The sequence below is a fragment of the Ictidomys tridecemlineatus genome, chromosome 11 (assembly GCF_052094955.1).
Source record: "Ictidomys tridecemlineatus isolate mIctTri1 chromosome 11, mIctTri1.hap1, whole genome shotgun sequence".
Classification (NCBI taxonomy): domain Eukaryota; kingdom Metazoa; phylum Chordata; class Mammalia; order Rodentia; family Sciuridae; genus Ictidomys; species Ictidomys tridecemlineatus.
In genome coordinates, this window is record NC_135487.1 from 26,426,941 (window position 1) to 26,660,301 (window position 233,361).

Genomic DNA, 233,361 nt, shown 5'->3' on the forward strand with positions numbered 1-233,361 from the left:
ACCAACTGTGTGACCTTGGGTAAGTTATCCAACCACTCTGGGAACTCACTTTTTAACATCTGTAAAATGGTAATTGTAACAGCACCTACCTGAAGGGCTGTCGTGAAAACTAAGTAGCATATTATACCAGCCCCCGCTTATCTGAGGGGGGGATATGTTCCAAGACCCCTGGAGGATGCCTGAAATCATGAATAGTACTGAACCCTGTGGTCACTATGGTTTTTCCTATATGCACTGTAGCCTGACCACACAGTACCAGAGTCAATCTGTCCTTCCATGTTTTATGTCCTGGTGCCTCCTCTGCATTATTATATCTCCATTATTAAATAAAAATAAGAATTTATTTTGTGTGGGGGGCGGGGGGGTGTGGAACTGGGGACCGAACCCAGGGGTGCTCTACCACTGATACACCTCAGCCCTTTTTATTTTATTGCAAGACAAGGTCTCGCTCAGTTGTCATTGCACTTTTAATCCTCCTGCCTTGGCCTCCCAACTTACTGGGGATGACAGACATGCACCACCACACCTCACAAGGATTTCTTCCTTGTGTTTGCTGTTCTGTTTGATTATTGTATTATAATTATACATAATAGTGAGATTCGTTATGTAAAATAAGGATTTCTTTGTTTATTGTATTTATTTATTTACTTACTTTAACTAAGGATTTCTCGAACACAAGTACTCTAATACCACAACAACAGAGACAGCTACTCCGTGACTGAGAGTGGGTAGTGTATACCATGTGGATACGCTGGACAAAGGGCTGACACGTGTCCCAGGCAGGATGGAGCGGGACAGAGAGATTTCATCATGCTACTCGGAACAGCACACGATCTAAAACTTACGCACTGCTTGTTTCTGGAATTTTCCTTTTAATATTTTCAGATTGTAGTTGACCTCTGGTCACTAGAACTATGGATAGTGAAATCACAGACCAGGGGGAGGGAGCCGTATAGGTAAATCGATTGCTATGGTAAGCACTTGTGTGGTAGCATTCTCTAACACCTCAAAAGGCGCCTCCCATTGTGTAGACATAATTAATATTGATTACTGAGTGGATGACACATGTACAGCCTTATCACTAAGAGATGGATACGTGGTAAGCATTCAATAAATCTTAGCTATTATTGTCTTCATCACCGTGATCATTGTTATTAATGACAGGGCGAACCTCTCCCTCTCTCCGTTTCCTTGTTGAGATGAGGAGTTGGGGCCCAGCATGGCTTGCCTCGAAAGCCCCTTGTCCCCGGGGCAGTCAGACCCACGCCATGCTTGGCTTCGGCATGTCCCTGACACACAGCCCCGTGGAGCAGCAGTCCTGCCCAGCAGCTGGCTCCGGAGGTGTTTAATAAACGCATGTGCCTCCTGCAGACACCTGCCCCTCGGCCTGTGAAAGCCCAGAATCAAATCTGCTTCTGATGTGTTGGGGCCTCCCAGGAGCGGGCTCTGCGATGGAGAGGCTGAGCCATCTGCTGCCAGCCTGGGGCTGTTGGGAGGGAATCGGAGCCAGCTAGGAGCGGGGAAACAGGGTGTGAAAGGGCTTTGTGCTCCTGCCAGGCCAAAGGCTTCGGCCTCTCCAGCAGGGCAGGGGTGGGAGTGCAGCGCCAGACTCTGGCTGTCCACCACCATCCCGGCAGGCTGAGCACCACACTGGAACGGCCCGCTGCCATGGATGGAGGCCTCCAGAGAGGCAGGCCCAGGCGGGAAGGAGCAGGCCTTGGCCAGAACCGGGTAAGAGAACAGGAATGTTCTCGATGGGGAGGCAGCCAGAGAGAGGGGTCTTAGTCTCCTCTGACCAAAAAGAACAAATCAGCTCCAAGCAGACAAAGTCAAGGTTAGCTCTTCAGATGCTCTAAAACTGAAGAGTTTGGTACGGCCCCCCACCCCACCCCCACCCCTGCCATGTCAAAATAACATTTAATTTTTTGAAGTGACACCAAAGTCAACAGGACCAACGAAGGCAAGTAGGCATACTGGCTGGTGCAGACCCTGGAACTAGGCTGCCTGGACGTGAATCCTGACTTCCAGCCCATCCCATGAACTCTGTGAAGTGCAGGTGATGACATCAGAAGGAGGACTATCTCCAGGAACACCTCTGTCTCCGTCTGTGTCTGTGGGAACTACTCTCCGCTCCCCCAGGCGGTGGTGAGGACGAAGGGGATGATACAGATTAAGTGTTCAGGACAAAACTCTCCTCACACTGGAAGCCCATCAGGTGCCATTATTATGATGCTTTGGGAAATTAAAAGGGCTGCTTTCTAGGTTTTTAGATTATGAGATTCAAGGTCATCTAGGGTAACTGCTTTGCCCTTTCTGGTGCCCTAAGCCTGAGCTCAGGTTTGCCCATGAAGTAGCCCCCCACACCAGGAGCCGGGGGGGGGGGGGGGGACTGAGGTCATCTGCCTGGACCACACCTGCCCACGATGACCCTCTGAAGCCAGCACCTGGGACCAGCAGGAGCCGTGAGTAGGAAGGGATGGCCAAGGAGCGGGAACAGCCCCAGGTCAGTGACTTGTCACTAAGAAGAAACAGAGAGACAAGAGCCACCCTCTTCCTAGCTGGGCTTCTAGGTCATCGAGTCCCACAGAGGGGATCCAGTGGGGTTCAGGGTGATCTGTTTGACAGAACAAAACAGAGGAGCAGCAAGGAGGGGAAAGGATTTAGGGGACCCACATGTGCAGAGTCTCAAGTCCCTCCCTGCTGGGAGGGGGGGGAAGCTCTGCACCAGACACCAACTGAAGAAGCTGTGTGCTGAGGCCCAGGGGCCCTGTGCTCTGCCTTCCACCTGGGTCCCCTTCGGAGCAGCAGATGCAACCCAGGGCTCTTAGCTCTGTCTTCAAGCGCAGGCAACATCAGAGTTTCATCATCATTCTTGCACTGGCACAGTAATTAAGCACTCGGGAAAGGAGGAACACCTCCAAAAAGCCACCAGGTCGCCTGCCCTGCCGCCTGTCTCTGGGAACTGCTCTCTGCCGCCTGCAGCAGGGCTGTAGCTGGAGACTCAGGCAGCCTCGTGAGTTTCCTCCACCTCCACAGGCCCAAGCCACAGGTGTGGGAGGGGCGCCTCGCCCTCCAGGGCCACAATCATCCATCCTCCAGACACTTGGAACCCTCGGAGGTGTTCAGCTCCCCCTGAGACGCTGGGTGTTGTTCCCCAAAACCCCCAGGGCTGAAGCTGAGTTCTCTGTCACGGGCCCAGGGGAGCAAAGGACGCGGATGTAAAGGCAGGCAGCCAGGAAGGGGCAGAGAGCGACACTGGTGGACTCCTAGCTGCCCACTCAGGTCCTTTCCTGAGGACCCACTCGTCGAGCACACGGCATCCTTAGGGTCAAGTTCCCCCTGTGACCAGCAACGTAGGGTGTCTGTTCCTTCCACAGAGACGTTAACCAGTATGTTTCCATTATTGTGAAATTCCATCTTAACTTTCCAACAACGTGTGCGCCCCAGACAAAATATGAGGAGGGGGTGGGGCACACGTCCTCGGCGATCCCAGGGCACCCTCTGCCCCCAGCGCCAGAGCTCTCCTTAACATTACACCCACAGGAAGTCTGGTAGCCAGAAGCAATTAAAAAGGTATTCTGACCCTTCCCAGGCTCTCAGAGCACTCTGCAGGGGATCCCGCGTCTGGGCCTCCCGCCCCGCCCCTGCCCCACCGCCCCGCCCCTGCCCCACCGCCCCGCCCCTGCCCCACCGCCCCGCCCCTGCCCCACCGCCCCGCCCCTGCCCCACCGCCCCGCCCCTGCCCCACCGCCCCGCCCCTGCCCCACCGCCCCGCCCCTGCCCCACCGCCCCGCCCCTGCCCCACCGCCCCGCCCCTGCCCCACCGCCCCGCCCCTGCCCCACCGCCCCGCCCCTGCCCCACCGCCCCGCCCCTGCCCCTCCGCCCCGCCCCTGCCCCTCCGCCCCGCCCCTGCCCCTCCGCCCCGCCCCTGCCCCTCCGCCCCGCCCCTGCCCCTCCGCCCCGCCCCTGCCCCTCCGCCCCGCCCCTGCCCCTCCGCCCCGCCCCTGCCCCTCCGCCCCGCCCCTGCCCCTCCGCCCCGCCCCTGCCCCTCCGCCCCGCCCCTGCCCCTCCGCCCCGCCCCTGCCCCTCCGCCCCGCCCCTGCCCCTCCTGCCCCCTTCCCTCTCCTCTTCCACAAGTGTTTGGAGCATTGGCCCTTTTATTTTCTCCTTTCTCCTGAACCAAAAGAGAGCCCTGAAAGGGAGGTGGCTGGACCCTCCACTCCTGCCCCCCCCCCAACGCCTCCAGTCCTGTCTCTGCCCAGAGGGCTCCTTAGAGGGCAGAGAACTGGGAAGCAAGGACAAAGAGAAGTCTCCCTGTCGGGTGGGTGGGAGAGGGCTGGCCCACACCCACCATCGCTGCCCAGCCCCTCCGACTGCTCAGGAGTCAGGCTCCAGTGCCCCAGGGGCAGATAACGAAGGTTTGCCTTCCCCTCTCCTTGGGGAAGAGCCCCCAGCTCCCCTTCACCCACATCCCCAAGAATCCCAACCTCCAGGGACCCAGGGGCCCCACCCACGCGGCCACTCCCTCAGGTCCTTCTCTGCAGCCACTCTTGCCACCTTCCTGGGCCACAGTCTCCCCCTGGATCCTTCCTGCTGGTGCCATCCAACCCCAGGCCCGTGCCTGCCATCTGCACCCGTGTGCACACGGCACACACCCCACAGGCAGGTGCGTGCCACCATCACTCTGGAGACTGACCTTCCTCCTACCAGGTGCTTCACTTTCACTCTCCTGTCTGTGGCTCCCACTGCCTAGTGGACCCTGTGTCCCCTCCATCCAAGGCCCTGCGCAGCTTGACCCCTTCCCCCAGCCCAGCCTCCCCAACTCAAGTCCTTCAGGCCAACTCAGCTCACGGTTGCCATTGTGAAGCTTCGCCTGGCTGGCTCCCGCCTGCCCCTGTGCAGGGACCTGCAGGCTCCCTTCTCGGGCACAGATGTGACCCAGACACTTCCCTTATTCCATGGCACATGCCTCTATCTATAAAATCTCCAGGGCAAACACTTGTCCTTCCAGACTTAAAAAGCCACCAAAAGCCGAGTGTAGGAATGTACGCCTATAATCCCAGCGACTCAGGAGTCTGAGGTAGGAGGATCTCAAGTTCAAGGTCAGCCTGGGCATCTTAGTGAGACTGTATCTTAACATGTTTTCAAAAAACGTTAAAGGGCCGGGATGCAGCTTAGTGGTAGAATGCTTGCCTAGCATGTACGAGGCCCTGGGTTCAATCCCCAGTACCCCCACCCAAACCACAGAACAGTAAGTTTAATTCAACTTTTGTAAAAACAAGCAAGCAAAAGAACAAACACAACATACGTATGCACCTATGTGTATAACTGAATTGATGGGTATGCACATGCGTGTTCGCGCATATGCTCACACAGAACACTTCACAAGGACACAGTCAGACTTCTGACTGTGAATACAGAGCTGGGGATAGAGAAAACTTTCGGTTTTGACTTATTTCTTCAGGGTCTGAATTCATTAGTGCAAGCACATACCACGTCTCTAATTTTTCCCTTTTGAAAGAAAGAAAGCAAGAGCACTTCAGAGGACAGAAGACTCTGGTTCCAGGCCCCTGCTGCTACCAACTCAGTGACCTTAGCCAGGTTCCTTCCCCTCTCCTGGCTTCAGTTCCCCCTTCCACGTAAGCAGGGGGTCACCCTAGACGGAGCTTCTCCAGGGCTGCAGGCCACTGTGTGGAGGGAGAGGACTCTGGCGGGCTGCAGGCCACTGTGTGGAGGGAGAGGACTCTGGCCGCAGCTCTTTGTCCCCGCGTCACCCTTTTCCCTCTTTTATCCATTTTGCATATTAAATTTCCAGTTTTTCAGCGAGGCGCTTGAAAGCCACCACAGTAAGTCACAAGGAGCTCCAGGTGGGTCTTGGAAGGGAACAGGTCAGATCTATAGAAGAGAAGGCAGCTGTGCACAGCTTGGGGGCTGGAAAATGGTGGAGAGCTGAGGGAACAGCCTGCCATTCGTTCCCCAGAGCCCAACAAAGGTAACCACGCGGCTCCGCGCTGCCCCTCCTGAGTATCTACCCAAAAGAATGGAACAGAGCGACGCAGACAGACGCGCATGTACACAAACAGCATCACTGTTCTTGACAGTCGGAGGGCAGAAACACCCCAAACGCCTGTTGATGCACAAATGGATAACAAATAAAATCCACAGGAAGGAATAGCATTCAGCCCTAATGACTGACCCAGGCTGCCGCCCGGGTGAACCTTGAACACCTGCGGAGTGAAAGGAGCCAGAAACAGAAGGTCACATGTTGTAAAATTCTATTTACATGAAATTTCCAAAGCAGGCAAATCCATAGAGACAGAATGTACCCCGGAGGTGGCCAGAGGCTGGGAGGAGAGGAAAATGGGAGGACTGCCCACTGGGAGGGGCTTTCTCTGGAGGTGACAGAAATGTTTGAAAGTAATAGAGGTGGACGTTGAAGAGCACTGTGAATGTACTAACCGTCACTGACCTCATCACCATCAGACAGACAGTTCCACCTCAATTGACCTTGAAAAGGAAGGTGATTGGGTGGTGATGGGGGTCTGGTGGGAGGGGGATGGGCAGCAGAAGTGGAGAGACAGCTGGACCTTTTACCCCCCTGTTGTAGGGACAGACGAGGCAAGGCACGGAAGATAGCAGGAAACAGTTTTATTTGGCTGCAGCCAGGTTCAGAGGGCACAGCTTTTGCTGTAATCAATCAATCCCCTGAACCCCAAGTTCAGGGAGTTTCAGAGTTTTGTTTTGTTTTGAATTTTTTAATATTTATTTTTTAGTTTTCGGCGGACACAACACCTTTGTTTGTATGTGGTGCTGAGGATTGAACTCGGGCCCCACGCATGCCAGGCGAGCGCGCTACCCCTTGAGCCACACCCCCAGCCCCAAGTTTCAGAGTTTTATACCCAGCATGAAAGGGGAGGGGCTCAGAAGTTCACATAAAAGCAACTTTTTCTTCCACTGTTCTGGGCAAGTTAACACTTCAAGGACAACACCTGAGAAGGGGAGAGCTTCTTCTCCCCTTTCTTTCCTCCCCCTGCCAGCTGTTACCATGGAGCCCAGTTGGTATCTTCTCTTATTTTAAAAATGTAGACATCTCTATGAAGCCCAGCTCAAGGCCAGAAACCTTGTTTGCACATTTCTACAAACTACTATACTGGATGTTTGTGAAAAACTAGTAAGGGGGTGTCCAGCACCTGGACTGCTGGTATCTTCTCGGCCAGTGGCCAAGTAAAACAGGGCAACACGAAAATAGGATGTTAATCTACATTGAACTCTTTTGTAGACTCTTTTGCTGACAGTCCTAAAATCAGCCAGGGTGAAGATTTCTGGAGAAGCCCAGTTAAGAGAAAGGGGGTGCCACTTCATACACACTCAGCACTGCCCCCAACACATACACGTATACACATGCACACACACCACACACACCACACACACACACACACACACACCACCCTCTGTCCCTACCAAGATCTAGGAATGAACCGGGAACTGAGATCCAGCCGAGGCTCCTAGGCTCTGCTGACCAAGCACATGCCTGTCCTGGTGGGGGTCTGCAGTGCTCTGGACAGCAGGTCTTTCTCTTATTTCCCCAACGCCATCATGAGCCATGGAGGCCCCAGCCCAGGCCAAGGCCAGGACACAGGGAAATGTCCCCATGTGTCATCACCTGAGGCACAAAGACACAAAAACCACGCACTCCCAGGTCAGCCTTGGCCTCCTGAGCTTGCCTGGGAGCTCACTATCTGGACACCCAGTCTGTCCGACCAGAGATCCCTGTCCAGTGACACCCCCAGGGCACCGCTGAGCTGTCCTAACCCACAAAATTCACAAACAAGAGCCATCACCACAAGGGGAAGAGGGTCTCCAGAAACCCAGGCCTCCCCAGTGACAGTCAACGCACCTCGTCCTGACTGCCCAGCATGGGACTGCCTCGCTTCTAGGCCGGGGCCCCTTGAGGGCAGGAGCTGTGTCTTGTTCACCTCCCAGTCCCCAGTGCCACCAGGAGTCCAACTCAGCACATGTTAATGTGGCTAAAAATTTCAGGCCCTGAAGTCAACCTGCTGGGTTCAAGTACACTGTAACACTTTCCCTGTGTGACCCTGGGGTAGTAACTTTACCTCTATGAGCCTGTTTTCTCACCTGTAAAACACAAAGTTGGACACAGTGTACACACCTGTAATTCTTAGCAACTTGGGAGGCCTGAGGCAGGAGGATCCCAAGTTGAAGGTCAGCCTCAGCAATTTAGTGAGACCCTGTCTCAAAAAATAAAAAGGGCTAGAGAGATAGTCAGCGTAGAGCACCTCTGGGTTCAATTCCCAGTACCTCCCCCCGAAAAAAAAAACAACCCACAGTTAATAATAGTACCCATCTTTTAGGGTTATTGTGAGAATTAAAAGAAATAATGTACATAAAGTGCTTCACACAGAGTGTGACCCACAGTAAGTGCTCACCATGGATTAGCTATTATTATTGCTATTATTGCTATTGCTTCAGCCCACATTGACTTCTGAACTTCTGATTTCACAAAATCAGGGGCTCTTGTATCTGAAAGAACTCAGCATCAAATACGGAAACTAAAACCCAGAGAGGTGAAGAGCCTTGACCAAGGTCACACAGCCACTAGAAGACTCCATGGAGACCAGAAAGGCAAATTCCCACAGCAGCCTTAGTTCCACAGTGATATCCTCTGAATTCTCTCTCACCTGCCCACTCATCCTGGCTGCAGATGACACACAGTTTTTGATTCACTGTTGGTGTGCAGGAGCGTGTATGTGTGTGTGTGTGTATATGTGTGTATGTGTGTGTTTGTGTGCGCGTGCATGCGATGCGCGGTATCTGTGTGGGTGGTGTGGAAGTAAGCATGAGCCTCATGCAGGGGGAGGCAAGCGGATGCCTATGGAAAGGTCACGCTGAGTGTGCAAATGTGCCTAAGATCCCGATGGTGGGATTGTGGAGGGCAGAGCTGGGTGCCTCACTTCTTGGTATCCACACGGTGCCCGGCACACCGTAGGCCTCAGTTAACAACAGTGGAGTGGAAGAGGCTGAGGCACATGTCCCTCAGGGGACCAGGGTGCACTTCTGCCTCCTTAGCAGATTCTTCCCCTGAACTCAGCCCTGGGAGGGGTGCTCCCTGGGGCCCCTCCAGCTGGGCAGCCCCTGCTTTCCCTGAATCAGGAGGCGAGTATGGAACAGCTGGCTGCAGCTCTCCCGGGGGAGGTGGGACAAGTGGGTGCCCAGGGACATACCCCCAGCCCGAGGGTGGCTCCGTAAGCGGCAGTAAAGGCAACAAAAGATGAAATACATCAGCCATTGGCAGCTGTAAAAAAGAGCAAAATCGCTCAGCAGAAAACCGTGCGCTATCCATCATCCGGCCCTTCTCCACTTGAGCTGCTGAAGCAAGAGGGTTTTTTAATGCCCTCCAACTCATTTGCATGCGCACAGCCGCTCTTTTATGGTATCAGAGGTTGCCAAGAAGATCTGAGTGGGTTTTTTAGAGACGTTGATAAACCATTTCCACCAGGGAATAAAAGTTTTTTGGGGGGTAAAGGGAAAAGAAAGTTTCCCGAAATAATGCATTCCGTCTGCAGACTGACGGGGAAGTGATTCTGCAGATGTATTGGCCCCATAAAACTGAGCGAGCAGTTTGGCCCAAACCCGCTGTGTGCTGGTGAGATGAGCAGTCCATTCATTTTGCAGCTGAGTCAAGACCTAGAACTTTGCAGAGTCACTGAAAGGGCTTCTGAGGTAGTTCTTCAGCTTGGACGTGACCAGAGCTCAGGATTCCTGAATGCTTACACCTTGTCAAGGTCTCTGAGCCTTATAGGCACCTGCAGGAACTGCCCCTGGCTTGGAAAGCACAGCAGTAAAATGGTCCGGCAGAGAGCGACTCTTCCTCCCATCCATGGGTCCGAGAGCCTCAGCAAATAACCAGGGTGATCCCTCTCCTCTCGCAGCCCTGGACTTAGCACTTCTGCATAACTGGTTTGCAGCCAGACTCCAGCTTCACAAGCTGGGGTAAACCCCCTCTGCAGACTGGACTTGGGGTTCTGCACCAACCAAGCCAACATAGTGGTCAATGTTTCATCCACTGGAAGAGTCGGGTGATACCATCCCCTGTTCTAGACACTGAGGCTCAGAGAAGTAGCTTATCCTAGACCACGTACTGGTAAAGATAGGGGCAGGACCTGATGGAGATCTTCCGGTAATGGTCTCTCCTTCCTCTCCTCCACACCGATTAAACACATACGATATGTCAGGCAGTGACAGGTCCCTGCAATCCTGAGACCCGGGGACAGGAAGAGGGAATGATGGTCTGATGCTAACACACCTAGTCCTGCTGAGAAGAGAGAAGACATCACCAAAAGAGCATGAAGACACCCCATTCCCTCCCAAGTGAGAAGTTCTAGACCCTCTCTTAGTCTGAGCTCTGTCCTCCTCCAAGATGCCCATGCATAAAGACGTAGAAGCCAACTTCCAAATGCATCAGAAAGATTTCTCTACCCCTAAAGTAGCCACCTGTCCCTACCACTTTGTCCCTTCCATCAGTGACATCTATGGGTCAAGGCATGAGAGCAGTTAGGATTCAAGTGATATCTCATGTGAAGAAGAATTCACAAATCTCTGCTCTTCCAAAATGACTAAAGGAGGTGCTTTGGGGACAGGGTGTCTCCGATAGACAGAGAGGTAGAATGCACCTCTGCCGGGCATCTGGGTTCCTAGGGCTGGTGGGATGGGAGAGGTTGAAACAGGCTGGTGCCCACAGGCAGAGGCCTCGGCATTCTGGAAGCAGGAACAGCTAAGAGCCATGGGCGTTATTTACCCAACTCTTTGCTGATCTGCTTTATCTCATCTGATCTTCACAGGAACAGGCTAGGCTGGTCATTCCTCATCATCCCCCTTTTCATAGAGAATGAAAAAAAGACTCAGAGAGGTTAAGTGACTGACTCTAAGTCACTCTGGAAAGTCGAGGAGAGCCAGGCTTCAGCCCTATAACCCAACTCCAGGGCTGCGCTTCTGCAGCAGGTGTCCTTCCCCCACCCCACCCCACCCCCACCACCACCACCACCCCCCCCCCCGCCCTGAGCAGCAGGTGCCTGCTAGAGACCCACAGGAGCCTATCCTATGAACCCCTCCCCCAGGCATTTCCAAAATCTAACCCGTGGTCTCCTCCCATCCATGAGCTCCTGTATCCCCCACCCCCATATTCCAAGGCAGCCTGCGGCTCAGACTCCCCTCCCCGCTCTCCTCACACCTGATCACTCCCCAAGCCCCCAGGAAGCCCCTCCTCCCTGGCCTCACAGCCCAGGCCCAGGAGGGCCCCTGACTCTCATCCCCATCTCCCCCTCCTGCAGGTGCAAGGACCTTAGCTTCCCACCCAGGCCACCCCAGACCCTGGAATGGGGTTCCCCACCTCCCATCTCATGATATCTTGGGGAGGGGCCTGGGCTCTGAAACTTACCAGCCTGTCCACCTGGGCACACAGCTGTCTGGCTAAGCTTCCTCGTCTGAAACCTCCTGGGTCCACTGGAGCCAGCAACAAGGCAGAGCACGAGAAGATCATTAAAAACGGTCCCATCCAGTCTGGAGGAGGAGGGCACGACACAGGAAGAGCACCAGGGAGGGCACAGTTAGGCAATTAATAACGACAGTGCTGCTGTGGATCACCTCTGGTGTGTGGGCGTGAGACTAGGAGCTCATCCTGTCCCTTCCTCTGAACTGTCCAGGAGACACAATCATCCTGCTGCCTGGATTAGAAGTCAGAGGCGGGCAGAGGCAAAATAAGCTGCTCATGGCGAGAGCCAGGACGTCCTTGAGCTTCCCAACACCCCCTTCTTCCTAAGCTCGCAGCACCCCCACCCACGGGCTCCCCCCATGGTGTCAGCCGCGATGTCCCCACTTGCTCAGAGAGAGATCAGAAGGTGAGCTCTCTGGGACCTCCCCTTGCTCTTCTGTAAAATGGGGATAATACTAAAACCTACAACCAAGTGTCATCCTAAGGACCCAAAGTTCATATGTGACAAGCATTGGGAGCAGTGCCTAGCACAGTCAGGGCTTTATGGGTGACATTATTCTTAGTCATGTTAGTTTTAGTCATCTGCAAGGGCACCATCTTGCCATGAGCCTTGCCACCCAGGTCTCCCAAGGAGCATTTGTCCCATGCAGTTAAGAGCTGCCTGCACCCGGCTCTGTCTAAATGGAAGCCTGCAGCCCCTTCCCTGCAGCCAGCTCTTCCCCAGCTGCAACTTTCAGCAGGCCTCTCACAGGCCATTTCCCCCCTCACTGGGGGTCCCAGCCCCCTCATTGCCCCAGCCAAGGAGAGAGGAGCCAGAGGGGTCTGGGAGGGGCCCATGGAGAAGGAGAAGGGTTCCTCTACCCCTGAGGCCTGGGCAGGAGTGAAAGGTGCACTTGCAATTCATGAACAAAAGCCCTTCTGCATCCAGGAGTGCTGAGCGCTGGCAGCTGCACCACCCGCCAGCCAAGAGGCTCGTGTGGGAAACTGCCCATTCCTGGTGAATTTCAATGAGGAACCCTTTCTGCCGGGAGGAGGAAGGCCATCATTTAAAAGGCAAAGGCTGCTTTTGCTTGGCAAGAGGCAGGGATAGACCAAATGCTGTCCCGGGGCACAGGGAGACCAGGCTGGGGATCCTGACCCACCTGAGCCACCTGCAGTGTGTGTCAGCAAAGTCCCTGCTCTGTGCCTTGCCTTGGGTGGTGTGCTAGGACGCAGGGGTGTGTCCCATCAAGACACAGGCAACTACTGGACCATGTAAAAGGGTAAAAAATCTGCAGAGAGAGCCTAGGAGGGAGGGGGCTACAGGAATTCCAAAGTAAACATGAGACAGAATGTCACAAAGCAGCCTTGGAGAAGGGTTTTGAGAGAAGGCAAGAGTTCACCAGGCAGAGAAAAGGGCTGGGGGCGGGGGAGTGCTCCAGACAGAAGGGACTGCTTGGAGAGGCCGGGATTGTGTGAACGCCCAGAATGTCAGGAAAGAGCCCGTCCCCAGGTCTCATCTGAAGGTGGGACCACGGTGGCCAGAGAAACTGAAAAGAAAGTCGGGGCCAGGCTGCAAATGGCTATGTGTGCCGTGCGTTTTTAAAAAATGTGGATCTTCTCTCTTAAAGGACTGAAGGATTTCAAACATGGGCATGAGGGGATGCATGCTATGCTCCAGGAAGCATGCGCACAGAGTGCAGGGGTCGTTAAGAACCAGCTCAGGAAAGAGTTGAGAGGCAACATCTCCAGGCTGGAGGCCCCTAGGGTCTGACACAGAAGGTTAAAGTGAGGGTCAGCAAAGGACGCTAAAGACCCGGGAGCAGAGGGCTGGAAAGTTCATACAGGAGATAAAGGAGGAGACCAGGATCTCCCTCAGAGTCCAGCTTGGCTAACCACGTGGAGGTCTCTCCGAGACCCACAGAGGCCTGGGTGTAGGGCCTGACTCCCTGGACTGGCATGAGGTAGGCCGAGAACCAAAGCTCCCAGCCCTACTCCCCTGCATACAGGATGGCAAGGATATTTCATCCCACATGCCAGCTCTGATGGATTGGTGATGTCTCCCTAAATTACTATTTGAGAAGGATTATAAGACCATAGCTGGGCCCAATGGGAAAGCCAGCAGTGATTTATTAGCCACGTCGGTCATGGGTGCTGGGCTGGCTCGGGTAGTACATGTGTCTCTTACTGGCTTCCCCGTACTTCATACTCAGATTCCCCGCAGAGAATTACTGAGATGAGTCCTGAGTGTCTCTCTCAGGACAGTCAATCGAGGCAGCAGGTGCACATAGGAGATGAGCAGCTAGATTAGCAGCCATGAGGCTGGGAACTGTGTCCTTTGGCCTTCCAGCCAGTGAGCTCTAGAGGACCACTGGGCGACATCATTTAAAATATATATATATATATCGGGCTGGGGATGTGGCTCAAGCGGTAGCGCGCTCGCCTGGCATGCGTGCGGCCCGGGTTCGATCCTCAGCACCACATACCAACAAAGATGTTGTGTCCGCCGAGAACTAAAAAAAATAAATATTAAAAATTCTCTCTCTCTCTCTCTCTCCTCTCTCCTCTCTCACTCTCTCTTTAAAAATATATATATATATATATATATATATTTTTTTTTTTTTTGGTGTAGATGGACACAACACAATGCCCTTATTTTTTATGTGGTACTGAGGATCGAACCCGGGTTCCACCCGTGCTAGGCGAGCGCTCTACCGCTGAGCCACAACCCCAGCCCTGGGTGACATATTCATCTCTGAGATTGAGCGCTGGCCTTGGCACTGACCCTGACATGCTGAACGGTATCTTAAAGGCCCTTCTGGAAATCCACGGAATCCCCAAGACCCCGATGACTGCTGGAGGAAGGAGGAGCATCCGTATACCTCAGTAGCAGGTGACCTTCTGGGGACAGCATCTGGCCACTCGAAGCACAATTCACTTGGGCTTTAAAAACATCTGGGGTGCAAATGTGGGGCAATTTTTTAATATTGGAGACTTTGGGGTCATAGGGAGGCACTTTTCTTTCTCAAAGAATATTCTTAGTTTTTGTTAAGCCTCTCAAGGAGATCCATGTCCCCCCCCCAAAAAAAGGCTCCAACCACTGCTCAGGATGAAGGGAAATAATGCTATCTATGATCAAAGAAACAGGGGGCTTTGTGGGTCCAGTCAAGGTAATAAAGTCCATCTTCATTATTCTTAGGGAACAGTAATGACTGCTCACCTCTGAAGGTACTGCCCACCGGGACACATGGAAGGTAGGGAAAATGTCTTTGAACATTATGTTGGGATCTTGGAAGTTTCTAGAAACTATTAGGCCTAGGAAGTTGTATCTGATGGGTCCTGGAGGCATAGTCAGGGTTAGGAAATGTTGGTGTCATCTTATAAGGTGCTACTGGCTCGCCATGGTAATCAGAAATCCATGGAGTACACTGACCAGGTCTAGACAGCCCAGGTTTGGGGTGGTGGACGCGGGAGAGAGCAAGGTTGGGGGAAATGAGCTGGTCTCTAGCCTTGACTGGACATCTGCAGTCGGGTGGGAGGCGAGGCTCAGTGTGTGAGCTTAAAGATCAGGAGGGAGATTGCCATGGGCTAAATCTTGCTGAGGAAATCCTGCTCTGGGATGTGGGGAAATGGTGTAGGAAGAACACACCCTGAAGTCCTCCCCCTGAAACGATCCACACCTTCACCACTGCCCTAACCAGGCTTCTGAGCCCTGCCGCTGCTCCTCCCCAATTTCTGTGAGGACCAAGAGCACGGGTTGTCCAAAGTGACCCCCACCGGTGTCCCCCAAAGCTCGTGGGAAATTCGACCTTTGGAGTTGATGATGTGGAAAATGAAACCAGACCCACCCCAGAGGATCCTCTGAGCCCAGGGCCTCCAGTGCTTCCAGGGTGAGTGGTGAGAGGGAAATGCCTAGATGGGTGGGAAAGGGAGTCTGGAGGCCCCAGGATGCCAGGGTCTATGCAGATTCTTCCACACTCTGGTCCTCCCGGCCCACGTCCAACCAGGACATCGAGCACCAAAGGCCTTTCTATCCATCATCATGGGTAACAGTGATAACAACCCTTCAAACACTCGTGGACCTCTCCACCCCCTCTGGCCGTCTTGTCTGTCACCTGTGAATGTCACACCTTCTGTAAGGAAGAGTCTCCATGACCTACAGGTCAACTCAGTGCAGACACAGGCCACCATAATGTCTACCCTCGAGTCAAAGTATGCCGGAGTCTGCGAAGAGTTAAAGACAGCCTGTCCCCTTGAAAACGCCTGTGTCAACTGCCATTTTGTCCCAAGGTGGCGGAGCGAAGGAATCATCACAGTGGCAATCTTGATCTTTCCGAGCGTCCCCAGCTGCACCAAAATAAGTCCATTTCTTCTAAATTTATCGAAGTGTTGACAGACAGCAGAACACCAGGCTGTCACATAAACGGGGGCTTCGCTTCACTCTTCCCATTAAATACATTTTGAAAGGAGTGTCCGTGGTAGACATGGTGCTGGACTGGGAATGGCAAGACCAGATTCTGGTTCTTGGCTTGGTCATCTCTGGCTGTGTGGATCTAAGAGGTCACTTCACCCCCTCAGACACCTCTGAACAGGTCACCCTCTCCCACCTGCCCTTCTGCCACAGGTTGACTGGCAGCACTGCAAGATGACTGGCCCTTTTTCCTCCAGGTACTTGGAGGATGGCACCATTTGTTATAAATAAGTGAACAGGGCAGGGCGGGGCAGAGGGAGGGGCCTGAGGCCCTCTGAGAGCTCATTAGTGGGGAAGGCTCTTCTGATCTTCAGCCTGATTTACTAAAGCAAAAAAAAAGGGGGGCAGGAGGGAGGAGGCTCACTGTTTGGGGCACGAGGAGGCCAGAGGACACAGTCGTGACTGAATTGAGGGGAAGCAGCCCATCCCACCTCTGAAGCCAGGCCTCCACTTTGGTGGCCTGTTCACATTAAAACAGGGTCCCTGTCCCTACACTAAATATATGGGTACCCCAGAGAATAGCCAGATCACCCAAAAAATTGACCTTGAAGGATGTGAGCCTCTTCAGAGAATCCCCCCACCCACGCCAGCAGGTCAAAGTCAGGGGCGTTCTTCTGGGAAAGAGCATGAGAGCTGTTGGGGGGTTCTTAGGACCCAGCTAGGAAGGGTGTACCCAGTCTCTTTAGCAACCAGAGCTTCAGGGAGGAGGTTTAAATGACTTGGAATAAAAGTCTCAAATTGCAGTCTGGACCACGTGGAACACAGACCCGGGAGCTGTCCGTGGTGCTGACGGCCTTGGCCTGAGGTTAATGCCAGCTGTCAGTCCCTGACACATGCTGTCTGACCTCGGTCAAACCCAGAGCCAGATGCCTGCCCAGCTCCACCTCCTGCCTGACCATGGCTTCCTGCAGCCTGCCCCAATTCATGCCTGGCCTGGCCTGGGCTAGCTTCTCTGCCAGCCATCTGCCCAGAACCAAAGGTCATTAACCACGGTCTACGAAGCAAGATCAGTTTACCCTGCTTTTCCCAGCATGGCAGCCACTCATCTTCCAAAAGCACAGCTGGCAATACACAGTGGCGAATTAGCCTCAAGAAGGGGCACTCAGCCATGGCCAGGCACCCAGGAAGCCTGGCAGCAAGATCAAAGGAAGGAGAAACAGATCCGCCCACCCCAATCCCACCCCACCAGCAAGTCCCAGTCAACAGAAACCCATTTCCTCCCATCTGTGGCCAGACAGGAGCCCCGCCCACACGGAAACTCCCCAGCAGCCTCCCTGTAGCTCCACCCACCCCGCTGTGCCCGGCCCCACTATGTTCAGGAAAGCTCTGGACCACCAGCAATCCAGGGGCCAATTGTGAACCGTGGTCCCTTTAGGACAGAGGTGTACCTCCCCCTTTTCTCCATCCAGAAAGTGACTTTAAGCATGTCACCAAATTTCTCCAAACTCAGTTTTCCCATCAGTGCCGCCCCAGGCCACCCTGAGATAATGGACATGAAAATGCTCAGGAATCACTGACCCTGTGCACAAGGCAGATGCTATCCCAATCCTGTCCAGGACTCCGTGTCGCTCAGAGCCTTGTCAAGGGGCGTTCTAGAAGCTGCCTGGGGAAGCGAAGTACATACGAGTATCTCAAGGGCCAGTCCTCCCCTGCAGATGAGGTTATATGGCTTGGCCAATGTCACAGGGCTAAAGTGCTGTCCAGCCAGAATTTGAACCCTGTTCTGTGGGGGCTCCCAAACTGGAGCACCTTCAGCCCTGCCCTCACCAGCCTCGCTCTGGCTGAATTCCGGAAGCCCATTTCATTAGGGCCTCCCCTCATAGAGAAATAACCCCACCCTAAAGGAAGTTCTCCCTCCCGCCTGCCCTTTGGAATCAGACTTCAGGGCTAGGATGCAGCCCCTTCAATGTTCATAGCAGCACAATCCACAAGAGCTGAATCATGGAATCAACCCAGCTGCCTGTCAATAGATGAAACACACACACACACCATGGAGCTCTACTCAACCATAAAAAAGAACGAAATTAAGGCGTTTGCCAGTAAATGGATGGAAATTTTTGAGAATATCATGCTAAGTGAAATTAACCAAACTCAGAAAAAAACTCAAAGGTCCAATGTTTTCCTCATCTGCAGAAGCTAGAGTAAAATAAAGGAAAGGGGGAGGGGGAAACAGGGTAAATAAAGAACCCATCAAGGGCTGGGGCTGTGGCTCAGTGGCAGAGCACTCGCCTAGAGCGTGAGAGGACCTGGGTTCAATCCTCAGCACCCCATAAAAATAAATAGTAAGATAAAGGTCTTGTGTCCAACTACAACTGTAAACATTTTATTAAAAAAAAAGAACCAGTAAAATATAAATTAATAGAGGAGGAAAAGGAAGTCTGAGAGATCGAGGAAGGAGAGTGGGAGAGGGGACAGAGGATGGGAGGGAAAAGGAGGGACTGTGAACTGAAATTGATTTCCACGCATGTGTGAGTAGGGCGGGATGAACCCAATGACTATGTATAAACTATAAAGCTCTAATAAAAAAATGGCAAGGAAAGAAGGAGAATCCAGGGCTGGGCTTCTCTTAGGAGCTGGACTGGACCCCCAGTTTAACCAAGCTGGCTGGACCTCGGCTGCGGTTAGACACAGCCCTCCTCACCCCAGCCACAGGCTCCTCCCTAGCCCCTTCCCTACACTGAACCCAGCAGAAGCCGGAGCACAGGGGGTGGAGCATGTGCCCTTTGGGCCAAAAGCTCTCAGACGCTTGGGTGCATGAGAATTACTAGGGAAGCTCCTGCAAAGGCAGAGCTAGGCCAGCCGGGCCTCCTACAGGACCAACTGCCGACTACAGAGAGCACTTAGCACACTCAACACCAGAAAAACAAATAACCCAATCAATAAACGGGCAAATGAACTAAATAGACATTTCTCAAAAGAAGAAATTTAAATGGACAACAAATATATGAAAAAATGTTCGATATCTTCAGCAATCAGGGAAACGTAAATCAAAACTGCATTGAGATTTCATCTCCCTCCATTTAGAATGGCAGCCATTGAGAATACCACATGAGCCGGGCGGGGGGTGCCCAACTGTAGTCCCAGCAACTGGGGGGACTGAAGCAGGAGGATCATAAGTTCAAGGCCAGACTAGATGCTACCTCTCAATAAAAAATAAAAGTAGTTGGGCAGGATGGCACAGCTCAGGGGGCTGAGGTGGGGGATCACGAGTTCAAAGCCAGCCTCAGCAACAGTGAGGCGCTAAGCAACTCAGTAAGGCCCTCTCTCTAAATGAAATACAGAAAAGGGCTGGTGACGTAGCTCAAGGGTCAGGTGCCCCTGAGTTCAATCCCTGGTACCTCCCCCCAAAAAAATAAAAGATAAAAATAAGTAAAGGGATGTGGTTCAGTAGTAAAGCACCCCTGGATCCAATCCCCAGGACCAAAAAATACTAATAATGCAAAGTTGGAATAAATGCTGGAGAGGATGTGGAGGGAAAGGAACACTTTGACACTGTTGGTGGGATTGCAAATCAGCACGACCACTGTGGAACTCAGTCTGGAGGTTCCTCAAAAAACTAGGAATGGAACCACCTAGTGCCACTCCTCAATCATCACACCACAGGGACACGGGCGTACCCATGTTTTCAGCAGTGCAAGTCACAATAGCCAAGTTACAGAACCAGTCTAGTGTCCATCAACAGCCGAATGGAAAAAGAAAATGTGGCATATATACACAACAGAATTGTATTCAGCCATAAAAGAGAATGAAATTATGTCATTTGCGGGAAAGCAGATAGAACGGGAGAGCATCGGGCTGAGCAAGATGAGCCAGAATCAGAAAGCCCCAGGTCACATGTTCTCTGTCACAGGTGGAAACTGGAGAGAGAAAACATTTAAAAAGGGGACATCGGGAGAACAGAAGGAGATCAGCAGCAGAGCTGAGTAAGGGAATGGGGGGGAGAGAGGAGGGGACAGACAGGAAAGGGGCCGGGGAGTGAAACTGACCAAATTATGTCATGTGCACATGCAAATATGTCCCAGTGAATCCCACCACTGTGTGTCATCTTCATGCACCAATTAAAAAATTTTAAAGGCAAAGTCACCTTCCACAAAGATCCCGAATCCACATATCCTTCCCGAGTGGGGTGCAGAAATCTGAATATTTAAGAAGGGCCTCCCTTTGCCGTCCCCACCCCACATTATAGGGGTCATGAGATGCTCTTTCTCCTTCCCCCATTTAACAGATGGGAATATTGGGGCCTAGAGAGCAAAGGTGACTCGGCCAGGAATGGACCACTGGTTATTGGGAGAGCCAGGACCAGGGTCAGGACAGTCAAACCAGCACGATGTCCACATGGGCCAGGGGTCCAGAGAGGACGCAGAGGAAGGTGAATCTATGGAAGGCTTGGGGCCTTTGGGTCACTGAGCTATGGGGTTATGGGACCGGTCAGGAGGGAGCAGGAACCTTTCACACTGATTTATGAGGTGGCCCTCACAAAGGACCCCTGAGCTAGGATGCCATTTGTCACTTCCCCAAAGAAGCCTTGGAAATGATGACCACAGCACATGGCCCAGCCCGGGCACATGCACACCACAGAGTCTCTCCTTAACAAGTCCCAGGCCATCTGGCACAGCAGCTACGGTGTCTCCCAGGCTGGGCGTCAGGTGCAGGGGACACGACAAAGGTGACAGAACAAACAGGGTTCTTTCTGTAAACAGAGAGGTGTCTTTGCACCACACAGAATTAGAATTGGGAGAAAGTGTTAAGTGCACCCATCCCCAAATCTGGACAAGTGCAGGGTCTCCCGGGAGTTCAAGTCGTTCCACATTAAAGGACTGCAGCACTCAGGCACAGTGGCACATGCCTGCAGTTCCAGAGACTCAGGAGGCTGGGGCAGGCAGGTCACAAGTCCAAGGCCAACCTCAGCAACTCAGAGAAGCCCTGTCTCAAGATGAAAAGGGCTGGGGATGTAGCTCAATGGTAGAGCACTTGCCTAGCACATGTGAAGTTCTGGCTTCATACCCGGTACTGCAGGGGGAAAAAAAGAAGGCTAGAGCAGCGCTGTTCAGTAGAACTTTCTGTGATAATAAAAACGTCCTATATCTGCTCTGTCCAAAACTCTAGCCACTAGACCCATGTTGCTACTGAGCCATTGAAATGTGGCTGAGACTGAAGAATATTTTTTTAACTTTGGTAAATATTAAAATGATATCACAAGTGATCTATGTATAAGTACTACTCCTTATTGTCCCCATTTGTAGAATGACAAAACTGAGGCCCAGAGAAGACCATTAATTTGCCTAAGATTGCACAGCTAGTAGGTTTTGGAGCTGGGAGTTAAATCCAAGCAGTCTGGATCCAGAGTCTCTCTTGAACCCTATAGTCAGCCGCATCCCTACTGCCGTGCTCTGCTTCTCAGTACCTGAGCCACACTGCAATAAACCCACCTGCCCATGCACACAGGCAAGGTCTGAGCAAGGAGTCTGAACAGGTACCAGGCTTGGAGCAGATCCCTAGCCCCGCTCTGGAAGACCCTAAAAAAAAAAAAAAAAGAAAGGCAGTCCCCAGCGCCTTGGCCAGGCCTGGAGCTAACGGGTAAAACCCAGCAGGGGCTTTGCAGCTTTGCCTCAGTGAAAGAGGCACAGGTCCCTGTGTGACGGAGCCACCTGCCTCATGGAAAAGGTCCAGCCCCTGCCCTGAGTATGTGCCAGGCAGATGGAAGAGGCGGTGAACTGCGGGGCTCAACCTGGGGGTGTTAGGAACCATTGCCTTCCTGACCCTTGCTGTGGCCCTCAGTTTTGAGGTCCCGGGGAGCTCTAGGATGAGTCCTCCCTGGGCCTCCCCGGAGAAAACATGGCAGTTCAGAAGGTCACTCCTCTGCACCCCAGGACAGGGAGCCCCGCGACGCCAATTAGCCAAACACATTAGAACATGGCTTACGGATGGCCCCATGCTTCCCGTACCTCATTTGCATTGAGCTGTTGTTACCTTATTGATTATATTAAATTAGGAGATAGTCACACCGTCTGCAATACACCAATTATCATCATCAAACCAATTAGCACCAAATGGGGACGTGGTCCCCGCCGCCCCAGCTCCACGCTCAGCTATTTCCAACCCCGTCTGCCTGGCCTCGTGGAATAATTGTGTTTCTGATGAAATGGCAGCAATCTTCCCAAGAGCCTCCCCTCTCTCTGTGGCTCCGTGTCAGGGTACCTTGTCCCAGGAGCACAAGCAAAATGATACAACCCGTCTCTTCGGTGATGAGTCTCTACAAACAAAATACTCGCAGCCACAGAAATCCTTGATGACCAATCACGGAATCACGGGGCTTCAATCACAGCCACACACACACACACAAAGCCCCGCACACAAGCCACGTGAGCACGCCTGATCATCCACTGTCTCACAAAGTGTGCACAGAGAACACGTCCAAACCCACTCACACGTGAGCACACGTGTGCCCCACCGTGAGCTTCATGAACACACACCCGCTGCTCGCCTGCAAGCAAAGGCACTCGGCAAACTCACACCCACACACGCACGCACTGGCGTATCCTCCAGGCAACCTGCACCCAGCATTCACGTATGTTCACACACGCAAGGATCCACCCAAACACGCAAGCCACACCCGCTGAGCGGCCAGACCCAGCTCACAGGGCAGCGAGCACAGGACGCAGAGTGGGCACACACGCACCAGGACACACCTCCCAGCACACACGTGGTTTTGGAGACACTTTAGGTAGGATTCAGGGGTCTGGCAGAAAGACCCAGGATGGCTTCTTATGGCCACTTAGGCACAGGACCCTCATTCTTCGTCCACACGAGCGCACTGCCACCCCACGTCTGGCACATCTACTCCACGACATGGTCTGAAGCCGGGGCCAAGATCAACGCCAGCTCTTCTCCCTCCTGATGACCAGGGACGGGGGCGAGGGAGGGCGGAAGGGCAGGAGAGACGCAGTGAGGAGGCAGCCCTCGGAGACGAGCCCATCTCGAAGCTTCACCTGAACCCAATGTGCCCTCGGCGGGGCACTAACCCAGGCCTGTTACAGAGCTGGCCCTTCCTCCAGCATCTCCTGCCGCCTCCTGGGAGCCGATGGCGGTGCCAGGTGCTGGAGGTCCCACAGCGAGGGGAACAGGCCCTCCTCCGTCACACACAGTCTAGATGTGGGGAGAGCCCAGAGGGTGGCGGACAGCACCTGTGCCACACCAGGTCTGCAGACGCCAACGAGCAGGCAGCTCTGTCTGCCTCCTAGTTGCGCCACGGAGCTGCTGTCCTCCACTGTGACATCCTGTCACCTCAGGCCCCGAGCAAGGAGTCAGGTGACCACGGACTGAGACCTCTGAGACTGTAGCCAACTTTTCCTCCTCTAAAAAAAGAAAAAAGTTTATAAAATAAATAAATGAAGCAAAGAGGAGAGCGTGGGGTGCTGTTTCAGACAAGGGGATCCGAAAGGCTCCCCAGAGGAGGAGGGACAAGCTGCAGGGGCACCTAGGAGAGCACTCCAGGGGGGAGGGGACAGCAGGCACGGAAGTGGCATCAGCACCACCCTCTGCCGCCCGAGGAGCAAAGCATCCAGCACGGCCAGGGTGAGCCAGGAAGGCAGGCGCAGAGAGATGCTGCCTGTTGGGGTGCATTATCTCATTTAATCCCCGTAGCTCTCCTGGACAAGGACTGTTTTCACTTCCAATTTACAGACAGGAAAACCGAGGCTTGGCTAGAGACCGAGACAGCAAGGTCACACTGCCGAGAAGACCCTGAGCACAGACACGTTCAGGTCTGCCCACACCGTCACCACCTCTTCACCCAGCCTCTCCCCTGCCCCCCTGCACCCCGCTCCCCGCCAGGCTGTGCCAGGGCTGTTTACCTAAGGTCACGGTCTAGCTCACACTCACATGGCCGTCAGAGTCCCAGCTCATCTATTCACTCATTCTAGAGCTTTAGAACACACATCATCATGATGCGTGTGACTGTGGGCACTAGCGGAGCTTACAACACAAACACCATTAATAACTCCCGGCTCTTCCTGTCCCCGCTAAAGGGCCCCTTCCAAGGTCCCTCACACATACCCAGGAGCCAGGGAGGGACTCCTGTGGGGCTGGGGAACACCCCCCCTCCCCGCCCCAGGAAGCGAAGCCTCCGAGTCCTCTGCCGCCTGCCTCTGCCTGCGACAGTCCTCCCCGAGTCGACCTTGGCTCCACCATCCCAGAGCTGGCCTCCTCTGGGCCGGCTCTGCACCTGGTGCTCTTCTCAGGGACTTGCTTCTGTAGGTTGGAGGGACAGGGAAGACAGCGAAACCCGCACCACAGGGAACTGAACACTGACTGTGGATAATCCACAGCCCCGTTCCAGCCTTAGACAAGAAGGAGGGGAGCCCCGTAAACAAAAAGACAGCAGGAGCTGGGCTCTGAGGCACACACCCGCAATCCCAGGTACTCAGGAGGCTGAGGCAGGAGGACAGCAAGTTCCAGGTCAGCCTCAGAAGCTTAGGGAGACTCTGTCTCAAAATAAAATTTGGAATAGGCTGGGGATGTAGCTCAGTGGGAGAGCCTTTGTCCAGCATGCCCCGGGCCCTGGGTTCAATGCTCAGTACACGAGGGGGAAAGGGAATGTCAGAGGCTCAAAGAGGTTGTCAAGATCTCCTCTACAACCAGGGTGAAAGAACATTAATAAGAAAATATGATATGCTATAGCCCCGAGCCGTGGCACATGCCTGTGATCCCAAAGGCTGAGACAGGAGGATCATGAGTTTAAAGCCAGCCTCAGCAAAAGTGAGGTGCTAAGCAACTCAGTGAGACCCTGTCTCTAAATAAAGTACAATATAGGGCTGGGGATGTGGCTCCGTGATCAAGTGCCCCCCGAGTTCGATCCCCAGAAAATATGTGTGTGTCTAAATCTATGAAGTCATTGCTAGATGTAAACATTTTCTCATTTAATATTCACAACAAACCCATAGAGAAGAATCATTACGCACATTTTACAGATGATAAAACTCAGAGATATTCAGTCACCTGCCTGAAATCACACAGCTGAGATTTGAACCCAGGTCGATTTGAACCTTACAGCCGGTGTATCACCTGAGTTGCCCAGACCAGGGGGATAACAAGAGCAACAAAGGAGGGTCACAACATGTCCAGATGACTGTTCCTTGGCTGTCCTCCTCTCTGTTCAAGAGCAAGGGGGAGCCAGGTGCAGTGGCGCCCATCTGTAATCCCAGAGGCTCAGGAGGCTGAGACAGGAGGATGGTAAGTTCAAAGCCAGCCTCAGCAATTTAGGGAGGCTCTCAGCAACTTAGCCAGACCCTGTCTCTAAATAAAGTATTAAAAATGGCTGGGGGTGTGGCTCAGTGGTTAAGCACCTGTGGGTTCAATCCTCAACGCCCCCCCCCAAAAGAATTAGCAGCAGGAAGAGGAAGAGGAAGGGGAACTGGGAAGATAAAGCAGGGGTTTAAGAAGAGGAAGAGGAATCAAGTGGACAAAGAGGAGGCCCTGCCCATGGTCCACCAGCCCCGCCCTCACACCCGCCCCACCTCATGCCTTTGCCACTCAGATCCTTAATGGAGTGCCACTGCAGGGCGGGCATCAGACCGTCCAGCTCTCGGAGCGGGACCTGGGGCGGGCCCGGGCAATGCACCTGCGGTAGAAGCTCCTGGGGAGGCCCTGGGTCAGTCACGGGGAGCCTGGCCCCTTCCCCACACGCATGCGCTCTCGCACCACCTGGCTCTGCCTGTGGTGCCATCCCCCTCACTCCAGGTCCCACTGAACAGCAAACGCCCATCTGTCCTTCAGCCCTCAGAGTCACCTGTGTGGAGCCACCGTGACTGTCGCAGGCTGCAGGCTGCAGGAGAGGAGTGATGAACGCACTCCACACAGCCCCCTCCAGGCTGTCTGTCACCTGGGGTCCCAGCAGGTGGTGTGTGGGACGTGGCTCTCCTCCTCCTTTATTCCTATTTGTTTATCTACTAAAGCACAGGATTCACCTCACTTGGAGCGTGCTCCTGCACTCCAGGCACCTGGGCGCCTCCAGGGCAGCACAGCTGGGCGGCGCACCCCCCTGCACCAGCTGACCATCCACGGTCATCAGTCCTGCTGCATGCTCAGGACGACACAGGTGCTGGGATGGACATTCGCGGATCTTTATGTTCCACACCATGGACTCCCAGAGGAAGGGTTTGTGAATCAGACTGTTCATACTTTAAATATTAATTGGTGCTGCTGATGTCGTTCCTGACACTCTGACACTCCTCTCCCCCCCCCCACATCCGGAGCCCTTGCCTGCGTCATGCCTGGACAGGACATTACCTATGTTTGTTGGTTTGTTTTGGGGTTGCTGGGGGATTGAACTCACCGCTGAGTCACATCCTCCACCTTTTTTTGAAATTTAATTATTTATTATTTATTTGCTGGGGATTGAAACCAGGGGTGGTTTGCCCCTGAGCTAGGTCCCCAGCCCTTTTTACTTTTTAGAAACAGGGTCTCACTAAATTGCTTAGGGCCTCGCTAAGTGGCTGAGGTTGGCCTCAAACTTGGAATCCTCCTGCCTCCGAGTCACTGGGATTACTGGCACGTGCCACCGCACCTACCTTTTTTATTCTTGTCAACAGATGGATGATAGGACCTACCTAGTGGGATTGTCATGTGGTTTCAGTAAGTTTTAAATGTAAAATATCCAGCACGGAGATCCTTAATAAACTCTGGCCCTGTGTGTAACTATGACATCATCTCACTATCACCCTCTAGGGAAAGCCGGTAAGGCCTGACGTCTGGCAGGTTCCAGTGACTGTGGGTGTGCTTTAATGGACCTGGATTCCAGTCCACCCTTCCCTGACCGACCTGGTGGCTCTCAGTCAGTGACTTTACCTCTTGGAGACTCATCTGGAAAACAGATGATGAGCCCTGTGCTTTCTCCTTCGCAAGGAAATGACAGCTAAATAAATCCGTGACTTCGGAATCACCTGGAGCAACCACTGACCCGTGCTGGCATGGGGGATGGTGCTGCTGTCCCCCCTGTGACAAGTGTGATCTCTGGACAGTTGGCAAGAAACCACTTTTCAGAGGAGCAGGGACTTTCCTGTGACCTTGGTCCTCAACCCTCCAGCCAGGCTTTTGTGCCCCAAGAACCCCTGAGGACGGGATCATCTAAAGACCTGCAAAAGAATCCCATCCCCACGAATGTGCCCTAACCCAGATGCCATTGCTAGCAGCTTGAAATGCCTCCCTGAGGGGCCTCCCTGAGGGGCCTCCCTGCACCAGTCCCTGGCAGACGACTTCTAGTACGAATTACCGACACTTTCCTGAGCACATGTTCTGTGGAAGCCCGGGTGCTGATCAACCCCCAGAGGCCACCTCGCATCTCGGGCTTCCCTCCAAGCTCCAGACCCACATTCCCATCTGTCCACGAGAAACCTCACCCTCCACGTCCCACCGGCCTCTAAAGTGAACCCTGCAGCCTTCTGCACCAAGATGCCCACCCTCCTCCTGCTTCCTAACTCCAGGCCTGGCCTCCTGGTCCTCCAAGCCACGAGACCACAGGCCTCAGTTCTCACCCACAGAAGGAATTCTCCCTGGCCAGCTGCAAACCCCCGATGACACGCCTGTGAACCCAGGTGTCTTTGCCACCCTCCTATCCAGGGCCAGAAGCAGGGTGAGGCACAAGAAGCAAAGTGAAAGAGGCCCTCTCCAGCTCCTGCAAGGCTCACCTTGACCGTGAGCACCACCAGCCTCACGGCCCCTGGCCTGGCCCAGCCCTGCCCTCTAGATGAGGCCAGCCCTGCTCATCGCCTCAATGGACAGTGGGAGCAGTCGTCACCTCCCTGCCACCGAGCCTGGCATCTGCACATGACATGCCAGTCACTCCCCTGGCACCACCACTTTTCTTCTGTTTAAACTACCCTGCCGAAGCCTGCCAACTCAGGGCTAGCCCCTGACTGGACCAGAATGAGCACCTGACACAGGGGCAGCCCCTCCATAGGCTACCTGTTAGCCTATCACATAGCCTGACACAAAAAGGCTCCACAAAGACACACTAGTCTTAGCTGGGCCAATCGGGTTTCTTCTTTCAGGAATTTGAACTAGAAGGAAAATGAGAAGAATTGGCTGATGGCAAGAGAGAAAAGGCAGACACAAAGAATTGAACCTGGGTTAAGAGAAATGGTAAACGCCCTGCAGCGGCTGAGGCTCCGGTGCCCTCTTGCATCTGATCTGCCTTGGTTTCCCAGGAGCCCCTGCCCTGACAGTTTCTCTGGTTGCAAGTCCATAAAGAATGTCCCCAGCCTACCTCCAGGGCCTTGGATGAAATAGCCTGAGCAGATTTGTGTCCACATGGGAGGCTCTTTGCAGTACCGTCTGCTTAGAGTCGCGGCTGTAAGCAACAGATACAAGCTGGCATCACGGGGGCTTCTAGGACCCACACAAGGGATTTCAGGGGAGAACACTGGGACCAGAATGCAGAGGGCCACTGCAACCAGACAACCCATTCTCTTACTCTGCAGTGCCCTTGGCCACTCCTGGCTTCCCAGGGAGAGACCAGTCACTCAACGGACTACCCCGCCCTCTCCTAGCCCCAGTACTCCATTTCCAGAAAGGACACTCTGACATCTCATTTGCATTTTGGGTCAAATGTCCAGTTGACCACGAGCCAGAAGAGCCGTCCATCAGGAGAAGTGCATCCTTCTGCCTCTAAGTGATCCGTGCCCTCCACCAACCCACCTGCACCCACAGCCAGGTCACCAGAAAGGCTCTGTGACCAGAGCCAGAAAGGAGGTGTGGGCTCGCCGTTCCCGGACGTGCAGACCGTCACGCAGGCCTGGCGCTGGCTGAGGAAGGCAGGAGCCCACCATGACCCAGGGCAGGAGACAGCTGTCTGGAGAGGAGTGGAAACCCTAGCTCCCGCCAGCCAGCCCCGAGCTTGGCTGTGACACTCAGCCACCCACGAGAAAAGGGGCACCCAAGGCTTCTATGTGGTTCCAGAAAGCTAGAGGCATCTCACACCCACAAATAATAATCCTGATTTTCCATAATTATTATTTGTGTATTTTGCATAATTGTCATAATTATTATCATCAGCTCATCAGCCTCTCATCCCAGCATGCTCTCCTCCGTCCTCAGCCCTGAAGTCTGATCACATGGGCACCCTTTCCTGCCTCTGACTTCCTCCCAAGAGCCTGTCCTCAGGTCTCTGCAGGAAGTGGGATAGGATGCTCCTGAAGTTTCTCTGTTCTGTTTGTCCTTCCAGAGTATCTCTGGCCTCAGTGCCAGCTCTGTACAGGGCCTGGGCTCAGTGCTTGGACAGGAGACGCGGGAAATGCAAGGGCAGCTCACCTGCCCACTGGCTTACTCTAGGAGAAATGAGGCCTCCCCACAGCCCTCCAGCCTGTGGCGTGCAGTGTCCAGATTGCACCGGCTCAGGGGGACAGACTGGTAGCCTCTCACCCACCTCTGCAGGCAGTGACGTCTTGCTGATAGCTTGAGGTCATGGTGAGAGTATTTACGCCACAGAAATTGACAAAAGGGCTTTTGTTCTAGAGTGACAGGTGTTGATCTCGGGCCAGCCTACCCTCGAGCCCACACGAGGGGGTTTGGCTGTTGTGGTTGTTTGGTTTGCCGTACTGGGGACTGCACCCAGGGCAGCTGTACCACTAAGCGACACCCCCAGTCCTTGTTATTTTCCTCTTCTCGGGGTCTCACTAAGTTGCCCAGGTTGGCCTCAAGCTTGCCATGCTCCTGCCTCCACCTCCAGGGTCGCTGGGATTACAGGTGTGCACCCCCATGCCTGGCACGGGTGTTCTTTAAAGACTGCCAATAAAGGGTCCACAGCTCTACACTGCCCACGGGTAAGCTCCAGCTCCCAAAGGCAAGGCCTCCAAAGCCCCGTGTGCCCAGCTCCACATGGCCACTCTGGCTTCTTCCTTGACCATCTCCCCACACGGTCCTCCCAGATCCCGTGCCCCAGAGAAGTCATCTCCAGACCCCACGTTCTCTGGCTTCCCGTGTCCACAGCACACCATCTTGAAACCTTCTCCCCTGCATCCCCGAGGTCTGGGCTTAGACACCGCCTCTACCTGGGAAGCCTCACTGAGCCCAGCCCAGGCTGGACAGGCTTGCCTGACGCTCCCTGTGCCTGCTGTCCATGCATCTTCACCAAGTGTCTACAGCACCACTTACCTCCAGGCTCCAGAGGGCAGGAGTCATGTGTCATTCAGCGTCTGGCACAGGGTCTAACACTGCTGGACTGAAGAGAATAAGGCTGAATTGAATCAAATACAATGAACACTGCACCCAAGACAGACGGTAGTCAGCGCCCTCCCAGAGGCCCACATGGAGTGGTCTAGGGGGTCAAAGTAGAGCAGGAGGCTTCTGATGGACCAGTCTGCCTGAGTGTCCTGGACACATCCCCAAGGAAAAACGCCAGGCCGCATAGGAGAGCGGGTAGGACATGAGGCTCGGGCCCAGGAGCTCGCAGCCACATAGAGCCCCTGCTCAGTGCATCCTGACCAGCAGCTGCAGCGAGACCCGGGGCTCCTGTCCACTCCAGCGACGCTGCTCTTGGTAGATGAGCCCGCCTCCACCCCTGTCCACACGCACACCCCGACTTAGCCCCGAGAGTGTCTGTGGCTGATTGCCACATCCAGGAGGGAGGAGGGGGGTTCCAATGTCAGAGAGTGAGAAGGGTTCAAACGGAGGAAAAAACCTGCTCTCTCTTGCCCATCTGAATATGCAGACTGAGACGCCTGTGTGCTGCTAACATTTATTAAGAACTATCGAGAAGCCAAACAAAACCAGCAGAGCTAAATTAATAGTAACAAAATAAATCAGACAGACCCTAAGAGCTTTAACGCGCCAGAGGTACGCACACCGCGAGGCTGAGCAAGCAGGCTGCCCAAGGCAGGAGCGCCAGAGGTACTCAATGCCAGGAAGGGCAAAGGCCACTTATGGGGCTACTTAACTCCAGGATGAACGCCAGAGCCCTGCCGACGACAGAGCCAGGGACGAGCACAGATGTGGCATATGGATGGGATCCCGACGCCTCACCGACAGGGCTGCTGGCAGTAAACATATCTCCTTATGTGTTGCCAGCACTTATTATGTGCTTACTGTTTCCTGAGGACTTGGCACCCTTTAACCAAAGACATAGTGGTTAAGAGTTGGGGTTCAGGCAGCAGACCACACAAAAGACTGCACACAAGTCACTCCCTCAGTTCCCCCTCCCCAGGCCAGGTGACAATGGTGTCAGCCCCATGGGTTGTTATGGGGATAAGAGAGGCAATGTGCTCAGAGCCGTGTAGTACTCAGGAGACGGGATCTCCAAGAGCTGATGTCGCCAGGGACAGTGGCGTACACCTGTAATTCCAGCGACTCAGGAGGCTGAGGTAGGAGGATGACAAGTCTGAGGCCAGCCTCAGCAACTTAGCAAGATCCTATCTCAAAAAGGACTGGGGATTTGGCTCAGTGGTAAAGCACCCCTGGGTTTAAATACCAATACCTCCCCCCAAAAAAAGAGTTGACTATCATTATCTCATCAATCTTGTCATCAAGAGGACAATGATATTCTATCTCCATTTGACACACTGGGTACAATGACTTCCTCTCTGCCCACTTCCCTCCACACACATCCGGGTTCTCAGAATTGGCCATGCAGTGCCCAGCCCCTGGGGAGGCCTCTTCAATAAGGATCACTGTGGGACACACCCGTCTCAGTCCCCAGGACCCTTTCACCTCCCCCACTAGCACACTTGGCAAGGCCAGGGGCCACACCGGCCCTTGCAAATCCAGTCACAAGGAAGCTCAGGCCAGCTGCTTGTCCAAACAGAGGAAAAAGAAAACGTCACCATCTCCCATGGCCACCTCAGCAGCGTGAGTGGACCCAGGTAGCCTGCTCAGAGTGGACCCCCCAGAAGTGGGAGTCAGAGTCTGAGGTGCCAGACTGGCCCAGGAGCATCCCCCAGACAGCCCCAAAGGAGCCCACGAGGTGGTGGGGACATGCGCCCCCGTGACCGTGACCGGGCTGGGTGGGCAGTGTCAGCAGAGGGTGGAGGAGGGTGCTGAGGGAGGCACCATCGGTTCTGCCTGCAAAGGGAAGTGACGGCTTCCAGGGAGGGGAAGAGTGAGACGGGCCAGGCTGGGTGACAAGGGGACACCAGCTCACAGGAGCTGGAAACCAGGGAGGGGGCAGCTGGAGGCTTCCTTGCTGAGGAAGTGGAGCAGGTGGCCCTTGGCATGGAGGGCACGGGGCAGGAGGCAGACCAGGGTCAGCGGTAGAGGCCTCGTGTGCCAGGTGAAGGAACTTGGCCTTCATCCTGCAGGCAGCAGGCAGGTCATAGGGTTTTAAGGAAGGAGGGTCACCCTTTGGGTTGGGTTTTGGAGAAACACGTTGGTTACAGGGTGAAGAACAGGGGAAGAAAGGGTGGAGAAGAGAGGCAGAGAAGGCGGGTGGGAAACTACTGCCGTGGTTCAATCAGGGGCTGGAGTGGGGGGTAGGAAAGGGGTGACTCCAGGTGGCCCCCAGATGAGCCTCTCAGAGGCTACGGGGACTCCTGGGTCAGGGCAAAGCACCTGTGCAAACTGCCACCAACCGTCCCTCCTACTTAAAGGACTCATTCCTTCAAGCCCACAGATAGGACCCCACAAGGAAATATAATTGGGGCAGCAGCAGGACAGAGCCCACCTGCTCTCCACGGCAGCCTGTGGCTTGTGGGAGCCCTGGGAAGGTCTACCCAAGGCTGCAATATCTTGACTGGAGGGCTGAGACCTTGGGTCTGTCTGTCCCCAGGAACCCATTCACAGATATGCAAACACACACACACACACACACACACACACACACACACACACGGAACACCCAACTCACCCAATCATAAAAGCTGCACACTACAAATATACCACCTGACCGAGGGCTGAAGTCCATGTCCAGGGCTGGGCTGCTTGAATGAGGCACTTTCTTCCAATCCACAGAAGGACTTGCTTAGGTTAAGCGTGGCTCTGCAGAGAGAGCCAAAATTCTCAATCCAGATAAATCCTGATAGAATCCTGTCTATGAGAACAGACTTTATAGCCACATCCAATTATCTCTATCCTTAGTGAATAGCAATTCACCTCCACTTATAAATGACAGAAATATTCTGATATCAAAGTCTACTCTAAATAAATTAAAATGGGCGTCATGCTCAGAACATGCAATAAATCATGTGTTCCCTTAAGCAAATACACCGTTTTCACTAACTTACACACCTGCTAAATAAATGTTGGACAAATGCTGGAAGGATACGGACATAAACTGACATCAACTAGTTGCCCTGCCTAGGAGGTATCCCCAGCTGACCCTTCTTAGCTTGGGGCCTCCCCTGACATTTCCAAGATGGCAGGCCTGGCACCCCCCATGGGCACCCGGCACCCTCCATGGGCACCCAGTGCAGGCTGCATCCACCACGAGGACACACCAGCCAGCAAGGCCACTGCCCACCGAGAAGCCAACTGAGGAAATGGTACCTGGAGGGGCTGTGGGTTTTTCTAAGCCCACACTTGACTCTGTCCACACAGAGAGAGCTCGCCTGCGTGTGGTCTTTAGGGAGGCTTCACGGGAGCAGCATATCGATCAGGCTGGAAGGAGAGAAGAAAGAGGGGGGAAATGCCTTCAAACGGCAGAGCGTCAGCTTCCCCACTGTCTAAAAGACCCACACAGCACAGGCTGCACACGGGGCCAGCTCTGGGACAGCCACCCGCCATGGGTCATGGGGGACACACATGTACACAGAGACACACAGAGACAGCTCAGCTCTGGCCACAGTGACACTGACATGGAGCACAGAGGCCAAAGCACCCGCCCAGGGCAAGCAGAACAAGGCCCAGATGTCCCTGCACATGCCCAGAGGGATACATCTGCTTGCAGGGAGTTGCCCAGCACCCCGCACAAGAATGCGCCCACACAAACACAGGATGCAGAGATGTGTTCGTGGACCCACGCCCCACAGCCGGCTCAGAACCCCCCACCCTCCCACAGGTGGGGGCAGGCACCTCCTGGGTGTTTTGCTCACCCCACCACCTTCTCTCCCCCTCCAGATGTTCTATCTGAAGCCAAGGGACCTTGGACCCACTCCTGGCACTTTCCCTGTCAGGAAATGTAAATGACACGACCTCCCACACAGGAGGGGAAAGTGGCCCTGACATTTGTCTGTTCAGTCTCAAATCCCTGCAACCAGGTAATTCGGTGTGCATTAGAATCGCCACGGGAGATTTTTTTAATTGCTAAAGGCCGGGCTCCACCGCCCAGAGACTCGGATTCAAATTGATCTGGGCAGGGCGCAGTTTTCTAAAGCTCTCCGGGGGGTTCTAAGGCGCCCCCAGCGTTGAAAATTACTGATGTGACTATTTGGCCTCCTGAGTTCTGCAGCAATCCTTGGTCTCGGGAGGGGCTGCCCCAGTCAATCATTTTGAGGTATAAAGATGCCCTCACTCCCTGCAGTTCCTGGAGGAAGCCGGGACACCGGGGTGTAACGCGCCACCACCACAGACCCAGAGCGCAGGTGTGGAGGTGCGGCGGCCCGTGCGCGCACTGCGGCTGCCCCCTGCTGGACAGAGCCGGTCATGCCATGACCTTCCGCTCCCAACCAGCACAGCCCCATACTCTGGAGACCTTAGGAGACAGACCCCACGGCAGTCCCAGCTACTTGGAAGGCTGAGGCAGGAAGCCATCCTGGGAAACGGCGAGATGCGGTTTCAAAGAAAGAAGACTCTAAACTCTCCCCGAGGCCCCAAACCTTCAGCTCTATGCTCTCCTGCTAAGCCCAAGCCTGCTCCCTGGTCCAGACCATCTAGAAGCTCCCCAACCCCTTCCTTTCTCCGGCTCCAGGATCATCAGAGGCTTCCTCCTCTTGTTCCTAATGTCGCACACCTGCCCCTTGTATTAATTCTCTGATTATGCACCTGCCTCTCCCCACCAGCCTGAGCATTCCCCAGGGAAGGGACCAGAGTCCTGGGGTCAGTAGAGGTCTGCACAGTACATGAAGCCTGCTCAGTCCATTGGGAGAGCTCCCTGCTCTGGCCCCATCTGATGGATGGGCTGAGCCTCTCACTCAGGGGAGCAAAACCTAGGACAAGAAAGAGACTTAGAAATAGCCTCCAACATTCCCAAAGCACTTGCTAAGTGCCTGATGGACATTCTGTTCCAAGTGCTTTAGTTCTATTAACTTACTGAGCCCGTTTTGCAGATAGGAAAACTAGGGCACAACGAGTAACTCCCAAACAGCTGGTAAGTTCAGAGCTGGAGCTCAGCCCAGGGGCTGGCCCAGAGGCCACACTGTTAACCACACTTCCCTCCTAGAGAAGAGGACATGAGGAGGTCCCTGTCCACTCTGGCCCTGGCCTGCCCCCAGGGTCACCCAGAGGAGCCAGCGTCCTCCCAGGAGAGGCCAGGCACAGACTCTCCCCCCAGCCTGCAGCTCCAGAACTTCTTTCTCTTCCTTCTTAATTTTTCTGACAAGAACAGATGCCACTGCAGCTGACAGCCCGCCTGTCGGTGTGAACGGAGAGGCGGGTCCAGACCCTCGTTTGTCTGCCGAAAGAATGGAATTGGACAAGGAGGCAGCTGGGCTCCCGAGACCTGGAGGACCCAGGGCTGTCGGCAGGTGCAGGAGGGCTCCCAGGGGTGGGGAGGGAGTGCCGGGACAGGCCGGAGGTCCCGGGTGCCCACAGCTGGCTGCTCTGGACAGGCCTCCGCCCCCAGCCTTCCCTCCTTCCCTTCTCCTTCCTCCATCCAGACCTGTGAGCAGCTACCAGGCTGCTGGGAGCGCAAGGACGAAGCTCTGTCCGCCTGTCCTCACGGGGCTCCCTGCAGGGACAGGCCACCTGAGTCCATGACGAGTGGACTCTGAGACCCATCGGTCTGGGTTCCCATGAGCCTCCACCACCTAGGAGCTGTGTGATGCGCACAGCGCACTTGGCTCAGCCTCTGTAGAATGGATGCGGGTGCACCTGCTCGGGTAGGTGGGCAACATGCCCCACGCCCTTCTGCACCCAGCATCCCGGGAAAGCTGGCTCCGCACCCAGCCCCCGGAGCCTCCTGGCCTCTCATTTCCCTGACTCCTCTGTTGCTCCTCGGATACTCATGGGGCAGGGCCTCTGGTCATCCACTGCAGATACACATACCAGTCGCCATGCACACACACAACTCCCATCCCCTCTGCCCAAGCCCGCCTGGGGAGACCCCTGGGGACCCTGAGATCCTGATCTAGGAAGAGGTCAAGGTTCTGCTTGAGGTGAAACAGCTTCCTGCCCCAAACCAGGTATGTCTACCTAAACCATCGCTCAGGCCTGGGTGGTAAGTGGCACCCCTAGCTGCAGAAAGTTGCTCTGCTACTGGCTTCTATTTCTTCCTGAGAGCAGTTGCCAAGGGTCATGTTCTGCAGAGCAAAGGGACTGCTGGGGTGACCCGAGGAGATGTCCTCCCTGACTCAGCCCTATCCCAACAGCCCACAGTCCCAGGAAGCAAAGGAAAAGACCCCACATAGTGCTTCTGGCCTCAGCAGGCCCCTCAAAGATGAACTCACCTCCACGGACCCCTGTTCTGGAGCTTGACGAGTGTTGGTCTGCGTGTGTCCAGGAGGAGAGCAGTACCTGTGTGGGCTTCGTGGTGACTGTAGTTCACATGACTGTGTAGCTGTGTCCCGAAGCATCTGGAGGGATGTGTGGGTGACCCTGGACCACAGTCTGGCTGAGCACCTTGTCATGGTCAAGTTCGTCCTTGGAGCATCCCCTTTGCACAATGTGCTTCACCTGTATGGTTTCATTCATTCTCTGATTGAAAAAAAAAAAAAAAACTTCCTGACTCCAACCCTTTTCCTGAGCCCCATTCATCCCGTCTCCACAGTCACATCAAACCCAAATTCCAGAGTGTGGTCTTCAAGCCCCTCAAATCTAGCCCAAAGCAATTCCCTGGCTGTATCTCCCCTCTCCTGTTCTTTCCTTCCAGCCTCTGACTGGTACCGTTCCCTCCACTCCGATGCTCCCACCTGGCATATCCAGGAAACTCCTAGTCACCTCACAAGACCTAGCAAAGAGCTTCCTCTGAGAAGCTCCCCTGTGGCCATGCCACCTCCTCCAAGAAGCCTCCCTGACTTACCTAGAGCTGGCACCTTTGCTCTGAGCCTGCTGCCACGAGGATGGCTCCTACTCCCTCTACCACAGCTCTGCATCAAACCAGGAGCTCCCTGAGAACGAGCCAGTCTGATTCGTTGCTACATCTCCAGCCTGGCACACAGTAGGTGCTCAGAAAACACTGACTGAGTGCCTGCTGCTTGCTTGGTCAGCTAGGAGTAAGGGAAGTAGGGTGTCCCCCAGTTTCCATGCAGCTACTCCCAAGGGCAGCTCTGCCGGATCAACTGGAAGGATCAAGGTGCCTGACAAACCCAAGTGCAGCCCCGAAGGGGCTTTTCAGAAGGCCTCCCAGTGAAGGAACAGACCCTGCTGGTGGACTCCCCCTTCTCCAGACCCGAGGGCAGGGAGCCCTACAGATGCTCTGCCCCCGCCATCAGGGCCCCCTTGAAATGGTGCTGGGTGGAGGAGAAGGAGGGAAGCTGGGGAGGGCCCCCGGGGGTCTGGGCGACTCTCCCCAACCCACCCCTCCAATTTGCTCTCAATACAGAGGTCTGGAGAGCTGACATATTGCAGAATGTCAGCTCTTGTTGCTTCTGTGCTCAGAATCCTGCCATGGGGGCTGGGGGCGTAGCTCGGAGGCAAGGGGTTTGCCCAGCCTGTGTGAGGCCCTGGGCTCAATCCCCAGCACCACAAAAATAATAATAATAATAAAAATAAAAATTGGTGGCTGAGAAGGTGGGCGGCAGCACTGCAGGGACTCTTCATGGATACAGAATTTCAGTTTGACAAGATGAAAACATTTGGAGCTGGATGGTGGTGATGGTTACACAGAGCAATACGAGGGTGCTTGGTGTCGTGAATTGTGTACTTGAATAGAATAGACAGAGGTGTTTGGGGTTGACAGAGGGGAGTGAAGGGAGGAGGGGGCGTGGGGTAGGAAGGACGAATCGGGCATTATTACCTGTGTGCTACGTGACGGTCAGACCAGTGGGCTCTACATCAAGTACCACCAGAAGAATGAGAGTCATGCTCCATTTATATATGATGGGTCAACATGCATTCTACCTGCATGGACCCAAGTCAGCCCAATCATGTGTAACTAATTAGAATGAATGAAAAAATAGTGGAAATGGTAATTTTGTGTTGTATTTCACCACAATAATTTTTTTTTCATTAAAAAAAAAAAAACCCAGAAAATAAAAGTCTCTGAGTGTGACTCTGAGCCCAAGGAACATGCTTCAGGGCCTGGCACAGGGATGGGGACAGGCCATCCTCCCACCTCCACCAGGAGCCCACCAAGCCACTGTCACCAACTGGCCCTGCTCTTATAGGATCACTTCCCCGGGTTGGGGTCCAGGTTGGGCTCATATTTTTCCCAGGGCCCATTTTTAATGCCTCTTGTCCCTTCACCCACACTGGACCTGTCATACCGAAGTTCCCAAAGCAGGCGGAATTGTGCACGAGAGTCTCCAGGTGTGGCCTACCCCTGCCCCCTTAGGCCCCAGCCCCTGACCTGCCTCCGCCTGATGTTCTAATGGCCACCACCAGGGAGGTCCCGGCTTTGCAAAGCTCCACAGCCACTTGTGCAAACTGACAGGGACAGAGGATTCCCATCCAGTAGAGAAAACCACCTCAAAGACGAGGGCTTTATTGTCCCCCCGCGATATCAGCCAACTTTGTATCTCATTTAGTCTCCGAGATTCCACGGCCGCGTTTCTCACACCCTCCTGGAACCCCCTCCTCAAAGATTCCCTCACTGCACTAGTTTCTATGTGGATCGTTGCTCGTTATTGTATTGCATGAGAATTGTGTTTTCAATATTTTGAGAATTTTGAACCTAGATGTGTCCCACACGCTTGTCACCTCCGGGCACTGCTTGTCACCTGCACTGTTCCCCTGCTCATTCTCCTGGCTTTCTTCCCCTCCACCCTCTTCCACCTGCACCTCCTCCTCCTCCTCCTCCTCCCTTGTGTGTCTCTCCCTCCCTCTCCCCCTCCTCTCTCTCTCTCTCTCTCTCCACCCCCCTTGCCCTTCCTCTCATCCTTCTTCCTCATTTGCCACCTCTACACCTGCTCATGTTCCAGGGGACCCCAGGCACTACACCAGTCTCAAGGTCGCAGTTGGAGGGACATAGCCTTGGGCTCTCTGCACTTGACCCCTGCTGGCACCCAGGCAGTGAAGTCAGGTCCCTTCCACAGCAAACCCGCCTGCCACGTGGACGTTACACCTCCCATGGCATCCCAGCCCTGAGGTTTCTTCATGCAGGATTCCTCTTAGAACAACAGGCTGTCTCTGCCTTGCGGTGACAGGACCCATCCTGGTGATTTTCTTACAATAGGAGTAGGGAGATGTGATTCCAGGTCATGAGCCTGCACACCTCTAAAACAGATAAGGTTTCTAGAAGACCACTGCTCCAAACCTAGCCTCCTTGACTTAATAAAATGAAAGACCTTCTTCTCCAGCTAACCTGCTGTAATATTTTTACAACGATCATTGCTGGTTTTTTTTAACAGCTTTAAACGTTCATTCATTTGTACCTGACATCTTACTAAACTCTCATTTGCCATAATTAATTGTGTTTTTATTAATTTTATTGGATTTTCCAGTTATGATATTGAGTCTTTGGCAAATAATGATAATTTTCCCATAAATTTCATGATTATGTTTTCTCGCTTATCACAGCGACTGAAATACGTGGTCTTGGTCAGTGGTTTCATTTGTTTTTTGTGTTTCTGGGGAATTGAACCCTGGAGTGCTCTACCATTGAGCCACAGCCACAGCCATTTTTATTTTTTAGATTGAGGCAGGGGCTTGCTAAGTGGCCCAGGCTGGTCTTGAACTTGCCGTCCTCCTGCCCAGGCCTCCTGAGCTGCTGGGATGATAGGCGGGTGCCACCGCATCAGCGACATGTGTTCTTTGTTATGATTGCACGGGTCAAGCTTTTGAGCAACTTTAGAAAAAAAAAATTATTGGCAAGCAAAGAGGCTAGTGAGCGAGCAGGTAGCCAAAAGGAACCGTGTACTCGTAATGGAAGGGTGGGCTGAGGGGACGGAGCCTGGGCTGGTGGCAGGACGGCCAAAGAAGAACTTCAGGAAAAGAAATTCCAAACCAGGGATCAGCAACTAGGGCAGCAAAGTGGACGCCACTCCAGGCCCGCAGCCCAGTGGTCCCCCTGAACGGCAGGGACGGCGGGCATCAGGGTGGGCTTCTGGTACCGCGGCGATAGGGATGGGCACTTCATCCAGACCGGAACCAAACAGGCCTGGAGTCCCCACCGCATGGACCAAGGCAGCCCAGTCAGAAATGCAGCTGAGGATGGAGACAGACAGGCTTCTATCAGGAGTCACAGACTCGGGATGGATGGGGTTGCTCCTGCCTCCCGGCCTTCGGCTCCCCAGAGCTGCACACCCGGGGGGACCGGCCGAGGCTGTTGGCATGTGCACCTTCCACTCTCTTTATACCAAGTCCCCACTGATACATCGGGAAATTGACCATATTTTTAACAGATCTGATCATGCGTTGGCAATGCACTCATTTGAGAAGAGGTGTGAGGGAGAAAAGTAATTAGAACTCTCAGTTTACAAACATTGCCTCCAATGTGAATTCATGGGAGAAATTAGCAGATCTTCTAATTGTCTGCTACATCTCACACTTCATCTACCTGCTCCCTAAATATATTAATTAACATTTCTATAAACACTCTTCCGGTTCACCGTGCAACACCGCGCATCTCAGTTGGTGGGGCGGGTGGTTGTGGAAAGGCCTCATTTTCTGTGGCATGGCACAATTTGTGAGGCTCTTTCTCTTACTTTATTTCGTGTGATATTCATGTCTGGCCCTGCAGGCTCTAAACTCCAGAAAAACTATACTTGTAGTTTTTTTGTGGTTGCACTTGTAGTTTCCTTGACCCAGAGAACTGCTTCCCGATTTCTCCCTTCACTGGTGTTCCTCAGTCGTGATTGCCTTTCCCTAGCTGGGAAGCCAGATGAACTCCTATTCATACTTAAAAACCCATTCCAGCATGTCCCTTTCCCCAGGTAGGTGTGGGCATGTATTTTGGTCCTGCAGAGGGATGCTGCCCGGGCAGATGTGGCAAGACCACTCAACTGGCTGCAGCGGGGGCTCTGGTCAATTGTTTAGTGGCTTGGAACAAACTCCATCCATCAGCAAAGGAAAGACACCAGCCACTCTGCCAGAGGAGGTGGCCTGCGCCCTTTGCCCCAAGCCATAAGAACCCACTTCTAGCGTGACCCATCTTCTCTCCTTGCTAAACAGAGGGAGAAGGATCAGAGTCAATCTGGGCCTTGGGCTTTTTGCTACTGGCCCTCAGGCCAACCCAGGCTTTTGGCCTTCAAACAGGCCTCAAAGAAACTGGCAGATAAGCTCAGAAGGTCCTCCACGTGGCCTCGCAGACAGCCTCACCTGGATCTTCCTACAGGGCTCGGAGGGACCTTCCATGGGAATGGCCCAGACACAGATTTGCACCAGGAAGCCCCTTCCTTCCATGTCTCCCTCCAGGCCCCCAAGACTGGGCCTGTCACCCACTGTCAGCTCCTTGCTGGGGGTCTCCCTCCAGCCTGCAGGACCCTGGGTCTGGAGGTCCAACTGCTGACGGTGGCCACCAGCCCGAGGCCTGAAGGGGGTGGAAACCTGGCTCCCCCCCCCCATCTTATGGGGGTTCTGGTAACAGGGGGGTCTTCTCCATAGAATGGGGCCCAGGGGGCAGAGAGGGTGGGGAGAGGGCTGTCCTAGTGGGGGACAGAGAGGAAGAGTGGGGGGAGGGGAGGGGAAGGAAACAGATGGGGTGTCCTGAGCCCTTTGCCCCAAAATGGAGCCTGTCTCCCTGGGGACGGCCTGGGAGGCTGCGACCCCATGTCCCTCCTGCATTTACAGGGTGCGGTCACTCTGAGACCTGCTCCCTGTGTCCTTGGCACAGCCGTGACTTTGGAGGGGGCCTGCTGGTGTCACCACAACTGAGCCCTCAGGTTTCCCAGCTGCTCCTCCTCCAGGTCTCCTGCTCAGGGTAGGGTCCCGTCACTGTCCCTCCCCTCCAGCAGCAGCCACAGGTACGTCTTCAGCGCAGCTGGACCAAGGCCAGGCCACCACATCTGGTGGGCCCTTCCTTCCCCTCCCACCAGCCTCCAGAAACAGTCTCCTGGGACCCCACCTGCCTCTCTGGAACCTTCCATGAGTCCCCAGGGCCCCCAAGGTGAAGTCGAGGCTCCTGTCACACCCTCCCCAAGGCACTTCTGTCAAGCTCTGCCCCACCCGGGTCCACGCCTGCACACAGCTCGCTTTCTGGCCAGATGCAGCCACGTGCCCCTCGCCTCCATCCTACCCGCCTCCCTCCTGGCGCTGGGCCCTGGCAGATGCACTTAGCGGAGCTGGCCAGGGGGGACCCAGGAGCCCCTCCTCCTCGGGTCTCCTCGGGCACCTCCACCTGTTCCTCCCCAAGCACCTCCCTGCACTGGGGCCCAGGAGAGCAGGGGTGCCCCCTTGCCCGCCCAGGTGAAGCCGGTCCTTCAAGCTCAGGGACCTCGGAGCACCTGCTGCGCTCCGGGCACCGTCTGCCTGGGGCATAGCTGTCACTGAGGGGGGGTGCCCACCTGCGTGTGCCAGGGGCTCACTACCCGAGCAAGGGAGATCTGGCCTTTGCAGAGGCCACGGCTCCTTTCACAGACGCTTCTCCAGACCCCAGGGTCAGGACTCCCGGGCTCCAAGGCAGCCACCCAGCGCTCTCACCCCCAACCATCGCCCACCGTGGGAAAGGCCGGGGAAGGGGCACCGGGCACCTGGGCGGGGGGCAAGGTCAGGCCAGGGAGCTGAGGGTGGCACGTCGGCATGTGCCCGTCCAACCTGGGTGCCCCCTCGCCTGTGCCCGCGCTCCTGACACCCCGAGCTCCTGGCGTTTAATTTTGCTGAACGCCGAGGCCCGACCCCGTGTTAATTGTTTTACACGAGCCTCCTCTGCCTCCCATTAAATGAGGAAATGCCACCCATAAAATTTTAATTTTAAAAGCCGACTTGTTTGTTTTATATTGAAATTCCCCGGGCAGCTCCAGCAGGGGAACAGACACATTTTCGTTTCATTAAAGCAACTTCAGCGAGGACAAAAAAGAAGCTGAAAAATTAGATTTAAAAACAGAGAGAGAGAAGTTTAAAAAAAAAAGAGCGAGAAGCATTTAAAGAAAATGAGAGGACTTGGCCTCAGCCCCCATCTCCGGCCTCCTGAGCCCCCCCCCCCCCCGCAGAGATGCAGGGCAGGAAGTCCAGGGACACTCTGCAGGGTCCCCAGACGGACTCTCCCCCCACACTGAAAACTGGCCCCCTGCAGAGCCTGGGGGAGCGGGGCCAGGCACCCCTGTACCAGGCACACCCTCCCCCCAGGCTGCCCGCCATGGTCAAACTCGCTGCCTGGGAAGCTGGGCCACCTGGGCGGGCCTGGCTCGGCCACTTGCTGTGTCATGGGGGACAAAGTTTGCTCTTCTGTAAAAAGGGAATCATAGTCGAATTTAGTAACAGGTTTTTGAGAGGATCAAATAGGTTAATACCTTGAAAACAAAACAGAGCCTGGTACACAGTTGGTGCTTAGCAACTAGCTCTGACCCGTCCCATCCCGCAGGTTCCCAGCACATTCCTTCGGCCGCACACCTCTCCCTTCTCGTCTTGGCGACGTGTCCCTCTCCCCCTTGATTATTCAAAGTTCCTGCTAATGGGGTCCCCACACTGCAGAGGGACTGGGAGGAGAGCTGGGGCACGTCTCCGGGAGCCCATTCCCAGGCAGGATTCCTGTGGCTCAGACCAAATCCTTAGAGTTTCGTGATCATCCTTGGGAGAGAGGTGAACCCCTGGGAGTCGAAGCCCAGCTCCGACACTTAGCCGCAGTGTATTCTTGAGCAAGTTTCTTCTGGATCTCAGTGTCTCCATCAATAACAGGGGGACCATACGTCCAGCAGCCACATGCTGTCATGAAGATAGAAAAAATGAGCCCTGGGGAGCGCAGGGCACAAATACTTGCCCAGTGGTGGCCCTTGCATCAGCAGGAGCTACAGCAGCCTGAAGGGTGTCTGGAGGTCTGCAGCCGATGGGGGCAGGGCTACTGCACTTGGCCTGCTCTTAAAGGTATTCTCACCTGCCAATCAACCCCTGGACACGTTCTCCTGGTCAGACTTCCAACCCCAGCCCCAACCTGCCCCGGGCTGTGGCTGGGAAACTTCTTGCCTCGATTAGCATTATAAAGAGGCAGACAGGGTGGGGAGAGCCTGAGGGGGATGGGGGGGGCGGTAGGGATTTAGAGTCTTTCAGGTTTCCTGGCCTCCGCTGAGGGCAATTTACATAACCTGTGATCCTTAACTTCCTCCTCTCCACAGAGGGAATTAAGTAATAGCACATTTTCTTAGCAGAGGCTGCAAAGATGAACTCACAGCAAGTGACAATGGGAACGTGCTTTGTAACCTATAGTGTGCCGTGCACTGTCTGAAGAGTAGCGCCAGAGGCCAGAGGCATCGTCGTACCAGCCACCAAAGCAGAACCAGGTCCTGTTCCTGGAAGTCACCTTTGAGGGGACAGAGCTGGGGCACTGAGGGTCACCAATGGGCATGGATAGGGTGGGGGTGTCAGGGGAGGAAGCGTGTGTTCCGGCCCCCCGCACGTGGAAGTCCTCAGCCCACAGCCTGTATCCTGCAGACCCTGACCCACTGACACCCCAGCACCCGCTCGGGGCCCTGGCCCTTCTGGGAGACCTCTCCTCCAGGCAGGCCGCTGCCCTCCAGCTCCACGCTGGTGCTGCCACCACGCGCCACTCAACTATTGCAGGCAGAATTCTTTACCAGCGGTTCCCAAATTGTACACCAAGGAACCCCTAGGACTTATTGACAGATGCCAATTCAGAGAGGACCCAGTGGATGGGACTCCAGGCACAAACCCGCCTCCTGCTCTTCTTCTCGCCCTCCCTCATCCCTCCCCTCTCCCTTCCACCAGTCGCTCTATTTTATAGATTCTCTGCAAAATTTTGCTAGTACAAAAATCCTCAGTTAAAATATTTTGTTCAAAACCATGGCTCTGCTTCCCCCTCTGACTTCTTCCTGAACCTCAAGTCCTAAAGCCAGTGGGTGCCACCATGGAAATGTCTTCGTGGGGGTGGGGGGCACGGGGAATGGAAGACCAGGCAGGTGGTGTGGGAGGGTGAGGAGGGGCCCATGTAGGCAGGTGGCCTGGAGGGGCTGTCAGCATACAGTGGGGCGAAGGGCACCCACACGTGGGGCCACCTAGTGTGGGCATAAGAGTCCCGTCAGAGGGAGCAAGGAGGCCAGGTGAGGGGGTGCTGCATGGGAACCCAGGCCCAGGAGCCTCCTGCACAGTGACGAGGGTCCATCTAAAGGAGGGAGACGGCAGAGAATGAGAGGTGGCCCGTCCAGGTCACCCATGAGTCCAGCCTCAGGGCCCTGCCTCTCCTCTGCCTGCACCTTCTAAAGCCAAGCAGAGCTGACCCAAGGGAGACCCGGGCCCCTGCCCAAGTCAGTCCAAGTCCTCCAGCGTTCACTGAGCACCAGGGATGTGCAGGCGGGTGCTGCCATTGCTGGGGACACAGCCAGGATGGGGCACGGCAGGCCTCGGCCTGATGGAGGCACAGCCGGCCGCCATGATGGAAGGGAGCAAGAGGGCCCCCAGGAGCCCACGGAGGGGAGCCAGGAGCCAAGCAGAGGAGCAGGCGAGTCCCAGGCAGGGCAGCGTGGTGGCAATGGCCCCGCCTTCCTCGCCCGCAGACTCCTCCCACCCCAAAGGCCACGCCACCCAGAACCTCTCCAGAGGCCTTCCAGTGCCGGGACCCCAAGGGCTGCCCTCTAGCTACTCCCACCTGCTGACAGCCAACTCCAGGGGGACATCTCACCTCTTCTCCCACGCCCCGCTTCCCCTGGGACTCTCCAAATGGGAAGGTCCCTTTTCTGCTCGCCATTCTGAGGCCAGATGTCAGATGTTCCTCATAATTGGGAAGTTCTGCCTCGTGTTTCACTCAGAACCCTCATGCTTTCTCTTTTCCTATGAGAAAGGCCTTTCACCAATGTTGATGGAGGGAAGATGGGGTGGGGGGCAGGGTAGGGGCTGAAGCCCACTCCAGGGGTGGGGTTAGGGGCCACAGAAACCTGTCCGGGCCCAAACTCCCCACCCTCATGTTTTCCCTCCACAAAGCCCTAACCTACATCCTTTCCTTCCCCTGTCCACCAAGGCCTCCCACACCCAGGTAAGACACACACACACACACACACACACACGCACGCACGCACGCACGCACGCACGCACGCACGCACCCCGCCCTCACAGTCCCCAAGCCTACTCCCCACAGGGCCGGTTGACACAGAAATCCTGCCTAGGGCGCATTCTCGGTGGTCCGGTCCATTTGGGCCTCAAGATGGCCCAGCCCAACAAAAATAAAATACCTGCCTGGACTCCACACAAGTCAATGTTGTAAGGTGGAGGAGAGGCCAAGCTACCTTCAGCTGTTCTGCACTCTCCAGGAAACCCTCCACCACCACCCCTCCCCAGAGATGGAGGTTAGACCCCAGGAGGGACTTCCTTTTGTTCAGGGTACTCCCTGCAGTCACCAGGAGGGAGCGCCACAGGCCAGTCCTAGGACAGTTATCTGAAACGGGTCTGTCACACAGGGGACAGTGAAGGTCCCAAGGCCTAGTGAGGGTCCGAGGGGTCGTGAGGACCCCGAGTTCAGAACATCCGGAGAGCTGTTGGAGGGGCCAGGCCACCTGGTGGGAGGGGATCCACCCCGAGCAGCCGGACATGGGAAAGGGAGTGGCCAGTCCTCTGCCGAGTCATCGCCTGCGAATACTCGCGTCACCTCTGATGTCAAGGCCCCAGCGGCTTCGCTCCAGCTCCGGGCTCCAGGAAAGGGCGTCGCGGCCCGGGGTTACACAACTTCCCCGAGGTGGCGGGGTGGCGGGCGGCCAGCTGACTGGCAGGGCAGGGATTGGCCCCGGGGCGCCACGCCGCGGACCGCCAGCGCAGCTGGGAGGCTGGCCTCGGCCTTGGCCTGGCCTTTCCCCTCTCCAGGCCCCGGGAGCCCTGAGCAGCTCTGAGAGAGAGAGAGAGAGAGAGAGAGAGAGAGAGAGAGACTGACTCCTGCAACCACAAATGTTTTATAAATGAATTCAGCTCCCAAATTCCCGGAGGGGGCGGGGGACAGAGGGTGGCAGCGAGTCTTTCAGAGCGACAGGGACAGGCAGGGAGCAGGAGCCGTCCCACCTCCAGAGCTCGCACAGCGGACGCCAGGGCCTGACCAGTCCAGTCCTCCAGGGCCAGGCCAGTCCGGTCCGCCAGACGCCTTGTTGGAAGGCTCCCCGGGCCGTGTGCTCAGAGTGTTCCGAGTTTGGTCCATTATGAGACATCTCCTCTCCGCACAGGCACCTTCAAATCCAGATGCTGTCCCCGCAGAACAAAAGCCCCCTCCCAATGCTCATCGAGAAGCAGAGCCCCGTCCTTTGCAGGAATAACGTCTCTTGCTAAATGCAATCCCTCCCCGGGGCCAAGAACCCGCTGCTCTGAATTTGTTAAGAGTGGTTTAAGAACCTGTCTCCACGCCGTTTCAGATGCCAGGGCGGCCGCCACAGGTAGCATGTCGCTGGTTGGTGGATTCAACGGATGGAGCATGGCTTCACTAAGAAGAGAATGCCCGCTTTTTTTTTTTCTTCATTCGAGACGTCCATTCCCATGACACACGTTATGATGAAACAGGGATTGTCACGGAGGACTTCCTGGATGATACACTTCAGTTTTCCTGATTCGGAATAACAGCCTTTCCAGAAAGAAGGATGTATTCAACGACTGTAAAATAGTCCCAGTTTCGGTGAAGTATACTTTGGGGCTGGAGATGTAGCCGAGGCGTAGTGCGCTCACCTCACATGCATGAGGCCCTGGGTTCCATCCCCAACACTGCCATTCAGTGACCATAATGATATAAGGTAGGTCAAAATCGGGGAAATGCAGATGCCACATGGCTGACTATCATCTGTGTATAGATAGCCAACGAGCATTTTAGACCCTACAGAGGGTCTAGGACTTGTTGCTGAAAGCTGCCATTGAATTCCCCACCTCTGAGAGCAATCCTTTTCCTTTCCAGATAGTTCTGACAGCCAGAGCTGCTTCTCTGCTCCTTGTCTCCGTGAGTGACAGTGAAGCCCAGCAGTGTGCCATGTCCTCTCTTCAAGTTCAGGGTCCCCAGTTCCTCCACACAGTTCTTCCTCCTTCAAAAACTGGACTCTCTTCTCTCCCTGCCTCTTCAAACATGGGTCGCGTTCAACCAGAAGTGAACACAGTGCTCCAGGATCACCTCCCTGCACCCTGCCTGTCCGTGGATGCAGCCGGAGAGCACAGCAGGGTGGGGCAGTGACCTAGGATTAGGTTGAACATTCGTACAAAACCTTTTTCACGCAAAATCTTTACACTTGACATCGCATCCCTATTTACTGAGGGGTCAGTCTATCGGTTCATCTGGTTTGGGTGCTTTGGGGACCTTCTTTGGTCATTTAAAAACCTCTGTTCCTGCCGCCTAGTGTTGTGGCGCAGGCCTGCAACCCTGGTTACTGGGAAGGCTGAGAAAGGAAAATCCTAAGTTCAAGGCCAACACAGGCAATTTAGAGCCTGCCTCCAAATTAAAAATAGAAAGGGCTGCGGATGTAGCTCCGCGGTAGAGCACCCCTGGGTTCCCAGTGCCTGGAGAAATAAACAAACAGAAAAACAACCCCTGCTTTCAGTTTTGAGTCACATGAGAGTCAGATGATGGTGCTTTCTGTGCCTCTGCCTAGCTGTTGACAGGAAGGTCGGATGGGGACTGTGCTCTGGCCAGCCACTGTGTCTGGGACCTTGGTTTCCCTGTCTGGTAGAACAAGAGTACAGAGAGGACCTCAGTGAACACATCTCCGTATTATGTGGGGGACACTAGGCCAACGCTCTTTGCGAACATTGTGACATGTGATTTTCCACACCAGTTCTTTGAGGGAGGTATTGCTATCCTCCTCCTCATTCTCAGGTAGGAAGACAAGACCTGGCAGGATTTGAACCCCATTCTGTCTGGCACATAAAACGATGCTCTCAGTCACCCTGGCTCACTGCCCATCTTGAGAGGGCAGGACCTCAGGTGTAGCCTAGAACAGGGCCCCAGGGACCCCAGTACAGACCCTTCAAACTCCTCTCAAGCCCTCCAAGTCCCACGCACAGCCCAGAAGCAGGGGAGAGCTGAAGGCCGGGGAGGACCTTCAGAAGGGACACCAAGCCTGGCGTGCTGGCGCAGGCTCGTAATCCCAGCTATCTGGGAGGCTGAGGCAAGTTGGGTTGAGCTTCACGATGACTGAAGACAGGATGTTTGGCAGCTCCGTGAAACTGGGGCACAGCGTCACGACCTCAGGCAGGCTGTGAAGAAAGTGAGGTTCCTGCACACCTGAGCTCGTAGTCTGGGAGTCAGACCTGCCGCACCCCAGCCAGGTGCCAGATGCAGAAGACACCACCGCCGCTGTCCGTCCCTACTCCCAGGAGCCCCACGGAGCTTCCACTATTAACACAGATGCGTTTGCAGGAAGCAGGCCAAGTTCAACCTCCAAGGTCCCTTCCCAGATCCTTCAGGGCGAGTGCTGAATTTCTTATTTGTAACTTTTTGTTTGTTTTTGAGGCACTGCTGGGAATCGAACCCGGATTGTCCTGTGTGGAGGCAGGTGCTCTGCCTGAGCCACACGCCAGCCCTCTGTCTGTAACTTCTAAGTGCCCCCCTCCCGTTCACATAAGTTGCAGGCCCTACAATTCTTATCCCCCTAATGTCATCTTTCAGTGACTATCCCTTTTATCACTGAGGAGAAAAGTGGCCCAGGGACATGAAGCAAGTTACTCCAGGTGGCAGAGGGCTGGAAGGGGGCAGATTCCCGACCCTCCTCCCATGAGGCCCGAGGTTTCCCAGCACCTTCCAGGAAATTGTGTCATTTGTTGCAGCTGGAAATAGAAACTAGTGTCTGTTTCTATTTCTACATTTGAACCAATTAATAGATACTTGTTTATTAATTTTGTTAAGTGGAACAGTTCTGGAGACTCCGAGCTTGTCAAATGCAGTCTTTTTGTCACTACGTGGAACACTGCCAGTCCCTGGGGCAGTTTTGCTTTCTAAATAGTTTTAAATTCCTTTTATTATAATAAGAAATGTGTAGTCCTCTGCCCATAGCGGATTACTGATGAAAGACAAAAACTCTAAATAACATTGATGCTGAAATACAAGTTCACCAGGGAAGGGTTGTTTTTTTTTTTTAAACAAAAATATTTCTGTAAATCCCCTAACTATTCATGCTGGTACCCAATCATAATTCTCGTACATTGGCTGATAAATGCTGCTGGGAACCACGAAGCATCCATCCACCAGGATTGTTAAATGGGGCCTCTTCCTTACATCTTAGGGCAAAATGCATCCCAATGGAGCAAAACCACTGCACAGAACAACCATGAATGTGGCCAGGCCTGGTGGTGCATACCAACGGCTCCAGAGGTTGAGACAGGAGGATCGTGAGTTCAAAGCCAGCTTCAGGAACGTAGCAAAGCCCTAAGCAACTTAGCAAGACCCTGTCTCTAAATAAAATATTAAAAAGGGCTGGGGATGGGGGTGTGGCTCAGTGGCTAAGCACCCTGGGGTGCTTCCATCCCTGGTAATTCCCCCTTTTAAAAAAAAATGAATGTGTTAGAAAAGAGTGTGAAAATTTGTGTCTTAATCTTAAAATGAAAGGACTTCTTTTAAAAAAATCACAGAAAAACCCCTATTTCATAAAAGGAAAAGGATCTCTTTGTCTACATAAAACTGAACATTTTCCCAGGTTTAAAAAAGAAGAAGAAGAAAGAAATTAATATACAAAGTCAAATAACAATCAACTAGCAGGAAAAGGAAATATATGAAGAAGATCACAAAGCGCTCATTTCCCTCATCTTAAAAGAGCTCCTCCAATCAAGGAAAATGAAAGGCCAATCGTGCAACCAACAGAAAAACAGGCAAAGGATATAGAAGACTGGTCCCCAAAGCCATGGAACTTGGTCTCCAGTGTGTGAAAAGGAGCCTTCGTCCTCACCTGGAGGGGTCGTGCAAGGTGGATGCCCACCCACGAGAGGCCATTTTCTCCTACTCAATGGGCAAAGGCGGACAGGTCTGTGGCCTGCTGTTGGCTGGGCTGCACCCACACGACCTAGACTGTCTTCCTCGTTGCCTCTGGGGAGGAGATGGCACAATTTCTATGAAGAGTCATTGGGCAATATTTTCCTAAAAGTAAATCCCAGGCTGGGAATGTGGCTCAGTGAGAAAGCACTTGCCTAGGGTGGGAGGCCCCGGGTTCCATCCCCAGCACTGCAAAAAGTAGACTATGCAAGTAAAATGCTCAGGGACGGTACGTCGTGGGTTGTATTCTACCACCCACACCAACTAATTCATATATGTTGAAATCCTAACCCCCGAGCTGGGCATCGTGCACAGGGGTGCACACCTGTGATCCCAGCTATTTGGGAGGCTGAGGCAGGAGGATTGCCAGTTAGAGGCCAACCTCAGCAACTTAGTGACACCCTATCTCAAAATAAAAATAAAAAATAAAAAGCGCTGAGGCATTGCTAAGGGTAGAGCTACGTCACAGCCTTCAGAAAGAGCCAGCTCTGCCTGCCAGACACCTTTTACTTTTATTAGGTGCGAGGTATCTTGGATTTCTAGCCCCTGAGCCATAAGGAACCCATATCTGCTGCTCTAGCTACCGGTGGTAGTACTTTATCACCACAGCCTAGCAAACCAAGGCCCCTTGACTGAGCAAGAGGATACTGCTATAGCTTAGATTTGAACTGTCCCCCATGTGTTGAAGGCCTGGACTTCAGCCTGGGCCGCTATTGGGAGATGGCGGAATCTTGAGGAGGTGGGGCCTAGCAGAAGGAAGTGAGGTCACAGGGAACACCCTTGAAGGGCTAATGGGCCCTGGCCCCTTCCTCCCTCTCTCTCCTTCCTGGCTGATATGAAGTGAGAAGCTTCTTGTGCCCATCCCACCTCACCATAGGCCCAGTGACCATGGGGCCAAGCAACCATGGGCTGAAATCTCTGAAAATGGAAGTCAAAATGCATCTTTCCTCCTTATAAGTTGATTTTTCTCAGGCGTTTTGTCACAGTGAAGGAGAGCGGACCAGCACACCTACAAGGCTTAGGGGCCAGTTTCCAAGAGCTGAGTAGAAGGGGAATACGTTGCAGTTGTGTTTGTAATGGCTGAAGACCACAAGCACCCTAGACACCTGTCCATCACACACTGCCAAGATACACCGTGGCACGTTGTTACCGTAGAATGGTTTTATCAACTGACAACAGAATTGAAACAGGGTACAGATTAGAATGATCTCAAATCATTCTCAAATGAGAAAAGCACAGTGCAGATGGCTGTGGAGAAGGCCTCATTTGTAGAAAAATAAAGAGAAACAGGGCTGGGGGGCAGCTCAGAGGGAGAGAACTTGCCTAGCATGTGCGAGGCCCTGGGTTTCGTCCCCAGCACCACAAAATATAATAATAACAATAGCTGGGCTCAGGGGCACACAATAATCCCAGCGGCTTGGGAGGCTGAGGCAGGAGGATTGTGAGTTCAAAACCAGCCTCAGCAACTTAGCGAGGCGCTAAGCAACTCAGGGAGACCCTGTCTCTAAATAAAATACAAAGAAGGGCTGGGGAAGAGGCTCAGAGGTTGAGTGCCCCTGGGGTCAATCCCCAGTACCAAAAAAACAATAATAATAACAAAAATATAATAAAGATAAAGACAAAGGAAGATGGATGTGCATGTGTAAATATTTGCTCACAGATGCAAAGATTCTTCTGGGCAAGATACAGGAGAAACTGCAAACTTGGAGTGTCCTGGGGAGCCACACACAGAGGACGGGAGAGAGATCCTGTCTCGGCTGCAAACACACCTGCACCTCTGATGCCTTCCCGTTGTTCATGTGTCACCTGTTTTGCTTGTTTGTTTTTTTTAATCTTATGAAGAACATCAAGATGTTTCCACTACTTCAAAAATGGAGAGTAAAGAGGGAAAATATAGCCATTTGGGGCTTTTCATCTTTTTTTGAAAATAGCAGCTATTCGGAACAGCCACGGGTCATTTGAGGAAGTGACATCTTCTCTCTTATCTCTTCATTTAGAAACAAAAGCAGAAAATTTGTTTTTAAAAATCACCAAATCCGTCACAAAGGCGAAGCCCAAGATGCAAGCATTGTAAACCCCCACGTATTAAAAGCAAATAAATCCCATTTGTGACAATTTCACGGCACGTAAGGTTCGATCTGCAGTGATGACTCTGGTGTACCTTCAGCTCTTAGGTCAAGCCGGACCAATTATTGCTAATTCACTTGCCTATAAATCTTGCTTTTCATCATGAAACTAATTTAAATTCTATTAAACAGTAGGCTCTGCTTATTAAATAGAAAACAACCAAAAGTAGCCCTTAAAAATAATCAATCTTTCTACATGTGAACTCCCCCCCCAGCCCCATATGGGGGGCTGAATCCAGGGGTGCCCACTATATCTCCAGCCACATCCCCAGTCCCATGCATTTATTTATGTATGTTTGTGACACAGCCTCACTACATTGCCCAGCCTGGCCTGAAACCTGCGATCCTCCTGCCTCAGCCCCCTGAGGAGCTAGGATTACAGGTGTGCACCACCACGTCTGGCGACAGTAATTTTTTTTTTTTTTTTTTTGGAGGGGGTTACTCGGGGCTGAAACCCAGGGCACTTTTCCACGAAGCTACACCTCCAGCCTGTTTTTCTTGTTGTTGATTGTTTGTTTGTTGGTTGGTAAAGGTCTTGCTGAGTTGCTGGGGCTAAACTGGAACGTGTGATCTTTCAGCCTCAAACTCCCGAGTAGCAGGGATGACTGGTGGGAGCCACCATGCCCGGCTACCTGTAGACATTTTAACATAATTTCTGGAATCAGAATGATCTAAAATAAGATAAGTTTATCAATATAGTTTCTGTATCTTATACCAATAAAACGTTTTTCTTATTAAAAACTGATTTGCAAGGTCATCAACTGCTGAGAAAATTATTTGATCACCCAAACACGTTGAGAAATGTAAATTGAGGCCTGCCCTGTGGTGTGGCGCAAGCTGTAAACTGCACAACTTCAGAGGGCACCACGCAGACCCTAATCCAAATTCTGCAGGACATCACCAGAGCACCATAGGGCATCACCAGAGCACCATGAACATCAATCCTGTGGCTACTGAAAATGCTGGAGAGCCACAGATGATTGGGGTTCAAGAGAGGGCAGGTGCCATGGCTGAGGTTGTAGGGGTGTGAGGCCAGAATCTCATGCATATAGCCTCTCATCTAAGCTGGCCTCCCTTTTGGAGCCTCTAGCAACACACACATCCTAAGTTTTCTCTGAGCCTTATAACCATAAGTTTCCTAAGGTAGGGGAAGGGACTCATCTACTGCTACCCACAATCTCTCACGTCAAGTTACTGAGCAACTGAGAAGGAGGGCCAGAAAAGGGCCCCAACATGCCCCTAATCTCGACTCCTGTCCTAAGGGAGGCAGAGGCGGGTAGCAAGGGGTGGGGTGGAGGTGGCTGAACCCAAAGTGACATTCAGAACATCTGGCATCCAGGGAACACTGTCAGTGCTTTGCTGTGTGACCTTTACTAAATCTATTAGCCTCTCTGGGCTTCTGCCTCCCCATTTGGAATGAAGAGAATTACTGCCATTCTCAAAGGAAAGAGAAAGACACGGAGTGATGTTTTCACTGAGAAAGCACCGAAATTCAAACATTCCAGTTATCATTCAAAAATCAAGAATCGGTGGGCTGAGGGACAGGAAACCTTACTAAGCAGCTGTAAAAATCTTGAACCAGCCTCATGACTTCCCTGGGCCTTAGTTTTACCATGTGCCAAAGCCTGAACTACACCAGCAATCTGCTGGACTTTTCACCACTCAGTCTGTTTAATTATCTCCAAACACAGACTTCATAGTTTGTAAGGTTTTTATCTCCCAAGCTGTATTTATGTAATTACTATATACTTAATAATTACCAAGTGATTATTGTTACCATTATAAAGGATATTTTTGGTGGTGAGTGGCTATATTTATGGAGCTTACATAACCTAAAAGCCTAGCACTCGCGATAGCTTCAGGCAAAGCTTGATCCAGCAGCAGGTTACCAAGGATCTGTGCTCTGTCTGTCTCTTGGCTCCACCTCCTATGATGTGTCCAAGGTAGCTGCCAGAAATTCCTGGCACTACTTGCTTTTGTCATTTGTAATTAGTGATAAACAGTGTGCCTCCCAGTTGGCTTGAAGAAAAGACCCGGCATTGGGATTCATTAGCTCTGATTGGCCTAAATTGGGCCATGTTGTCTTTTCTGGACCAATTTCTAGAGCCTAGAGGATGAGATTTTCTGATTTGCTTAAGCCAGCTAAGCCCCACCCCTGGGACGGGGTCATTTCTGACCAGATAATAAGGCTAGGAAATTCCCAATACTGTCAGTCTCTCGCTGTGGCGTGTTCATCAGCCAGTGAGATCTCTGGTTTTTTTTTTTTCTTTGTTTGGTCCTTGGGATCAAACCCCGGGTGCTTTACCTCTGAGCTGTATCCCAGCCCTTTCTATTTCTTACTTTGAGACAAGGCCTCGCTGAGTTGCTTAGAGCCTCGCTGAGTTGCTTAGAGCCTCGCTGAGTTGCTGAGGCTCAACCTTTTGATCCTCCTGCCTCAGCCTCCCAAGTCTCTGGGATTACAGGCCTGCACCGTGGGATTTCGGACCAGCCTGTGAACTGCACATTAGTGCCCCCCAGGATCCTGTGGGGCACTTGCTGTGACCACCCTATCTGTGAGTGGCCACTCTGACCACATGGCTGACATCTGCCCAGCCAACAGCAAGCTCTTGACCCTGCGCCGAGATCCGGCCTCACAGTGGGTTCAGTCCTCCACTCCCAGGGGATCTGCAGGGTTGGCTTCCTGAAGACCCCAGGGGAGCCTGGAGTCCCCAGGCCTGTGACTGCCCTTGGTGGATACCCGGGGGACGTCCAGGGCCAGGCCAGGGGAGGGTGCGGCAGAGGAGTGTCCTGCAGCTGCTATTGCTCACTTGAATGACCCTGAGGACTTCCCGCCATCTGCCCTGGGTCCTGTCCTGGGGAGGAGAGGTCATGGAGGTGGGCCCACCCTTGGGGAGCCACTGCCCTGAGGGGCCATGGTGGGGCCTTGGAGACGCGGGTGGGGAAGCCCTGAGGCGGGCACTGCGGGCACTGCACCTCCCAGGCCCGCAGGCAGGAGTGTACGCCCAGCACCCGCAGCCCAGGGCCCAGGCCCCAGGCCCCAGGGAAGGCCAGGGGGTTCTCTGGCAGCTTTGAGTATGTCCCCAACGCTGTGTCCCCCAGTGCAGACCAGGGAGCTTCGGACCCCAAGACGGGACCTAACCCCTCTTCACATGCTCGGGCCTTTGCAGGGTCCTCTCTGGCCCTTGGGTGGGGGTGGCAGGGGACAGACACTCAACTCTTGGCCCCCTTTTAGGACCTACCTCCTCCCGGAGCTTCCACACCAGGTGGGATTCACCTGCAAAGGGGACACACCCCAAAGCCCAAGGAACAGCATCCACTCCTGGTCGGCCCCTGCTGTCCTGCCCTTCCTTCCCATCAAGCACTGTCCCCACCAGGTCCCCAGGGATGCCTGACACGGAGAGAGCCTGGCTCCCTCCTTTGTAGCTGGGCCTAAGTCACCTTGGCACGTGGCCAGGGGTCCGGCTCTCGCCGCCCTCCCTCCACCCCCACTTCTCCCCAACCATAAACCAGCTCCGGGTTAATCAGTGTCCACGGGGCTTTCCAACTGCAGCCGACGGATTCTAGGGTTGGAAAGGAGGGAGTGGGTGGCAGCCAAACTGGGGGTACGGGGAGAAGAGGGGAGGCCGGAGGCTCATCTGGACAAAAAGATCTCAAGTAGAGACTCTGGAGGTCTTCCCCCGATGGGCTCACAGTCGGTCGCAGGATGCTCACCAGCAGAACTGGACACAGACCGTGGCCCGTCACCCACACACGCCGTCTGAGAGGCCCAGGACGTTATGTGTGCACTTCCCGAATAAACTTTTGGATTTGGGGATGAACTTGAGGTTTAGAGAAAAGCTACAAAGAGAGCACAGAGAGTCCCGCGGACCCCTCACCCAGACCTGGTCCCCCCCTCCAGGGTCATCATCCTTCACCACCAGGGAACACCTGTCTCAGCACCACACCGGGAGCCGACTCCAGGGCCTCTGGGGTCTCAGCAGCCTTGGCATTTACTCCTCTGTCCCGGGCACCCGCCCAGCCTGTCTCAGAGTCCTGTGGTCGGTGACCATTGCTGGCTTCGGTGCTGTTCCCGACCTTGACGGTGTGGAGGAGTCCTGGTCGGGTCCTTCTTAGGCTGCGCTTGTTCTTATCTTTTCCTGGTGCACTATAATTGCACACGACGACGGACGGGATTCGTTGACACGGGATCCGCCAACATCACTCCCAGCTGTAGACTGTTCTTTAACTTGGATCGTCCAGTGCTTTTCTCTGACCCCACAGCGGTGAAGTTCCCCTTTGGGTCACATAACATCACAGGGGATAAAGGTGTCACGTGACGTCCACTTGACTATCGCCGGGTCACGTTCCCTGGAGGCCCTGGCTGAGGCGCGGTCCGTTAGGAGTCCACTGCAGAGTTGTGGGCTTTGGTCCTCTCCATACTCTTGTTAGGAAGGAGTCACCGAGCCCCGAGCGCACGCACTCCCACCGCGGGGGTCACACTCCCCTCCCTCAGTTAGTTATCCGTTCAGTACTTGATTCCTATTGTCTGGGTTCAGGGAGGGTCATCCTATAATCCAATATGCTCCTAGTTGTTCCCTCGCTCACTGTCCCCTGGGGGCCCTTGCAGCTCACGGTCTCCATTATTTTGCCCTCAGAGCAACTTTTCAACTCTTTTGGGCACCACAAGATGCTCCAGGCTCACCTTTCCCCTGTTCCAGGCGTAGAATCAGACATTTGTCAAAGGAAATAAATATCTCTAAGTCAAGTCCTCTAATTATCTCCTTGGTAATGCACACACTGCACCGCCTTCCAGTGCACAATCAAAAGAATGCATTTGCTCAGTTACCATTTAAAACATATGTCCTCGGTTTTTGCAGACCCGCTTTCACAAGTTTGGTTTTGGTCTTTTCCTTTTGGTATCAGGGACTGAACCCAGGGGTACTTAACCACTGAGCCACCCCCCCCCCGCCCCGCCCTATTTTGTATTTTATTTAGAGACAGGGTCTCACTGAGTTGCCTAGGGCCTGGCTTTTGTTGAGGCTGGCTTTCTTTCTTTCTTTTTTTTTAACTTATTTATTTTTTAGTTGTACTTGCACACAATACCTCTATTTATACGTGGTGCTGAGGATCGAACTCAGGGCCTCACACATGGTAGGCGAGTGCTCTACTGCTGAGCCACAACCCCAGCTCCCTGAGGCTGGCTTTCAACTCGAGATCCTCCAGTCTCAGCCTCCGGAGCCGCTGGGATCACAGGCCTGCGCCACCATGCCTGGCTCTTTTTATTTTTTGAGACAGGGTCTTACTAAGTTGCTTAGGGCCTCACCAAATCGCTGAGGCTGGCCTTGAACTTGGGATCCTCCTGCCTCCATCTCCCCAGCCACTGCTAGGATTACAGTCATTTGCCACTGCACCCAGCTCACAACAAATAGTTTTAAAATGTAGAAAGAGCCTCAAAACACAGGAGGGGCCTGAGCCCTTCCCTAGGTCCATCCGGGAGCCCTTGTTGAATTCTTCAGCCTCTCTGCTAAGTTAGGGGGGCGTTCCACAGACAGAGGCGGCCTAGCTCCTGGTGCCCTCCCCAGGCTGAGCTGCCTGAGGTCATTCCTGGGATCTTCCCAAGTCCAGCCTCACCCACAGACCCCAAGAGGTGACCAGCCGAGGAGTTCTGTAGCCTTCACCACGGCTGGCTGGGCACAGGCAGGTGGCCAGGGGACAGGCAAGCTCCAGGAAGGGACGGGCAGGCCAAGGCTCCAAGAAAGGGGTGCAAGAGGTGGGCGGGGCGCTGGTCAGCACCATTGGGTCCACAGGGCTCCTGGGGACGGGACTGAGGTCTGCAAACTCCAGCTCTCAGTGGAGCAGGGGCTCCCCAGAGCAGCCCTGGGTTCTGCAGAAGAGCTTCAGCTTCTCAGGAAGGAGCCGCCGTCAGGAGCAGGAAGAGAGCGAGACTTCAGAGGGCAGGGAGGCGTGTGACTCATGGCCCAGTCCTGCCAGCTCCCATAGCACGTGCCGGACAGCATGGGGCCTGGAGCGTGGGTGGAATCCCAGCCCGGTCCTGGCCGGAAGGAGGTCCGAGGTTGGCCACAGCCATTCAGCACGTAGGGAGGGCACAAGCAGGGTGCAGCGGGAGCCCCAGGAGGAAGCCACTCAGCATCTCCAGAGTCTCAGGAGTCCTGGCAGGACTCATGGGGGAGGTGACATCATCAGAAAGATGGATGGACTGGCCAGGCAGCCATCAGGTGAGGTGGGGAGGGCACTCCCGCTGAGAGACGAGCAGAAGCAGAGGAAAAGTGTCTTCCAGGGCTGGCACAGCGCCCACCCCACAAGCCCTCTCCAAACGTGAGGCATGATCACTGTGGCAAATTATTAGTCTCATTATTATATTAACCTGGACACATCACTTAATATTTTTCCCATCTTAAAGGCAGTTACTGCAATGAGTAAGTGCCTGCCACCTCTGAGCTCTCCTGGTGCACAAGAGGGGCGGTGACGGGGACATAGTTGCACTGTGCCCAGCTGCAGTGACTGTGTGTGTTCAACTCTGACACAGAGCTGGTTCCGTGTCCCCTTGCTCCACAGTCCTGGGGACTGGAGAGACACAGAGAGGGGGACACTTGGGGTCTTCATAGGCACAAAAACAAGTACATAATGAGGTGGGGTCAGGCAAGCCCAAGGGACAGCCTCAGACCTGACCTGCCATGCACACGCCCTCCTCCTCGTGGTCTCCGGCGGCCTCCCCATGAGCAGGAGTCCAGGGCCTTGCGCAAGGCACTTACCTTTCCTAATCCCATGAGCCATTATTTCTTCAACTCTGCAACTGGGAAGACATATGGAGAATATCAAAGGGACTCAATGTGTGTGTGTGTGTGTGGGGGGGTTTGAACCCAGGCATGTAATAGAAAAAAAAATTTTAAAACTTATATTTTGAATGGATAAATAACCAGGAGTATATTCACAAAATGGAGTACTGGTCAGTAGTAAAATAAATAAATTATAGGTAGGTAATAGACATGGATTTTAAAAAACATGCAGTGTGAAAAAGGAAGCACACGGGGCTGGGGTAGTAGCTCAGTGGGTAGAGCACTCGCCTGGTATGTGTGAGGCCCTGGGTTCGATCCTCAGCACCACATAAAAATAAGTAAATAAAATAAAGGCATCGTGTCCAACTACACATAAAAAATAAATATTAAAAAAGGAAGCACATAATTATAGAGTGATTCTATTTACATAAAGGAAAACAGAACAATATAGTATTGAAGGATTTATACAAAGGTGGTTTAAAAAAAAGCCAGAGAACGACTAGTGCCAATCCAGGAAAGTGGTTCCTCAGGATGAGTGAAGGAGATTGCCAGGGGCACCCAGAAGGCCTCAAAAGTACAGGCTGCTTGTTTGCTGGTATGTTTGTTTGTACCTGGGAGTGAACCCAGTAGCGCTTAGCCACTGAGCCACATCCCCAGCCCTTTTAAAAACTGCTCTTATTTTAATTTTGAGACAGAGTCTTGCTAAGTTGCTTCTTTGAACTTGAGATCCTCTTGCTGCAGCCTCCCAGGTGGCTGGAACGACAGGCGTGTGATGCCCAGCTTAAGTAGTGGTATTTTTAAGATAGATAATAAATGCATGGGTTTTTTTGAAGTGAATACTGTTATTCTTTAAGCTGTACCTGTACGGTTGTACATGGTGTCTTTTACAATACATATTTTTTATTATAACAAAATAGTGCCCTTACAGGACAGGTGCTTTTAAGAAGGCTGAGATGACGTAATTAAAGTACCAGCACAGAGTAAGAAGCACTTAGTTTTGAGCTCTTTGGGCATCAGTGTCCCCATCTGCAAGACAACTGGATGGCACGATGGAGACTTTGTCCTCTAGCTTATGGATTCTCTATGGCCCTCACCCCCCAGCATGCCCAGACTGAAAGTCAGCTCCCCCTACCCGGGGCCATTGGAGGCTCCTGAGATGGCACTGATGCACTGGACCAGGAGCTCCTGGTCCTGGTTCCACGTCTCTCTAGCTGGGGAGATTTAGCTTTTTTTGAATTTCCCAAAGGCAAGTGGGCACAACAATCTCTGTCTTCCTTATAAAAGCCCCTGGGTAGACACTGTAAAGTGCTGTTCACATGTGAGGAATCATGACCAACGGACCCAGGACCTATAGACATCCTCATGGAGGGGGTGGGTGCTTCCTCCAGTGGGGCCGTAGATAACAGTATCCTTCCATGAACAGATGGGGATTGGTGTCAATGTCCCTTCTTTCCCTGGGTTTTCTCCCACTCGTTGTGCATCATCCTATTTTAGAAGGTGCTTACACCAGAAAAGGTGTACCTGATCCTGGGTGTGGCGCGCCTCTGGGTAACCGCTTCAACCACGACCGATCATTGGGAGTCCTGGCTCCATCTGAGAAGTGCCTGTCTGGGTGTACCTCTCTTTAAAACTACGGTCCCACCTTTGCGTACCAGATTCATTTCGCGCGCATCCTTTTAAGTTCTTCAATTCGAACGATGAAAACTGTACCTGTTCTTGTACTGCTGGTGCGCACCTCCGTCGGCCCTTACCTGACAGGTGCGCGTACCTGGTGACCTCACGCAGAGGGGATGCAGGCGGCCGGTGCGCTCCACCCGCGGGCAGGTCACGCCGCTGCAGGGCCGGTCAGCGAGTCGGGGGCTGCGCGCGCCGACCCTGCACTGGCGGGGCGGGGCGAGGCGCAGGGGCCGGGGGCGGGGCGAGGCGCGGGGGGGGGGGGGGGGAGGCCGGGGGCGGGGCCGAGCCCAGGGCGGGGTGGGGCTGAGCCTGGGGGAGGGGCCGAGCCCGGGGGCGGGGCGGGCGCGGGGGGGCGGAGCAGGAAGGGGCGACGGCCCTGCCCGGCTTCCGCGTCACGGTTCTTAAAGCACCTGCCTCGCCCCCTGCGGTACAAAGGCGCCGGGGACTCGGCCCCATGGATCCGCCGCCGGCCGCGGCTGGGGCGCAGCGGGGTGAGGCGCGCGGCGGGGCCCGGGGAGAAGGGAGCGGGGAGGGCGCGGCGGGGTCCGGCTTCCCCGGCTCCTCTAGACCCCCTCCAACTTAGCTCAAGTTGGGGGAGCCCCGGGGAGGGTCCCGAGGTCCTGGGGCAGCGCCGCGACAGTGCGGGTCTCTACCGGGACAGCCTCCGCGTCACCGGCGCCCGGGAGCCAACCAGAGTCTCCCAGCAACTTTTTTCTCCAGTGGGTCACCCCGGAAACTTGCCCTCCCGCGGTCCGGGAGGCTGGCCCCGGCCCTGCCCCTTCTAGGCCTGGGTTCTGAGTGTGGGGCGGGCGGGCGGATGAAGGCGATGACCTCAACGGGGAAGCCCCCCACCCTGGCCCGCCAGCCCACTGGCCCCGTGGCCCCCACATCCCCGAGCGCACTTCCCGCCCAGGTTTCCGTATGAGAGCCCCGCCCCTGCCTTCTGGGCCCCCCCCCCTCCTCGTGTTAGCGTGAGGGGTTGGGCTTGGGGGTGGGATCAGACTAACTTCAAATTCTTGCGTCACCAGCTAACAGTTGGAAGACCTTGAGCAAGTTCTTAGCGCCTATGCCTCAGTTTCCCCCTTTATATAATGGGAAAGATAATCCTTAGCTGAGAGAGCTTTTGAGGGGACAACCTGAGCCGACATAGTGTCACCAGTCCAGTGTTGCCTCATCCTGTTGGGAAGGGCAGGCAGGAGAGGGGATGAGAGCAACATTCCCCATCCCTAACCCTGTGTTGTCCCATAGGAGCTGTGACAGGTGCCTTCCAGGAGTGTGAGATATGAGTGGCACCCGAGGAGAGAGGCCTGTCCAGGAAGCCAGCCCCACCATGAGTCTGTGGGGGCTTGAGGACAGCCACAGCTGTCGCGGTACCCCCCGGCCTGCCCGGGAGCCCACCCCAGAGGAGGCATCAGCTTTGGAGCTACAGATGAAAGTGGACTTCTTCCGGAAGCTGGGCTACTCATCCTCTGAGATCCACAGCGTCCTGCAGAAGCTGGGGGTCCAGGCAGACACCAACACAGTGCTGGGGGAGCTGGTGAAGCATAGCACAGCTAACGAGCATGAGCGCCAGGCCTCTCAAGACCCCGGCCCTCAGCTCCCTCTGGTGCCCCGGGGTGGAGGCACCCCCAAGGCCCCCAGCCTGGAGCCCTCACTCCCAGAGGAGGACAAGGAGGGCAGTGACCTGAGGCCAGTGGTCATCGATGGGAGCAACGTGGCCATGAGGTACGCGTCACTTCTGTGGAGATGAGTGGAGAGGTGGCTCTGTCCCTGCTGTTCTGTGGAGGAGCTTTCAGGCAGGAATTGACTTCTCTGGTGGACTGGGCTAGAGGACGGGAAAGCCCTTATGAGGGCCTGTTTCACGCCAGGAGGCTCCCTTAAGCCTTGTGACAGGTCATGCGGATGAAACTCAGGCTCAAAGCCTTGTCCAGGGTCACACTACTGGTAGCTATTGGAGCAAGGATTGGAATTCAGGTTCTGTGTCCCCAGAATTCCCTTTATGTTTGGGTCTCCTGAGGCCAGCCATGTCCATCTAAATTCCTCGCCTGTAACAGGAGGCGAGACCGGGGCGGCCGGGGATTTGCCTGTGAACGCCAGTGCTCCAGATGGGAGCGGTTACTTAGCCACTCTGGGCTTTATCTCCTGCTGCTTCAGGTGGTCATTGTGAGAGCAAAGGCATGGCACCTGGAAAGTCACAGGTGCTCAGTGAACAGGAGTTGTTGTTACTGTTCAGGGCCTGGGTCTTCTGAGGCCTTCCTGTCCCAGGCCTAGGCTCCCATGGAAGCAGGCCCAGCTACTGAGACCTTCAGGGCTGTGACCTGGAGTGACCTCAAGGCTGGCTCTGATTCTCCGTGAGGTGTGGGTGGGTGGCCTGATGCTCTGGCCTCAGGTGACCCAAGTCTCTGCTAGACTGGTCTCTGGGGCTCCCAGAGCCAAAGTCAGCACACAGCCCCCTAACTGTGGCCCCCTATGTGGGGAGGGGTGGGAGCCGGGGATGAGGCCAGGGTTGCTCCCGACCTGAGAATCTGACTTCTCCCTTGGATCTGTGGCCCCGCCTTCCCTGCTGCTTTCTCCCAGTTCCCTTGGAGGTGGCTGGTGAGTCAGGACGGGTGGATCACTCATCAGGAAAAGTTCCTGTTGGCAGGGATGCGGGGAGACCCCAGACACAGGGCGGGAGGCGGTGTGAGTGCCTTCCCCGCTTCCCTGAGGACTCTCCCAGTCAGCCTCTGCCCTCCACCTGCTCCAGCCCAGCAGGGCAGACCAGGTCAGCTGGTCCTGGCCTAGCTCAGCACAAACGCAGGGGAGCCCCTTCCCCACCATTCCCATTCCTGAACTGGGTAGGTTCTGGATGGGAGGCTGAGAAAAGGGGGCTTCCATGCCAGAGGGAGGCAGGTCACAGGAAGGTCGGGTCCCCTCATGCTGGAGCCTGAGCCAGGCTGAGGAGCTAGGATGAGCCTGTGACTCTGCCCCTGTGGGCCTCAGGCCCACAGAAGTGGCTGAGCCCTGGGGACAGCCATGTGCTATGTTTGTGTCCTGGTAAAAGGAGGAGGAGCCTGGGAGGAGGGCAGCAGTGGGGGGCACTTGGGAGCTGACCCTGGAGACCGCACCGCCTGCCTGCCTGCCTGCTGGGGGTTTCTGAGCTGGGGCTGGGGCAGGAGGGGAATTCCAGCTTCACACTTCCTGTCTCAGCTGTCGCTGGGTTCCTGCCCTGATGCCCCCTCCCCCCAGGGGCTGGCTGGCTGGCTGGCTGGCTAGCCCCCACCATATGCAAATCGTGGGGAAATTCACCTCTGTTTCCTTCTAAGGGAATTTTTCTCCTCTAATCAGACCCAGCCCAGGCAGGTCTTTTCACCTGGGGAGCCGGCCCAGCCCTGCCTCTGTCCTGGGGCAGGAACAGTGGCTGGAGGCTCCCACGTACATATCCTATCCCCGTCTCCTTGGCCAGGCTGGGGGGCCCTGACCTCCTGGGCAGTTAGGACTCAGTGAGGGTGAGGAGAGGTCTGGTCTCCTGAGCCCACCGAGCTCTCCACTGCAGGAAGAGGAGGGCTCCACCTGCTGAGAGTAGATGTCCCCACCAGGGTGTCTGGTGCCCACAGGCAGGACACCAGGTCCCAGGGCTTGAAGATGCTGGCCAGGAGGGGCACAAGCACATACCTGAGTGTGTTCATGTGTTCAGAGGGAGGCAGGTGAGCAGCACACCTGTGTGGCTGGGACAGGCAGCAGAGCCTGGGAACAACCACAGCCAGGCCTTAGGAGACCATGCAGAGGGCCCAGGGAAGGGGGCAGCACAAAGGGCATTGTGAGGACCACAGACTAGGGACCTGGCCAGCCAGGGAAGCCTCGCAGTCTCCTAACCTGTGTTCCTGCAGGAAGAGCAGGAGAGATGCCCTTCCTCCCACTCCCACCTGCTCTTCTCTTGTGGCACACTTTATGCAAACACCTTTGAAGCTTTTTTCCTCCCAAATAGACTCCAGGTCTTCTGTTAGGGACAGGAAGGCAACTCACTGGCCCCAAACTGGGTTCAATTTCCAACTCTTGGCACTAGCCAGGTGACCTTGGGTAGGTCATGGAACTTCCTTTCCTTTACTGTAGCAAGCCTTGTAGGATGAAGCTGTTCACTGGAGCTCAGAAACCCCTCCCCTGCCCCTTCCCCTCCATCAGAGTCTGTGCCTGTCCTTGAACCTGTCCAAGCATCCACAGAGTGGTTACGAGCCAAGCCGTGGCTCTGGGTCTGCATCTCTGCATTATTGTTGTGTGACCCTGGTGACTGTTACCCTCTCTGAATTACAGTTTCCTCATCTGACAAAAGGAAAGGGAATGGTCACTATGGTACTCTCCTCATGGGTTTGCACTTAGAGCAGTCGAGACCACAGCTCTCAATACATGTTAACTCTTGTTATGAGCAGGCTACTGGGGGACAGCAGATGGGGATGAGTGCTGCCTTGGGGCTGGACTTTGTCTCCCCTACAATTTGCAAGACCTTCGGCATCTGGAACCCCAGCCTCGCCCCACACCTCCCGCCTGCCTTCTCTCGGGCCTCCAACTATCACCCCAAGAAGCCACCCACAGGATGTGGTCGACCCTGGACTTGCCTCTTTTGCGTAACATTTATTCAGTTTGATTTGCCAAATATGAGAGTCTGAGTTGTCACCAAGGGGCCAGTGACAGGCAGGGCCTCTGGGGAAGAAGCCCCAGTGCCCCCTCCAGCCCTCCCAGGAAGTCCCAGGGAATCTCTGCTTTGCCGGTCTCTGGCCTCCAGCCAGTGTAAACCTGTGTCACTGACCCATCCATCTTAAGAAAGCTGCAGGCCACTGGGCCCTTTTCTCAGCTGAAGAAACCGAGCCGTTGCAGCCCAGCACCTCCAGGCTTTCTTCTGGGTCCAGATGCATTTGTATGGAACTGCCCAGGGCAGGGAGGAGGTCCCTCTCTGGGTTCTCTTTGGGAGTGGCTGAATCCCCCAGCCCTTCAGCCCCTTTCTTTTTTTTTTTTTTTTTTTTTAAAGAGAGAGTGAGAGAGAGAGGGGGACAGAGAGAGAGAATTTTAACATTTATTTATTTTTTCTTAATTCTTGGTGGACACAACATCTTTGTTGGTATGTGGTGCTGAGGATCGAACCCGGGCCGCACGCACACCAGGCGAGCGCGCTACCGCTTGAGCCACATCCCCAGCCCCCTTCAGCCCCTTTCTGACCATTTTTCTGCTGTAGGTCACACCCTCCTGGCTCTGTGAGGAGGCGTGGGGCTGGCCCTGGCGGTGCCTGGAGCTGGTGCCTTGGGAGGAAAAGCTCTGGCCTTTCACTTTCACACTGAAAGGGAACCAGCCAGCACCTCCTGCCGTCACTTCCTGTCCCTCCTGGAAGGGTGGAAGCACCAGCCCCTGCCCTGAACCCCTTGGGGTCCCTGCCCTAGGCTGTGTGCGTGGCCCAAACTTTAATCCGGAACAATCTGGTTTCTCCCTGGTTAGCCAGCTAGTTCTTCCCCCACCCCCACCTCTCGACAAGGAGCCGCAGTGGAGCAGAGAGGGAGGTGACTCAGTCTGCCAGTGCACATCTGTGTCCCGTGGTCCCAGAAGCTCTGGGTGGGGCAGGAACCAGAAATCTCCCTGCACCTTTTCCCCACCCCCAGGTGTGTTGCAAGTGCCTGACCCTCCCCTCCACGGGGAGCCAGTGCTGCCAGATTCCTGGGTGGATCCCCACTTTAGGCAGATGGAATCTTGGGGAAAGTCCCGCAGCTGGTCTGGCCATTCAGGCGTTGTGGGAACCAGCCCAGGAACAGAGGCCTTGGGCCCACAGGCAGAGGACCCGGGCTGAGCCCTGCTGCAGGGTGAGGACCAGCTAGCTGGCCCTGTGGGCTGACCTGTCCCTCCTTCCCCCCAGCCACGGGAACAAGGAGGTGTTCTCCTGCCGGGGCATCCTACTGGCTGTGACCTGGTTTCTAGAGCGGGGCCACACCGACATCACAGTGTTCGTACCGTCCTGGAGGAAGGAGCAGCCTCGGCCCGACGTGCCCATCACAGGTGTGTGGGACTCTGGAGGTGACCAATATCACTGTCCCACTGCCCTGGTTCTCCTCAAGAGGGACCCCTTGGGCAGGGCTGACAACTTCTAGACTTCGAGACCAGGGATCAGCATCTCTTTCCGGGGCTTTTGTATCCCCAAAACCCTGCTGTAAACAGTGGTCTAGATGTCACCTTGTCCAGGCCTCTGCCTTAGATACTGGGTGCCTCCCTCGTCCTTCTGGTGGCATGTCACTCATTCAGCATCCCCAGTGGCAGAGGGGCCGTGTGTCTCAGTGGTTAGGGCTGAGGGCTCTGGGCCAGGACAGCGAGGCCTGGCATTCTGACTGTCCATTTCTGGCTCTGTGACCCAGGCAAGGACCCCGAAGCCCTGCTCTAAATCTCGTTCCTCATCTGAAAAACAGGGTGGGGCAGGTTTGGTACAGAGCCTTCCTCCCACCTGCTGTGGACCTGTGAGCTAATATAGAGGTGCTCTCCTGGTGCCTGGTGAGTGTCAGCCTGTGCTAACCCCGGCCGCACGCTCTCGAGCCTCAGCCTAGATTAAAACCATTTCTTCAGGAGTCTGGAGATCCAGGGGCAGGCTGTCTGGCTGTGAGCTCCAGGAGAAGTGGCCCCTTCCAAAGGGAACTCTGGCCTTGCCAGAAACTCTGTCCCTTGTCCAGGGACAGAGCCAGGACACTTCTTCATGGACCCCTACAGGACAGGCTGGGTCGACAGCCAAAGCCAAACCCCTCTGATTGAGCAGGCCTGATGTCAAGAGCGTGAGAAGCCAAAGGGCTAGTTCTGTGCCCAGAGCCCCCCTGCAGCCTGGGCTCAGGTGTCCATAGTCTTCAGGCAGCAAACCAGCAGGGGCCTCCGCAGAACGGGTCTCCACCCTTGTGAATGTGGGTTAACAGCCCCAGAGCCTGGCCACTGGGAGGTTAGGGAGCCCTGTGGCCTGGCTCTAGGTCCTGAGTGGGCCCTGAGTTTCTCCCTGCCACCCCCAGACCAGCACATTCTGCGGGAACTGGAGAAGAAGAAGATCCTGGTGTTCACACCGTCCCGGCGCGTGGGAGGCAAGCGGGTGGTATGCTATGATGACCGCTTCATCGTGAAGCTCGCCTACGACTCGGATGGGGTTGTGGTCTCCAACGACACCTACCGGGACCTCCAGGGCGAACGGCAGGAGTGGAAGCGCTTCATCGAGGAGCGACTGCTCATGTACTCCTTTGTCAATGACAAGTATGTTCTGGGGGACCCAATGAACTTGGCTCTGGGAGGCAGCCAGGGATGCCCTCCGGAGGGTGGGGCTGGTACCAGGCTCTGCTGGGTCCTATGGCCATTGGGAGCCACCACCTGGGCTCCTGGCAGCTTTGGGAGTGAAAGGGACAGCAGATATCCAGCTAGGACTAGGTGGGATGGATGTTCTTTGATTCAGGGATGGAGAAGTAGCACTTGAGACAGGATGTGGTCAGCGTCCAGGACAGCCTGTCCAGCTGCACACTATTTCTCTTGAAAGCAGCCCGATGCTGGGATACCTGTTGTGGTTTCCTGATGACCTTGGACAGATCCTAGCCTGGGAGTTGCCCTAAAGATGCCCCTGAGCTGTGGCCCCTGGGCTGGGGGATCCCCCTTCTATTTTGGCACTGTTCTGTCCTAAAGATAGGCCCCAGTTTTATTGCTGGATTTTCAGCAAGGCTGGATGTCCTCAGCAATTGGAAGTCCCACTTTGTGTCTCCCACTCCTGAGAGTTCTTTTTGCCCTCTACAGGTTCATGCCCCCGGATGACCCCTTGGGCCGGCATGGACCCAGCCTGGACAACTTCCTGCGTAAGAAGCCACTTTCTTCTGAACACAGAAAACAACCATGCCCTTATGGTGAGACCCAGCTCTGCCCTCCCCTCACCTGTGCCCTAGGTGCCTCCTCCTGGGTGGCACCATCATGGCACCAGCCAGCCCCAAGTTTCCCTGCCACCACCACCTCCTGCCCGACTCAGCCCACCTCCCTTCCCCTCTGCAGGGAGGAAATGCACCTACGGGGTCAAGTGCCGATTCTTCCACCCTGAGCGGCCCAGCCGCCCCCAGCGCTCCGTGGCTGATGAGCTCCGTGCCAACGCCCTCCTCTCACCCCCCAGGGCCCCTGGCAAGGACAAAAGTAGCCAGCGGCCTTCCACTTCCTCTCAGTCTGGCTCTCTGCCTGCAGAGGGTGAGCAGAGCAGCCAGGAGGGAAAGAAGCTGGGGGCCCAAGCACCCTCAGGGCCCCGCCAGGAGGGGCTGACTCAGACCTTTGCCCCTGCGGGCAGGGGCTGCCTACCCAGCGGAGGCAGCGGTGGACACTTGGGGCCCACAGACTGGCTCCCGCAGACCCTGGACTCGCTCCCATACATCTCCCAGGACTGCCTGGACTCTGGCATCGGCTCCCTGGAAAGTCAGATGTCAGAACTGTGGGGGGTTCGGGCGGGAGGCCCTGGTGAGCCGGGACCCCCTCAGGGCCCCTACTCTGGCTACCGCCATTATGGGTCCGAGCTCCAGGCTGTGCCTGCCTTCCCTGCCTTTGGACGGGCCATGGGTGCCGGCCACTTCAGTGTCCCTGCTGACTACACGCCCCCACCACGCGCATTCGCGTCCCGAGAGTACTGGTCTGAGCCCTACCCGCTGCCCCCACCTACCCCAGTCCTCCAGGAGGCCCCGGTGCCAGGCCCAGGGGCTAGCGGGGGTCCCTGGGGTGGGGCGGGGGGCCTGGCCAAGGAGCGGGCCAGTGTGTACACCAAGCTGTGTGGCGTCTTCCCCCCGCACCTGGTGGAGGCCGTGATGGGGCGCTTCCCGCAGCTCCTGGACCCCCAGCAGCTGGCGGCGGAGATCCTTTCTTACAAGTCGCAGCACCTCACTGAGTGAGCCAGCCGTGTGGCCCGCAAGGGGCTCCCAAGCCAGCCCCGAGGCCGCCTGGATGCTGGGCAGAGGGAGAGTTCTAGTAGGGAAGGGACCCCCACCTAAGATCCTGTAGGATTGGCTCTGGCGCACGTGGCACCCGCAGCCTGCCCTGTGGGCCAGAGGCGATCGCCCCGTTGATGCACATTGTATCTCGTTTAAGGAGACGCTGCCGATTAGGCCGTTGGTCCGTGGCTGAGGCCCAAACCCTCTTTTCTCTCAGAGGGCGGGGAGAGAGGCCTGGGGGAACAGAGGCCTGGGCAGGGCCCCCACCTCCACCCCGTCCCTGGGTCGCCGGCGTGGCCGGCTAGTTGGGCACCGTGTGCCTGCCCTCCAACACCCCTCCCGTAAGCCAATGAAGCCTCATGCCTTGCGGGTCGTGAGGCTTCATGTCAGTAAGCAAGATGCTTCTTAAAACCCACCTCTACCCACTGTTTACCTGCCCCACCACCCCTGCCAGGGCTCCAGGGCCTCTGTCCCCACCCTGTCTTCTGCGCCCTTCCCCAAAGGTGGGGGGACATGTGTATGCTGTGTACAGTTATAAATTTGAAATATAGGTGGAATATCCTTACCTGTAAGACATCAATAAAAATCAATGTGAGCCCTTTCGGGAGGTGATCATCTTCATGGGGGGGCGGGGGGGCAAGCTGACCTGCCTCCCAAGGGAACCATGCTATGCCGTGCCCTGACCCTCCTCTGGAAGGCAGGTTTCCAAGAGTGCTGGGTCTCCTGGAGATGAGGCATCTTTCCTGTGGCCTCCGGCTGGTCCTCTGTTGGAGGTGGCTATTGACACAGGAAGGGTTTGGGACAGGATGTGGGGGTTAAGCAGAAGTGTAAGGGTTTAGAGTCCTGTGGCTGCAGCATGGGGAGGGATGGCTCTTAGGGGTGTGCTGACCAGAGCTGAGGATGGCAAAGGAGTGAGATGATGGCTTCTGGGGGCTTGGAGCAGGTGTAGAGGAGCTCCTCGGTGCTCAGTGCTGGCCCCATCTTCTAGATGTTGCCTTGCTCTAGAAATGGGGCTGCAGGGCTGGGGAGGAGTGCTGGGCAGCAGCAGCTGGAGAGACAATGCCAGGGGGTCTTCCAGGTTAGGCCTGGTCTACTCTCAAACTCAAGAACTGGCTCTGCCACTGACTCTATCATCTGGGGCAAATGATTGGCCCTCACTGGGTCTCCAGTTTCCTCATTTTCACTGGGTCTCCAGTTTCCTCATTTATGAAATGGGGATAATAATGGCACCTACCTTGGGGTTGTCGTGGGGATTACAGGAGATAACGTATGCTAGGTGTGTGACCCCAGACTTGGCACATAGCAACTGCTCTTCAAGAAGCCTCTAGAATGACCCACTGCTACGTTCGCAGAGTTTCCACCTTCATCCAGTCTTAACTTCTCATCTAACCTCAGAAAGAGACCTTTCTTTTCTTCCTCTCTCCCTTTCCCTTGCAGTTGAAAAGATGAGTGTGAATTTTTTTTTTCTTTCCCTTTTGGTACTGGGAATTGAAACCAGGAGTACTTTACCACTGAACCACATCCTCAGCCCTTTTTTTAAAATTTTTTTTTTTTTTATTTTGAGACAGTCACCCTGGGTTGCTGAAGGTCTTGCCAAGTTGCTGAGGCTAGCCTCAAACTTGTGATCCTCACACCTCAACCTTCCCAGTTGCTGGGATTATAGGCATAAGCCACTGCACCTGGCTGAATGTTAAATATTTTAAATGCAAAAGGTCATCAAATGATTCTCCAAACATACATTATCGGTCAGGTAAAATGGATAAAATGCAGTTTTAATAATTGTGTCTTGAACATCTCACCTTACTTTGTCATGAGGCTTTTATAGTATTTGCATTTTCTTTTGGAGGAACTGCTTCAGCTCAGAACAGCTGTAAAGCACGTGGGAGACAGTGCCATCGTGGCCAGCCCTGTACCTGGGGCCTCACCACCTTCTTCACCCTGGAGCAGCTCTGGAAGCCAGCGCTTCCAGACAGAAATCAAGGAGGGATTCGGCACTCAGGACTTTGGCAGGCAGTAGCTCAGTCTCCCACTGAGTGCTGTTCAAGGCACCGCTGCCTGTTCCTTCCAGATGGCTCAGGTGTTATCTACACAAGGAAATGCCCTCGCCCTATTTTTATTTTTTTCCAATCAAGAACTGTATTCTGGGGGGCAGGAGGGAGTGCTGGAAAGTGGAACTGGCCAAATCATATGGTCACACTATGTGCATACAGGAATATGCAGCACCAAATCCTATCAACACTTACAACTAATGCACCACCACCACCAACAACAACAAAAAAAACAGGTAGAAGAAAATAAAGGTGGGGCTGGGGATGTGGCTCAAGCGGTAGCGCGCTCGCCTGGCATGCGTGCGGCCCAGGTTTCGATCCTCAGCACCATACCAACAAAGATGTTGTGACCGCCGAGAACTAAAAAAAATAAATATTAAAAATTCTCTATCTTTCTCTCTCCTCTCTCACTCTCTCTTTAAAAAAAAATAAAAATAAAGGTAAAAAATAAAGGACTTTATTCCAGTTTAAAAGGCTATTCATGGGCCTGTTTGTTTGGGCAGGAAGCTAAAATACCAGACCATCTAGTTCATTATCGGCCACTTGGCAATGTTGAGTGACTTGCCCAAGGTCCCATGGAGGAGGACTGGCTGGGCCAGGGCTTGAACACTAGTCCTTGGCCCCCACACCTGAGGAAGGGCATCCTTGGCACTTGCTTGCAGCACCGTGGGCCTTGGAGGGACACAGGGTGCCCTCAGCCCCTGAGTTTGACAACATTCCCATGAGTTCTCTGGCAGCAGGTGGGATGGTCACTCTACCCACCCGCTCAGCAGCAGGTGCCACAGCCTTGTCTTGTGTATGCCACAGGGGTCACCTGGAAGAAGTAGGGCACTCTCTCACACCTGTTCCTGAACTGAACTTGTGCTCATGTGCCCTCCTGCTCTGTGGGTGTGAGGGCAACCAAGTATTCCCGGGGCAAGTGGGCAGTGTGTTAGTCCCAGCCGGCTGCAGCTAATGGCAGGAGGCTGGGTCTGGCCTTGCTGGTTCAGGTGGGCACCAAGGAGGGCTTGTGCAGCAGGCACCAGCCAGGGCCAAGCCCTCGGGATGGCTGGGTCAGTTCAGCACCACCAACGACCCATGCTAGCATCCTGCACTTTTCTGACAGGCTCAGCCCGGCTGGGCCTGCCGTCCAGTGTTTAGAGCCTCCCCTCTGGGCCTCTTCCTCAATCTGGCTTCCGGGCAGAGCTACTGAAGTTGCCAGGTCCAATGCCAAGGCTGTTTTTTTCCCATGACTTGGGTTTTAACTCCAAAATTCTCCTACTACCTCCTGCCCCACTGCCTGTTCAAGCAGCTTAGTCAGGTGGCATTCACTCACGGAGTCTCAGCCTCACCACCTATAAAAGAACACAGTGATCCTTGTCTTTTTCTAGATTTGACAATCTGATACTTCAATTCATGTAGTGGCAGCACGAAAGACCTGGGTTCGAGCACCACTCATGGACTGTTTAAGACAACTTATTTCCCTTCTTAGGGCCTCAGCTGCCTGGCCCACCCAGCTCCACGTGAGCTTCCAGGGAGAGGGTGGCAGACACAGACAGAATATGATTCCTGAGACCAAAGCTCAAGCCACGAGGCGTGGATTAGAAGGGATCAAATTCCAAGTAGCTGCCCCACTTGCTTTTTCCTCCTCTTGTTTTCCTGGTTCCACAAGCCAAGAAACTGATGGGGAAACCAGAGATATGCAAATTCCTGCATGCTGGGAAATGATCCTGGGGAGCCACAGAGGACAGCTGCCTGCCCACCTTTTCCCACCATGGGTCCCCACCCGGCCCTCAGGCTCTCATCAGCAGCAGGGGCTGACCCTGAATTTTCTTGCAAGCTCTGTCTTGCAGGAGTTACTCTGGGGCACAGACTGTGTGTAAGACAGGAAACCTCCAGCCTCCTGGGCCTCCCTCACAGCAGAGACTCATCAGCCCACAGTGAGATAAAACTTCCCTGCTCATTATGTCCCTGCCCACTCCATCCCATCACACTCCTTCAGGCTGAGGGGAAATTGGGCAGTCTCTGAAGATCAGGAGACCTAAACTAAGTGCAGGAGAGCTTTGGGCTCAAGGGTATCAGCCCTCCCAGTGCTGTTAATCCCCAAATATTGCTAGTCTCTTGCAGGGCAAGAGACAGATAGTAGCTGGAAAGGGGTCAGCACTTACCACAGATGCTATTTCATCCCACTTCCCAAGTCCTCTGCTCTCACTGCTTCCCCAAGACTCCCCCAGGCACTGAAGGGCAACCTGCCATGTCCTCTAACTGGACCCAAGGGAAGTGGTAGGCAGGCCTCTACCAGACTGCCTGAGCTGAGGAAACAGGAGTTGCAAGGGGCGGGGCCAACAGCCTGAGCCCTGACTCCCAGGTAAGGCAGTCCAGGGCCCTGCTCAGACCTCTAGCTCATTCTTTTTCCCTAGCCCATAGCAAAGTGGGTGGAGTACAAGTGGTAAATGTCTGTTCTGGGGACCTCCTAGTTCATGGGAAGGGTGTGGGAAATTTGGCTGAAAGAGACAGGAAGTAGAGCCCTGCAATTAAGGAAACCCAAGTCATCCCAGGCCACGGCATGCAAATACTTCCAGCCAGTTCCTGGAGGGGGTGGCGGCCCAGCCTGGCACCTCTGGGTGTGGCCTCTTGGAGCTCCTTTCAAGGCAGCTGCTAGTAACTTAAACTGCTCACCAATTTAAGAAATGGCAGAAGACTAGGTGGGAGGAAAGGATCAGGCACCCCACCCAACATTAAGCCAGGTCTGCTGCTGGGAGGTCAGGTCACTGGAAACCACCCAAAGGCTCCCATTCTGGCAGCGCTCCAGAGGAGGCTCACTGAAGGCATGTGGTGTCTTGCCTGCCACCTGCTGGTGCCTCCTGGCACTACTGCCTGGGGAAAACTCTGCCTACTCCCTGGGATGACCAGCACTGGCCTGGAATGATGGGCCTTGGAAACAAGAATCTAGAATATGGCAAATGACATGCTAAAGCAAAAGCAGGGAACTCCTTCTTTGTTAGCAGGATTTTTTTTTCCCTGAGACTGGAGTCTCACTGAGTTGCCCAGGTTGGCCTCAAACTTGCGAACCTCCTGCCTTAGTCTTCGGAGTCAGTGGGGTGAACCAGGCATGAACCACCTTGCCTGGTTTATGCCCGTCTCTTTTTCTTCTTCTTCTTCTTCTTCATTTCTGGGGATAGAAGACAGGGCCTAGTGTACTAGGCAAGTACTCCACCACTGAGCTACACTCCAGCCCTTTTCATGTTCATCTTGAGACAGGGTCTCACTAAGTTGCCTAGGGGCTCACTAAATTGCTGAAACTGGCTTTGAACTTGTGATCCTCCTGCCCCAGCTTCCCAAGTTACTGAGATGACAAGCATGCACCACTACTTGGCTAAAATAGGGGATTCTTAATGACTTGCAACCAGAGGTCACTGTCATACCTTCTACAGTCTAAAATTCCAGAAGGTTTTGACTGTTCCAGGTAACAAATTATAAAAAAAAAAAAATCTTAGGTTGGTGATATAGCTCAGTTGTAGAGCACTTGCCTAGCATGCATAGAGGTACATACCCCTCGACTCAGCAATACCAATGCTATGAATTTATCCCACAGGCGCTCATTTGCAAAATTACATGTGTTAAGGCTATTTACTACAGGACTGTCTGACACAGCAAAAGATGGGGAACAATATTAATGTCAGCAACAGGGCACTGGCTGTATAAATTCTGATACCCACATGCAACGGAACATTAAGGAGTCAGTAAAAATAAATAGCTGAACACTTTTTGCTAGATTGCTAAATTTAAAAAGCAAGGGTAGAAATAGTGCATATTACACTACTACTTCCTCTACCCATTTTTGTAAATAGATACATGTGTGTACACTGCTCATACATGTACCAAGTTCCTCTGAAGGAACACAAGACCCTCAGAGTTGTCTTTGGGAAGGAAACTGGTGGCTGGAGGACAGGAGGACTTGCTTTTCCACTGAATACACTTCAGGACCATTTAAATGTATGCTAGTTTCATGTTGCTATGGTTTGACTGTTGTGTTTCCCTCAAATTCTAAACCCCAAGGAGATGGTGTCGAGAAGGAGGTCTTTAGGAGGTGATCAGATCATGAATGGAAATAATGGGTTTTTTTTTTTAGAGAGAATTTTTTCATATTTATTTTTTAGTTCTCGGCTGACACAATATCTTTGTTTGTATGTGGTGCTGAAGATCGAACCTGGGCTGCACGCATGCCAGGCAAGCGTGCTACCGCTTGAGCCACATCCCCAGCCCATGGAATTAATGTTTTTATAAAAGAGCTTGTTCCCCTTCCATCATGTGAAGGGCTAAGAACCAGAAATAAGGCCTGCACCAGAGGCTGAATCTGCTGATAGCTGACCTAGATGTACTAGCTTCCAGAGCTGTGAGAAATGTTTATGATTTATAAGCCATCTTAGTTTATGCTAATTTTGTATAGCAGTCCTAACAGACTGACATACGAATTCAAATTAATTAAATATTTTAATGTCCCCCATTCTAGGATAGAGAAATAAGTTTTGGGGATACCAGTAAGTGGGTAGCAGTAGGGAGGGCTATTCTGGCCAAAGGTCAAACTTGGATCAGGTGCAGTGATACTAGTAATTCCAGTGACTCAAAAGGCTGGGGCAGCAGGATCCCAAGTTCTAGGCCAGTCTCAGCAACTTAGGAAGACCCTGTCATAAAAAATAAAAAGGGGGGCTGGGGTTGTGGCTCAGTGGTAGAGTGCTCGCCTACCATGCACAGGACACCAGGTTCGATCCTCAGCACCACATAAAGATATTGTGTCCACCTAAAACATAAGAATAAATATTTAAAAAAAAAAAAAAATAATAAAAAGGGTTTAGGATGTAGTTCAGTTGTAAAGCACCCCTGGGTTCAATCTCCAGTGCAAAAGATTTTGGAATATACACATCTATAACAGGTATGTGTTATTAAACCATGATAGATGTTTTTGTTTGTTTTGTGGTATTGGGGATTAAACCCAGGAGTTCTCTATTACTGAGCCACATTCCCAGCCCTTTTTATTTTTTGAGACATAGTCTCACTAAATTGCTGAGCTTGGCCTTGAACTTGTGATCCTCCTACCTTGGTGTCCCAAGTTGTTGGGATTATAGGCATGTACCACTGTGCCTGGCAATAACTTTCATTTTTAATAGATCAAAATGATTTGAATATCAGCAATTTCTTATGGTTCAACCTAATATTTATTTATAAATTATCTGCATGTAGTAACGAGCTAATATTTACTCATATTATACAACACATTCAAAGTGAAGAACTACATAATGCTGATCTCAAAAGTGAAGCACACATCAAAGTCCTAATCTTTCCTTCCCACACCCCCCGGCCATCCTCCATACTCTCTCCCTTGGAGACCACTACCCTGAGGATCAACACCAAATGCACACAGCCCTACCAGTAATGACAACTTTTACTCCAGAAAACTGTTTGAAATCATGAAGTTTACCACTTAGAAGATTCAGACATGATAATACTCATTTAGAGTGTCATAGAATGAAAGTTCCAATCCCTTCCCAACACCACTGTATCACCTTCCTAGGCACTGAATACACCACCCTGGAGAAGTAAAGGTGCACAAAACACAGTCCTGTACTTTCTCCTACCCAAACAGCATGGAGTCAGGACTTCAGATGTGACTTTGCTTCAGAAATCCAGAGAAGGCTGAGGGACAGAAAAGTTAGAATACAAAAACGAGGAGTGCTGTATTTCACCACATAATCATCACTGATGCAGTAACATATATTCACGAGTATCCCATGCATTCTAATCTTACACCAAAGATAGTTTAGTAATAAATAATTTTTAAGTTAATACGAGCATGACTTCTTTTTTAAAAGAGAGAGGGGCTTCACATAAAGTTGCATCCCACTTTAAAAAAAATTTTTTTGGCATAAAATCTGTGATGATTATGCAATGAAAAACGGTATTTCAAAACAATACATGTAACCACTTGCAAGCAAGTGTAGGCTATTTAACACTCATTTCAATGCTCTTATTTACTGCATGGGTCAAGATGTCAAGCTCACTCTTCACAGAATATTTAGAGTACTTACAGTACCCAGAAACCAAGGGCTCAAGTGTGGAGGCAGAAATACTGCTTCCTTCTCTTACAGAACAAAGGATCTTATAAGCAAATAGTATGAACTCATTTGTGGGGAAAATGTTTGACCCATGTCATGACTGATCAATTTCTTTCTGTGTTCCAAGGCCCCTAAGATATATGGCCTCTCCAGATCACCACAGCAGCTTTGAAGGCCTCTATCGGTTCCCACTGGCCTTGCCCATAGCCCTCCCCTAGGCCCCAAATGGCTTCCAGGCTTCTACTCTGTGGTTTACTCCTGCTCTCCATCTTCAACTTGTTCATATGATGGGTTTAAAACATTCTACGTTTAAATAGAATGAACCATTTTCCCAGTCCTCAGAGAGGCTGAGTTCACCTGAGACTCCCAGGAACTCTGTGCTGGCACTATGCTCCTAGTAGGAGACAAAAATGTTACAAGGGCCTTGAATTTTTATTCTAACGTCATATCTACTAAGAGGAGCAAAGGAAAACCTATTCCCATGTTTAAGAGAAATGTAAAGTACAGAAAGTGTACCCAGATGGCAGAAACAAACATGTACGGCCCCCTCAGTCTTCCCATTCCCACTTTAGTCCCTCTGGAATAGGAAAAAAGGGAAGGAAGGAAGGATATATTCAGGACACAGCTTCCTCAATCAGCTCTAGTTCTTTAAACCAATTTGTTCAGTAACCTATAATGTGTAGCAAAGCACTACTCAAAACCCAACTGAGGGCTGGGAGCACTTGCCTAGCACATGTAAGGCACTGAGTTCAACCCCAGCTCCACATAAAAATAAAGGGACTGTATCCTTATACAACTAAAAATATTTTTTTTAAAAACTAAGCCAGTGAGGGCAGGCCTGGGAGGAAGCATCTTCTCAGTAGTCCTCACAGAAGGTCCAGTTAAGAGGCTGCAGCAGGGCTAAAGTGGGAGAACACAGGCCACTCAGTGGATAGACTTGCTTTTTTCTTCAGTGCTAAACCTAGAGCCTTGCACATGCTACCAATGTTATCCATCCATTGACATTAATGTCTCTTCAGGTTGGCACATTCACTCACAAGCAATCTAACTAATTACCAAAGTTAAGTATTACAAGCACAATGGTGCACCCCTTGGTGCTTTTTTCTAAAATATCCCCATGTAGGGAAACTAAGTAATCTCTCAGACCAGTATCCCTGGCCAACTTACAGAAAAACTGAAAGGTCTGCTAATCAGCGGTTAAACTTTATATAGCTATAAAGCCAGTAGCCTGCCCATAATCATGATTTTTATATACACACAGGTGTAATCATATAGATACACTTTTATTTTTTATTGGTACTGGGGATTGAACCCAGGGGCACTTTAGCACTGAGCTATATCCCTAAGTCCTTTTAATTTTTTAAAAATTTGAAATAGGGTTTCTCTAAGTTGTTCAGATCCTCCCTAAATTCCTGAGGCTAGCCTTGAACTTGTGATCCTCATGCCTTAGCCTCATGAGTTACTGGGATTATAGGTGTGTATCACCATACCTGGCATAGATATCTTTTAAACAATATCTTTAGAAGGGCTGGGAGTGTAGCTCAGCAGTAAAATGTGCTTGAGGCCCTGGTTCTACCCCAAGCATTGTAAAAATAAATAAAACAAAATAAATAACATACCTTTTAAACAACAATACTACTGCATCTCTAGCAAATGCCAAACTCTGAGTGTCAGAGATATTTTAAAGTCAGCTCAGCACTTTCCTTAGAGGTAAGGAAAGTGCAGGAAATCCCACTCTTCCCTCTTGGAAAAGGAGATGAACTGACAAAGAAGGACACAGAATACTTCAAGGTTTTTGTTTTAAAGGAACAATCTAAGAAACTATTTCCTTAAAACATTGCAACATTGGAGTTCTGCTGCCAAAGACATAGCCAAAGATGTCTAAATCATCACAGAGAAAAAAAAAAAAAGTTTATTTGAGAACAAAAGTGAAAGCTTTTGCACACCTGACAAGGCAGCTTTGTTCTGAAAACAGATGCCATCCATATTCAGCTCCACTGAGATCACAATGAACATATTTCTTCTTACAAAGAGATGGGCATACATAAAGGACTATGACTAAATAGAGTCACGGAAAGGCAAGGCCCAAATCTTAGAATGATTCACAGCATAGCACTTAATCAAAGTATTCAGTTTCCTAATGCAGTGGCTCTCCACATGGCTTCTTATCAGCATCACCAGGACCCTTTGAAAAGAAATCCTAGTAAGCAGGCTGTATGGACCGTGGGGTCTCTGGGAGCAGGGCCCAGACATCAGCATTTTTAGGGTTTCTAGGTGATTACAATCTGCTGCCAAAGTAGGTGACCACTGCACTGAATCAAGCACAATCATTAGCAAGTTCCTCTGCCTACTGACCCCTGCAAGGACAATGTCCCTGAGGCAGTGTTGGCTCTGCTGATGCTACCTTTCACTCCGCTCAAGAACCTTACATTATCAGCTTCTGGTGGAATTTTGAGACTTTCCATTGCCTTGGTGATTTTTACAGCAATATTTAATCAGGTGATTACTAACAAAAAGATGAGAAAAAAGAAATTTCCAATAAGGCATGATATGAATAAATAAGTAAAAAAACAATCTCAGGTTTAAAAGTAAAGCATGAGAAGTCAAAGCCTGTGAAATTTTATTTATACAAAAGAATAAAAATATCTATTTTAAAAGAACTGATTTTAACTTGTGTTTTTCCGCTTTTCCTGTTCCTTGAACATGAAACTGCTTTCAACTCAAAGATTTAAGATAGGTAATTTTTAAATAAACACTCTTTACCTTCCTCCTGCAAGAAAACAAAGAGCCAAGTTTCCCATTTTACTATGGTAAGCCACATTATTTTCAGTTGGAATATTGGCAACTGCATGAAATAGATTACCAGATATGTTGGCAGGAAGGTATGAGCTGTACAAAGGCATTACAAAAAGTCCCCAAAGAAAATGAGATGGTAAAATAACAACAGAAAATAAAACACAACAAAGTAAGAGAATGCCAGATATTTACAGCCTACATCATTGTGACTTGTGTTCTACTTAGCATAAAAGAAAACCAGAGAATATTTCTCAACAGGGATCACGGATGTGGCTGGCAGCAGCCAGTTTGGGGAAAAATGTTCATTCTAAGAAGGGAGAAATGCACAGTTAACAACTTGCTGCGATTATAACCATGTCTTGGTCTTCCTGCAGCTCTGTTACTAAAAATGACACAAAGCAAATGATCCGATGTCTTACAGAAATGACTTGTTTGTCACAACATTTAGAACAAACTACTCAGAGTCACAGGCACTGGGTCTGGGAGAGCAGAGGTGGATGGCCACGCACTCAGGTGAGGGATGTTTATCTTTATCTGTATGAGGTCGGAGAAGGGAAGCAGAGCTCTACAGCCTGGAGGCTTCTGCACTAATGAGTCTTCTAATAGTCCTAAAGAGAAAGAAAGAAAAATCTCAACTTACTCAACAAAACACTCATTTCAATCTAGAGAAAAAAAAAAAAAAATCTCACAAACAACTGTGCTAGGGGATTGTTCTATACTCCAAGATATCTCAAATGTAATGTAGAACATTTCACAACGGAAAATGGCCTGTCTTCTGAGTCTATAAGGAAAATCAACTGAAACATCAACTCTGCTCTTGCTAGACCTAAACTCATCAGCCCTCCCCAAAAAAAGGAGTTAGTATCAACAACTTGTTATTTAATCAGAGGGAATTTTTCTTCGGTAAAAATATGTGCAACTGCTCTTTCTCCAAAATAAAGCAAATATTATCTAAAAGTTGCAGTATATACAAATGGATATCCCAGACTTTAAAATTAGAGTGTGACCCAGATTAGAGACACTCAGACTCTGAAGATGATACATTTTCCTAATCATCTACAAAATTTCCAGCCTTTCTGAAGTAGTCTGGCTGATACTTACAGCTCGTGGTTTTTTGTTTAACTTCAGATCAATTCTGTGATAGGAAAGATAAAAGATATTTGCATTTTAATTTACAGAAAAAGGGTCCAACAATTAGCTATTGCATAGGGCATAAGCTATAACAAAGGCTATTTGGTTAAGTAAAATCCACATTCTTCATTAGACTATGTCATATTTAGTTGTTTACCCAGATATTAAGCAAGTATTAAAAAATATGAGCAGATACTTTTGCCATAAGGTAAACTTGGATAATTTAAAAAGAAATATACAGCAGTTGCAAAAGTCATTTAATCTTTTAAAAATATTCCAAAGTTACATGTTAAAGAGATTGGATTAAGAAGGCATGCTCTATGTTAATATGTTAGCTTTATAACTATATCACTGAAAATTACTGAGACATGTGGTGATTAAGAATAGAAGAGAGACTAGGAGTTTGTATTTCTGGACATGAAACACAAAAGAAATTACATGAATTTCACTTTTTAAATCTTTCCAAAGCAAAATATCAAAATCTTTAACTATTAATCTCCTTATGAAGCAAAGCCAGAAAATCAATTTAAATATGAATTAAAGGTTATCTATTTAAAAAGAAATTAAAATGCATAAAAGTGAAGTTTACTTAATTTTGCTTAAGTTATTAAATAAAATGTTACCTCCATCACGTTTTTCTGTTTTTAAAAAAAACTTCCCAGCCTAACCTAATATACATACCTACAATTAAACAGATAAACTATGGGTTAGAAAGGTCTCAAAAAGGCATACTGGTGTCTACACACTAAAAAACACAGCACAAATACTAATTCAAATCAAACTTACTCAAAGTCATAATCAAACATGCCAGACGGGCTGAGGGGCAGCATTTGAAAGGAAGAAAGCAATAGAAATTAATACACTAATTGAATAAATTAGTCGATTAGCCACCCTAGCAAGATTTATAGAAACAAAACCAACTTTAAGATCTTAAGCCATAAGTTTTAAACATGAAAGCACCAAAGATTCTGTGGTCAGAAGAATCCCTTCCCTCAATGGATTCCACAGCCAAAGAATAGACTATGAAAGAAAAAGTTATATCATTAGAAAACTACAGACACCTGGAGCCTTTTTATTAGCTGCCAGATTCAGAGTTAGAACTTTCAAAATATTTGTATCATAAAATATAATTAGGGCATTAGAAGAAACAGAGAAAGAAAGGTTTAGTCACATAATGAAAGGTGCTTATAAAACTCAGCATAATAGGCTTTCGCTAAAGTAAGATGACAAAAACATTTTAAACTTTAAAAAAAGGAAAACATTTTGCAACTTGTACTCAAGTTTTATGTTCTAAATGTGTCCAGGAAGCTGGTGCTCCATTGCTACAGCATTCATCCTAGAAGTCAGGGGTTGAATGAACATGCTGTAGGGTTGAGTCTTGTTCCAGAAACTGAAGAGTAAAACACTATTCGGCCCCATAAGATGGTGATGACAATTAATTGTTTATATCAAGGTGACATTTAACACCAAAGTCTGCAGAACCCCCCCCCCCTTTTTTCAGAACCCTTTTTAAAACAAAGGAAAGTTGGCATCCATAAGCACCCCAGCCTCAAGGATCTGGAAGGGAGCAGTAGAGATGAGGCCATTCTGTGCCATCACTGCTATAACAGATGATAGTCCGGGCAGAGCCCCAAAGCAAACATCTACTTGGAGCACGACACCAGCTCCACAGCTGACTCCAGTGCCTTTCACACTGTAGAAAAGGGGCAAAACAATATGCAAAGAGCTTTCCTCCTAGACCATGTTTACAAGAGTGAAATTGGAAGTTTAACTGCCATATCCCTTATGCAATAGTTTCATTTATGACATTTGGGAAAGCATACAGTGTACAAACCAGGAATTAAAAAATATTTTACTTTCAGCCTGACTTTAATTTTGTTCATCACTAAAATAGACAATAAAAAAATAAGACAAGCCAGGTGTGGTGGCACAAGCCTGTAATCCCAGAGCCTCAGGAGCCAGAAGCAGGAGGATCATGAGTTCAAAGCCAGCCTCAGCAATTTAGCGAGGTATTAAAGCAACTCAGTGAGACCCTGTCTCTAAATAAAATACAAAACAGAGCTGGGGATGTGGCTCAGTGGTTGAGTGCTCCTGAGTTCAATCCCCAGTACCCACCGCCAAAAAAAAAGACAATTAAAAAACAGGGTGCAGCTCATTGGTACAGTATGTTGCTTAACATGTTCAATCCCTAGCACTGGAAATAAACATATAAATAAGAGTGTACTTGGTTAATCTTGGTTAAACTTGGGCTTGCTATAGTAGTAAAACTCTAACAGCTGTGAGTTATTCTTTCAATTTTTTCTTTAAAGACACTAGGACTTGGGGCTGGGGATGTGGCTCAAGCGGTAGCGCGCTCGCGCGCTCGCCTGGCATGCATGCGGCCCGGGTTCGATCCTCAGCACCACATACCAACAAAGATGTTGTGTCCGCCAACTAAAAAATAAATATTAAAAATTCTCTCTCTCTCTCCTCTCTCACTCTCTCTTAAAAAAAAGAAAAAAAGACACTAGGACTTAATTATTGTTCAGATAACATACAAATGTAAGCATTCATTTGATCATTTATGAATGTTGAAAAACTGATATATTTTCATATTCCAGAAGAGGGCAAATTCAAGTTATTTCCTTCTGCTAAAGTACCATCTTAATTCACCACTAGACAGTGCCTCGCATATAGTATACTCAAACATTTCTTAAAATAGTCTACTATCAGCACCTTGGAGGAGAAACAACTATGTACCGGGTGCTGACCTACCAATATGCCTAGAGGACCTACTCCATCTTCACCCTGATCGGTCAGCACCACTAAGCCATCCGCCAGGGGCAAGGGATTTGGGCCAGATACAATTCCTCACTAAAGATGGCAGGAACCCAAGCATCTTAACTGGCCCCTAAGATGCTACTAAGGTGTCCTGAACCTGGTTTCACAAGAAAGAAAGCAAATCAGGTCCCCACCCCCCTTCATTCAGGCAGATAAGCCCTTAAGGAGAAAGGAAAGACAGGGAAAGCAATAAAAATTAGGACCCTGCTCTCTGAACTGGAGACATCATTGATGAAAGCAATAACTAACACAAAAATCTTTACAAATGCTAGTGTTTTTCTGGGAGGAATTAGTTCCTAGGCCAGCAGAGGAAAGAATAAGCAAGAAATATAGATCCTATGGAAATTTACTAGAAAACTTCAAGAAGAAAGTTAATTAAGTTTCATGCCTGTCCAATTCCCTTTTGTCAATCTTCAGTCACTAATGGTCGGGTCATTAATGAAAATGAAGTATTACCTGAAATAAATAGCTGCCTAGAGAGTAAACTTATCAGTAATGGAAAAAGTCACAGACTTTTTTTTCAAGAATATTGTCCCTACTCTAGACTCTGAAATAGGAAAAGAATTACTTTAAAATGACACTGGACCTTAGTACTACACATACACACACACATTTAAAAAAAAAAAAAAACCCACTGGAGTAAATTAAATAAAAGCAACATAAAACACAATATTTAATTATCTTGACAATTTAAAAAATTTTTCTTTAACGGGCTAGGGGAGTGTAATAGTGCTTGCCTAGCAAGCATGAGGTCCTGTGTTTGATGCCAACAACAAAAAATAAATTAATGAATTTTTTAAGAGTATAAGCATCTGCTGTTTAGAAGCCAGCACCAATACCATCACGGTGGTCATATAATCCATAGCCCCCCAAAAAAGCAAAAGCAAATTCTGCTATTTCCTACTACAGTTTTGAGGCTGGCATGGTGACTTCTGGTTTGCAGAAAAATGTTAAGCAGCAGTCCTTTGTCATTATTTGCAGGAAATACTATTTCACCATTACCATCAACAACAAAAAACATTCTTAAGTAAATTAAAGAATCAGCTAATGCCAAAGAGGTTCAAACCAGTGAGAATAAATTCTACATATCCCCATCCATATCCATAAAGCCAACAGTTTTAATACCATGGGTACATGAAGGAATATCCTACAGGTTTCTAAAATAACACAATATCGAAGCCAATTGGAGGACAAAGAACCCCACCCAACCTTTGCATGCCCCTTTCACCTTTTCTGCATGCAGGCCTCCAAGGACAGTAGGACAAAGCCAGTCAATGCAAATCCAGTTTCCATGCCTCTCAGAAAGTATGAGGCCAGGACAAGATTCCTCACTGTAGAAACTATTTATTATCCTCTCTTAATGAAGCTGTGTAAATTCCAATTATCTGAGTTAACAGGCCCCAGCATTGTCATACAAACCCCAGAGAGAGTGAAAGCTAAAAATCCTCTCTGGAAGACACCTGACCTCTCTGTCCACTGATGTCAGGCCTAACTCATTATGTACTGCAAAAAACATGGTGGACAAATGTTCTCTAGGAAAGCATTGTCATATTTTATAGGCTTTATATTGTCTTCCAATATCTGAAGTTAGCATATTGCAGAGAAATACCAAAACAGAAAAACCATAAGCAATCAAAAAAACTTGTAATTAGAATAGAAAAAAGACGAGTCACATTGGTTCTCATAAGGCAGGAATCAGAATGAAAAGCCTCTAACTTTGCAGCTTTGCAAAACTTCCTAGTGTCATGTTTCAAACTACATACATAGATGCCCTGGAGTCCATCTTGGCAAAATTGCCCACAGCTGGCCCTGACCTTTGACCCGAATCATTCAGGGTTACTCTGATACCCACCAAGTCCTCCCTCAGAGAGAACACTAGCCCATTTCATTTGGCCCAAAGGAATTCTTGCCCATCCACAGTAGAAGGCTCTGAAACAATCCTATAGTGTTTTACTCTAGGAAAGTACACGGAAGCTCTGGGAATGGGGTCCCTGTCACTGACCTGTGCCGGTTTTTATTCTTCCGTTTTTTATGGCTGCTGTGATGACTCCCTGAGGAAGTAGAAGAAGCAGCCTTCTGAGGTTTCACTCCCTGCACAGATCCATCCAGATCCTCAGGGTCCTCCTGGCTGGGCTCATTTTCCTGATTGTGGAAGTCTGGAGAAGTATCACTTTCTGTCCCACTTCCTGGCTCCCCTGGAAGAAATAAAACACAAACCCCCCAAAACCTCAGACAACTGGTCCATTATCTGGAAAGAGTTTTTTGAGCATACATGCTAAATGACAGAGAAGATACAAAGTTACCAGAGTTCCTAAAAAACATGTAATCTGAAACAGTGTAACCAGGGGCAAGAGGTCTAAGGACAGCTGGGAGTTGGGAACATACAACCAGGATAACCTCCCCGCATAAAGTTTATTTAAACACAGAATACAATAATGGGGTTAATAATTATACAAAAAGTGTGACTGAAAATATTAGATAGGTCTCCAGGAGACAAGGGATGATCTTGACAAAATTGCCCACAGCTGGCCCTGATTCTTTACCCAAATCATACAGAAAATCTTTCTATCAAGAAAAGTTGACCCCTGCCCCGAAAAACATCAAAAAGGGAGAAGAGTCCATTCCCTAAATTACCACAAGAAGTCGTAAGTTTTTATTTATTTATTTGTTTGTTTGTTTGTTTATTTATTTATGGTGGTATTTGAGATCAAACCCAGGGCCTCCCACATGCTAGGCAAGTGCTCTAAAACTCAGCTACATTCCCAATCCAAGAATGTTTTGAAAAAGCAGTAACAGTACTCTTCACCTGACATACGAGCCCTATTTTAAAAGTTCACTTGTTATACTAATTAAACAGAACCAAGCTCAAGAACTTTTTAAGTATGCATTTAGTCTTAAGAGTATAATTAGCAAGGTGCAATGGCACATGCCTATAATCCCAGCAACTCAGGAAGCTGAGGCAAGAGGATCACAAATTTGAGGCCAGCCTCAGCAACTTAGTGGAATCCTTTCAGTCAATAAAAACAGCCTCAGCAACTTAGTGAGATCCTTTCAATAAATAAACAAACAAACAAATAAAGATGGGGGTGTAGCTCTGTGATAGAGTGCCCATGAGTTCAATCCCCAGTATGGGGAGAAGGTGATTTTAGGGCTAAGGATGTTGCTAAATGGTAGCACTCTTGCCTACTAGCACGTACAAAGCCCTGAATTCCATCCTCAGCCCAAGGAAATTTTTTAAAAATAAATTAAACATATTTTGAAAAAAAAAACCACTAGTTTCTTTCCCTTTTAATATATACTAGTTTCTCCTGAAAAAAATTTGTTCTTTCTTCCTTTTTTTTTTTTTTTTTTTTTTTAGTATCAGGGATTGAACCCAGGGCACTTAACCACTTAGCCCTATCCCCAGCCCTTTTTTATTTTTTCATATTTTATTTAGAGACAGGGTCTCTGAGTTGTTTAAGGCCTCACTAAGATGCTGAGACTGGATTTGAACTTGCAATCCTCCTACCTCACCTTCCCAAGCCACTGGGATTACCGGTGTATGCCAGCACGCCCAGAAGGAAGGTGTTTCTTTTTTCTTTTTTTTTTTTTTTTAAAGAATGGGAAATGATTTTTTTTTAATTTTTTTTTATTATTTTTTCAGTTTTAAGTGGACACAACATCTTTATTTTATTTGTATGTGGTGCTGAGGATCCCCAGCCCCAGGAAGGTGTTTCTTGAAACTTAATGGAGGGCTGGGGATGTGGCTCAAGCGGTCTGGCATGCGTGCGGCCCGGGTTCGATCCTCATACAAACAAAGATGTTGTGTGCGCCAAAAACTAAAATATAAATATTAAAAATTCTCTCTCTCTCTCTCTCTCTCCTCTCTCACTCTCTCTTAAAAAAAAAAAGAAACTTAATGGATAAGGATGGGGGAAAGATTTTCACTTTACTCAATCATCAATGAACCATAAATAATTGCATTATCTCTTGCTAAAAACTGTCAAAAGGACCAGGCACAGTGATGCATACCCTATAATTCCAACTGCTCAGGAAGCTGAGGCAGGAGGACTGCAAGTTCAAGGCCAGCCTCAGCAACTTAGCAAGACCCTATTTCAATATAAAAAAGGACTGGGGATGTAGCTCAGAGGGAGAATATTCCTAAGTTCTATCCCCAGTATCCCCCCCCTCAAAAAAAATTTTTTTTTGATTGTATGGAAAGCACACCAGAAGTAGAGGGAAAAAAATTCCCAAAATATCAGAAGAAACAGCCAGATCTCAGAAATCATGCACTATTTTGAACACATTTCATAAACGCAACAGAAGAGGGAGCTCTAAAGCTATGAAACCAGAAAAAGTATCCCACCCTTCTAAAATTCAAAACTGATTTCACACACAAAAAAATTGTTGCAAAAGGCTAGGTATGTGGCACCTGTCTGTAATTCCAACTACTCAAAACATTGAGTCAGGAAGAGCCCAAGTTTGAGGCCAGCATCACCAACTTACTGAGACCCTTGCTCAAAATTAAAAATTAAAAGGCAGGGGGGGATTGGGATGTAGTTCAGAAGTGGAAAAGACCTGGGTTCAATCCTCAGTACTGGGGAGAAAAAATTACCAAAAGAGGGCTGGAGTGGTAGCTCATTGGTAAAGCACTTGCCTATCATTTGAGGCCCTGGGTTCGAGCCCCAGCACAACATAAATACCTAAATAAGTAAATATTACCAAAAGATTCTAAAAACTTACTACTGAAGCAACAGTAATCAATAGTGTGTGATAGTAGCAGAAGCATAAACACATATATCAAGGGAACAGAATTCAGAATCCAGATATAAAACTGTACCTTTAATGTCAATTAATTTTTGAAAAGAGCAATAAGGCAAGCAATTCATTGAAAAATTTTTCAATAAACAATGCCGGACAACTAAATATTTACATGCAAAAGAATGAAGCAGGGCTGGGTACTCCGGCCCATGCCTGTAATTCTAGTAACTTGGGAGGCTAGGACTGAAGGATCACAAATTGCAAGTTCAAGGCCAGACTTAGCAACTTAATAAGGCCCTAAGCAATTTAGCAAGACCCTGTCTCAAAATAAAAAATAAAGAGAACTGGGGATATAGGTCTGTGGTGAAGTGGCCCAGGGTTCAATCCCCAGTACCAAAAAAAAAAAAAAAGAAAAGAAAAGAAAGAAAAAAAGTGAAATTTAAATTATCAAAGGAGCCTGGCACAGTGGAAAAGTTGGGCCCCCAGTTCCAGCTACTCAGAAGACTGAGGTAGGATAACTGGAGCCCACAAGTTCAAGACCAGCCTGGGCAAGGAATTAAAAAATTAAATTAAAATAACTTAGCAAAGAATTTGAATAGATATTTCTCTAAAGATATATAAATGACCAATAAGTCATTCAGAAAGATGTGTTAGGCTAATACCAACCTGTTAATGTCAGTTACCTCACAAAGTTAGGATGGAAGTAGGAGTAACTTTTTTACATGACTAAATTACTTACCACAATAAGAAGGGGTTACTTTTGTAGTTTTAAAAAAATCTAATGAGGGCTGGGGGTATAGCTCAATTGGTAGAGTGCTTGTCTAGCATGCATAAGGCCCTGTGTTCAATCCTCAGCACCACATTAAAAAAAAAAAAAAACTAATGAAATATAAAACCTGAATTTAAGGAGAAGGATGGTCAAGACAGCCCTCCTTTCCCATAGACAAAAAAAAAAAAAAAATCATTTCTGAAAACACAACTCTGTGAAAGCACTGGTTGATGAGAAGAAGGCTGACAGGGCATGAAGCCACAAAGCTTTGCATCAGAGACAGGATGGCAGAAGGGACACAGGACTAGGTAAGTAAGTGGGCTGGATACAGGAAGAGAAAAGGAATAACTGAAATATAAGAGACAGGCAAGAAAGGCAAGTTAGAGACAGCAAATTCTGTCCATGCTGCAATTGTATTAAAGACACTGACAGGAAAACCCAACTGTTTTCTCATTTGGGGCAAGCTGCTATGGCGCTACTAAGTAAATGAATGTGTCATTCACATTCTATAAGTACACTTAGGAAACAGTTTCAATCCTACCAAAGTCCTATGATGGAGAATTCACTTGTGTCCTGTCTCTGAAAAGATAACACCTGAAGCAATAACAGACACCTCAAAGGACTCATATGGACATGAAATACCACAGTAGTCAGAGAAAAGTATATTGTTCAGAAAAAGTTTCACTGAGGGACTAGAATTTAAAATGGAGTTTGAGGTTGGGGATATAGCTTAGTTGTAACTGAGGGCCTGGATAAATATTAAAAAAAAAACAAAAAAAACCACCTAGAATTTGAAAAATGAAAAGCAAAAAAAAAAAAAAAAGTACAAAAAAAGCACAAGATAAATAAAATAAAAGTATTGTGTCCACTTACAACTAAAAAATATATATATTTAAAAAAAAGAATATGCAAGGCAAAATTCTAAAAGAATGTTTATTTCATTCCTATCAAAAATCAAAGGCATTAAAAACACAAAACTCATCTCATCAGACTTGTTTCTCAGAAATTCTGAAGCACTGGAGGGATTCTACATAAAACAAAAGAAGTAAAATGGGCCTGCTGGTGCATACCTATAATTCCAGTGGCTCCGGAGGCTGAGACAGGAGGATTGCAGGTTTAAGGCCAGCCTCAGCAACTTAGTGAGGCCCTAGCAACTTAGTGAGATCCTGTCTCAAAAATAAAAAACTAAAAAAGGGCTAGAGATGTAGCTCAGTGGTAAAGCACCCCTGGTTCAATCTCTGGTACAAAAAAAGGGGGGGGGGAAGAGAAAGTAGACAATTCCTCTCATGGAATTAAAGCTTGGTTTGAATCATCTGGATCTTCCAGGGACCCTGAAGCACTAAACCTGGCTTAAAGAGGCCCAAGGACCAACCAGAAGCAAACACAAGTCTTCTCTGGAAGACAGTACCTTTCCTAGCCCTCAAATTTTTTCACTAATGTAGTCTACATTCCTGGGTCCCACTTCTGAGGAATCAACCAACTGCAGACAGAAAATATTCAGAACAGCCAGGCATGGTGGTGCACGCCTCAATTCCCGGCAGCTTGGGAGCCTGAAGCAGAAGGATCACAAGCCAGCCTCAACAATTTAGTGAAAGCCTAAGCAATTCAGTTAAGACCCTGTCTCTAAATAAAATACAAAAAAAAAAAAAAAAAAAAAGACTGGTTAAGTGGCTCAGTGGTTAAATGCCCCTGGGTTCAATCCTCAGCATGCCCTCACAAAAAGAAAATATTCAGAAAAAAACCTGCATCTGTATTAAAGACACAAGGACCTATTTTCCTTGTCATTATTCCTTAAACAATACAATACAAAAACAATTTTTTGCAGCACTTATATTGCATTAGGTATCATAAGTAATCTAGAGACAATTTAAAGTATATAAGAAACCAGGCTATATATATGATATTCCAGCTATTCAGGAGGCTAAGACAGGAGGATCACAAATTTAAGGCCAGCCTCAGCAACTAAGTAAGACCTTGTCTAAAAAATAAAAAAATTAGGGATGGGGTTGTAGTTCAGTTGGTAGAGTGCTTGGCTAGCACGTGTGAGGCACTGGATTTGAACCTCAGCACCACATACAGGTATTGTGTCCATCTATTATTTAAAAAAAAAAAAATGTTAAAAAAAAATTAAAAGGGCTGGATATAGAGCTCAGCAGTAGAATACCCCTGGGGTTCAATTCCCAGGTCTGTAAAATATAAAAACAAAAAAACAAAGTATATAAGAAAGGAACTAGATTCAATTCCCAATACCACAAAATAATAAATAAAGCATTCAGAAGGATATGTGGAAGTTATATATAAATACCCTATCATTTAAAATAAGGAACTTGAATATCCATGGATATTAGTATACTAAGTCTGTCTTGGAATGGGATTCTGACATATACCAAAAAACACAGTATTTTTAACTAAAATGAGCAGACACAAAGATTACCTAGTACACAAGGAAAGTAGACTTCACAAACAATAACCAACAGAAACAACAGATATCAGAAAGAAGGTCCTGTTTTTTTGGAGGAGTTTTGCTAAATTGCCCAGACTGGCCTCAATCTCTGAATCCTAAACCTTCCAAATGGCTAGGATTATAGGTGTATACCACTAGGCCCAGACACAAACAGATTCATAAAGACTTCAGAGATTTAAATTAAACAGAATACAAAGTGACAATGCTTAATATACTTAAAGAGGTTGTCATCCTAAATAACAAACAGAAAAAGATTCTCCAAAGATTAATAAATTTATTCAGGACAAAAAAGCCTGCAATGGGAAGATGTGTGACATGGATGTGTCATATGAGCATACTCAAAGAGATCTAGAAAGAGCTAGGAATGCAGCTCAGTGGTTATGTGCTGGCCCAGCATGCTTGAGGACATGAGTTTAATTCCTAGGACTGTCAAAATTAATTAATTAATTAGGGGCTGGGGATGTGGCTCAAGCGGTAGCGCGCTCGCCTGGCATGTGTGCGGCCCGGGTTCGATCCTCAGCACCACATACCAACAAAGATGTTGTGTCTGCCGAGAACTAAAAAATAAATATTAAAAATTCTTTCTCTCTCTCTCTCTCTCCTCTCTCACTCTCTCTTTAAAAAAAAAAAGAATGAAATATTTAAAAAAAATAATAATAATAATTAATTAATTAATTAAATTTAATGCCTAGGTTGACTGGAAAGAGGATATGGCAAGGGGGAGATTTTAAAGGCAAAATGAGGAGGGTTCTGGATCAACTATTCTTGGTTACAAGGATCAATAGCAAGGGTGGAGTCAGTCTAAGGTTAGATAGACAGTTCCTGGACAGATGTCCTTGCAGAAGTATTTTCTGTGTAAGGCTGTGGTGGCCATCCTGCAAGGTTGTGGTTCTCGAAGTCTTTTGTGATAGTTTTTGTTTTCAAACATATGTACATGAGATCTCCTTGTTCATAACCTCTTGGCTTTATTTTTCTGTTGTTGACAGGGCTTGATACAAGTGACTCCACTGTGATTCTGACAATTTTCACAGAGTAAAGACAAGTTTAAAAATAACTGTAGAAAGAGTTGGAGATATAGCTTAGTTGGTAGAATGCTTGCCTTACATGCACTGGGTTCAATCCCTAGCACCAAAAATAAAATAGCTATAGAGAAAGGTATGAAAAAGTTAAAAATTTTTTTTTAAATAAGTAGAACTTATGGAAATTAAAATTGCAAAAACAAAGGACTTAAAATCAAGGGAAGGTTTAACAACAGATCAAACAGTTAAAGGGAACTAGTGAACTGGTAGATAGGTCAGGGAAAGAAGCACTCATGAGAGAGCAGAGGCAAAAATGAAAGAAGAGATAGTAAAAAAATAATAAATAAAGGCTAAAACGAGAAGGTTTAAATACATTTAATCAGGTATCAGGAGGAAAGTAAAGAGGGCTTGGGGCAAATACAATCTCTGAAGAAGTAACAGATGAAATTTTCAAGAAATGAAAAAAAATACCAAACCACTGTTTCAAGAAGTCTAATGAAATACTATTTGGTCATTAAAAAGAATGAAATTTTGTAATTTGTGGCAACATAGATGAGCCTAGAGGATGTTATGCTAAGTGAAATAAGCCAGGCACAGAGGAAAATCAAATCAGGCATGACCTCATTCATTTGGGTATCACAAAAGTTGATCTCATAGAACTGGAAAACAGAAAGTTGGTTACCAGAATAGGGTGGGGAGCGGGGCTGAGGAGAGGCTGGACAACATGTACAAAGCTACGGAGAGTAGGAATAAGTTCTCATTTTCCTGCACTGTAGAGTAACTATGGTTCACTAATAATATTAGGTATTCATATTAATGTACTATACAATGTATTATTCAAAATAGCCAGAAAAAAAGGATTTTGATAATGCTTGAGGTAATGGATATGCTAATTACTCAAGTTTGATTGTCACCCATTGTAAACATAATGAAATATCACACATATTATGAAATGTGCCCAATAAATGTGTAATTACTATGGACCAATTAAAAAATAAAAGAAACCCATCCAGATAAATAAGAAATTTACATTTAAACACACAGTAGTTAACTGCAGAAAATCTAGATAAAAAAAAAAAAAATTTAAAAACTAGCAGTGGGAAGTGGTAATGGTGAAAATGGTGAAATAAAATGCCATAGAATAAAAATAAAGGGCCAGGAGCAGTGGCTCACACCTGTAACTACAGCTAGTTGGGAGGCTGAGGGAGGAGGATAAGAAGCTTGACATCAGCCTGGACAACTTGGAAAGACCTTCTCTCAAAAATAAAAAACATACAAAGGGCTAGGGATATTGCTCAGTTTGCACCCTTGGGTTCAATCCCCAATATGGGGATGAAGAGGGTTATGTAAAAGGGCTCTGACCATTTGAATTAATGAACTCCATTATTCATTTAATTCAGTATACCTGCCTTCCTCCAAAAGGAACTCAAGGCAGCTTACTAAGAATCATATAATGCTATCCAACAGAATAAATATTTTATAAAATAAGAATAAATGAATAAGTAAATCAATGATAAATAGAAGAGGAAAGTAAGCTGGATACAGCACTGAGATTCATTCCCAAAATGCATGTTACAAATTCCTACTTGCTTGCTTGGGCTAGGGGGTAGACCACAAATTTGGCTTTATGAATTTTAGTGACCACACAAATGGAAACAATCAAACAAGATTTAAAGGGCTGAGGATGTGGTTCACTGGCAGAGTGCTTGCCTAGCACATATCAAGCCCTGGGTTCAATCCTAGCACCACAAAAATTAAAATAAAAGAGATTTTTCAGTTAAAAAAGAAAAAACAAGTATTTAGGGAAAACTATTCCTTTTTTTTTTAGTACCAGGGATTGAACCCAGGGAATCACATCCCCAGCCCTTTTTTTATATTTTATTTAGAGACAGGATCTCGCTGAGTTGCTAAGGATGGCTTTGAATTTGCAATTCTCCTGCCTCAGCCTCCCAAGCTGTTGGGATTACAGGTGTGCACCACTGTGCCCGGCCAGGGAGAACTATTCCTACAGGAGTCAGTTTTGATAATAAACAACATCTGGAATGTCCTTGTAACAACACAATGACATTTTAAGGGACCAAAGTATATAATTTTGGAAAAAATAACTTTTTGGGAAAAAACAAAGAAAAGCAGTTATGATGCAACCCAGGCAGGTGGCTCCATCCAGAACAAAGATTTTAGGGGAATGAATGGCCTGCGTACACTTTAGAAAATCTTTCATACATAAGTTTTTGTTTCAGTCAAGTTTCTGAAAGGAGTGACTTAATTTAAGAGTCTTTTCCTGAGAAGGGCCTGGGCATAGATATCCTAAAATAAGTACAGAGCTACATACTGAATTATCACATAAGCAGGGGAAGAATTACAGGCTCCTGTGAAAACTGAGAAGTCCAACATCACTCCATCTCAACTCAGAAGAGAGGTCCAGGGCTGGGGATGTGGCTCAAGCGGTAGTGTGCTCGCCTGGCACGCGTGCAGCCCGGGTTCGATCCTCAGCACCACATACCAACAAAGATGTTGTGTCCACCGAGAACTTAAAAATAAATATTAAAAATTCTCTCTCTCCTCAAAAAAAAAAAAAAAAAAGGTCCAGCATATTCTTTAACTAGTCTTGGTACTCTACAAAGTTCCTCTACACTTGAGAGGTTGGTATTAATTAAAAAAATTAAATAATAAGACTCAGCTGAGAGTCATAGTAAAGGAAAAATCAAAAAGACTTGGTACAATTGATAAGGATGGCAGAAAGGAGTAAAAGAGTTCTGAATGAGGGAGAACAGTAGTATCATAACAAAAAAATTAGGCAGACAATAGAAGAAAACAGAACAGTTCTGTTTTAGATGAAATGTTTGAGTCCAAATGGAAATGTCTAAAGGAAAGGCAGGATTAAAGTTCAGGAAAGGTGTATGAGATAAGACAAGAGAAACTGAAATCACTGAGTAGTTATAATTCCCAAATACCAAAATTCCTTTTCCACAAAACACTGCCCCAAGGAAAACTAGAGAACTAGATCCTACAACAAGATATATCATCTGAAAGAAGTACACAGGTGCAATACAAAAAATAGGTTATATTTCAAAGTGATCCCATGCACAGAGAGGATACCCAATTCAGCTACAGAGAGCCTGATTCAGCAAGTAAAATGTACAGATCTATCTCTCATCACTAGAAATTAGAACAAAATTAGACATCTGGCTTACATACAGAAAATAGTGGAATTTTTAAATAAAATAAATGGTACATATTCCCCATTTTATATTTAAAAACATAGGTACTACTTAGAATTTATTTAAAATTATTGAGTTCTAAGATTTCATTATATGTTTGCAACTTTCCATAAAAGTTTTTTTAATTAAAAAAAAAATCCCTTGGCTGGGGTTGTGGCTCAGCAATAGAGTGCTTGCCTAGCATGTGCAAGGCCCTGGGTTCAATTCTCAGCACCACATAAAAATAAATAAGTAAAATAGAGGTATTGTGTCCAACTACAACTAAAAAATAAATATTAAAAAATATTTATAAAATAAATTTTTAAAAAATCTCTAAGAATTTAAAAGACTTATCAGGAGCAAAGACATAGCTTTGTGTCTCTGAGCAATAAAGCCAATCTTCATGTGACAGAAGAGGCAAGAAGGGTATAGTAGTTTCTTCCTCCAAAGAAAGGCATGATTAAAGATGCCCAAAAGGCTTCCCAACTTCTAGATAGAAAAGGCAGAGTATTAAGTGATGCAGATCGCAGATACACAGTTGGATACAAGTTAAATTTAGGGACTGTGGCAGCTTAAAAATAAACCGACAAGGAAAGTGAAAACATAAACTTACTCTTTTCAATGAGCTGGTCCTGAACTCCTGCCAATGCACTTACTGCCTAAAAGAAAAGCCACCAGTTACTAGAAAAGTGACCACAGACCTCAGGAGAGCATTTCCATATAGAGAGGAAGGGAAAGAGAAAACTCACCTTCCTTAACTACATACCATAGAAAACACACACCGCCCTCCAAGCCACAACCACTACCACTTACAGCTGCCGACGTAACTGAGGATTTACTGAAGAGCCGCTCAGCTTCCTTAAACTTCCGGTTTCTTCTATCATTTTTGCTATTGGAGTTTCTAAAAGCACACAAAAGAAATTCATTATAAGCATCAAATTAAGTCCATGGCTCAAGTTGGGGATGTCCAGGGCAAATATAAAAAGACTTTTTTTTTTTTTATAATCAAGTTCCTTACAGGAATGCCTCCAATCCTTCTGGATTGGCCCAAACAATTATTATGTTGAATGCCTAAGTAGATAGCAATGTTTCCCAATGTATGGCATATGCCCCACTATGGGAAGAGAGATTATTTTAGCTGCTTCACAAATATTTTCATTTTATCTATCTATCTATCTATCTATCTATCTATCTATCTATCTATCTATCTATCTTTTAAGGGGCTCAGAGGCCTAGAGCACATTTAAGGCATGTCTTGCCTATCATCAAAATATAGTGTACTAATGCCCAGCCAATATGTGGTTGGTGGGCACCAGGTGCCCGCCCAGCCCAAACCCTTCTCCCCATTTTACTTTATTAAGAATTTATTTGAGGGGTCTGGGGATGTGGCTCAAGAGGTAGCGCGCTCGCCTGGCATGCATGCAGCCCGGGTTCGATCCTCAGCACCACATACCAACAAAGATGTTGTGTACGCCGAGAAAAAAAAAAAAAAAAAAGAATTTATTTGAATGTTTATTAGTAAAAATAACTAGCACAGCCAGGCACTGTGGTACATGCCTGTAATCCCAGCAATTTGGGAGGCTGAGTCAGGAGGATTGCAAGTCTGAGACCAACCTCAGCAACTTAACAATGCCCTGTCTCAAAAAAAAAAAATTCCAAAAAAAGGGCGGGGGGGAGTGGGGTGCTGGGGATGTGGCTCAGTGGTTAAACAACCCTGGGTTCAATACCCAGCACCAAAAAAAAAAAAAAAAGGAAAGAAAGAAAAACACCTCAGCACAGACCCAGGCATGGTGGCACAAATCTGTAATCTCAGTGACTCAGGAGGCTGAGGCAGGATTGTAAATTCAAAGTCAGCCTGGGCAACTTAGTAAGACCCCGTCTCAAAACAAAAAATCAAAAGAGCTGGGGATCTAACTCAAAGGCAGAATATTCCTGGGCTCAATCACCAGTAATGCTATTAAAAAAGAAAAAGAACACAATCCAGCACACGCTAGTGATATGCAGTATCTTTGTTAAATAAACTTAATTTTCTAATTTATAAGAACAGTTTCCTTAGAGAAATGGCTAGGGCAAGAAAAGGACATGGTCAGTCTAGGACCTCTTTTGGGCCAGAAAGTACAAGTGCTCAGAGACTAACAGAGTTATGTCAAAAGGACAAAGAAACATTTCAAGAAGGCTCTACAGTTGGGACAAAGAAAACATCAAAAAGGATAACAAAGAGTATGTTTACATTATGAAAAAGCAATGAGTGGTAAGACTTGTGTACTTATTTGTATATATTTCACTAAAAATAAGCCTCTATAAAAAAGAAAAGTGACAATACTAGATTTCAACACTGATTTACTTTGGCTTTTTTTGTGGTTGTTTTGCAGTACTGGGGATGTAACCCAAGGGTGTTCTACCACTGAGCTACATTCCAGACCTTTTTATTTTTTATTTTGAGACAGGATCTCTTGAATTTGCTCAGGCTCTCAAACTTGTGATCCTCTTGCCTCAGCAAGATGTGTACCACATATGGCCAATTTGTTTCAATTTATGACTCTATTAATCAAAGAAGAGAGAGGAGAAAGAGCCGGGCCGGTGATGTATGCCTGTAATCCCAGCAGCTTGGGAGGCTGAGACAGGAGGATGGCTAATTCAAAGTTAGCCCCGGCAACCACACAGCACTAAGCACCTTAGTGAGACCCTGTCTCTAAATAAAATACAAAACAGGGCTGGAGTTGTGGCTCAGGGGTCAAGTGCCCCTGATTTCAATCCCCAGTACCAAGGGGAAAAAAAGAGAGAGAGAGAACAAAAGGAACAGAATAAAAAAAATTAAGACTTTTCTTTCAGAATACCAACAATAAATGTAAAGGAGAGCTGGGGTTGTAGCTCAGTAGAAGAGCACTTGCCTAACATGTGTGAGGCACTGGGTTCGATTCTCAGCACCATTTTAAATAAATAACATAAAGGTCCATTGACAACTAAAAAATATATTTTGAAACAAAAAATGTAAAGGAAATAATAAAATTAGAAAATCATCATTTTACAACTTCCAGTATAAAAACCAATGTTGGTAAAATCAGTAATATATAGTAAAACTACTGAATAAAAACTTGGGGGAAGCAATATATTCATAATATCTTAAAGAGTAACCTTCTAATCACCATAGGAGGTGAACTTTTACAGCAGAGATATTATATGCCCAATCTCAGCAGCACCAATAATTAGACAATCTGGCAGTATGTGCCTCCTGATAATAGACATATAACAAAAGGCACACAAATCTCACTAAGGTGCTTAGTGCTGTGTGGTTGCCGGGGCTAACTCTGAATTAGCCATCCTCCTGTCTCAGCCTCCCAAGCTGCTGGGATTACAGGCATACATCACCGGCCCGGCTCTTTCTCCTCTCTCTTTTTTTTTGTTTTTGCCAAAAATCTTTAAAGGATTGCTCATGAGGTCACAATAAGAAAAGTGTGAACTAGAACATTCTATGGGACAATGTCATGACTACCACTACAAAAAGAGTGAGAGCACCAGAAGCAGTGGTGCGCAACTATAATCCCAGCAACTTGGGAGGGGGCAAGAGGATCACAAGTTCAAGGCCAGCCTCAGCAACTTAGTAAGACCTGTCTCAAAACAAAAAATAAAAAGGCCTAGGGATGTGGCTCAGCAGTAAAGCACTGCTGAAAAAAAAAAAAAAAAAAGAGAGGGACTCCTAAATATTAAGACTACAGAGACTTAATACTGAAATACTGACTGGATGCTGGATTAAAGCAAAGCATTTTCAGGACAACTGAGGAAATCTGAAGAAAGACTATAACAGATGATACTACTAACATTACACATAATGTTAATAATACATTAGCATTGTTAATATTCTAAGTATGATCATTGTGTAGCCATACAATGGTAGAAGAAATGTTCTTGTTCTCTGGAGGTAACCGTTGACATAATTAGGTGCAAAGTCTCATGATATCTGGAATAGCATAAGGGAGAGCTTCGTGGTGATTGAATAGTTCTGTACTTTGACTATGGTTATATGAATCTACACATGTGATAATATGCCATAGAACTATATATACACATTGTACCCATGTTGATCCCTGGTTTTAATAATATACTACAGTTACATAAAATGCAACCACTGGGGAAAACTGAGTGAAGGGGTACATGAGACCTCTGTATACCATTTTTTGCAACTTCCCATGAATCTATAATTATTTCAAATAATAAAATATTATTCAAATTAAAAAAAAATCTTAAGTATATGTAGGTGTTTATATCACAGAAGAAGAGAACACATAACAGCACAAATGTGGCAACATGTTAACAATTTGTGAGTATAGGTGAAGGATAAAAAATGTTCATGTACCATATTCTATCAATTTTTCTAGGTTTGAAAATTTTCCAAAACTTTAGAAACTTTTTACAGAATATTATTAAGTAAATAGTGGTAAAATTGGCATACAGGTATGGCAGACTGAGGGTGGAAATGTGGAAAATACCAATAGAGTGCTGTTGTATAAGGTACTGGCATATGCTGTATTTCATTTAAACCTCACACAACTCTGCTGATAGGGCCAACTTCCCCATTTACAAATGTGGGCTCTGTCCAAGGTTACTCAGTGAGGTGGTGGCAGTGACAGAAGTGAGTCAGAAGCCAAGTTCAAACCCAGACCTCTTTTCATACCATCATTTTTACTATTGCCTCTCTGCAAAGTTGCTACCAAGAACACTGTCCTCCAAACAAATATTACTAGGGCACAACAGGAACATTACTGGCTTCTGACACTCACTTTTGGTTGGTCAAATACCGATCCCAGCCACGAATAATATTGCCATACATCTGAGTGTCTTCCAGGTAGCTTCCTTCAAAAGCATAGATCTGTCTCTCCAAGTTTGCCAGTGTTTCCTAGAGATGGAAAAACAAGGTCACAGAAAGTCTTTTTAATGTGTCTATTAAGGATAATATGAAATCCTGATATCAGCCTTGTAAAGACAAGCTCGCCCACAAGGACACATTTTTGTGGAGAGAGGGATGATATGGGGAATGCCAGGTAGTCCAAGCCAAAGACAGTCCAGACCTCTTGGGGATGATGAACCCTTTGGTGAACAGAATGGAATATATAGAGCCTGTCCTCAGAAAAACGCACACACAGGCAAAATTCTGCATATACTCCAAAGGGAAACCTGAGTGTCAAGAACAGGTCTGAGACAGAACGTGGGCAGTCTCCACTCCCACTCACTAAAGGTGTCGCTACCAGGAGAGCCAAGGGTGAGCAGCTTCAGCATCCACGGGCTCCCCTCTGCGCGGGCTGCAGTTGCTATGGAAACCTGGAAGGGCAGCTTCAGGTGAGATGAACCTCCCGGTTGCGCAAGCCAAAGCGCTGGGGGCAGGGGGGACCGAGCCGCAGGGTGCGTGGGACCCTGGGTGCACGTCACAATCCGAATTCCCTAGCCCGGGTCCTATCCCTTTGCCTGTCACCTTCCAGATGTTCCCAAACACATCACATCCCTGTCCATCAAAATCCCCAGCCACCGCCTCCCAGCACCGAAATGGACATGCTTTCCCCACCCTCGGCGGCCAGACCCGGCGCCGGGAGACCCTCCCACCGCCGCCTCCCTCCCACCCCGATGCCCACCGAGGCGACGCCCGCGCCCGCGGCTGCGGCCGCCCTCACGCACGGCCAGCCGGCGCCCTCACGGCAGCCCGCCCGGCCTCCGCCCCGCGCCTCCCGCTCCCCGCGGGCTCCGCAGCCCGGGCAGCAGAGCTGCCGGAGGGCCGCGCAGCGCGCTCCGGGCCCCAGCCCGCCGCGCTCGCCCTGGCGTAACCAACGGCCTGCGCGGCGGGCGGCGGCGGGCGCGGGGCCCAGGCCGGTGTCCCGGCCCCAGCCGCTCACCGCCAGCTCCTGCTTCCGCTTCACGAGCTCTGCCAGCTCCCGCCGGGTGTCCGGGATCTGCGGTGGCGCCGCCTTGTTGTGCATCGCCATGTTGGGCTGAGGCGGCGGCGGCGGCGGCGGCGCGAGGCTGGGGGCGGTCTCTGCGCGCCACCGCCGCCCGCCAGGGGGCGCCCGCCGCACTGCGCCTGCGCGCGCGGCTTCCGGCGCCGCGGGGCGCCCGCGTGCTCCTACCCCAGCTCGCCGCGTGGGACCAATGGGGCTTCTGCGGCCGGGGTCTGCGGACGCCACACCTGTACCGTGCCAAAGCCGAGAAGCTCCTTAAGCCTCCCAAGAATCCTGTGTGCCCCGCCTCGGTGAATGCCTTTCACTGTTCTCGGAATTGCCCGTCAGAACTTGGGTACCATCCTCAATCCACCCTTGATTTAGATCCATCCAAAACCGAGTCCCGTGGACTGCACCCCAGATGACCTCGCAACCCGTTCACTTTTGTCTACCCCTCATCACTTCCTTAGTTCATTCAGGCCCTCCCTATTTGGACCCCCATTTTCCAAAAGTCTCACACTTCTATCTTTGGCCTCATCCAATCCCTTATCCAGAGTGGTGCCAGGATGATCTTCCAAAAACAAATGTGATGTCCCTCCTTTGGTAAGGTTTTTAATGGCTTGCCCCTTATCTTAGAGAGACAAATGTGTATAGCAGGTAAGAGCACAAATGGGGGCCAGAACTACCTTGTTCAAGATCTTTCCTCTACATTCGTAAACTATGCCACCTTAGCAAGGACTAAACTTATCTCAACTCCCTTATTATAGAACCTACATGATACCATAAGGAATAAATCGCTTGATGTATGTAAGGGGCTTGGCAAATAAAAAGGGTCATGTATTAGTTTTTATCATTAGGTCCAATATTGTTAACGTTGGCCCCATCTAATTTCTCCAGCCCCGTTCTGAATATTTTGCAATTTTGCAACAGGACTAGGTGGGATTCTATTTTCCTCCCTTGCATGGAAGTTGTTGGGTTTCTTTAATCTTGAAGTTGGTATCTTTCATCAATCCTGGAAAATTCTGTCATTTTTCTTCAAATGCCTATTCATTTTTCTCTCCCCTGTAATTCAGACATAAGAATTTTTTTTTTTTTTAACCAACTGTCTGCATTTTCTTTTTGTCTCTCTGTTACAACAGTCTGGATAATTTGTTTTGTGTCAGTACACTACAACCTGGCATCTTGCTGGTCTCCCTTATTAATTATGTAGAGAGTGTGTGTGTGTGTTGTGTGTTCGTTCCTTGGCATTTTTTTTTTCCCTGTAGAGTCATTTCATCTGCAAATAGGAAGTTGATTTTTTTTCCCTTTTCAGTCTGAATGCTTTTTATTTTCCTTTCTGCCTTATTACGCTAAGTAGGAGGACTTTTATATGTACTAAGAGTGATAAAACTGGGCATATTTGCCTTGTTCTTTTTCAGAAAGGAAAAGCAGTCTTTCACCTTGAAGTATGTTAGCTGTTTAGAGGTTTTGTAGATGCTCTTTATCAAGGCCAGAAACTTCTTCTGTATGCCTAGAATCACCAATTACCATTGAATATTATCAAGGTTTTTTTTTCCTGAATCAGTTGGCATGATCATGTTATTTTTCTTCTGTAGCCTGTTGATACAATGAGTTACAGATTTTTCTTTGTGGGGTACTGCAGATTGGACCCATGACCTTACATATGCTAGGCAAGCCCTCTACCACTGAGCCACATCCCTAGCCCTTTTTGTGGCAGGGTCTGGTTAAGTTGCCCAGGCTGGCCTCACATTTGAGATCCTCCTGTCTCAGCCTACCAACTACCTGGCATTATGGTGGGCATGTTTTCCTGTATTTTAAGAAATGTAACTGTGAGCTGGGCATGGTGGCTCACATGTGTAATCCCAGCTGCTTGGGAGCTGAGGCAGGAGGAGTTCAAAACAGTCTCAGCAATGGACTCAGTGAGACCGTCTCTAAATAAAATACAAAATAGGGCTTGAGATATGGCTCAGTGGCTGAGTGCCCCTAAGTTCAATCCTCGGTACCCCACCCCCCCAAAAAAATAAAAATAACTGTGTCTCTAGGGAAAGAATATAGAAATAGATTAGAAAATCCATTCTTCTAGAAAGTAATTTCATTTATTTCTATCAGATATCCAAGACACTAACAATACAGAAACATAGCTTGAATATCCCTAAATTCCTGAGTTGTAAATCCTTAAGAAGATTTTATTCCTGACCTACTCTTTTTTACTCTGAAAGGTGTATGGTATTTCAGTTTTTGTTTAAAACTGAAACATTAGACTCCCCATTATATGTGGACTTTGGGTTTTGATTTCTGTCCCACTCAATGTGAAGTCTGATTTGCTAGAATCAAACATGGTTTTCCTTTAGGTCAAACGTGGTTTACATGGCTAGGGTTGGGCAGCAGTGTAGCTCAGTGGTTGAGTACTTACCTAGCATACACGAAACCCTCAATGTGATCTCCAACATTGCATCCGTACTCCATTTCTTTCTGGATTCTTGTTTATTTTCTTTTTTCTTTTTTGGTTCTGGGGATCAAACACAGGTATGCTTAACCACAAGGCACATCCCCAACCCTTAAAAAAGACAGGGCCTCAAACTTGTGATCCTCCTGCCTCAGCCTCCTGAGTTGCTGGGATTACAGACATGGGCCACTACACCTGGCTTTATCTTCACTTTCGACTGTTAACTTTGTGTTTGCTACCAGGGATCAAACCCAGGGTTTCCCACATGCTAGGTAAGCACTCTACCACTAAGCTACATCCCCAGTTTTTTTGTTTTGTGTTTTGTTTTGTTTTGGAGACAGGGTCTGGCCTCAGCCTCCTGAGTTGCTAGATTATATGCATCACCATGCCTAGTTTGACTGATAACTTTTTACTAATTTGTCTGTTCTTGGAATCATCAAGAACTTTTTCTGTTCATATTTTACCTTTAAGTTTTTGCAGGTGGGTTCATCAAAATAATGTAGTTCCATTGTGAAAAGAAACCAGAAGTCTCACTACTTCAATTCCCCTACTGAACTTCAAGTTTTCCCAAAGCCTCTTTTAGCATTTCTGGTGCCATTGCTTGGCTTGTTCTGTGTAACTCCTCATTCTTTTATTCATAAGGCTCCCTTAACCCCAGCTTTTCACTTAAACAATCCCCAATGTGTCGTCCATCTATTGATGTATATAGCTGACTCCATGGCTCTGCAAGGGCCAGCATTTCTACATCTTAATGCTAAAGGTCTAGCTACTTGGGATACTGAGATTCACTCATTTGAACCCAGCCTGGGCAACATACCAAAAGCCCATCTCAGAAAGAAAATAGTGTTTGAATAATACCAGTACTGCTTACCATTGTATGACCTTAACTTTCTATGCCTGAGTTTTCCCATTTGCAAAATGGAACAATGGTTGAAGCCTGCCTCATCTGAGTTATAAAGATGAATTAGGAGTACATATGAGAGTTAGTACATGCTTAGCTCTGTACTTATTCATAGAAAGTGTTCCTCAATCCCAGCCAGCTTTATTATTAAAGTCTCAATTGAAGCACTTCTTCCACACTCAATTACTGAAAACTTTTATGAATCAACAAGATCATTTCTTTTTTTTTTTTTTTGAATTTTTTTAATATTTATTTTTCACTTCTCGGCAGACACAACATCTTTGTTGGTATGTGGTGCTGAGGATCGAACCCGGGTCGCACGCATACCAGGCGAGCGCGCTACCGCTTGAGCCACATCCCCAGCCCTCAACAAGATCATTTCCAAGTAGCTCCAGCTGTGACTTGGTGATGTAAGTTTGGGGGTGACTTCTCTACCCCCAGAAGTCCCATCTAATCTGATTTCCTTGAGATCCCTGTGAAATGGGCAGCTTAATGAATCATCTGTCTTCTTTTTATGAAGTTCTGCAGTTGGAAACCAACAGTCCAGAGGAAAGATGACTTGAACCAGGACTGCATGATTTCTCACTATCATTATGGAACTTGAGGCAAACAATGTATAGAATCCTTTCCAAAATCCCCCATTGTGTGTTGCTCCCTAGACTGTTGAGGCTTCTTCAGTAGTCCAAAATCAGCCTGTCCTCTAAGGCATATTTCAGATTCCATCTGTTAGTTCAGCTTTGAATCACTGTGACCAAAAGACCTGACAAAAACAATTTAGAGGAAGAAAAGTTTATTTTAGTCCAGTCTATGGTCAGTTCACTCCATAGCCCTAGGCCATAGGTGAGGCAAAGCATCATGATAGAGAGGGCGTGGCAGAAGAAAGCTGATCAGTTCTTGACAGCTAGGAAGCAAAGACAACTTGCAAGCAAGGAGCCAGAGATAATATAACCCCCAAAGGCACGTACCCAGTGACCTACTTCCTCCAGCCACATCCTACTTGCCTACAGTTACCATCCATTAAAATTATTAAACCAGCCCAGTGTGGTGGCACATGCCTGTAATCCCAGCGGCTTGGGAGGCTGAGACAAGAGAATTGCCAGTTCAAAGCCAGCCTCAGCAATGGTGAGGCACTACGCAACTCAGCGAGACCCTATCTTTACATAAAATACAAAATAGGATTGGGACTGTGGCTCAGTGGTTAAGTGCCTCTGAGTTCATCCCTAGTACCAAAAATATATATTCATATATATTAATCCAGCAAATGGTTTAACCCACTGATTAGTTTTCTCCCATAATTGAATGATTTCACCTCTGAACATCCCTGCACACAAGCTTTCAGGGAATAACTCATATCCAAACCACACATCATCTCTTCTACAAGATGCAGTTCACCTTGAAATTTTTGCTCCCTATGTCTGACTCACAGTGATAAACCAACTGCTAGCACACTATGCGTCTGCTGATGGGAAATTCACTCAGTATAAACAAATTCACTTCTATTTTTTTTAATAAAAAAACCACTTTTGGGCTGGGGATGTGGCTCAAGCGGTGGCGCGCTCGCCTGGCATGTGTGTGGCCTGGGTTCGATCCTCAGCACCACATACCAACAAAGATGTTGTGTCCACCGAGAACTGAAAAATAAATATTAAAAATTCTCTCTCTCTCTCTCCTCTCTCTCACTCTATCTTTAAAAAAAAAAAACCACTTTACTTTTTTTTTACGTATTTTTTGCAGTGCTGAAGATCAAGGTATGTGCCACCACACAGAGCTGGATTAATAATTTTAATGGATGGTAACTGTAGGCAAGTAGGATGTGGCTGGAGGAAGTAGGTCACTGGATACATGCCCTTGGGGGTTATATTATTCCTGGCTCCTTGCTAGGAGTGCTAGGCAAGTGCTCTACCACTGAACTACATCCCCAGCCCTTTTAAATTTTTTAAATTAACATACTGTGGAATACCACCAAGCACAGTGGTACACACAGCAATTTAGGGAGACCCTGTCTCAAAAAAAAAAAAAAATCGACATGCCTCCATAAAATGTGCTTGTGGGGGAAGGGAAATCTCAAAAGAGTTTTTAAACAACTGTCTTTTTAAATTGTTTCCCATTTGATAAATACACTGAAGCTTTAAGATCCATAATTTTAATTTAAACCAAGTAGCCTTTTCACTTGATATAAACTCACATGACCAGAACATTATTTCTTAAATAGGCATTGCTGACATTGTGTGCCACATTTAGACTCTAATTAACAGGACATTTTGTTCCTCAGATCCACAACTCATTTTCAAAAGGAAGGATGTTAAAAAATATAACTACCTGTGCAACATATCAAAGGATACTCAACCTGAAATACATATTTAAGTTCAAAGTTCTTTAAAACTAAGCTATTGTATACTAACACACTCAAAACAATAAAAATTTTTCTTAAAAGTTTATTATCTTGGTTACTTCTGTTTCATCTTATCACCAGCACACAATAAAGTAATATAAAGTTACATCACCAATGGCACTTAATGAGCTATCCTTGGTCAATAATAGAACGAGTGAGTGGGTTAGAGTTGCTAGAAGACTGATGGGAGCTGGGCACTGTGGCACACTTCCATGAACTCAGCAATTTGAGGGCTGAGGTAGGATTAAGTTCTAGGCCAGCCTTAGCAACTTAATGAGTGAGATCCTATGGACATAGCTCAGTGGTAGAGGCCCCTGGGCTCAATCCCAGGCACTAGAGAGGAAAAGAAAATAGAGGCCCAATGGGGAAAACCTGAAGATTTTGTCTCATACCTCCGCAGAATTGTGGATGACCACAGAAGACTTGGGGGAGGGGGGACTCAGAAGCAAAGGGCTGTTTTGCATGTAGCTTTGATTTTGACAGCAATGATTCACAGAAAAGCCAGCCCCAGAGGAGAAAGAATGAAGCAGCAGCAAATAGCCACGATGAACAGGAGTTTCTAGGTTCTGGAGACAGTGTTTTTCTTTTCTTTTTCTTTAGGAATAGAGAGTGAAACTAGGGACACTTTATCTCTGAGCTATATCCCTACCCCTTTTTTGAGAGGGTCTCACTAAATTGCTTGGGGCCTTGAAAAATTGCTGAGGCTGTCCTCAAACTTGCAAACTTCTTGCCTCAGCCTCCCTAGTCACTGGTATTTTCAGGTATGAGCCACCACGTTAAGCAAGGAAGGGAAAAATACCTTAATTTAGGAAGTTATTCCTCCACTAAAGCAGAAGTTCACTATATAATTGGGACCTCTTTTTAAATAATGTAGGCAAAGCAGCCTATCACAGTGCCCACAAGGAAGGTGTTTTGAAGCCAAATTCAAGGCTACCAAGGAGCAATTTTAGCAACAAACACCAAATAAAGGGGCCCTGCAGTAAGATTATCAGATTACTACCTAATCCCAGAAAGAAAACTTATCTGGGTCAAGAGGAAAAAAATTTTTTTTAATATTTATTTTTTAGGTGTAGATGGACACAACACAATGCTTTTATTTTTATGTGGTGCTGAGGATCGAACTCAAGCCCCAAGAGAAAAATTAATCAAAACAGAATCTACTTTTAAGACATGCACATATGTATTACCTGACATACGGCACTAAGTAGCAATTGTAGGGGCCAGTGTAAAACACATGGGATGTGAAGTAGCAATTGTCATTCCCTTGGTTGCTGTAGTTTTCCTTAATTTTACCTTTCATCTAATTGGCCTTATTAAGTGGTCACTCTTCAAAGGGAATCTTTCAATTTCTTTTGAATAAACACTAGTCAGAGCTGCCCCTCCCTGCTCTAGCCAAACTTTACCCCTGAGTACACCTGCATATGTGATACCATAATGTAAAAACAGTGGAAAAGAAGAGAATCTAACTCAACAGCAGCCTAAGTTTCAACCTAGGAGAGTCAAGAGCAGCACTGAGTGAGCTGCATCTCCTTTTGCCCAGCACCCCTACCACGTGAGGACGAAATGGTAGAGATGGTGTTTCACTGTGTGAAAGGCCAATTACACCTAACCTGCCTTAAGTTCTGAATACTCTAGGATGCAAAAACCCTTCACTGCCAGTTCAGAAAAGCACCATTGCTTCAAGGTAACCAATATTCACTCACTGTAATCTGAAGACTGGATTCCAGGGCAGATGTAGGTCCTCTCTTCACTAGTTCCTGGTCTCTCAGTGGCACTCAACAAGACTACCGATTTTTATTTTAAAAACACTGGATACAAAGACTCCTTCAGCAGCAAACATACCTATATACACACAGCCCTCTATGCTAGGAAAGTATTACCCTTTGAAATGTGGCTATATTTACAAATTTTATTTTTTATCCCAAAAATACATATAAACAAAAACCTGCTCTTCAAATGCAGGGAGGCCTTTGCCTATCATGTGGTATTACATTTATATCACAAAACATTGTCTTATGAAAATTGGTACACAGCTCTTTAACACAATTTGTATATCTATATATATATATAGATATATGTATATATATGTATATACATATATACACACATACACACACAAACTATATGTAAGTAGTTAAAGACTTTTTTCCTACTTACACATAGTCCTCTGGTAGAAAATTTGGAAACTGGACAGTCCCCTTGATTTCCAGACTTGGATGGTAAATACAACCTTTGAACAATTTTTTTAAGGATGAAATGTGTAGAAACATGTAAGCTACACAATCTCCTTTAGACATATATACATGTTGTTAGAATAAGGATCCTGCCACATTAGCGACAGTGTTATTACTCAAAGGGGAAAAAAAGGGAAATAACATTTGAACAAAAAGGCAAACTTTAGAACAGACAAGATGATCAAAATTGTTATATACACGTTCTATAAAGAAATCAGGAATTTTCTCTTAAGAAACAGATCCACAATGCATTTCAGCCTCTCATGATATTAAATCAGCACCCGTTGGTAGTAGCCATGATCTTCCTGTACAGTCATGTACTTAAGCAGGTGCCACAAAGCATCTGTTTAAGTTAAACAGTCACTAATGAGGTCACATGGTAAACCCCTTCTTCTCCCACCCCCCAAAAAAGCTAAGTGCAAAATCAACTTCTATGACTCAAGAGCTCAACCAGGTCAAAGCTTTGGTGGAGGCTGTTTTGGTGACAACCAAAGCTTATTAAGATTCTGTTTAGAGGTTTGCCCCCAAACAAAAACTCCTGGTCCACAAAGCTTAACAACTAAATAAATAATAAAGTAACTATACAAAGAGAACAAGCCATGACTCCCCTTCAAATAAGGGTTAGTTTCCTAGGCAGCAGTTCTGAAAGCACCAACTAAAGCCACAACGCTTCTACTAAAACGATGTGTTGTAATCGGTGAAACTCTTCTGAAAACAAATGGCACAGAAACGTGGCTGATGTGCCACAGAAAAAAGTTCAACAAAACCTAAGTCAGTGTTCTTAACTGTAAAATAAGCTGGTCAGCAACACAGGAAAGACTTAAGGCAATAAAAGGCATTACAGAGAGCACCACCGTGCTCTTTGAGGCAATCCTAAAGTCTTCCAAGAAGAAAAAATGTCTCAATGGTTTGGTTAAGTTTGCTAGCTGTCAGACACTATTTCCTCCTCCTCCTCGTCATCCTCATCTTCCTTTCTGTCTAGTTCAGAGGTATCTGATGACTCATGGAGCAAGACATACTCTCTGCTGCTGAATCCAAATTTAAGCACATCCTTTTCTTTCAGTTCATAATATCTCTGTGGCTCAATGCGCTTGTTGTTCAAGAAGGTTCCATTGCCTGAGCCAAGGTCAATGATGTAGGGCTTCACCCTTCGGCCAATTGTGCCATCAGCACGGGTGTATTCCACAAGCCTAGCAAGAGAGAAAGGAGACAGCCTATGAGGAAAATCCTGCCTCAGATCATCTAGCCTTCTCTAGAGCTAATGATGTCAATAACCTGGCTGAAACAAGATTCAAGTTAAAACTTTAGGAAACTAAGGGGGAAAGCATTGCCTTGGATAGGGAAATTGAGAGCAGCTTAAATATACTTAGTAGAAAGGTAAGAATATACATTTGGGTTCATTCTTGGGGGGGTAGATCAAAAGTTTGAAATGCAGAATTCAAGTTGTTTGCCATGAAAAAGAAAATTTTTTTCCCTGTTGTTTCTAATCAATAAAATGTTTCTTAAACCTATATTTTGATATGTTTTAGCTTCATTCCAAATGGAGAAAACGATGGCCTTGGACTTCAAAGTCAAGGGAGCCAAACTTGAGCCAGAGTTCTATTATGGCAATTATTTATTAGGAAGTCACCTGGCTTTGCTGAGCTTTAGTTTTCTCATCTGTCAGATGGAAATATTAATACTGATCCTATCTTCCTCACAGGATTATTCTGAGAATCAAATGGTCACAGATACACTATGCAAGCTATTAAGATGCAGATTTAGGTAACATATATGCCAGGCATTTTTTGGTATATTTCCAGTTAAACCTCATAACAGCCCTGTAGGGAAGATGGAAACAGGCCCTGAGAGAAGCTTGCCCAGGGTCAAATACTTGTAACTGGCAATGACAGAATTTTAAATCTGGGTTTCTGATACCAGATCAAGCTCTTCTACACATATAAGCAATTAGTAAATGTGCATTTAGATTTACAGTACTCTTTAAAATTAACATTAGGGCTGGGGATGCAGCTCAGTGGTAGAGCACTTGCCTAGCATGCATGGGGCCCTAGGTCTATTCCCAGCATGGCAGGATGCAAGGGGGGAAAGGTATTTAATATTAGACACGAGGGGTACTAGATTCTTCTGCAAATACATGATGCAAATCTTAGTAATCCTAACTAAGGAAGCTATTTGGTTTCTGCTGGCATTTCAGGTTCTTCCTCTGAAGGCATACCTACCGATACTGAAAGACTGCATGTTGCTTTGAACACGAGGGATGATCAATTGGAATGTCTGCAATGCGGCGGTGTCGACCCAAAAGGTAGGCACTCTGTCGATGGATATACATGACTGGAAGTACCTCATCATTTTTAAAGGGGTAGAGACGCCATCGTTTTTTGGGGATACGAGCTTCTGGGGGCTCACTGTATTTAATGACTACACCCCGGAAAGTGTTGGTGTCCTCAAGAAGTGCACCAGAAAGTTCAAAGCTTGGTTTTTCTTTAGCAGGCACCTCTTTGTCTTTATTATTGCCACCAGGTCGAGGAATCACCTCCTGAGGCTCATTAGCACTGCCACTGATTTCATTCTTCTGGCGATGCTCCCGGCGCCTGGCATTATAAAACTCCCGCTCTTCCTCCTGAGCCTGCAGGCTTTGGCTGTCCCGGTCCCGTCCAGAGGCCTGCCCGCTCCCAGGCCTCTCATCAGAACTTCTCCTTTGGCGGGAATGGCCCCGGTGTCTATCTCGGTCACTGTTCCTAGCTCTCCTGTGTTCCTGTTCTGATGATTCACGATGCTGTCGATCCTCCCGTCCTCTCCGGGGATGATCTTCCCGCTCCTAAAATTCAAAAGGACTCAATAAATAAAAGGCAGTCCACAATTTATTTTTTAAAAAGCTGCATTCAAAAAGTCATTTGTCTTCTGGATTTTGGCAGTCAGTGTGGTGGTTATGTTCCCTCAACTACAACCCTAACAGCACAAATTCATGGCTACAGTCCTAAAATCAAGAGATTAATTCATATACAGAGAAGAAAAAGTAATACCCTCCCTTTCAGAATATGCTTAACTACAGGCAAACCTGCAGGGAAGCATATACAGAAAATGGAACAAAGAATTAAATAGCATATCCAAGATTCAAAAAAGAAAACACTACCTTTCTTTTCTGCCAAAAATGAAACCATAATAGTTAATTTTTCAAAAATCCTACTTCAGCAGTAATAAAAATTACTCAATATTGAAGAATAAGCTTAAGAAACATGAAAGACAAAAGAAATCTATAAAAATGTATTAAAAACCTGAAAAAAATGGATAAACATACCATAATTTCATGAAAAACAAGTGTTGAAAAACAGCCTGCCAGAAAATGTTCACCACAGGTCCCATATATTAATATACAATTAAAAATAAACAGTAAGTTCAATAGAAAAATGGGCATTAAAAAAAAGCAATTTTCAGATGAAATGTCTAATAAATTCTTGAAGAGATGTTTACCCTCACTAATAACCAAACAACAAAAGTTCTAAAAATAATATGAATTTTCTTAGTCAGCAAAATTAAAAAGCTCATTTAAAAAGATCATAAAAAGATAATAGCTAGTGACAAAAAAAGAAAATGGGATATCCTCAGTCACTGCTACTGCAAATGCAAACTGTACAGCCTACTTAAGGCAATACTTCAGTATTCAATATTGATTTCACCAACCAGTAATCCAACTCACAGGAATCTATTTTATAGAAATACCAGGCAAAAATGCACAAAGATAAATATGTAAGGATGCTTACTGCAATCTTATTTGTAGTAATAAAAACTGAAGACAATAATAAAATGGTTAAATAAATTGACTATATATTCATACAAAGGGTTACTTCAGAGTTATTAAAAAAAAGGAGATAGCTTGGGAGGTTGAAATAGAAAGATCCCAATTTCAAAGCCAGCCTCAGCAACTTAGCAAGACACATGTACAAAAAAAAAAGGAGGACTGGGGATGTGGCTCAGTGGTTAACAGCCCCTGGGTTCAATCCCCAATACCCTCCCCACCCCCAAAAGAATATACCTAAAATAAAAGAGAAGGGGATAAGTTTCACAATATATAGAAATATCTCCACTCAGCAGGTAAGATACTTAGAGGGGTATTCCCACTACAATTCAACTAAATATCAGATAAAACATTGTTAAACTCACAGAAAGCAAGGGAAAATCTTTGGGAAGGGAATCAACTAAACATAAGCTCAAAAATTAAAAAGCACTAAACACACAAAGAAACAAGCCTATGTTTATGAGGAACAACAGAAACAACTCCTATAGATTTAAATCCCCAAGGACTTCAGACATTGTACTAGTAAGATATAGAATACAAAGCATATTTATATATAAAAATGTTTGCAGTTGGGCATGGTGGCACATGCCTGTAATCCCAGAACTCAGGAGGCTGAGGCAAGAGTTTTATAAGTTTGAGACCAGCCTAAGCAACTCAGCTAGACCCTGTCTCAAAATAAAATAAAAACAGTTAGGGATGTAGCTCAGTGGTAGAGCACTTGCCTAGCATGCGTGAGGCCCTCAGTTTGGTGTTTTTTCCCCAACCTGGGAAAGAAGGAAAAAAGGGAGGTAGGGAGGAATTACAAATGATTAAAGTTAACAATTTTTAAACAGCCAGAAAGCCCTAGGTTCAATCCCAGCACAGGGATGGAGGTTGAGGAGAACCAAAAAATAACAACTATTGGTGAAAACACAGAAAGACTGGAACCCTTATGTATTACTGAGAGGAATGTAAAATGGTATAGCCAAACAAAATGGTGGTCTGCAAAAAATTTAAAAACCATTATATGATTCAGTAATTTCATTTCTGGGTATGTAGAAAAGAAATGATCTGGGCAGGGTAGTGCATGCCTGTATTCCCAGCAACTCAGGAGGCTGAGGCAGGATGATCTCAAATTCAAAGCCAGCCTCAGCAATTTAGGGAGGCCCTAAGCAACTTAACAAGAACCTGTCTTGTTAACCAAAAATAAAAAAGTGCTGAGGATATGGCTCAGTGGTTAAGTACCCCTGTGTTCAATCGCTGGTATTAAAAAAAAAAGAAAACAGGATCTCAAACAGTTATTGGTAGGCAGGCGTGGTGGGGCACGTCTGTAATCCCAGCAGCTTGAGAGGCTGAGGCAGGAGGATCATGAGTTCATAGCCAGCCTCAGCAAAAGAAAGGTGCTAAGCAACTCAGTGAGACGCCGTCTCTAAATAAAATAAAAACATGGCTAGGGATGTGGCTCAGTGGTCGAGTGCTTCTGAGTTCAAAAGGATTGAGGGTACAAAAAAAAAATGTTATTTGTACATGTGGTTCAATCCTTTTGAACTCAGCAACATAATTCACAATACCCTAAAGGTAAAAGTAACCCATACCATCCATAGATGAATGGACAAACAAAATGTGGTATATACATACAATGTAAGATTATTTAACCCTAAAAAGGAAATTCTGACACATGCTATAAGATGGATGAATCATGAGGATATTATTCTAAGTAAAATAAGCCAGACCCAGAACAACAAATAATACATCAGTCTCCTTATGAGAGTTGCCTGAAGTAGTTACATTTATAAAGACAGAAAGTAGAATGGTGGTTACCAGAGGCTGGGAAGAGAGAGGAATTATTGTTTAGTTGGTACAGAGTTTTACAAGATGAAAAAGAGTTCTAGAGAAGGATGATGCTGATGGCTACACAACAAGGGAATGTATTTAATACTAGTAATCGGATACTTTAAAAAGAGTGAATTTTATATTTTTCCCAAAATTAGAATACTTAAACTGGGCAGAATGGTACACATCTGTAATCCCAGTGGCTCAAGTGGCTGATGCAGGAGGATTGCAAATTTGAGGCCAGTGTAGGCAAATTAGCAAGACCTCTTCTCAAACCAAAATAAAACGGGGTGGGGGATGTAGCTCAGTGGTACAGCACTGCTGTGTTCAAACCCCAATAGTGAAAAATAAAACATTAGGTGGTATAATGGATTTGTGGTTATCATTATTTTTTTTTTAATCCTCATCTTTTAGGGACATGTGCTTAAAATATTTACAGATGGAATGGTACATCCAGAACTTGCTTTAAAACAACCAATCCAGGGCAAAGAAGGAAGTGGATAGGAATAGACATGGTATGCTGACTACTTATAATTATTTAAGCCAAGTGACAGATACATGAAAGGTTCATTAAATATGCTTTATTTTTTTCTCAATAAAAAGTTAAACAAAAATACCCAGATAAGGGCTGGGGATGTAACTCAGTGGCAGAGCATTTGCCTTCACATGTTCAAAATCTTGTACCTCCAAAGGAAAAAAAAAAAGGAAAAAGAAGCAAGCAGAGCTTTTAAAATCCTGAAGTGGGTAAACAAAAAGAAATTTGCCTCTAGGATGGCGATACTGTTTATAATCCCAATGACCTGGGAAGCTGAGGTGGAAGGATTACAAGTTCAAGATCAGCCTCAGCAACTAAGTAAGACTCTGACTCAAAATAATAAATATATAGGACTGTGAATACAGCTCAGTGGTAAAGCACCCAGGGTTTAATTCCCAGTACCAAAAGGAAAAAAAAAAAAATTGCTGTTTAGGTACATGGTAACCACGCTGCAAAACATCAAAGCAAAAAGACCCTTTTTGGGGGGTCAGGGAGTTTTTTGGAAGCAAAGGAATAAAAAGAAGTCTCCCTATCATCAGGGAACAAGGAGGGTAGGGAAGGCATGGCATAATCATTCTGATGTCCTGGTTTCCCCAGATGTTAAACATGTCCAGAGTCAAGAGGGACAGAACCCTGAACAATGTAAGCAAAGCTATGACCTCAGGAGAGGGTGAGGAGGAATTTCTGAGTACTGCAGCAAAAGGTCTCTCCCCACCCCAAGTCCTTCTCTCTAGCACAACAAGGGATCAAATGTACCCTGAATGCTCAGAGTAAGTTTCTCTGGATTTCCTAGCCTCTAAAAATAAGTATTCAGAGGTATACCCAAACACCGATCCCCCTCATACCTGCAATCATTATTCAAGGTGGTACCTGCCTTGAGTTCACCAGAACTAATCTTTTATGTTCTTTATCATTTAATAGATAACGATGATGATGATGATGATGTTGTTGTTGTTGTTGTAGTAGTAGTAGTACTGGGGATTGTTCCCAGGAACACTTTACCAATGAGCTGCATCCCAAGCCCTTTTTTAAATTTGAGACAGGGTCTCACTAAATTGCTTAGGCTAACCTCAAACTTGCCACCTTTCTACCTCAGCCTCCCAAGTCACTGGGATTACAGGAACACACCACAATACCCCATTATCCCTGATTTTAACAAGTATCAGTCACTAGCTGGGTGTGGTGGTGCATGCCTGTAATCCCAGTGGCTCAGGAGGCTAATGCAAGAGAATCTCAAGTTCAAAGCCAGCCTTAGCAAGGCCTAAGCAATTTAGCAAGACCTTGACTTAACAAATAAAAAGGGCTAGGATGCAGGCTAGGGTTGTAGCTCAGAGGTAGAGCGCTTGCCTTGCATGTGTGAGGCACTGGGTTGGATCCTCAGCACCACATAAAAATAAACAAAATGAGAGCATCAACCCCATCTCCTTGCATTCTTCTTCTTTTTTCTTTTTAATAATTCTTATTATACATATATACCCACCTCCTTGCATTCTATATTCCCACAAGGCTCTACACTTCCAATACTCTGTTCAAATCCCACCCTTTTTTAACTCCTGAAACCACTGCACTGCACTATGCTCCCTAGAACATAAAGCTCAGCAAAACCTACATTCTCAATGTTGTCTCTGTTCCCTTCACCTTTTGCTCAAAGAGAACCCTCCCTCAGCTCTAAGGACAGTGCTCCCCTACAGCTCTCAAATGGCAGTAGTTCCCCCCACCCAACCCCTCCTCCTTCCTACACCATCTCTGGGCCTGGATATAAGTCAGGTATCTTCCTTGCCAATGTAATACACAACCCAAACCCTCCTCTCTACCCCCAAACCCCAGTTTTTTTCTTTTGGTACTGGGGATTGAACTCAGGGACACTCAACCACCGAGCCACATCCTCAGCCCTATTTTGTATTTCATTTAGAAACAGGGTCTCACTGAGTTGCCAAGTGCCTCACCATTGCTGAGGCTGGTTTTTGAACTTGCTCCTCCTGACTCAGCCTCCGGAGCAGCTTGGATTACAGGTATGTGCTACCACGCCTGTCCCAAACCCCCAGTTCTGAATCTCACAGACGATTATCACCCACTACTCTAACCCTCTCCAGCATTAGCCTCAGTGACTTGGGTAACACATAGGCAGTGAGTTCCTCTCTTCCAAGGATGCCATTTGTCTCTCCTTCACCTCAGTCACCTATTCTCTTGTCAATAGACCTTTTTCATTTCTAGCAACTTGAACCCCACTATAATCTTAATTTCAAGGAACCTTCTTTCTGGCCACCATTATTCTTTCCAGCTCACATTTTATCCCAACTCCAATGGCTCTTATCCCAGCAAGCCAATCCTTTGATTCTATCACCTATGTACAAGTCTCCCTCCTCTAAACTCTCTTCTAGCCTACCATTAAGCTCCACAGCCAAGCAGTATGGTCACTCCCTTGCATGCACACTGAAATCTCTTGTCCCCATGCCGTTCTGTTGTACTCTCTTGGCAAAACCACAACCATCACCAATAAATAAATACGGCTAAAAATCAAATAAAATATCAAATCGAATCAAATCAAAATCACTCTGACTGATCCCAATATAAGAGTGACTTAGAGAGGCTGCCTTTGCTAAAAGCAGAGACTCTAAGGCTTGCAGATGCCCAATGTGTAACTAAAAGCAGGATAAAGCCTGGCATCTATACCTTCATTATCTGTCTCCTCTATTAATTTAAACTTTGAGTAAGTTTCTTGCTGCTTTGCACATAGGCATATGAAACATTTATGGAGTGTTCAATCCAAAACTAACAATACAAGGTTTATCATCCCTATACCTTACCTATCTTGTCCTCCTTCAAGACAGATGTAAGATCTATAGGGACAATATAGCATGCTGTTTCAGACCCCTGTAGTAGCATCTACAAGTCCTTATTCATTCCTCTACACCTTCTAAGAACAGTGGAGCCTTGCAGACACATTGTCCCATGATAAGACTGCCCCCCAACCAAGCAGGAGCAATCATATAATGGAAACCAAAATGCCCCCTTTCAGGATCACAAATCTGACAGGCAAACATACAAAGCCAGAAAATGAGGACTGCCCCATCAGGTGATAAGGACTTCTCCAGAGCCACCTCCTAGAACCAGAACAGAAAAAATGATCAACTAGACCAGAGTTAAGCAAGACTGCTTACTTATGCATACATCTTGCTCCCTGCCCCCAACTCAAGCCTCTTTTAAGGATGTTCAGCAACTACCCTATCTTTTTCTAATCCATTAATTTCCCTTAATGACTGTTTCACTCCTTCTCTCTCCTCAGTCTCCAATAACTCCTCCCCATTCCTTCCTTAGAGTCAGATCTTCCCTCATCTATCTATCCAACAGTACCTACACACATATATTCTATCTTCCCTCCCCCCATTCCTGGAACCAAAAATGAACTATCTGTGCTGTTATCTAAAACTAATTCCTATACCTGGGAGTTTGATCTCATTCTCTCCCATCAAGAATATTACTATAGGGGATGGGGTTGTAGCTCAGTGGTATATCACTTGCCTAGCACACGTAAGGCACTGAGTTCAATCCCTCAGCACCACATAAAAATAAATAAAGGTACTGTGTCCATCTACAACTAAAATTAAAAAAAAAAAAATTGGACTAGGGTTGTTGCTCAGTAGTAGGAGCACTTGCCCTGCACATGTAAGGCACTGGGTTTGATCCTCAGCACCATATAATAATAATTTTTTAAAAAAAATAAAGTTATAGCCGGGTGCAGTGGTTCACACCTGTAACCCAGTGGCTCAGGAAGCTGAGGCAGTTATTTAAAAAAAAAAAAAAAAAAAAAGACTTCCTTTTTAGCTTTTTTATGGGGTGCTGGAGATCAAATCCTGGGCTTTGTGCATGTGAGACAAGCGCTCTACCAACTGAGCTATATTCCCAGCCCCTAAGACTTCCTTTTTTAAAACAGGTGTGGTGGCATATACCTGTAATCGAAGCAACTGGGGAGTCAGAGGCAGGAAAATTACAAATTTGGGGCCAGCTTGGGCAACTCAGCAAGACTCTGCCTCAAAAATAAAATAAAAAGGACTATGAATGTAGCTCAATGGTAGAGCACTCCTGGGTTCTATCACCCTGCCACACAGACACTAAAAATAGATAATGAACTTAAATATAGAATTTTAAGAAAAAACATCTAGTTAGTGCCTGTGTTCAGGACCTGCTAAAAGAAATTGCTTAAAATTATAATTTTAATAATATTTCAAATACTCAGAGGAAATATATCCAGAAAATTAATTTTATTATTGAAAAATAATTTTATTATTATCCCACCAGCAATGCAAAAAACTTATAAAATAAAATGTGAATATTTAATCATTTATTTATTTATTTATGAGAAAATTTAAATATTTGCAGTACTTAAAAAAATTATACTTTAAAAGAGAATTGCTTTCATTTTCTCACAATTATGTAGGAAATTTGAAAAGAAAAAATCGTATTTAAGTTCTATTGTCCACAATACCTTCTGTTTAAAACTTGAATGTTATCTCCTATTCCTTATTTGATGTCCAATAAATGACACCCTTAGCCTTGATAAGCTTTGAAGATAACTCATACTTTAGGGGTGGTATTGCTGCATTTATATTAAATAGCAAATATGTCTGATGGATTTTTCAATCATCTAAGTGGTAATGTTGCTCCTAATCAAAAGCTGTCATGGATGGTCTTTCTCCATGACATCTAACTTTATGTTGCAGGCTTACATTAGACTATTTGCTTTTCAGGGCAGCTGGTTATTGGGTTGTTGCAAGTACACCAAGTACCCAGAGAATATTTATGGCCTTATATTGTAAACTCAGATTGTTGGACAACAATTCTTCTTGCATGTCATCCTTTTGTGGTAGCTTCAATTTCCCACTCCAGAAAGCACATTCTTTAAAAGTTACTTAATGAGGACCTCCTAGTGATAAACACTATCATGTGTGTTGGAAAAAGTGCCACTGTCTTAAAATGTAGCCTTCCTTGGAAGAAAATGCTGTTATTTATTACCTTTAGTTCCTTAATAATACTTAAAGCAGAAACTGTAAATTATAAGGATATGTCTATTTTACTGCTACTGTCTTTGTGGGTTGATGCGCTTATTCCTTTATGGTCAGTTTTTATTTGCTTCTCAGTTTTCAAAATCTGTTTTTCTATATGTGTGTAGTTGTATAAAAGAATCACTGTTTTTTTTTAACTTTTTTTTTTTTTTGAGAGAGAGAGAGAGAGAGAGAGAGAGAGAGAGAATTTTATTTATTTTTTAGTTTTTTTTTCCAGTGGACACAACATCTTTGTATGTGGTGCTGGGGATCAAACCCAGGCTGCAATGCCAGGCGAGCGCACTACCACTTGAGCCACGTCCCCAGCCCATTTTTATTTTTGATAAATCTGTTTCTGTCTTAAAAAAAAGAAAAAGAAAAAATATATAGTAGGAAATCTTCAGGATCTAGAGTTAGGCAAAAAATTATTTGTTATGAACTCCAAAAGCATAATCCATAAGAGAAAAAAATAAACTGTATCATAATAATTAACAAACTTTTGCTCTGGAAAAAAATTTAAAAAGCTGTTAAGAAAATGAAGACAAGCTACAGAGTGAGAGAAAATATTTATAAACCACACATCCAAAAGACTGCTATTCAGGAGACTGACTCCATGTTCAAGGGTAGCCTGGGCAACTTGCTGAGATCCTGTCTCAAAAATTCATGTAGCTCAGTGGTAGAATGCTTGCCTGGCTTGAACAAGGCCCTGGATTCAACCCCAGAACTGCCCCTAAAAAGGGGGTATGGGCAGAGAAATTGGATCACTCATACATTGCTGGTGGGAATGTAAAATGGTACAGCCACAAAATTAATATATTAAAGTTCCAAGACCACAATACTCAGATTGTAACCATTTTTTGAAGATGAGGTCTGGAAATACATGATTAAGTTAAACTGTATTTCATAATAATTAACAAACTTTATTTAACTCCATGAGTTAAATAAAACTGTGAAAGAAGTGGGTGTGGTTAAAAAGTGGGTGTGGTTATAAAATTGGATCAGGTGGGTCCCTAATCCAATATGGCTGGTGTCCTTTTTAAGGATAGACAACATGGGCTGGAGATATACCTCAGTTGGTAGAGTGCTTGCTTCACAAGCACAAGGCCCTGGGTTCAATCCCCAGCAGCAACTCACACACACAAAAAGAAAAAGAAAAAAAAAAAAAAAAAGACAACAGGTAAGTCTGTGCAGAAGAAAGGTTGTGTGAGGACACATCAAGAAGGCAGCCATTTGTAAACCAAGGAGAAAAGTCTCAGAAGAAACTAAATCTGCTGACCTTAATCTAGGACTTCTGGCTTGCAGAACAATTGAAAAAATAAATCCATTATTTAAGCCACCTAGTCTATGATATTTTTATGGCAGCCTTGGCAAATTAATAATCACTCCAGAAAAACTATTTAGCAATTCTTAAGAAATTAAAAATGCAACTACCATTCAATTCAGCAATTCATTTGTAGGCATTTAATCCAGAGAAATTAAATGTTCCCAGAAAAACCTATACACAAATGATCAGACAGCAGCTATATGTTTAACAGCCCCAAACTGAAAAGCACCTGTTTTGTTTAATAGGCAAATGGCTAAATCCATACCACTGAACACTGTTCAGCAGTAAAAAGGAATGAAGAAACTACTGATGGATGCAACAATCTGAATGAAATCCAAAGAACTCTGTTGAATGAAAAAAATCTAATCTCAAAGGTCACATACCATATGATTCTATCTATGTAACACTCTTTTTTAAAAAATATTTTTTAGTTGTAGATGGACACAATATCTATCTTTATTTTTTAATTTTTAATATTTATTTTTTAGTTTTTGGCGGACACAACATCATCTTTGTTTGTTTGTGGGCTGAGGATCAAACCCGGGCCGCACGTATGCCAGGTGAGCGCGCTACCGCTTGAGCCACATCCCCAGCCCCATATTTATTTATTTTTATGTGGTGCTGAGAATTGAACCTAGTGACTGACACACACACACCACGCACGCACGCACGCACGCACGCGGATAGCCCCAGCTCCTATGTAACACTCTTGAAATAACGAAAAGTATAGAAATGGAAAACAGATTAGCAGCCTCCAGAAGAGATTAGAAGCCTCCTGGAGTTAAATAAAGATAAAACTGTGAAAGAAATGGGTGTGGTTACAAATGGACAATATCAGGGTGATAGAAATATGCTGTATCTTGACTGTATCAACAAAATTCCAATTGTGATACTGCACTATAGCTCTGAAAGATTTTACTATTAGCAAAAACAAGGTAGAGTACACCTTTCTATTAATTGTGACAAATATAACCAACACATGTAAATGAAAATTACTCAAAACAAAAATAATTTTAAAAAACAAGCAGAAAAAAAAAAAAAAGCAAACACACCCAGCTTTTAGAAGCCCACTGCAGAACACACACATATACACTTTAGCTAGATGGCAATTGAAGTGACTCTAGATTTGGACAAATTATCAAAACACCCAATCCACTTACCTGCTTCACTTTGACTGTTGAGTGATGAGGACTTCGGCTTCTCTTATTCCGAGGAGACTTGCTTCTTCTCCCTGAAGACTTGTTTTTCTTTTTGGCTGGGGACCTTTTCGGAGCATAGTACACACAGGATTTTATCTCAATTTCCCTTCCCCCACATAAGTTAGCTTTAAATATCAGGCTTACCAACTAAACACAAACACCACATTTGTGAAGATCTCTGCTGAGCTTCAATGGAGTCAGAGGCTTCATTTTCCCAGCCCTGATATCTCCCTTGAGTTCCAGACACTCATATATAACCAACAGCCTACAGAACTTTCTCATTTGGGTAACTCTTGGTTCTCAACCCTCAAAAACCTTTCTTCTCAGAGTCTGTGTCATCTCTCTAATTGGTACCACCATCCAGAAGCTGCTCTTGGCCTCTTTGTTTTTTTTCCTCACCACCAACACCCTGCCTTCCCCAATAATCACAAGTCCTGTGCTCTGCCTCCTCCTTAACACTCTATCTCCTTCAATCACTAGACTCTAAATACATTTTTCCCCCTAGCTTCTAAGACAATGACAATTCTACTTTAAGTTCTTTGCCCATGTTGTTTCCCCTGCCAAGATTCTGGATCAATCCTATCAATCTTTTGGGGCAGGTAACTGGAAAGACACCACCTGCACTCCATTCTTGTGCAGATAGGGAGACATTCAACTCGGACGACCAGTGCTACCCGCTGGGCCGTACTGTACTAAGTGCTGGGGATACAAGAATGAAGGGGCGGGATCCTGCCCGTAATAAGCTTTAGACTCTCAACATCCAGCTACAATGCAAGTGACCGGTGCTGGAGTAAACATTCTTTAATACGGGCACCTTGGGGTCACTCCCAACGTCTCAGTATTAAGCCCAGGGTGCTGCGCTCGGCATTCGAGGCCTATTTCTGACGTTAGCTCTGCCTTCCTTTCTCCATCAGCTCGACCCAAGGTCCACTCGGGCTGCTTCCCACGTACCGGCTAACTCCTCGGGCTCGGTTTCCACGGTGGCCGGGGCGGCCGGCCTCGCCGGGCGGTGGGGACGGGCTGCCGCCGGAGAAGTCCGAACGGCGGTGGATTGGAGGCGCGGCTTCCGGGCTGAGGCGCTCCTGCTTCACCACCACCGTCGCTGCCGCCACCACGTCCCCATCCCGGTGCCTTCGCCGGCTTCCTCGCTCCCTCTCGCTCTTCACCTCCTTCATTCTGCGAGTTTGGTTGAGCGAAAGAAAAAACAGGTCCGTTAAGCTCTTCTCCCCGAAGGAAATGACGAATTTGGCCACCGAACTTCCGCTTCCGGGTACGCACTCTCCCAGAAGCCCTCGCGGCGGAGAAGCTGAGCACGTGACGATTCCTTCTTGGGCGGGAACGCAATTGGCCCATCTCGGGAGGCGGGAATTTTAAGTTTCAAAAGCAAACTTGTGACTACTTCATAGGTAGACCTTGGCGCTCCACCTCCAAGTTACACCCCCAGCCCTTTATATTTCATAACGAAAACTTAACTGTCAGCATATAATTGTTGGCACAGTTTTAAAGGCTTTTTGGCCACTGTTATTATTTCTGTTTCTACGTTTGAAATTCATTATAATCAATAAAGCTGTTTCTACTCTTGGGGGCGGGGGGAAGCAAACTAATGAGTTTTTTCACTTTCCAAGGCTTTTTGTTGCTCCGTTATTAGTAATTGTAAGTGGAGATAATCCAAATGCATGGCAATAGTGAATCATTTAGTCGATTATTGGATGGATTGTGGTTATTAGTATACTATTTGCAAACTATGGCAAATAAAAAAAATTTAATTTTGTGACAGGGGATCGAAACTAGGATCTCGCGCATACTGGGGAAGCTCTACCACTGAGCTACGCCCCTAACTCTAAAACCTGACTTTTAGACGAAAAAGCAGGATGCAAAATTGTGCTTAAACTGCGATTACTTTGGCATTTGGAAATATGAAGGAATGAAGAGATGGAAATGCAATCATATGTGGTAGCACATGGGTAAATCACTAGCATATTTTCCCTCTATTTCCTCAACTTTATGTGAAACTGTCATTTCTCCATTTATTTATTTACTTTTTTCAGTATTGGGGACTGAACTCAGGGCCTCGTGTATGCAAGGCAAACATTCTACCCCTCAGTTACACCCCCAGCACTTTTTTAAAAAAATACTTTTTAGTTGTTGTTGGACTTTTATTCTATTTATTTGTATGTGGTGCTGAGAATCTAACCCAGTGCCTCACGCATGCTAGGCAAGGGCGCTTATCACTGAGCCCAACCCCAGCCCCCTCAGCACTTTTTATTCTTTATTTTGAGACATGGTTTAAATTGCTTAGGGCCTCGCTAATTTGGTGGGGCTGGCCTCGAACGCACGGCTCCATTTAATTTTAAAAAATACTTTTTTAAACCTGGAAATAATTGATGTCTTCTTCGGAAATCGTCCCCAACCCTTTACTCAGGGGTCAAGAGATGACTCCCATTTTGCAGTAGTCAAAACTGAGGTTCAGCAAAAGTGATCCCTCCATCCCATTCAAATAGCAAAGTAGACGCAGTGTAGGAACTTGAACCTTGTTTTCCCTGCTCCGGAAAGTACAGGACGAACCAATGAACAGGAGGCTTGGGAAGCCAAGAACAGGAGGTTTGAAGCCGGCTGTTTGGAATGAAATCCGCGCGCTGATGGCCCCACCCCACTCGGAAGCCCCGCCCTGGCCAGGGGGTTTCCGTGGTTACCGTAAACAAGGCCCGGACCAGAGGGCTAGCTGCTGAGCCGCCGTCCCAGCCGCCGGCATGATTCCCCCTGCTGACTCTCTGCTCAAGTATGACACCCCGGTGTTGGTGAGCCGGAACACTGAGAAACGGAGCCCCAAAGTAAGGACGGGTTTCAGGGGATGAGGGACCTGAAAGCTTCAACGGGGAAAGACAGATCTCAGAGCCGAAGGTCGGGAACCCCAAGGGACAAGAATTGCAGAGACTGGCAGTAAAGGGAATTGGGTCAGGGAAGAGGGGTGGGAGAGCGGTGCAAGAAGCCCCGATGGGGCTGGGGATGTAGCTCAGTGGTAGAGCAATTGGCTAGCATACACTAGAGAAGGCCCAAATGTTGGGTGTGACTCTAGAGCAGAGATTTAGAATGAGACAGAAGTCACAAGGAAATGGATGAAGCTGGCTGTTGTTCATGGTAGCTGGGTTCAAGAGTAGATCAGGCAGTGATTTCCCATCACTATAGCAGTGACCGACCACTTGAGCCAGAAACATCAGTTCAGTCATTGGGCTGGGACCAGAGACTCTTCATGGCTGGCTTCAGCTCAGACATTTCTGCTGAGCAGACAGATGAGAAAAGTAGGCTGGGATGGAGAGACTGGCAGAAGACCTGGAGCAATCCAGAGGACCAGGCTGTGTGGAGCTGAATCCCTGAAATATCTCCTGTTCCTTCCTCTTAGGCTCGGCCTCTGAAAGTCAGCCCCCAGCAGCCTGGACCCTCAGGTCCAGTCCCACAGCCGCCCAAAGCCAAGCTCCCCTCAACTTCCTGTATCCCAGATCCTACAAAGCAGGCAGAAGAAATCTTGAATGCCATCCTGCCCCCAAGGTAAAAAAAAAAAAAAATGAACAATGACTGGGAGAAGGCTTTTATATCCCAGAATATTTAGAAATGCAGGGAGAGGCACTTTGCCTTAGTTCCTGGCTGGTATCTCCTTCCTGCCTCTTAGAGCTCCTAGAACTTGCACATGGCTGGACTCTGGGAGGGTGGTGGGAAACCTTAAATCTACCCTGAGTGTTCTCAGCCAGTTTGATGGCTTTAGATGCCCTCTGTATACTGATGGATCCCAAATGTGTTTTTTCGGCCCTGTCCTCTCTCTTAAATTCCAGACCATATAGTCTACTTCTTCCTCAGTGCCTTCACCAAGTTGTCCCATAGGCATCTCAAGTTCAACATGTCCAAATGAAACCACAGTTTCTTCCTCTTCCCACTGCCCCATCTCAGTCTTCTTTCTGCTAGAGACACAGGTTGCCTTTCAATGCTTTCGGTCTCTCACGCCACCTGTCTTATCCTTCAAGAAATTCTTTTGACTTCACCTTCAGTTTATCTCCCTGGGCCAACCACTTTTCACCAAGTTTTTCTGCCATCTTGTCCCTGGTCTCTGTCACCCATACTACTTGCGATGGCCTGTTTAAAAACCCTATTTCCACTCTTTGCTTCTACAGTGTTCTCCACATAAATCAGATCAGACCAAGTCTTCCACCTGTAATGACCTCCTACCTCACTCAGAGTAAAGCCTGAAGTCCTTACAGTAGCTTCAAAGATGTAGAATGGCCTGGCCCATGATATCCCCCATTTTCTCTCTTGTTCACTGCCCCAGAGGTCTCCACTTGCCTTTCTGAAGCACTTCAATCACTCTCCCACCTCAGGGCCTTAACAATTGCTGTTCTCACTTCCAAGGATACTCTTCCTTTACTATTCCCTTCATTTCTTCTATCAGAAGAAATATCATTTCTTCCAGGTGAAGCCTTCCTGTTTTTTGTTTGTTTGTTTGTTTGTTTTTTGTGTTGCTGGGGATTGAACCCAGGGCCTTGTGCATGGGAGGCAAGCACTCTACCACTGAGCTATATCTCCAGCCCCTCAACTGCTCTTATGAAATGTATTGTTCTTATGTAACATATTGACAGCAGTTTTTAAGGCTTTAATGAAAAGAGGAAACAGGCAAACAGAGATCCATCTCCTCTGAGAAGGAGCTCAATGGAGGGAAGTGATGTGTCAGCTGATCCCCTCCCACCAGCAGCACTGGAGTTCTCTCCGCCACGTCTCCTATGTGGTGATTCCAGACCCTGGTTGTTATCCACCGTGAAGTTCCCTGTGGGTAGCCCATGCAGGCACAGCCCGTCAAGATCCTCCGCAACCCCTGCACATACACTTGCCTCTTTCTGGCTTGCACAAGGTTTATGGAATCTTGTGTCTCTTACTCCTTAAGTCAGTGGAGAGTTCCACTGGGCCTTCCACACAGATCAGGCAACACAATGTAAATCATGTTAGGAGGGTAAAATCTGCAGCAGTGGTGATGATTTCATGAAGATCACCTGGGGAGTAGACGTTGCCCTGTTCCCCAGATCCTTTTCTGTGGGGCAGCAAAGCAAGTATGGTTTTGGAACCCACACCACAGGAGTGGAGTGAGGGATTCTGGTGGCTTGGTGGCAGAGTTGCCCCTCACTCCTGCTCAGGCCGAGAACACAAAGAGATCTCTCTGCTGATGTCCTGAGAACTCTCTCAAGCATGTGGATTCTGCTCAGCGTGGCTGTGTCTGTGCCGCAGGGAGTGGGTGGAGGACACGCAGCTATGGATCCAGCAGGTGTCCAGCACCCCCAGCACCAGGATGGACGTGGTGCACCTCCAGGAGCAGCTGGACCTGAAGCTGCAGCAGCGGCAAGCCAGGGAGACGGGCATCTGCCCTGTCCGCAGGGAGCTCTACTCACAGTGTTTTGGTGAGTGGGCGAGGTGGGGGTGGGTACCACACAACCCCCACCTCCTTCCTTCCCTTCAGCACAGATCTGGCTCTGAGCACCTCTGAGCTGAAGCCCATCCCATGTTGAAATCACCTCTTTCCACCCTTCTTGACCCACCCAATAACTGCCAAGTGGAACTCCTTCCCCCTCCCAACCACCTGTCCCAACAGGCCCCCACCTGCCAGTCACTGTACTCTGATGATCTGGTTTCTTCATCTCTCACACATTTGGAGTCAAATAAGAGCTTCCATTTTAAATCTTGGCCTTTTCAAAGATAGTCACAATAAGCACATTTTTTTGTTGTTGTTGTTGTTTTGTTTTGTTTTTTGTTATAATGCTGGAGGTCAAATCCAGATCCTCATGCTTGCTATGCAAGTGCTGTTCCACTGAGCTAATTATTTTTTTAAAGAGAAGAGAGAGAGAGAGAGAGAGAGAGAGAGAGAGAGAGAGAGAGAGAGAGAATTTTTTATTATTTATTTTTTAGTTTTCGGCGGACACATGTGTTTGTATGTGGTGCTGAGGACCAAACCCGGGCCGCACGCATGCCAGGCCAGCGCCCTACCGCTTGAGCCACATCTCCAGCCCTGAGCTAATTTTTTAATCAGAAAAATTAATGTTTGGTATTTATATCCATCAGCATTCAGTACTCAGTCCAGAAAAATGTTGCAAAACTAATTTGTTGTCCATCAGTAGACACAAGAGATTTAAAATCTGCCACCCTGAGGTGTCCAGTGGCTGGATTCTAATCTGCACACTGCCTCTAAACTCTTGAGCAGCTCCTCTCAGTCTTACTATGATTGTGGTTGACCCTCCAGCTTTATAAAGGAGATTTTATATGTTTATAAAGGAGATTATGTGGGCTGGGGTTGTGGCTCAGTGGCAGACCACTTGCCTAGCACATGTGAGGCACTGGGTTTGTTTCTCAGCACCACATAAAAATAAAGAGCTAAAAATAAGGGCTGGGGTTGTGGCTCAGCGGTAGAGTGTTGTCTAGCACATACAAGGCCCTGGGTTCGATCCTCAGCACCACATAAAAATAAATAAAAATAAAGGTATTATGTTCAACTACTTCTAAAAAATAAACATTAAAAATATAAAAGTTATTAAAAAAAGGTGATTATGTGTGCTCTAAGACCCTGCTGTTCTCAGCCACAGATCAGTCCAGCCAAAGGGGCTGCTTTAAAATGGCCACCATCTTCTCACCGAAAAAGTCAGATTTCTGCATTAGTTCCCAGTTTCTAGCTAAGGGGGACCCACTATCACAAACAAACCTGGGGTTCCTAGTCTCCCTGTGCTTTGGCCAACCCCTTCTTGCTGGCTGGGTGCTGTTCCTTGTGCTAAATGGAACGGGGTGGCTGCATGGCAGACTCTTGGGCCAGTGAAGGTGCCCTCCATTAGGGCCTTCCCTGAGACCTCAGCTCCAAGAGAGAACACATCCTAGGGCCCTTCCAAGAAGAAGGTGGCTTGCCATGGGCAAGGTGCATGTCCCCTTGCCCCTGCCTTTCTGATCTTGCGTATGTGCATATTGGAAGATGAGCTGATCCGGGAGGTGACCATCAACTGTGCAGAGAGGGGGCTGCTGCTACTGCGAGTCCGGGACGAGATTCGCATGACCATCGCTGCCTACCAGACCTTGTACGAGAGCAGCGTGGCGTTTGGCATGAGGAAGGCGCTGCAGGCTGAGCAGGGGAAGTCAGACATGGAGAAGAAAGTGAGTAGGGTTTACCATGCCCCCTGGCCCTCAGGCTCTTCTGTTGATACCAGGGCCACTCTGTTGTCATTGCCGCGCTGCATCCTGGCTGCTAGGGTGCCCTCCTCACATTCATGACTCTGGGCCTTGCTTGGGTGTAACAGCCAGCCACATACATAGTCTTGGCTTGCTGGTCTCCCTGATGATGCTCCGTGCCAATCACTGACCTCCCACTTGGTGGCAGTATATACCCTGGCAATGTCAGGTTGGACAGCTGTGGTGTCCCAAGTCCTCACCACCCAGGCTCTCACACCACCCATCCATGGGCAACATCCCAGGATGACTGAGTATTGTGCCCTCAGATTGCAGAACTGGAAACGGAAAAGAGAGACTTGGAGAGGCAAGTGAACGAGCAAAAGGCAAAATGCGAGGCCACTGAGAAGCGGGAGACCGAGCGGCGACAGGTGGAGGAGAAGAAGCACAATGAGGAGATTCAGTTCCTGAAGCGGACAAATCAGCAGCTGAAGGTGATGGAGGCCCAGGTCACGGTGCTCCCACAGCACTGGTCCCCAGCCTCATGGGCTGGACAGTCCCCGTGGCCTTTACGTGTTGGTCCATACACACTTCCATGGGGTAAAGGAAGCTGACATTGGGGTGGGGCAGGCCCATGACGAGGGTCCTCCATCCCTCTGGCTCTGGATGGGCTCCATTCTCAACTCTGACCCCATGACACATCAGCCTGATTCTCTAGAAGACTTTTTGCCCTGGGAAAAGTCACCTAACCCCAGAGAGGAGGATAGGGTGGAAAGTAGAGGTGCCCTCCCCTCAAAGCTGGAGTTCTCCTTCATGGGCTGACTGTCCTCCTGGCATCTACTGGGGTTCCATGTCTGGGGCAGAAGCAGAGAAGGCCAGGTTAGTGGATGCACAGAGAAGGAAAGCCCCCTGGGAGGAAGAGCCACTTCAAGTTGAGGACCTTCCCAGGCACGATGGCGCACACCTGAAATCCTCAGCCTGGGAGGCTGAGGCAGGAGGATCACAAGTTCAAAGCCAGCCTCAGCAACAGCAAGGCACTAAACAACTCAGTGAAACCCTGTCTCTAAATAAAATACAAAATAGGGCTGGGGATGTGGCTCAGGGGTCGAGTGCCCCTCAGTTCAGTCCATGGTACCAAAAAAAAAAAAAAAAAAAGCTGAGGACCTCCCCAGGCATTCGGTCTCAAGCACCCCCCTGTAGATGGTCTTCCTTACTTAGGGTCCAAGAACTGGTGACATGCTCCCATCTATATAAGGTGCTGGGAGCCATGCTGGTGGGAAAGGTTGGTCCAACAGAAGGCTAGTCACTGGCCTCTGCAACCTTATGCTCCCTGACTGAGCCAAAGATTTTCAGAGGTTTGACCCCAGACTAGCATCATCCTCATCGGGGGCAGCTTATGGAAATAAATGTTTGGGCACTCCCTGCATCTGCTGAACCAGAAAACTTCAACAAGGCCTCCTGAAGTCCTGGTGTCCGCTGAGGCCCTAGGCACTCTCTTAGATGCATAGCCTATTGACATTGAGCCACTTCTCCCACAACCCTGGCCGCCTCCTCCCTAATCGCAAGGAGAGCTTACATTCTTGAGATCAGCAGGTGTGTTGGCTCCACAAACCAAAAAGGCCAGCTATTTGTGATAAAGAAGCCTTTGTATTAACCACCATCAGAAAAGATTCTTGTAACCAAAGAGTTAAAGAAAAGCAAGAATTCTTTATTCCATTATTATTATTATTATTATTATTTTGCACCAGGGATTGAACCCAAAGGCATTTAACCACTGAGCTACATCCCTAGCCCATTTTTGTATTTTAGAGACAGGTTCTCCCTGAGTTGCCTAGGGCCTCACTAAGTTGCTGAGGCTGGCTTTGAACTCCTAATCCTCCTGCTTAGCTTCCTGAGCCACTGGGATTACAGGTGTGCACCACTGCACCCTTGGTAAAGCTGGAAAATTTCACAGCAATGTGATCACTTACCTAGCTACCCCTGAAAGCTGCTTCCCTATCTGCCATCTTCCTTTATCCGCCATATTCCTTTGTTGTAAGTCCTAGTTACACGGTTTTCCGAAGCTGAATACCTTAGCATCTTTTTAACATTCAAGAGCAACCTTGTAATCCTCAGGGTGAAGGATTCTTTAGAAGTGAGTTTCTTTTATTGGCTCAAAGCTGCACTGCAAATAAAGCAGTGTTTGCAGTCCCCAGGATAGACCTACTTAAAGATCTGTTCACATACCATGATAGTAAATTATTGTACCAGCTACCAGAGAAGCCGGGTAAATAACTCCCAAGTGTCTTAAGCTTTACCTACAAGATGGACAGCTCCCTACTCACTGGTAGCAATTTTCTCTAATTGGGTGTCAAGTTGTCTTAGTGGCTGATAATTTGCTGCTTCCCAAACCTCTGGTCCCAGCAGAGATCCCAGGATCCTAAACCAAAGAGCAGACACATTCAGGCCTGAAATCTGAGCAATGAAAAACCACTATTTCAACAACTTTTATTCAATTTCCTTTTCAATGCTTTATATTATACACTGAGCTATTACTGTATGGAAACCAGGACAGTTCTGGTTTCTCCTGGTGTAACAAGACTACGCCAAGCCAGAAACCAGCTAATCCCGAAAATATGGAGTGAGAATGAAGGGGGGAGAAAAGAACACTTGGAGTGGCAGCATTTGGATTATTCTTCCCAAAGACTTTATCACCTCTCAGCTATTTGTGTTAGGCTGCAAGCTTCAAGCATTAATGGTTTGTTTTGTTTTTCAGGCCCAACTGGAAGGCATTATTGCACCAAAGAAGTGATAATTTCCATATGGGTCTCAGCGAACACTACCACCCCATCACAAGCCCTTTGTAATAAAAAGCTAGTTTCCTGAGTGAACAAGCCATCCCCTCCCCTGACCACCACCTACACATTTGTCAGAAGTCACACTATTGCCCCAGTGTCATGGGACACCTACAGTCTGGCAACCAGGCTCCTGGTTAGGCAAGAGGGTGGCGTGACCCTGATAGTCTCGGTATGCAACTTGTGGGCCAACCAGGAGATTCGCCAACTCAAATAGTAAGACTGAGAAGGAACTGCTTTCCCATCTCATCCACCATCCATCTGTGGCCAAAGGAAGCTACTCCTGTCTCTCAAATGTCTGGTTCACAGGTTCCCTTGTATCCTAACTGGGGCTTCTCTGGCCTCGGTCATTCCATTTTCATTCCTAACCAATGCAGTTTTGGTAACTCATTTTGGAGCTTTGTTTTTCTGCTGTATGGTCTCATCCCCACCCACCACATCAACTGGATCTCTTCCTTAGTCTAAGAGTTCAGGGAACAGCGGCAGCAGCAGACCCAGGCAGCGGAGGAAGTAAATGTTTGCTGGAAAGGAATCCAAGTCCCAGTGTCCTTTGTGAGCTGTGCACACTTCAGCTCCTCCCTCCCATAGACATCGTTCACCTTATTCTGCAGAAAAATTGAACTCTAACTCCACATCCCCATAGTTACCTGTTTAAACAACTGGAGAGGTAACCGTCTCTTGTATGCAGTTTCTATTACTTTGTGTGTGTGCGTGTGTGCATGTGCATGGTACTGGGGACTGAACCTAGGGGTGCTCTACCACTGAGCTAGTCTTTTAAAATTTTGAGGCAGGGTCTCACTAAGTTGCCGAGGCTGGCTTCGAACTTGCAATCCCCCTGCTTCAGCCTCCCAAGTGGCTGGGATTACAACCATATGCCACTGTGCCCAGGGGCCATGCTAATTATTAATGACCAGAGTATGGCCGGCAGACAGCTTCTGTAGACCCAGAGGATTGAATTAGTGACACAAATCCTTAATTCTGGGCAGACCAGGACAGCAAGCCAGGTGACATCCATCATGCAGTTTAAGTTTCCCAAGTCTGGTTCCATAGGAAGGCACTACCATTTCACGGGGTTGCAATGCCACTCAGTATCCCTTGAAGTGCAAGGACAGACTGACTCCTTGGCAGAGCTCTAACATAACACCCTTCCAGATTAGGGCTTCAAGGCTCACTGGGAAAACTAGTCCCACAAGAGCTGTGTTCCTAGAGCACACCCCACCACTCTAATCTCAGGTTGCAAGCCACAGCTTTGACCCATACCCAGTGTCTTGAGGAATTATAAGTCCACTCAAGTGACCTGCCTGTGCTGCCATCTTCATGAGAAAGAACTCTATTCCCTGAGGTCTGTGGTCCCATGACTCGTGACAGCAAAGCATGCATGTCCTAAATGGGTCCACTTAATGAGGGTCAAAAGTTTCCAGAGCTTTTTTCTCATATCTTAAAGTACGGCCAGGTATACCAAACATCTCTGAAACACGCTACAGCTCTCTGAGCTTCCACACACGCTGCTGCCTGGCAGTTCAAAGGAAATTACCATTCTGCACTCTGTGCATCTCAGACCCCATTTCAGCACACAGCCAGCCAAAGGCACACTTGGAGGAACTCAGAGCTGACTCAAGTGTTTGGAGAGGTCAATGGACTTGACGATGGAACTCAGTAGGGCTGAGGGCTTTATTTTCACCGGCACCAGTAAATGGCTGCATCTGTCAAGCCTCAGAACACGTGCACTGTGTCCTTAGAAATGCCAAGTGGGCATGAAGAAAATGACTACAATTTCTAATTGTATATTTTTGTATAATATAATTTAATAAACAATTTTTTTACATGTTACTGCTTATGTCTGAATCTTTTGTGTCTGTGTTTTTGTCCCTCGGAGTCATTGGTCTTCTTTTTGTTCCTGTTCCTATTTTTCACGTTGTGTGTTTCATAGTAGCGCACACCAACTTTTCTGGATTGCTGCTGCCGTGCTGCTCGCCTTCGCTGCAAAAAAAAAAAGAAAAACCCAATCAAGCGCTGAAAGTCATAAAACAGGAGCCTGTCTCTTACCACTCCACCTCCCTTGCAACTAGTGAAACAGGGCTAAAGAGAGGTCCCCCACACAGACCTGTTGACCCCTTCCTGATTCACATTTGGTCCAGCCCCCAACCCCACCTCTGATGTCTGAATCCTTTGTGGCATTCCTGAAAATCTGTTCTCCCTGGTGGGCTTGCTCCAGCTCCACAGAGCACGGTCACAAAGCTGTTCTCATGGAGGTCAGTGATCTGCCTCCCTAGCCAGTTCTGCTCCTCAGGTCATCTCCCAGGGACCACACAAAAAACCAACTCTTCCAAAAGGTAGGTCACAAAGTGGAAGACAGTACCCAGGAACAAATTCCATGGACTTATGACATCTGTCCAGTTGGCCACCTCTTGACCCTATTTAAGTGACTTCAACCAGGTAGCTGAGGTCTGGGGTTCCTAGGATTCAGCTCTAGACCCACATTTGTTTCAGAAAGTGCATCCTGAGAACTGCACTTCTCCCTACTTTCTACACCTGGGTCTTGGGAACTAAAGCACTTACTTCCTTAGATGTAAGTGTCCTTGGAGTTTTACTTGAACGTTCTTCTTCCCTCTGAGCCTTCCGCTTCCTTCCCTTTTTAGTAGGTGCTGGATCTAAATGATACATAAAACACACATGGAAAAAAAAAAAAAGGAATTTCCTATTCAAAGTTTGCCCTTGAATTCCACGGTGGAGAGGAGGAGGAAGGTGGCCAGTGGATGGGGCAGGTGAGCACAGCATACAGTAAAGCAGGACGAGGCGGGGGGTGGGGGGGTGGGGGTGGTGCCAGGCCAGGTCAGACCCCACAGACTATAGCAGGGTTTGCTTTCGTGTCACATAAACACTCCTGATGTGGAAGCTGTCAGTCAGAAGGGGTCAAGAACAAATTCATGTAATGTCCCTGCTCCAATTTGTCTGTGGACCCACCCTTAGATTCTTAGACTAACACTGTACCCTTCTTAGAAAGATGATTCCTGAATTGCCAAGTTAATCCTGACAAAGTGAACAATGAGAAGCAGATAACCCAATTTGTATGATTAATACTATGGAGAACCAGGTCATGTATCTGTGTGGATGCCAGTAGAGGTCACCTGGAAGTTCCACTTAGGTTCCCAAAATTCTAAAGATGCAAATCACATTTAAATAATGTATCTTCACCTATATCATTTTCTTCTTTAGATGATTTTCTCTGTTCTTCAGGTTTGGCGAAAACCATTTCACTTAACCCCTTGGATATTCTGAAACAGAAAAGCAAAGTAATGAAGCGGCCTAATATTCTCTTCAGTCACCCGCAGCAGGGTGTCTTGGAGACCTGCAACAACCTCTAAAATAAACTCCACTCCTGTTTGCATGGTTAACACCAGGGGAAAAAGTTGGTGGAGTTCCTTGGGCATTTCTAAGATACTGGATAACTAATTTTCTCATGCTTCAGGGAGCTAAATGTGACAAGATTCACACGATTTCTTCTTAATCTGCAATGACCGCCACCCACACACATGTACTGCCAGGACAGGGGTGGGTAGGCTCAGTGGTAGAACATTTGCCTAGTGCACTCCAGGCCCCAAGTTCTACCCCTAGCACTAAAAACAAAAACACCCTTTCCCATACTTGTGGCAAGTTTTGGGGAAAAGAACAAATTCAATTCATTTAATGGTGAAAATATTACCTGACGGCTGAAAACTTTTTAGCTTTGGCTTTGTTTAAAAACTTCTGGTATTTTGCGATCTTCTCATCCAGGGCTTTAATGACTGCTTTGGTGTCACTTTGCCCTGGCTCTTCCAGGGACTCCTGGTAAGACTCGGCCTCATCTTCCTCCCCTGGCTGCTCCTCTTCTTCCACCTCCTCAGCAGACAAGCTCTCCAGCTCTTCTTCAATATCTGACACCTCCACAGGAACCAGGTCATCCCCACAAAACTGGGGCACTACATTGATTTTGCCAAAGTTCTGGCGAACCCGTGTGAGGATCTGTTGCATCTCTGAGCTGGCATTGCAGGAACTGTCCTCTTCTTTTTTTCCCTCAATGACGGATTCTGACCCTTTACCTACAGTTTCTGTGGTTTCCTCTTCTGGGTTGTTCTGGGTTGTTTCTGTGGTAATTTCCAAAGATGAGGGTGGTGGAAGCTATTGAGGCCAAGAAGGAGCAGAAGCCGGGAGAGAAACAGAATCAGAAAAGGAAGCAAATGCCTGAGCTCACACCTTGCTCTTGAATGAGCAGCCAACATCTTAGAACCAAGAGAAGTATGGAAAATATCTACATTTGAGTCACATCCTTCATCTATTCTAAGCCAATATATGTCAGACCCAGAAACAAAGGATCAAAGGAACTGATATGCACTTCTAAAAGATGCACCCATTTTAACAGTATTGAACCAGAGAAAACCAATCGATCATTTAGTACAGACAGGTAATGTTCCCTAGATGTTCCTGGAGAGTACTGTGATGAACATGGAGCTACTGAGATAAGCACATGCCACCATATGAAGATGAAACAAGAGCTGAACAGTGAGCAGGACCAGGAGAGGCATGTGAGGAGGACGTGTCTTAAAAGAAAGTCCAAGAATGCTGGAATAACTGGATTTTTTTTTTTTTCCACAGAACTCAAATGATTTCCCAAAGAAGAACAGGTATGTAGGGCTGAGGAAGTAGCTTGGTGGTGGAGTGTTTGCCTAGCATGCACCAAGTACTAGGCTCAATCTCTAGCTCAAAAAAAAAAGAAAAAAGAACCAGTGGCAAAGCACTAAATACATCAGGAATCTGTAAAATCCAGGAGAATTGTCCATTTTTCTAGTGAGGCAATTTTTAGCTTTCAAGTTCAAGAGGTTTCTGCCTCACCAATAGAGAAAAAGAAAGGAAAAAAATCACAGCGTAGGAGAATGTAATAGTTTTGGGGGCTGGATTAGATATGGAACCCAGGACCTTCTGCATGCTAGGCAAGTACTCTACCACTGAGCTACACCCCCAGCCCCAGCAGAATAGTTCTTAAGAATTAATTGAACTCATTACCTAAACTTAATGACTAGAAAGGAAAGAAGGACTGAGGTAAGTCCAGTGTTTCCCACAGGCTCACAAGCACACAGACTTCCAGCTGGTTTAGACCCAGCCTCCTGCCCCTCCGACTCAGCCAGCCACTTCTCTCCAGCACTCTGCGCAGGCCACGGACACCCCATCTCAGGTGCTCTGGCTGTGCTGCTCCCCTTGCCTGGAATGTTCTCCTCCCAAGACACCCGAAAGGCTCCAAACTTGAAGTTCACTGCTAGAAAGCCGCTTCTCAGAAACCCGTCCCAAGCTCCCCACTCACAGGAGAACTTTTCTGCCTGCCTTAACACCTTACCCCGGTTGAGTTTTCCTCATAGCACATGACACTTCTTGTTACATTTTTTTATGTATTTAAGGAGACAGATAACGTTTAGTTTTTGCCCCAGAGCTCCTAAAAATCTTGGCATTTCCTGAGGGCCAAGGGTTTCTTTTGCTATTCATAAGCCCCTCTCCCTCACACCTGCATTTAAGTTAATATGATGACTTATGATGGGATTCCCAGGTAGCTTCAGAATGGAGGCTGGTCTCCAGAAAGACAAAGGCATGACCTTCAGCCCCACCCCAACCTCTGGGGAAGGAGGCGGGGCTGGAGCCCAATCACCAATGGCCACTGACTTGATCAATGTGTCTGTGTAATGAAGCCTCATAACCATTCTTCCCTGATGGGGCTCAAGGGCTTCCAGGCTGACGTGCCTGTAGACCATGAAAGCACCCGGAAGCTCCCTGCTCTTCCACCCATGCTCCAGGCATCTCTTTCACTTTGCTGTCCCTTACTTACTTCTATCATCTGTAATAAATTGGTAATCATAAAGCAAGCACCTTCCTAAACTGTTTTGTTCCAGAAAATTATCAAATCTTAGATCCCCTAAATGTGCGATCAGTAGGGCCTAAGTGGGAGTTGTCTGGGAATCCCACTGGCAACTGAAGTGAGAGCAACCTTGTGGGACACAGCTCTCAACCCATGGGGTCCACACTAATTCCAAGAGTTAGTATAAGAATCCTATGAAATTGCTGGACACACAGCTGGTGTTAGAGAACTGCAGAATTGGTGTGGGGAAATGACACATATCTGGGGACACGCGTACACACACAGAGGAATATCAGGACCCTCCCACTAATCACTACAGCATCTCCAGTACCCTGAGGGCTCGGGCCACAGCAGATCCTCCACTGGTGGAGTGGAGGTGAGTGAATGTCTCAACAAATGAATGACCTAATATACAACAAAAAGGGAGAGGAGCTATTCTGCACAGAATTTGGGTGTGTGTGTAGTAGGGGAGAGAAGAAGGAAAATTCATCAACATCACTTCAGATATGTTCCAACTGGTATTATCTAGCTACAACTACAACTCTGGAAATAGTATTTTTAAAAGGAAACCAGAACTATAAGCACCCAAACAGAAGCAAAATTTGAAGTTACCACTTCAAGAGACTTGGTTGAGTTTTGAAACAGGCCCTAAAAAGAGCCTTGAACCTTGAGGCAGCTCACTGTCCCGGTAAGTCAGGGAACCAGGGAGTTTCCTGACTCAGGTCAGAGGCTCCAAATCTAAGATTTCTTTCCATAAGCATCACCTCTACATGATGAACTGTGAGCAGGACCAGGAGAGACAGGGGCACATAACACCCAGCCACATCCCCAGTTCTTTCTTTCTGTCTATCTATCTAGGTGCTGGGGATTGAACTCAGGGGCACCACTACCCCAGCTCTTTTTTGATTTTTATTTAGAAAGAGGGTCTCGCTGAATTGCTAAGACTGGCTTTGAACTTGTGATCCTTCTGCTTTAGCTTCCTGAGCTGCTGAGACTGCAGGAGTGGGCCCTCACACCTGGCTCATTCTATATTTTGAGACAGGCTCTTGCTAAATTGCATAGGACCTCACTACATTGTTGAGGCTAGCCTCCAATTCGTAATTTCTCTGCCTCAAAGCTCCCAAATTGCTAGGATTACAGGTGTGTATGATGCACTTGGCACATGGTTGGTTCTAACAAATGTTTGTTAAACAAATGAATCTTAGCAGTGCCTCTATTCCTCATACAGAAGAAAAGACAGAGGTACCAGAAGATCCCTTATATTTAATGAGCCTTCTTTCCTAAGGCCCTGTAAGCTGGTATTTAAGCTTGATCTCCTATTTTATTTCTGCTTATTAGTCTCTGACACCACTCTCAAAAAGTAATGGCGGGGAAGGGTGGGGGTGGTGGTGGCTGGGGCTGTAGCTCAATGGTAGAGCACTTGCCTAGCATATGAGGCATGGGGTTTGATCCTCAGCACCACATAAAAATGCCTAAATAAAATAAAGGTATTATGTTCATCTACAACTAAATTTTTTTTAAAAAAATAAATATAGTCACGGGCCCAGCACAGTGATACATGCCTATAATCACAGCAACTGGGAAGGCTGAAGCAGGAGGACCCCAAGTTAGAGGCCAGCTTCAGCAACTTAGTCAGACCCTGTCTCAAATAAATAAACAAACAAATAAATGTTATGGTAGTGGCACTCTGGAATGAGACACTGCAGCTGAGATAGCTACCACAAAGAAAGATGCTCTACTGAGGGAGGCAACCAGAAGTTACACCACATTGGAGTAGACAATCACGCTTTCTTTTTTTTTTTTTTTTTTAAAGAGAGAGTGAGAGAGAGTGGTGCTGAGGATCGAACCCGGGCCGCACGCATGCCAGGCGAGCGCGCTACCGCTTGAGCCACATCCCCAGCCGACAATCACGCTTTCTAAGAGTTGGGTCCACCATATTCTTACCTGGGGATCAGCTGGTGGCTCTGCATTGGGTGGCTTGACGAAGAAAGGAATCCGGCCCCTCTGCCAGTCATTGAGAACCATCTTACCCACAGTCCGCAAGTCAGGCTCTCCACCCTGAAATGTCAGGAAAGATTCCCAATTAAATTCAAAGAACAACGCCACCTCCAATTTGGGGGCACTTCAGCTGTCGCAGCTATCACTTTTTGGTAAGTTTTACACTGTTCACACAATGCACACAGAATAGTTCCACACCAAACACACACATGCCTATAGTGTATAGCAGCCCAAATTCTCTCAGACTCTGGATCACCTTTAGTAACTTCCCAGTGCGAAAAGCGAGCTTCCCAAGAAAGTCCTCAGCGTTCTCCCAGGAATCAATCTTGTATGTCTTGCTGATATATTCTGGCTTTGCCCGCTCAAGGACAGCACCAATGTGGTCTTCAGGAGTCTTAATTTTTTCAACTTGAACCTACATGTGCATAGAAATCTCTTGCTTGTAAAGAGGTAGGGAAGTTTCTGGTGTTCTTCATAACATGAAATAGTTTTCAGTATCACAGGGCCAGTGGACTTGCCAGGAGCCTCTCTCTGAGATGGCTACATATGGCTGGCAGCAGGAAGCACCACTGAAAATACCAGAGCCATGGAGCCCAGAATTTAACTTTTCTACCAGTTCACCAAAACTCTGTGGCTTCCACAAGCAGTTTGACCATGGAATGCTTCCTGCTACCCATTTGCAGAAATAGTTAACAGCCTGCCAATCCCAGAACTCGAAAAGAATGGAATTGTTTTAAGAATGGAAGGGAAGAATGTACACAGGATGCATGGTTAAGGTCAAGGGGAGCCTTCAGAATTTTTGATTGTATTCAGAAACAAGTGAGGAAATGACTGGGCTCCAAAATGACTCAACCCATAAACCCTCTAAGATGAATTATCACTGAACATAAATAGGCCCTGCTTCCCTTTGGATCCTGTGTGTAAACTACAAACTCTGTTACAGATGATACTGACCAGATATGCTCATGGTTTCACTAACTCCTCAAGCAGGCTGAAGTGGAGAGAGAGGCTGCCCTGTGCAGCATCATGTGCCTGAAGTTTGGTTGGACAGGCTGACCCGAAACTGCCTTGTGAATGGGAAGAAAGCAAAGGTTCCCAGTGTTCCTTAAGAAACTTCCCAAAAGGCAACAGAGGCTTTGGGACCAAATTACTCACAACTCCTTTCAGCACAATGTCTGTTTCCGAGTCCTCAGAGGGGTAAACCACACCTGGACAGTCAATCAGGAATATGCGCCGCATCAAGGTGATGTACTGCCAGACCTGCAGTTGAAAGCAGAGACACCCCTCAGTCAAATGCTCAGAGCTATATATACTTCACACAATCGCACGGTTGCTGCAGTAGAAGCGCAGAGTGAAGGGAGGAGTCAAAGCAAAGCAAACTGCAGGATAATCCAGTGCTTTTCTCCTGTTTGTGCCACACCCACAACACTTCCACCAAGGACCCAGGTTTCATCAGCTAAGAGTGCAAAAATTATGCAGAGACAGGATTTTCATTTAGCATCACACAGAAACACCCAGTGAACCATTCTCTGGGTTTAAAGTGGCCTGGAAGCAGAGTACTGTTTGTCTCTTTACCTCTAAACCGAACCATGCTATTCCCCAAACACTCTGTTCCCTGGCCCCCCAACTCTCGGATTCTACCAGAAGGTGGAGTTTTCTTTTTTTTGTGGTGTGTGTTACTGAGGACTGAACCCAGAGATGCTCTACTACCAAGCTACATTCCAAGCACCCCACCATTTTGTTGATGTTGTTGTTTGTATCAGGGACTGAACCCAGGGGTTCTCAACCACTGAGCCACATCCCCAGTTCTTTTATTTTTGAGACATGGTCTCCCTAAGTTGCTTAGGGCCTCATTATATAGCTGAGACTAACCACAAACGTACAATCATCCTGCCTCAGCCTCCAGAGTCGCTAAGATTAAAGGTTTGTACCACCATGCCTGGCTTTATTTTTGAGACAACTATCTTGCTAGACTGTGGAGTCTGGCCTCAAATTTGTGATCTTCCTGGCTCTGCCTCCCAAGTTGCTATGGTTATGAGTATGTGCAACCAGGCTCAGCCAGGAATTCTTAACCCCAGCAGCTTGGGAGGCTGACAGAAAAAATCACTAATTCAAAGCCAGCCTCAGTAATGGCAAGGTGCTAAGAAACTCAGTAAGACTGTGTTTCTAAATAAAATAAAAAATAGGGCTGGGGATGTGGCTCAGTGGTTGAGTACATCTGAGTTCACTCAGTACCCACCCCACCAAAAAAAAAGTAAAAGGCTGGTATGACAATTTGAAATAGGCTTAAATATAAATGGCCTTAACTAAATTACACCAAAGCTACACAGTGGCATAAGAAGTATGCTCAAGTCTTACTGAAATGGAAAGCAAAACAAACAACAACAACAACAACAAAGAACCCCTGGTACATTCAAAATTAGTATATGGAGAACTAAACTGCCAACAGTGGTTTTATCCAAGCAAAGCAGATGGGGCTGGTGGTGTGACTCAGTGGCCGCATGCTTGCCTAGCATGTGCAGGGCCCTGGGTTTGATCCCCAGAAGAAAAGAAAAAGTGAAAGGGGGAGAGACAGAAATCCCTATGTCTGAAACAATCACCCATGACAGAAATAAAATACGCGGAAGTCAAGTCCAAGTCAGACGTACCTTGGTTTCACCTGCAATGGGGGCCACGTTACAAACTTTCTTGGAGCGCAGTGTGTTTATCACAGAGCTCTTGCCAACATTTGGGTAGCCGATGAACCCCACGCTGATCTGTTTCTTATCAGTGTGCAACTGTGCAAAAAGGGAATACACACCACATCTGTTCAGTCATGAATATCCCTTAAGATAAACTGTTAATTTGCTGATCTGAAGGGTATAGCACCAACCTGTTGGTACGTGATTGGAAGCCTAGACACATACCAGCTACACAGCCTCAGTGAGCTACACACAAATATTGATTAATAAATCAGAGGCAAGTCATTTCCTCGGTATCCACATGAAATTATCCTTGAATGTTTTAAGGTTAACAATGTGTAGGGCAAGAAAAAATTCATAAAAATTGAATGGTAATTTCAAGGAATAACAAAAAGTTCTGAAATTAAATGTTGGGTACCTTTGAGAAGAGGACTAAAAGCCAAAGGCCCGGCTCTGGCAAGTGGCCAAACCCCTTTTTCCCCACCCTCACTCAGCACAAGCACATGGCTTCTCTATTCCCCAAGAAGTCCAGGTCCTCAGGAAATCCTGATTTTTGAGACCCTGCATGTCTGAAAATGTTTTATTTTCTAACCTGAAATGGATCCTTTTAAATATACCAGCTGCAAAAGGCTGTTTCCCAAGTCATACACTCAAAGCCTAAGTATCAAACAGTGAGATCTTGTTCCTATTCCCAGAGAGAGCTCACGACCCAGCAGCTGTACTAGGGATTGATACAGAGGTGTTCTATCACTGAGTTATATCCCCAGCCCTTTTTAAACTTTTTTTTTTTTTTTTTTTTTTGAGGCAGGGTCTTATTAAGTTGCTCAGTTTGGCCTTGAACTTGTGATTTTCTTGCCTGAACCTGCCAAGTTTCTGGGATCTCAGGTGTTCCCTACCACATTTAGCTGGCAGCCAGGTTTATATACCTGCCAGGGCTAGAAATTAGAAGACTGTTTTAGAGATACAACCATAAGAAAAAAAGACCTATCAAAAGTGACATCTGTTTTACAACAAAATATCTGGGTCACTATCTAATCACCCCACAATGAAATCTATCAGTCAATAAGCCACTATGCCAAAAATTTTTTTAAAAATCATTTTTTGGTGCCTTATGGGATCTTTCTATTTTATCAGGGCAATATGAATTCCAAGGCTTAGGCCATCCTCCTGCCTCGGCTCTTGAGTAGCTGGAATTAAAGGCTCATACCACCACACCAGTAAAGTATTCTGAAATATGGAGAATAACCATTTGAAACATGACTAGCAGAAAAGACAGTAAAACAAAGAAACTTGGAGCCAACAAAGTCAACGTTGGGAATAAGGAAAACTTGACAACACCATTATCATTAACATTCTCAGAGAGACAAAGAGGATATTATAGATGTAAAGTGGTGTATAAGAGGTAGGGAAAAGAGGTAAGAGCTTTCAGAAATTAAAAATTAAGAGTGATCAGAAAAAAATACATTTTGTGACAGAACAATTAGATAAACTATTCAAGAAAACTGAGCAAAATAATTAAGCACTAAAATCAAGAAAAGATATGAAAATTCAAGAATTAAGCCAAGAGGTAAAAATCAAATTCCCGAATGAGAAAAAGATGATGGATAGTGAAAAGAAAATTTCAAAGAAACAGACAATACCAGGCTGAATGTCCCATGGAATGCCTAGCTCACTCCACAATAAAAGACCCAGCTTCAGACACAATACTGTGAAATTCCAAAAGAGAAATTTTCTAAAAAGATCACAGCCACAAAGGATTAGGAGACAGAATGGCCTCTGACTTCTCAATGTCAACACAGGAAGCCAGAAGGCAATGCAGTGATGCCACAACAGTGTGACAGGAGAACAGGGACAGAATGACAGGTCTCTCAAAGTTTCCCTCTCAAGACAGGCACAATGGCCCACTCCTATAATCACAACCGTTCAGGTGGAAGCGAGAGGATCACAAGTTCAAGGGCACCCTGAGCAACTTAGCAAGACACTGTAAAAAAACAAAACAAAACAGTTCTTGTGAAGCATCCCTTCTCAGGTAACTTTTAAAAAATAAATTCTCAGGTAACTTTTAGAAAATAAAATTATAACTAATTCAAAGAATTAGTTATAATTCTTTGAAATGTTCTTTCAAGTCTAACTGTTTTAATGCTTTGTCTTTTGTCTCATTATCACAAGTAATAAATTCCTTCAGGATGGTACAGTTGCATATGCCTATAATCCTAGTGACTCGGGAGGCAGAGGCAGAAGGATCACAAGTTCAAGGCCAGCCTTAGCAAATCAGCAAGAACCTGTCTCCAAATAAAACATAAAAAATCAGGCTGGGGATGTGGCTCAGCACCTCCTAGCTTCAATCTCTAGTATCCCCCCTACCCACATCAAAAAACAAACAAACAAAAAAAACCCACCATAAAACAAAACAGGAGGAGTAAATTGAACAAGAATAAAAGTGATCCAACATAGGAAAGAGCCCTGGGAATGAAGATAGTGAAAGGAAATCCCAGGAAGACCACAGCAGGCCTAGGAATAGTCAGTTCCTGTCAACTGGAGGGAGGACCAAGGGCTGGCCACCAAGGCAGATCCTGTTACATGTGGACACATTCCCACTCTACCAGAGCATCTCTGGACTATTAGTAATAGACACAAACATAAAAAGAAGAAATTAACACCAGAGAAAAACAAAGGTTTTCATCAGAAAGGAATTCTAATCATATCAGAGTGACTCAGCTATACTAGTGTTTCACACAAACATAACAATATAAACATTGATTGAATAATGATGTGGTCCAACACTGTCCAATTCTATAGGGAAAGCAGGAGGAGGAAAGTACGTGTGGAGGGAAGGTGACTGTAAGAAATCTAATCACTACTGGAAGTATGGCTCAGTGTTATAGTCATATGCTTAGCATGCATAGGCACTGGGTTCAACCCTCAGAATGTATGTGCGCGCACGCACGCGCACACACACACACACACACACACACAAACACACACACACACACACATCTAATTCTCACTTTCCAGAGTAGGAAATTAAAAGTATCTTAAACAAGGAAGAGAATTAGGGAAGTTTAAAAGATCAAATGATAGGCATGTGTTAACAACATGAAGAAAAATACCAGAAATGATGGCCAAGAGTACTTGGAAGTGTTTCCTTCTGGGAAGAGGGAAAGGGTGGCACAGGTGACATGTGTTTTTCATTAGAAGACAGGTAGAATTAATCAAAAACACACACACAATTACAGATAAGAGCATGAAGATAAGTTTTAAGACATCTGAGAGAGTGATCTGGTCCCAGGGCATCCATGACAACTGGCATCTGAGGCTTAAATGTGGGCAGCGCCCTCTCCAGGCCAAAGGATGATACATAGGCCCCGAGGGAGGAAGAAGCAAGGTAGGCCTTGAAAACCAAAGAAAGAGAGGACAGCAACCCATCGTTTCTAAAGGGAAAGAAAAGGTACATTGGTAAATTGGAGCTTGTTTATTTATAACGTGGACACACAGAGTGCAGGGAAGACATCCACCGGACCAGAATGTGGCAGAAAGGGAATCTAGGAGTGGGGCAAAGGTGGAGTGAGAAAACACCTCAGGATTCCTCATACTTCACAGGCTCTACGCATTTTTACATCTCTAGAATACATGGAGGGAAGCGAGGCTGGCAACTTTTGATGCACAGCGGTAAGTGATCTGCACACAAACTCCCAGCTACCAAACTCCTAGAACAACAGAGCAGGTCTTCATACCTTTCCAAACTGCCGAAGAAGCTGAATGAAAGCTCCTTTGCCAAAGGGGTTGGTGAGACTTGCATGGAAGGCAAGGGTAGGATAGTCCTGAGAGAGGACAGCAACCCATCTTTTCTAAAAGGAAAGAAGAAAATACACTGGTAAATTGGAGCTTGTTTATTTATAACATGTGGAAGAATCAAAGCTTGAATTACAGTTTGAATTGTGTTTCAAATGCACTGTTGCCTAAGGGAAAATGCTAGTTATAATTCTTTGAAATGTTCTTTCAAGTCTAATTGTTTTAATGTTTTGTCTTTTGTCTCATAACCACAAAAACAATATTCCAAAAATGCCTTCATTGCTACTAAATGCAATTAATGGAACGCAATGTGGAGCAGGCTAGTAGCTATGGCAGCTGCTGCCTTCTGACAGGGCACACACTTGCCTGTCCTTGGGGGCCCTGCAGCTGTCCCATTACAGACGACAGAGAACAAAAGGAGTTGCTGCTACCCACCATTGGTGAAGCTCACTTTGGTTGTTTCAGTAAGAACACTCCAAAAACTACTAATGTGCTCAAGAGTGCAATACCTTAATGTATTAATGCCTAGAGGCCATGAAACTGATGTGTTAACAGATTACTCAGAGTGTACAAGAGCTGAGTGGCCTTGAGAGTCTTGTGTTTTATCAGTAGCTGTACTTACTGTGGCCCAGGTTGGAACAAGGTCACATTTGTTGAGCACAAAAATGAGATGTTTCCAGGGTTTTTCCTTTTTTAAGTAAGCCTCAATGTGAGGGGAACGGGTACCCATTGGATCTCTAGCATCAAGAACTTGAACAACAACATCTGATGAATCTATCACCTGTGAATTCAAGAGATAGAAATGGTTTGCTACAGTACAGAGAAAATTAAAGAGAGATGACATTTAAAAAAACTGAGGAAATAATATTTAGAGACAACCACAACTCAAGTCTGGTGAGAACAGATGCTAGCCAACCTCAATCTGACACTTGAATGTGGGCAAGTGATGAAAAAATTCAAGATTTTTCAACCTGTAACTATTTGAAACTTAACAAATTTCAAATAGGAAAGCCAACTTGGATAAGACCTATTTCATCTCATAACTACTAGAGATTATCACTTCCATAAGTTTCTAGTATTATAAGTCTCGTGTGTTTTTCTAGAAAACGAAATTATTTAATTTACCTTTATAGTCTTAGTTTCCTATTATGATGCTGTTTAATTATGAGACTATGCTTAAAGGACTTTCTTCCTAGAATATTATTACACAGACTCAAAACACAACAAGTTAGGGGCTGTGGTTGTGGCTCAGTGGTAGAGCGCTTGTCTAGCACATGTGAGGCACTGGGTTCAATCCTCAGCACCACATAAAAATAAATAAAAGGTATTGTGTTTATATACAACTAAAACAAAATAAAACCAATACCTCAACCAGTTAAAAAGCATTGTTTGGATCAGGCTTTTTGCACCAACAAGCTCGTAGGGTATTAACTCTTTCCAGATAAGAGTTCTCAGCTATAAAACAAAACAGCTGGACTAATTTAAAACTTCTCATGTGGCTCTAAGCATGTAAGATGAATCTAAATAAGAACACCATTTTGATAGTAAATCTAACTATCAACAGAAAATATATGAATGCATAAGGTAGCTTTTACTCTTATAAAAGAAATTTTTAAAATGCAATCACTTACAGGTTGGGGTTATGGCTCCACAGAAGAGTACTTCCCTGGCATGTGTGAGGCACTGGGTTCAATTCCCAGCACCACATATTGACAAATTAATAAATTAAATAAAAGGTCCATTGATAACTAAAAAAACATTATTTAAAAAAAATGTGATCACTTACAACAAAGGCAGTATGTGCCTGGCTGCAACATCCTGGTTTCTTTGGGAGGGATAGAGGACAGAATGGGTCACAGAGTCTGTACTGTGACACAGCATCCCTATATCAAAATCTGTGCTCATGAGGGCACAAATCACTCACTCATTTGTGAGAATATTAGAGTCTTACCTTGTAGAGCTCACCCCATATTCTTTTGGACTGTCCCTTTTTGTAGATCTCTTCTTGGGCTTCATTTCTAAACAAGAAAGCACTCCAAATGAGCAAAAGAAGCACTATCAAGACTAAAAGGATGTTTTAGGGAAAAGTCAACATATCAGAGAAAATGGTATCAAAACCAGTAGAGATGGACTGAAAACAATTTTACAGAGAAATGTTTTTGTTTTCTTTTTTTGCAGTACTGGGGATTGAACTGAAGGCCTTATACATGCCAAGCAAGCACTCTACCACTAAGCCACATCCCTAATCTGCAAACTAAATTTTAAAGTTTTCTGTTTGTCTGTTTGTACTGGGGATTGAACCCAGGTACACTTAACCACTAAGCCACATCTCCGGCCATTTTTATATTTTATTTAGAGACAGGGTCTTGCTAAGTTGCTGAGGCTGGCTTTGAACTCAGCCTCTCAAGCGGCTGAGATTACAGGCATGTGCCACCATGGCTGACTCCCAGATTGAATTTTAAAACTAACCATACCCAAGTGTCCATCAATAGATGAGTGGATAAACAAAAATATGATAAACACATGAATGGAATATTATCTAGCTTTAAAGGGAAAGACATTCCGGCACATGATACAACATGGATAAACCTTGAAGACATTAAGTGAAATAAGGCAGGAACAAAAGGACAAATACTGCATGATTCCACTTACAAGAGGCAGGTACGTAGGTGAGTCAAACACTTAAATGGTAGTTAACAGGGGCTTGGGCAGAAGGGAGCAGGAATTAGCACTAAAAGGACACATGGTTTCAGTGGGATGAAGTTTGGGAGGTGGGCAATGGTGATGATTGTATAATGTAAATGTACTTAATGCTGTTGAACTGCGTACTTAGGATGGTAATATATATATATATATTTTTAAATACCAAGGATTGAGCCCAGGGGCACTTTACCACTGAGCCACATCCCCAGACCTTTTATATCTTTAGACAGGGTCTCAGAGCCTTGCTAAGTTGCTGAAGCTGGCCTCAAACTTGTGATCCTTTTGTCTTAGCCCCCCAAGGTGAGTGGGATTAAAAGCAGGTGACACCATTCCTAGCTTAAAATGGTAAATTTTAGGTATATTTCACTACAATAAAAACTAACCAGCTGTAATGAGGCTCAATGTCAAAGAATCATGAAATATCCTTGGCAGGATCTGAATCACATCTATACTCCATAGATACTATGTAAAGTAAGGACATTTTTTCGATAAATGACATTTTTAAGAATCTGTTTATTTACTAGTTTCAAAAACATTTACCCAAGAAAACAAAACAAAAATAGCTTTGCCTTTCTTCATTACCATTAGTTTCTCTAACTAGAGGGAGGTTTTGAAGGGGCATTGTCCAGTGACAGCAGCGAGGTGACCTCACTGCTGTCAGCCACAAGCTTTGGACCCACTAGGGATAATGTCTGGCCTTTTGAGGCCAAGCAAAAACAGATATGTGTCACTGCACCCAGCCACCAATTTTATTTTTTAATATTGAGACAGGATATCTATCGCTAACTTGCTGAGGCTGGCTTGGTTTTGTTCTTATATTTTTGTTACCAGGGATTGAACCCAAGGGTGCTTAACCTCTGAGCCACATCCCAGCACTTTTTATTTTGAGACAGGTCTCACTGGGTTGCTTACAGCCTTGCTAAGTTGCCGAGGCTGGCTTCAAAGCTGTAATCCTCCTGCCCCAGCCTTCAGAGCTGCTAGGATTACAGGCATGCACCACCACACCCAGCAAATATATTCTCAATAACACAGGAAAACACAAATAAAAGACAAGTTAAAATAGATGTAAGGTATTATATTTGTAAATAAAAAATGAGCATAAGGAAGACCTAAAAGGATATGTATCAGTGACTGATTCTGAACCTTCTTTGGGTTATGGATCCCCTACATGAATTTGATGAGAGTTATGGACTATTCCTCTCTTCAGCTCCAAAACAAAACTAAATGAAAACAAAACAATAAAGTTCCACTACTTGGAGCTGGGGTCATGGCTCAATGGTAGAGCACTTGCCTAGCATGTGTGAAGCACTGGGTTCCATTCTCAGCACAACATATAAATAAATAAATGAATAAAATAAAGATCCATCAACTTTAAAAAAAATTCCACTATTTTATGTGGGTTCATAATTTTCTATGTTATCTTCAGAGGATCAGAGGCCACCATAAATACTCAGTGGTTAATTGTTAACAAAGTATTAACAATGCTTTTAATGAAATAATGGAATTATGAATTATTTTCTTTTTGCTTCATTTTTCAACTTAACTGTATTTTCTAATTTGTCTATGATGGGATACACTACTATTATAATGATGAAGAAAATATCATTTATTTTTATTTGGGGGAATGAAGAGATCTGTGACAATCAAGCCATCCTAAATAGTTTTCCTACTGGACTGAATTCCACCAATATTTCTGGTCTAAGGGAACAAGAGAACTCTCTATATCAACCCTTCATACAGGCAAAATAGGTAAAACATTTTGTTGCAGAGGAGAAAATTATGAGACTCATGCAAACTTTGACAGCATACCTCACACCAGTATCCTCAGTTACCAAATCACGATCCTTGCCCTTGTCATAGCTGTCAGTGGACATTTCAGCATTTTCTACGAGAGACTGCATATCGCTTGCAAATAGGTTTGGCCGCTTCCTCTGAGACTTAGGGCCAAATGTAGTTTCAAAACTTTCAGTATCAAGAATGTGCACCTTTGAGTTCTAAAGGGAAAGGAGAATTAAAGGTAAAACTAAGGAAAGCACTGAGGAAAAGCAAAAATTTAAAAACCAAACCGGTAAAGGTTTTCTGCCTTTATTTTTCCAGAGCTCAACACACATTTGAAATCTAAGGGAACATGAATTTGGTCTAGTTTCAAATCAGAAATGCTTATTTAAATAGTACAAACACTTGTTCTATTCTGAAGTTCTGTGAGCTTCTTTGGAGAAACACAAAAGTAATAAATTAAAGCAAATATGAATAGTTGTGTTTAAGATTTGCCAAAACTCTGCTTTATTTCATTTATCATAAAGTTTAGTCAAATGTAATTAAGGCTACAATGATGAAAATTAACTTATCTTTTCTTATTTTTTTTTGAGTTTTCAAATGAGTGCATAAAGTTTGCCAAATTCACAGATTTTGTCAAGGACAATCATACTCAAATTTGTGTTTTTTTTTAAACCAACTGTAAATGCCAACCTTTTCTTGGAAGTTAATTTCTTTCATGGCGAAAAGGAATCGCTTGTTTTGTAAGATGCATTTTAGTTTCAGATAACATTTTCCCTAATTTAGGTAACATTTTTATTAAACGCACATGGAAAGTCTTTAGATGAAAAACATCTAGCAAAAGTCCAAAATAATACTTTAGATGTGATAAAAGGAACTTGATACTAACTAGAACTTGATGTGCGGTAAAGGAGTTACAGGCATAGGAATTCTTGAAGCAGGATAAAAGTCAAAGATTGAGTTAGGATCTATCACGTAACAGAATGTTGAGAGCCAACAGAGAACCACCTTTAAAAAATAAAGTAAAATCACCCCCTTCCCCTTGATACAAACTCCAAACCTCAGGATGACAGAACAACTTTAATTGATCTCCCCTTCCAACCTTTAAAGATCTTTAAACTACTATCACTTGCTTGGATTCTCTAATCCACCTCTTAGTTTATTTGGTATCCTCAGGGAACATCCCCAAAACAGAAGAATCACATTTTGCACAGGAATTAGGTTCTAAAATCAAGTATGACCAAAACTATTCCTGAATATATCTTAGCTTAGAAAATACAGTGTCCATAAACCTACTACATTGTACTTATTAAAATACACATGTAAAGTAAGTTGCATCATTTTTATTGTATTGCTACAGAAATACAGTTAATTCTTTTGGGTATAGGTAAATGAACACAGGGCACTTTATTACTAGCTACATCCCAGCCCTATTTTATTCTTAATTTTCTATTTTGAGACTGTGTCTTGCTACACTGCTAAGGCTGTCTGGAAACTGTGATCCTCCTGCCTCAGCCTCCACATTAGCTGAGATTATTAGGGAGTACCACCTCACCCAGCCAGAAATACAGTAATTCTAATACATAAAAGCTGAATGTGCAAAAGTCAAAGTATATCCGATTTGACTAAAATGTGCAGAACGAGATTTCAAAGCAAACAGATATCACACTAAAATAAAATAGATAAGGGCTTTCAAGGCAAAAGCAGAAAACCTACTGATTTAAGAATTTTCCTACACCATAATCCAAGCTGAGTAGTCCAACTGCAGATCCTTCATCCGACATATCAGATATTTAAGTACTGGATTTTAGGAGCACTGAGCAACTAGAACAAGCAACAAAGCAAAAATCTGTAATAGAACCTCTCTGTTTTTTCCCATAAACAGGATTCAATAGCTGGTTAGAAGATGGCTTTAGGGAGAACAGACAAAGAGAACAAGGGAAATGAGCAACTTGCCTGTGGTTCATGAATTGTACTCATGTGTTTCCCTGAAAGAAAACAGCCATTCCACTAATAGGTGCCATTCTTTTAGTCCATCATAAAACAAAACCTAATTGACAAAACCTGAGGCAATAACCAGGCCTTGGTTTTTATTTTGTTCTGCAAGTAAACACTTTTCTTTGAACTGCTTAATCCATGTATGCATGTCAATGTTTCCTCCCCTCCTTATACTGGAACTGAAGTGTATGTACTGACTATGTTTCTGGGAATTATTATTCAATGCAAGCAAAAACATGCAAGCCAACATCAGGCGATGTCTGTGTTCCATGTGACACTCATCCCACTCTTGCCAGATTGTCCTTCCAACTCCAGCAATCAACAGCCAATCTGAATGGCACCTTTTCCCCAGGCTGAAAAGCATTTCCAGGGGCCTCACAAAAGCGGAGAAGCAAGCAACACCAAAGGCCTCCTTCCAACTCGGTCCGGTCCTAATCCTATATTTCCCCCCAGACTGATGGAATTACCGCTAAGACAAGTTTGCATACCGAAGAAAATGTTAAGGCTCACAGAGAAACCTAACAAAGGGTACATGAAGGGACAGAGTAAGGACTAGAATTCAGGTCTTGCTTGAAGACCTGTTTTGATTCACTACACTACAGCATGTTCCTCACAAAACTTGATTCATACTAAAAGATAAGAAGATAAACAGAGAAGTCTCAAAAAGTTCAAAGTTTATTAAAGCCAAAGACAAACAGGTTAGACAGGTTGCCTGCATGCAGTCTGAGAAATTCTATCACCAAAGATACCCTACATCTTACATGAGGCTGGATTCGGTCATGGAGAAGAGACATTGGTAACTTGCTTTGCTTCATGACAACTTTGTATGGATCCTTCATAACTGTATCCATTTCCTCTTGAAATTTTTGTAATGATGCTTGCTTAATCACACGTGTGTTTCCTGTTTTACAAATAAAGAATGTTGCCATTTAATAAATAACTTAGTTTTACTTCTATACCCACCTTCCCACCAATACAATGAAAGGCATGACGCTAAGTTACTCTCCAAGCACCTAGACATCCAATCCCCACAGTCACATTTTCAAACTTGAGAGAGGAGAGGAAACACCAAGAAACTGCCTTTTCTGCATTCATATACCATGAATTAATCTACTATCCAGACATACAAGGGAATTTAAGTTTTCCAAGCCTAATTTCCTGGCTGAATGAAACTGAAAAATAAACATCACCCTATGGGACTAAGATTTGAAAAATGTCCTACTTCCTTCTCATTCTGGGAAAGAAATCTGGAGCCAATCACAGTTCGTCAATTGATGTAGACCAGGAATCTTGAAGCTCAGAAACGTAATAGTTGTAGTTACAATTTTTAGGGTTACAAATATTAATCATTAAATCCACCAAAGAGAATAAAATGAAGCCCTAAAACACACCCTGGAGAACATCTTAAGAGACAGATCCTGAAGAAAGTACTCAATTAAATAGCAGCAGCATAACAAAATTCAAAATATCAAGGCACTGTTGATAGAAATGCATAAAAGACACTCCCTGTATGTTAGGCACTATTCCAAGCACTTTACATGTACTTATTAATTTAATTACCACAACAGTTTTGTGAGTTGGTACTATTTTTATTCTTTTTGTTTTTGTTTTGCAGTACTGGGGATTGAACCCAGAAGCACTTTACCACTGATGTATCTCCAGTCCCTTTTATTCTTAGTTTTGAGACAGGATCTCACTAAGTTGCCTAGGCTGTCCTCAAATTTGTGATCCTCTTACCTCAGCCTCCGGAGTTCCTGAGATTACAGGTTTATTCTCATTTTACATAAGAAATTAAATAGACTTAACAATTTTACCCAAACTCACACAAATGGCAGAAGTTGATTCCAAACTCAGGCACTCTGGATCTATAGTCCCAGTACCCATGCTAAATGCTTCTCTACAGTCTTCTTTGACATGTCTTTTTTTTTTCTTTCTTTCTTTTTTTTTTTTCAGTACTGGGATTGAACCCTAGGCCTTGCACATGCTAGGCAAACACTCTAGCACTGGGCTACATCCCTCATCCCCTTTTTGACACTTTTTTGTTTTGCACTTCTAAAGGGGTATCCCAACAAAAAGTGTAAAAGATATTCAAAAGACATTGCCATCTGCCCCCAAGCAAGGAGTTCAAACACCAGGTAAATGATGACCATCACATATCTTACCAATGGCCATGGGAAAAGCTGAAAAGTCAAAAGGAAGAAGTCTCAATAGGAGATAGTCTATTCACTCCTGGAAGCACCAACAGTGAGATCCACTCTGGGAGTTAATGGCACAAACACATCTGCAAGGCCACCTTTCAAACAGTAATCTCTCTAGGCAACCAGAAATTAAAGGGCAAGAGTTCCAAGGTCTGCGAATGCTAGTCATTAAGGATGGTTTTTATCTGCTTAAGATGGTTCACTTACAATTAAGAATGATAAGCTCTCTTCAAAAAGAGACTTAAGAAACCCACCACTTTCCCCAGTACTTCTTCTATTATGGGTACTTTTTATCCCTTCCTCCTATAACTTTTGAGTTTCACTCACCAAAAGCTCCTTTTAGACACTTAAAATGCCTTTTAGATGTTTAAACATTCTAGTCTTTCCCATACAACATTCGTTCTGTTGCACAAAATAACAAGGGACAGTACTCACCAAACCATTTAATATTTGGCTCTACTCGTGCCACTGTGCCAGAAGCTACTGTTGACTGATACTGCAGAGGCTTAATCACTTTACCACGACTGTTCCTAAATTGAGGAAATAACAGATTCTGGTTTGACGACAGAAGAAAGGCAACACAAAAGTTTGGTTTACAGAATACCCTTTCCATCAAAAGGACTTTTTTTTTCTTTTAAATGATCATGCAGTACAGATTTCAGTAAACAAAAAGTACTTCTATATTTGAAACAGATTGCCCAAAAGTCATTTAACCTCTTGCAACAGAGCACGTAATGATTTCTGCTAGATGAGTAACAATGCTATGTTTAAAAATCTGCTCACTGTTTGTTTGCTTTTTTAAAAAAAATCACATATTTGAGTTTTTTGGTAATTATTTGAAGCCTGGTTTAAATGAATTTTAAGTAGAGGATGTTTTATTCTGGAACTCAAAATTCTAAAACAAACTGCAAAGAGGTGACTAAGGCAAATTAAGTTCACTGACGTTTGTGTTTTAGACACATCTTTTAGAACAGATGAAGTATCTAATTACCAAACAAATTAAGACCAGCTAGCAAAATGCCACACTCAGCAAGTCCCTAGGGTGGAGGCTGCCTCAGCAGAACTGAGCTGGGATGAGTTTCCAAGTGCCACAATGTTGTGATCTAAAAAGTCTGGCACTGAAAAACAGTTTTTCTAGCAGTTTTCATAACTATATACTTTGATTTCTACCTGATGGATATTTAATTCTGAGATTTAACATGCCCTTTGTGGAGACCTGGGCTGTGAGGAGCAAGACACTTGTCACCTGTTGAAAGTACTATGAAACAATCACTATTTCACCATCCACTACCCATGCGTTTAGCCAAAAATGAATGACTTATGTTGACGACACTCATATAGAAGTGGTATTTGACAACATATTACTCCTGTTTGGGGAAAGTGAGGGTGGGAACACCAAAGGCTTAACAGGTCTCAGCTACAAGTCAAGGGTACAAAGGAAAGGGGAAAGGATGGCAATACCCAGTCCTCACCTGCGCTCCTTTTGTCTATACATATTCAGGCGGCGGATGGTGGCACGGTCCCTCATGTTTTGGCCTCCTGCTCCCTGTACCCGATCTAGGAAGGGCAGAAGTAAACAGTACACTATTTGATAACCAGTAAGGATGGCCACTGCTCAAATTGAACCATGTAGCTCACCCACACTGTACAAACTACACCACAAAATCTCTATTTTTTTCCATATGTTGCTCCAATAAGCTATTACTTAAAGCTACATGGTATGAAAAAATGTATCCAATCTTTGATCTTCAATAATGATTATATATGATAATAGCTAATATTTTAGCTTAATTATGACAATGAACTATCCATATTACAGTCATTATCTCACTTAATCTAAATAATATTCATATAGAGATACATTATGTCCATGCTGCCAGCTAAGAAATCAAGGCACAGACACTTTGCCCAAAATCACAAAGCTATGAAGCAGCAGAGCCAGAACCAAATCAAAATCTGTGCTCTTACACTCAAGACACCTATCTACGTCTCAGTTTAACCAATACTGGTGCCTGACACATGCAAGGCACCATGGACATACAGTTTTAAAATGGAATTGTTCTTAATGCTCCAGTTTCTTAACTTCCTAATTAAAAACTTGTCAATTTTAGTCTAATTAAAATAAGTAGGAATCCTTCCTTCTACCCCAGAGAGAAAAAGAATGTCAAATAAGCAAGGTAATACTAGCCTAGCTTCTCACCTAAGAAGCCCTTCAAGTCACCTGCTCTTGAAGTAAAAATGCAGTAAAAAATTGCCTGGCATCATAGGACTGGGGACTCTACTAAGAAGTGTGGCCACCATGACAAGCCACATCCTCTATTTTGGTTCAGTCTCTTCACCAAAAAAAATCATGACCTCTGACAGCCTTTTGGGGGCTAATATTCTCAGATTCCAGTCTACAAAAACTGGATTAATTTATCATCCATCCGGGAAAACATTCAACACATGCTGGGTGGATAAAAATTCTTAACCATTTTTAAAAACAAAGTTTGATTAACTAAATCGGAATGAAAGGGACACCCGCACCCCCACCAAGCTTATCTTGTTCACCTTGTAGGTGAAACCTTGCCAAAATTTAGACTCATATCCAAAAAACACCTGGACTGAAATGACCATACTTATCTCTCTAGGGTTTCCTAGTCATTTTTACTGGCGAGGAAGAATGCACGGGCCCTTTCTCTTTTAAATGGTCAAAGCTAAGGTGGCAGGAGAGTGTGGTCATGTGTGAAAAGCCCACCGGGTCGGCCTAGGCCACCCTCAAACTATCTTTCTCTGCATCTCAAGCTGGCGAGGCCCCAAGGCTGCCAGAGGCCCGGGCTTCGCTGTCCCCAACCCCCACCGCCTTTCAACCAGGTGTCTGCCGTTCGGCCTGCCGGGCTAGCGAGCTGTCAAACCTCCCCGGTGTCCCCAACTGAGAAACCACCTCAAACGCTGGTTGCCTTCTCCCTTCTCATCCCCCAAAGCCACTGGGCTTGAGGTCACCCCAAGCGACGCCACTCAGGTGCCCTCCTCCCCCTCCGACCTCCCCCACGTCTCCTCCAAGCTCCCCCTCCGCGAACCCCGCAGCCCGTACCCGGGTTTGTGCTGGCCTTGGAGGGGTTGATGGTGCTCCTTCCTTTGAACTTGGGTTTCACCATCTTGCCGACGGGACCGGGACGGTTCTCGCTGTCGATGAGTAAACGAGCGCGGAACTCCCCAGGCCCGCCGAGGGAACGCGCGTGAACCACGCAGGACCACGAGCGCGAGGATACGTCACTTCCGCTCGCGCCACGCTCTTCCCCGGCGCGACTTCCTGCGAACGCGCGGCGCGCGCCTTCTCACTCCCCGCCCGGGCCCGGGCCCTGGCCCCGCCCCCGCTCCAGTCTTAGGCTTCACGCTGCGTGGACCGCAGGACCACTCCTGCCCTAGCAACCGCCAAGCTGCCCCGCCATAGCAACCTCTAGTTACCCTAGGAGTAGGGCACAGAGCTCCTAGTTGGCTCCACCCCCAAATAAAGAAGGCTTTTCTCATCCAGCGGGGTGGCTTACGCCTGTAATCCACAACGACTCGGGAAGCTGAGGCAGGAGGATTGCAAGTTCAAGGCCAACCTGAGCATCTTAGCAAGACTGTCTCAAAATAATAAAGGGCTGGGGATGTAGTTCAGTGCTAGAGTATCCCCCGGTTCAATCCCCACTATCCTCCCCGCCCCTTCCCCAATAGTCTCTGCTTAAGCCAACACAACCTTAATTATCCTAGGAATGTATCCTCTAAACAAACCCTTCCAACCTGGACGACCACACAGTAGCCAAATGTCAATCAGTACTCAGAATTGTCCTGATCTTCTTCCTTAAAACTCTAGGCTGAGGGAATAGCTCTAGGAGTATGGCACAGAGACCCTGTGTTCAGTCCCAGAACTACAAAACACCTCTTATGGTCTAATGTTTTACCATCATAGGGGTTAAGGGGAGGTGGGGAGGACTGATTGATGGATTCAATCAGGGCATCCCTACAGAATTCTGTGACATGGCCCCTGCTTATTTATCTGACCTTATTTGTAGCGCCCTCTAACGTTTATGGAAGATGCTTCCTCTGCCTGGATCACTGTTTCCCTGAAACTTTTATGGAGCTGGTTCCTTCTGATCATTCAATTCTACTGTTAGGGTTGTAAGAACTAGCAAAAATAGGGGACACCATTTAAATGTGAATTTTAGATAAATAATGAATCAATTTGTTAGTGTAAATATATGCTGGTACAGCTGGGACATACTTAACACTAAGAATTTATTGTTCACCTGTAATTCAAGTAGAACTATGTGTCCTGCATTTTATCTGGCAACCCTTCCCTTTGGGAGAAGTCTTCCATCTAATGTGGGTATATCAACCACTTTCATTATTCCACAGTGATTCAGTTACATTATTCTGTTTTATTTACTTCACGATGCTTATCACTAGCTGAAATTATTTTATTTACAATATTGTTGGATGCATCCCCAAAATTACAATGTGAGCTTCTTGAGAGCAGGGAATTTGATAACTACAATATTCTAAAAAAAAGTCAAGGTCAAAGTTTCAACCAAGAAACCAACCCTCTGTTTTGGTACCCCAAGTTTCCCTCATCACTGCACCCTGGGGATTGGCCAAAGAGGACATGGTTTAATGGGAATTAGGAGGGCTTTCTGCAGCTCCCCTAATTCTACAAAAACAATTTGTTATAAAGTGAGGCATTCTGATTGAGGGGGGATGATTGAGTAGTTCTCTGAGTCTGAAAAATATCCCCAAATGTTATTTCTAGAGCAAAAGTGGTCTAAGTCCTAGATGAGAATTAGATGTAGCCTCTCTCTCTTGAACTTCACTCTTACTGCCCCAAGGGTAAGTGTCATGAGATTAAACACAACTTTTCTAGGTAGGTCCTGCCCCTGGCATGTGTCTAAGGGAACTCTGAGCTAGTTGGAGAAAACTTTACACTCAGTGAAGGTCTAAAGATGCCCCTTTCCTGCCCCAACTGTCCCACTGATTCCCAAAATGAGGGTCCAATATCCTCCTCCCAGAGAGAGGATTAGGTTAATGTGTTTCTGATGCTTCGACTTGGTGCAAACCAGAATAAACACGAATGGCAAAAATCCCATGAGCTCATGCATGCTTTGATCAGAGACATAATTTCATTATGAAATTTTGAATCGGGCTGTTGTGAAGTCTTGCCAAAGAGTTTCATTTTCCCAGATGATACGATGGGTCGTTTCTCTCCTGTTCTCATCCTCTGCTCACATTTATCATACAAACTTTCCATCTATTTTTAGAATCTGACCTATCAATCCTTTTACAACTGTGTTTGCTCATCCTGACCACCAACCTCAGTTTCACCAAAGATAATGACCTCGATGGAGGTAGGTTATGCTTCAGTGACTGGCTTGGTTTGCCTGCCCTGCTTCCTACAGTTGTAATACTTGGACAGTTTTTCACTTTTTTTTTTTTCCTGATGTCATGGCAAATGGAGGAGGCTAGACACCTCCAGGCTTGCAGTCCCTCAGCTTTAAAACAGAATAATTTAGCTACCCTGCAAAGCTTCGGGATAATTATATGACTTATGGTACAGGAAAGCCTCACAGATGTGGTATGCACCATGCAGATGGGATACTTTCTCTTTTTTTCGCCCTAGAACAAGAGGTAGTGCCTCATTCCTTGAAGTCTTGCTCCTAGTAACCGGGTCTGTGTGAATGGAAAGAGCCCAACAGAGACTGGTTGGAAATACCACCTTTCTGAAACCAGTGGACTGGGGTTTTTCATAAGAAACAGATTTTGGGGGTGGGGTGGGGGGAGTACTGGATATTGAACCTAGAGGTGCTTTACCACTGAGCTACATCCCCAGCCCTTTTTTATTTATTTTTTAATTTTAGACAGGGCCTCACTAACTTGTTAGGGCCTTGCTAAATTGCTGAGACTGGCCTCAAACTTGCCATCCTCCTGCCTCAGCCTCTCCAGTCACTGTGCTTATAGGGGCATGATGGTGCCAGGCTTGGAAGCTCAGAATCTTGACCTTGCTTCTGTCTTCATTCATCCTGTCACTGGGGGTTGCAGCAGCTCCTAACACAGGCTTTCTTGGAGTGTGATCAGAGGATCACCATCATCAAAATCACTTGGAAGAGCTGGTTAGAAATGGAGGCTCCTGGCCTTTATCCCTGAGCTTCCAAAGTCAGTCCCTCTGGGGTGTGTGGCCCAAAGAACCTACACTTTAATGATTCTTATCTTCCTTTTTACAGTGCTGAGGATCAAACCCAAGGCCTTGTACTTGCCAGGCACAGGCTCTACCACTGAGTTACATCCTTACCGCTAGTGATTCTTGTGTGCAAAGCTTTGAGATCTGGAAAGCAAAGTCTTTCCCCAAAATCACCTTGAGTCATTCAGACCAGCTGGCCAGAAGGCAGGCCTGGAAGATCTGGCTTTTCCCACCTACCTTACATCCTCTCATTCTTTCAGCAGATCCTGGGTGAAGGCTGCAACAGAGTCTAATGCTCTCTGAAAATATATGTCTTGGCTCTGCCCCAGATGTCTTGATATTTATGCCGCAGCCGGAGGGTCGTTATCCTTTGGCAACGCTCCATTGTAAGGCCATTAGCTCTTAATTAGTGCCAGCTTGTTGGTTTATGCTTCCAGTTGAGCTGCAGCAAAGGCTCCTTGGCTGGCTCCCTTTGGGTCTCTCTCCTCTGGCAAATCCATGATGCATTGATCCCTGTCTGCTGTGGCCAAGCGTTAGACATTGGAGTGGCTGACACTTAATGCCAAACAGTCCTAGTTCCCAGGCAGGAGGCTGCAGACCCTGGAAGAACAGGGAAGGACTCAGAATGTATTTACTGAGTTTTATCATTTTGTTTCATTTGAAGAAAACAAAATAAAAGAGAGAGTGTGAGAGAGAGAGAGGGTGTGAGTGTCCTTGGTAATACAACCTCAATGGTTTATCAGGAAATATTTTTAAAAATAAGGTGTGTTAATTTGGGGCTTCCCTGGCCAAAGTGCCCTCAGTTTTGAGTCTGGGTTGCCTGGGACGCTTTTGGATAAGGACGCTGCAAGCTGGCAGTCTGGCTAGCTATGAAAAGCAGCTCTGGCAAACCCTAAGAAACTTCTCTTTGTGGATGATGTATCTCTCTGGTCACCACTTATAAGTGGGAAAAGCAGTCGATATTAGTCTTGGTATTCAGTATTCATCACATTGCCGGGTAAGGAGCTCTTCAAAAAGATCCCTAGATTAAGCTTTGGAAAATAACCCGCAGCATTTTCTTCCTATGGCTGGATCCCTGTGGTCCTCAGCATATCCCGCTTAAGAAAACTCTGAGAAGCACTTTCATGAGATGCCGTTAAGGACCTCCAATTTTCAGCCTGGTTTAGAGAACTCAAGGTAGCTGGCTACGTCCTGAGAAATGGATCCAGAACGCACACTGATGGTGGGAACTTCAAGTATGATTCCAAATCGTAGATCATTGTGCCAGCTCCAGGGAGGCTGGGAGGGCCCTTATTAAATCCCCTCTCCAGAATCAGTGTGTTTCCTATTACACTTGACATCTATCTGTCCAATGATCCTTTTGATTTCCAGGACACTAGACTAAATCTTTGTGTAATTCTTTACCCCCTCATCGCCTGCTCACCTTCTCCTTTTTCCTTAGGAAAACACTTTTTAAAAATGTTAACCAGGTCCCTTGGACTGTTTCCAGAAGAATAATGTCACATCAAAGAATCTGCAAAGTCATCTCTAAAACCGGTATATCAAGGGGAGGTCTATCAATCTTGCCCCAAGGGCAGCTTCTAGCCAGCAAGATGTTGAGATGTTCCTTGACTTCCTCCATCATTCCTGTTCCACTGTCCAGTCTAATCTAGAACGAAATCTTAATTTCAAAATAGAGATTTAGGCCAAGGTGTGGAAGAAAGGTAAATACCTTCTCAAGCAGCAGAGAAAGAACTGAGCAAAACCTTATTTGTGTAATTTTTTAGAGCCCTAATTAAGATAAGTCTACCAGTTTCCCATCTTTGGCAAAAGCTTCCCTTCCAACACACCGTGCAACCCAGGAGAGAGGAGTCTTCTCATTGCTTCAAACACATATTTGAGAAACATGAGCGTTATCAGTTTTGCTTCTAGTTAGAGCTGGGTGAATCACTGAGATGCCTCTCCGATGTGCCCAGGACATGGGGCCACAGACTTCTGCTGTTCTTTCCTCCTCCCCCACATCATTAAGGCGCACACACACACACAAAGACATGAACCAAAACCAAGGAGCTTATTGGCCAACTCAGGGATAAAAAACTATAGCCCATTGGGCAAATTCCCCCAGCTGCCTGTTTGAATATGGCCCAAGAGCTAAGATTGGACTTTACATTTTTAAATGGTTAAAAAGCCAAAGTAGCGGGGCACAGTGGTGCATGCCTGTATGCCTGTAATCCCAGTGGCGCGGGAAGCTGAGACAGGAGGATCGAGAGTTCAAAGTCAGCCTCAGCAATATGGAGCTGTGTGAGACCCTGTCTCTAGATAAAATACAAAATAGGACTGGGGATGGGACTTAGTGGTCGAGTGCCCCTGAGTTCAATCCCCAGTATCGAAGCCCTTTCTAACACATGAAAGTGATATGAAATTTGACTTTCAGTGTTCAAAAATACACTTTTATTGGAACACAGCCACACTGTTGTCTATATATGGCATTTGGCTATTTTTGCACTGAGAGGAAGATGAGTTAAAGCAACAGATGACATATGACCACAAAGCCTAAAATATTTAATCCCTGGCCCTGGACAGAAACAGCCTGCCCACATCCCCCATTGCAGGGGACTAATAGTTGCATGCCCATTCTGGCATTGAATGGGCATGCAACTAACTATTAGATGACTATATAGTTACCATTGTTCTCTGAGTGAACAATTGTTTATCCCAATATAGATATTTTGGTTTTTCCACCCGGATGGGATTCAAGCAAGGGGGCCCCTGCAATCTGAATGTAGCTGATACTTTTATGGGCCAGCAGGGGGCGCTCTGCAGGGGTTTAAATTTCATGGGGAGGGTCTAGAGAGCCTGTGCCAGAGAGCAAATCTGGTCTAGGGCAGCAGAACCGATCTATTCTGTGGTCAAGCTCTGGGATTTTTTTTTTTAATCCCAAAGGAAAAGGGGCTTCAAGTAGAAACCTAAAAACCCCCTTTATCCAGAGTCTGTGAGACTGGCTTTGGTTACCTTGAGTCAAAGCATGACACAAAGCAGAAGGGAGAGACTGCTTCACCCAGGGTTCTTCAAGGGCTGGAGTGGGCAGCTTCAGAAGCATCCCGAGGCAGCCACTGTGGCAGGACACCGGGCACACACCGGCAGCCTTGGTGATGATGGTAAGGCAGTGTTAAGAGGTTTTGTGAGCAACTCATACTGGCAGGGTAGAGGGCAGAGCCTGGCAGAAACCCCTGTGGAGTCTACGGCATTATCTGTGAGCACCTGCAATCCAATCCCCGAAACCCCTCTATCTGCAAAGGAGTGCCACACTGATACCCTGGTACTGAAGTGGGAAAAGAATATGCCAGGAGTAAGTTTGGCCACTAGCTAGGCAGTGGCAGAGCCAGAATATCTGGGTTCCAATCCTAACCTCACCATTTTTTTAGCTGTGTGCCTGGGTTCACATCTTTTCTTTCAGCTCTTTGTCTCAGTTTCCTCCTCTATAAACCAGGCATGATCATGGTACCCATCTCCCAGGCCTGTATCATGGGTTAAGTAAAACACAGCAAAGAAAAGGCTTAGAAGGGCCTAAGGGCTATATAAATGTTTGCCATTATGATTATGTTCCCAACTTCATCCACAGCCTTAGGAGAGACTTGGGAAAAGGCAGGGGATGCAGTAATGAACCCCACCATCCCTGCTCTCAGGAGCTTACGTTCAGTTGGGGGATGCAGCCATAAATGTGATAAAGGCGTATAGATGTCCACAAGAAAATGCAGAGGCTGGTCCTGGTGAGGGAGGCTGCTTCACAGAGGCATAGTAATTTGCTCTGGGAGTAATTTGCTAAATATGAGCAGGAGGTCTGTGGATGGGAGTGTGAGGGAAACCTATTGTGGGGAGGGGGAGCCACCTCCAGAACAGCACCAAAAGGGGAGGTTCGTTTGTATTGGGCACCAGTGAGGAATTCAGAGCCGAAGAGTTGAGGAGGGTAGGAGAGGCAGAGGATGCTTCTGGAATGGTGGGTGGTCATAGCTAGCAGTGGCCCAATGACAGAAAGATCAAGATCAGGTCGTTTTTGACCTCATTTGTCAACAATCTTTGAGGTAGCCTCTTTTTTCTTCCCAGAAAGAAAAAGAAGTTAAGTCCCATTAATAACACAAATCCTTTTCATTTATTCAGTATCTAGCCTGTAATTGCAAAAACAGATGCCATTGGTCAACTATACGTGGACCAGGCACATTGTGACCATGAAGAACCTGCAGCTCCACATCAAAAGGAAGCAGGAACATGAAGAGGATGATGGTGGAGGGAGCCCTCAGGGCTAGCCCAAAGAGCAGGAAAGTCAGGGTCAGCCAGCTTGGGGAGGGATCTGGAAGGATCAGAGGGACAAAGCAGGTTTGAAAAAAAAAATAGGAGGAGGGCGGGAGAAGGGTGCACCATGGGAATGCAGGGAGAATGTGTTTGTAAGAAATTGAGATGCAATGTCTGTGGACGTTTTGTTGGTTTGGTGGCGGGCAAAGAATTGTAAATATGCGTGGTAGGCAAATACCTCGCACAATAAAATATCTTGCGAGAATGATGTGAGGGCATGAGAGAAATCCAGCACAGTCTATCGGCAGCAGTCCTGCCCTTGGGAGAAAGGCCAAGTGTATATTCAAGGTAGTTGTTGCCAGAGTCTCCAGGCCCCTGGGACATATCTGAGATCTGAGCCAGATGGGTTCCGTGCATCTCAACCTAGTACAGCATCTTTGTCTTCTGCTTTCCCATTCAAAGTGGGGAGGCACGGCTGTCCTCCTCCCCGCAGAGCCAGCCCTTGAGTGGCCAGGCAGGCTGGGATACCACTCTGCTGCTCAGAGAGAGGTGGGAACCACTCACTTTGGGCTCTCAGAGCCAGTGGCTCCCAAGCGCCACAGTGCATCAGGACAAGTGTCCTTGAGCAGCGTGACTCAGGCTCAGTAGGGAACCCTTAGCTATGTGTGAAGCCCTCAGAGATAAACCTAACAACAGAGATGTTCCCATTAAAACGTCGGGTTCCGCAACCCTCGTGAGCCTGCTCTTCTGTTGGCCCTGACGCTAAGTCCATCCTCTTGCAATCCTCCCGGATGAGACAGTGGTGTCCAACCACCCAAATGGCCATCCCCGTGCATCCACGAGGCTGGCAGCTGAGCCCCAGCTCGTGGATCCACTCACCCAGTCTGTCCCAGTCTCTTCCTGTCTATCTTGCTCCAGCCCCCAGTCCCTGAAAGAATGCTCCCCATGGTCCCTGGGGTCGTGACACCCTCATTGTCACCCCTTTTGCCAAGTGAGCCTTCCAGGGCTGGCCTGGGAAAGCACTTCTGTTGTTTCTCGAGCCGCCAGCTCCTTCGACAGGCTTGGATCTGGTCTGGTTGTTCCAGCATCACCTAACCCCCTGCTCTGCCCCCAGCCCCTGTTCCCCCTCCTCCTGTCCCCGTGCCCGGAGGCTGTGGCTTATTCCTTTTGGAGATGAACTCATTGTTGACTTTAACTCACTTCGATGTCTCCCAGGGAAGCATGCTGGCGGGAGGCCGGCCCCAGCTCCTTGAAGAAGACAGCCGGGCCAGGGCCAAGACGGGGCGCCAGGGGCCTTGGAACTGCCAAAATGTCTCCCATTTTTATGGACAGGCCTGGCTCCACCTGAAGACATTCCAAGTACTCAATCAGCAGCCCGTGGTACGTATTGGGTTGCAGAGGGAGCCCTCAGGAGCCAGCCCCTTCAGGAGGCAAAGCAGCCAAGGCACCGGCCTTCTGCATGGACCCAGCTGATGTTCAACAGATGGAAAAAGTGCATCCCAATGACGATAATCAATAATCAAAGGCTGGCAGCTGCCGGGAGCCAGCCTGGGGAGTCCTTGGGGGCTGGGTTCTGCCCTCCTTTGCACACCAGATTGAGTCCAGCCAGGAATCCATCTCACCCACCTCCCTGCACCAAGCCCCGGGAGAGCAAGCAGGCGAGGGAGGAACCATTTTTTACATACTTTCTCTTTCAAAATGTAGCCCTGTTTCGCAATATCCTACTTAAGTTCTGGAAGGCTCTAGGGCATAACCCAAGCCACCTTCTCCAGCCATTGGCTGGACTCCCTGATGGTGGTGGCCACCAACCTGGTAGGTTAGGGGTGCCAGAGAAAGAAGGGGTTCCGATTTACAGGTTCTCCCAGAGTCCCCCACTAGAGTCCCCCACCAGCGCCTGCATCCGAGGGTCTGTTGAGGGCAGGTCACTAACTCAGTGCCGAAGGAGCTTCAGCTGAGCCTCCGGCCGAGTCTTGTTATTTTTTTCCCCTAAGCTGTCTGTGTTGGCTTTTTTCCCTGGGAGAGCTAGCAGGAGGCCACACCGGGACAGGTGCGCCCTGCTCAGGTATGCTCGCGTCTCAGCAACCCCGGGGCGTCTGATCTTCAGGTCCTCTCTACTCCCCGACAACTGGGCTTTTGTTGTGGCTCACTTTGCCTGGCAGTAGTAACAGGGCGGCCCTCTTCCATGAATCCCTGGAGTCCCTCAAGATGGAACCTGTTCTCCTTCCTCAGCACCACGCACGAATGGGTCTACTTGTTGCCCATGTATCTCTCATAAGGACTGTATAACTGGAAGGTCAGAGGCAAAAAGCCAGCACCTGGAGCCCTGGCCCTGTGTCAGAGGCTTGTAACAAGGCCCAGAGAGGCTGACCCTTTCCCTGAATTCCCTCTCATTCCTCCTCAACCAACCCAAACAAACCAGAGGAGGAAAACAATCCCCAGTTTTAATATATATATATATATATATATATATATATATATATATATATAAAACACAACCTCATCATCCCAAATAATGAAATGGAAAACAAATCCATCCCCCAGAGACTTGGTCTAAAACATACCAGAGCTGGAACCGGGTAAGGTGGCCAGAAATGCATTAGTCTGGGCAAGTCTGTGACCCTGGAGAGGATAAAGCCAACATTTTCCAAGTAACAGTGTGGTCAGATAACCAGATACAATCATGGGCTGTTGGTGCCTAAACCTGGGAGCAGGGTCAGGCTCACCTAGATCTCAACACACAGACTCCTTCTCTCCAGCACTTGCTCATCCCCAACCAAAGCACAAAGTGTGATTTCTGGGCCGGCTCTGGTTGCTTCCAGTCCTGGGGTCTCTGCCTCAAGTGGGATGCCTCCCGGGGCTGTGGAAGGATACTCACCCCTCACCTTGAAACCCACACTCCCCTCCAGCTCCAAAGACCATAGAGTGAGACACACAAGAATAGGTCCTGGGGGGGGGCATGGTCTTGAAGGATGCGCTGGGTTCACCACTGGAAGCTCCCTGGGTACCAATAGCAAAACCCACTCTGGCTACTGCTTCTCCAGATGTGGAAGCTGAGGCGTGGAATGTGGTCAGCGGGGCTCAGGACTTCCTGGAACCACACTGTCCCTCCCTGAGCTGCCTAGAGCTTCAGGAGCAGCTTCAGGGGACGGGGGTTCAAGAAGATGATTTGAAGAAGCGGAGGCTCAGAGGATCACCAAAGGGATCAGGAGGCCCCAGCTCATTCCTGGACGTGACTAAGCTTTTGGATTCTGGTCTGGTTGTTGCTTTAAAAGAGAGCTATGGCAGCGCTCCTCACCGTTGAAGGCGTGCGTGCGTGAATTACCTGGGGGATCTGGTGGTAAGGCAGCACATTCTTTACATCTGGGTGGGGCCTGGGAGTCTACATTTTTAACAGGCTCTCAAAGGAGGCCAAGATTGCGGGTCCATGGCCGCACTTGGAGTTGCCTAAGGATCTGGCAGATTGGAACAAATCCGAACCAGAGACAGCCAAGATACACAAGGTCTGAAGATTGACACCAGCAGAAAGAGAAAGAAACAATGGTCTCCGCGGACCGCAGCCAGAGACGGCAGTGGGAGCAGAAAAAGCCACCGTGACGAAAAGAGGACCCCGAAGAGGACACAGAAACAGAGAGGGGTGACAGCAAAAAGTAGCGATGGAAGGCTGGCAAAGACAGAGCCAAGGTCAGGGGACGGGGCAAGGTGAGAGCCAGGGAGAGAGGCTGGAGCTGGCTGGGGGCAGCCTGGGCTCCAAAGCCAGACCAACCCGCAGTGAAAGGGGCCACAGGCCACAGACACTTCCTCTCCCACTGGCCCCTTCCATATCCAGTGTATTGCCACAATCTGCCAGTTTCACTCTCCAAATATCTTTCACGTAGTCATCTTCTCTCCATTTCCGCCACTACCACCCCAGACCAAGCCCCCAACCTCTCTCCCCTGGATGACAGCAGAACTCCCAGGAGGCCTCTCTCTAATCTTCTGCACTGCAGACAACATGATCTTTAAAAAATGCAAATCTGGTTATGTTGACTTACTGCTGACAATGCTTCAGCAACCTCCCTGGCTCTGAGAATAAAGGCCCAACTCCCGAGGACCTTTCTGGAATCATCATCTGGCCTCCCTTGCCCTCAGGCCTCCCAGCTATACTGGCTTTCTTTCAGTTTCTTGAAACACCAAGCTTCTTTCTGCCACAGGACATTTGCATGTGTTATATCTTTTATAGGCCAGTAACCACATGTGGCCATTGAGCACTTGAAATATGGTTAGTGTGCAACTAAAGGGCTAAATTTTTTAATACTATTTAATTTTTTTTTAAAGAGTGAGAGAGGAGAGAGAGAGAGAGAGAGAGAGAGAGAGAGAGAGAGAGAGAATTTTTTAATATTTATTTTTTAGTTCTCGGCGGATACAACATCTTTGTTGGTATGTGGTGCTGAGGATCGAACCCGGGCCGCACGCATGCCAGGCCAGCGCGCTACCGCTTGAGCCACATCCCCAGCCCCACTATTTAATTTTTAATTAATTAAACTTACATTTAAAGATATCCCATTCCAGGGACCAGAGTTGTGGCTCAGTGATAGAGCACTTGCCTCGCATGTGTGAGGTACTGGGTTTGATTCTCAGCACTGCGTATAAATAAATGAATAAAAGAAAGGTCCATCAATATCTAAAAAAAAATATTTTTTTAAAAAAATCCAAATCAGAAGATTTAAGTATTCCTAAAACAACTTGGGTATGAAAATCTTCTGTTTCAACCTTAGTTTTTATGCAGTCTGAATACAGATTAAGCATCTCTGATGAAAATTTAGCATCCAAGTCTGATGCAGTAGTCGTGCCTGTATAATCCCAGCCACTTGGGAGGCTGAGGCAGGAGGATCACAAGTTTAAAGCTAGCCTCAGTCATTTAGGGAGGCCCCCAGCAACCTAGAGACCCTGTCTCAAAATAACAAATAAAAATGGCTGGGGATGCGGCTCCGTGGTTAGGTGCCCCTGGGTTCAATCCCTGGTGTCCCTCAAAAACGAAAGAAAATTCAGCATCCAAATTAAGTTAGGCTGTAAGGGTAAAAAAATCGCACAGGATATCGATTTGGTTTTTAAAAAGTAAAAGATCTGGGGCTGGGGATGTGGCTCAAGTGGTAGCGCGCTCGCCTGGCATGCGTGCGGCCCGGGTTCGATCCTCATGCACCACATACCAACAAAGATGTTGTGTCTGCCGAGAACTAAAAAATAAAATATTAAAAATTAAAAAAAAAAAAAAGTAAAAGATCTCTCTAACGATTTTGTTGATGACATGTTTAAAAGATGGTATTTTGCATATATTGGGTTAGTTCGTAGCTATTTGGTTAGATAAGTTGTGGCTTCTAGAAATTTGTAAATTATCTACATGGCTGGCTCATGTATTGCTATGGGGCACGCCGTGTCGCTGCCGTCCCTCCACTCTTTCCCATCCTTCAGAGCTGGGCCCAAGGACTGCCTCCTCCGACCTACCTCCCTCAGAGGCTCATTTCCTGGTCTTCACGTCCACATCTCCAAGTCCAGCCAGTGTTGGCCTGCCCTTCATGCCCACCAGCCCACCATTTGCAATTAGGAATCTGCTTCTCTGCTGACGGGATGCAGGCCTGTCTCAACCAATCCTGAGGTGCAGGAGAGCTGCACTGCATCTGCCTGGCTCCCTGCTGCAAACCCTGCACCTCATCCCGAGCCCAGAGGGTGCCGCATGCCACAGGAAGTCAGTCCACCCCGTCCTTCCTTTCAACCTGACCTCTCCTCCTCCTCCTCCTTTTTTTTTTTTAAACATGATTGTGTATTTTTTTTTAAGTTGTAGATGGACATAATACCTTTATTTATTTTTTATTTGGTGCTGAGGATTGAACCCAGAGCCTCACACATGCCAGGCCAGCACTCTACCACTGAGCCCCAGCCCCAGCCCCTCTCCCTCTTTCTCGATGGCTCTAGGATTTACTGCTCCCCTTGGTTTAGTCCCCAGCCATCTCAGAGAGCCTGTGCACCCCTCTTCCCTGGGAAGGCCTCCTTAGCCCTTCAGGACACAGACTCTGCCCTCCCAGGTGGGAAGTCCTCCTTTAGAGCTGGCCTGGAGCCCTTGAACCGGGAAGTGCATGCCGATGACCTGGACCCTCCCTTCAAAGGCACACTTTGGCTCATCAGGTTTGGGATGGGATCTGAGTTCTCATTCCTAAGAAGCCACCAAGTGACTATGTCACTGCCGGTCCACGGCCCGCCCGCATTCTGAGTAAGAAGACTGTGAGAGAGCCTGTGATCACCTGCCTAGAGTCCTGGATTTCTTTTCCTGCTCTGGATCCTTTGTCACAGAGGCCATCAGGGGCCTCTGAACTTTGACCCTGACTCTTCTTGCTCCCATGTGGACCTCCCGATCCTCAAACCCCGAAGAGGAACATGGTGCCAGTGACGACTGCTGGGGGTTTTTTGTTTTGTTTTTTAATTTGAAATAAACCTTTAAGCAGTTTTCCGAGTTAGGTCAGCCCTGATAGGTATCACGGCTGCGTAACAATAAGTCTCCAACCATAAGGTCCCACGGTGGGAATGCTGAACGGGGTGGGAGGCGGCATCGCCCTGCGGCCCTCCAGCTTTGGCTCTGCCCGCCACTCCTGGCAGATGCGATCCCAGCAGCTTCTCCCGAAGGTTCCACTCTGCAAGGTTGGGGTTTGGATGCTGGGAAATGTTCTGACATGCCCACTGGGCACATCTTAAACCGAGTGTGTACCGCCAGGCCAAAGGATGAAAGCGTCTTCTGGTGGCCTCAGGGGTGTGTGTGTGTGTGTGTGTGTGTGTGTGTGTGTGTGTGTGTGTGCGTGCATGCACACGTGTGCACTGCCTCCGATGATCCAGTTCTGGAAAGCTTTCATCATGCAGAACAGCTCTGGGCCCCTCTGTGCAGGCCTGGTATCTGGATGCTGAGCCTATGTGGGCCCCACAGATGTGAATGGCCCCACTGTCCCAGGCTGCTGCTGCTGCTGCTGCTGCTGCTGCTGCTGCTGCTGCTGCTGCTGCCCCTTGCGTCTCCGAGAGCCGGAGCCCGTCTCCTTGCCCTCCTTCCTGGCCGGGTTCCTGTTGGTATTCTCTCGACGGCCCTGGCCCTGCTTCCTCCTCTTCTGCCCTGCAACAAACCCCATGGCAGGAAAAATCAACAGAGGATGTGCTCCAGAGTCAGGAGGGGAGTGACGAAAAGGCTGGGAGGGGAAGCCCAGCGACTCCTCTACCAGCTGACACTTCAGAGAACCCGCAGCATAAGGGCAGGTCCCCCACCCTCAGTACATGCTGGTGCCCTCCTCAGACCCCGGATCCCAGTGGGCCTAGCTTCTCCAGGTGTTGGGTGCAGTCTCCGCACAGGCAAGACAGTCCCCACCCCTGCCCCTCACTGGGTATGTCTGGGGCCAGGCAAGGAGCAGCAGCCACCTGATGACCACGTAGGCTACGTGACCTTGTTTGAATCACGGTGTGTCTCTGGGGCTTAGCCCTCTGACTATCTGACCCCTGAAGGCCCTTCTAACATGAACACCCAGAAGAAATGGGGAACTGCAGGAACAGTGACCACAGAAGCTCCCCGCTCCTGCCACAGCATCCTGGGGCACTGCCTTCCGCCAGGACAGGGCCCCCAGTCTGGATGGCATAGGGCCTCGAGTTGAGCATTCTCCATCTGGCCTTGCCCTGGGCACCGGCAGGACACAGAGGTGACTGACCCGGGGGAGGCAGAGGTTGCCGCTCACCCTCAGGACACGGCGTCCTCCGCACTGTGCACCTCCGGGTCTCCTTGGTGTCAGCGCAGGCGGCATGGTCCCCCCCCGGGGCATGAAGCACCCTGCGCGTCCGCTCCTCAGAGCCCTTCCGGAAACCACAGAGCTTCTTCTTTTTGGAGCAGGGCCCCCAAGGGGACCACTCGCTCATTTCACATGGTGCTGGTAGGAAGAGAGGGAAAAAGAGGAGAAGGAAATATGGGAGGCTCCTCCCCTGGACCAGAACAGGGCAACCTCATCCACCTGTCCCTGGCCTGGGCCTCAGGCCAGAGCATCTTTAGTCCAGAGGGCAGAAGGGCCTCGGGGAAGCCCCAGCAGGTGAATGTGGCGGGATAAGCTTTCTCTGCACAGCGCTCCCAGGACACATGATCCCTGGCCGGATCCCACCCTGCCATTCACTCCACCTGGGGTGCGGGAGGCTGTGAGGCGTCCTCCGCGGCTTACCAGGACTGCTGCACTCTGTAGTGCCGTTGACAGCGATGGAGCCCTCTGGACAGGCCGGATAGCAGCGGCCCTTGTGCAAGTACAAGCCCTCCTGACACCTGGTGCAGAAGTTGTGGCTGAAGCAGGCCTCGCAGTGCTCGATCTTGCATTCTGTGGACAGCACCAGAGTCGGGGTCTCTGGCCCAGCCGGGAACAGACCCTTCCCCTCATCCCAAGCTCCAAAGCCCACCCATCCACACTCACCCACATGGAGGCCAGAACCTCGGCCTACCACGGTGATCTCAGAGGAAGCTTGGGAGGGGAGCAGAAGCAGGAATGAGGGCAGATCGGGGCGGGGGGGGGGGAGAGTCTGAAGTGACCACCCTTGAGGGCTGGTTGGGACTCTCCCCTCCATCAGCCAACCCAAAGCCAAACCCAGATTCAAGCCCTGGAACCCAAGGTAAGGCCCACAAGAGCTGGTTTTAGAGAAGAAGTTGGGGGACCCTCTGTGCCTGGTGGGGATTGTGGGAGGAGTGTTTCCCAGAGGGCCCTCTACCCAGGGTGGAACTGAGGAGGGGGACGACCCCTGGAGACCGCTGTCGGGGCTCCCTCCTCCACCGCTGGGCATCCACCGTATCCCCAACCTTGTTCTCCTGCCCTGGGCAGAAGGAATCTGTTCGGAGGAGCAGGAGCCATCCCAGGGCAAATTCCTCTCCCCGTGCAAGGCCAAGTTCCAGGAACCACCTTGGTTGGACTCCTGGGTCCCTCCCTGCCACCCTCTTGCCAGCTCTCTCCTTGGTAGGGAGGACGGCTCTTCAGGGCTTGGCTGGGAACAGGCAGCCCTTTCACAATCTCTCCCCTCCCAGTCTCTGGAGCCCGAGGCCCAGGCCTCCAGTTTCCCAGGAGCCAGCCCAGCCAGGAGCCCCTCTCCCCACCCCGAGGATCAAGAGCACTGCTCCGGGGGTCCTACCTCTATCCTGCCAAGCTCCCTACTGCACCTCTGTGCCTCAGAGCCCCTGTGGCTTCATCTCAGCCTCACTCCCTCCTCTCCCTTCCCCTCCCGATGCTCTGAGGCCTGGGTTTGGTGGCCAATAAAACAGAAACCCAAATAACAATAGTAGCTACCATTATTGAGTGCTAGACCCCAAGAGCCTTACCAGAGCATCTCCCAACCCCGGGGGGGGGGGGAAGCTAGTACTCCCATTTTAAAGATGAGGGAAGCTGGGATAGGCCCAAGGTCACCCAATGCCTAAACAGCAGAGCTGAGATCAGAACCCAGTTGGCGGAGCTCAGGCCAGACATTTCCCCCTCCAAGTCTCTAAGTTATCCGCTATAAAAAGGGTACCATCCCCATGGCCCTGCTTCCCTGAAAAGGTCAAAGGATCAACTGACATGAGGTGGGAAAATGTGAAGAGATGGGAGGGACATGGCCACTGTTCACCCGGTGTGCGCACTGAGTGTCCCCAGCATGCTGCAGCTGCAGTTACAGAGAGGGAATGGAGCCCAGGCCTTGGAGCAGGGAGAGCCGTGGCTGGTATGGAAAAGCAGGGTTGGAAGACCAGAGCGAGAAGAGAGTGAAAGGGTGGGGCGGCCACACTTAGATTTCTTGGTGGCCAGTGTGGTGCCAAGGGTGGTTTTCAAGCACAAGTGGGAAGCCATAGGATGGAGGGTCTTGGAAGCGTCTTTCTGGCTGTGGTGCAGAGGGAAGGCTGGGGGGACCATACAGCCTGGAGCACAGATGATCCGGGAGTGCAGGGGTCCAGGGGAGAGACCCCGGATCAGGCAGGGAGCCAGGCGGAGAGCGTGGCGATGAGGAAGGAAGGGATGTGAGCACAGGCAGGCGCAGGATGGGGCCTGGGTCTGGACAAGGAGTGGGGAGTGCAGCTGGGATAGCTGGGGCCATGTCTGGCTGGCAGCCGGACACCTGAATCGAGACCCTCGTCTGCTCTCACCAGCGTCCCCTCCACTCCTCTCACCAACCACCGACAGCTCAAAGCACCCTTCCCTGGGCGCCCGGGGCCGGTGGCACCCCCGCTCCAGCTCCGACACTCACTGATGCACTTGTTCATCTCAGGGTTGCGGGCGTCAAAGTATCCGGGCGGGCAGGACGGCAAGCAGACGCCCACCTGGCGGATGTCGTTCCTCTCCAGCAGGATGAAGAGCTTGGGCGAGCACTTGAGGCAGCCGTTGACCTCGGAGCAGAGCTCACAGCCTTTGGCACAGGCCTGACTCCCCTCGGCGCTGACTGCAAGGACAGGGCGGGCGGGCATGAGGAGATGCTGAAGGAGAGAGCCCAAGCCTCGGCCTTCCAGACTCCCACCGGGACAGGGGGAGAGTAGACGGGGCGTCGTTCTGGAGCAGGAAGGTGCTCAGGAAGCAGCCAGGCGGGCAGCCCTCTGAGAGGCTGTTTTATGAACACCCCCAGAATCCTCTCACCAGGGAAAGAGCGTGGACGCCTGGAGTTAGGGCTCCCAGGACCCGACGTGCCCCCCGAGCTCCAGACACAAGTTCACCCCGCCAGGCTCGCTGTACCACCACCAGAGAAGCAGCTGAAGCAGCCCCCTTCCCGGAACCTGCCCTGACTCTCTCCAAAGAGGAAAAGTCCAGCCTCAAGTTCAGAAGGACAGTTTTTACTCCCCTGACTGAGTTTTAAGGACAAGACAGGTAATGGGTCAAGCTATCAGAGAAAAGGACCACCTACCTAGAGACAGAAAGACGACCAAAATAACCTATGTCTACAACAGTGGTCTCAACCAGGGACCATCTGGCTTCCCAGGGGACCGTTGGTAATGTCTACGGACATCTTTGATCCTCACACCTGCAGAGGTGGGTTGCCCTGGCATCAAGTGGATAGAGACCAGGGATGCTGCTAAGCACCCTCTAAGGCATGGTGTGGCCCTCTTCCGCAAATAATTATTATTTGAGAGGGGACACCAGGGATGGAACTCAGGGGCACTCAATCACTGAGCCACATCCCCGGCCCTATTTTGTGTTTTATTTAGAGACAGGGTCTCACTGAGTTGCTTAGCGCCTCGCTGTTGCTGAGGCTGGCTTTGAACTCGAGATCCCCCTGCCTCAGTCTCCCGAGCCTCTTGGCAGCAAATAGTTATTTGATTCAAAATGTCGGTGGTGCCGAGATTGAAAAATCCTGTCTTAGAACCATCCTGAGAGGCAGAGTGACCTCCAGGTGCAGCGCTGAGTCTCCAAGCTTTGATCTTGTTCCTTGGGCCAACCAACATTCACTAAGCCCCTTCCATGTACCACCCACAGGGTGAGCCTTGGGGACAGGGAGGCAGGTGAGCTAGGCCACTTGGCAGGGGACTTGGCCTTTCAGCGGAGCAGACACCCACAGACAGGTAAATGCTGACAGCCACAAAGCCAAGCAACAGTGGACGCAAAAAGAAAGGGGAAGGATTCACAGAGAAGTGTAGAGAGTTTTCCTTCTGGAAAATGGAGATAAGGTACTAGAAGGAGCAGGACCACAGAGGTAAAATATTACAGAGGGGAACTGCAGATAATTGGGGGTGGAAGTGAGGGGAGGAGGTAGTGAAAAATAAGATATCCTATCTACATATCACAAACTTGAACTTGATCCTGCCACGTGGCATTTTCCAAAGAGTATTCCTTGGAAGGAGATTCCCTTAAATACCAATAGGAAGACTTGGAGAAAAGGCTACTGTAACAGGTAAGACCAGGACCCCGTGGGTCAAACAAATGCAAACAGGATTTGTTACAGCGAGACTTTTTGCAAACTCTATGACACTCTGATGCAGAGCCTCTAAGAGAGGGACAGAGGAAGCTGCGTTTCCCCAACATTTTGGACACAAACCACTTATATTGAAGAGTCTTTCTTGGGACCTCTTCAGAGCTGCTTGGACAACAGGGAGCCATGGGAAAATGAATCAGGAGTGAGATCCAATTTGCATTGGACATAACAGGTCCAGTTTACATATTGTGAAGATTCAACTGGGAACCAGGGTGGAGACAGGAGACCAAAGGAATATTTGGGTGGAGCTGACTCCAGTCATCCAGATGAGAAAGTAAGAAAGCCTTAAACAAAACTGTGGGTAGTGCAGATAGAGGAGACATGCTTAGCAGAGAGGAGCGGCCAGGAGCCTGGAAAATTCTGGCCTAGGGTGCAGGTGAACTGTGGGGTCAATCACTAAAAGAGGCCCAAGGGAAGAGAATCGAGTGGAGAAGGAAGGAGAGTAGTTATAAGCCACTTAGGAGAAGTCAAGCAGCAAGAAGCTGTCGGTACACCTGATGCCGGGGCTGGAAAAATCAGAATAGAGACTGCAGGAGGGAGCTCGGCAGCATGGACCCGGGGCTCGGGCTGCAGACCCAGCTGGACCTCAGGCCAAAGTCTCTGACCATGAGCCCAGGCCAAATAGTGGATCCTGTACCTCCCTTCCCACCCCAGAGAAAGGGGGGTGAGGGTGTCCCCCCTGGGGGCTCCTGGGAGGAGTACAGGCCGCAGGGACGACTCCTGATCTCAGAACAGGAGAGCAAGTAAGACGCAGGGAGGCAGGCAGAGGGGGAGGGGAGACCACCGCAGGGTGGGTGCCGTAGTTATCTCCCATCCTCATTGTCACAGATGAGGAAAAGAAAAGGTTCAAGTTCTCCCGCCAGATTCCTCAGGCAGAATGAGTTCCAGGCAGAGGGAATCACGCATATAAAAGGCAGGTGTGGGGCAGCAGGAGGGAGCAGAGGAACTGCAAGTGTGGCTAGAGTGATCATTTTTGAAGTATGCAATTTATTTGTAGAGAGTCGATGTTATTATTGTTTGTGTGTGTGTGTGGGGGGGCACTGGGGATGGATCCCAGGGGTGCTCTACCACTGAGCTACATCCCCAGCCCTTTCTATTTTTTGAGACAGGGGCCTGTTAAGTTGCTGAAGCTGGCCTTGAACTTGGGATCCTCCTGTCTCAGCCTCCCGCGTCACTGGCACGACAGGCATGTGCCACCACATCTGGCAAGCCGATGTGACTATTTTGTGAATAAACTTAAATCATCCTTCTTTTTGGTTTAGAATTGTTTGGGATTATTTTTCTACTCTGGGCCTTTTCTTTCAGCTCTATGACAAATTTATGTCCTTGAAGATTGGAGGTACCGCTTCCCCTTCCAAGATGTTAAAACCCCCCTTACTTATTGTTTTTACTTAAATCCTTGTTGAAATGAATGTTCCCTCTGGGCTTCTGCCTAGAGAGGTTGACCACTAGTGGTCCGCCTGGCCGTCCTCTGGAGGGACCTTACCAGACTCCTTGATCCCTTCCTGCCTCCTCCATGGAGGACAGATTCTCCTCAGAGTCCCACTGCCCGCCACTCACTCGACCGGCAGCCATGCCCTGCGTGCCTTTTTCTTCAGTATTATTATTATTATTATTATTTTCTTTCAGTGCTAGGGATGGCCCTGGCTGTGGTGCGCTGGAGCGTGGCCTCCTCAGCACAGGGAAGCAGGAGACTTCAGACAGGAGGCCGAGGGGCAAAGCAGGGGCCAGAGAGGAAGGGCCTCCAGCCCGAGCTGCCCTAGAGGCCAGGAGGAATCAGCAGGGCACTGGAAGGGCGGGCTGGGGCTTCGTGTCAGAAAGACCCCTCTGCAGCGGGGAGGACGGGTTGAAGGGGGAGATGCCAGGTGAGGACTCAGGGAGAAGAGCTGGGGCCGAGCCAAGAGGGAGGAAAGGATCGAGGACCAGGGGTTGCGTGGGAAGAACAGGGACAGGGCACAGCACAGGCCAAGGTGACCTGGAGATGGGGGGCCCATGTCAGGGGACAGCTGTTGGGCCTTTGCTAAGACGGGGGCCCCAGGAAGAGGAGCAGGTTTTTTTGGGGGGTGACATGGTGAGAACTTAGGCTCTAGGTGTGGCCGCTGTGGGGCACCCAGGGGAGTGAGCCAGCTGCACACAGGGGCCTGGAAATGGAGACGCCAAGTCCTTAAGGTGAAAACAGTCACCAGAGGCATCTACAGAGCAGGAAGAGGAGCCTGACACTGAAGAGAAGGACAGAAGAAAGAAGGTCTCCCCAAGAGGCTGAGAAGGGGGCAGCGGACACTGAGAAGCATATTGCACCACGGGCCCAGGGGAAGAGCGCCCTCCATGGAAGGACGAGGCGTGGACGTGCCCAGTGCTGCTGAGACATCCCCTGGGGAATCAGCGACAGGGTGCTGGCCACGCTGGTGGGGAGCTGAGTGCCTGGCAGAGGAGTAAAAGAACGGTGAGGAGGCAGAGAGGCCGTGTGCCATCTCTTTCTAGAAGTGGCTGCGGACGAGGGGTGAGGACTGCCTTTGGTAAGAACCCCCTGGGAATGTGTGGGTGAGGAGGAGACCGGGGCTGAGCCCTGGTGACACCTGCAGTCCACAGAGAAGCAGAGGAAGAGGGGCTCCAGAAAGCTGAGAAGCAACCCTTGGAAATGCCAGAGGAGATGCAGAAGGTGAGGATAAAAACCAAGCAGAAAGTGAAACGCAGTGGCGCACACCTGAAATCCCCGAGACTGGGAGGCTGAGGTAGGAGGATTGCAAGTTTGAGGCCGGCCTCAGCAACTTAGCAAGACCATCTCAAAGTCAAAAAAATTTAAAAAGACTGGGGATGTGGCTCAGTAGTCAAGCAACCCTAGGTTCAATCCCTGGTACAAAAAAAAAAAAAAAAAAAAACAAAGTTGAAAAGGAAGAATTCTTCAGGCACAGGGCTGGAGGGAAGCCAAGGCCAGTGAGCCCTGGAGCAAACCTAGAGATGTGACCACTGGTGGCCATTGACTGGGTGATGTCAGGAAGGGCAGTTTCATGGAGGGGGCATGTCGGCCAGACCACAGTGAGCTGAGGAACGAGCAGAGGGAAGGAGGTGGGAATAAAGCAAGGAGAGGGGTGAAAATCAGAGAGCAGAGAAGGAGCCAGCGTAGGACCTGGGCTAGTGGCTCACGCTATAATCTCAGCAGCTCAGGAGGCTGAGGCAGGAGGACTGTGAGTTGAGGACCAGCCTCAGCGAGACCCTGTCTCTAAATACAATATAAAAAAGGGACTGAGGATGTGGCTCAGTGGTGAAGCACCCCAGAGTTCATCCTGGTGGTAATAATAATAATAATAATAATAAGAGAGACAACATGGAGAGAAGAAATGGGGGTGGAATGTGATTCCAAGAGTCAAAGGCAGAGTCAGTTGATGGAATGAAGACCTGAGGATACAGGAGGGTCGAGATACAGAGGTCAGGCTGGGCGCGGTGCCCCCAGCTATTTAGGAGGCTGAGGCAGGCGGATCACAGTTTGAGGCCAGCCTCAGCAACTTAGTGGGACTCTGTGTCACACTTTTAAAAAGGGCTGGGGTGTAGGGTAGTGGTGCAGTGCTTGCCTAGCATGTGTGGAGCCCTGGGTCCTCAGTACCATGGGGGGGGAGGGGACAAACAACAACAAAAAGATCAGGTGATGAGAGACTGAAGTCAAGGACAAGGGACAAAGAACTAAGGGATCCCAATTCCATGGGAGTTTGAGGCTCAGAAAGGGGAGGGGGCTCAGCGATGGGCAGGGAGGGAAAGGGATGCTTATAAGGGGAATAAGAGCCAAAAGGTGTTCTCAGCTTGACGGGCCAACGTGTGGGCAGGGAGGGGACAGAGCCAGAGAGGAGGGCTCCGTGGGTTCATCAATGAGAACAAGACTTCCAATGCAGGGTCCCGGAAGACGTGTTTGAGGGATGCCTTCAATTCCAGGGGACTCGTTCCCCAGGCACTTGCTGCAACCTGACAGGTGCCAGGACTGCTGGGGGCCGGGACGAGGTGATAAGAGAGAGGAAGACCCCCCAGGGCCTGGGAAGCAGGGCTGGCTCTGCAGGGCAGCCAGAGGTGACAGGGAGCCCTGGTGGGGGAGGCCCCTGGGCCGCACCAGAAAAAGCATGCGCCCCACGGGAGGAACAGCCTGGGCACAGGCTCAGAGGCACTGACGTCCGTGGGTGGGAAACAGGGCTTTTTACTATCGGTGAGGAAAGGGACCATGGCAGGGTCGGACTGGCCTCTGTCAACCTAGTGCAAGACACTTCCCAGTTGTTGGTTCTGAGTCCCGTCCTGTCTCAGCCTGCCCCTCCCTGAAGAATGGATTCTGTCCCCCTGTCCCTCCTCCCCCAAGGTCTTTGCTTCTTCTAACTCCCAACGGCCTCCTCCCCAGGCATCTGCTTTAGACCAGAAATCTCAGGGTGCCCCAGCCCTGCCTAAAATCCGTCGATGGTTCCTTATTACTGACAGAAAGAAGACCCAGCTCCTGGAGGGGTCTAAAACGTTATCATGAGCTTACACCCCCCCCCCAATCTCTCAATGCTTCCCTAAACAATATCTATTTCTGTTCTCTGGGCATGTCACCTTATTTCATACCTCGGTGCCTTTGCTCAAGATGGCCCTTCTGTCCGCAACACTGCCTCCTCCTGAGCCTGACAAACTCCCACAAGCCTCAGAATTAAAGTCACCTTCTCTAGGAAGTCCTCCTAGATCTCACCTCCCACAAGTTTGGTTGGAGTACTCCTGTGTTCCCACGTCCCCCGTATTTGATCACTTCCTGTTGTTCTTATCTGGTAATAAGCCTGGTTCTCCCACTAGAAAGAGCTTTGGAGGGCGCAGCCTCTTATTTTTGAACAGAGGCCCAGTCAATCAGTGAGACTCCTAAGGAGCAGGGCCCCACAGGCGGAGGGTGGGGAAGGCATAGTGTGTGCCTAGGTCTCAGAGGCAACCCCTGAAACGTGGGGAGTGGGATTGGACAGAAGTGCAGGGGTCATGGGGATGGAGAGAGCTGGCCATGACTCAGAGGAGCATTGGCCTTGGTTGTAGAGTGGACGCAGCCTTGGAAGAGGTGGACTGAGCAGGCAGGGAGCCTTCTCGGGGATGCATCTGTTCCTGGCCCCCAGGACCAGCTACTGCATGGACAACAGGCCCTGGGGATGTCCCCCTGGGAATACCGAGGTTTTTTTAATTTATCTCATGCTGAGGATTGAACCCAGGGCCTAGGCAAATGCTAAGCAAATGCTCTGCACTGAGCCACACCCAAGCCCTGGGGATTCTTTGACTAACTGTGAACTGAGCTTAGACTTTTTCTCACCTGTGCCAAGACTGCCTCATAGCTTAGCTTGTGTGCCTGCCTGTAGCCCGTCTCCAGCCTTTACCAATGCTGGCCCACGTGCCCCCAGACTAAGACCTCTCGGTGGCTCCTCCTCACCCACAGCTCAAGTCAGGGCAAGTGCAAACTCTTCCACCTGATGAGTACAAAGAGCTTCAAATCATCTGACCTCTGCCCAGGTCCACAGCATCATCTCCCTAGCTCAGCTCATCATCCACCCTCAGCTCATGTCCCTCTAGCCTAAGGGGTGCTGGGCTTCCTGCTTCACCAATGGAACACTTCTTCTCCACAGCAAAGACCCCCCAGCAGGAAAACCAGATGCGAGCCGGGAGTGGTATTGCAGACCTGCAATCCCAGTGACTCAGGAGGCTGAGGCAGGAGGATCCCGAATTCAAGGCCAGCCTGGCAACTTAGTGAGGCATTAAGAAACTTAGTGAGACCCTGTCTCAAAATAAAAGCAAAAAGGGTTGGGGATGTGGCTCCATGGTTACGTGCCCCTGGGTTTAATCCTCAGTGCCGAAAAAGAAAAAAGAAAAAAAAAAAAAAAAAAGCAGATATGAGTGCAGCTGCCCAGGTGAAACCCTGAGGGCCCCCAGAACCCCATTTTAAAATCATTTCCCTGCTACTCCCCGCTGCTCTCCCTTCTGGAACAAACGCTCTGGGCCTTCCCCGGTTCTCCTGGGGTCTCTCTGCCCTGGGGCTGCCTCCTGTCCCAGAAGTCAGGAGGCTGGATTGCTGGTCACCTCCCCGTCACCGTGAGCCCCTCAGGAGTCCTCTCTGTGATCTGGGGCCAGCTCTGCCGGTTCTCAGTGACGCTTGCTGGATGACCCCATGAATGCACAAGGAAGGGGCCCTGCGCTTGGTCAGTGTGGGAGGGGACGCGAGCTGGGGTGGCGGCAGGGCAGTGAGATGGGGCAGAAAGGTACCATCTGGGCTTCAGGGGCTCAGGGAGGAACGGGGCCAGGACTGGCCGAGGGGCCCTGAGATCAGATCGGGTGGCTCAGGAAGGGGTACTGGGTGAGAGAGATGGGAGAGAGAGAGGGCTCAGGAAGGGGACTCGGAGGGGGTGAGGGTTGGTGGCGAGGGTCCTGAGGAGCGAGGAAGAGCAGCCCTTGCCAGGGGGCTTCATAAGCCACCGCCAAAGAGAAGTTCTGGCTCAACTTCCCTGCGCCTCGGAGCAGGGGACCCTCCCTGGGGCTCCGGTCAGGCATTTCTGGGTCCAGAGATGGATTGAGATGGCCCCTAAAAGCGCCTGTGTTCCCGCAGGAATCTCCAGGTGACTGGAGGAGGTGGGCGTGGCTGGAGGAGGAGGGTCCCGGGGGCGTGGCCTGGGCGGGCGCTTCTTCCCTCCCGCCCCTTCCCCTCTCTGGGCTCCTGGCTGTCACCTGAGCCGCTCTCCTCCACCTCTACCTCCCCACAGGCCCAGAGCGCGCAGGACTCAGCCCACCATGGACTGAGCCTCCAAAACATGAGCCGAATGAAACTTTCCCTCCTCTAAGTTGTTCTTGTCCGGCATTTTGTCACAGTGACACAAAGCTGACTAGCTGGTGTAAGGCTCAGGATCAGAGCTCTACTGGGTGGCTGCGGGCAGCCTGCTGTCATGTGGTCAAGGGACATCAGACGGACCCAATGGCCCTAAGACCCATATACACACACAGCAAGCCCACTTCTGTGCTCCCCAAACCACCTGGTGCCCTTCTGTATGGTGGAGAGCAGCCCACACAGGTGCCTGGTCTCCCACCTCCCGCCACTTCCCGGAGAGCCCAGGGCAAAATGGTCCACACGTGGTTTATTTAACCACCGCTGCATCCCCGACTCTGCGCAGAGCTTGCTGTTTTACAAAGAGCTTAAAATGCATATCTAGGGCTCGGTGTAGCTACCGGTAGAGCACTTGCCTGGCATGGGATAGGCCCTGGCCCCCCTCCCCAGCAGCACTAAAACAAAAATAAAAAACAAAATAGCTGCTACCTCCCGTGAGCCTTACTATATTCCCGTAGGATTACATTTCAGCTTTACAACGGTGATCGTTAGGACCCTTAAGTGACAAGCACTGCCTCACAACGCACACCCTGTGTCTCCTCCAAGCCTCCCTTCATTCCGGACCCTCACTGCACCCCAGTCTTTCTCCACACCTCCCCCACCCTTGACTCCCACTGCCAAGGTTGTCTGTCACATCATTTGGTAACAAAAACCGGTTCACATGCTGCTGAGGTTGCCGAATGCCACTGTATCAAAAGTGGGCACATCGGAACTGCTGCAGTAGATTAGCCAAAGCAAGAGGCCCTTACTGATGCTCAGACCAGTACGGGTTTTTTTTGTTGTTGTTGTTGTTTGTTTGTTTGTTTTTGTATTTTTGGTTCAACAGACTTGAACCCAAGTCTTCTGGCCCCTGGTTTAGGTGGGTGTGTGTGGCCCTGCATGTGAACGTAAGCAGAATCGTTTGTGCATATTCCATGAGTATTGCTGGTGTCTCTCTCTCTCTCTCTCTCTCTCTCTCTCTCTCATTTCGGAAATAGAGGAGACTGATTATAAACCACTAAACCACATCTGGCCCGTGGAGTCCAAAATACTGGCCACAACAGAGGAGAGGGGAGGGAAATCAAGGCCCGCTGCTGATTGAACCTAACCGGCTCTAATTGTCTGTTAAGCCAGGGATTTTCAGCTTCACCAATTCTCTGAGCTTCCCTCCCTGGGCTGAGTCCTGGCCTCGGCCGCTCCCATCCTCCCGTCGGGACCCAACAAGACTCTACTGCCTTTCAGCCTCCCCTGGCGGGCGGCATCCATCTGAAGGAAAAAGTGAAGCAAGAGGGAGTTGGGAGAGACTTCAGGAAGACTGGGCGTGACATCTCCTCGGTGTGTGTGGAAATAGATGAGGCCTTGGGAGTCCAGAAGCCACCAGCCCACTCCCTGGCATAGGTCACTGTCACATAATGCCACTCCCATGGCATAACAGCCCCATCACAGGAGATGATAAGTGGAGGGGAGGGGTCCCACACCTTAATCTTGACCTTTACTGAGCTCTGTCACCCTGAGAAGGGTTCCCACCATGACTGTGTGGGCTCAGGCCCATCCCTTCACGTTTCTTAGCATCATACAGAGGGAGATTTGCATTTCCTTTTTAAGCTGAGAACTTTTTGTTCCAATGACATCTCTTTCTTTCTTTTTTATTTTTTATTTTTATGGTGCCGGGGCTTGAGCTCAGGGCCTTGTGCACGCAAGGCAAGCTCTCTACCAACGGAGCTAGGTCCCCAGCCCCGCAGTGACATCTGACATGGAGGCTCCCCATGAGAGCAGGGGCAGTGGAGCTGTCCCCGTGCCAGGCTGCCAGGGCAGCGCCCGGCCTGCTGGCCTCCCGTCTCCCCCACAGCTCCCAGTCCCACTGGGCCTGCTTTAAAAGCCACAGGACGGCAGGGTCTTTCGACCTTCTCTCCTGCCCTGTTCGTGGGGCGGGGGAAGCCCTCTGTGGCCCACTACCCAGAGGTGCAGAGTCCCCCAGGGACCACGCCTCAGCCATGACAGAAAGCGAGGAGCTCCCGCCTGGGATCCGGTGAGGGGAGAACCCAGCATGCTGCCCGCCACCCGCGTCTCCATGGACACCACAGAGCTGGTGTCATGTCAGAGGGCTAATTCACCAACGGATCCTCACAAGAGATTAATCCAGAAAGCAGCGTCTACACCGGGGAACACAGTCAGCGAGGGGGCGGGAAGGAGCAGGTGATCTCCACAAACCCACCCAGCAACTGCGAGGCCACGGACCTGGAACCGACCCAGGGGAGAGCTGAAGGGTCACCACTACTCAAGACCCCGGGACCCCCCTCCCACCGCCAAGGCTAGGGGAGGCCCGGCCCCAGGCCCAGCCCCCTGCCCGGTACTCACTCCGCCTCTGCCTCTTGCCCTTGATCCCCCGGCTGCCGACAGCCAGGTGCAGCCAGCTCAGAACCAGGGCCACCACACACAGCCCAAGCCGCATGCTCACTGGCCGGCTCCAGGCCCCCGCAGGAGGGGTGGTCGCTGGGGGGTGCACAGCGCAGGGCTCTTGCTAACGCCTCCGGGGCTGGGTCAGCAGCAGGAGGCCCAGGTCCGGGCCAGAACCCAAATCCACCATAATCTCAGCGGGGGACAGAGAGGGCGTGGGAAGCCTCCATCAGCCCAAATGGAGGTCCTCAAAGCCACCTCAGAGTGTCACATGGGAGTCCTCCACGTCACTTCAGCAGGAGTTACCCCCAAAAACCACCTGTGGGGAAGGAGAGAGAAGGGTTAAGTCTGTGGTCCCCGGGAGCCCCGGGCTCCCCATGTGTTTCCCTACCCAGAAGATGGTGAGAACTCAGAACCTCTGGACACCACCAGTTACCCACCTGGCACCAGGGAGAAGAAATCTGCTCCTCTTCCTGTTCCTGCCGAATTCCCTAACCTGACACCAGAGCCGGCTACCTGAGTAGCTGGAATATGGTGAACGCTCAAACCAGATTTGTGGTTTAATGATGATTTTTCAATCATGGGAACCAGCTGGCCCCACCCTGACTACTACTATTGGCCAGCTCTCACTGGAAGTCCTTCTTTAAGTCTACCCTACAGACCTCATGCTGCAGTAGCAGCTTGTTACTTGTCCTTCCATGAGTGGCCCCTCAGCCTTCTCTTCCCAGTGCTGAGTCACCCATGTGCCTTTCACCTGTCCTGGAGCTAGAGCAGTGGCCCCCGGCAAGCTGGCAGACTCTGGATGGCCCTCCCGGCTTGGCGGGAGAAAAGGAAGTAAGGCTTCCCCAGGCCACAGAAACTCTGACACAGCAGGCCCGGCGGGTCTGGCCTTTGTGAGGGGATAAAAGAGGCAGCAATGCCCGCCCTGGTCAGGGACACAGAGAATGGCGATAATCCCCCAGCCCCGCGAGAGCCAGGGCTCTGGACCCGCAGGCTGGGGTGATGGGGGCAGGGGAGCTGGGCCCTCCCTCGTGAGATGTGTCTGGGAAGTGGGACATCTGAGCCTCGAGCCAGACCTGGGAGTGAGGACCAAAGCCCGGCTCCCCACTACAGGGTCTGCAGATCCGATGCCCTCTCACACAGAGGCCCGCCCACACGGCCTCTGCCCACTTCTGCACACCTGCCCACGCTCACACGGGGACACGGGGACCCAGGGAAGACCCGGCCCACAGCAGCGGAAGCCTTGTGGATGCCAGGGAAGCATCGCCTTCCTGTCCACTGCTTAGTCACCTTTGGAAAGTCACTTAGCTTCTCTGAACCTCGGTCTTTTCATCTATAAGATGGGGATTCAGGACTTTCACCAGCTGGTTGAGGGTCGCTGAGTTTGGCTTACTGATGAGGAACCTGAGGTACTGGCATGCAGGTGTCCTCCTCCCCTGTCCTAATCCTTTCGCCTCTCGTCTCCTCCGTGCCCAGTTTACCCCTTCGCCTCTTGGAGAGGCCCCAGGAGAGCCCACCTGCACAGGAGATAAATCATTATCCCCCCAGGGAGTTCAGTACCTCCCTCCTCAGCCTCTCCCACTAGCTTTGAAGGCCAGACACACTCAAGTGGTTAAGCTGCCTGGAAGAAGTGTTTACACGAGGGCTGATGGATCCCACCTGCCGCTGTGGCCGGAGCCAGCGGAGATGCCCCCAGCCACCCCCAAATGCCAGCCCCTGCGTGACCTTCAAAGGCTTCCCACCTTCCCCAGCCCCAGCTACACACGTCCTTCACCCAGAGTGTGGATGCCCAGCCCAGCTTACCAAAACTAGGGTCTTCGGTCCCCAGTACGCAGCCTCAGAGGCTGGGCACACAGTTTGATGGTCAAGGGCACAGAGCGCTTTGAATGCTGGCTCTGCGGCTGGCTAGCTTGTTACCCTGTGTTCCTGGCTTAGCTGGTCTAAGCCTGTTTCCTGATCGGCAAGACAGTTGCCTCTGGACACCTTAAATGAGTTACTAGATGTCACTGCTTTGAGTGGGGCAGGCACACAGGGAGGTCTCGATATCAATATCAATCTCAATATCCACAAAAGCAATATCGACGTTTTCTGTGTCATCTGGATCATGAGCATTGACATGCGATTTACTCATTTGCATTGATCTCTCTGGTTGATGGCCTGGGCACCAAAGTAGCTGCTCAGAGGGACAGGATTTACCTCTGATTCCCCAGAGGGACAGGATTTGTCAGACTGGGCTGTGAGGACCCCTGGCAGATCCATCCTGCCAGTCCTTACATTTGACAAACACTGCATCAGACAAACTTGGTGTCACACCCTGGGTCTGTGAGACTTTGGCCTAACTGTGTGATCCATGTCCCTAGGGTCCTTGGGGTAGAAAAGGTCCCCTATGCCTCTCGGTGCTCTGTGCCTGCCCACACGGTGCCTGGGTCAGTGCTCAGAAGGCTGCCCCTCCCTGAGCCCCGGTCCTCCAGGTTCGACCTGGCCACACTCACCTAGCCTCTGCCTGCAGTGAGCTTCTGGCCCACTCCCACGGGAATCACCAGGGACCACCGTCTCAGCTGGGAGATGAAGAGGGGGATCCAGATGCAAATTCCATCCGAGCAAGAGGCACTGGCTTCCCTCACCTCTGGGATCAGAAGCGTTCCAAGCCCTTTTTTTTTTTTTAGGAGAAAAATATAATATTTTCAACCCCACAAAGAAGCTAAGGTCACATCTATACCAGGGGATGGGAGTGACGCATGTGAGCAGAGCAGGATGTGGCATGGGCAAACCCAGCTCAAGTGGGCACAGGCCATTCCGCTCCAGCTGGGGGCTGACGGGCAGAAAGGATGGCTCAACATCACCAGATCCTCAGGCATTTTGAAAGAGCAGTAGAACATTCAGGATCCTGGGGGAAATCTGATTTTCAATGTTGCACAGTCTTAGACTACAGATCCTCAGGTGCCAAGCTCCAGGGGGCCACAGGTCCCTGCCTGGAGGTTCCACATCCCTCTGACTAGATCCTGGCCCCCCACAGAAGCATCTAGGAAAGGAGGTCACCATGGGCTGGGGCGGGAGTGGAGCCAGAAGCAGACAACTTTCTTTTAAGTCGCCTATCATGGTTCTGCTGTCCCGTGTCCTGGGGTCTTGGGCTATGGCACAGGCAGTCTCGGGGGCTCCTTTCTCTACCCAGAAAGAAAGGGAACTGCTGATGTTCAGGGTGCCCGGCATTGGTGGGGGCTCGGGGTGGGGAAGGGCGTTCCTCTCTGCCAGGGTGGGGGTGAGGGTGCCTCCTGCCACCTGACAGGCTCTAGGCCCTCATTTATTCCACCCTAAGGAAGAGGGAGGTAGTATTATATCCCATTTTGCAGAGGTTGGGGTCTCCGTGGCTACCCAGAACGGGGTGCCCGCTGGGTGCTGCGAAGGTCGCTGAGGAATGTGGCCCCTTCCCTGCTTGGGGACTGGACCTGCAGCAGGTGAAAGGGCTGGGGGCCGAGGCCGAGCTGGCGGGAGACCGAGGGATGGACCAGGAAGGGGAGGCCGCGGGCGCGTTGGGGAGGGGGACACCATTGGGGGCGGAGCTGGGCGGAGACTCGGTCCTGACAGAGGGCTGGAATCACTTCACCTTCCTGCCTGCAACACTGTCAGGATAAATTGGTACTCCGACCGGGGCCGATCCGGACCCAAAAATGTAAACCATCCAGATAATTCCTCATTAGCCCTCCCAGGAGCGGCTGCGGGCTGGACAGCTCGGGCTGCGGAGCGGGCAGGCGGCGGGGGCCGAGTTGCTGGGCTGGGGGGCGGGACGAGGACGCGCTGCCCAACCTGCCGGGATTAGCTTGTCCGCCAGAGCCGGACCAGGTGCTGGGGCCGTTTTCCCGCCCCCAAAATCAAGGGCACCGGAGAGAGGCTCCTGCACCCCCCCATCACCGCCCCGAGTGCCCACATTCATCCTCCCTCTCCACCATCCCCGAGAGGCCCCAACAGGTGCCCTAGGAGACGGACCCAAGCCCCGGTGGTGGCCCCCAAGATCCAAGTTCAAGAGCCAATTTCACAAGAAACCCCGACCTCTAATACCGGCACCCAGAAGTCATCCCCGCTCGCCTCGGGGCCCCAGACGAACAGGGCCCCCAGCTCTGCCCCACCAAGCGGTGCCGTCTGACCCTCAGCGCGGAGTCGCGCCACCTCCCTGCGCACCCAGGGCCGCAGCGCACGTTGCCTGCCACGTTGGACCCCGGCCCGGGCTGTGGGAATGGGATAGGGGTCACCAGGAGCCTTGAGACAGGGGGACCCCGAGGCAGTGAGACCAAGGATCAAGAGCATGTGGGTCGGGGAGGGTGTGTGACAGGGCTGGTGGACCTACAAGTCAGGACTGTAAGCGAGGGGGGTTGCGGAGGACCCGAGGAAGCGACCGGGACGGGGCTGCCCGCTTGCCCTGAGGGGTGACGGGGCGACAGGGTCCGTAGGAGCGAGTCCAGGAGGTGCCTTCTTCCGAGGGATGACCGAGAGAGCAATGAGGCTCCCCGTTCTCCGTGTCCCCCGCCCGATGGGTAAGCCCCGAATGGGGGCCCGCGGCACCCCAGGTCCCGGGGAAGGGGCGCTAGGAGAGAGGACGGAGCCGCGAAGCGGGGACTCACCTCGGCGCTGCCAGCCGCGGCGGGGGCAGGCCCGGGAGGGGCGAGGGCGCGGCCGGCTCAGCCGCCCGCCGCAGGACTGTCCGGGGCGCCCGGCTCGCCTGCGCTCCGCCCGACCGTTCCCAAGTTGCTCAATCGGCGGGCGGCTCACGCCCTCCGGGGCCAGCGCCCCACCCGGCGCATCACTCCTGGGGCGGCTCTGTGGCCCCCGCTCTCCGCGGCTCACGGCTCACGGCTCACGGCTCCGACTGCGGCTCGCCGCGCCGGGCTCTCCGCCCCGCGCTCGTGTCTCCGTCGCGCCTCCGCTCGGCCGGAGCTCCCAGCCGGGAGAGGGGCCAGTCCTCCGCTCGCACGAGGGAGGGAATCCCCCCCTTCGCGGTCCCACCCCCGAGCCGGCCCCCCTTCCTGGGATCCGCAAGAAAAAATGGACTGGAGCGCCGGGCCGGGAGCCGCAGCCCCCTCCCGCACGCCGGTGCACCACGCTGGCGCGCTGCGCCCTGAGCGCAGGGCTGGCACGGGAACAAATTCTCTGAACCCCGGCGCAGACCCTCTGCCCGGGTCTCCTCCCTCCCGGGCCGCACCAGTGTCCACACCAGGGGGATCCCAACAGCCTGGGCACCCGCAGCGGTTCAGAGCATCTGGGGGTCTGAAGAGCGCTCGGGTCCCTAGCCAAACCCCAGTTTCCCCATCAAGAACCAGGAAAGTGACAAGGAATAGACTCAACAGAGCTTTGTGTTCCTGGCCACACCCTCCTCCCCTTCAGGATCAAATAATCTTCAAAGCATCTTTCAAAAGAAATACCAAGACTCTGGGCACCCACGAGGACGGCTCCACACTCCCACACTCCGCTGGTACCGGAGAGTGACAGAAGTTACAGAATACAACCTACATTCAAATCCCCACTCGGTCACTTACCAGCTGTGTGGCCATGCCTAAGGTACTTAACCTCTCTGAGCCTCAAGGTTCTCATCTGTTTTGCAGGTTCAGTGAAATGAAGTGTGCAATGCCTGGTGGATGGCAGGAACTCTATAAATGTTTGTGGGATGAGCATGGAAGGGCTGCAGACACCTGCAGTGACCCAGATGATGTTGAAGTTGAGAGGGAGGGAGGGACACTCACTTCTTGGGGTGGCAAACAGCTGTTCTCCAGCCTCACTTCAGATTGGGGAAAGGAAAATGAGCTAACACTGTCGTTAGTGGAGTCAAGCTGGAGCAGAAAAGATGTACTGATTGTGCGTGGGGTGGGGGTGAGTAATCAAGACAGGCTGTGGAATCTCCTTCCTAGGAGAGGAGGGCGGGAGGTCTGACTGCTGAGCCAAGAGCACAGGGTCCTTTTCCCCGGCAGGGGAATGGGTGGAATGGCCAGGGAGCAGGGAGCAGGATGGTAGGCTGCCAGAGAAAGTGGAGCCCTGGGATCCCAGATGCCCAGTGTCTGGACTCCCGGAGCCAGAGGGTTGCCAAGTTTGCAGGAGGGGAATGGCCATTTCCGAGTTGGTCCAGGGCCCCTCCAGGCCCCTCCCTCTCCCTCTGCCCCGAGCCTCCCTGGTGTCTAACCAGCTCTTGGCTCTGCTCTGTGCCTAATCAAACAGCCCCAAATGCCGAAAACTCAATGTTTATTTTATTTTATTTTTTTACACACTTGCATAACTCCCTGACAAGCCACGCCAGGCGCTGGGCTTTTGTTTGGTTTTATTTTGTTGCATTTAAGGGAAAGAGAGAGAGAGAGAGAGAGAGAGAGAGAGAGAGAGAGAGAGAGAGAGAGAGAGAGAAGAAATAACACAAACCACTCAGCCCTAGAAGCTGTCTTGGGCCAGGCAGTGGGCTCGGGTTTCCTGCCTGAGGAGAAGTCTGTGGGAGTTGGGGGCCTCGCTACTGGGCTCAGGAATGAGTGAGAAAGCAGAGAAAGCCACCTGGGTCAGAGAAGATAGGGAATTAGAACCATGTGACCATAATGGGTGGATAACAAAGAGCATTTCTTGTGCATCTAATAGATGCCACTGTGCTTGGCATAGATGGTTACTTGTTTCGCAACCATTTTTTCTTTTCTTTCTTCCTTTGTCTCTTTCTTTTTCTTCATTATTGGGGATGAAACGCAGGGACCCTCTTCCCATCAGACTACATCCCCAGCCCTTTTTCATATATTTATTCATTTTTATTTTGAGACAAGGTCTCCCTAAGCTGCCCAGGCTGACCTCACACTTGCAATCCCCCTGCCTCAGCCTTCCGAGTAAGCTGGGATTACAGATGTGCACCCTCGTGCCCAGCACGCCCCCCTTTTTTCTCTTCGTACATGTGAATGTTGAACCTCCAAGAGGTCAAGAGACTATAAAGTAGCCAGCCGGTTCAGGTGATGCCAAAAGCCTCGTCATTTTCCCCAACAACGTGGTGTTGCCCAAACTTTGAAGATTGGGTCGATTCTGCCTAGAAATATTTGTCCCTGACCCTTCTCAAAACAGCTCTATGGAGTCTTCTCGAGAGTCGGCCAGCAGAGCTGTGTGGTAGACCTGCGCATCACTCCTCGTGGGCTGGGGCTTGTCTCTTCCCCTACCCGGTGAGTTCCTTCATGATCCCAGCATCGTGGACACGCTGAAGCAACGTTTGGGGAACTGAACCCCAGACAGCCGGGACCATCCCTCTGTAGTCCGTCGATGGTGTCCTAAGTCACTGTCACCACAACAAGCCTAGGTCATCATTTTCATTAGAAGATAAAAAGTGAGCAGACTTGGGCCACAGTAGCAGCTCCTGGCCATGAGCAAGTTTCCAAATACTTAGTGTTATTCTTCACCAGGCAAGAACTATTTACCATCTTCATTTTCACCGTCTCATGATACTTTCCCCTATAAGCAATAAAATTTCAACTCAAAAGAGTGATATATTATTTATTTATGTATTATTTGTGCATCAAGAAGGACTTATGTAGGAATGATCCAGTAGCTCAACCGCTCCCTCGAGAGAATCAGGTTCTGGGCGGTGGGTGTAGCTCCACGGTAGAGCACTTGTTTAGCGTGAGTCTCTGGGTTCAATTCCCAGCATTACCAAAAAAAAAAAAAAATCATGTTCTTTTCCTCTATTCTCATTCAGTCTTCCTCAGCATGTTGGCTACTGCCCTTATGAACACAGTGTGGAGGCAGCAGCTGGAGGCACCACATCTTCATCCACCAATTCCATCAACAAGTCTTTCTCCCCACCCATATATATACAAAACCTGTCTCTCTATATAGTATACACACACACACACACACACACACACACACACACACACACATAAACATACAAAAGATAGGGTCTTGCTGTGTTGCCCAAGTTGGTCTCCAACTGGACTCCAGTCAGGGGTCTTGCCATTTCAGCCTCCCCAGTAGCTGGGACTATAGGCCTGTGTGTTCTCTCTCTCTCTCATCAAGGATTGAACCTAAGGGTACTTAACAACTGAGCCCATTCACAGCCTTATTTATTTATTTACTTTGAGACAGGCTCTCACTGAGCTGCTTAGGGCCTTGCTAAATTGCTAGTCTGGTCTCAGACTTGCAATCCTCCTGCCTCAGCCTCCCGAGTCACGGGGATCACAGGCAGCACCCAGCTAGCAATCAGTAGTTCTGCTTCATGGGGCTTTAAGATGCCCAAAGTAGGGAGGAGGGCGGCAGATGAAGTCCTTCCGGAAGGACCTTCTGTACCAAGCTAAAAAGCAGGCACTAAACTTTAAGGGCAACGGCAACCCTGAGGGTCTATGAGGCGGTGGGGGGCAGGCAGGATTGGAGCTGTGCTTTGGAAGGACTTCCTGGCAACGCGGACGCTGGCTGAATTGGGAGAGAAGACCCAGAGGAGGGAGCGAGGTGCTCCAGTGACAACTAATGGGTGGTGGTTCCATTTTCTCTTTGCTCCAGCCTCCCTTCCTGAGGGCCTGCCGTGGGCCCTGGAGACCAGCACCACCGTACACCTGGCTCTAAGCTTGGGTTGGCTGATGCACACCAGGGCCACTGTCCCTTTGCCCAGCGCCCAGCGTGGTCGGAGATATCACTCGTCCTCCCCCTGGAGGGTGCAGCGCCAGCCTCCTGTCACCCCTCCCCGCCCTGGCTACCCCCCTGCAGGCTCCTGCTCTTCTGCTGCCCTCTCCCCTCCCAGTGCCCTGCAGTGCCCTCTTCTTCACACAGGACTTGGGCCCCTGTCCTCTTTGTGGCAGCTTCGAACACCAACTTGGAGACCTGTTCTGCGCACCCCAGCCTCCGGGACCTAGGAGGCAGGACGATCATCTCGCCAACTCTGCCTCCCACCCCCATGGCCACGCCCTCGTGGCCTCACCCAAACTGCTGGACGCCCGGACCCTCCCCAGAACCCCCTTCTGCTCCCAGGCCTGCCCCTTGCTCCTAGTTCAGAGTCTTGGCATTCCACCTGCCGGACAATGATGCCCACGCCGCCTGACCTCAGCAGCTCACCTGCAGGCAAACCCTCTGCCACCGTCTGCTGGGTGCTGAGCTCTGCTGGAGAAGCCCCAGCCACCCGGGAGGTGGCACCACTCACTGCACGTCCTCAGCCACGTGTGCCATGTGTCCTGTGGTGTGTGGGGCTGATGGCCCCAGAGAAGCTCCTTGGGCCACCCAGACCCCACCCTGGTCTCCTAGTCCCAGTCCCCATCCTCAGGACTGATGAGGGTAGCTCTTCCAATTTCCTGTTTGGGCGGGGTGTAGTGCTCACCCATAATCCCAGCAACTTGGGAGGCTGAGGCAGGAGGATCACAAGTTCCAGGCCAGTCTGGGCCACTTCACAAAACCCTGTCACCGAACAAAAAATAAATGAATAAGCTGGGGGTGTGGCTCAGTGGTAGAGCACTCCTGGCTTCAGTCCCCAGTACTAGAAGAGGGGAAAAAAGAAAAAGTAGAAACCCAACTTCTTGCCCTAAAATAGAAAGAAAGAAAGATAGATAGATTTTTTTAGTAATGCTGAGAACTGACCCCAGGATCCTTGCACATGCTAGACAGGTGCTCTTGGACTGAGCTACATCCCCATCCCTGAAACTACACTTCTGATCCCCATGCAGAACCTCTCTCCCCTCAGGTTCCCTCTTGGTAAACAGCAAGGATCCTGATGGAGCAGGAAGCTGAGAGGGGTGCTGTTTCGTTCTTTTCCCTCTCTCACCCCCGCGTCCACTCTACTGGCAAACCCTGCCCATCCAGCTCCAGCACCTTCCTGAACCATCTCCCTGGTTGCTCCGGGGTCCAGCCCTCTTTGCTGCCTACCTGGATGGCTGTCAGCACCCCTGCGCCCCCTGCTCCCACTCCCACTCAGCACAGCGCACACAGCAGCCGGCGCACACGTGCACACGGTGAAGACCATAAAGCGGACCTTCACTCGCTCGCTGCCCAGACGTCCGGTGATTTTCCATCGCGCTGGAGTCCAGTCCAAACACCATCCCTTATAAGGCCATGTCCCTCCGGCTTCATAGACCGCCTCCCTCCCTCCCTCCCTCTTTCTCCCCCTCTGCTTCAGCTGACTGGGCTCTTCCAGGCCCTGGATGATTCCCAGTCTCTCTCAGGGCCTTTGCACAGGTCCCCTGGCCGCTGCCCTTCCCGTGGCTCTTGGCGCGGGCTGCGGCTTCCCTTCCGCCCATCTGGGCCGAGACCCGGGATGCTGAGGGCTGTTCCCTGACCCCTCCATCTAAGTAGCGCCCCGTGACTCGGGGCCACGGCTTCCCTTCTGCCTGGTGGTGTGTCCTGTTGTGGACTCGGGCTCCTGGGGACCCTGCGGGTGAACCCTCTGCCCTCCCCCAGCTTGTCTGCTGCCATCCCTGGGAAGGTCACCAACAGCCTCCTCATCCCCAGACCTGGTGCTCGCCCCCTGCAGCTCCTGAACCCCCCCAGGGCCCGTTCCTCTCTTCTGGTCTCTGCCCACTCCTCCTCCCAGCCTTCAACGGTGGACAAACCCAAGGGGATCCTGGCCTCGTGCCCTTCTCCACCCACAAATAGATTAAAATCAACAGCATGAATGGTGCCACCCTACTTTGGGGGCAACAGGGGAGTGAAAACTCTGGCTCCATTTGTGTACATGGAATCAAAGAGCATTCTGCTGTCATAAGATGTAAATCAATAAATTGAAAACAACAATAACGCCCAGTCGTAAGACTCATGAGATGGTTAGTTTTATGTGTGAATTTATGGGGGCCAGCGGACAAACACTGTTCTAAACATTTTTCTGAAAGTACTCTTTATTTTAATTTTTAAATTTATTTTCTTTGGTACTGGGATTGGAACCCAGGGGGGCTTTACCACTGAACCACATCCTCTGCCCTTTTTATTTTTTTATTTCAAGATTGGGTCTCACTAAGTTGCTGAGGCTGGCCTCAAACTTGTGATCCTCTTGCCTCAGCCTCCCAAGTTGCTGGGATTACAGGCAGGTGCCACGCAATCTGGTGAAAGTACTGATAGTCTAAATCAGTAGAATTTGAATACAATGAAGCCCTTGATGATTCACTTGAGCCTTCTCCAACCACTTGAAGGCCTTCAGAGAAAGAAAAGACTTCCCTCCCTGGAACGAGAAGGAATTCTGCCGGCACCCTGCCTTTGGACGTCCCTGGGCCTCCAGCCTGTGGCACCGCCCCACAGATACTAGAATGTCAAAGAGAAACAGAGACAGAGAGGCAAAGAGGGCCACAGAGACAGAGAGAGACACAGAAAGAGACTCCCGAAGGTGGAAAAACAAGGAAACAGATCCTCTTCAGCACCTCTGACAGGAACACAGCCCTTACAACCCATTTCAGACTCCTCGCCTCTGGAACTGGAAGCCCACCAGCTTGTGTTGTCTGAGGACACCAGGTTTGTGACATGTGTCTGTCTATCTCATAGAGAGATAATCACGACGACAGGCACAGTGGCACACGCCTATCACCCCAGTGATCCGGGAGGCTGAGGCAGGAGGATGGCTGGTCAGCCCCACTCTGACCCCATAGATCTCCCAGTACCTACCTCACCCACCGGCCATCCCCTCCTGGGCCATGCCTGGGGCTGGCTCTTTGGTGGTCTCCAGCTGATGATCACAGCAGCCAGAGTGGTTTTCTGAAAGTCAGGACACAGCACTTGTATTCGTTCCCTGCTGCAGCTGCAAAAAAATGAACATGAACTTGGTGGCTTAAAACAACTTATTCCTACTGTCCTGTGGCTTCATGTCTGACATGGGCTTTTAGGGCAGCAGGTCCTTCTGGGTACCCGGGGAAGATCTTCTCTTGCTTTCCTCGCCTTCTAGAGGCCCCCCACGTTCCTTGGCTCGTGGCCCCTTCCTTGCTCCACTCTATGGTCCCATCTCCTTCTTGGACGCTGACCCCCCCCCCCCGCTTCCCTTCCATGGGAACCTTGGTGATGATCCAGGACCCACCTGGCTGATCTAAGACAATCTCCCCATCTCGAGATCCGTGACAGCGTCTGCAAAATCCCTTTCACTCCATAAGGTAACGGATACACAGCTTTGGGGGATTAGGCTGGACATCTTGGGAGAACTGTCTAGCCCAGCACTCCTAAACCCTCCCACCTGGCGCAGAAGCCAAACATCTGACCTGACCTCCCAGTCCCCAGGGGACCTGCCCTGCCAGCCCACTCTGCCCACTTTGGACCAAACCCTGCCCCTCCTCAACGTCTTCCTTTTACTTTCCTTCAGCCTTGGATGTTCTTCTTCCAGATGTGCACATAGCCTGCCCCTTCTGGTCATTCAGGCTTCTTGCCAATTGTCTGTTCCTCAGAGGGACACTCTCTTACCCCTAGTAGAGAATTTTATAATTTTTTTTTGGTAATGCTTGCTTTCTGCCTGATGTCCCTATTTTTTTCTTGTCGTCTGTCTCCTCTATAAAAATGCACACAGCATCCAGCTGAGCCCTGTCTCTCCAAACCCCCAGCAACAGAACTCAGCCAGGACCTGTTGAACATGTCAATGGGCCTCAGTTTCCTTCTTTTTCCCATGGGTATAACAATACCTTCTGCCTCCTTGGGTTACTTTGAGAAGCAAATGAGATAATCATGGCTGAAACTTTCGGTTGCCAGTCATGAGCTAAGCACTGCAGTTCCTTAGCTCAAGGTCATTGGTCGAAAGGAGCAGAATCCCTCTCAAGCCAGTGAAGGAGAAGGCGGCTTACCGTAAGATGGACTGGTGAGCATCTGGGGAGAGGAGAGCATGCAGGAAGAGGGCTGCTTCCTGGGCATTGCAAAGGGGCCCCATCAGTGCTCTCCGCCTCCCCCCTGCACGGTCACATGCTCCCTCATCCCCACTTCTGGGCTTCCTCTCAGAAAAGTAGTTTCTTTGGCTTGCATGTGGCCATTTGTGGCCCAGAATGGCTTCTGGGACCTTAGGTTGGGGTTGTCCAGTATCCACTGCCTGTTGGGGTTTTAAGCCCTACTTCAGAGATGGGGAGCCAGTTGTCCCAAACGGTGGACAAGATGGTAAGGTCATGAGACAGGTGTGGCTACCTGGACATGTGTCCTCAGGAGGAACTGTGGATGGGAAGGATTCCATATAACTGAGCAGGTACCCCAACACATATCTGCAGTAATGGCACAGGGCATAGCTCCCTCTCTGGCCATAGTACAATCTCAAGAAACATAGGCTTCTTCTTTTCCAACCACCTTTCCACTCCACTTAGCCACATTCATATGCATAATGTTATCTCCAGCTTGTTCTCCGATCTCCACAACCAGACAGCACCCAAGCCACCTGGAGCAAGTTTCCAGCACATGCATTCTTGCCATCTCTTCAAATTCAACCAAGAAAGAGCTGGATTACTCTCTCCCCAGACACAGGATCATCTTCTTCGTCTTCTTGTCTTTGACACAGCATGACCCTCCCAGGAAGCCCCACTCTGATCCCATTAGATCTCCCATTACCCACCTCAGGGCCTTGGAAGAGGTCCCCGCCTCTCCCCACATTGCAAGTCTTCTCCCCACCCGACGAGGTAGCCAGCATGAGTATCTGGGAGTCAGCAGAGCACCAAGGCTGGTGCTCTGGAGTCGGACACACCTGGGCTCCAGTCCCAGTTCTGCCTTTTAACTTTGTGACCTTGGAAAAAAAATCTCTTGAACATGATAAGTTCAGTTTCCTCATGTGTAAAATGGTGATGACTACAATTTCTGCCTTATAGGATTGTTTTTAGAATTGATACAATGCAAATAAAGTATGGGTATGCATTATTTTCTAAATTATTGATTGATTAGGTTGCAACAATGTGCCAGGAAAACAAAGATACAGAAGATTTTTAATATCCTGAACTTTCTCGACAGGTCTGTGTCATTGCAATGGCTCTTTTAAAAAACAAGTAATTAAGCTGGGTTCAGTGGTACACACCTGTAATCCTATCAACTCACAGGTGGAAGATATGAGGAAACAGGGTGGTCACAAGTTCAAGGCCAGCCTCAGCAATTTAGCAAGACCCTGTCTTAAAATTTAAAAAAAAAAAAAGTCTGGGGATATAGCTCAGTTGGTAGAGTGCTTGCCTTGCATATACAAGGTCCTGGGTTCAATCCCCAGCACCACAAAAATAAGTAAATAAATGAAAATAAAAAGGGATATGGGTGTAGCTTGTGGTAAAGCATCCTGGGTTCATTCCCCAGTACTCTTAAATGAAATCAAAACAAGTCAATCATTTAATTGTATGTATTTTATGGGTATAATGTGATAATTTGATACATAAATACAAAATGTCATAATTGCAATAATCTTTTTTACTCCTTGCCCAACAACTCCCTTCTGACTCTATGTTATTATAATTAATGGTTAATTGTATCATACAATGTTAATTATATATAACCATATGTTATAATTACATGCAACTTGTTTCCAATTACAAGAGCAATTATGATTATTTAGAAAACAGAGGAACCCGGGCGCAGTGGCTCACATCTGTAGTCCCAGTGGCTGGGGAGGCCGAGACAGGAGGATGGCAAGTTCAAAGCCAGCCTCAGCAAAGAAGAAGCACTGAGAAACTCAGCAAGACTCTGTCTCTAAATAAAATACAAAATAGGGCTGGGGATGTGGCTCAGTGGTTGAGTGCCGCTGAGTTCAATCCCCAGTACCCATCTCCAAAAAAAAAAAAAAAAAATAGAAAACAGAGGAAGATCAGAATCACTCTGAATCCCCCCAGTGTGGTAGAATTCTTTCCCTTCAGGTAGGCTGCTTTACAATGATCAAGCCACATGTCCCATGTCACTGTGTCAAGGGCTATTCTGTAAGTAGTTGGCTATGCCATGAAAGAAAGACCCTTTGAAGTATCACCGTGACTGACTTCCCTAGGGAGATAGCAAAAGGTGGATGCAGCCACATGTAGTTTTGTGACTCCCCCATTGTTAGAGATGTTGGCAGGGTCTTCTTCCAGTGACGAATGACAACTATAAGCATCATTATTCCACAGGATGCTGCTGTCTGGGTCTCACTTCAGTACTATTTTTTGGAGATTGGACCCAGGGCCACTTAACCACTAAGCTACACCCTTACCCTCTTTATTTTTCATTTTGAGACAGAGTTTCACTAAGTTGCTTAGGGTCTTGCTAAGTGGCTGAGGCTGGCTTTGAACTCACAATCCTCCTGCCTCAGCCTACTGAGCCACTGGGATACCAGGCAGACACCACCGTGCCCGGCCAGTGCTAGTCTTTTGCACCTGTTGTTTCACCACAGTGCCATGACCGAGGTGTCCAGACTCTGGGTACAGGAGGTGGCAGGGCTCCAGGGGCCTCCAGAAGCCCCTGGGAGCAGCTCTTGCTCCTCCCAAAGGAGGGAACGAGCCCAGCAAGGACACGTGACTTGCCCAAGGCACTGCAGCGGAGGGAAGGGAACCCGAGGGTCCAGCTTCCAGCTGATGTCCCCCGCCACCCAGTCTGCCAAGCACGAGGAGGGCATCTCTGTGGAGACAGGCTGGGGCCTTCGCTCATCCACTCCCTCGTTTTGTTTATTCAATTAATATTTATGTGCAGTGACTCCACATCCGGGGATTCCGCGTGTGTGTGTGTGTGTGTGTGTGTGTGTGTGTGTATGCGCGCGCGCACACGTGTGTGCATAGATTCAATCAACTACGCACAAAAATATTGGGAGAAAATTCCATCCGCACTGAATATACACAGGCTTTTTTGTCATTATTCTCTAAAAAACACAATATAGCAACTATGAACTCGGCCTTTCCATTGTATTAAGGAATCTGGAAACTCAGGAACACAGGAGGGTGCGCGTGGGTGCTGTCAGTACCACGCCCTTCACAGGAGGGGCTTGAGCCTCCGAGAACTCGTATCTATGGGGGCCCAGGAATGAATCCCCTGTGGATGCCGAAAACTGAACATCAAATTGCAAACCAAGCAAAACAAAAACTATAAGATGATGAACAAAAAGACAGACTTGGTCCCTGGGCGCCGAGCGGAAGGGGGTGAGTGGTGTGGCAATTAGAACTCGGAGGGTCATGATCCCTTTGGGAGGAATCGAGGCAGCAGGAGCCCTGAGCAAGATGCCCAGCTGGGACCCCACAGCATCCATTCCTCAGGTCACACAGGGAGGGAAGGCCCTGCTTGGAAAGCCCCAAAGGTGAAGATATGTCGTCCTCAGAGACCCAGGTAGCAATGAAGACGTGGTGGCTGTGAAGGGGAGCTATGTGACATGGAGCCCGGGCAGCGAGGAGGAGCCTGGAAAGCTGCGCAGGGCAGTGCTCTGTCCTGGGGACCACAGGGAGCCCCTTTTTAGTAGGTGTGTCACATGAGCAGGTCACCCTCTCTGCAACACAGAAGGCAGATTGAAGGGGACAGCATGCAAGGGAGAGGTGCCACGGGTGGCTTGGTCTCCCTAGTCCCCTGGAGACCAGCCCCAGAGCTGGCCTGGCCTGGGGTGGGGTGGCAGGGTCAGAGGTTGCGGAGTGTTCATGCCACCCCCTGCTTCTGCCAGCCTGCCCCAGACAAAGCAAGCTGGAGAGCTAATTAGGTCCAGGTGCTCTGGCCCCAGACTCTGCAGAGAGGACAGACAATGCTGAGCCCACCCCCACCCCCTCCTGCCCAGTAAGCCCTCTGGTCAGTGCAGGCCACTGCGCTCGAGTGCAGTTCAGCCTCCTGAACAAGCTCAGGTTCAAGGCAGGGGGGCATTCATGGAGGGCCAGGGTGGCCGGGGACGGTGGAGGAGCCAGGCAGGCTCTGCGCAAAAGTATCTGTGGATCGGTGTGCTCACCAAGTGTGTGTGTCCACATGCCACCCGTGATGAGCCCACGTGAGTGTGCACAACCACGCATGTTCACACTTGTGAATCCCTGCATATGAGTGTGTGTGTGTATATGCACACGTGTGGATCTGAATGTGTGCCCTTGCTTCACCCCGGGTCTTCTGTATCCCCCTCGGCCTGAACATGCTTGTTCCCCAGCCCCTTCCTGTGCTCCAGGCACACCAGCCACCCCAGGCTGGAGGCTGACTTCTTCCAGCTCTTTGTCCAACCCCAGGGCCATGTTTTGTCTGTGAAGAGTGGGACCCTGCGGTGCAGCGGGCCGGGGCCCCAGCAGCAGCCAGTCAGCTTCACATGCATGTACATGTCCACCCAGCATGCGCATGAGCCCAGACAAGTGCACATGCACACGTAGTGTGTGCATCAAGGCGATCAGGCACACTAATCGTGTCTTCTGATTCTTGGCCTGAGAGAGAGGGGAAGAGCCAACCAGGGCACTGTGTGCTCCAGAGATGCCCTGCTGTCCTGTGTCCTGCTCCTGGCACCGTGTCCAGTCCGTATTCAGGGGTGTTCAGGGAAGTCCGTGCTGGGCCTATGGAGAGGCAGGTTTCTGTGAGTAGGATGTACCTGGGAGCTGTCACAGGTGACACTGGGGCCCAAGTACACATGAGGGCTTCTGTGTAATGATGAGTAGGTGGACAATGTGCCCCATCGTGTGACACTCCCTTGGCAGGGTGCATGCACGCGTGCACGTGCACACACACACACACACACACACACGCACACACACACACTGAGTAGCCATGGTCCTCTGGGTCTGCTCAGGAGTGCAGTGGACAGAGCCAGAGCTTCCCAGCCACACAGGCCTGGCTCTGTCACTTTCCTATAAAGACCATGCAGCAGGAAGTGGTAATGGCCTCATCAGTGATGATGAGAACAAGAGGTACAAATTCACTTCTTGCTTGTCCAGCATGAGTGTTTGAGTGCCCACCGGGTGCCATGGGCCTGGAGTTACGTGAACAAAACAAAAAGTCCCGCCTCCTGGTGTGTGCATTCTGCTGCATTCATGCCAATACATGCATTACCCTGATGTACGCCTGGCACACAGGGAGTGCTCAGTGTTTACTTCGTGTCCTCTCTTCCCACCTGGCCATAGTTTCCAGGGTGAAAAGCCAGGCAGAAGCCCCTCTCCCCTCCCCATGACCTTCAGCCCCAGTACCTCCCAGAGGCCTCTGGCTCCTCCTCCAAGGCCTTGGGAGAAGTGGGCAGGGCACAGCTGCAACACTGTCCACAGGCAATAGTTAGAAGCCTAGCGGGGCAACTGCTGCCCTTGGCCTTGGGGTAGGAAGGGGAAGAAGAGTTTATGTCCAGAGCGTCCTCCTTGTGGTTGAAAGAGCCCGTCAAAGGACACCTGGCAGACACAGCATCCCCGGGTCACCACCGCCACTCAGCAGCACCCTCCTTCCCTGAGGGCCCCGTGGTCCTTAGGATGTCAGCATTTGACAGGAAACTGGAACATTCCAGGAAAGCACCAGGGAGGTGTCTGATCTTAGGGGAAAGGGCGCCCCTTCTTATCTACCTCCCCCTGAGGGGGGGGTCAAAGGGGAGTGTTTGGGGGAAAGAGGGCGTTCTTGAGGATTCAGGTCATCTAGCTCAGGACTGAGTCAGAGCTGCAGTGGGGACCTACTGCCAGGCCCCTCGGTGCCAATCATCCCCATGGGTCCTCTCCACAAAGCCTGCGGCCTACCCAAAGGTCAGAGGGATGAAATGCTTGTCCCCAAGCCCCAGAGCATGTCACCCACATGTGTTCTGTCTCCAAGACCAGTGCTGACCCAAAACAACAGAGAGAAGGAGGAAGGGCCACCGTTGGCCTGGGGGGTCTCACTCGGGCAGTGGGAGGGAGGAAGAGGGAGCCTCTGGAAGTGGGGCTTCTGCGCAGCTCCCCCAGCTCATGTGGATCCAGCTGCTCTGTGCGCAGGTGTAACACGGGACAGTCCCTCCTACCTGCTTTGGCCTGGGCTGGGGGTGCAGGGACTGTGACTTCAATCAGCTGAGGGAGCGGGAGAGGGAGGCATGGTCTCCTCCCCTGGCTCTCTAGTTTTCAGAGCTGCAGCCCCCACAGCCGCCCACCATCATGCTGGGGCCCAGGGTTAGTGGAGGAGTCAGTTGAACCCACCTGGGCTGGCTGAGCCATGGCGGAAGCCACCCATGGAGGGAGGAGGCCAGAAACAGAGTTGTTTTTAGGCCCACTGAGGGCTGGGCTTGGCGGACAAGGGGCAAGAACTAATTAACTCTTTGGACAGAAGAGATGTCACCCCAATCCTTCCCACCCCACCCACCACCAGAGCCCCCTGTCACCCAGGGCTTCCACTCAGAGCCTCCCCCGTTCCTCCAGGCATGGAGTGGCCAGGTAAGCACCACCAGGCCAAGTGTTGGAAATGATTGGCAGCCCTGACCCCGCCCCAGGACCCCAGGGTTGGGTGGCTTGGTTCCTCTGTAGCAATGCATTCGACCTGTGTTGGGGAGGGGTTAGCTTCCTCCCCAGAACATCCAGCCTGGCCCCTAGGAACCCAGATCTCCTCCCTCCTCTTTTCCCAGTTCCCAGCCTCACCCTGGGCCTCCCAGTGGGAATGTGAGTGAGCTGAGGATAGTGCCAATGGGTGCGCATGCGAGTGTAAGTGTGCATATTAAGGAGCATGCGCATGCCTGGTTTGCCTCTGTGTGTCTGTGTGTTGCTGAGCATGCATGCTTCTACAGCTGCGTGCATCTGTTTCTGGGGTCAGGAATCACAGGAACTCAGCCACGCAGGTGGTGCACACCTGTAATCCCAGATGCCCGGGAGGTTGAGATAGGAGGATCCCAAGTTGGAGGTCAGCCTCACCAACAGCAGGACTGTTTAAAAAAAGGAGGGGGATGCTGGGGATGTAGCTCCCAGGCCCACATCTGCCACAGCTGCACAAAGCACCCCGGGTTCCATCCCCAGAACCACACGCACAAAATAATGGTATCACAGGACCTCGAGATCCCAAAGCACCCTAGAGACCTTTCAGTCTCCACACCCCCACACAGGAGCAATGATGTACACGGGGGTATCTGTGGGGTGTCTGTGCAAAGGTGAAGGTGGAGGTGCTCCCACAGCACTCCCCGCCAGGCCAGGTGCTAGCGCACAAGACCTAGCCAGCGCCACAGCCACACAGGCACAGAGGTGACAACTCCTAATATAGTGTCTAGACTGGAACTCAGAACTTGGCCTGGGTACCCCGACACTGGACCTGAGGAAGGTGTGTGTGAGGGCCAGGAGGGGACAGGTGTAGAGGTGTGTGTGCATGAGGCTGCGTGGGGGCCCTGGTGTGGGCTTGGTGGAGGGGGTGCATGCAGGTGTAGGCTGCGCTGGAGCGGGGTGCAGGGGGGTGCAGGGGGGATGGGGTAGAGAGGTGCGGGGTGGGGGTGGGGTGAGAGGGGCAGGGTCAGGGTGAGGGAGGTACAGGGTGGGGTGGGGGTGAGGGAGGCACGGAGTGGGGTGGGGTGGGGGAGGGAGGTGCAGGGTGGGGGTGGGGGAGGCACAGGGTGGGTGGGGTGGGTGGGGGAGTGCATGGCTTGGAGGGCGCCTGGGAAAGAGGGGGCCAAGGGGGTGTGAGGGTGCATCTGAGTGAGGGTGTGTGAAACGCGCAGAGTTTTTCCTTTTTCTTCCCCTCTCTGACTTCAACCAGGAACAGATGTCTGCACAGGCTGACGAATTGGAAACATCTGAAACAACTGTCCGAGCTGAATATAATAAATAGACCTTTCATCACGTTCCCTGGAAGGGGGTCGCCGGGGCCGGGCTCCAGGGAGCATTTAGAGGGGTTGGGGGTTGAGAGTGGCCTGGGGATGGGTGAGTGGGAGGACAGACGGGCTGGCCTGGGTGGGGGGCAGAGGACCACTCTGGGCCTTGGTTTTCCTGTCTGTACAGTGGGCTTGGTGTTCATCTTGGGGTGTTTGGTGCCCTGCAGAAGAAGCATTGGGGGCTTGGAAATGGCTGACGGTGGGCCCAGGAACGGGCTGGCAGCCTTGGCCCTGCCTCTACCTCCCCCAGTGCAGTCTCCAGAGCAAGATGCACCACCCTCCCCTGCCCAGATGGGTTGGTGTGGGGGGCAGGCAGGGACCTAGAGGCAGCTCGCCAGGTGTCAGACACGGGGTGTCCTGGCAGCCTCCCCGCACCTTTCATCATGTCCCCATCCCAGGCCCACATCTGCCACAGCCAGCAGATGCACATTCTGAAGTCCCCAGGGAGCCGAGGCCCAGCGTCCTGTGCTCACAGGAGCCAGATGCAGTTCCCAGGAAGGGAGGTTAGCCAGCCAGCGCGGGTCTCCCGTCCAGACCCTCCTCCCAAGGCTAGCTCTGGGAGGAGGTCACATCACGAGTCTCAGGTGCAAAAAGGCTCTCTCCAAAACTTGGGCTCCGTGGACTTTGATTTCAGAGACCCCAAGGGCTGCACCTCAAAGTAGAGGACGTCAAGGACTCCCCCCACCTGCTAATTTTGCCAGCCATTCTCTACAGTAAGCACAGGGAAACGTCCCCGGGACCCCAAATCCAGATGAAAGAGAAGATGCAAGTTCCTATGCCACAACCCACCCCAAGCTGTGTGACCTTGGCCACCTGTGTGACCTGCTGAGCCTCAGTGGCTCTCTGTGAAATGGATAGTGTGCTAGCCCCCAGCCCCAACATCTCTCAAGTTTGCGTCAAAGATTCCATAAAATGTGTCCACTGCGGAAGCTGGAGGATGATCAAGGCTTCATTCAGTAGACAGCGACTGAGGGTTTGGTGTGGCTCAGGTCCTAGGCCAGACCCTGGCGTTGATGGCAGTGACCGCCACGCCTTTGCACCTGCTGTTCCCCCTTCCCTTCTTTCACCTCTCCACCTCACCACTCCCACCCCTACCGGTCTCACTGAACATCCTGCCTCACAGGGCCCTTCCCTAAGCCTCTGCCTGGGCCAGGATTCCCTGCCAGCTTCCCTAAAACTCCTTCTGTCATGACCACAGCCACTGCCGATTATAGTGACCATTTGCTTCAGGATGACACCCCACCCCAGTTCCCCAGCACTCAGGGCTTTGAGTTTGTCAAGGACAGGGGGGGACCCTGTCTACCTTACCCGCTGCGGTATCCTCGGTGCCTGTCAGGAACTGGTGTTCGGCTATCATTTTTATTTTAAGCTAACGTGTGGCATTCATTTTGTGCAAGGTGGTGTTCTGTGAGCGTCCCACATGATAACTCACGCAACCCTAACAGCCCCAGGAGGAGGGTCACGTTATCCATACGGGAGAGAAGATAACCAATGGGCCCGGGTTTTGCAGCTGGTGAGGAGCGAATGAATGTAAGAGTGAGTGAGGGACAGGAGATCAGCCCACGGCATGGTCAGGGAGAAGGTAAGGGTCACAACACAGGGGGACAAGTTGCAGATCAGCAGCTTTGGGAGCCCAGGAGGAAGCCTCTAACTTGGAATCAATGAGGGCAGTGGGCTGGCGGAGCCCGGGTGACCTTGAGCTCAGGCCTCAGCCCTGTTCTAGCTCATTCTCAGAGCGATCACTTGGTCCATCTGGCCACAGTCAGGGTGGGGCTTCACATGGCCCTGGCCCCTGCCCCTTCCCTGTCTCAAAGCCGGGGACTCCACTCCACCCCCAGGCAGACCCTACCCTGCCCAGCTTGGGTTGGGGGTTCAGATCATCCTTCCCTGGGCTCCAGTTTCCTGACCTGCTCCTTCCTTGGTTCCCTCCCTGTCTGTTGAGGGCATTGTGGGGACAGAGAGCCTGGGCCTCCTGCTCCTCCTCTTTTTGTTTAAGCAAACAAATAAACCAAATGTTCTCAGCTCTGAAGGGATGAGATGTTCTCCCTAATCCAAACCAATGCTTCCCATTGGCAAGGGCCCCCTGTGAATTCTCCTGCCTTCTCCCAGCTCCAGAGACTGCCTTGGGCTTTGGTACCTGAGGTTTGGGTTCCCAAATGACCAGATCAACAAGGTCCACCTGACAGAGTCAGATGTTAAGAAGACTCCCAGACTGCAGAGCAGGACCAAGGCTGGTGCGCTTCCTGGGTGATGTCCGGCAGCCAGGGGACCTAGAGAAGGGCCTGTCGGGAGGGAGAGGGACAAGATGCACTTTTAAGGTGCTTTCCAGAGCCAGTAAGTACAGGAGGGCTGAAAATGAGAGCGCACCTAAATGTACCGGCAGGTGTGGCCCGGCCACCTGGGCAGGGCTCAGTCGGTGTGTCCCAGTAGAAGTATGCACCAGTGTGTAAAGGACTCTAGGAGCCCCCCCCCCCCCCGTAAGGTGGCCGTCTCTGTGTGTCCATGCGCCTTTGTGTGCATGAGTGTGTGCATATTTGTGAGTGTGCATCTGTGAGTGTGCACGCCTGCCAGTCACCAGCGAGAGGGTCTCACGTGGGTCTCCGTGTGCTGGCACGGCTATGGCAGGGCCTGGTCTGTGTAGTGGGGAATGACGTTCACACCCTGCCCGTCCCTGGCAGCCCTGGCCTCGCCCGCCGGGGGCCTGGCTCAGCTCTCAGAGAGGATTTCGGAACGTTTGAGAAGGCGGCATCCCGGCCCCTCGCAGTCACCCAGACAGACCCGCTGGGTGGGGAGGAAACCCAAGCCTTCCGAGGCTCCTGTGGGCCTAACTCAGTTACACGCTCATTACACAGCTCCTCTGCGCCGATCCTGGGGCCGCTGGGCTGGGCGGGGTGCAGCGTGCGCCCCCAACCCCAGCTCTGCGGTGCTCATGGGTTTTCCTGCTGGGTGTGCCCTGGTCCTGGAAAACTTGCCTGAAGTCCCCAGCCCCCCAGGGACCCCAGTTTGAGGGGACACTTGGCCCTGCCCTTGGGGAGTCCTGATCAGAGGGAGGGTACCTAGAGGAGCCTAAGGTGGGGGTTTGGTCCATCCTCTGGAAGCAGATAAAGGCAGCCGGCCCGGTCTCACCCCGACCCCCTCCTCTCCGGGAAGTCTGCTCCTCCACCTCTGGGCTGGCACTGGACGAGGGCTGAGGGCACAGCTGTCTCCAGTGTGCTGGGAATCACCCCGGAAACTGGGAGGGACCTGACTGATCTCACTCTCACACAAGATGCGAGACACACACTCACACCCCGAAACCTTCACAATTAAACCTGCGGTTTGCAAACCCGGTGCCTAATGAGAAGCACATTGTCTTCCAGGAGGAGCGGGGAGGGGAGCAGAGGGCAGCTCCAGCACCCGCTTCCCCAGGGAGGGCCTCCAAGCAGAGGGAAGAAGGCCAACCTGCCCCTCTGCCCACACCGCCCTCAGCCTCCCTTAGATAGGGTCCCCCGTCTTCACCTTCCCTCCTGGGGTGGGTGTCATTTGGGAGCCAGATGTGGAGCTCCAGCCATTGGGAGGGAGGGCAGAGAGCAAGAGGAGAATGGCCTTGGGAACCAAATGGATGCAGACATGGCAGCGTGTTCCATCACTTGCACATGAGCTGTGTGATCTTGGGCAAGTTTCTGAACCTCTCTGGGCCTTCGTATCAACACAGCCATGACCAGGGATTGCCTGAGGATTACCATAGCTCACTCCTGCCATCCCTGTGAAGCAGCACCTGGCACACAGTAGGTCTCCACTCTTGGAGGCTCCATGGGGATCTCTCAGGGAATTCGAGGAGGGAAAGCAACGACAGGAGACCCTGTGGCTGGACGCCTGCCCCAGCTGGGAGCAGGGAGCCTGTGGGAATTCCAGCTCTTCCCCTGATATTCCCTAGGCCCCTAGGCAGGCTCCACCCGCCACTGTTCTCCACCATAAAATCAAGCCCTTCCCCTGTGCTCCTGGTGGAGAGCCCAGAAGAAGCTTCAGGGCTGGGGCCAACCGCCCGACTGGCTCGGCTCTCGCTCCACACTTGCTGGGTGTGACCTCGACAAGCTGGTGCCCTTGCAAGCCATGGTCGCCTCTTTGTAGAATGGAGACGGTAACAATATCACCCACCCTGGGGTTGTGCTGTGACCATTTATGGCTGCCCAGCACCCCAACTTTGCCTGGTCCTCCAAAAAACTTCCGTCCCTCCTTTCGCTATTGAAGAGATCTGATATTTTCTGATCTAATCTCTTTTCTCATGGTATCTTGTTGAGCCTCGTTCATCAACCAGCCAACGGCTAGTGCTCTGTGGAGTGGACTATGGCTCAGCATAGTCCTGAGGGGCGCTGTGAGGTGAACAGGCCTCAAGACACATCCAGGGAGAGAAGCCAGACGTGAAAGAGCACGCATTGTGTGATTCTGTTTATGCAAAATTTCCAGAGAAGACACATTTATAGAGACAGAAAATAGATGAATGGTTGCCTGGGCTTAAGATGGGAACAGGGAGCCATTACAAATGGACAGGAGGGCTATTTGGGGGGTGATGGAAACGTTCTGCAATTGGACCCTGGTGATGGTTGCATAACTCCGTCCACTTACCAAAGATCACTGAGTGGTACAGATTTCTGCAAGAAAATTTCATACCTCAAGAAAGCTATTTAAGAGAAAGCTGGGCATGGTGGTGCACTCCTGTAATCTCAGTGAGGCTGAGGCAGGAGGATGGTGAGTTCAAGGCCGGCCTCAGCAACTTAGCAAGACCTGTCTCAAAATTAAAAAAAATTAAAAGGGCCCGGGTTGTGGTTCAGTGGTTAAGCAACCTTGGGTTCAATCCCTGGAACTGAAAAAAAAAAATCAAAACAGAACACTATGAGATGAACATTACTACCCTTTCACCCTTAAATTCATAGTAAATTTCAGTGACAGGTTTGTTTGTTTCCAAAGCTCATGTTCAAGCTCTTCATTTGGGAGATAAAGCGGGGGGGGGGGGGGGGGGAACCTAACATAAAGTGTACTTTCTGTGACTCATTTATTTTCCATTCATTAGCCAAGAATTGGTTCACAGAAATGAAGCAATGAGCAAAGAAGAGGGGGGTCCCCTGCCCGTGGGCCTGGGGGCTTCTCCAGGCACCCCTGAGTTCTCACTGCTCTTGGTCCTGTCTCTCTCTCTCTCTCTCTCTCTCTCTCTCTCTCTCTCTCTCTCTCTCTCTCTCTCCACACACACACACACACATAAAGCCATGCATTGAACACCTATTAAGTTCCAAACCTTGTGCTCAGTATTATACAGAATTTATTTCTATCCTTCACAGTGATATTACAAAGTGAGAATCAGAATTTCCATGTTGCAGGAAACGAACTTCACATAGATCAAGTGGGTGGCTCCACACCAGGTGTGACTTTAAAGGTGGCCGGAAGTTCCGAAGCCTCCATCCCCACCCAGCTGCCCTTGGCCTGTCCCCATGTCTCCTAGTCTCCCGTGTGTCCACCTCCCCTGCCTCTGTCTTCCCAGAGCCCTCTTCTATCTGTCTGTCTTTCTTTGTCTCTCTGCTGGCCTCTGTCTCTCAGCCTCTGTCTCTCTCTCTCCCCGTGTCTCTGTCTCTGGCTCATTTATTTTTAATAACCACAATAATGAGAAAAGCTCCTTCCCGACCCTCCTGGGGAGGGAGACAAAAGGAGGGGAGCCGGGGGACGAGGGGGAGGGATAACCCCCTCTCTTGCTCCTGAGAAATTTAATAAAGGGCCTGAGAAAGTGCTGGGCTCCACCGCTGGCCAGTACCCTGGGAAAGGGGGCGGCCCCCTCCCCCACCGCAGACACCGCTCTGCACGGGCCTGGGGTCAGGGGAGGGAATGTCTCGGTGCTGGGCCCCCCTTCTCCAGCTCACAGGCTTTATCTCTCCCCTCCCTGCTGGTGGGAGCAGTTCCCCCAGCTAATCCGCCCCTCAATATGGGCCCTGCAGACTCCCTCCCCTCCACCCAGACCTGCCGCTTTCCCAGGAGAGCTGCTCAGGGGGGAGAATCAATCACAGAACGGCAGCCTCTGGACTCGGGCAGAGTGGGCAGAGCGGGGGCCCCTGCTTCTGCTGCGTCCAGGCCAGCTCCCTAGGAGGCCAGCTCTGGAGGGGGACAGGGCCTGCCCACCCCCATCGGGGCTGGCTGGCGGTGCACCTGGTCCTGTTTCCAGCCTTCCCTCCTCCACCTCCTTGAAGACCAGCACTGGCCAAGATAGAGACAGCAGGTTAGAGCAGCCGCCGGGGGTCCTCAGGGTGGCTCCCTCTGAGAGGTGTGCAGGCCAACTCCACCTGTGACTTTGGGGGAACCAAGAGGGTCAGAGTTGTAGGTTGACAGGTGAGTGGGGGGGCTTCCTGGGGACAGGGTAAGGAAGCCCAGCTGCTGCAGAGCCACAGCAGTGGACCTCCAGCAGAAGCTATGGGCTGGTAAAGAGGAGGCCAACTTATCAGGCAGAACACTGAGGCCAAGTCTAGGGTGCAGGTGGGCAATGCCAGTTCCCCACCCAGGAATGTGCTCCGGATGCCCAGGCACAGGCGTCCTCTGCTCCCAGGTGTCTGGGCAGCCTTTCCCCTGCCGGAAACCACACTCTGGCAGAGCTCACAGTGTCTCTCACCTGGCCAGGAACAGGAGGAAGAGGCTGGAGAGGGGGCCTGGGACCCAGGATACACACACGTGCGCGTTTGCTTCTCACCGCTTTCTCAGGCTGAGGCTGACTTCCGGGGATCAGGAGAGAGCAGTGGTAGCAGCTCATTGTTGGGAGAGCTCACAGCGCCAGGTGCCATGTCGATGTATCACCCCACTAAGCCCTCACAGCAATGAGACTTGTTATTTGCACTTTAAAGATGAGAAAATTGGAAACTGTGGGTACAGCTCAGTGGTAGAGCACTGGTCTAGCATGCATGAGGCCCTGGGTTCAGTCTCGGCATTGCGCACGTCATCTCGGTCAGTAATATGGAGAACCTCACAGACAAGAGAAGAAGTAAAACCAGCAGCAGGTGGTAGAGAGAGGACATGAACCAAGGTGGGGCCAAGGAACCAAGGGCTTCAGAGGTGGCCTGGGCTAGCACTTAATCCTCCTTCAAGGGAAGGGAAGGCACAGGGAGACCTCACAGACACTGCCGCCAGGTCCTGAGAGCGGGCGGGCTCTGCTCAGACTATTGGAGCTGCCCCCTGCCCACACAAGTCCCTGGGGGCACAGTGGGAACATGGAAACAGCCCGCACTCCTGCACACCTGGGCTGAGGGGTGAACTTGCCTTTGCCTGGGCCCTGCTTGCCTGGGGCCACGGGCAGAGGAAGAAAGAAGGACATGAGATGGAACAGGGAGACAAAGGCCTTCCCAGATTCCAGCCTGGTTCTGCTGTGCCAGAGCCTGCACTGGGCACGGTGGGGGGTCAGACAAGACCAGCTGGGCAGCTCCACCCCCTGAGGAGCCAAGGAGCTGGCATCCTAGACACCTCAGGAAGCAATAGTCCGTGCGCTGGACACCAGAGAAGAGAACAGTCAACCCAGAGAGTCCATTTTCCAAAGTCCCCTCTCTGAGTCTTTGAGAACAGTGCAGGAGGAAAGGCCTGGCTACTTCTTTCTGTGGATTTACAGAAGGATGGATAGACAGCAAAGGCCAGAAAGGAGAAACAATCCTCAAGCCCACCCCTACTGGCAAAACCATCAGTGCCACCAAAGACCCTTCGTCATTCTCTCAAATCATTTCCATCCTCTCATTTTCAAGAAAGGAACGGTAATCTCCATTTTAAAATTTATAAAAGAATCTATGGCACAGAGAGGTAAAGAACTTTGCCTGAAGACACACAGCCGATCTACAAACAGCACATAGAAGCCACATCTCCCAGCTCTTTGGCTGGTGAGTGACTGTAGACCCCGTGGTAGGTGCTGCAGTTGGCAGAACCTGGGAGAAGCCAAGCTGGTTCAGAGCCCTTCTCTCCCCAGAGGACAGCTGCAGGTGGGCAGGCACACCTCTCAACTTGAGTCTAGCCCCAGCCTTGGGAAAGCTGGTAAACAAACAGAGGCTCTTGCATCTTGCAGACACGTGTTTCCACTTTCACTGGAGCTGGGGACAAATGGCAGAAAAACCTGTGAAGCTGCTAATGGAATAATGGAGAAAGTATTTATTTATTTTTCAAAGGAGGCCTGGGAGGATCTGGGGCAGGCCCAGTGTGGGGCCACGGAGGAGGCGGGAGGTCAGCCCGCTGTTAACATCAATTAAGTAGACACCAGGAACCAGGGGCTTCTGATCTGTGCCCTCCACATCTGTCCCCCTGCCAGAGTGTGCAAGGCACAGCCTGGGGACTCAGATGGCTTCCAGGTAGGGGCCTTCAAGCTTGGGGCCTCCTCCACGCCTGTCTTCTGCCCTCTACCCAAGGCACCAGCCCCTGGGAGTGCCCACCATGGGCTCCCACCTCCAAGCAACATGTCCCCAAGAACTTAAGACGGGAGAGGGTTTCTATTATTCCTTCAGCTGGGGTTGTGACCAACCCTGGGTAGCTAATTCCACATGGGAAATTTCTCCCTGGGCAAGGTGCCAGGGCCTGCCCTCCCCCACGGTGCAATTGGATGAGCCGACATCTTTCCCCATGATAGGGCTGCGCTTGGACCTCCCAGTCCATCATCTGGGAGCCCCTATTGAGCTTGAGGGCAAGAAGTCCCTCAGAGGTCATGCAGCCAGTGGCTTCAGGCGATGGATATAAGGGAGGTGCTTGGAGGCAGGGGGGAGGCTGAGCAGGAGGGACCCCAGGCCTCTCCCTCCAACCAGAGTGGCTCTGCTCTTACCTGACTTACACACTGACCTTCCACCTCTGATTTCTCTCCAAAATACCAGGATACCTACTGCTCTTTTTAAAAAGATAATAAAAAGCCTTAAAAATCTCTGCTGTCCCTTACCCTATGCAGGTGACACAACTCAGGTGTCAGGGAGAAGGGATTTGCTCCAGGTCACATAAAGCTGGAACATAATGGAAAGCGACCTGCCTCCTAGCCTAGAGTTGGTCCCACCACCCTCCCTGGAGTAGCCAGCATTTCAGGAAAACCAGAGGGACCGGAAACGGCTCTCTGGGGAGTGGGTAGATGGAACTAAAGGCCTGGACTGACATCCCGTGGGACCTCTGGGGTCATCTCTCTGAGCCCAGCACGCAGTGTGCATGGAAGAGGCAGTACTGAACCCAGGGTGAGGGACAGTCGTGACCCACCTGCACTCAGGCTGGGGGCCCCTGCCTTTGAGGTTGACCTTTCTCCCTGCAGGATCACCCAGCAGGAGGTACCTTCTCTCTGTTCTGCCCAGTGGCCCGTGGTCCTGGCCCAGTTTCCAGAATTTCCTGTCTCAACCACAGCCCAGCCTAGGAAGATGACTCCTACCTAGGAAGATGGCTCCTACCCTGACTGCTGCTTCCACCCCACCTGGTGGGTGTCCTGGGATTCCCGATGCCCACACCTGCACCAGCCAGTGCTGCCATGCTGAGGGACACTGGCTGCCCGTGGCCGCAGAGCTTGGAGGATTCAGATCAAGCCAGGCCTGGTGGCCCACCCCTGTAATCCCAGCCACTTAGGAGGCTGAGGCAGGAGGATTGTAAATTCAAAGCCAGTCTGGGCTATTTAGCAAAACCCTGTGATGAAATAAAAAGAACAGTATAGTTCAGTGGTAAAGCAATCTGGGTTCAATCCCTAGTATGGTATGCACGCACGCACACACGCGCGTGCACACAGATTCTGCTCAGAGGCAGACCTGCTTTGCCAAGTCCCGTTTACCACAACTACATTCTGTGTCCTCGGGAACATGTGCTTGACATTTATCAGTTCCGTTCCCAGTCCACCCCCAACCCGCTTTGATCCCCTGTTGTGGTCCCTTGTGTCCTCTTTCCCCTGGGGAAGCAAGGGAAGGCATCCAGGGAGGCCACCTGGGTGCCTCCACGCTGGCTCTAGGGCAGCAAGCTTAGGCTACTCGTGGAGATTTAGGAAGACCTGGGGAAGAATTTCCTGAGCAGCAGCTGAGACACGGGAACAGCAACTGTGGGGAGAGGGAGAAAGGTTCATTCCAGAGGCCGTCTACTGGGGCCAGGCATGGCGGAGTCGCGAGCAGGGGTACAAGGCAGAGTCAGGCCGCCTCTGAAGGCTCCAGTCGTAACCTGGCCACAGCCCAAAGTCCGTGTTTCTTCCCTTAAGAAGTGTTTGTGGAGCTTCTGCCTTGTTCTGGGCATCCCACTGGGTTCTGGAACCGAGTGAGGAGCAGGGGACCCAGTGCCTGTCCATCCTGATGACAGACAAGTTACCAGAAACCTCAAGCTAGTTAGGGATAGGAAGAAAGGTCAGGGCGCCTCCCCCGTGGGGACGGGACTCAGGGAAGTCCTCCTGGGGCCAAGGCAGCTCCCCCGAGACAGGGGAGGTGGTGACTAGATCCCAGGACAATGTCAGCCAGTCCCTGTGTCCCATCCAGGCACACCCAGAAGCTCAGCTGGGGTGGCATCAGGGAGCTTTTTCCTTACAAAAATGATTTTTGAAAAAAAGGATAGGCCAGTGAAGAGAAAAATCCCATCAGCGGGTCCCAGGAACCCGGGTGGACCTCTCTCTGTCAGGTCTCCGTGTTTATCCCAGGGCTCAGCACACAGTAGGAGCTCAGTCAATATTTGTTAAAGGAACGAGATGTTTGATAAGTCAGGACTCCACCCCACCCCTCCCACTGGCCACTTTCTCCTTCAAAACTGCAATCTGCCTCGGCTAAGGACCCGACCAGGGTGGCCCTCCAAGCCACCCACAGCAAGTCCTCGCCAGGCCCTTCTCCCGCAGCACATTCTAGAGGAGTGACAGTGATGATGCCTAACATCTTGAGATGCTCGCTGGCCATGGGCTAGACTCTATTCTCATCACGACACGTGTGGCTTCACTTAGGCCGCTCAACCGCCACGTGAGATGGCCTTTGACAGATGAGGAAATCGAAGCACAGAGAAACTGTGTATCTCATCCAAGGTCACACAGCTAGTACAAGGGGGATGCCAAGAAGCACTCTCTGAGTATCCGAGGGTGTCAAGTATAGCCAGGGCCTTTAATTCTTAGAATCCCTAAGAGAAATAGGTACCAATCATCCACCATGAGGAAAACTGCAGTTCAGGGTTAAGGATCCTGCCCAGCCTGGAAGCTACTGGAATCTGACTTTTAGTAATGCGCTCTTTCTCCCCGGCACCCCATCAGTTCCTGGGGACCTTTCCCGAATTGGGTGCAAACAGCTGTACCCAGGCAAAGTCCGGGAAGGAAGCAGCTGCAGGAGGAGAGCTGGCCCGATGACTTGCCAACAGGATTTATGTCCTGTCCAGGGTGGACAGTTTGGCTGTTGTTATGAAAGGCTGAGCAGAGCTCAAAGATGGAACTTATTCCCATTAAATGATTGCAAATGTCAGGCAGCACGGCCTGGGAGCTCCTTGCGCACGCACCCAGGGGGCTGCAGGCCAGGCCCCTGTAACAAGCATGCTCGCTGACCTCATGGTCAATCCTAACGCTGTTAGAGCCTCTAGGAGACAGGCAGTTCCGAGGCAGAGGCTGAGCAACGAGCTCTCCAGGGGACCAGCGGCCCCTCCTGCCTGAGAGATGGCACTGGGACAGAGGGTGTTGTTCTAATGAATTGAATGGGTTCCATTTCAATGCAGATGGATGAAGAAATTACCTGCAGATGTGACTGTGCACAACCACGGCCACTCTCTGGGCTGTCACGAAGGCTTGGGGAGCCAGGGCCTCTCGGAGCTGGGTTCATTCCGTGCAGCCCCTGCCTCGGGGCAGGGCAGATTTGTGCCAGGCTGGGCTGCGGAGTGATTGCTGCCTCTCTCGGGCCTCCTGGGCGTCATTGTTTCTTGGTCCTGGTTTGTCCAGAGGCCCAACTGCAGGGTCCTGCCTAAAGGCCTCAAGGAGGACTTCCACAGGGGTGCCCAGGAAGCAAGCTGCCAGCGGTCCTCTGCACACTCCAGAGGGGCCAGGGCCTTGTCCACGAGCACTGAAAAGCCCCCTTCCCTGGGCCTTAAATCCTTATTCAGTTTTTGGATTGTATAAAAACAGATCACATTTTTTTTTTAATTTAAGGAGACAGCTACAACAAGACACAGGGCCTGTGAGAATATTAATAAATCATTTCACTCATTCATTTCAGCATCCACGAGGACCCAAACCCTGTTCCTGGCTGGGACACACAGAGAAACCTGACCCCTGTGCTGGAGGAGTGAACAGGCCGGGGAAAGGAGATGGCCAGCTGTCCCCAAACGGGATAGAACTGTCATCCTGGTGTCCATGGAACTACAGGGACTCAGACGAGGGACACGGCTTGGCCTGGGTAGTCAAGGAAAACTTCATGGAGGAGGTGACGTTGAAATTGAGCCACTACAGGTGAATAGACCCTCCTTGGGAACAGAAGGAGGAGACCCCCATGGCATGGCAAAGAGATTCCAGGAGAGCTGGAAGGTGAAGGGGAGGTGTCGGGCTCCTGAGGGTCCTTGAGCACCATGCTGAGGACTTCCTGCAGACTCTGGGGATTTGGGAAGCTTCAGGGGAGAGAGGACAGCATGGATGGACTCCTGGGTTAGGTTGATTCTCTTGGCAAAGGGTGGGCTGGGAAGGGGAGAGACCGAGGCGCAAGTCAGCAGTTGGCCAGGCGGTGGGAGAGGAGGGAGAGGGCAGACTCAGGAGAGGTGCGGAGAATACCACCCTCTTGGGGACAGATATGCTTGGGGCATGGGGTGGCAAACAATCAGGAGGAATCAAGGCTCACGAGCCCGGGTGGACGGTGGGAGAGAGGAACCCACGTGGCGAGGGGGAGGAGGTCTGTCAGGCGTGGCTGCCCAGGGGTCAGGCTGGACGTGTCCCGGTGGCTTTGCCCTCAGCATGTTTCCCTCCATCAAGCCACGATGTCCGTTCCCACCCTTCTCCTGTCCTTTCCCTGCTATTGTGGGAACACTTGAGGAAGGCAAGGAGGGGCGCTTTGAGGGGAATCGCTGCTGAAAGTCTGAGTCCCCCAGGTCACAGAGGGGACGCAGACTCCCGAGCTCAGGCTTGCCGGTGAGCCCGGCAGCTTTGTTGTCCGGCAGCCCTGGTGACCTTTCCTGGTGCCTTGCTGGTCCCCCTGAGCAAGTGACTTTGCCTCCTCCCTGCCACCCAGCCCGTGCTCCTATCCCTCAAACTCACTGTCGCTGTGCTCCTTGTCCCTCTCCTGGTCCTGAGCCAGGATCTCCCTGGGCTCTGCAACTCTGTGCCACCAACCACGGCTTCTCGTACCTGCTGTCTCCTACCCCTCAGGCTACAGGGGAGGTTCCGGGTCTCCATCCCAAAATGCCCTTCGGCATCTGCTTCGGAGTCGCTTCTCTCTTTCCCTCTTGAACAGCGTCTGACACTCACCACTCCCACAGCCTCGGCTCCTCACCCCTCAGCCCTTCGCAAACTGGCTTCCGCTCCTACCCTCGGGAAGCTTCAGAGGCTGCGTGACCCCCTGGGCACTCCTGTCATCCCAGATCCTCCCCTCCTTCCTGAAACTCTCTCCTTCTTTGGCTCCCCCACTACCTCCCAGTGCCCCTGGGGACCCTCTCCCCATGTTCTCAGGACACATGACACAAGTCAGGCTCCCCCAGGAAAGGTCGCAGATGCCTTTTCTTCCCTAGGCGCAAGTTCTCATCCTAGCACTCACTTATCTAGCGACCTCCACATCTGTCTATCCAGAAGCTGGAAGTCCCTACCCCAGACATACTTGGTCTCTTCCCATCCACCTTAAAACCACAACCCTACCTAGCAACCAGGAACCACCTCCTGGCCTCTCCTGACATGCAGTGCATCTCCAGGTCCTGCTCTCCAACCTTCCAAATAGCGTTGGCCTCCTTCCATCTCTCCTGGTTCAGTCTCCTACCTCACACCTGGAAAGGGTGAGATAAGGGCCTCTCTGCCTTCTCACCCGCTCCACACGTCCTTCTATCCCATTTCTACCTCCGTGTTCTTTGTAGCACCCATCTCCTCTAAAGTCACCTGTTCCCTTTGCTTATTTACTTCTCTCCAGTAGGACACAATTCTTCCTCAGCTGCAAGCTGGTCCTCCTCTGGGTCCCTGCATGCCTGTCTCTGCCCCCAACCTTGTCTGCCTCTGCACCCTTTCTCTCTTGGCTCCAGTCCCCGCCTTCCTGCTCTTTCCCAAACACACTAAGCTAGTTCCCACCTTGAGACCTTCTGGAAAGCTCCCCTGATGGATCAGCGATTCCCCAACCTTTTGTTCTCAGGACTTGGTGACACTCTCTTAAAAACAGAGGACTCCAAACAGTCTGTGTTGATGTGGGTTAGACACGTTACTATTTGCCAAAAAATTGGAAAACACTATAACACACAATCACACATCCCTTTAGCTGTCAGAGTGGTGACATCATGCACACTTACCGCAAGGTAATTGAAAACTCTGAACATGGAGAGCAGAGAAGACACATCGTATCTTAGTGTTATAAGAAATTGCAGATCCCCTAACAGGGTCTTGGAGAACCCAGATGACACTTGGGACATCTAATGCACTGGGTAATGGCACATTCTACTCATTGGCTTCAATATAGGTGTCACCTAATGCAAATGTCACCTCCTCAGAAAGCCTTGCTAGCCCCTGCTACCCTCCCCCAGCGTTTCCACTTCCATGTGCGTTACGTGTAGCACTCGTTGCCATCTGGAATGTCTCTCATTTGTTCACCTCAGAGCCCAGCATAGTATCTGACACACAGTAGACACCCAAAGCATTTTTTAAATGAGTGAATTACATTAAAGCAGTTGCTCTTAGCCATCACTGAATATTAAATTCACTGGAGGGATTTTACAATTCCTGCATCCCCTCCAAATATACCAGAATCTAGGGGTGAGCCTGTGTCCACTCAGGCATCAGTTTTTTTGTTTTTTTGTTTTGGTACTGGGGATTGAACCCAGAGGTGCTTTAGCATCAAGCTACATCCTTAGCCTTTTTATTTCTTGTTTTGAGAAAGAGTCTCATAAGTTGCTGAAGATCTTGCTAAGTTGCTGAGGTTGGTCTCAAACTTGTGATCCTCCTGCACCAGCCTCTCAAGTCGCTGGGATTACAGGCGTGCACCACTGCGTCTGGCTCCAGGCATCAGGGTTTTATGAAGTTCCCCAAATGCGACCAGCGTGTAGCCAAGAACAAAAACCTCTTGTCTGGATTCTTCCATCCTCACGGATGGAGAGACTGTTCACTCCTCACTAGGTCAGAGTTCCATGGGATGGAAATGGTGACAACACGGAGTCTTGCCTGTCTCCTGCTGGACAGGGCAGCCAGGCCCTGGGGCAACCAGTTGAGGAAGCTGTTAGAGTGGAAACTACCCTCCTGGGTCCTGGGCCTCAGATCAAAGGAAGGGACCCACACTTGCACAGGTTACTGTCACAAACACGTCTGTAGAGCTCCCTGCCCTGGGGATACTTCCCCATGCTGTGATGCCCAACTCTGGGGCTTTGGCAACTTCTGCAGAAGATGATGACAATTCTGTGCTTTGGCAACTCCTGGGGGACAATGTTGACAATTCTGATCTTTAGCAACTCCTAGGGAATGATGGTGGTTTCAGTGAACACAGAGAGAAAAAATGAGGCCTGTCCCCAGATTGCCCTGGGCCCGGGGGAGGCTCCCAAGGCCAGCCTCACCTCGAAGTGTAGTCGGAAAACGACCCATCTGTGTCCTACCTGGGCAGTGCTTCCCTCACACACTGTCACCAGAACTCTGCCTGCTTCAGGGAACCTCAGGCCAGTGCTGGGAACAGCTGCTCCCTTGGAAAGGCTGCAGTCAGCCACCTCGCAGAGGCTGCTGGCTCCCAACAGCACCTAGCCCTTGCCAGGTGCTTTCCTCACCAGGGCTCATTTCATTCCGGGGGTTCCCAGAGCGGGAAACGGCCTCCACTGCACGGGGGGAAACTGAGGCACAGGGGGTTATGTGATTTGCCTGGAATCCAGTAAGTGTAAAAATCTCAGATGTGACCTTGGGGAATTCACGTGACCTTCTACAACCTGCATCTTTATCTGTAAGACAAGGGAAATGTTCACAGGGTTGTTATAATGGATAGAAAGCACTAGGTGTAAGAATGAAACAGAGAACCCACTTGGTAAGTGGCACTCGGAGGATTCTCATAGATTCCCAAATCCTTCTTTCCCTTTCACCCCCTGCTGCTTCTCAGAAGAAACCACTTACATTTAAATGATTTTATTTAACATTTCTTTTTTGTGGTGCTGGGGATTGAACCCAGGGCCTTGTGCAGTGAGGCAAGTGCTCTACCAGCTGAGCTATAGCCCCAGGCCTGTTTAACACGTTTTAATGTATATTAGCCCAGTTCATTTTTACAGCAGATAAAACCTGTCACTAAGCTATGAATTAAAAACTTTTGCCTACAAGTCCCCTTTGTGTTTGTGGGTTTTTTGTTTGTTTGTTTGTTTTGTTTTGTTTTTTAATGAAGATGTTGAGCCCAGGAAGGTCAAGTCATATGTGCAGGCCCCACAGGGCTGAGTGGCAGAGCTGGGTCAGGAACCCAGATGTCCCGACTCCCTGCCCGGGACTTTCTCTACCACACAGCAGCCGCCACAGAGGGTTGTGGTCTACCAGGCCTAGGAGAGGTTACTCCCTGGCTTCTCTGGGAAGGAGGGAGGTGGGGAAGCCTGAGGTGGGAGGGAGGCTGAGAGGAGGGTGGAGCTGGTCCTTGATGTGGTGACTGAGCCCAGTCAGGGCTGTCTCCACAGTCCTAGGGTTTGGCTAAGACAGCAACCACCACTTCCGCTGGTGTGGCAATGCCGGGTGGCTCTGGTCTGCCGCGCGGGATTGGGGCAGGGATGATGCTCTGCCCAGTCTGGCCTGTGGCTCTTTGCCACTGGGGATGGGTGGTCCTCTCCTCTCTTTCACCTCCACCAGGCAGCCTAGCGCTGAGGCACAGGCAGTCAGGGAACTCACCCTGAGCCCAGCAGGTACCTGACAGAGGAGCAAATGGGCCTTATCCCCAAGTCCTCCAGCAGGAAGATAAAACCTATCATTAAGCCAGGTGTGGTGGTGCACACCTATAATCCCAGTGGCTCAGGAGGCTGAGGCAGGAGGATCTAGAGTTCAAAGCCAGCCTCCAGCAAAAGAGAGGCGCTAACCAACTCAGTTGAGACCCTGTTTCTAAATAAAATACAAAATAGGGCTGGGGCTGGGGCTCAGTGGATAAGTGCCCCCGAGTTCAATCCCAGTACCAACAAACCAACCAACCAGCAAAAACAAACAAACAAAAAAAACCCCTAATTAAGAACCTGCTGGGTGTGGGGCTTTGAATGAATCAGCTCATTTCATTTTCACAATAGTTCAATGAGTCAGGTATTATTACCTTCATGTTACAGGTAAGAGAGGTAAAGCCCAAAGCCCACAGTCCTAAGGTAGAGTCAAGGCTTATGCCAAAGTTTGTGGTCATTCCAGGACATCGTCACTTTCCTAGAAGTCTCAGCCCTCAGCAGCCAGACAGTTCTGCCAAAGCCATCACCCCCGACACACACACACACAGCAGGGTCCACCTTCTCCACGCCACTCTGATGTCTCTGGACCTCTGTGCCGGTTCTACTACCTGGTTCAATTTCCAGATGGGCTGAGTCCTTTAGCTGGCAGAGATGTAAGGATGGGCACGAAAACATAAAAAATGATCAAGAAATACAAGTAACAGGCCAAGAAAGTGTCATTATTTAAAAACATATATTTTTTAGTTGTCAATAGACCTTTATTTTATTTATTTATGTGTAGTGCTGAGAATCGAACCCAGGCAAGTGTACTACTGCTAGGCCCCAGCCCCAGCCCTGAGGAAGGGTTATTTTGACTAGGGAAATAAGACAAGGTGCCATGGAGGAGAGGATGTTTGAATCAGGCTTGGAAAAAGGTAGCTCCCTCCTCTTTTTTTTTTGAATTTTTTAATATTTATTTTTTTAGTTTTTGGCAGACACAACATCTTTGTATGTGGTGCTGAGGATCGAACCCGGGCCGCACGCATGCCAGGCGAGCGCGCTACCACTTGAGCCACATCCCCAGCCCCTAGTTCTCTCTTCTTATAGCAGAGACCAATGTCTTGCCTTTAAGGTGGAGTGAGGGCTGTTTTCTCTGGCCGAGACCCCAGGCCCTCCACAGGGACAGGCAGCCTACTTCAAGCAGAGTGCGTTGACTAGAAGTCTTTTCTGGAAAATGCTAAGAAGGGAACAGGAGCTGCTGATGACTCAATGAGTCATCAATGGCAGACACCTCTTTAGGGCCTGTAGAGATAATGTCACATAATAGGGTTTGAATGTTACCAGAAGATTGGGTAAAGAGGAAACTCTGGGAGTGGGGAAGGCCAGATTTCTCTCATTGACAGGCAAGTAACCTGCTCTGTGTGGCTCAGACTTGAACTTGGAGGAGAGAGGGTCTGCCTATAGTTCTGCTTGCTTAGCTACATGCAGCAGAACCAGAGGAAAGCAGAGCAGAACTGGCAACATGATTTACACAGTCGTGCAAAGTGAAAATCTGGTCCCCTGTTTAAAACTATTATGAATTTCAGGAGGACAACAGCACAGAATCAAAAAACCAAGCTCAGGAACCCTTGCAAGAATGGGCGACCTGCCCATGAAGCCAACCAAGGGATGAGGCCACCGGAGGGCAGCAGAAGACAGGAGTCTTCTGGCTTAGCCGTCTCCTGACCAAAGTGAAGGGAACCCAGAAACACAAGCAAATTACTAGAGGCACAACCTGGAGCCACACGCACCCTTTCCTAGAGTGAGAGCATGCTCCTCCAAGGCATTGGTAGCTTTCACAGGTCCCCAGGCCACCTCAGCCAGCCAGCAGCCTCCCAGAGTCTAGGTCTTGCCCATTTTGGAGGAAGTAAACTTCATCTCTGAGTTGGGGGAGCTCTCAATGCTGGGAAAGGATGTCACACTTGGAGACCATCTGGGCAAGAGGCCTCTCAAGCTGTTCCTTTAATTTATGGAACTGACAACCAAGGGTAGGGGCCTTTGGCAAGTACAAAGGGTGATGGCCAAGAAAAGAATCAAAGTAACAATAATGGGCTCTGTTGGCACTGTCTTCTAGGTCCCTGTCCTGGAGTTCATGTGGCTGGGAAGCCTGATGTCTGTTTCAGCAGTGGGATCAAAACCAGCTTTCAGAGCAACATGAGCCAGGGGTAATTTTTAGCACAGATGTAACTTTCTAGTTCCTTTTTCCTATCCCTCATTTTTCAGTTGCCTTTAAAGAGGCCGCAGAGAGCTGAAAAACAAATCCAAGTTTAAAGAGACAAGTGCAAAAATGCAAACTGGGCAAGGGGACAGAGCCGCCAGCTGGACAAAATGTGCCTGGAGAACAGCATCCTCTGCTTGGCAGGTGCCGGGGATTTATGGCAGAGTTTTGCAGACGTTTCATCACGTTACAAGCCAGCTCAGGAGACCCTCATAAAACTCTGCTTATATGAAAGAACAAACTAGCTGATAAAAGTCAGCTGCTGCCTATAAACGCACTGTGGGGATTGCAATTGAGTAGTGGATTTATTAGTCTGGGCTTTCTGTGCAAATTAAGAACCACTCTGCACGTTTCAATCAGCAGAAGAGCCATAACAGGGATGAGCTGCTCCCTGCTCACAGGATGGTAGACGGCCCGTGCTGTCCCTGTCTCCATGACCTGATCTATAGACACCAGAGAGTCTCACTCGGGATCTAGTCTTACAGAAAAAGAATCAGGCACCCGCTCTGTCCTCTGCACTACCTGCATGTCCCTCATGACAGCCTTCCTCAAAGTAGCATGCTTATCTACTCAGCCTCCAAAACCATTTTCTTTTGTATCACCAACGACCAGTTCCATGCTGGACATACAGAAGGCCTCAGAATGAATGAGTGTGGGTGTGGCAGACATAGTTATTATTACTTCATTCTTTTTTCTTTTGGTACTGAGGATTGAACCCAGGGGTTCTTAACCACTGAGCTACACCCCCAGCCCTTTTTGTTTTTCATTTTTTAAAAATATATATTTTTTTAGTTGGACACAATATCTTTATTTATTTTTTTATGTGGTGCTGAGGATCGAACCCAGGGCCTCGCATATGCTAGGTGAGCGCTCTACCACTGAGTCACAACCCCAGCCCTTTTTTTTTCATTTTGAGACAGGGTTTCACTAAGTTGCTTAGAGCCTTGCTAATTTACTGAGGCTGGTCTTGAACTTGAGATCCTCCTGTTTCAGCCTCCCAAGTGGCTGGGATTACAGGCGTGCACCACCATGCCCAGCAATGCTAAAGTGTCTGCTGGAACTGGGGACTTGCTACATGTCCTGAGCAATGAGAGAAAAGTATGAAGAAATGAGAAAGTTATGAAGAATAGTTTCTTCCCGAGAAGGGCAACCTTTCCGGGCTATTCTACCCAATCATCCCTCTCTGCACTGACACTTTTTCCTCAGGATTAAGGCTGTTTCTTAGTGACTCTGCAGTAGAAATGAGGGGTTCTTTGGTATGAATGTAGGTACCAGCCCCTTCCCACACATATGGATCATGGTCCTTGGGGCTGTGGCTCCAATATGCCCCATCAGACACCAGTTTCAGAAAAATGGCTTTCTTTTGCACTATGTAGAAACCAAGAAGCCTTCCAGGAATGAGGAGGAGGAGAGTGCCCAGAAGGACACTTAAGGACTGGCTCTCTTCTCCCAGGCCCTGGCATAAAGGGTAAAGTGTAAGTCTCTGGCAGACAGCCCCGGATTCACTCCAACCATCTTGGCTATGGGATCAGAAGGGAGAGTAACTGGCAAGGTTGCAGCTGCCCTGGAAGAGCCCTGGACACTTCATGTGCCACTGCCAAGAAAGAGCGGGTAGCTCTGTGCTAGGGGAACCACATCCTGTGCAGAACTGTGTGTTCAGAAAGCTCAAGCAGGTGTAAGGTGTTTTTGCCTTTTGTGGCAGAAAGAGGACAATGTTCAGGGGAAAAGATTCTTTCACCAGAACCAAACCCTAGTGAAAATTCTGACAATGTCATTGATAAGCTGTGGACACTTAGAAAACTATGTTCAATAAATTATGGTATACCCACACATCGGCAAAATGTATGTAAATCTGTTTTTTTTTTTTTAAATGAAGCTGGGCACAGTGGTACACACCTATAATTCTATGACTCAGGAGGCTAAGGCAGGATTGCCAAGTTTAAGGTCAGCTTAGCAAGGCCCTATCTCCAAATATAAATAAATAAATAAATATGCTGGGGGACTGGGGTTGTGGCTCATTAGTGGAGCACTTGCCTAGCATGTTGAGGCACTGGGTTTGAATCTCAGCACCACATAAAAATAAATATACTGTGTCCATCTACAACTAAAAAATATTTTTTAAGAAAAGTGCTAGGTATTTAGCTAAGTGGAAGAGCATTCCCATAACTGAAAAAAGAATTTTTAAAGGAAGCTATTGTATTCATATAGAACAAATTCCAAGATATAGTATTTTTTTTTAAAAAAAAAAAAGGTACAAAACTGGGCATACAGCACATTACTATTCATATAAAAATGAGGGAGAAAAAACAAAAACATATTTGCTGTATTAGGTATCCACTACTTTGGAAAAAATTACCCCAGAACAGCAATTTAAGCATTCATTCTCAGTTTACATGGGTCAGGAATCCCAGCTCAGCTTAGCTGTGTCTTTGGCTCAGGTCCTTGGAAGAATGTGGTCAAGCTGTCAGCTAGGGATGTGGACCCTAAAGGCTCAGCTTGGGGAGGGAGGATCTCCTTCCAGGATCCTTCCAGATTGCTGGCAGGCATCAGCCTCTCACCCCACGGGCTGCCTCACAGCATCCCAGTTGACTTCCTCGGGGTGAGTAATCAGAAAGATAGAGAGCACCAAGATGGAAGTTGAAGTCTTTTTTCATAACCCATTTTCAGAAGTGACATCCAACACTTTGTAGTATTCTATTCATTAGATGCAAATGTGCAAACCAGCCCATGCCAAGGGGAAGGGAAGGCCCAAGGGCATGGATGCTAGAGGTAGGAGAGTTGGAGGGCATGGTAGGGGATACCTGTACCACACTTACACAGGATGCACTGGATACATTAAATATTGGCTGCCTCCAGGGCAGAGAATTGGGTAAATGTGGGAGAATTTTCACTGAGTATGCTTTCATATCTTTATGATTTTATACAATGTGGATGTATCACTTATTCAAAAATACTTCAAATTTGAATTTTAAAAGAACAATTTAAAAGTTGGCAATTTAGGGCTGGGGATGTGGCTCAAGCTGTAAAGTGCTCGCCTGGCATGCGCAGGGCGCTGGGTTCAATCCTCAGCACCACATAAAAATAAAATAAAGACGTACCCCATTTGAATCAAATGTATGATATGTCAAGTTCATTGTAATATTTTGAGCAACTAATAAAAAATTTTAAAAAAATAAAATAAAATAAAGATGTTGTGTCCACCAAAAACTAAATATTAAAATATTCTTTTAAAAAAGTTGACATTTTAACAGAAGAAAAACAGAACAAAATTCGAAAACAATTATACTTAAATAATAGTTATTACTAACTACTGTAAACATTGTTTCTATTTAGTCTTTGCTTGTTTCAATGAAGCTTTAAAAGCTATACATACAAGACACAGTTTGTGTTGCTTAATGTATATTCTAAAAATGCATCATTGGTTGATTTTGTTATTGTGTGAACATCATAAAGTAT

At 49.3% G+C, this 233,361-nt stretch overlaps 6 protein-coding genes, 4 long non-coding RNA genes and 1 other non-coding gene across 16 annotated transcripts; 5 read left to right on the forward strand and 6 right to left on the reverse strand.

The window, feature by feature from the left end:
* Nucleotides 1-6,634: 6,634 nt before the first annotated feature.
* LOC144367996 (uncharacterized) lies at nucleotides 6,635-32,538 on the reverse strand. The gene is made up of 3 exons (XR_013427707.1): nucleotides 30,109-32,538; nucleotides 11,457-11,578; nucleotides 6,635-10,334 (listed from the first exon to the last, which is right to left on the reverse strand). It is a non-coding gene; the product is annotated as an uncharacterized LOC144367996 (long non-coding RNA).
* Nucleotides 18,159-18,231, forward strand: Trnas-aga (transfer RNA serine (anticodon AGA)). The gene has a single exon. It is a non-coding gene; the product is annotated as a tRNA-Ser (tRNA).
* Nucleotides 32,539-32,591: 53 nt separating the features above from the next.
* On the reverse strand, nucleotides 32,592-62,012 carry LOC120890905 (uncharacterized). Its single transcript, XR_013427708.1, has 4 exons — nucleotides 61,830-62,012; nucleotides 36,486-36,732; nucleotides 33,430-33,540; nucleotides 32,592-32,922 (listed from the first exon to the last, which is right to left on the reverse strand). It is a non-coding gene; the product is annotated as an uncharacterized LOC120890905 (long non-coding RNA).
* Nucleotides 46,788-52,840, forward strand: LOC144367997 (uncharacterized). Its single transcript, XR_013427709.1, has 2 exons — nucleotides 46,788-48,002; nucleotides 48,161-52,840. It is a non-coding gene; the product is annotated as an uncharacterized LOC144367997 (long non-coding RNA).
* Nucleotides 62,013-62,129: 117 nt separating the features above from the next.
* Zc3h12a (zinc finger CCCH-type containing 12A) lies at nucleotides 62,130-71,325 on the forward strand. Its single transcript, XM_078025929.1, has 6 exons — nucleotides 62,130-62,287; nucleotides 63,045-63,521; nucleotides 67,672-67,811; nucleotides 68,798-69,032; nucleotides 69,561-69,667; nucleotides 69,810-71,325. Exons 2-6 carry the CDS (start codon nucleotides 63,079-63,081, stop codon nucleotides 70,682-70,684), a joined length of 1,800 nt encoding a protein of 599 aa, XP_077882055.1. The 5' UTR covers nucleotides 62,130-62,287; nucleotides 63,045-63,078; the 3' UTR covers nucleotides 70,685-71,325.
* On the reverse strand, nucleotides 66,805-103,851 carry Meaf6 (MYST/Esa1 associated factor 6). 6 transcript variants are annotated; one of them, XR_013427710.1, is made up of 9 exons: nucleotides 103,685-103,850; nucleotides 102,581-102,696; nucleotides 98,616-98,703; nucleotides 98,416-98,461; nucleotides 87,613-87,805; nucleotides 83,577-83,606; nucleotides 83,414-83,471; nucleotides 82,761-82,794; nucleotides 78,208-82,267 (listed from the first exon to the last, which is right to left on the reverse strand). XR_013427710.1 is itself a non-coding variant. In XM_078025931.1 (8 exons), the coding sequence occupies exons 1-8, from the start codon at nucleotides 103,772-103,774 to the stop codon at nucleotides 82,259-82,261; spliced, it is 606 nt and encodes a 201-aa protein (XP_077882057.1). In that variant the 5' UTR covers nucleotides 103,775-103,849; the 3' UTR covers nucleotides 78,208-82,258. The 6 variants fall into 6 exon arrangements, 4 of the variants coding, with proteins under 4 accessions (XP_077882056.1, XP_077882057.1, XP_077882058.1 ...); XR_013427711.1 differs by lacking the exon at nucleotides 83,577-83,606; XM_078025931.1 differs by lacking the exon at nucleotides 83,414-83,471 and having other exon boundaries at nucleotides 103,685-103,849.
* Nucleotides 103,852-106,042: 2,191 nt separating this feature from the next.
* On the forward strand, nucleotides 106,043-114,574 carry LOC144367998 (uncharacterized). Its single transcript, XR_013427712.1, has 2 exons — nucleotides 106,043-107,483; nucleotides 113,894-114,574. It is a non-coding gene; the product is annotated as an uncharacterized LOC144367998 (long non-coding RNA).
* Snip1 (Smad nuclear interacting protein 1) lies at nucleotides 111,361-126,658 on the reverse strand. Its single transcript, XM_005317829.5, has 4 exons — nucleotides 126,359-126,658; nucleotides 125,369-125,471; nucleotides 113,919-114,517; nucleotides 111,361-112,889 (listed from the first exon to the last, which is right to left on the reverse strand). The coding sequence occupies exons 1-4, from the start codon at nucleotides 126,580-126,582 to the stop codon at nucleotides 112,622-112,624; spliced, it is 1,194 nt and encodes a 397-aa protein (XP_005317886.1). The 5' UTR covers nucleotides 126,583-126,658; the 3' UTR covers nucleotides 111,361-112,621.
* Nucleotides 126,659-128,075: 1,417 nt separating this feature from the next.
* Dnali1 (dynein axonemal light intermediate chain 1) lies at nucleotides 128,076-137,250 on the forward strand. Its single transcript, XM_005317830.4, has 6 exons — nucleotides 128,076-128,238; nucleotides 128,808-128,953; nucleotides 130,673-130,842; nucleotides 132,396-132,574; nucleotides 132,916-133,080; nucleotides 135,342-137,250. The coding sequence occupies exons 1-6, from the start codon at nucleotides 128,158-128,160 to the stop codon at nucleotides 135,375-135,377; spliced, it is 777 nt and encodes a 258-aa protein (XP_005317887.1). The 5' UTR covers nucleotides 128,076-128,157; the 3' UTR covers nucleotides 135,378-137,250.
* Gnl2 (G protein nucleolar 2) lies at nucleotides 137,201-161,709 on the reverse strand. Its single transcript, XM_005317831.5, has 16 exons — nucleotides 161,521-161,709; nucleotides 159,920-160,004; nucleotides 158,883-158,977; nucleotides 157,011-157,150; nucleotides 154,285-154,469; nucleotides 151,724-151,790; nucleotides 150,395-150,553; nucleotides 149,715-149,828; nucleotides 145,948-146,076; nucleotides 144,455-144,559; nucleotides 143,556-143,714; nucleotides 143,246-143,359; nucleotides 139,124-139,578; nucleotides 138,616-138,695; nucleotides 137,980-138,071; nucleotides 137,201-137,400 (listed from the first exon to the last, which is right to left on the reverse strand). The coding sequence occupies exons 1-16, from the start codon at nucleotides 161,582-161,584 to the stop codon at nucleotides 137,248-137,250; spliced, it is 2,196 nt and encodes a 731-aa protein (XP_005317888.1). The 5' UTR covers nucleotides 161,585-161,709; the 3' UTR covers nucleotides 137,201-137,247.
* Nucleotides 161,710-174,787: 13,078 nt separating this feature from the next.
* On the reverse strand, nucleotides 174,788-195,059 carry Rspo1 (R-spondin 1). Its single transcript, XM_078025934.1, has 7 exons — nucleotides 194,710-195,059; nucleotides 192,586-192,743; nucleotides 190,055-190,412; nucleotides 179,152-179,343; nucleotides 177,120-177,269; nucleotides 176,649-176,837; nucleotides 174,788-176,038 (listed from the first exon to the last, which is right to left on the reverse strand). The coding sequence occupies exons 3-7, from the start codon at nucleotides 190,146-190,148 to the stop codon at nucleotides 175,842-175,844; spliced, it is 822 nt and encodes a 273-aa protein (XP_077882060.1). The 5' UTR covers nucleotides 190,149-190,412; nucleotides 192,586-192,743; nucleotides 194,710-195,059; the 3' UTR covers nucleotides 174,788-175,841.
* Nucleotides 195,060-233,361: the final 38,302 nt, after the last annotated feature.

What these genes read in the sequence shown, in the direction of transcription:
- Zc3h12a (XM_078025929.1), top strand. Translation starts at nt 63,079, where the DNA reads ATGAGTGGCACCCGAGGAGAGAGGCCTGTCCAGGAAGCCAGCCCCACC. An exon ending in GCCCGACGTGCCCATCACAG is followed by an intron (nt 67,812 to 68,797) that starts GTGTGTGGGACT and finishes TGCCACCCCCAG; the next exon opens with ACCAGCACATTCTGCGGGAA. An exon ending in TACTCCTTTGTCAATGACAA is followed by an intron (nt 69,033 to 69,560) that starts GTATGTTCTGGG and finishes TGCCCTCTACAG; the next exon opens with GTTCATGCCCCCGGATGACC.
- Dnali1 (XM_005317830.4), top strand. Translation starts at nt 128,158, where the DNA reads ATGATTCCCCCTGCTGACTCTCTGCTCAAGTATGACACCCCGGTGTTG. An exon ending in CTGAGAAACGGAGCCCCAAA is followed by an intron (nt 128,239 to 128,807) that starts GTAAGGACGGGT and finishes CCTTCCTCTTAG; the next exon opens with GCTCGGCCTCTGAAAGTCAG. An exon ending in GCTCTACTCACAGTGTTTTG is followed by an intron (nt 130,843 to 132,395) that starts GTGAGTGGGCGA and finishes GCATATTGGAAG; the next exon opens with ATGAGCTGATCCGGGAGGTG.
- Snip1 (XM_005317829.5), bottom strand. Translation starts at nt 126,582, where the DNA reads ATGAAGGAGGTGAAGAGCGAGAGGGAGCGAGGAAGCCGGCGAAGGCAC. An exon ending in CGAGCCCGAGGAGTTAGCCG is followed by an intron (nt 125,472 to 126,358) that starts GTACGTGGGAAG and finishes TGCTCCGAAAAG; the next exon opens with GTCCCCAGCCAAAAAGAAAA. An exon ending in CAACAGTCAAAGTGAAGCAG is followed by an intron (nt 114,518 to 125,368) that starts GTAAGTGGATTG and finishes TTTGAATTTTAG; the next exon opens with GAGCGGGAAGATCATCCCCG.
- Rspo1 (XM_078025934.1), bottom strand. Translation starts at nt 190,148, where the DNA reads ATGCGGCTTGGGCTGTGTGTGGTGGCCCTGGTTCTGAGCTGGCTGCAC. An exon ending in GGGCAAGAGGCAGAGGCGGA is followed by an intron (nt 179,344 to 190,054) that starts GTGAGTACCGGG and finishes CTGTCCTTGCAG; the next exon opens with TCAGCGCCGAGGGGAGTCAG. An exon ending in GAGGACGCCGTGTCCTGAGG is followed by an intron (nt 176,039 to 176,648) that starts GTGAGCGGCAAC and finishes GGTTTGTTGCAG; the next exon opens with GGCAGAAGAGGAGGAAGCAG.
- Gnl2 (XM_005317831.5), bottom strand. Translation starts at nt 161,584, where the DNA reads ATGGTGAAACCCAAGTTCAAAGGAAGGAGCACCATCAACCCCTCCAAG. An exon ending in TATGGGGTGAGCTCTACAAG is followed by an intron (nt 150,554 to 151,723) that starts GTAAGACTCTAA and finishes TTGAATTCACAG; the next exon opens with GTGATAGATTCATCAGATGT. An exon ending in TTCTTCGGCAGTTTGGAAAG is followed by an intron (nt 146,077 to 149,714) that starts GTATGAAGACCT and finishes CTTTTTGCACAG; the next exon opens with TTGCACACTGATAAGAAACA.
- Meaf6 (XM_078025930.1), bottom strand. Translation starts at nt 103,774, where the DNA reads ATGGCGATGCACAACAAGGCGGCGCCACCGCAGATCCCGGACACCCGG. An exon ending in AGCGGAAGCAGGAGCTGGCG is followed by an intron (nt 102,697 to 103,684) that starts GTGAGCGGCTGG and finishes TTCCATCTCTAG; the next exon opens with GAAACACTGGCAAACTTGGA. An exon ending in GGACCAGCTCATTGAAAAGA is followed by an intron (nt 87,806 to 98,415) that starts GTAAGTTTATGT and finishes TATTTCTTCCAG; the next exon opens with GGGAGCCAGGAAGTGGGACA.